The 288358-nt window shown below is 45.8% G+C and overlaps 3 protein-coding genes and 2 long non-coding RNA genes across 12 annotated transcripts in view; 2 read left to right on the top strand and 3 right to left on the bottom strand.

Annotated features, from left to right (window-relative positions):
- Positions 1-6780: 6780 nt before the first annotated feature.
- Positions 6781-9545, top strand: NKX6-2 (NK6 homeobox 2). Its single transcript, XM_048312061.1, has 3 exons — positions 6781-7596; positions 7879-8051; positions 8742-9545. Exons 1-3 carry the CDS (start codon positions 7182-7184, stop codon positions 8988-8990), a joined length of 837 nt encoding a protein of 278 aa, XP_048168018.1. The 5' UTR covers positions 6781-7181; the 3' UTR covers positions 8991-9545.
- Positions 9546-11502: 1957 nt separating this feature from the next.
- Positions 11503-206138, bottom strand: INPP5A (inositol polyphosphate-5-phosphatase A). 8 transcript variants are annotated; one of them, XM_048310968.1, is made up of 17 exons: positions 206023-206138; positions 159935-159976; positions 149032-149132; positions 148504-148591; positions 107021-107084; positions 103388-103491; positions 95780-95832; positions 91941-92060; positions 76610-76694; positions 47249-47344; positions 46847-46921; positions 40492-40941; positions 34471-34544; positions 18733-18844; positions 14484-14552; positions 13244-13280; positions 12952-13094 (listed from the first exon to the last, which is right to left on the bottom strand). In XM_048310968.1, exons 1-17 carry the CDS (start codon positions 206095-206097, stop codon positions 13045-13047), a joined length of 1695 nt encoding a protein of 564 aa, XP_048166925.1. In that variant the 5' UTR covers positions 206098-206138; the 3' UTR covers positions 12952-13044. The 8 variants fall into 8 exon arrangements, with proteins under 8 accessions (XP_048166922.1, XP_048166924.1, XP_048166928.1 ...); XM_048310969.1 differs by having other exon boundaries at positions 12955-13094; positions 13193-13280; XM_048310965.1 differs by lacking the exon at positions 13244-13280 and having other exon boundaries at positions 11503-13094.
- Positions 206139-214925: 8787 nt separating this feature from the next.
- LOC125329730 lies at positions 214926-237252 on the bottom strand. Its single transcript, XR_007205247.1, has 4 exons — positions 234268-237252; positions 218241-218425; positions 216889-217068; positions 214926-216018 (listed from the first exon to the last, which is right to left on the bottom strand). It is a non-coding gene; the product is annotated as an uncharacterized LOC125329730 (long non-coding RNA).
- A 725-nt stretch (positions 237253-237977) lies between these two features.
- LOC125329070 lies at positions 237978-241032 on the top strand. Its single transcript, XR_007205034.1, has 2 exons — positions 237978-238148; positions 240656-241032. It is a non-coding gene; the product is annotated as an uncharacterized LOC125329070 (long non-coding RNA).
- A 46126-nt stretch (positions 241033-287158) lies between these two features.
- The window catches only part of PWWP2B (PWWP domain containing 2B), an 18537-nt gene continuing 17337 nt past the window's right edge, over positions 287159-288358 (bottom strand). Inside the window, exon 3 of the mRNA XM_048311676.1 lies at positions 287159-287687. The gene's annotated coding sequence lies outside the window, so the exon portion shown is untranslated. The remainder of the gene's footprint in view (positions 287688-288358) is intronic.

Here is a 288358-nt window from a genome sequence, read left to right on the forward strand (position 1 = left end):
GGTAAGTGTTTAAAAACCAAACCAAACAAAATCCAAACCACAATCAATCAACCAACCAACCAAACCCCCCACAGATATAATATAATTTCTTAGATACATTCACACGTAATATGTCTTAATGGTGAGGAAAATTGCATAAAGAAACCAGTATATGATGCATTTGTAATATAACCTGAAACTTTTTGAATTCGTACTGCCATTTTAATCTGAAGAAAACAGCTTCCTGAAGACACAGGATATCTTTAATGTGCATCAGTCCAATACGTTTCATTTTTTTTGTTACTAAGAGTAACAATAAAATGGATATTATTTAGCTGATCTACTGCTCCACATTCAGGGTAATTACAATATTGTGTCTCACATAACTAAACAGTTGATGTAGGCCCATCATTTATCACTGGTTTATGTCTTCAAATAAATGTGAGGAAGATCAGCACATCACCAGGAGAATCTTCTAACTTACCACAATTAAAAGATTTGTCAAAGCTGAAGTAATATTATAATCTGTTATTCTTTCAAGATACTCTTAAAGGAATAGCCTGTCAGCTTACAAATGCAAATTACATCATGGAATATGTGCACTGAAGGTGATGGGAATCCTACCATTGAACATGGTTTCACAGAGAACACCACTGCACTGTAGCTTTGTTCTGCTGTCCATCCAGTTCTGTCCTGTTGTCTTTCTTGGAAAATGGCTCTGTAAATAATACTTATTTTCAGCAACCTGGATGAATATGGAACACACAAGACAGTGCAAGCACTATAGACCTGAGTAATCCACTGTTCTTCCAGCTCCCAGTGAATGGACTCTGCTCCTCTTCCTACCTGCTCCTGAATTGGCTCCTAACAGCTGTCTACCAACATATGTTAAAACATTCCCCAAACAGCTAAGAAAAGCATTTTCAAACTGTTGCAAAATCCAGAAGGACAAAAGGAATTTGAATCTCACCAATCTTTCATTTCCTATGCAAATGATACTTTCATTTTCTTTCATGATGATTTGGGGAACTCTCTGATCATTCTGAAACTGTGTGTCATATGAAAAACTGCGTTAACCCTTCAGTTTTCTAAGGATTGCCTGCAGTATTTCTGAGGAGGGCCAGAAGAACTGCTGTCACATTTTTGTCCTCTGTCTTTGCAAACTGTACCCTTCAAAGAAAAACAATATAAAGTTCTCACCCCAAGTCATACCCCAGTCCTCTCTTCTTTCAGTAATCCCTGACTATCTTTTTTCTTATCCTCACTTGCACATTCAGGAAGAGTTTTACTAACAAAACAATTCTCTGTGGCTCAGAGAGAATCAATACTGCTTATAAGCACACTCTTTATTTATTGGCAACTTACTCCTCAATTTCCCCATCCAGGCTATCAATAGGAAGGCAATCTCTTTATAGCACTAATGACTTGCGGTAAAGTATATACATCTGTTTAATACAAATAAGGGCAAATGACTTCCCAGTCTTGGTTAGATAAAATAGAGCTCACAAGTGCTTATCTCACTTAGAAAGAATAATGTGTAGCCTTCTCTCATTAAAAGGATAAACTATTAGAGTGGAGACAAGTAGGAAAAGAACAGCATTGGAGGAACAAGGGAAGTGAGAGAGGGTTGGTGGGTGAACACTAAGTTTGACATGATCTAAAAACTCAATGCTCTTAATACTGACAACAATCTAAGCCATTGGCAGAAGAAAAAGGACAGGTAAACCAGGGTTTCCCCAGACAGAGGGAAAAAATCAAAGTCCCGGGAATCTCAGCAATACCAGTGATCTGCTGGAAACTGCACCAACAATTCAGTCCACCATAAATCACTGAGATCGACTAGAGTAGGAAAAGCCCTTCATTTTGAAAAGAACATTAAGCCAAAAAACCCCCCCACACTGCCCACCATGTCCTTGTTAAGAGTGCCTGTCAAGATACACAACAGAGAGAACAAAACTAATGCTGATAACTGCTTATCTTAAATCTCTCAGAAGTTTCACCTGCAAAAATACTGCTAAATTTCTTGCCCTAAAAATACATATAAAATTATGGCCATGCTATTTTTTATCAATATTTACAGTAATGATTGGTGATTATAACATCAGAAGCTTTCCTTAAACCTAATTCACGTTTTCCAGAGCTTCAAAAACTTATGGGTTAAAATCCAAAGCCGACTAGTTCACACAGAGGCACTGAAAACTTCCTCATGACACCTTTAAAATCCCACTCTAGTCTTCAGCAGGAATAAGTTCTTTTGAAAGGATTTATTTATTTATTTATCGTTCTCCCTCCACCCCAATGAGATTAAAACCTTAGAGAGTCACAAGATTGCAATACATCCTGAGCATTTTGTTTTTGTTCTTTCTAGAAAGCACTAAAAAGCAGTCTCATCTATGTGTGTGGTAGCTGAAGTTAACCACCTTCCCAGGAAGACATCAATTATAAACAGAATTTTTACATTTCTTCACATTTCTGTTACACTGCTCTCAAGGTCACTCAGTTTCTCTTGTTGCTGCTTAAGACTATGAAGGCTCTCAGCTCTGCACCATTAGCCGATTCCTACCTTTTGTGCCAAGGATCATAATGAAAAATATTAAATATGGCCTTACCCAGAACATATATCATCCTGCAAAGATGTTTCAGCAGAGATCATCTAGTCTAAAACGACTTTGTTTTCTAGTGACTATATTATTAGACAAAAATACCCCTCATTTTTAAACACAAGGATCTCTTTTAGGTATGCTCTGAAGAAGCAGCACTCATACTGTCAGGAACACAGGCAGATAGCATCATCACAGGCTAGGACATGGATTTTCCTGCTCTCTTGTCACTATTGCTCTAAGTAATTCCATGCAACAGTATAATTTCCCTCGCTACTCCACTCGTACCTCCATCAGCCGCAGAATAACTCAGGAAAGGAAGACTGTGAGGCGAACTGCTCTGAGCTCCCACTTCCTCAATCATTTTGTTTTTATATGGATTTTACAGCTGCACTTTGGAATAATGTATAATACAGTAGAGGATGAAGAGTATTCTTATTCGTGGCTTATTTTCTTCTAGTCCACAGCCTCCCAGACATTTTCAGCTGCACAGAAGCTACAAGAAAAGTACCAGCAGGTTAAACAAAACTTGTCTGAAGTTATTTGTACTGTAGAATTTCATTCTGGTCCATGTACTGCAATACTCCTCTTTTAGTACGTTGGAATGCGTAAGTCCCAGACGAATTTGATGTTACTGATTTCAGTTTTATTTCTATGTCCTTTGTAGGAAATGTTACTGATGTCAAGGGCAAAGCAAAACGATCGTTAACTTTACACTGTGGGAATTCGTCCTTTGTCCTGCCTGTAACTACGCCCGGCGAGTGCGTGGCGCTCTTACCCACCCACGGCTCGGTATGGGCGCGTCACGGCTCCGGGACAGCGCAGGGACAGCGCTGGGGCACCCGCGCAAGTCTCCCAGAGCCCCGGCGCCGGTGTCCGTCCGGGCGCCTTTGCCCCGTCTCACCGCCGCCATAGCACATCCGGCACGGAGAAAAGGCGGGAGCGGGCACGGCGCGGGGAACGTGGCCGGGCACGGCGGGTGGGGAACGGCGCGGGGAACGTGGCCGGGCACGGCGGGAGCGGGCACGGGCCGGGGAACGTGGCCGGGCACGGCGGGCGGGGCGGGCGAACCGCTCGAGGCACCGAGCCGGGCGCCCGGGGCCGCCAGGGGGCGCCGCCAGGTCGCGGAGGCGGCCGGAGGCCGGGCCGGCCCCGAGGGCGCGGGGCAGGCGCGGCGGGGCCCGGCCAGGTGACCGGCTCTGCCCGCGGCCCGGCCCTGTTCTCCTCCGCCGAAATGAACGTTCCGAAAGCGGCGAGCCGAACAGTGCCGGTGGCACGTCCCCCCGACGGGAGAAAAGCGCCCGCACCGGCCGTCACAAACGCCTCGAGCTGATTTATATCTCCTCGAGCAACTCCTCTGCGAGTAACTTCTGCTCTGCCACAGGAAGCACGGGAGACAGCGAGCGTTCCGGCATCCGCTGAGCCGCGGACTCCTCGGAACGGAATCTCCGACTCATTTTACCGAGATCACCTCTCCGCTGCGAGAGGCTGCCAGGCGTGATTCCGGGCGCTGCGCCGGGAGCGGGGGCGGGCAGTCAGAGGGCCGGGGCCCGGGCCGGGGTCAGGGCGCGCGTAGCGGACGGTGCAGTCGCCCCGGGGACTGCCGGGCCTCTGCGATGTCTCCGAGGGGAACGAGCTTTGCATCTGGAACGGGGTTTGCTTAAGGGCTAGGAGAGTCCTTGGCCCCGGAGCAGCCTGGCAGCGCCTGGGACCCAACAGCATCGGGGAGGGGAGCGGCGGGGCGGAAAGGGGATTCTTGAGGAGCATGGGGGCGGGGAGCCGGAGACACCGGGCGATGCCTGCCGGTCTCCTCCTTCGGTGCCACACCTCGTCGGAAGAACAGACACAAAAGTAGATTTATCATACCATGGGATCTACAGAGATAAATCCCACATATTTCCACGTGGAAAAACGAGGGTATGAGATTTCAGGAAAGTCAATGAGCTGGACAAAAGTACCACTAATGTGCAACAAGTGTCACTGATGACATACAAACTGCCAACCGGACTCCGAGGGCGGCTTTAGACGGAGCGGGAGGCTTTGGCTCTACCCCCGGGACCCGTACACCGGATGGACGAGGGTCCCAAGGCAGCAGCCCCCCGCAGGGCCACCGGCCGCCGGGGTCCAGAGACCGCCGGGGGCGATGCGTGTCGAGTTCTGCGCGCTCCTGGCTGCGGCGGAAGCCGCGCGGGAGCGGGCCGGCGGCGGGACACACACACGGACGCTCTCGGATGTACCAGGGGAGCAGGCGGCAGGCCGCGCGGGTGCGCTCCGCCACGGCCCTCCGCTACCGGCGGCACGGCAGCCCAGCGCCGAGCTTACTCGTCAAGGGTGGACGGGGGTCGGTCTCGGCCCGCCGCAGCGTGGATGGCGGAGGCCGCGAGCTTACCTTGTTCCATCGGTCCCGCCCAAGAAAGCGGCGTCCCGGCGGGGCCGCTCCTCGGTGAGCGGCTGTCGCCTGCCTGTGTCTGGATCAGTACTCGGCCCACGGCCGGTCGGAGCGGGAGGCGTCGCTCTCGTTAGCCGAGCCGAACCGAGCCGCTCAGCGCCGTGGGGTAGGCATTCAGAGTAGCAAGACCTGCAGGCTGGGCAGGCAGAGGCGCTGCTGGCCCTCAGCACCGCACTGGGGCGGGCAGGCCGGCGGGACGCGGGCAGACTCGGCGGTCTACGCCCCGAAGAGGCATGGGCCGGCAGAGACCGAGCCGGCACCTGCCTGCCCGGGACGGGCGGTCCCTGATCCCCGGCTGAACCCACGACTCCCAGGGAGGGCCGATCAGCCCCGGCGGCAATCTGCAGCAGCTTTCAACGCCGCCGTAAGCCGGGGCCGCGCCGGAGGCAGAGAGAGCGGGTGGCATTGCTTCCCAACGCACGCAGGCGTCGCGGAAACGAGCCTGGACAGAGCTGATACACCGTGGCTGTTCCCTCCGCTGCTGATGTTTGCAATAGACAGGGGGAAAAGTAACGAAGTCGTTTATTAAACCTTCTTTAGCGCAGCGTCGTTTTTAATCTCACGTTTGTACGTTAAGCTGTTCACAAAGATGCGCAGAACAAGACGCATGGACTGTTACATCCCGTAACTCCAGCGATTGAAAACAAAGACCGTGGACGAGCCCGAATAATTACTTTCCAAACCTACATTGACATTACGGTCTTGTTACAGGTTAAACGAAACCCTGTTCACCTGCAAACGATTCTGAAGACAGACATCACATCTAAAGGACCACGCTTTTAATAATTGTTCTGATATGATCGAGTCGATTCGTGTTTACTTTGTGACCACTTAGAAAAGATTTAGTTCCCCACTTGTTGTAGTTAATGTTTTCCTTGGTTAACAATGTATCAAACCCGTAGGAGAAATCAGTTGCAAGGCGGATAACAAGCTATAAGCCCAGTTGCTGGAATTATTTTCTGTATAAGCCTCAAATCCTAATTCTTCTTTTCTTGACAATGAATTATGCTTTCGATTAGGAATATCTCTGGTCATTTTATTTGTGCGAACGAGATTGGTTCCGCGGTGATGTAACAGCAGTTTTTTTCCCTTTAAAGACCAGGGGCTATTACCCCAACGTCGGGTTGGGTCGGGTCGGACCGGGTCGGGTCGGAACGAAGGCCTCTGCGAGGCCAGTGGGTTCCAGAACAGGCAACCAAGTAGACCTAAACAGTTATTCCTAGGGCGTAAGATAATTTTTTACAGCCGCTTTAAAAACATTGGCCTCTAACGCGAGGGAACGGCCGCTGCGCAGCTGAAGACGGAGCCGATTACCCGACAGAACAGCGATGGGGGCGGGCATTACCGCTCAGTGCTCCGGGGCAGCGCAGCCGCCGGGGCTCTGCGGTCACTGCCCGGCTGCTCGATGAGGCGCCGGCGGTCTCTGTGCCGGGTCCCCGCCCGGCTGGAAGGGACAGACACGGCGCGTGGGAGGGCGCCACCGCCTCCGGGTGTTCCCGCTGCCTACCGGCGGGGCACGGCGGGCCGGCGGGGGCGGGGCTGGCTGACCCCGGCGGCGGGGCCGGGGGTCCCGTCGGGCGCAGCGCGGCCACGTGCAGCCCTGCGCGCTCCCACGGCTCGGCCCGGCCGTGACGTATTGGGGTGGAGGCGCGCGCCGCGCGCCGATTGGGCGGTGGCGGCGGCGCGGGGCGGTGGCCGCCCAATGGGCGCGGGGCGCGCAGGTGCCCGCGCAGTTATCTGCGCGCGGGGTGCGGCGCGGAGCGTCCCCGCGGCCGCTGGACACGCGGCCGGGGCGACGCGCGGAGCTGCCGGTCCCGCATCCCGATCGCGCGTGGAGCGCATTACCTGTAGTCTTCCGGGACGCGCCGCCGGTAGGGACTCTTTCTCGTGGGACTCCCGGTCTGTTGTTTCGCCGCGCTGCCCCGGCTCGGCTTTCGCCGCTCTTTAGCCTGGACTTTGGAGGTGCGCGCCGCAGGAGCGGGCGGGCAAGCGCCGGGATTTTCCTGTTCCCAGCAAACTTCGGCACTTGCTGTCGCTGAGATCCCGCGAGCGGCGAGGAGCCCGTCCCGCCCGCGGCCGCGCTCCCGGCGAGGGTTCCCAGCGGAGCGGCCGCGGCGCGATTGGGGAAGACCCACGCTCGCTGATGCCCGCAGATGTTAGCGGTGGGACAGATGGATGCTAATCGCCAGAGCGCGTTCGTCCTTAGCAGTGCGCCGCTAGCCGCGCTGCACAACATGGCCGAGATGAAGACCTCCCTGTTCCCCTACGCCCTGCAGAACCCCTCCGGTTTCAAGGCGCCGGCCCTGGGCGGACTCAATACGCAACTCCCCTTGGGGACACCGCACGGAATAAGCGACATCCTGGGACGGCCCGTCGGCAGTGCCAGCAACCTGCTGGGCGGGCTGCCCCGCATCAACGGGCTGGCGGCTTCGGCCGGGATGTACTTCAGCCCCGCTGCCGTCTCCCGCTACCCGAAGCCTCTGGCGGAGCTGCCGGGACGGCCGCCCATTTTCTGGCCGGGAGTGGTGCAAGGCTCTCCCTGGAGAGACCCCCGGCTCGCCTGTCCCGGTAAGTGCGGCCGGTTCTTGCAGGGCGCGAGGAGTAGGCGGCCTGGGGTCCAGAGCCAGGGCGGCCCCAAGCCGCTGGCGGACGAGCGCGGTAGACGGGGCGGGCGGCAGGAAGGCCCGGTGCGGGTCACTCGGTCCTCACGGCCCCGGGTCTGTCCCGGACCGAGCCCTGCTTTAGAGCCGGCGGGCACACGAAGCGGCTCCGCAGCGCCTGGCGGGGCCCGGCTACGGGCCGGGAGTAGTGCAGAGTTTATCCCTGACGCAGCTCTTTCTCCACTTTCAGCTCAGACGGGGATGGTTTTGGACAAGGACGGCAAGAAGAAACACTCTCGACCGACTTTCTCTGGGCAGCAGATATTTGCTTTAGAGAAAACCTTCGAACAGACGAAATACTTGGCAGGACCGGAGCGCGCCCGGCTCGCCTATTCCCTGGGGATGACCGAGAGCCAGGTGAAGGTAGGTCCGTCCTTTGGGCTCCCGTCTCTCCCGCTCCCGGCCACGGCCGCTTTCTGCCATGTCGGTGATTACTAGCAACCACAAACACTGCGCAACTATGCAGGGATTTTTTTAAAAAGTCAGTTAGAATTTAAGTCACATTTCGATATTGGATAGATTTTAGCCTAATTTCTACCTAAATTATTTTGTGCTCAGAGCTCTCTGTGCTGCAAACAATTTAAAATAAATAGACATATTATATTAAAAAAACCCTATCACAACAAAGACAAAAAGCCCCCCGCAGGTAACTATTTTTGAAGGGTCACTTTTCCACGAGGATCGTGTCCATTGGCACAAGTTTACTTTGTGTAACTCTGCAAATTTTTTAGTAAAGCCTGCAGGTGCATCTGAGTGTTGGGGTGCACTGTAAGCCAAAAATACTGATTTTTTTGGCTATTGTATTCCATTTTCAATAAACGACTATTCCGGGAAGCTGCTGCTTTAACCGTGGCGCAGTCCCGCAGAGACGGGCCGGTGTCCCCAGCGGGGCGGCCCCTTCCCAGGAGCCGCCCGAGACTCTGCCTGGTGCAGGCTCTGCTCCGAGTGCCCGCAGCCCCGCATTGCGGGACGGGACGGGATCGCCGCGGGCGGGGGCGGACGCGGCGGCGGGGCCGAGGCCGTGGCTGAGCTGTGCCCGGTGCCGGTGCCCAGGTTTGGTTCCAGAACAGACGGACCAAGTGGCGGAAGAGACACGCAGCAGAGATGGCCTCGGCGAAGAAGAAGCACGACTCGGAGACGGAGAAGCTGAAGGAGAGCTCGGACAATGAGGACGATGATGAATACAACAAGCCCCTGGACCCCAACTCAGATGACGAAAAAATCACGAGGCTATTGAAAAAGCACAAATCCACGAACCTGTCCCTTGTCAGCCCCTGCAGCACCAGCTCGGATACGTTGTGAGGGTGTGGGGCCGACGGCCACACCGGGCAGCGCGGCGGGGGTGAGTGTAACTGGGTGTTTGAAGTGGTGTGTTGTACAGCCTAAGATGTATGTGAAATGTATATATTTTTTACAGAATAAGTTATGAAATTATTTTCTTTCTCATCGATGTAAATTTCAGAGAAATTTTTTCAACTTTTTGGGTTTTGTGTTCCTTCAAGATTTCCCACTCTTTCCTTTAGCTTTCCTGTTAGTTTCCTGCTCCTAACAATCAGGTTTTGTTATGTTTTCTATGGCTCCCAAGTGCCAGCTCAGCCACTTTGTATATAGTAAATTTCAGATTTTGTGATGTATATTTCTAGTGTAAAAACAGCAGTTTTCTTTCACTCCGTCCCTCAGTATTTTGGCAGTTTCATTTCTTCTGCCTCTGGATTTTATGCTTAATAATACCAAAAAACCCAAACCACTGTCCCAAAAAAGCACGAGAGGAAAATGGACACTTGATTTTACATTAGAATGTCTCCACACGTGTTGGAAAGAATTTGTATAAAATCAATAAATTATTTAACAACCTTCTCCTTTAGCAAGTTTCTTCCGGCATTTCTGTGCCAGAGGCCGGGGACCCCAGAGCTCCTGCAGGGTTCCCGACGGTGCCCTGCAAGGGAAAAGGAGCCCCTGCGTCGGGGGGCTGGTGGGCTGAGCCGGGAGAGCCCCAGCCCCTGTGGCACAGCCGGGGGCCGAGGTCACTGCCTCATGGGAACCCGCGCTAGGGGACTCCCCAACAGCCCCAGAGAGGAGAGACACCCGGGGCTGAAGGTGCCGCTCGAACTGCGTGTGAAACCGGGAACGCTCGTCCCTGGCCCCAAGAGCGTTTCGTTGGCTTCGGGCGGGTGATAGGGTCCGCTCTGGAGAGGGGAGGTCGGGGCCGGTACGCCTCCCATTGCGCTGAGTACCGACCGCTGCAAAAACCCGGGGACGAAGTCGTTGAGATCAGCGGCGAGACTCCGCATTTCTCCCCTTCGCACACGCAAATCCGGGTGGGTGTGAGCTGCCGGGGTTGTTACGGTGCTTTTTTTTTTGCCGGGTTTTTGGTTGGTTGGGTTTTTTTTGGTTTTGTTTTTTTTTTTTTTCTTGTTTTTTTTTGGTTTTTTTTTTTTTTTTTTTTTTTAATGAACGAGAGGTTCTCTTTTCCCCGTCTCAGCTATGGCTTCGCAGCCCGAGCAAAGGCCAGCGTCCGGTGCGGGACCCAGTGCCTCTAGCACTGCAGCCCCCCCGTTCTGCATCCAGCTTCCGCAGCCCTAGGCCGAGCGGGCGAGTCCTGGCTCCCCGCACCGGGGAGGGACGCGCCCGGGCCTCCCCCGTTCGCCCTCTCGGTGCCGGGGTCCGCACGGCGCCGTCACCCACCGCGCAAATTCCGTCTATGTCGCGGCACGACACGGACCCGCGTCGGCGCGGTTCCGCTGCGGAAAAGGGCCTGGACCTCTCCCCCTGGAGCCCCCCTTGGGTCCCGGTGCCGCCGCTCACTGTGATTGATTCCCCTTCGCTCCTGCCGGGGCAGCTCCGCGTCCCGAGGAGGGTGGGGGGGTCCCGCAGGCCCCTACTCACTAAATGGGGACGCGCCCAGCTATGCCGCGGCTACAGAGGGAATAAATCGAGTTTACGGTCTAGTCTTCGTCCGGCTGTGAGCACGCTGAGACCAGGCCGCTGTTCGGGTCCTGTGGGGAAGTAGCAGGATAAAAACACCTGTGCTCGAGGCTAATCATTCCCACCTGTCCTTCCCACAGTTCTTAAACGAAATGAAGCTCGGAGGGGGCGTTACGGGAGCAAGGGGCTTCGAGGCACCGCAGGATTGACAGCCCGGGTACCCGGCCCCAGGCAGAGGGGGGAGCTGATAGGACTCGTTCCCATCCTGGGCCAGAGCCCGTCACTGCTCGGCTGGCCCGGGGCTGCAGAGAGGTGTCCACTGGGATCGGCCCGGCTCGGCTCACCCCGCGCCCCCGGATTCGCCTCCCGGGCTGTTTAAAGGCGAAAGTTGCGTTTTATGAATTGCTGAGGGCTCAGTTCGGAGCATTTGCAGCAGCTCACCCCAGCAGGTCACCGGCGTACCCTGCACCCCCGGGGAAAGTTCGGGCCCCAGACGGCCCCGCGGCTGGAGGCTACAGCAAGTTGATCTGTACTCGAGGCTTCGGCTCCTGCTGGAAAAGGCTAGAGAGGTCTTCTGAAACTGGAGATAATCATGAAGGAGTTCATGGTGGCACATTTACTGCTGAGGACTGGCATCTTGTGAGCGGCTCGTAAAGCTGCATCACCTTCCTCACATCAGTGCCCCCATATCAGCTCCTCAGTGCCTTTGCCTCGGTTTGTATTGTGTTTTGATTAACACCAAAACTGCATCCTATCATAGAGGTTTTTATGTGAAAAATAACCTTGTTAATTGGCAGGAGATTAAAAGGTATCTCAATAAGAAATGTGACAATTTAGTAATTTCCCTGTAATCCCCAATGCCCAGATTAAAGGGGCAGACACAGCCATGTTCACCATGATTAGTTTTATTGCTTGAGAACCAGAGTACTCATTTCTAAAGGCCTTCAGAGTTATCATGAGTTGAGTTTGCTTAAATAGAATTACTGTGTGGTTATAATGCAACATGGCACAATAACAATACAGAGCTGCAGACACCCTTTGGGCAACAATACTTGCTACAAACTGGGTTGTACTGTTGAGAAAACTCTGCAAGCGGACATCAAATCATTTTCAGTGGTAGTGATTTATACCAAAATCAAGCATCAATCTAATGCCATCGCGCAGTCTATGAACTCTGTAGTGTTCTAAATTAAATCAATAAAACATACATTTGTGTTTCATCAACAGACTCCCTAATCACCTTTTAATGTTGTATTTAGTGGTGGGAGGAAAATGTCTGTAACAAGACTATATTGTAGGCTGCACTGAGCTACTAACCAGGAAAATTTACAGTTGGGTTGATGGTTGGTCTTTTTTTTTCCTTTAACACTGTATAAATACAGTCTGTGTCCAATACAGTTGCTACTTGAAGCAGATGATTATTTTCTTCTCCCATGATGTTATTGTTTCAATATCGAATATGGCACCATAAAACAGTAACAAAAGACTGACAAAAACAGTTTACAAAATTCTGGAAAGTTACACCCAAACCTAGCTAAGAACTTCACATTCAATCCTTAATATTACATAGAAAGAAGAGATTATAGGAGTAACAAAGTGAAACTGCTAATATATGTGCTATATAGTATGCTATATATCTGTATCCAGGATGGCACTGCTATATATTATTTATTATATAAATGTTGGTTGTTGATGTACACTTAACTAAACCTGCTAAGACTCCAACACTTACTGCTGATATGGCACTCTCAAGCATTCATATTGGAAAGTATATTTAGCATAAGTTTTGGTCAGGTTTATAAATTATTTATATATCTGTGTATATATACACATACATACATATATATACACACACATATATATGTATGTATAGAAAGCAGCTGCTGTGTGATTCAAAAACCATGTAACATGGCAGTATAGTAAATAAAATGAGAAAAAAATTTAAAAAAATGAAAACCAAAATACTAAAACTAAAACACAAACCATAAGCCTTGGTCAAAAAAGAAAATACCATTTAAAACCATCAATATCTCTATCTATACAATCCAATGTACAAAATCCCAAAGTGGTAAAGATGTATAAGGGGCATGATACCTTTAAAAGTTTATAATATGCTGAAATAGCTTTTCCACATTGACAAATACACTTAGTAAAAGTTGAAAGTTGTGAAATCTAGAATACATAGCATCTCTGCTGTCTATTTAGAGTTTTGGCAACAGAACTGTGACATATATATAAAAAATAATTCCACATTTCTACTTGATGTCACATGAACATACAAGACAGTGAGGTATGTGAGGCTTCTCTCAAACAGAGTCCAGATGCTGAAGCATAGTGTACGATCAGCAGTCTAAAAATGTGGCACTCAGGACTGGATTTATCAATACAGCTGTTAGGATTACAGATTTCAGTGTGCTGTCTTCCCTCCTGGCTACAGTGTGGTTTCACGGAAAATCTTCTCACTTCGTAGGCATCTTTTTCCTGTTGCAGAATTGGCATTTTTTTAAAAAGAAAGATAAACACAGGGGAAATGATGTAGAAAATGTAATATAAACGTAAAGAAAAAAGATGATATTTACCACCACATCACTGCACGACACAACACTTGTGCACATTTGCAATAGGTTTACCTGCCCCAGCAGCTATTCGAAAGGACAGGAACACAGGCTGCAGCAAGTTAGGGAAAAATAGAAGTTACATGTTTGAAATATACATTGGTTTTTTTTTTTTTGTTTGTTTGTTTGTTTTTTTTTTTTTTTCTTTACAGTCAGAGGTAAAAACAAAAACTTCCCTATGACTGGAAATAAAACATTGCAACATTTTTTGAATTAATGTAATTACAAAATGCACAAGGGAACAACATTATCTCCTCACAGATTTCTGCTCCCACTGAAATCTAAAGGAAAATTTTCCACTGATTTCTGTGGGAAGAGGTTCAGGTCCCATACACATCTCCCTTTTGTCACAGTGCCGCACCACTTTGGTGATGAAGGAAACGAAAATTGCTGTTTCTGAACTGGCTGACCCAGAGCTTTTTGTTTACTGGATAAGTTAGTAATTGCTCTATTTTAAAACCTTGCATGATTCTGGACCAAACGCCTTAAGTGCATTTTTCCTTAGAAAACAATTCTCTGTCTCACAAGAACTCTGACCATGGAATTAAATAGGGGTATGTATTTGTGAGTTCAGATTTGCATGTACACATGCATCCACACATACAATTACCCACTATCCCTCTCTGAATTATCATTCAAGAGCCTCAGTGCTGTTTTTAGATAGGCTTTCAGAGGTTACCTCCTAGTCCTCAATTGGCTTTTTTCAAAGAAAGCAAATACTCTGTTTTATTGTATTTCTAACAGGTTTCCATCTGGTATCTTCAGCAAAGAAGATTGTTTGCAAAATTCAGGTATTTTATTAATTTCAACAACAGGTATTTATGCAATTCTTTGTCCTTTTTCTATAGTCTTTTTATCACTTGTTTGAATATGGAACTGCCAATACGTTCTTTTACTAATAGGCACCTATGCATCAACCTAGGTGAAGCTATGCTTTGAAAGCACAGTTGATAACCCAATGAAATCACTTGTGTTATGCTAGAACAGTTTTAAGTGTACAGATGGCTGCTCCTCTTCACTTGCACCACATCCTGCTTTCATTCTATCACCCATTGTCCCGTTCTTTGATTTCATACAAGCAGCTATTCTGATAAACTGACTTCAGCTGAATTTGACTTTGAAACATTTTCAAGGTGTTACTTTAAAAATAGGGCAGAGATATGGCTGACTTAAAATTAATAGAACCTAGTCCATACATTCTCCTTCCTAACAAAAAACTTAGAAGATAAAAGACTAAAATGTTTAATTTAATTACCTTGTGATCCCCCATGCAGACATTTGGCCCAATGTGGTCATATATTACTATCTTCTCATCATTTTCTGACTAGTTAAAAAAAACAAAAACAACAAAACACTAGTCAGTCCAAGGATTCTCCAGATTACACACAGAGAAAGAAATATTGGAAATATTATGCAAGTAGGTGAAACCAGTTTCTGAACGAGGTGATATTAACACATCTCAGCTTGGCCTCTCCAGAGGAAGACTGTGTAAAATGAACTTTTATGCCCAGTACCGCTTGCAGTAATTTGTGCAGTTTGCCTGCATAAAAAACCTCCTGAGATCTCTGTTTCTCCTCCCTGCTGACAGGACCTTGGGAAATTTTTGTGGCTAACACTGTGCTAAGTGAAATGAGTGACTTGTTGTAGTTGCATTCCAGGCTTCTGTTGCAAAATGCAGCAACCACATTTGGCCAGACCTTTTTTAAGAACAACACAACTTTTATTGAATTAGGTGAGATAAATGTTCTCTGAATTAAATGTAATCCATGTTGCCTTATAACAGCATTTGATTTCATCATATAAGGGATTTTAAATGTTCAGAGAGATGAATTATTATTTTCAGGTTCTGAGTATAATCTTTAATCATTTCTCTGAGATAAATTTCTTCATCTGAAAAAAAGCATTCAGTGATTTTAAGAAAAGCAGCAAATGACGGATGACATTCCTCCAGTCTCCATTATGAATTGCTTTCATTTTGTTCCATGTTGAACTTTACCCTTGTACACTGACTTCTTTAGCATTTTTATCTTAACGAACAATAAAATGTAGTCATCTTTCTGCCCTTTGCAATAAACGTGATTTGGAGGAGCTATTTTGATTCTCTGGCACTGTACTTCAGGAATAAATACAAATACATTGCCATACAAAACAATTTCTTATTGTGCTAAACAATTTCTATAAGCTAATTAAATCTGTAATCTGGACACTCTCCAGTCTCTAATACAATCGTAGATGTGCTTTAAACTAGTTGGCAATACTAATTTATTTTGTATGAAACAGTCAAGACTTTCTCATCTGTAATCAGTCAAGTTTGACTGGGCAATAACTTTATATAAACAGTAGCATTTAGGACTATAAAGTTAAAACTGAATTATCTTTAATGCAGTAAGGAAGCTTAAGGTCAGATTTACTTTACAGCACGGTTGTCTGCCAAAAATATAAAAACATAACCTTCTGCATTGTATGCATGAGCACTTTCCAATATTTCAAGATCATAATGCCACCAGCATCGGAAGTGGGGATACATTCATCAAAAGCGACTTGATAATTTACAAAGGCAGCATAAAATTGTGGATTTTCAACTGCATAATCTTTAGACAGATAAACAAATTACAGCAGTGCACAAGCAGAAACAATATACACTTGGCTGAGCATTCATTACTTCATGCGATCAGGCATCAGCGCAGCTCCTGAGCAGTGGGCAACCTTTGGTGGTTTAGGGCTCAGGAAGCATAAAATAACATGATGGTGAGGTAACCGACCATGGCATGATAGATGATGTTGCATGAAAGCTGTTTACAGCCCCATGTCAGTACAATCTGTAATGCCTACTGTGTCGCTGAACACACTGTACAGTGGCAGTTTGTGCACACTATCCTCTCTTTATCTAGGATTTAAATGCAGATTTATTACAATTTTTGTTTGAAACAAAATATAGAATTGCTTAGGCAGAAAAATAAACACTTTATTACCTATAAGAAAAATTAATACAGCAAAATAATTACATGCATAAGAATATTCAATAGATAGTTATGACTGAAAAAATTCTTTAAAAATTCATATACATTTATATTTTAAGGATTTGTTACAGTGTAATCAATTATTTAAAATTTGCTTTTACTTTCTTCAGAGTTCCTTTTAAAGCTTCAAAGTATAGGTCTCTGCAGTGGAGTAAGTTCTCAGTCAAGGCCAACACTGCTTCTTGTGTAGAACCACAGAAACCTGTAGGGTCATTTTGCCCTTTCCTCTATCAGTTCAGCATTCTTTTCTAATGACTATTTTCATTAGGTTTTATGGGCCAGAATCCCTATTTTGCTTTGGGTTGGATAAGCTAGCTCCTATGTTTGGTACAGGCTCACAGACTTAAAGCCCAGTCTGGCCTCACCAATGCGCTTCTGGAGATACCCCAACCTGCCTGATCACGATTTGTAAACGCAAAGCTCCAGAGAGAATGACGCGCACTTTTAAAGGTAAGCTTTGAATGATCCAACTGATCGGGTTTCTGTTACACAGAGACTGGGAATTGTAACTGACCTCACACTTACAAACTTCTTCAGTGCTCTAACTTTGTTTTCCCTTGTTTAATCTTCTCCCATTATATCCAAGTTATAGCCCTCTAGATAATCAGAAAGAATTCCTTTCTCTTGGTACTGTTTACACTCTCCAAGCTTTTGTGTACACTTTTATCTCCTTATTCATAGCTTAAAAAAAAAAAAATCTTCCCTCACTGGCCACTCTTTTCATGGTTTTAATCCTTTGTTCTTTAGGAATTTCATGGTCGCCAAGTACTATCAGTAATATTTTGGGTAAAGTCTCACTTTTTCACATGATATTTTTGTGTAAGAAAACCAAATAACACTGATTTTGACATTACTATTTGACTATAAAGCCTGTATTGCCTTTAGGCTTCACATTTTTTTACTGAATACTGCAGTACATGTATTGTCTAAAATTTTGGGTGAAATTTCAAGATGTCATGCAGACACTTTTTACACATTAAAACGTGTGAGGAAGTGCCTTGACTTGAAATTCGAGTAGCTGTGGAAAACATGTTCCCAGCCTTTTAGTGAGTTATATACTGCAAAGCAAACAGTCTAATCATGAGATAAATAACCCCGACGAGAGAGAAAAAGAAGGTTATAAACTCCAGGAGAGCAAGTTTCAAGGGTGTAATTAATTTAAACAGGAAAAAAAGAAGCCATGAAGCTATAGAACACTGATTTACTTACACGATTATTTTCTGTAATTCACTCCCACTAAGCAGCATTAATTATACAGGAACACACAGACAGACACACGACTTTTGGCAATTTTGCGTTCAGTAAGTCTGTTAGAGTCATACAGTCTGGTCAGCAAGACAACCTCACTGCAGTACATCCATTTATGCAGCCCGCCCACGGCCACGGCCAGCCGGCCAGCTCAGAACAGAGAGAAGTGGGAGACATCTTGTATCACACACCCTTTTCCTGATCTGTTCTTGGCCCTTTAGAACAGCTGGTAACCAGCATCAGCAGGACGGGGTCTAGGTGCCATGAGGAAGCACACAGGAACAGAGGCAGTGGAAGTTGGCACAGGTAACCAGTTGACCTGGTCCAGTGCTTCCAAGGAAAGGAGGAGGGCCGAGTGGAACAAAAAGGAGAGAGCAAATGACAGAAAAGAAAAATGGAAGGCTCCTGAACCATATTTAGATCATTTAACCTTGGATAGAGCATCACCAACTAACCCTACCCCTATCTATAAACACCAAAATCCCAAGAGGAATTGTATGTTCTAAAAATGTTTCACAAGCTTATCTCTAAAGCTCTAACGGAATGTCTGAATTTAGGCACCTCGTTGGTGTACCAAAGTTAGGAGCCTACCTGCTGGAGACTATCCTCATTCAGGGGACAGCGATAGATTTGGCCTGTCTAGGACTTGACATATTCTTGGGAGTACCTTAGGAAATCTACCACTCTGGTAACTCAGGTGCCTCCAGCTGTTGATGTACAGGTTTTTCTCTCAACTGCATGACTCCTCAGCAGTCACTTGTACCCGCTTCTGTCTGCATCCCTGCTGAATCCCTGGTATGGGCAGTGCTGCTGTTTATGTCACTTGTAGGGTGGACTGGGCTGGGGGACTAATGGGGCCTTTTTATAGGGGCTTTTTATTTACAGTTACTCTCTTTAAAGCAAGCAGTTTCCCGGTGCTATGCATCCCCGCACAGAAGAGCACAGAAGTGGCACAGGTCAGAAGACAGTTGATCATCACTGGCAGCTCAGATACCCAGAGAACTGCTTGTGAAAGCTCGTCTTTTAGTCACTGTCAGTGGGTTTATGGGGCCAAGTCCCCCTTTTTGGGTGCAAAGCACTGGAGGCACACCCCTCTATGTACTGCCACGGTGTGCTGTCTCCAGCTTGGCAAGTGTTTGCTACAGGCAAACTCAAGGACAGTCTTTCAGCCCTACCTGCCTTTGGTGCAGATAAATGCAGTGTGGAGGTACTGGGGGGCTGCAGGTCTGTACTTACTTTCAGAATGAGCTCCTTGGCTGAGTGGGACATCAGGATTCTGTCGCACCAGGCTGGACATCTCGTGTTCATGTACTGCCTTCCCTGGCTAGAGTCCTCGCTGTAGGGATAACTGCAAACAAATCCCAACCACAACCATCAATGACTCTTGGCAAAGCAGTCTGAAACCTCTGGCTCAAAGGGCCATACTATTTCCAAAATTTCACTGTCTAGAAGCAGCTCTTCTAGACACTTGTACGTGTTTCTATTTATTTTCTCCTCCCTCTTTCCTTTTCATGTGCTCTTTCTCTATGTCTCTTCTCAGATCTACAACTCTACTGTAGGGTTAACAAGTTAAGACACACACAAAGAGTTTCAAAAGAGAGTTTCAAAACTCTCACCTCCTACCTTGTGCTTTTGCATGTGAGAGTGTTTAAAGACAGCAAACTGTTTATCTGTGTGGAAGTACAAAAATCAGTTCAACAACAACTTGAAAGTAGACAAGAGACTATGGAAAATATACATGCAGAAGGTGAGAAATGAAACCTAGGGGAAAAAAAAAAATTCATCTTGTGCAATTTCTTTGCAGGATTCTCTCAAGGGGAGTTATCCAGGAATAATTTAGCAGAAAACAGAGTTCAGAGTGCTGGGATCACTGCAGCTATACAGAAACCTCTCCTATATGGATTCTTTAAGGGTGATAGAAAGGAAGACAGGACAAGACAGCAGGCCTTGCAGGGGATTTTTTCAGAACCAAGGAATCAGGAATGTGGTTTGAAGAAAGTGATGCTGACTACATAAGATCCTGTACCTATGAAATTGTGTTAAGAAAAAGTATATTATTTTGTAAAGACATCTTGAATAGAAGCAGATTAAATGGTAGCTACACTCTGGGGTCATCATAAACATGCTATGACAGCTCCAGTGCATTCTAACTTAGCTTTAAAGGACAACAGAAAGTGTTTATTTTAATCTTCAAAATATAACTAGAGTAACACACCTGTGTGAGCCCATGAGCTGAAATCATTGGAAGCACCTGAGGGGCAACCTCTGGCTCACCCTCAACAAGCTGAGGCTAGAGTTTTTCATGTCTCACCCAAATGTTCTCATCAGTTTAGTAAGACAGACCTTTGCATTCCATGATGGCTCATCACACTGTAAAAGGCCCACTGTTTTCTTAGACCATTTCCAAAATGGCATGTGGGAGTAGCTAAGAAGGGGTTTTGGAGAAATCCAGAGGGTTTGTGACAGGCTCAATTTCTTGAATATTGGGCCAGAATTAATTGAAGTCTGCCTTGATAAAACTCTTAAAACCCCCAAACATCTACATATGTATGTGTGAGTGTATTTGAAACAACATTTGCATTTTATTCTGCTCCTCACTGAATTCATAAAGGAAATACTGAGGTTTTTCTGAAATTTGTGTTAAAATAAAATTTCTAGTATTGTAGAAAAAGGGTTTGCATGCTTGAAGAGAAACTTATTTACCATCCTGCTTGGTGTGATACTCTGAAACAGAGACGTACAGCTCTCTACCAAATGGGTTTACAAGCTACAGTGCCATTAAAAAGATTAGCCATGGCAAACATCCAAGAAAAGCGTACTGAATGTATTGGAACAAACCAGTGATCTCAGTACGTTTTCCACCTCATCAAACCTAACAAGACTCATTTTCAAAACATATTATGAGAATTCAATTTGCTGCTTCACTGACATATAGAAGTACAGCTTATTTCTGAGTGTCTGTGAAATATTTTGATGATGTAATACTACATTGGTAGTAGAAGCTCTTTGTCTGCAACTTAAGGGTTGACTTTTTCTCATAACCTCTTACTCTACTTACTCCAGAACCCCAGATAACTGAAGCTACTTTTTATGACATAAAGGTATAAGAATCAATCACATTTCAAATAATCCTTCCTTTTACAGCATTAACTGTATGGTTTTTGAAATATGATGTTCTGTACCTGGAATGATCTGTTACTGCTATGTGTTAGAGCATTTAATCCTAGAGCCTATATTCTATGAAATGGGATTTATCAATTTGCTTTATTTATCTTAATGTTTTCACAGGGTGAAAACTTCTGCCAATTTTTCAAGGTCTTTAGCACTGATCACAGAGTCAAAAAGTTACTGTAGTTTACAAGTATCTTTGAAAAATCAGATTTCTAATGGCTGGGACAGAGATAAAAATAAATGCTGCAAAATTACCCAGACAAAATGACCTGTAGGTAATAATTTAATATAATAAAGTGAGGCAAGCTCTTCTTTTTCCAAGGCAGAATCCTTCGAAGGAAGCAAGAAGCATGGAGTGTTCTGTCTCACTGCACCCCAATGAATAAGGCTTCTCCCTCCTTCCCTCCCCTCTGGCGTGTGCAAGTCCCACTCTCAGTGAAATGCTGACACTGACATAATAAAAAATCCTAACAAGATAAATGCCCCCAAAATTGGGAAAACTATTTGCTCTCCTCCTTCATGCTCTAGAGGGGTCAAAAACACCTTGAAATAAGCAAAATTCTTCTGTAGATGGGCTCAAATAGTGGTCACAGCTAAATATGACTCAAAATTCCCATGAGAGATTCTTTTTTTTTTTTACTTTCTGGGTTGTACAGATATTTTAATTTATTATATGCCACTGATCTTAAATAGATTTTTGCAAAGAAAAGCTCTATTAGAGATTTCTGGAATATACCTGTCACTGAATAAACATGCTGCTGAATGTGTACTATTCCAGAACAGAACTTTTCAAATACCATACATCCCCCCCAGAAGTTGTCTCCACCATCCTCTTCCATAGCTAAGTGAATAGTGGCATGAAAATAGTGTGACTGCTTCCAGAAATGAATCATCTGCATGTGAACTCTGAAGCTTTTGCTTGTTTGGAGTGTTTTTAAGGGTCTTGTCCCCAAGGATACTCTGGTGTCTTACATAATGTTACTTCCTTTGGATGTCTTCCCACCAGCTGATGGGATTTAAACCCAGGCAAGAGTAGCAATGGAAGGAGGAGCTTACAGATGCATAGGCATTTCAGGAAGTCTGATGATTCTGATGCAGCCGTAACAGAAAGATGTTGCAGAATCAAAGACTCAGGGAAAACGCCCAAAGGCTCAGAACCAGCTGCCGATCCAGCACGTGGTTTCAGACTCAGACCCGGAATGGGTGCCCAGGAGGCAGCCCCTGTGTGCTCTCCTGCTGGCACGCACCTGCCGAGGCCGGGGGCTGCGGAGCGCGCAGCGGGCACCGATGGCACAGCATGGGCTTCCGCACAGCCGGCACGTGAAGGCACAACGCTCCTTTTGCTTTTTCCCATACAGCCACTGCCCAGAAAGCACAGATTCATGATGGGACTCAGGAAACTGGAAAATATTTCCACTTGCTTCAGTGGGTAACCAAGACACGAGTGTGCCGATACACGCTTCTATTTGACCGTTCACTTTTTGTTCTTTCTAAGCTGGCTTCATGATTTCCCTTCTCTTGTCCTTCCTTTCAACCCCACTTCTTGACTGCTTCTTTGCCATCAGGCATAAATAGTCTCTTAAAAATTACTGTAAATTTAAGCTTGTGTGCATGCAAAAAGCAGAACTATTCTTGTAATACCCATCTTCCAAAAGACATTAGGAGTAGACTGTCTACGATCAAGGGCATTAAATTAGATTTGTTTTGCTGACATCTCCAGCCTCTTTTAACACATTCACTCAAGGCAAGTAAGGAACTCACAGTTCTTAAGTCAAAACTTACTTAATAATTCTAGTCAACAGATTTTCTGATTTGTGAATTGTAGAAATAATTACAGATTTGATAAAAACGACTGCAGATCTGATAAAAAGAAATTTAAGGACTCTATACCAAATAATCAAAAGTTAACAATTCCAGTAGCAATCTCTCAGAGGGGAAGTAGTGTGCCATCCTTCTGTGCTTCCATCCTTCATCTTGACCACCAGGACGATGACTGTGGCAGAGAAAAAAGTAAAAGCAGCTCTCCCTGTCCCACAATTAGATAGGGAAGAATGTATTATTTTTTCCTTCCATTAGCATTCTGCCTCAATCACAATCTACCTTGTGTAACGCACAGAAAACAGTGATCTTGAGAATGAATACTGAGTGCTCATGTAAAAATGATGACACAACAGATAAAGGCCTCTAGGTACCACTGAAACAAATGATAAATAGATATAATGCTACCACATCAGGTATTAGAGGTAAGGCTGTACACACTTCCTTAGTATTCCGCACAATTACAGACTTTTTTACACACACTGTATTACATCTATTTAAAAATACATGGGGAAATGGGGAATTCCACATGGAACAAATTTTATGCCCTATTTAAAACAGTGGCAAAGTTGGAATTTAGGACCTTAACCACTCATATTAGCAGGGTAATTAATAGCAAAAAGAGACTGTTATTCTCTGTGTATGCCAGCCAGCAGAATTATACAAAATACACTTTGACTGTGCATGCCCCTGGATGACGCATGGACAGGGAGTTCTGGAGCATCCATGTGAAAAGCTTGCACAATTTATCTCCAGTTGTTTAGGATTTACTTTTTGTCAAGATGCTGCTTCTAGCTGCTTTTCCACGCTATTTCACAAACTTTTGTTTCAGTTACACTTACTTAGTCAGGATTACTGTCAGGTGGGTTTTCTGAATAAAACTTCCAGCAACATCATTAATATAATGTTTAATATTGTTGAAATTTAACCAAATACTTTGATGAATTGCTAACCTACTCTGTTAATAAAGAGCAGGCTGTCCAATGAACTCACAGTCAATAAGGATGAGAACTACTTGGCAATTGTTTGGGGAAAATAAACCATTAAGAGGGTCAGTAATATCAGAGCACTACTACTGCTGACAGGTATTGTCAGAGATGATTAGACACCTTTACAAAAATGCTTACTGCAGGGTGAAAAGTTGTCCGACATCATAAACCATCCTGTCAGCAGTGCCTTAACTCAAAACACAAGCCAGCAATGCTGTGTATATAAATGTCTCCTTAACTGGCATTTCCAGTTAGGGAAAACGCTCCTAATGAACTCTTGGGTAAGAATGGATAAAATCTGTTAGTGAGATGGGTGAAATGTACTTTCTAACAGGAAACAATTAATTCCCTCTGGAGGGCTCTTACCTCTACCTGTCCCAGGCAGTTTGCTGCAGCTCGCTCCGCTCAGAGAGCACGTGGGACAGGCCCTGCTGCCAGAAACGCTCCGGTGCTGCTCTGGGGACTCTGTCTTCTACAGACAACACACTTCCACTGCTGGTGTAGGAAGTGTGGCAGCACTCACTAGGCAATAGTGGGGAAAATTCAGCTATTTCATCTTTTTTAGTCCAGTAAAGGTCATTCTGAACAATTCTGCAGCCTACATCTAGGTTCAAACTTTATCATGTTTCAGGGAGTGGAAATGCCTCCCATTCAAAAACTCCTTGTGCTCCCTCATCCGTCAATAGTCCCCACATTTTATATCACTGATTTTTTTCTAATACAAAATAATTGAGATGGGATAGAACTATAAAGCATCAATGAAAACCAAGCTCTTTATGGGAAAAGCTGAGATACAGTTTTGATTTGGTCCATTTTATTTTTGAGCTTAGGTATGAGTACTCACATTTACTAAACCTTTTCTCACTTTTCAGTCTTTCTATTTATATATGACATTGACAGAGAACTTCAAAAGCGGAATCAGATAATTATTTACTATTATTTACTATTTTCATATTTTCTGAAAAAATGCTGGATAAATTTACCTTCAGCTCTGACATGCACTCAGATTGTCTGAGATACATTTACCTGGAGAAAGGATGGTGAATGTGGACTGCCAATACAACCTTTGGGTGCTCTGAAAGTTTTAAGGCCAAAGATATAAATAAAAATATTTTGGTATTTTTAATTTACAGTTAGCATTAGTGTGAGCTGGTACACGAGTGTGATTTCAACAAAATGCCATTCAACCAATCAAAGGGTGACATCTAATTTTTGTCAGCTACCAGAGTGTTAGTTTCTTCCTCAAAATTGAATTACCATTTTTTATTTCCCTGAACCTGAGAGTTGGATTCCCTAGATCTCTTCCTAACAAACGACCCCATGTAATTTATCTTCATATGGTCATCTTAGGCAGCAGATCTAAGCTAAGCAGTAAGACACACTGCTGTTTGAATTAGATTATCTGCTTCACAGGTACCAAAACACTAATAAGCCTTGGTGATGCTCTGCGAGCCAACTGGCCACGATACGTGTCTCACTTCAGCCAGATCAGGAGGGCAAACAGAGCCCTGCAAACATAGTAGTTATAGAACAATGTGTTAAACAGCTGCTACTTGCACAGGCTACACTAACACCATGGTGATAGTACCAACAATTGGAGTCAAAGGTGACAATGGGAAGGGGGGGTCGCCCGGGCAAACCAGCAGCAAAGGGCAGGATGGGTAAACAGGACTTGAGCCCTGATTGGGCACAACACAAAAAAGGAGGCTTAACAACATGGTGTTTTTATCAGAATCTTTTTTATGGATTTATGCTGGGCATATTGCTTTTTGTCTTAACACTTGTCTTTGGAAAATACTGGTCTGTAATATACTTCAGAGTGAGCATTCTTGTATCACCAGTGTTGCTCTGGACCTTTTTCAGTTAAAAAAAAAATAAACCCAGAGCCTCTTTCTTGTGAAGGGAGCATAATGCAACCCTTCACTTTCTGTGAAGAACATTCACCCAGAATGTTCTCCATAGCGAAAATCTCCCCTTGCTGCTCACACCCTATGGCCAAACCCTGGTGATGAGGAGGACACGTGCTAGTGCTCACTCCATCCCACTGGCACCAGAACCTGCCCAGGACCAGAGGCTGACACGTGGCTGACGGCAACTGGCACACTGTGCTCTGCTGTTTGATCCCAGAGCTGTGGGGAGGCCCAGCTAGCAAAAATGGATTATTTGGCAATACTAAAATAGATTATTTGGCAATAAGTGAACGCTGAGTGATGCACTCTATTGCTTTAATAAGAATAATGCTGTACCCCACTCAATGTATGCAATACTGCTACTATTACAAGTGGATAAATGGAATTATGAATAACGCTGGCTTGTTGGGAAGGACCCAGTGCTGGCTTGTTGCACCAGAACAGCCTGATGTTACTGTATATGACTGTGATTGAGCTCAATGTCTTTTCTGGGATTGTACCTGCCTGTACTTCTCAAAAGTACATTATTTTAGGGCTAAAATGTACAAAGTCTCATGCTGGAAAAAAATAACTGGGAACCTGAGGCAACAAGTGGGTCAGGGTTCAAGCTCCAAACTATTGGGCTTTTCAGCAGTACATTCAGATGGGAATACAATGGACAGCCTTGCTGGCAGCAAAGACCATAAGCTCTTTAGAATATGCTTTATTTTCTGCTTGCAGCATAGTCTGTAGTCCTTACCTTACACATGGTGTAGACTAACTCTTTGAAACTTTTTTTACTTCATTGGTTTTCCTTTCTTTTCCCCTTTGCCACAATTCCTTAAACCAAACAGGACTGCCTACTTGGGTAATGCTCTCCAGTTCCTCACAAATTAAAGAAACACCCTGTTTCAATTTGCAAACAGAATTGGTGAGAGTGGCACTGGTTTAATGTGAGGAGAAACATGGAGGAAAGATCTGCCTGAAAAACCATTGTAATGATTAAATTCTAATTGTTTTGGAGGAAATGACAGCTGTCTCTCTGCTTCCAGCTGGGAATTTGTTCCTGTGCTCCAGCCTTAGATGCTGGAAGCACCCAGACAACTGCATCATGTCATGTGGGAATTTGTTCCTTGGGGATTGAGAGATCCATGGGTGACTTCACATACCTCACTAATACCTGGAAGGTGTTTTACAGTGCATGAGTGAATCTGAAGTATTTCTGTTCAGTGGAAAATACTTCTTAATTGACAAAAAAAAAAAAAAAATCATGTTATAAAAGTAACTGATAAAGCAAGCATAAAAATAACCTAGGGCTTTTAAATTTAAGTGCCTGATTTCCCTTTTGTGACACAACAGGATGCAGCAGCATTACTGAGGTGATGATCTAGGAAATGAGAATTCCCTTTGCTTCAGGAGTGCTGCCCTGCCCTGGCAGCAGGCAATCTGTATGATCTGAGAACATGCAGAGAGGCAGTGAGAAAACTGGAAAGGAAGGGGGGGGCCTGTTGACACCTAAACCATCATCTTGTCCTTCCATTTCACACCCAAGGGTGACCTCAGGGCTCTGTGCAATGGCACACAGAGGTTCTGCTCTGAATGGTCTCTGCAGAAGGGAAGGAACAAGGGAGCGCTCTGGGCTTTGCTTCATGCAGAGCAGGCTGGCTCAGGGCAAATCAGACCAGAAAAATACATGTGTCGTTGTGCAACCTTCTAGAATAGAGAAGGGTCATGGGACAAAATACAAGGTAGAGAAAATATATTTTATCGACTAAATAAGATTTTTGCAGAATAATGAACCAGTGCTAGAGAGAATTCCAAAGGAGGAACACCCTGTTGAGAGTAAATGAGATTCAATCCATCTCCTGGTGAGAGGCATCAAAAGCCAAGACACTGCCAGTGCAGAGGGTCTGCTTGAGACAAATATCACACAGAGGGTATCTAAGACACAAACATATGTCCAACAAGTAAATTACATGACAGCCTAATTCAACAGCAAACAAGAATAGGTCACTTTAAGAGAATGATTAATACATAAGATTGCTGTGCATGCAGCCTTATCTGAGAGCAAACCTTGTATGTGGGTGTGAACTCTTGCTAAAGTCAGCTCCTATCTTTGCTATACAACAGCTACAAGAATAATTATAATAATTAATGGAGAGCAGTGATAAAGGTAACAATTGCCCACCTGTATATTGACAGACCACAATGTAGTTACTTCTTTTTTTCACATCTCCTGCCTTTTGCAGTGATTGTTGACTACTATGAAGTCCTTTGCAGCCTCACACTGGGCTATTTGCTCACGGCCAGACTGTTCAGCCTGAGTGACAGATCTTACAGAGTTTAAAATTCTAAATTGTATTTAGTCTCCAGTGGCTTGGGTTGCTACAGACTACATTAGATCACAAAGGGTAAGAAGATGAAAACATGAATATTTACCATATAAAGTAAAAGGCCTCAAAATACAGGAGTATAGGAGTGGGTGAATAATGCCTGAAAAATACTCTGTTGGAAAGATTTTTTACATGTTGCCTAGAAGACCTGCCACATAGCCCGTGGCTTTTTGTTAAACTGTGGCTTCCCTGCTAGGCTGCCCTCACCTTTTGCATATCTCACCAGGACAGAGGAACGGTTTATGAGGGAAGGGTGGGCTCTGGACAGGGCCAGAGGAATGCCTGGCCCAGGCTGTCCTCCTGCCACTGCCCTGCAAGCTCCAAGGACCCTGGACAGAACATGCTGGGAGCCTGTGTGGACACAGCATCAGTAGATCCGGGTCCAGACCAGGTTGCGTAAGACTCTTTTCCCTGGAAGTTCATTCACTGCATCCCTGGCATGCTCCTCTGGGCACAGGCATACAGAGTGGTGAGCTGATACGGCTTAGGCACATACATTAAATTAAAAGGAACTCAGAATTGAAGAGGAATTTAGGAAATGCTTTAGGGCTGCTGAACAGAGAGGAGATAAGTGACAGGCCTGCAGATGCTGTCAGTGCTGTAAAATCACAGAAGGAAGGAATGGTTTGGGTTGGAGGCACCCTTAGGCTCAGTCAAGGCTTTGTTCTTGATGGTTCTAAGGGGTGACTACCTGAGCACCCCTCCCTCTGCACCACAGTGCGATGGTCACCCACGGCAGGAGGAAGAATTCACATCAGATCAAGCAGACATATGGTCTTAAACTAAATGACAGTATTGCACTGGGGAAGAACAAGAGATTAGTTTTGAGTTCCCTAAGTATGCCTGCAGAGATGCTATTTTTAGATGTGACTGTAGGAAAGCTCAGAAGTGGCTCTTCAATCCTTCCCACATTTAAGGTTAATTAAAAAGTCCTGAAGCTGTGTTACTGTGCAGTAACACAGAATCCATCAAGACCCTGTCAAAACTCCTTTGCATATGCAGTAACATTAATTTGCTGTGCTGCCTTAATACCATTCAATTTACAGATGCAAAATCAATTAAGTCTCATAGAAGTACTACATAAATAATTGTTATTTACACCTACCAAAAATTACGTATGATTAAAAAGTCATGTAGTTCGTAAAATCCAACAAATGCCCATTTGAATATTGTTTAGTAGTTTGAGAACCAAACTGGCAATTTTGAAAATCCTCATTCACCTGCCATCTTATCACCCTTGCCAAGGCTCTAGTCTCCCCTCCTAGAGCTGTTATTCAAATTTTGTCCCATGAACTGTAGAAGGAACTCTGAGAGCAGAACTCAGCTCCCTCCTCCTCACAGAGGTGGGGACTGGCCACAGGCTGACAGCATCCTCTACTTCTGTACTTGTCCTTTTGATGTCACACCGGCTGTACTCAGAAGGAGTAACCCAAGGCAGATATGGTATAGGGGCAGAAAAATCCACCTGCAACAGCCTTGCAAGGTGCTCTTCTGTGATTCTGCTGTGAACCAAAGGGAAGCATGTGTTCTACTTCTTGTTTTGGAGCCTCTCATGTCACATTTCAATACACAATAAAAGCAATGGTCATTACAAACTTGTGAAGTCTTGAAAAATAGCTTTTCTAAATATAGAATTGACTGTCCTGGCTTTTAGTGATTTAAGCCAGGTCTACAAGGCTGTATTAATTCAGTTACAGTGTTATGTGCAGCCTTTCCCAATGGATAGTCAACATAACACACCTTCCTGCACAGGCTTTGAATGAGGTGTGTCCTCACTCAGAGCACCACACAGCACAGAAGATTTGGAGTAACTTGTTGTAGAACAGTTCTCTTTGGAACACCCAGTGCTGAGAAGAGCTGTTCAGAGATATTTGTGTTTTCTCAGTGGCTGTCTGGACTTGGAAAATATAACAATGCAGGAAAAGAGGCCCCTGGTATTTCAATTACTCTACAGAATTATTCACTATTGCTTAGAGACAAGCAAGAATTCAGCAGTTTACAAAAAATATTGTGAAGTGTTCTTGACTCAGTACAGAATGTACACTCTCTACAGAATTAAAACTTTTGATAGTCCGTACAACACCAAATTTTACTTTTAGGAACCATTAGCACAGGGACTAGAAAGAAAATAAGAAAAGGTTTATATAACATTCAGTTTATAAAAGCTGGTATTAAAAACACAATATAGTAGGCTGGGAATATGTACAGACCTATTTTTTTTTGCCAAAACCTGTGCATAATGATTCCTGAGATGTTTTCCTAGACAGGTCATAAGAGTTAAGTGCTCTCCCTGGTTGCTTGATGTAGTTTACAATCAGCTGAGAAAAGTAAGTAACAAACTGCAGGAAAGCACACAGCACACTGCACATGGATTTTGAAGAGCAAAATGAAACTGATAGTTATAAATACAGTGAAGAACAAAACTCCATTGAGGTATTTCCAGCACATCATTTCATTATGGAATTTTAGAGTTAGAGAATTGCTTCAGAAGCCAACATTTCTATCACTACTTATAATGAAATGCTACCTCAGTGTCATGAAAAACTGGCAATGAGAAGGACTGACAGTTTCAGAATTTTAGGTCCCTAAATAAAAAGGTAAGAAGAACCTTGAGCTTTTTAAATGAGAGTTTGCATTTATTTTGTTTCCCTTCCTTTTCTTTATTATTTTCCCTAAATCTCAGACATCAAGAGTGGTATCTCTTCCCAATCACTCCTGTACAGACAAACAGAGCCTCAGTTTCCCAAAAATTTAAGAATATATGAGTTTTTTATCAATGTATTAAGGCAATTTAGCAGTTCCTTAGTATAGTGACTTCCTTTAAAAAAAATTTTACCAGTATAAAAATAAATGCCTACATGACTATCATGGTTTCATTTGAAATTAAGAAAAATGGACAGAGAAATCAACTGTAAAAGATGCAGATATATTAACATAAAACAATTAATACAGAAAGATATAAAAATGTTCTCTCTGTTCAGATTAGTACAATAGAAGAAATCTTTCCATAACTTCAAACAAAAACTGAGAATATGCAAGAATCAGACTTGACTATTTTCTCAGTCTGTACTCAGAAGTACTTAAGCACTTTGAGGTCACCAAAACTTCCAAATCTTAACAGCAACACGTTTACTCTCATTTTTTGTAACCACAGACCCGAATTTAAAACTAAATTCAGAAATACTTGTACAGTGGTAACTGAGAAAAATACAATTAGAGACAAACAATTCTTTAGTATATGAAGAAGTTTTTGCAGGAGCGTGTGATGGAGCTGCTCACGGCGGCCCACATGGCGACCACGTGTGAGCGTCAGGACAGGGTTCAGTGCCCATGAGGCTTGAGAAAAATACTGCTCAGGCCCAGCTGGGCTCCAGACTTTCCCTCCAAAAAGGTGTTCTCTCTCCTACACTTGCCATATGCTGGGTGCCACCAGACAGTGTTTCCTTACTAATTATTTTAATCAGTACTTTGCTCATTTTGATGCTACAAAGCCAGTATTTTTCACTGGGCACACAGCCCCTTATGAACAATGGGTACTGGCTGTCCTGGTCAGGACTGGAACTTGTGCTGCACTGGGTGCCACTCAGGGCACCAAGGTAAAACAGGGTCAGTTATAAGGCAGCCTGTTTCCACCTTTCCCTACTTACACCTGAGAAACTGGACCATGGTGTGACGCCACTCTAGGAGTGGTGTGAAAACAAACCCAGAAAACTGCTTAGGGCGAAATTTTGACCCCACTGAAGTTGACCACAAAAATATCACTGACTCGAAGGACCAAAGCTTTCAACCTCAGGCCAGCTACAGTAGTGTATCAGTAATATCTCATGATAAAGTCCAGAGAATAAGCAGTTTAGGTTGATAAAAAAATGGATTTTTAAGTAACAGTCTCCTGTGACTCAAAGGGCTGTGACCTTTCCTATCTATCTCAAAAGTACACTGAATTTCCACTGAATTGAGGGAAAAAGTTAAAAGTAGGACAGAAATGCAACTGTGCTATCGATTTGTAGAACTCTGTGTTCTACAATCAATCAATTAATTGCATGCAGAAATGATGAAGCAAATGAAAGAAAGAGAAAATTGTCCTAACTGCCCTTTCCTTTCCTGCGAGCTGTGAAAGGCAATACTTGGATGTGATCAGTACCGTTTTAACCAAGATACTGTCTGCATCCCATGATGTAAGTCCAGAACACCAAGCATCAAGAAGGATCAAGGAAGTAGAGAGTGATTCACAGACAAAATCACTAGAGGTGAAATCGACCATAATTAAAATAGCATGTATAAATTAAATTCTGGAATACTACTTTAAGGCTATCATTACAATTGCTTACAACTTCCTCCTAAATTCCAGTGCTTGCTAACTAAGCCCCTAAGCTTGACACAAAAGTGACCAGAGCTTTCTCTGTCCCTTCTTTCAGTGACACAGCCTTTGTTTGATGCACTTGCAGAACAAACGGATGCACTGCACACTTTCCAGCTAAGAATAACAAGAAGCTTAAGGAAATGGTTTTTAAATCTACAGGGCTGATTGTACCCTCCTTCAGTTACAAGGATTTTAGATACAAGTCATGCACTAGATATTGTATTCTGTTAAAAATACAAAATCTAGTGTATGACTGGATATACGACAAATGTAATTCAAGCTTGTATTTACAAATGTGATATAACAGCTGCTACATCATCATAAGCTACAGAAAAGAAAAAAGAGGAAAAATGGAGGAAGAACTACTGGAAGTAAAAGCAAGACATGTAGGCCATATATTTAATTTCTTCCTTGCATGAGTGAAAAGATTCCAAGTTAAAAAGAAGATGTACTACATTAAAATAATTGCTTTTTGCCTATTTAAAATACACGGTTTTGCAGTTAATAGAACATTGTGGTCATTATTTCAATAAGAAGAAAAATAAATAATGTTATTTCTTCTGGGAAATCAATGTGCTTGTTTCATGAACAAAACTACCATATTGACCTGCAGTAACTCTTACAACTGAGAATCCAGTTCTGAAAGTACCTCACTTACACAGGACTTCCTGAGCCTGTGGCTGTGCAAGGACCATGGGATGGACAGTAGCATGTCCTTGCCTCATGACACAGAAAACAAGGAGGGATGGGTGAAAAAAGCATCCTAATGTAAAGCCAGTTTGCTCTTTGTGTATGCATGAGTTTAGCCTGTTGTTTTTATGTATTTTATTTTTTGCAATATTCTCATATTCAAGTCTCATATTTTGTCAGTATCATCTGTGTAAGTTTGAAGAAATTTTGTGTTAATTAAACTCAGTGTTAGCGTCCTTTCCATATCATCTTTCAGTACATAAAAATTTTTTACCATTTATTATTTTTACTATTACCTAGTTGTTATGGAAACCGAGCAAGTAGAACTAAGACACACAGAGACTACTCACACCTAATTTCTGATCTCTGCTTGAGGGGAGCATGACACCAAACTGCACTTACAGAGTGGTCTGAAGAATCTGAAAACTATTAATGGAACAATGTATTTTTGGCAAGCCTTGCTCTGGCTGAAAGCACTAATGTTGGAGAAATGAAGTAGGAGAGTATGTATGGTATAAAAATCATATCACTTCCCCTCACCTTCATCTACCCTGACCAGATACATGACGAGTGAGACACACTCAGGGATGTACACACACTGCTGGTCTACTGTTATCATTCTCAATCAATAAGGACAATTTAGAGTGGTGGCAACCTCTCCGTGCATACTTCCACTGTCCCAGGGGATCAATACAAATCAGTATCGCAGCTGGCTGGTGAGAAGTAATGAGATTATGATCACAAAAAGGCAAGCTTTCCTAATTTTTTCTTAGTGTATGCCAAAACATCATACTTTTCTATCTGTCCATGAAGCGTAAAATAGCAGTATTTAAAAATATTGTATCTATTAACAGAAAAGTATATAAAAGCATAGTTTTATCTGTCTTTCTTCTACCAGTTTTTGAACTTTTTCCTTGTGAATGCAGTATTCCTTTCCCTTGAAAGCAACTGTGAGATTTGACTTCCTCACTCTTGGAAAGGGACCATACATGTATAAAACGGCACCAAATTTTCCACAGATTTCTCCTGAACAGGACTACCATTTGCAAAAGGCTTGGTTTTGTATGATAGCAATACTTGTCTATTCATGGCTAAAACACCTCAGGGATGACTAAAATAATGCATGTGTATTAAGCCAGCCAAGTTATTCTGTCTTTAGTAGTTACATGATGTTTACTGAAACTGAAAAAACAGAATCTAAGTTCCTGCCCCCTTTCCTGATACCCCTCTTGCATTACCCTGAGTGATAGCAGCAGGCTCTACACCCCCAGCTGACTGCACTCCTGCTGAGTGCCTCTGCTCGCAGTCATCAAACAGCTTGAGGCAAAGACTGTCTTTATGGTTGCAATAATGTGATTTAACAGGTGGTCTAGCCCCAGTGCTTAAAAGTCCTTCCACATCTCTGAGCACACAATCCTGCCAGGTCTGTTTTAAGAGCAGCTATAAAAGACAGTATCAGTGGAACCCGAGTGATGAGCTACAGAGCACTACTTGCACGTGGTTTATTAATGATGGAGGGGATGTGGGGAGAATAAACAGTCATGAAAGGAACAGAGATCATTATAATTTCTGCAATAAATATGGGAACATTCACATTTTACCAACAATGCAAGTAACAATTATGTTGTAGCTGGTTAAATAAATGGATTACATATGAATCTTACCTGGGAGGAAAGGAGATGTCCAGTTCATACAATCTGTCTTTAAAGACTGACAGCTCTCTGTCAAATTCTAAAAGCTATAAAAGATAGAAATAAATGCATTCACTCTTTAATGTTGAACTGCAGCAATTTAAAAGTACTGCATTATATAAAAGGAAATAAAAAGAGACTATGATCACACACAGCTTGAGGTACAGCCTTCATAGAACAGTTTTTATAATACAGTGTAAAACAGTCTGGACTATGTTGATGCATAAACAGTGCCTTGAGAAAAGTATTCAAAACATTCATTTTTCTCAATGAAAGTCGTAACACTGGCTCTTCACAGCACTGACCTGTAAGTGCTCTCATACTGCAAGAAGGCTACATTTCTTGAAATTACATTAGCAATATTTTCAGAGATAAACCAGACTAGCATTAAAAAAGTACAGCAAACTGGTATGCTAATCAGCCCGTGAGCATGTCAGTGAAATGTATCCTGTTACTCTGTATTATCTTTAGTGCAGATAAGCAGGAACAAAAATCACAAGGATGTGCACATCACTCTTCCCAAGCAAAGACGAGAGGTGTTCCTGAACACCTATTCCAGGTGGTGCATGGCAGATAGCAGACAGAGGGATATGTGTCAGTAGGTAAAGGGTGTTCCCAGGCAGCAGCCAAGACAGAGCACCAGAAGCAGGTGTTTAACAAAGATGTCCATAAGTCTAGATTTAATGTCCTGTATAAATATTAGTCCTAGCTACATTTGTTTTCCCCTGGACCTCTACAGAGAAAATAAATATCCACAGACTTTGTTCATAAACACAAACCCACTCACAACAACTCAATGATAATTATCCCCATTAAACCTGTAGTTGGTCTGATGGACACAAACTAGCTTACTCCAGAACCTGGCTGGGGTGCAGCCTGATATCCCAGGGAACTGGTAAGCTAAAGACAACAGCTCATCATCTGCACGGTGCTGGCCCTGGCTCTGAGGGCCACTTGCTGTTCTGACAAGCGTCCCGGCACTGTCCCGTGCCACGGAGGTGTATTTGCCCACTGTTCATTAATCATGTCCCATCTCACAGCTGTGCTGATACCATTGTATGAATGGGAGAGGTTCCCAAAGAAATTAGATTGTGTCCCTCTTTCCCCTCTGTCACCTCATAAATCATTCCTGAAACGTGCAATTAGCAGCTACTTGTACACATTAATTATCTGTGTGAAAAGCAGCTACCTGAACCACCTGCACTGCTGATTAGCTCCATCTCCACGGCTCAGCCAGCTCTCTCCAACTTCTCCTGCCACGCTGCCATATGTAGGTACCTTTACATGAAGATGCCAGGTGATGGGCAGCTTTCCCTACTTTAGTTCAGACAACACCAAATGCTGCGACAGTATGCTGGAAAAGATTCTGCAATACCAATAACCATGACAATTTGTAGATGTTTTAACATCTGACTGAAAGCCTGAGAATTCAATATGTTTGGATAAATATTTAGAAATATCTGTGTGGAAACTTACAGTATGTATCTAATAATATACTCAATCCTAAAAATGTTGGGCTGGTCCAGTCAATCACTAGTCTAACTGAAGCAATTTCAACATACTTGAAGAATAAATGGATGTTTCCATTACCATGAATGTTTCCAGACTGTGTTCTGTATTTCAGTAAGCAAAACAGATTGGTAGCCACGATACATACACACTGGCTATGAAAACAAATGTTTTGTTTTCAAACCATCCCCTTCCTGCTCCATGGGTCTCCACCTTAAAGGTATCAACTGCCCAATATGTATCTGGGAGAAGAAAACAAGTTGCCATCCCCAGTTAAAACTATTAATTGAAATGTCTGTCTATTAATGTGGTGCAAATATGTATTTCCTACTTTTCCAAGTAAACAGCTCAGAGTAGGGAAAGGGAGGCATCAGGAGAGAAGGCTGTTTCTGAAGCGTTAAACTGCGAGGACTGAATGAAAGAACAATGCTCCCCAGAACACAATGGTATAAATTACTCATGGGCATCCCAAGGGCTGGCGAAGTTCAATAGATGCATTGTCCTCTCACACCAATCCACATTTTCAAAATTTTATACATTCAGATTGTTCTTGCTATGATGGTACTTGCAAACTCAGTGAGGCCTGGGGTTTAGAGGACTAAGCATTTGGATGTGCATTATTATCCACAAAAATTTCTGCTGTGTTTGTTTGCTGCAGTTGTGTACGTAGTGTCTGTGCTATGCAGATGAGCTGCTGACACTGGTGACAGATAACAGAAACAAGACTGCATTGTGTACTGCGCTGTCAGTTTCCCAAGTTTCCTCAGGTAAAGGGACAGCTTCAATCTGAATCGACACAGCCTAAGCCCTACTAGGTGCCTAGAAGTATTTAGGGAACACTCGTGGTGAAGAATTCATCCTGCCATGTAAAACAGCCAAATATTTTTGCTGGATAATTTAGAAAAGCTTTTATTTCCTGCTATATATTAAATAATTATGCACTTTTATAAATTATTCTTTTCCTAGCTGTTAAGTGACTGCGTTACAGTACCTGTAACTTTCTGTCCAAACACGACCACAAAGTGTGCAGACAGACACCTGCTCGCTCTTGCCGAGGGCAAGGACAGGTTATCTGTGTGCTCAGGGCTGAGCAGTGGGAACCCCCCTACAACCTCTCTGTGTTTACCTGGCAGCACTGCAGGCAGTGAGGAGAGGAAGGGAAGAGATGATGAAAACCTGAACTGTGTATTTTGTGAAAACTGCAGTTATTCTTTTCAGTAGAAGAGCATGTTTTAACTATTCTTTTTTGGTATGAAAAGCACTTGCATTCTCATTTAAGCCTGTAATCTCAAAATGCAAGATTTTTAGTGCAAACACAAGGTGTTTACTAGGTCTTGTCAGAACAATTACAAATGTCCCTTGCCCTGAAAGCAACTTTAGTAAGAGGAGGCATAGGGCCTGACACGGGCATCATATCTGCTCTAAGACAAGTACATGGGCATCTGGAGCAACCTGGCATGACAGGAAATGAATGAAAATTAACATGGGCAAGATGATACTACGGAGCAGTCAGAATTTTACAGGGTAATGTCTTTACTTTTAAAGCATCTAATGTTGTCTTTAAAAACCCCATCTGGAAAATACTCCTTTCATGGCAATTTCAGCACAAACTGCTCACTCATTTCCATACTGTACACCAATCAGCACTGTGAATAATGTATTTGCTGTAACAGGAAACATGAGTATGTCCGTCACTCTAAATGTCTTAAAAATGATAAAGAAATTAAGTTCAAACGCTAAAAATCAATATATTGTTCTAGTTAATTTACTCATAATAAGATCATCCTTAAGAAACAAATCTTTAAGGTGTTACCTGACACACTGTGATAATTTGAGCAATTACACAGAGATTTAAAAATGCTGTGACTGGCAGTTCATTCCAGAATTATATGTCATAGGCAGTTTTCAGAAGACTGCTTTTTTTCCTCCAAAGTCAGTTTGACCAATGTATTTATACCTAAATAAGAGCAAAGATGATGCAGGATCTGTGTTTTATCTGTTCCAACACTGAGTTGATGATATTACGTCAAGATGTTTGCTCTACAATGCCCAGTGACCAGCCCAACAGGAATGTTTGATTAACACCTGAATGAAAACACCATCCATCCATACAGGTAATATATCAATAGTTAGCTCATACCTGTGAGCCACTGTGACCCCACACTGCGGGGAGTACAGCCAGGCAGTGTGTATAGGAATGACTGCATTTGCAGCAAAGAATATTTCCTATTTAATTTGAGGAGAGTTAAAAGCATTTAGGGCTGATGCCTGTGTCAGCTGCAGTGCCCATTGCCTCCTAAGGGAATTACCAGAACTGCTGGTTTTCTAGGGTGCTGTGTAGTCTGTAAAACCTGCTGATGGGAGTCTCACTTTTTGCTCCCTTTCTCTTGGCAGCGCTGTTACATGCATTTATGTGCCAGGGCGGAGGAGAAAGAAATGTGCAAAATTCTAAATTTCTACATTATGCAGCTTGACAGTAATCAAAGGGTTATAAGGGAGTTTAGGCACCTGCAGAAACTGAGATTCTGCTTGCTTCAATTTAAAGCAATGAGGCACTGGTAAAAGGTCAGCATCTATTGGTACACTGCAATGGGCCACCTTGGCTAAAATCATACACGTATGAACCCCTTCAAACAGGGCAACTTAATTCAGTCATTGGAGTAGAACAACAGCAATTACTCATCAAGACCTACAGACCAAAGTCAGAGCACTGGTAGATCAGGAGGTGATATTAGCAGCATTCATCAAATCCATCTGCAGGACCCACCAGAGAATTCACAGCTGTGAAAGGGAAATGAAGTTTCAGACCAAAAAGAGGAGATGAGCATACAGAAGTGACCTCAGAGAATTAAAACATGTGGACCCTGGTCACCATAACCTCCTTTGCCAGTCTTGTGGAGCACACATTTTTTTCCAAGACACTTTGGAAAGACAGTAGTTTTATCCATCTTTCCAGTCACAGCAAATTATTTAGAAAATGATTCAGCAGTCTACTGACTTCAGATAAAGGTCTGTGGAAATGCTGATTCTTCCCATTTATCCATGAAAATGCCATACACAACTCTGCCTGATTTTAAAGCTACTTCTTTCTCTAATGAAGACTTTGTAAAATGATCTATTACTATATATTTTGAATCTCAATCTTCTTTCTCTCATTGTCAGTCTTTAAAATCATGTTTCACAGAGAAAAACCCAAATCATTGAATATAAATGTACCACTTATGCTGTTTCTGTAAAATATAATATTTCTGCACATATCTATACATCCTGAATGGCAGTGCTGTCAAACCACAAACACCCACATAAATGTAGATCTATGGCACACAGAGAAATGGCACCAAAGAGATTGTTCTCAGCATTAGGGGGGTGAGGCACAGCAATACATGGCTAGCAGCACGGAGGGCTAACACTATTGGTATGGATAAGCTGTCAGCCAAACACCCTGCTAACAGTTCCAAGGGCTCAGCCACCCCTCTGTTATGCAACGTGCAGCAGAGAATCCAGATCTTATCTTGTGAGACTTTTGTTACTTGAAAAAAACATCAGAAATCAGAACGTGTCATACTACTCAGGAAATTAGTTTTTAATGAGAGGACTGAAGTATATGTAAAGGATAAACTAGTTAAGAAGCCAAAAGCACTGACACAGATTAAGCCTAGGCTCCCACTCGTGCAGCAGCAGTGAGCTTTCTGCTGACCACAGAAGCTCCTTCCACACCCCAAGGGCTCCTTGCCCAAACGCTGCCCTGCAGCAGTGAATTGCATCCCATCCCTCACGCTGCCCTGTGCCCAGTAGAGAGCCTGGAGCACCCAAGAGGTAACACAGAGACTACACCCCCATCACCCTGTGCTCCAGTCCAACTCCTCCAGCGGACGGTATCTGCTCTCTAGACCATCAATGTGATGTGAGGGCAGTGTGGCCCACAGGCCAGTGGCCATGTCCTGTGACTAACTGCTAGTCACAGCTGAACACATGCTTCCCATTTTCTGATGGGAAAAATGGATTTTGTCACTCACTCTCCTGGGATTTCAGTGCTTACCTCAATTTAAAAAAAATTTGACTCCAGAAAAATGCATTCATGCAAATTGCCATTTTCACAACTTTGCTGAGACAGACACTAAAAATTATTGTAGTAATTCATAAACTGTGCACAGCAGCTTGTGACAAAGCTCCTTCAAAATGTCAGGAATGACTAAGTGGATGCTATCCTTAAAACCAAAAGACTTTAATTAGGAATATCCTGCTTGCAAATATGACACACTCAATGGATTATTTCATTAAACTTTATATATCCGTTACTGTGAAACATTAGTTTGTCCCACTTGGGAGTCCAAACCAGCATGCACTGTACTGTCCTGTTACACAGTTACTTGTGAGCTGCAATTCAGCAGAAGTATGAAATATGGAGAATACAGTTTTAGTATTACTTGTAGAGTGTTTAAAAACTGGAATTTTCTTGAGGAATGACTATGAAATGTTTCTTACTTGGGCAAAACTCCCACTGTGGGTTGAAGATTCCCCCAGGCGAGGCCCATGAGGCAGGCTTGGCTGACATGAGTCTTTTGGGGAACAGGCAGGACCACAGAGGCAAACGAATGCTGGGTGTGCCCCTGGGGGTGTGTGGGGAGCTCCAGTCATTCTCCGTGCCTCCCTCACAGAGAGCCAAGCACCTCGCAAGGTCATTGGGAACTTCCAGACACCGAACACTGAGATGTTCCTCTTCCAGCAGGGATTCAAATTTGTACCCTCCTTGTGTGGAGAGCTGCCGGGTGCCAGCAGGTGGGTGCTGGGGCAGGCGAGGCAGGGCACACCTTTCACCCAGCAGGGCTCTGCCTGCGGGCACTGCTGGCAGTGAGGACTGCTGGAGGCAGCTCCTGGGAGCAGCAGAGAGAAGGATTTCAGCCTGTGCTTCCCACAGCATTTTTCTTTCAACACCTATGTAACACAAATACACAGACAGGAGGCCTCAGACCAGGGATCAGAACCCATCTCTCCATCCTTGCAGCTGGGTACCCCACTCTCATCTCTAGCTGTGCTTTTTGTATGGAAGTGTCCTTAAGTATAACTTTTCAAGTTAAACTTACTATTTGCTTTTCTCTATGCGTGTGTGCAATCCTGTGTGCATGCAGGCATTCATCTGGGAGGTTATGAGGGGTACCTGGAGAGTGCAAGAGGATTGAGCTATGGCAGAGAGATGGTGAAAAAACAGTTAAGCACCTTTCTATCTTTATTTGGCTTGCCACAGACTTTGGGCAAGATGTGGAAGCCGTGGTATGCTGCTTGTGTGCACAAATATTAACTGTAAGGGATGATGGTGAGATCCATAAACTTGGGGATTGGAATGCAGGTGCAAACATTGCCTCCTTGGATATTCTTTTCCAAGTCACACAGGTTAAAAAGGGCCAAAGCACGTTAGCAGATCATACTACAGGCTGGACTACAGAGTGCAAATACAGATGCTGAACCTACTCTTCGTGCTAGACTTAAACAAGAACCAATGCCTAATAAAAGAAATATATCACAGTACACCTGAATTATCCTCAGGCCTTACAGCAGCTGTATAGAACAGGACAAGTGGGAAAAGGTCATGAAATAATATTTGTAACTTTGTGCGATGGACAAATTCTACATCAGAATAATTCATCTATTTGAAGCTTGCAGTAAACAGCTAACCCAACACATCTGGACTGACTTGTTTGTGCAATCTGGCTTTACATTTATGTTTTGCTAGTGAGAACAATTTATTGGTAATATTTCCTATCTGTCATTTCTCATTTTGCAGTTTATCCAGTGGCATACCAACTAATCATTAATTTAAGCAAATGCAATTCTAAACACAGGAATGCTGCCTCTGAATAAACAAACAGAGCATGAAGCTATTTTCCTATTAATACTTTATGAAAATCAGGAATCTCAGAAGACCACCTTAAATAAAAGAAGCAGTTTCAGGATAGGCAGGATTTCCTTGTGACCAGTCTGAGGTAGCAATGGTCCTAAGCAATCAATTTCCTTTCTCTACCCTAATTTGCCCTTATACATCATATTCAAGATTTTATCTGGACAGAGGCTGGTTGGCTCAGTGGATAAACCTCTGGCTTTTCACCTCTGGGATCATGGTTCAAGTCATACCCTGATGAAATGCACTTGATCGTCCTAATCTAGTTCCTAGTGGACAGTATTCCCATTATCTTTAAAAGGGTCAGAGCCAAGGCCATTGGAAAGAGTGCATTGTGTTATATCTTGTCTGTTGATTAATACATTTTCAGTGATGCCAGATCCTTAATCTTCATAAGCATACATATTCTCACAAAAATTTTAAGAGAGGTCCCTTGTGACTAAACCTTTCTGCTCAATTTGCATATAATTTCAGGATTTCCTGGGAATATAACCCCCCACCCCTACCCCCCAATAAATTGCTTATAATTTAAAAGTATGTTTGCCTGAACTGTTTGCAATAACACCTCTAAGTTAACTAGAATGATAACGGATCACTTTAAATCACTACTTCTCAGAGGGAGAACAAGACCTTTATACTCAATCTGTTCTTACAGCACATTGTAATTTTCTTCTCATACCATATCAGCTGAAGCCGAAGAGACACACAGAATAAAGGGAATTTATTCTGTGAAGGGAAACGGAGTCAGAACATACTCTCCGTAAGAGTTCACTGTTTGTCCTCTCCACCAAGAGAGCTGCTGCACAATTAAAGTAAGAAACAGAACCACTTCTATTCCCTGAAAATCCAGGCTGGGAACCACTGGGTTTTTCAGCATAACATTCTTGGATGTGGTTTGGAATGAATGCTGGTACACCACCGGTGCCCTCTGAACCCTCTGGTGATCCTGGAGCTGCGTGCGCCCTTGGGCTAATCCTTCTGCCCCTGAGCAGCCGAGCCCATGGATGGACAAGGGCTCTGTGTTTCTGTGGGAGATGGGCCAGTGGGGGCTGGAGCAGCAGGACCCAGGACCACCAGAGACAGCAGGATGCAGGAGACCACCAGGGCAAGCTCAGCTTCACTATTAGTCACCAGCTTCCACAAAGATCAATAGGAAAAAGAGATCATGATTTTGGCAGGAATATCATTAGGTTCCACTTTTAAGATAATTAATCCACTGAAACTTTTACTACACAGTTGTGGTCAAAATCCTAAGGACAGTGCATTAGCTTCTACCTGGATTGATTCTTTAATACAAATCATACGAAAGACAGTAATGTAGGTATCATTCCTCATTTCTAATTGCGGTTAAAGATTATAAAATGATTCCTGATGATTAAATCATTCCTCTGTAGTCATTACAAGGTTTTTACATTCTTACTATATATTTATTTAATTGGCTACTGAAGAAATACAATTTAGCTTGTGGTTCTTTGGTACAGGTCAATAACCTGATTATATTTTTTTCATTACATAGTTACCCTCGCCTTACTTTTCTTTTGATTGTTTTGAAATTAACAGGGAACTCCTTTTGAATAAAACCCCCCTTATAGCCTGATCTATCACAAACAATTTAAGAACAAATTAATTAAACAACAAATTAAAGAATCTAAAAATATCTGGTGAAAGTGTAGGTTATTTAAGAACCCCCTGCCCCTCTCCTGGAAGCATTGGCATGCTGATTTTTATCACTTCAGGGCTGGCAGATTCAAAGCTACAACCATGGTATGAGTCAGTGACATACTGGTGAACCAGTGTGAGCTCAGAAGTGTGGGCAGCACCACAGACCCAATCAGGAAATCCATGCAAGGGTCCAGGGCGCTCTCCGCACCTGCAGGGACCTCTTGTGCATTCTGGGCAGAGGAGGGGCAGGAGCACAGAGGGGCAATGGGGGCATAGCGGTGGCTCCCAGTCACGGGCTGCTGCCTCTGGGAAGGTGTGAGAAGCCTCATTTGTGCTTGTCCACCACTCATGGGCAAGACCCTGGAGCAGGATGACACCATGGAGCTGATCAGCACAGCCTGGCTGTGTCCTACTATCCAGGTCAGAAACGCTGAGCTTTTGCTAATTGAAAAGAAACAACTTACACTGGGATGTGTCTGACACCAAGGTGGAACTCTACATGTTGTACCTCCTCCTGTCCACCTCTCTCAGTGCTCCTCTGTAACACTCTCCCCATATACCCACACAGGACAGCTCTGTGTGGTTATGGACTCACACCCTGGTCTGTCTGATGGACCAAAACTCTGACGCACAATTCAGAACATAGGAATTAAATAATAAAACAGCTTTGCATTATTGCAACAGCTGTTTTCAAATAGGCTTTATCTTTTTTCCTATCACCACAGAACTGGATAAATCTGAGTGCTCCTTTCTGAAATACAATGATACAAGATGGTCATTGCACTCTGAGGTAAGCAATATAAGTAATTGCTAAGCTAACTTTGGAATAAGCTACAGATGAGTCTGAATAAGCTACAGATTAGTTTAAAAAAATTAGACCTGACAGATTACTGTAGGCATTTCAAACAGAATTTCTGTTAAACAGGTGATTTGTATCTATATCTGATTTTTCATTAAAAAAAATCATTTTTATAAATATATATTAAGATTCTTTTTGTTGATTGCAACGTAAAAAGGAAGGAATAACTGTGTATGGACAATGATAAAGTAGCCTGTTGATAATAAATATTTGTCAGGTCTTGTCACATCCGTACACATTCCAATGTTACTGAAGAGACACGGCACTGATAAAAAAATACTCCCTGAAAAATCAATGGATTTTGAGCTAAAGCAGTTGCTAAACACACAGAAAACATCTTTATCCAACAGCCACAGTGCTGTGAAAATTCCCAAGCCTTGCATTGGTACAGCTAAGGAAAATTTAATCTTCCCAAATACTCATCAGGGCACTCTATCCTGCAGACCTGACAGCCCCACTTATAATTAATTATACAATTTCGATGGGAATATCGACTACACAAAGCTATAAATCATAGAAAAAGTCAATAGGCATGGACACATTCAATCATGTCCCGACCAATGATTACTACTCTTAAAATACAATAATTATTTTCAGGAGCCAGCTTGAATTAAATTTCTGTCAGGCTGGTACAAGACCGGCGGTTGATGAAGGATGCGATGGATTTTTTGGGTTGAATTCGGCACAGAGACATTTATCGTTTTAGATAGGTAGTTTGTTTTTAGTGATCATGGTGCTGCGTGTTTAACTAGACCATGAAGATTAGATTATCTCCAATGGCTCATTATATCGTTTATCTCTTTCTTCCATGTTTGATCTGGAAGATTTCCCGCTTCTTGATGCATGAAAGAAATGACTACTGATTTTGAAATGGAATATGTTTAAGTTGGATTCTGCCTGTACCTTCATACCCCGCAGCCCTGTATGCAAATCAAGCAGCAGCCACCCAAAATACAACCAGGACATGGCAAACGAGCACCAAGAACAGCTTCAGGAATGTACTGGGGGAAAACACAAATGACAAATACTTGAGTTGTTTTAAAAAAAGCTAAAGAAGTTATTATAATAATGCACATAGGGGAAAATCTGGGACAGGAATGGGATTAATATGGAAATAGGAACTGGGAGGAGACTTGCTGCTTTGAATGAAATGTCCTCAAAACTGCAAAACATCAGTGAAAGAAACATCAGGTATCTCCAGGGGATGCATTCACCTTGTAAATTTAAAACAAATAACCCCAAACTGATTTGACCATAACTGCATTTGAAGATATGTTGCCCACAGAGGTACCTCTTGTAGTGAGCCCACAGGCCATATGAGCCACACTGTGGGACAGCAGCAAGTACTAAAAGGGGAATCAGATCTTCACTTCCCTCATGGGTCTCACTCATCAAACTCTTCTGACCTCAACAAATGAGTGAAATCTCAGATTCTCACATAGAATTAATCTCCCAGGTGAAGCCAATGTAAAATCAGAGAGGGTACCAGGGCTTCAGCTGCCCTCCATGTCCTAGAGCCTTGCAGACAGCCCTCCAACAGCCTCACAGTCGTCTGTGAGCAGTGAGAGAATGAGCCGTAGGCAGGACAGAAGAGGAGAGAGATGGAGAGCCATGGATCCCATGTACAACCCATGCCCGGGCACAAAGCAGCAATACTCTGTGTGAGTGGGCACACTGTGTGACTGGTACAGAGCGCAGCTAAACTGGGAGGTGGGGATGAGGGCTCTCTATGTATTCCCTTAGATATGTAACTCCTAGGAACCCCAGATGAAATGGAGAAAGCTGCAAGCAGTGATACACAGCTTTTCCAGAATGAAGTGGCTACCATTTGCAATAAAATCACATTAAAGAAAATATAATGTCCCTCTCCACAGAAAAATCATAGTTCTTATTACAAATCAGAGTGTTAGTGTCCCCTGTCTGCTTAATCCTCTTGGGAAGCCCTGTATGCTCGTCCAAACAGTGACAGTCTGCTGCAGAGTTTGAGATTGCTATTCTACTTATTCTTCTGTTTCTAGTAATTATTTTGTACACTTAGAAGACCCAGGTATTTTCAGAAGGGCTTTGCATTTAAGGGGTTTTCCTAAGTTACTGTGTGATGTGCAATGAGGAGCTAGGAAGAAAAACAGGATGCTTGAAGAAATGCAGACCAGAGGATAGACAAGAAAAGTGAATTGTCATGTACAATTAATTTACAATATTTTTCTATGAAAAAGAAGGTAAACATGCCAAAGTTAAGAACCTGTAAACAAAATAACTGGCTAAGTGATGAGGAAATCTGGAGCAGTTATTGTGTTGGCTGAATTATCTCTTCTCATTCTGCAGACAGGAGGGCTGATAAGGATAAAGGGCTGGTTAGAGAAATGCAATTTGTATGTGAGTTCCCAACTTACTCCTTTGAAAGGGTTTAGCAATGAACTTACCGCAGTGCCATTGTTGTCTCTAAATACATCTTGATTAAAATAGTCGAAGAGCTTCTTTTCTAACTGCAGCATAACCTATATAAAAAAATAGGGAGAAAGGTCAGCAAAGCTCTTGGCAACTCAACACCCAGCTGCTGGCAGTGACCCTTTCAGAGACACACAGCCCGTTAAAACCACACATTTCCACATGTCCAAAGCCCCTTGTCAGCTTGCCCATTTGCTTGGCTGGCAATCACTTAAACAGATCCAATTAACTGAGCATTAGGTGTGACAATCTATATCCCTCCCCTCCCTTTACATTATCAGTTTGGAACAACTATATTCATGCTTTGTAGAAAAGAAAGTGAACATTCAACACTGTTTCTATTTACATAGGGGTGCCAAGGGCATTAAGTTGCTTACCTTTCGGTCATTATCAGATTCACGAAATATTAGCTTGACTACTTCATTTGTGTCAGCTGCCCGGATAGTCTGCATTGTGGCTTTTGCACATAGTGTCTAAGAAAAACACAAGAGGAGAAAGGGAAACAAGCTTATATGCAACAGAAGACCAGATTTAATTGAACATTATCAATAGATGTATCTTCAACGCCCCCCATGAAATATAACTTGCTGTAGGTCAAAATACAAAGCATTGCTAATTTAAGTCACTTCCACTCATGACGGACTTGAAACAATAAACTGAATTACCATTTGGAGAGAAACAGGTAACATTAAGAAAATATCGATCAGGAAAGGCAAATAGTCATTCAACTTGTACCATGCAGACGGGTTCTTTCACAGGTATCACTGTGTGCTGTATCACACATTACTTGCAAACATCCTCCAAACCACTTCTTACAGATAATGACCAGGTTTTGTGCTGATTCTTAAGAGCTGATAACTACATTGGCACTACAGTTCTGTAAGTTAACCCTTGTTTGCAAAAACGTCTGCCCTGTAAATTCATATTCCAAGTACACTTTGCAAGTCCAAGAAACGCTTACACAATCTGATAGCAATTTTCAGAGTTTACTTCGCATAGCAAATTCCCTCTTTTAAATAAGAGACATCAGATCTCCAGATTTTCTGAGAAATGGGTGCCTAAAACATATTATAAACCAACATTTTATCAGGCACAGAGGTATGGATTTCCATGCCAGTATTGGGCCTTGCTCCATTGGCCACTGGCCTGGCTGGGACCCAGTTCCACAGCTAGTGGGGAATAACATGAAATGGGCTGCTCAAAGGCAGGCTCCACCACAAGGCAACAGGTGAGAATCTCGAGCTTTTAGCAAAGCAGTTAGTGAAGCTTCCAGTATGTTAAGTGCTTTGAAATGCAGGGATCTACATCTTAACTGTTCACTGAGTGCTCTGTGGCCTCCCTGCCTGGGCCAGGCTGCTGGATGTTGTGCAGAGGTACCCGTGCCCCTCTGCCTGGCTGCTGGGAACCACGAGGCAAAAGTCATGAAGCGGACCTGAGGAAACATGGGCATTGTTCAAAGACACAGATGTGTGCCCACACCTGGGAGGCAACTCAGCATCCATGGCTGCTGCTGAGGCACACGCTGCTGACAGGATCTGTTCACAGCCCTGGATATGGACACTGGCAAAGACCATCCTTCTGAATAAAACCTTATTTTCCTAGAGGTTCTTAAGAAAAGTGTTTTAAATAAAATGAGTCAAGGAGAGGCAAAGAGGTGACTTTCCTGCTCTGCCCACCCCATTCCTTTTCATAATGACCAGACAAAAGGTTTTAATTTTCATTAATTTGTAAAATAAATATGTCCTCTGGTAACAGGGTATAGAATTTCACATCCTACTACGTGCTTCTATCTCTCACAGATAGAAATACTTATATTTGGATTCATTATCAGAAGTACAGTGTCTACCAGACACAACACCATGAACTACAGCTCACTTCCCCTTTCCCCGTTCTCCCTTTCTCCTGAAGGCAGAAATACATGCCAAACATGTATTTAAACAAAAATCCATCTGCTTCCAAATACTTTAGATCTCAGCTGAGGACACCAGTGCCAGAATGGGAACAATCTGTCAGTGGACATTTTGCTCCCATTTGACAAAAATTTGATCCTTGATAAAGGCCCTCGCCTACTGGCACAGTTAAAATAAAAAGCAGTGAGTTGAGCAATTTCATTTTTAACAGGTAACTTGAATGTGATTTGGTAAAAACCCACAAATCTGGTATTTTTCTTCCAAGTTTGTGAATGAAACAGGTGTTGATTCCCCATCTCACTGAACAAATGATGTCCATTTCTGACAAACTTGCTGACTGTTTCCTCCCTCCCCAAAAGCAGTGCCATGTACATCTAACTCCAGGTTTACACTCGGCACACTCGTGGCACCAGAACAGCTGCAGGTGTCTGTGCAAACACAGGTTTCACTGGCAGAAGGAGCACTGGCCCCACAGGCACGGGCTGCTCTGCGAGAACTTCATCTGCTCTGCAGGACTTGAAGGCGGTTTTTTTGAAGGCTTGGGGAAGAGTGGGAACATGCTGGTTAAACGTCACTCTGCCTGGCAAAAGGAGTGGCATGCCAGACTGCTGTGGGAGCTGCACCTCTGGGACCTCTTACTTTTAAGCACAGACCTCCTACCTGTTCCCTCGTACCCATGCCAGTCAGATGATCCCTTTGTCTGCTCAAACATGCAATGACCGTTTTGCCATCTGTGTCCATACAGAGCTAAGTGAGGTAATCCAGCAGCGAGCCATTCCCAACCATGCTCCCTCCGACGTGGGTGATTGAAATTCAGAGCACAGATCAGATAATCGGGTCAAGCCCAAAAAAAGAGGCTTTGGGCTCATGTGTCACAAATCAGTCTGGTCCCTTCAAACAGCACACCAGATTAGAACAAGCACCCGAACAAACCAGAGCGGAAAACCCGCAGCTCTCTAAAGCTGGTTTCTAAAGCCCTAACAAATCGCTCCATCTTTCACTCATTTAAACTTTCCAAATGAGGGTCAATACGGTCCCCGAGCATCCAAATGCTAATGCGCTTAAGTGCGTTTAAGCAGCTTTCCAGAGTGAATGGGCCAAAGAAGGGCTCGAAAAGACACGGCAGAGTTACTGTCACTGTCAAAAAGTCATTGTAGCCACCCCCAGAGTGGTTGCAATTCAACAAATTCATGATTTCTGTCTCTTAAAGGCATCTGCTTGAGAACATTTTTTTCCCTGAGCTGCTTTATCTCACAACGTCAGGCCAGCTCCAAAAGAAAAACCCCGCGATCGACTCTTGAGAACCAATACAGAGAAAGGACCCACATACCTTATTGCTTTCAAATTTCACACACACAAAAAGTTACCTTATTCACAGACAAAAGTGATTGGGCAAAGGTTCATTTCTTATACAAGCTGGAGGCACTCCTTTTTTCCTCCTCCTTTCAATTTCTGCACAGTCGTAGTCACCCAAGCAGAAAACTTTCGGGACCATGTGCCTTTTTAGGCAAGTCTGCTTATGAAGGGATTTTTTGTTGCTAGCAAAGAAAATCAAAATGCTATGAAAACTCACTGTTCCTTGCTGGGTATTCCCTCAAAGGTATTCTTTTACAAGGGCAGAAGAGGGGAAACCAGATATCAAAACTCTACATAACTTTTTTTTAAAAACAACATATATTTTTTTTTCTTTGGAAACAAGATTTGGTTAAAAAGCTTGCAGGAGAGCTGTATTCAGAGCTGAGAGAGAGCTCAGTAACCAGCCTTTTCCTAGCAAACACAGCCGTATCTCATTCCTGTTTTCCCATACTCTACACAGGTAGATGCTTTGTAGCACTTTTGAAATAACCCTTTGCAATAATTAACGTGTATTGAATTGCAAAACATAGTAACAACTTTCCTGACAACAGCCTTGGAATGTAATAACAACATCCTGTTACACAAAGCTAGGAGGAAATGTTTTTTATACTTACAGGAGACAAATCTGGAACTTCTAAGCTCGGCAATTCTCAGAATTCTCAGAACAGAATATGCTGTTGATTTACAGTGTAACACACCTTCAAAATACCTCTGTTCCCCCATATACACCACACATCAAAGTGTTTAAGACTGCATTTCTGCATAGTTACAGTAAATAGGGATACAGGCATTAAAACAATAGTTATATACATAAAACACACAACAGTCTATAAGATACTTTATATTGTGTTTATACGGGAACACTGTGAGCAGCTGTGGATGGAACTGCTGCTTCCTGCTTGGCTGAAAACTGCAGCTGATTTTTCATTGATTCCACACTCCTGCTTTCTGAACATCCTTTAGACTCTGAGTCCATCTCCTGATGTGTGAACTATTACATGCTTGTAAGTCCCTCAATAATTTTTGGGGGGTGGGGGGAAACCCCCCAAAACGTGGTATTCAAGCACCTACAGACTCATTCTGTCCTGTTGCATCTGTCCACTGATGCTAAAGATGTGTATTATTGTTCTCTATTATTTGAATACTCTTCTTAGGACTTACTATGACTTTGAATTCTTCTTAAAAAATGGAAGAGAAAATAGAATATATACATTGCTCCTTTACAATTAAAAAGCTCAGCAATAGTTGCCACTGAAATTTGCAGTGAGCTGCACAGATTGACACAGATGTGCTCGTGGCTGTGAGTGCTAGGAGAGAAGTGCAGAGTCTGAAGACTGCTAACAGGAGCCAGGTGAAATAAGATCTTGAGCACATGAGCAACCAAATCAACTAAATTTAAGATATTTAATTTTTTTCCAGTTACATACTCTGTGGATTCTGGAAGAAAAGACAGACATACATGTATCATCTAGTTATGAAAGTGAAATACTTCTGAAATGCTGCTTAAGTCCCAAAATCAATCTGACACTTATTAAATTAAGATACTCAATTAAAAATTATTATTATTATTATTATTATTATTATTATTATTATCTGGATGCATATTCTATTTGAAATAATCAACACGGCAAAAACTTTGCTGCTTTGGGAATAACAGGAACACCTATCTTGTTTGGGCTCCTCCTTACCTCTGAGTGGCCAACATGATTTCCTGGATATTGGGAATACACCAACAGCAAATTCACTAAGTCACATGACATCAGAGAAATAAAACTTGCATGTGAGAAAAACAAAGTTACATGTAACTTTCTGAGTCAATGACAGTTGTGCATTTAGCTACAGGACAGGTAACACTGTGCTTTTTAAACTCTACCTTGCCATTGAAATGGAGGCTTCTTATAGCCAATTGTTCACAGCCACACAGGTTTTTGGCTTCACAGCTGCTGCAAATATCAAGGGGATCCCAGGGCTCAATCTCCAGGGTACAGCAACCAAACTCTACCTGAGAGGACATACACTTCTACTGAAAACAATATCCTTTAGACGATATATTACCTTGTGTTAACTGTGTGCAAATAGCGATAATATCCCAGAACAGCTACGGCACTTTACAGCAGCAGGAACTGAACTCAGCAGTGACATAAGTGTTAGTTGAATAAAGAACAAACACCAACAAGTATTAATGAGAATCCACTTACAGTATCAATATGGAAAATTACTTTCTCTTTGGATGTTCCCAGAGGAGCCAGCTCATAGCCAGGGGAGCAGAAGGGGTGGAGGAGCCAGGTGGAGGGAGAACGAGAACCCCTGCACTGTTCCTGTCTTGCAGCACCCTACTCATGTGCCCTGTGTACAGCCCTTCTTCTGAGGGCAAAGCACTACTGCTGACATGACCCTGCTGCCTGTACCCATGTCAGGACTGACTGAACCTCGTGGGCAGATTAAAGAAGCACCGATCCTACCTCTGTGAGAGCCTGGCCCAGGAGCTGCCCAGGACCTATGGGAGCGTTTCGGTCCTCTCCACAAAGCCCCCCTGCTGAACTGTGGCACACAGATATTCTGGGATATTTTAAAATGCCTCTTTGGGTGGTGTCTGTGACCAAAAGATCTTAGCACCAAAACACTATCCTCATGCTCCCATTGTCCCGAAGATCTCCTGCCTCCCTGAAACAGATGATCCCTGCTGGAAACAGCTTGCCTTCCCCTTTGGTCTCAATTTCACAGCTGCACTAAGTTAATTGTAAAACGCATTTTCTTGTCCAGAAACTGAGATAATTCATGGCAAGGTTACCACAGTGTGTCACCCGGCAATGCCAAACCGTTCGTGTTTACTCTTCAGGCACTGTGCTGAGTGACCTGAGAGTCCTGGTGACGGCGTGGCCGCTGTCCGGTGGCGCAGTGTACCTGTGCACCTGCCTGTGCCCAGCGTTGCTCACCTGCTCTGGCACTGCCCAAAGCACCACCCAGCTCTTACAGAGCCACCCTTGGCAGCAATGGCTGCAGTTCCTGTGCGTGTTTGCTCAGGAGGCAGTGCGGCAGGGCTCCCACAGCACACTGCTGCAGTCCCCAGCCCGGGCAGGGACAGGCACTGGAGTGGCTAGCTCACTGCTGGAATAGCTGGCCCAGTGCCAGAGTGGCCAGCTCAGTGCCATGTGCCAGTGGCACAGACTGCTCTTCTCCAGGTCTGAGGTCCTTGACTGTGATCTCTGGCCTCAGCAGCTTTGCTGTGTGCCAACAGCTGGTGGCAATGATGGCTCTCTTTTTAATTCTCTTCTTCAGAAAAGAATCTGAATTAAGTCCAAAAGGCTTCTGCCTCTCAGACTCTTCAAGATTACAGATCAGGCTAGAACTCCTTTTCCATGTTCCCCTGCATGCTGATTGCCTTCTTGTTTTCTCTCTCTGGCTCTCTGGTCCAGTTGCACATCTTTTTGTATTCTCTCGTTTCATTTTCCTGACTATGATCTCAAGCCTGAGTTCAGCAAAGCATCTACATAGTGATTCACAAACAATTTACCTGGAGCTGTCTGGCACTTGTGTGAATCAGGACATGGAACTGTGCGGGGTCTCTGTGGACAAAGGTAAAGGGATTCCCTGCTCACTTTTTAAGGCCTCAGTTTAAACTCACTTGCTGACATCAGACATCAATAATACGCATTTCAGGACTTTGATCAGATCCAGATAAACCCGCAGCACTACAAGATCTGGAACTTGGAAGCAATCTGCCAGAAAAATCCCTTACCTCCTCCTGTCTATACTTCTATATAATTTTGTACTACTACTTGATGTCAAGACTCCTGAGGGAGTATTCAAAGAGAAGTATTTGCTTTTTCATAATTACAGAAACCGGGACAGCCCAACTGTTCCTAAGGAAATTCTCTGCATACATGCAATACTTATGTCTTGTCCCATAAGGTGTGATCTTCTTCAGATCTACTCAGATATTCTGTTACTTATCTTCCATTATTTTTTCTGCTTTGGCCTTGCAGTAATACCAGCTTGAGAAATTCCTTGTTGGAAAACTTCAGAGCACTTACCCTTTTCCACTCCAGCTGACCAAGCAGAGGACTGGGTGTATTGTTTCTGTTCAGCAAAGACTTTGACGAAGCACACAGAATCTGTGATGTAAATCTGTTTCTGTAGAGAAACGTAAAATCCCCTGTTCTCTTGAATTCAGTAGGAATGGAATAAGAGGCAGCTTCTCTCCTTATAGCTAAGCTTGCTTTTATCTAACTTGCAGAATAAGAACCTCTATTTCTTTTCATTTTAAAAGCGAAACAGCTTGTGAACCCCATCTGCTCCCTTGTGCCTTGCAATTGCCTTTGTTTTGAGTGGTAACATTTGCCTGTGTTCGCACTGATGGTGTTTGTGTTTCTCCCGCCTCCAAACTTCATGGTTTCTTACAGCCATAAGAAATGAAACATGGGAGCAGTAACATCAAGTAGCAAATATTTAAGCCAACACCTAAGAAAATTATTTGGTGCTTCTTGACTTACTTCCAGCACTGGGCTCTGCAGTCACTGGAGTCTGTCAGCTTCATTCTCCTTAAGCCTTGCAGGGAGCACATGTCCTGACAGAGCGTGCTGGGATTGCGCAGCGTGGGCATGGCCAGCCCTGTGGCTGCTGCCGAGTGCTCCACGCTCCCACCTGACCTCAGAACGAACAGCAAGCCTCAGAAACCCTTCCAACCAGCACTGCTGAAAAGAGTAAATTCAGGAGTTTGCCCTTTAAATTAATGGGAGGTTTTGTACAAGATCAGTGGTGTGACACAGCTCAAGTTCAAGGCTTAACCTCAAAAGAGTGTCACCCTTTGGCTCCCACACAGGAGACTCTCAGCAGCAGGTATAATTGGGAGCTGACTTTTAAAACATGTAGTGTTGGGCAATTTTGAAATCAAACTACGTATGTACCTAAAATCTAGATGTCCCTAGGCAGCCACTGAATACTTTTATCACAAAATTAGAAATAATAAATAAATATTATTATTTATTTTTTCTTCTTCCTGTTATGCAAAACAGCAAAAAAATCCCTAGTCCCTTAACAAAGATGGGATTTGAGACGTGGAATATGTAAGTGACTTGCATGTGAGTGTGAGGCATGAGTGTGTTGTGGGCTGCCAGCAGCTCAGGCTTGGGCTCTTGCTAAGCCTAAGCACAACTGTGGGATGGATGGGTGCCCTCCAGGATGGACATGTGCCCTCCAGGAGGGATGCATGCCCTCCAGCTCATACAATGGTCACAAGCATGTACAGCAAAGTGGAAGAGATGTCCATGTTCTTCCACTGTTTTCTGTCTATAGGAAAAAAAACCCCTCCAAGTTAAATTTACTTTTTAAGGAAACAAATATGGCAGGAAAGTAATTTTCATGTCACTGCATCTGGTTTCCAGACCCGAACAAGTTGGTAATGCAAAATTCACTGTGTTGATAACTGAAACATGCTGTATGGTGTTACGGTGAGACTAAAACCTTGCTGACCAGGTGATGTCTTCCTGATGCAGCATGTAAACCATTTCTTTGCTGTATTTTTCCCCTGTTGTTTTGTCTGTCCAGCCTCTTTGACTCAACTCCTTTTTATCCTGCTGTATCTCATTCATTTCTCATTGACATACTCCCTGTCTAATTCACCATCATTTGCTGCTTTAGTCACTTTTGAAATGGAATATGAGTCCAGCAGCCTGTAAGTTCAAATAATCCTTTATAGCTAGTTATGTTCAAATAGCTCTGAGAGCTGTGAGGTGGGATTGCTGAACTGTCCCTCTCCCACCACTGTGGTTGTGCAAGTGCCAAGCACCTGGCTGCTGCAGCACCCTGACCACGGCTGAGCTGCAGGGCTGTCCCCAGGCACACTGCCCACCAGCAGGCTGAGGCTTCTTCAACAAGACCCAGGCCATCATGGAGTTCACCCATTTCCAGGAGCCCATATTCACACATTAAAATAAATGTTTTTGGATAGAATGAATGAAGGAAATCTTTGTAAAATAATGTGCAAGGTGTGTACCCTAGGTTTGCTATATACTCTTGATGAAGGCTAAGATGGACTGACAGATCAGCATGTGTACACACCCACCCCACACCCAGTAAAGACTGGCATCACATAAAAGCAGCTGTGGGGTCAAACAGTCAGCATAGAAAGAGGAAACAGGGTGGTGTGTTCTATGTATTTCCTCTATTCACCACTCTGGTAAGGCAGCTCTGAATTCCTTCTGGCGTGGCTTGTGATGGTGGGAGAAAAAAGTGCTGTGCAGTACAGCAACGTTCAGGACCCCCAGGACATGGTCTCCACTGACAGGTTCAAGGCTTGGGACCAACAGCCCTCAGCCAACTAGGGATACAACTGATCAGAGAGAGAACAACTTGAAGGAACAGCAACTTGACAGCACTGGCTGGGGATCCAAAGGGATTTAACCCTGCAATGAATGCTGATCCCTGGCTCATTCGACCCCACCAGGTCACCCCAGAGGGCACCACTAAGTGAGGACAGAAAGCTCTGCAAGAAACGAGGCAGAGTCCTCCTGCTTGTAACAACCAAAGAGCCCCCAGAGGGGATGCGACCTGACTGGGCCAAACAACCAGAAAGTCCATTCTACAGAGCTTCTGAAACAGAGATGAAATTCTTTTCATTAAAGCAAACCAAGATTCAAACATGTGAGACACATGAGTACAGAAGTGTTAATGCAGCATCATTTTAGAGCTCGCAGCTGGGGCCGGCTTGTGAAGTGCTATTCTTTCCACTGTATCTTTAAGTGCTGTTAAATTCATTTGTCACTTGATCGAAAGCCAACAGGCTACAAATCTCCCAAGCCCCTCTTGCGCTGAATAGTGACAGGAGGATTCTGTTCCACCATCAGAAAACATTTGTGCACAGCTCTGTCCGCAGTCATACACGCTACTTTAACTCATCTGCCTCCCCATTCTCCCCAGCCTGGGAGGACAAATTGCTCACTGTGGCTCTCTTTCAGAGGCAGCACAGCGCGCAAAGAATCATGACTGAGCAGAAACACAAGGAACAGGCACATAAAAATTCATCACTTTGGCCTCCTGACCTCTTGCCACTGGATTTGGCAAACCCCATCTCAAAAAGTAGCACCGAGGGAGAGCTAAGCAGAGCGGCTGAGTGAAATTACTGACAAAAAATATCCTGGACACAGGAAAACCCCACCAGATGCTTCATTGTCTTTGCAGAAAAGTGGTGCTGAAAAAGGGGGTGATCTACCACATGGCATATTGGGTGGAATAAGTAGTGCCATTGTTTCAGGGCAGCTCTGTCACTTTACTGACCGCAATACAAAGAGGTGTAAAGCAAGATTTAATCCTGACTTTTTAGTCAGCAGATTAAAACCAATCATGCCAGATGTCCACAAGACTGTTTAACATACAGAAAGCTTTTTCATACTCTACAAAAAAGTAGAAGTTGTAATAACTTCTTTATTTCCTCTAGAGAGGCCTTTTTCACTCACTTCTAGTCAGGAAGAAAGGAGATGTTGTAATGGATTTTAAGATGTGCTATTAATTTTTACGCTAGCCTTTGTTCTTTTCACTTTTGAGACAAAGCTAAACAAAGTAAATTCTTCAACCCATCCAAAATTAGACAGGTATGCCAAAGAAAACTGCTGGTATAAGAAAGCTGTGATTTTAAAAAAGAATTTATACCCATTATGACCAGCAATGGATGCTATCAGCAGTGTTCAAGTTCTTCAAGTCATACTTGAAGCAGTGAAAGACATGAAAATGTGGTGGTCAGCGTGCTGAGAAAGCAACAGATTCCTTTTCCCGTCAAAACTGGAATGGTGCTGGTGGGACTTCCTGCCCAGATGTTTCCTCACACCTGGTAGCGCACACCCGCTCTAGGATGTGCATGCTCTGCTGCCTACCTGGAAAAGGAGCATACGGACACAGGGCACCCGTGGGGCTGGCAGGACCCTCAGGGGAACCCTGGCCATGCAGAAACCTCTCAGGACCCTGGCCCGGCACTCAGAGGGGCAGGTTCCCTCTGTGCCACCGGACATGCCCTGGCAGGGGACGTCACCTCCACAGCCACTCCTGCAGTGGGACCCAGAAGCCTGATCAAAGTCACTGCAAGCTAAAATATGAGTGCTAATAAGTGAAAAATACTCACTGAGTGGTCTTATTTAAACTCACCTACACAACTGTTACACACTTGGCAGTGTTGCTGCTTTCTTCTATTTCTACTTATGAACAAATTAATATCCAAAAGTACTGCCATAAAGGACATAAATTCAACAATAACCAAAGCATATTTAGTAATTTTTTCTGCTATATTAGAAAAATGGAAAAAAGTCTGCATATTAGTGTTCCCCTGGTGAATTTCCATAGCAAAAATGCTGCTAAAGTCAACAAAACTCAGAATGTATATTTAATTTCTCATATTAAATTGCAAATAATGTATGCATAAATAATTGACTTGTCTTTGGAAAAAAACTATAGAAAAAATAAATCTCCTTAAAATTTCAGTATTGGGCTGATTTGTATCACATATATCATTTAGTAATTCAGAAGCCATATGGCAGCAAGGTAATGCCTTGCTTGGCATCCCTTATCTATCAGTTGCCTTGGAAAAAATACAACTTACGTATTTCATTTGTTTTCTCATCATGTGCTTTAACAAAATCTTCATTACAAGCTTCCAAAACAAAAGTAACCATCTTAGTGAATCCCTGACCTAAAGCAGTACTGTTAAACCATTTTCTTCATTTCATATCTGGTAGAGACCTATGTGAAGAGTTAAAATCATAAACCAAATGAACCAGCAAGGCACTGATTTAGTTCTACTGACACTAAGCTAGGGACAGGCACAACTCTTTCCTGGCTGTTTAGTCCTTTCAGAGGAGTACCTGTAAGGCATCTGCAAGCTCTTCCTGCTGTGTTACTGCAGGTGGGGAAGAGGCTCAGCTGAACTGCCTGAGCCAGCTGTGTGTGACTGCGGCTGTTCTGCCCTCCTGCCACCACATGCACCATTCTGCATTTTTCCAGCCCAGGGGGTGCCATTTCTAGAACTCACGTCTGACAAAAGAGGAAGTGTGTTTTGGCTGACCATGGTTTGCAGCACTACAAACGACAGCCACAGGTACAAAGATACCTTGCTTCCTTACTGGAAGATGTGTTTCAGTAGGTTAATTAAGCTGCACTATTTGTCTTTCTATCATCATCATCATCATCATCCTTACTGTACTCCCACTGTACTCCTTGCAGGTCTTATATCATACAAACGAATGATTCTGTGATTCCATACTGAAAATTTTGGACAGGCAGACACCTCCAGTACTGCTTCTCTTCTCCCCAGTGCATTATGATGGCTGAAAGGTGTAACACACTTGCTTTACATCTTCTGGCCTCTCACTGTCATACTGAAGGGACAAGGGCAGGTGCCGCAATGAAGATGATGGCATTTTCTTTGTAACAAAGTCCAACCAGAGACTCTCAAGCTACCTAACAGGAATAAGTCAACTAAGTGTAAATCTAAGAGATTTCTGCTTACTTCACTACTACTTATTCCACCCCAAAATTTGCACTATTTTAAAATTACAATTCTACTCTCTACTTCTGAATTTCTTCAGGCAAGTCTTGTGGGTGGCCCTCAAGATACATTTTACCAATTTTTCATGCCCATCCCTCGAAATGTGACCCTGCTCCTGTGCTTTTATCCCTCTGACAACTTCACACAGGAAAACATGCAGCCCCTGTGATAGCATGAAATCGGAAACAATAGCCTCTGGAAACAAAGGGGAGGAGGGAGGCAGGGTACAGTCCAGGTCCTGGCTGATTTTAGGCACAAACAGATGTTCATAGGACCCAATACCCTGAGCAAGCTGAAAGGAAAAGCTTGTAAAAGAAATGGACCTTAAAAGCAATGTATTGAAGAGCTTTAAAATAAAGCCAAAGGGAAAGCAATATGGCTTTCACTGATAAATCTCAGCTAAGAAAACCAAAGTGGCACCATGAATTTCAATGATGCATTTTTCTTTCTCAATGAACTCTGCAGCTCATTTTGAAATCTACAAATTGCTCAAATCTCAACTTAGTTTACAAGTCTCCCATAGCCATTAAAAGGTTACAATACAGGCATTTCTGTTTCTTGTAACTAATCACCAGAGCTGGAAACACCCAGTGAAGCCCTGAAATATAGGCTAATGCCATTATTTTAAAAGCTGCTTACAGCTCAACAAAGAGGAATATGCCGAAAGAATCTTGATTGGAAAAAATCTTACACTAGCTGTTGGAACAAATTATGTTCAATCTCCTGCTCTTTTCATGGGCACTATTTCAGACTCAAAAAGTCCCATGGAAAGAATCCCTGAAGCGCTGTCCTGAATTGGACTCGGGTTCTGTTTCACAATAGCCAAAACGCAGCATTTACAAATGAAACAAAGTGTGGAATCATTCCTCTGACTGAAGTTTCTGCTTTTGTGATTAAAACTCTCTTCCTCTCTCTTGAAGAGCCTGCCATCCAAAAGGCCCTGTGCCATGCTCCAATGCACAAAATACATGTATTCATTACAGGAGAAAAAAACCCTGCAAAATTTGGCACAAAGGCGGGTGCATAGCTTAAGTCCTGTTTAGGGCAGCCCTCATTTGAACTCCACACATTTGCATATTTTACCTATTGATTGTCTCTATCGGGCATACAGTGGATGACTAAAAGGAATGTTCCATCAGCTGCTTGTGGTCAGGTGCAGATTTAACTTGATAATTATTAGCATCCATGAGACCCACACAATAAAGAAATAAAGAATTGGAATCTTCCTCTACCAGCATCAAACTTAGTAGGAATTATTTTAATGACAAACAAAGCTGAGACTGAAGGTATCTAAGTCTGCTCAGGAAGTTTTAAAAAATTAGAGGTTGAAACTCCATCCAAAAGTGACTGTGCATTTGTCTAGTCTAATCATATGTACCAGATCCTATGTGGCACTGATTTCACCCTCAACCGAAGCAAATGGCACCTCTTTGACTAAAACAAACCTTCAGAAAGGCATGACCTCTTGGTAAGACACAGGACACTCACCAATTCCTCTGGCAGCCACTCCAGGAACAGAACCACTTATTAATCACTCTTGTGGCTAATTTCCCACGTATGATTTTTCATTTTAAATTGTCTGTTAGCAGCTTCTGAATGTCACTTAGACACAAAAGGAACGGGGACATTGCTGTGAACACAGCAAAGTATGAAACCGCAGCCTTCTGACTGCAGACTCCTGGGAAACCCTCTGACCTTTTGGCAAGGGTTGTCTGAGTTAACTGGAGTGGATCTCTAAGGAAGCCCGGCTCAACAAACCTGGCTCTACAAGCTCTGAAAACAATTCCTCCTTGGCACTCAGATTCTGGCCCAGTGTCTGGGTAAGAGGATAGAGGGCCTTGCTCTCCTCTCACACCAAGCCATGACTTTGCAATACATGCAGTGGAGGTGTGCAATGGATTTCAATACACAAGCTCAGCAGCCACATGTAAGTCAAACACACAATTAAAAAAAAAATTACCTAAAGATGCCTGAATGATTATGCCATGGCATTGCTGTGGGAGCTGAGGTTGAGCTGCTTGCCTTTGGTGTCTCCCACTGCTCTGCCACTGACCCCTTGGTGCTCCTGCAAGTGCAACACAGCCAAATGCAAAGTTAAACACTGATGTTTTCAACAAACTCATCTTGCCATAGGATCACTTGATTTCACTTCACCACCTTCATCCAAGTTGTTAATCTCAGGATAAACTGCCTTGTTCAAGCATGTTTTGTCACTGCATTTTCTCTCTCAATTTTCTTCTCATTACCAACTCTTGCATTAGGTTGCCTGAAATGAATGTCAAGCTAATGAGCCATCAGCTATGAGAACCCTGCTCGGTGTTTCCCCCCTTTCTTCCCCTTTAACTACAGGAACAAATTTATTCTTCTTCTAAAATTCTGCAATGTCCCAGGTACTCCAATTTGTTCTAAACCAACTTTCAAGCCTGTTGGTTACAGATGGGCAATTACAATTGGCCATTCCTACTCTTGAAATTCCTTCTCCTGACTGATCTGTCAGGAAACATCACCCAGGCATTGGCGGCTCAAAGCTTTCCTTTGTTTTTAAATTATATACAAATACACGAAGTTAAAGAGATTTCCAGTACATTCAGGGAAAACCTTAATGATCTTTCTACTTCCAGATGTGAAGAGAGCTCTTGAACCTTTTATGGGTACAATATTGACACCCCCGTGAAATTCAGCACTTGTTAAAACTGCAAAAGTAAAGGACAGAAAAGAAAAATAAGTCTTGCTGACTCTTTCAATGACATTTACAAGTGGGGTAATACTATAAAGAGCTATCCTTCATAAGCCTTCCACACCTAAGGGAAAGAGAATTTATATCTATCTGAATTTTTGGACTGTGTACAGATATTTCAGAGTAAGAAAACCAAAACAGATCATGGTTTTGAATGGCACTGAAAGGTTGCTTTTTCTGCATGAGTGCTAATAATGTAGCATTACTTGTAGTTTCAGTACTGAACTACCTACAACAATGTGATTTCAGAATTGCTATCAACTAAGCAACCAGTGCAGCTTGCACTAACTGTGACATGTTTTACAAAGGACAGACTTTAACTTCTGAGAACTATACTCAGTGTGCAGGAAACTGAGCTGCCCATATTAAAGGATTTTAAAATTACCCCTGCAAACCCACTATAAACTAGTACACAGATCTGATCAGTTAAAAAACTGTAATTCACCGACTTCAGTGCAAGTTCCATTTAGTTCTAGAGAAATTATCAAAGGTGGGAACAATGGTAACGCTAACAGTCTACATACACACATGGCTGAAAGAAATCTGTGCAAGTTATTAGCAAAAAATCAGGTGAAACAGCCAACTGTATAGGAATCATTGGCAGAAATTCCCTTTCATGTCACTGGTCACAGGTTTCACCAGAAATTCTGACAGCAAAAGGCCAACGTCAGCTGTTTGCTGAAGCACGTATAATATGCAGCATCAGGCAGCGGTTTGAGCACTCTGCACAGCCAAACAACAGAAGAATTGCAGCCTTCATTTTGTCTAACCCCGCTTTTATTGTTTGTCATTGTTTCTTAGAGTTATTCTGCTGTCAATATTTGAAGAACAGAATCCTGTCTGGATATTGATTTCCTAAAGACTTTGAATCACTGCCTTCATAATGCATATATTTTAAGGCAAGTGCATGCAAAAGGTGGAGGTGAAGTTGCTTATTGAATTAAATCAATACAAGACACCATACTGGCAATTATCATCTAGTATTCATTTTATATAATGTAAAATACCCAGCAGACAGAAGAAAAACAAATTTCCATCCCACTTTGGCAGTCTTTAATTTAAATCTCTTGTATACTTTGGACCTTTGGCTTGCTTAAGTTCAGCTGTTGTCACTCAAGCATTCAGCAGACCCTTGACTCTACTCCGAACCTGGTGATGACAGGGTAGCACAGTGCCACCTCCTGTGATACTCCCACGGTTCCCACTGAAGGGAAGAGACAGACAGCAGTGCAGCTGAAGTCTGGAGATGCTTCTCCAACAGCAGCTCAGGGGCTGCAGAGACTCCATAATTAAAAAAGCCCCAAATGACATTGAGGGGGAAATACAGGATCCACACTAAAGTCCAACTCAACCCAGGTTATGTTTGTGTTCTGCTAGATTAATGACAGTACTACACTTACACTGCATTCAGCTGAAAACAAACAAAAAATTACATCTGGTTTAATTTTCAGGGAAGCATTAGGGTTATATGAATAAAAATAATCTAGAAATAGCATTTTAGAAACACAATGTGATCTCCATAAGGACTTCACCCAGTATATGCATTTCTTTGCCGTCTCTAAGGGAGCAAGGGGACCAGGCTTGCCCGAACACAGTGAGCACCAGACCTGGATGCAACCAGCAGCAGTGTACTGTAATCCATCCCAGACTTCCTGAAGCTGGAGAGCAAACTAACAGCCTTTGCCTGTCTGAGAGCTATCTGCTGTGCTCATCTCCTGGACAGGAGATGATGGGAATCATCTACAGCCACTGAATAGCCCCGCTGCACTGAACCTCACGGGCAAAACTGAGCACGGGGGCCTCAGTCTGTGTTCCTGCTGTGCTCCTGCCTGGCAAGGGCTGAGAAGATGTGCTTCATTAAGAGCTCAGGAAGATGTTTGCGCCCCAGGAGGCTGATTTGCTCCCTTTATGACAGGAATGCAGCAGGGGCTGAGCATATCTTTCTGAGATACTGTGTCAGTGTGCTGCCTCTTCCCACTGCCTCTGCTGGGGATGGGGAGTACCACCCACAGCAGTGTGCCAGGAGGGGGAATCCCCCTGAGGCATTCTATGTGCTCTAAAGGAACCCTGACCCACTCCACAGCCTTTTTTCCTACCTTGCAGGAACTGTTTCCAAGGAGCACAAGGGGGCTGACCCGTCAAACACTTTTTATATGGGACCCCAAGAGTGCCATCACAGAGGCTGAATTGCTCCTACCAGGCGGCTGTTTCATATACACTGTGTCTTCTCTTACCTCTACAGAAAGTGCTATTTAATTGTTAGTGTTTATTTGTCCCACTGAAAGGGCAAATTACACGAGAGTGTGGAAAGTCAGCTACAAAGAAAACAACAAAAACCAGCAGAAGTCAGAGGAAACATGACTTCACAGAAAGGTCCATGTGGTAATATACCTTGTTCTTCCAGAGGAAGACACCATGAAGAAACATGATAATTTTCAAGGATTTTATTGGCATACTCTTCACTCATTTAAAAAAAAAAAAAAAAAATCTATTCCATGATCGTTGAGAATAACATCAGACTGTATAGGTCAAAAAATTGACTGACATCACTCTGGACGGGCATTATTGAGACACACAAAGAAGCTGTTGTGCCTTTAAGCTTATGGTACATTGCAACGCAGTAAATGAAAAGCCACTATTATGAGGGGATGTTTATGTCAGTATCTGAAACAAATCTTCTTTTTCCTAGGATAATACTGTCTTAAATTGTTAACTGTTGATCAGATAAACAACATGTGATAAAGATCCTATAACCTCTTTTCATACAATTGGTTTTAACTCCTTAACAGCTTTACATATTAAAATACTACACAATTATTAATGACCCTTGTGAAAGCTTGTAAGAGCTGCAAATTACATCCTAACACATTTCTTGTATAAGCAGTAATGCGAAAATTCAGGATTAGATTTTAAATAAGGTGGAGATAGAATGATAAAATTTTCACAGGAGGTAATGTCTCAGTCACTACTAGAACGTGCATTCTGCCCCCTTCTCACTCTTTTGGCCTCTCTGTGAGAAGAAACCAGTTTGATCTCTCTGGTAAGGCTGCAGACTGAAGAGGTATTTCAGGCAGCGCAGGACATGGAGAACCTCTCTTGCCATGTGGTACCAGGCAAAGGCGACCCATTGCTGCACGACTACATAAAGGGCCAGGAACCTTTATCTTTCTTTCCTTGGAGAAGGAGCAACCTAAATGTTACAGCAACTGTTACAGTTGATTTGAGATTGCCACTTTATGTATTTTGCTTTGAAATGTCAAATTCTCATCTCAAATTGGGACCAGGAAAAATGATACATCATGGGAAATCCTATTCTGACAAAGGTAAAATTGCTGAAATTAATTAAATTTGCTGAAAATTGTCTGAATTGTCAATACTAATAAAGGTAGATTTGTGGACACATCATGTAGATGGGAAAGTCAAAGTTTCCTTTAATAATGCGCAGGATAAAATACAGTGGAGACCTGCATCCAATACAAATTTTTTAGAAATTACCATTGTGTGAGTCCTCCTCAGAGGGGCTGAGGAACCGAAGCTGCTGTCCTGTTTCTTCCCTCTCTGCTACAGAACTGTCAGAGCAAGAACCATGAAAGAGAGAAAAGTAACAAGTTGCAAGTGCTTATTCCATGGTGCTAAGCAGTTCAGGGTGTGTTTTCTGAACCTTCTTAAAATTAATACAGATGTCTATGCTAATTTACAGTGAAAGGAGGATCCATTTGCCTGTGTTAGTGCAGAGAGGGCTGGAGAAGCTGGAAGAAAGAGAAACAAATAAAAAATCTGTCTGCCAAAGAGTATTACATGTATGTATGTGTATGCTTGCATTTTAAGGTACAATCCAACAATATTCTGAACATCTCTATCCTGACAGCTTCATGGCAGAGATCCCACGAAGAACCAAACTCAAGAGAACCTATATTCTTCTTGCAAGGGGCAATCCATCATCTGGTTGATGAATAGGCAGTCAACTGGGGAAATAGGCATCTTTGTCATTTTTATGCATGTCTGAGTGGGATGGAATCAAACAGAAATAATCTAAAAGCGGATTTATTAAGTGATAATTACATATCCAAGAATGTGTTAAAAAAAAGGAAAGAAATGGGACAGGCAGGGAACTGAGAGCTACAAAGTACATTGAAGCTAGCAGGAGCTTGCAGTGTTAGAAGAATTTGGTTCAATTAGTAAATACAATTGAAAAATTTAGTCTGGCAAGAGAATTTAATCTGGTATGTTTTCTTTAAAAAACCTGAATGGAAGAATTTCTTTGACTAAAGACTGCACATTTTATTTACTCTTTGTCAAGCCACTAGGTTTATTTCCATTAAAGATTACTAATACCTTGTTTAATTTAAGGCCACTTGAAAAGCAAGAATGAATAAAGTTTGTAACAGGTCAAAAAGCTGAACCTCTTGAGCTACTCTATCCCTGGTAACAGCATGTCTATCTGTCCTACACTGCACCATGGAGGTATGACAGAGCTCTGGGGCCACTGTGACTGGTAAAACAGGAAAGGTGCATAAACTACCGACAAGAGGAGCCAATAAATACCTTTTTTATCCTAAAAAATGGGATAAAACTCTGATGGCAAGTTCTTCCTCTCCTCTAGCAAAGCAGGACCTTGGGTAGGGCTCCGAGCAGAGCTGAACAGAGCAGTGCAGTGGCTGGGCCAGCACAGCCCCGCGGGGTAACCCCACGGATGGCAGCTGCTCACACTGCCTGTGCCTCAAGGGAAGGACACAGTGCTGCCTCTGACTCAGGAGCCTCTTGGACCACTGTGACATGCACCAACCCGAGCCGGGGAGTCTGAGGGGCTTTATCTGCCAAGATAGTTCAGATAATCACAGTTTGGCTAAGGCGGCTTTAACTGCAATGGAAACAGATGTGATCCAGATGTGAATTACAAGCCAAACAATTTAATGCAACAGCAACTGGCGTCTCTCACCACCGTTGTTTGCTGCCTGGCTCATACAATATCCTACCACCAATGAGCTTTACATACTTTAGGCATCACTGTTTCTCCATTCTCCCTAGGCCAACCACATTTACCACTGATCAAATCTAAATAAAGTTTTTCTTCTTTAACAAAATATCCATCTTGGTTTCTTAGTGCACTTTTCTACAACTTTTGAGACTTACTATTTTCAGGTAAAATAAAGAAATTTTTTAATGTTTTAACATAGCTGCACACACATCCAGAGATTTTGTGCATTCAGTTAATCAACTCTCACTGTACTTCTGACTCCAACTCAAGAATAAAATCTGCCACTGCAACAGGAGTCGCTGATGATAGAGGCAAATATAATCCTGCTCCTCGATTTTCAGATAGACACCAAATTCTTTCTACCCAATTTTGCTTTTGATAAGCCAGCAAAATATCATTCTTTAATACACAGTGTGATTTCTTTGAAAAAAACTCTGTCTAGGCTTCCATTTTTGGCAATAAAAATAGGTATACACAGGCTTTTGACACACTGCAAATAAGCAGAGTGTAAGCCTTTCCTTCCCCCTGCCTTTTGTTTTAGATCATCAGTGGGTGCCTTTCAAATACTAGTGCATAATTCATCCACAGATGTTAAAATTTTGTATTGCAGAAACACCCAGGAATAAACTGAAATGTAAAAAGAATGCATTTTTTGCAGGTACATCCATTCCTTCTAAAATGACATAATTCTTTAAAAAAGGGATTTTATAGCATCTACCCAGGTGGTATTTTGCCCCATTTGAGCTGACAAGTTTCTACTCTAGAAATAAGCAAAAAGCCAATTAACAGGTGGCTTTATTAAAGTACTTATTACAGATTTGCATTATGCATTACAATACTCCACTAAATTATTCAAACACACCTGCCTAGATAAGAGTAACTTTAAAGTCCAGATATTATTACTTGTTGGTTATATGTGTGTTTTTCTAGCCACAGTCCCTGCTGCACAAGCCTTCTTGCCCTGACTGAGAATGGTTGATTGCCACTGCTTAAAGGTAAAGCATGGGATGAACTGCTTCCCATATTCTGACTCCAACGCTCCCCACGTTACAGGTGCAAAACTCTGGGCATGTCAAAAAGTTTGGCCAACACAGTCTGTCATCCAGCAGGTATCAACCTGCCTCCTGCAGACAGACAAGCACTGTTACACCTGGGCAGGCTGCAGTGGATACCTGGATCTGGCATTAGGATTTTATCAACTAGGAGCCACTGTCGAGGCCATTTATCCATGTGCACGAAGCCAGCACGAGGAAAGCTGCCAGGTGCCCTGTGGATAACTCTGGCCGCTTTGTCAGGAGCTCCCAGGTGCCACCTGCCCCCGATGACAGACGCTCACCCGCCAGCAGCGAGCCCCGTGCTCTTGCTGCCCATTCCGAGTCTGGCACGCACATCCCCGGCAGCCAGCACCCAGCAGCAGGAAGGGCCGGGACTGCTCCCCGTGCCAGCCGTGCCTGCGCTGTCAGCAGGTGATGGATGGCAGGTGTGAGGCGCTGGGGACGGGCGCTGCTGGCACCGCTGTCACCCGCCGTCAGTGCCAGCTGAGGGCACAGCTGCCGCTGGCAGCAGACGGACACTGCGACAACCGCAGCCGCGGGGCCCAGCTTACACACCGCGGGATTCATTAGCTTAATGACGCTCAGCCCTATTAGAAAGCACGAGATAATTGTATTTAATTTGTGTACGTTTTAATTACGGACCAGGCACTGCCAAGTCTGATGAACGTATCATCTTTTTTGTTCTGCTTTGTCACCGCGTTTGTATAAATTTGCATCTGAAGCTGGAGGAGCTGCTCAGCACCGCTGCGAAGAGGCCCTGTTTCTACAGTGCCATCCTTCACATGATGACGCCGTGCGGGACCTCAGCCTGCTGATAGCAGTGTCATCCCTTCCTGCAGCCACAAATTAAAAGCAGGTTTATGACCACATGCTCTGAGACCCTCTGGGGCCCCAGAGGAGGCAGCCAGAGAACAATCCATTCACTCATCTCTCCCCTTATCTATGATGGAAGCAGAAACAATTGCATCATTTAATTTACTATTGCAACGGGGATATGGCTCATTGGCCCCTCGTTGTTTTGAAGATGGATTTAATTAACCTCCTATGAATCTTGCCAATATGTGTGGCAGCATCAGTATGGAATGAAAGATGTCAAAAAATCAGCTGCAGGGTAATGAGCATTTCTCAAGCTTGCTCTGCTGAGAGGACTCATGTCTATAGAGCTTGGCCCCAGCAGAAAGCTGAGGAGCAGATTGAGTTAATACACTGCTGTCTGGCCTCTGGGAATCCGAGCTCGGGTTTGCCTTAGACTACTAAGAAGAGAGGTAATTGAATAATTCCTAGTAGCCACATGTATCCTTAATGCAGAGGCCATTTGCAATCACTGGAAAATAAATAATTGCGGTTAACTACACTGTTAAGTAAATATATCCAGTCCCTTGAGGAAGCAATCTGCATGCTTTTATAAGTCTGGCGACAATATAAAACTCATCACAGTGTCTGTGAGAGTAATTTATAATGAACATTTAGCAGGTGCCTCAGATGTGTTGCTGCCATTTACCTTCATTAATAAAGCTGTCCTTATTAGACCTGAAATTGTATGCATTTTAATTTAACAAATCTTTGTTACACTTTCATTTTACAAAGGATGTTGTTTCCAGCATTTCCTAGAAACATTTGAGCTTGTAAAGAACGTTAAAATCTTTATGAGAGGAAGGTATTTACAATGAACTGTTTGAGATTATAAAACCAATCCAGGATTTTACATGCTTTCCTAATTGGAATGAAAACATGATCTGAAGCTTGTAAGCTATTGATTTATTCCCTGATGTGCAGGTTTATTTCAGAAATAAAGCAAAGTGTTTTTTCTTTTGCAAGAATGGCTTAGTATCACTTTACTGCCCGAGGAAGGGAACCCTGCTATAGTTTTAAACTACCAGCCACTATGGAGCAGGACCTACTGGAGCTTACCACCTGGCCATGAATTAAATGGTTGTACCTCATATTCCAAATTGATATGTGGACACCTGCACGTTATCACTGCCCAGGAAAGGTAACAGTGTCTGGTTTGGTTTGGGAGAGGGAGGCATAACTGACTACGCCCACAACTACATACACTTGCTTTTTATGCCATGTCAGTATTTTTAATGCAATGAAACTTTACTGGTTTCTCAAAGCAAAATTAGTAAGAATTAAAAAAATAAAAAGTTACAGCTGTGTTTGTAACAAGAAGAATGTGCAATTCTTTCACGGCCTTTTCCTGATGCATTCAAAGCATCTTCTGCAAATATTACTTAGATTAAAAAAAATATTCACACACACAAATATTTGTACCTGACAAGACAGCCAGGTGGTTGGTGCTGCCTCCTGTATGCACGAGGACAGCAAGAGCCTCATCCTGACGGGTGACCTGTTTTTGTCCAGGGAAGCACATCTGTACCAAGGAGGAGATAATTAAGTCTCCACATCCATCTATCACCTGACTACCTCACTTGAATCAGCTTTTCAAATCAGTGACAATTGTCTAATTAACTATTAATCTTTTTTATAACAATTACTAATGGCTCAATTGTTGGCTGGAGTTTGCAAAGATCCTTGTTAGTGTCCAATGCATGGGATGAAACAAATTCAACTTAAAATATTTCTTCAGATTTGAGTAAGATCTAAATCAATTATTCAGACGTGAAAAGCTGTTCATCAGCTTTTGAGGTCTGCATTTTGCAGGCACACACACTGTGGCATTGACAGGAGTGCTCCTCCAAATTCTGCTGCCACAGGCACGCTGGATAAAGGCATACGATACCCCCCCCGCTGGCTTTTTCAGAATGAAAGACCACGTTGTGCCAGGAAGGTGTGATCAAATGGAAATTACGTGACTCACTGTAGCATCAGCAATACAGTGGGAGCTAAGATGTCATGCCAGAATGAAGTCGTTCCTATTTTATCAGATAATATAAAATTACATGGTCAGAGGTGGCAGAGGGGCACAGTGCAAATGAATGATGGATCCAGACATGTAAATTCTTACAAGCAGTTATTACCTTCTAAAAAACATTTAATCAGCAATTCCAGTCATGGCTTATCAAAGGGCTGCTTGGCAGAACTCTAGAAAGGAAATATTCTGGTTCACTGTAACCCATGGAGCAGACAAGGTGGGGGACAAGGTTAATTCTGAGCTTTAAGATGAGGATATTACTTCTTTTTCTGCAGGTAGAGCTTGAAAGCTTTTTGTAGGCCAAAATGTCTGGAATCCTGAAACACCACTTCTGTTGCTACCTTTATAAATTTTCATATACAATACACTTAACCCCTCTCCAGCTTACCAAGCTACCACCAACCCAAACAAAATATTCTTTAGTGAGGGAAAAAAAACCAAATCTGTTTTTTCCTGGATACAAAGAAAGACTATGGTTTACCTTGAGCAAATGGATTTTGTGATTAATGTGACTTTCTCCTAAAGCCTGACAAACTGAACTTGTTACTGACCTGCCTTTCTTGGGACTGAGTAGCACATAATTATCCTTTTTTTTTTTTCTTGGAAGTACAAGGTACTTTTCTAAGAGACTTCTGAATCAGCAGTCTCAGACAGAAAGAGGGTTTTATTCCCAAACAGTCAAAATAAGCCCCGTTTCTTAAGCCTGTTTGTACTTTCTTAACATGCACATAGTGGACTAGGAAGACTTATAGTTTAGAGTTTCAGTGAATAACTTCTTTAAATATTAAAATAAAATAATTCTCAAAGATTAATACAGATTGTTACTAAGGCCAGCTGACTGAAAAAAATACTCTTCCTTGTTCAAAACCCACCTAAAACACTTGAAAGGTGACTTTAATAGAGCACGAGTGGTAAACTGGCTCACTGAGACAGAAGGAGAAACACTTCTCTGGATAAGCACAGCCAAAGCTGGGAGCTGAGATGCTCTGGGCTGGAGCAGGGAACAGGAGGGAAGCAGCTCCAAGTTCCAGCACAGTGCCTGGGCCAACTGGGATAGGAAATCTCTCTGTTTTTAGCACCTTCTCTAACAAAGAAGAGGAAAGGGCACGCCTGCATGTGCCAGCCCCAAAGTGCCAGCCACGTGGATGCAGTGTGTAGGAAGCCTCACACAGGTAATGACAGAGGTCACGACCCTCTCACTGCCCTTCCACAGATCCACGTGAATGAGGAGCCACAGAGAGATTTATGGGACCAGTTCTGCTTCCACACTTTCACCAGCAAGTGTTTGTGGAGTTCACAGAAAATAACAGATGCTAGTAAGTTGTTTACATGAAAAAAAGAGGTAAAAGAGGAGATCAGAATGGCCTTGGACCTGTCACAGCGTGAAACCCCATAAGCTCTGCAGCAAGCACCACAGGGGAGAGAATTAACTTCTTCCATGTGGTCACTCAGAGTCACTTCATTTCTCTAATTTCTCACTTCAAACAAAAGTAACCTGACCTCCTCAGTTCTTAGTAATAAACCCCCTCATTCATCCCCACGACCTCCTGTTCCCTTCTTATTCTTAACGTGTTCAGGGATTTTAGTATCCTGGTTTTATTCAGGTGATAGCCAAGTTGTCTTATTTCAGAACTTCCAAGCATGTAATGTATAACCTTTTTAAGAACCAAAACACTAACTCATAATAATGATTTAATTTCTGGAATATTCTTCAAGTTCAGCTTACAGTGTATCTCACTGCTGCTGCACATTTCTTTAAAGTCACCTCATCAAATCTCCTTTCTACTGAATTTTAGAAGATAATTTTTCAGAAACAGAACAAGTACCTTTGTCACACGTGCAACGATAAATTTACAAAGTACTTCTGGTAAGTGCAAAGATTACAGTGACCTGTGTTAGCTTTAAAAGGAGAGAGCAGAACTTTTGGAAAACTTATAGGAAAGCTGTCTCCTACACAAAGAAACATCACAAATCTATGCTTCTGTGAAAGGCTGTGACAATACTTGTACTAGAGACACGGCAGATAAGCTATAGATATAGACTAGAACTCATAGTTGGACCAATAGAAAAGTTTGTGTAATTTTTTATATGTTGCAAACACTTCCATATATGCTGGGAATAGAGGTGCCGGAAGATAATCTGGAAGCAGTGGGCAAATTATCAGAATGCTGTAACACCCAAAAAAGTCTAGCATTTAAAAACAAAATTCAGTAGCCAAAACTTTGAATTTAAGCAGCAGCAAATCCTCAGCCACCTTTGCCAATATAGGATTAAATGAATTTAGCTGGCTGTCAGACAGAAAATTCAGGTCTTACAGCATACCTTAAAGTGACCAAAACCTGAGGAAATGTACATCTCTCTTCTGCAGTTACTGCCTTATTAAATACATTTTGTAACTACAAGGATTATTTTTGCTGGCTGAACAGGGTGGTGTCTTCCAAGAGGCTGGACTCTAATGGAAGATTTCCTGGATGTTTTACAATGATAAAGCACTGGCATTCACCTTCCTTAAGGAGAGAGACTGGCCCCCCCAGCTCGGCTGCACAGTCCCGGCGGGATGTGCCGGGATCTGGCCCCAGTGATGCTGCCAAAGCAGATCAGGAACTGACCAGCAAACACACTTGGGAGATTCACTGGCGCTGCCTCAGCAACAGCACCTCCTGGCACTGCCCATGTGGCAGTAACAACCTTCCCCTGGATTACGCCAACAACAGGAAAGCACATTTTCCTAGCAAGGAAATCAATGTGACTTTAAATTAAAGCTCCCGTAAGTGTTCAATAAATTATATATTAATGATTTATAGTCTATTAATTATGAATTAATACAACATTTTTTGCATCTGATTTAGGACACTGCATGTCAGGGTCTGGACTCCACATTCTGAACAGTTCTCAGATTCTCCCTTTAAATGGCTTAATTGGGAAATTCTTTAGAAACACACTTTATTCTCTGTGTTTGATGTAACCACAGTCTGCATTTACACAACACAAGTATTGCTTGTAGCATCTCAGTGTTCAAGCGTTCAGCAACTGTGGTCTCAAGAGGGAATTCAAAAGGTCAGCAAGAAAAGCAGAGATAAATCTCGTAACATACACAAAGATGACAGGTCAATGGATTAACCCTTACAATTCCCAGTATTAATTCCACTGCTGAATAGTCCAAAGAGTGGTTAATACCCATTTACATGGGCACACGTTTAAATACCAGAAGGGACTGGGATAGCCTTTGGAATGGGAGTTTCCCAGCTTAGCACAGGCTCACCCTGGGGCTGGTACTGAGCGTTTGGGACAGAAGCACCTCTGGCTGCTCTTGTTCCTGTTCTGCCACTGCCACTGCCACCGCCACCTGTGCACGGCCTTGGTCACAGCACTCAGCCAGCTCCAGAGAAATGGCACCTTTGAGTCACACCCTTTACAAGCTACTTTGTGATTTCGGCCTGAATCTTAAACACAATCAGACCACCAAGTCCTACCTAGTACAATTCCCTTTACAAGTGGCCTATAGCTCTGGCCTTCCAAATTATACCTTAGGAACTGGTCTGTCACCTAGGAGCCAGACCTTACTGCCAGTGCTGTATGCTGACTGTTAACTCCCTTAGGACTGTTCTGGTGCCTAGAGGCAGTCTGAGACACACGAGACAACTGTTTCTTAAAGCTTTGGGGTCTGCTGACATACTGATTTATAAACTGCACCAAGTACAGAACACTACAAAACAAACTTCCTATGACTTTAGCTGTCCATGTATAAAGTGTAAGTGGAAGTTTCTGGATCAACTTCAATTATGCCTAATTAACATTGCAGAATGGCTGGGCGAAGTTCTGATTACTGGGCTATACTACTTCTCCAAAAAAGCAGTAGAAAATCTGTATTATTCTAGTGCTTTGTACACTCACACAGGCTTGTACCTTAGGTAGGAAGAATGAGAAAATGAATTTGATTCATCTTCCAATTACACCTTTTGTGCTCGCATGCAGCAACATTAACTGGCAGGGGGGAAGCACTCCCAAGATGCTGAGTACTGTGTCAGGCTCAGAACCCACTGTGTTCACCCTACTTGTTCTGCAGCTCACTCAAGTTTCCATCACTTGGGGTTAGTGACAGTATTTTGTTTGATGGGGATCATTTTGAAACTCACAGATAGAAATGTAGAAATCTTAATCTATTGGTACTGAAGCAAACACCCTCTGCAGTTTCAGTCCTGCAGACTGCTGGCAGTGTGTAAGTCAGGAAAAACTTGGAGCACCCTTCATCAGTACTGAGTGCAGGAGATAACTGCTGCAGTGTGACTGACAGATGTTCTCAGACAGGAACATTATCAATAATACCATCACATCACTAGTGAAGAAAAAAGGCATAATAGTTCAAAATCAAGTGATCTCTGAACATTGATGATAACCAAGGCAGCCACAGGATAGCAGAGCAGCTCTTAACCCTTAACACATGCAGTATGAAGCTGCATATTCTGAATTAGTGACTTGACTTTCATTTCAACTATGCTTTAAGCTTGTTGGCTAAATGCACTATAGAAAGGATTCCAAGAAGTTATTGGTTTCATATGCAATGTTGTAACATCAAACTCCTGTTTTTCAACAGATGGAGTACTCATCACATAAGGAAGGAGAAGAGCACTGTACCACTGAATGGGGGAAAGCCAGCCTTTGGCACACAGGACATTTCCCACAGCTTCATTTACAAAATTAAAACTTTTGGCTCAAAAGATACATGCTGACCCTCAAGAATACCAAAAAAACATTGCAGTACCTCAGAGAATTAAAGTGGGAAAACCGTAAGATTAAACTGGTTTTCAACCTGGGTATTATTTCCGAAACCATGTTACCTGGAGCTTCAGCATTCAAGTCAAAGTTAACTCATAATCAAAAAGGTTTAGTACATTCTTTTGGCTTTATACAAATCTCCCAGTCACCCTTCCACATCAAGATGCTACTGGGACAAAGGTCTGTACTGATGACTGCCTGTACTTTTAAAGTGTGGAGTTCTATCACAGACATTTAGGAAATGCCTCTTGTTTTTTCCTCAGAGTAGGAAGGTAATGCAGTACTTCCTCTGCTTGCAGGAAATTATTCTGATTCACTGTGAGCTATAAGGAGATGGCAAAAGTCACAACCACGCAATGTTAGTTACTTGTTGGATGTTCCTGTTAAAAGTAGTCTTGGCTAAGTCTGATGTCAATATTAACATTACTTTGTTAAGTCACTTTTAGCTTTTCTACAGGGAAAAAAATTGAGGAATCAAACCTGGTAGAGTCTACAACAGAAGAAAAAGAGAAGTCCTACCTCTACTACTGCTTTGGCATCCAGTCTAAAGTTGAAATCTCCAAAGACAAAATATGAAACTTTCTCAAACCGCTGATCTATAATTCTGGAAAAAAATGAAAACAACAAACCTGTCATTCGGCTTTACATACATACAAGAATGTACAAACACACACATTATCCTTAAGCACAGTCTCAGAAATAATTACTGGAACCATCAAAACTACCAGTTTATACTGGACCAATATATTAACTGTATTTTTCAGTTGATTTTCTTTGCTTAGGCAATTCTATCTCCAGCCCCTGTACAAGAGTGCATCTGATTTCCTCTTCCTGGGTGACAGAGCAAGCTGGGGGAAAGCATATTTGCAGCAGTTCATACAAATCTTGCAGAAGTGGCATTTGGGGACCACAGAAATCTTGAGGGTATCATGGAGGTCCTTCACACCTTGGCAAGTTTAAGGACATGGCTTTGGGCTGGGCAGGTAAGAATTAGGAATGCTGAATTAGCGGTGAGTTCAGAATATGTTTGAGTTTACTGATATATAAGTAATGTTACCAGTGTTTTTGGCTACTTTGAGAACCACATGAGAAGTGACATGGTAGGGCTAGACATCAACCATCCCATCTGACAGACTGAGCATCCCTGAGGCTCCCAGACTGGCTACAGTTCTCTCAAGACAGCTCTCTGTGTTGTTCATGGCAGATTTTTGATGAGGCTGTAGCTAACACCTAACAAGTAATTGCTCCAGCCGTGGAGTGAAGATTGACTTTTTCCTCAAGCCTTTGCTCCGTCCTGCCCAGGGAGATATGGCATTACTATCCATCTTTCAAATCCTGTGTTATTAAAAACTGTCATTATATTATTAGACAATCTATTATTAATAACATTTGTGAGGTACTCTCAACAATATGAAGTTTTGCAGCTTCTAGAGATCTTGGCATTTAGAAATGCACCAAGTCATGCTTATTTTCAAACCAGGAATCAATATAATTCATCTATTGGTGGCTGAGGAAGGTATGAAACATCCAAAACTTGAGTGCCACAGCCACGAAGAATTTATGCACACTAAATGCACAGAACCCCCCTGGGTGTGCAAGATGTGAGAACTAAGGAACAAACACAGGCAATACGCTGTGAACATTCTGGGAATACATAAACATGTAAGCATTACACTGTCAGAAACTCCAGGTGAACCTGGGGCAGGGCCCACACAGACAGGTAAAGCATTATCCAGCAATCAGGAGCCACTGCTGCTCCATGAGGAGGCACTTGTTTCAGATGGCTTTACAAGTTCCAATGCATTACATCCATTTATTCTCAAAGCTGTAAGGAAAGATGTAATACTGGATCTGTAATGAGATACTGCTCCTCCTCTGAAAACATCTCACAGTTTTCGTCAACAGTAATCTATTACGTAAGGAATATTATTCTATGGAAGAAATTATGTGCATTGGGCCTAAGACACTGATCATTTGAAGAAAATGTCTTGCAAAGACTTATCCATTTCCACTATGAATATCTCCAATCCTCCATTTAGCTGACAGATTACTGCCGGCACTGTTAATAAATACTGCCCACTGTCAGCTCCCAGCGAGCCCTGAGAAAAACCTGTCACTCCTGACCTGCACAAAACATTAATTTGATTAGTGCCCTCGTGGAAAATTGAAGGAAAATGAGAACTTAAAAGTTAAACCATTTACATTGCCACATTTGCTAACACCATCATTGCAAATTCGGATCCACAACTTGCACATCAGAACAACTGATTTTGCTTTGCCAGCTGTCCCGATTCATGTATCAGCTTTGGCTCTGCTCGTTGCCATTTACTGCTGACACAGGAATGACATATTGCAGGAATGACATCAAGGTCCACTGAAGGCCTCTTGAAACAAACTGCGACTATGAGAACCATGCCTGTGATTCTATTATGCAAAGACAGATTTTCCAAATAAACAGACTATTCCAAAAATAGTCTGTAAAAATGTCTCCAAACTGATGAACAAACCAGCTGATTAGTCTGCTTCTGATCAATTAATTAAAACTCAGTCATTTCATAGTCCTGCACATTACCTGATTTAAACATGATTTGCATACAAATCAATGCCAGCTCTACAATTTATAATTTTGTCCAGTTTCTCCCCCTGTAGCTTGTCTTGTTGGACATTTTTGAAAGAGTGTCTCATGACAGACTAAAGTAAGAATCCAAATGTTACTTCTTCAGAATGATGCTCCAAGTGGCTTCTGACACACCTCTTTTCACAGGTGGTGAAATTAATTCAGGTGTACAGGAAAATTCCCAACAGTGGCACAGCAAAGGACGCACACATTTATGTACTTAGTGATGTGGGGTACCTAACAATGAAATTTCTGTTAAGTGACTCAACTTAATACATGTATGTAAGCTACTGTCCTTGCCATTATTTACTATTAGTAAGTGGAACTTACTATTAGAGATCCCAAATCTTAGACCTCTTTCTGCAGTTTGGAACTCTGATAGCTCTGTGCTGAAACACTTTCTGGTGCCTAAAACTGCCCTGAATCAATGGCACGAGAACTAGTTTTCCCGACTGCGCTTTCAGAGTCAGACCACAAGTCCGCAAAGGAGATGGCAATAAAGAAGAGTACAGCAATATCCCCTCCCCTGGGAACATGCAGAAAAGCTGCCTGTCACTGAGGGGACTGGGACAGAAATGGGGCACTGCAAACACAGCCAGTCTGGCCAGGGACACAGGGAAAAGTGTTAGGACTGGGGTGAGAGCTAAACAAAAGTCCTCCATTTCTTGTGTTTCCATGTTCTAAACCACAAATATGTACAGTTCAACATGTGTACAGGCAACTGAGAATTCAGAAGACAATTTTTTTGAAAAATGAATGAGTGCTTGCAGAAAAACTAGGAAGGCTTCCAAATCTGTGTCATTCTCCTTTGCTTTTTGTTTCTAAAAAATATCCTTCCTTTAACCACGAATCAAATACTCCTTTAAAAATGCTGCCATGAATCACTCAATGAAGTGATAAATCTGAACCATATAAAAAGAACGCAGCCAACCCATGTCACCAGCATAAATCCTATGGTTTTAGTGGGAGGACCCAGTGCGATTTCCTTTAACACCTTTTACCAGCTCATCCCAAGGGGTTTCAGCAGACTTGAAGGCTCTATTCCTGTACAATTTTAGATAGCTTATGACAAAACAGGTGACTCAGTTAAAAATTTCATGACTGTACACAAGGCACAGGTATTTCCCTTCCACATTTCCACATGCCAGCACACACAACAAATCATCAATGCCTTCGCTGGCCATGCTGCTTGTTGTGACCTGTGGCAGGGCCATCAGGAGGGGACAGGGGTTCAGAGTGGATCCAAAACTTCAATGTAAATGAAACAGAAAACTCTTCCAACAGATGACAGCCAGCCCTTCCTTTCCAGAAAGAGGTCTTCATTTTGAAAAGGGTGGAAGAACACATTCACCCTTCTCATCCTTTGCTCTTGCTCCAGAAGGAATCGCTTATGGGAAAAGAGTTTGCTCACATTTAAAACATACCAAAGAAAGATCTTCTGCACGTTTTTGGAAATCAATATAACAAATTGGCAAATCAGCTGCACTAGGAAAAAAGCATGCTCCCACCTGGGCTTACTGATGTCCCTGGTAAACTTTAGAGCACACAACTATAAACACCACAGATGATTTCTCCTCTACCAGTTCCAAAACCACAGAATATGTAATTGCACAAGGAGTCCTTGATAACAGACTCTTCACACCTGGAACACATTACCTTAATTATTTTAATATATTTTAATAATAGTTTAAAACTAATTCTACATTTTTAATTGATGACACTACACTGAAAGTCTTCTGCACTGGATGGATTAGTGTTTGTCTTCACATCTTGCTGTATTTTGAGAAGTGGCAGACAAGTTGAATGAAAGAGCCGAAGAGGTTTTTAGCCATGACAGGGCAGTAAAAGAAGGAAACATTCAGGCAATTGTTACTTTCAAGTACAGTTTACAGTCCAAGTTAGCTCCCTGCTGAAATGTTTTGACAAATGTTTTAAATCCATGATTTGTACCTTTTTTAAGGAGTAAACTTGACTGTCACTGCAAATTAACACTAAATTACTGCTGCAATTTCTTTGCTGCAAAATAAATACATATAATTCTTATTTCGGTCTAACAGCTGCAATTTGGCTCACTCTGGGAATCAGCAAGAGCTTTACAGGCCCAGAAAGAAGCTCCTGTGCTGCAATGGAGACATCCTTGCTCTGCTGTCTCAGTCAGGCTTCAAGCAAACCTCGTTCCCTCAGCAGAGCTTTTGGCATGGCAGACCCTGACACGCTGTCCTGTGACAAAACCATCTGTTATTCTGGGAGCATCAGGTGAATTATGAGGAACCTCTGACCTCCCCGAGCTGTGCAGCTTCAGCTTGGGCTGACCAGCCTGGCTGGGACGGCAGCGGGGCCGGACCGAGCACAGGCGATTGAGGGAGAGGTCACACAAATGCCACGGCAGAAGCCTGTGCTCAGGGTCTGCTCTGGGAGCCTGGGCACCCCAAATTCCTCTGCCCTAAGGACAGACCTCTCAGCTTGGGTGGCAGTGTCAGCTACCTGGACTGTGAAGGCGAAGTTTTCCCAAAATCACTTAGGAAATGTCAGATCCCTACCAAGACTAAAAGAAGGAAGAGGCAGAGGTTCCTCTTCTCAATCCTACTGGAAATCTGGGCCTACTTATTAATTTCAGTTGCTACACGCAACAGGGTTCAGTGCAGTCCTAAAGTGAACAATTCTGTGTTATTGGAACCACTGAAATCTTTTTGCAATTTATTTTAAAGTACTCATTATAGTAGCTACAAGTAAAGTTAATTGATGAAATGCCCCTCTTCTATAAATGCTGTATGGGCACTGTATACACACTTCAAAGCACCGAAATTCAGCCAGAAAATTATAGGACCAACTTCCCCTTGCTTTCACACTTTCCCCCCTCCTATACTGTCCCCCCTCCACAGAATGGAGAAGACAAGAAAGCAGTTAAATATCAACAATTTGGTCATGGAAGAGAGCAGCTGAACATGATTCAGTGTGACAAGAGGCACTGTGATTTGGCTAAACCATTTCTCAGGGCACTTTGTAAGGAGGATCAGCAGCATTATTCCTTTAATAGCCATGTCGAATGCAATAGCCAGCTGGGTTTTGTCCCAGACCAAGGTATCAGCATCAGGTCAGAAGGTAACATTCTGTTTACACGATTATTTCCTAAAGCACTTATCTTCTCCTCGGTGTGAAAGTTGACTTTTCTGTTTGTAAGGAGGCCTAAAGAATTGAGGGAATGGGAAAAATTAGCTACACTGAGCTGGAGCTGAATGGCATTAGGTGGGAGGTCTGAGAAAGGCTGCAGCGACGCTCAGCAGGACACCTTATTAGCCGCGTCATCGCAGTTCATTCAGGCAAGCCATACCAGTGTCACCAGCATTCCCACACAAAGACAAAGTTCTTCACACAGTCTATAAACATGCCTCCCTGGCCAATTCATCCTAACTTGACAGCACTCAAAAGAAGGGTTTGAGGGTTTTGGTTTTTTTTAAACACAACAATAACATAACAAAACAAAACAAAAACTGTGCAGCTCTGCCAAGCAGGCTGAATGGGGGAGAAGGAGGGACACTGTCACAGTTCTTGGGAAGAAACAATCTAAAGGTCAAGCCATATTTTATTCAGTGAGCAAATTTTTATAATTAGCTGATAAATACCAGCTAATATGAGCCCTTCCATCTTTCTTGTACAACTACTGGGGTAAGATACTATCTCTCCACAATCTATTTATTTTTGTGCATTATCTGCACATGGGAGTTACAGACACAAAAGCTTTTACAAAGGACATAGAATCAAGGGACCTTAACACGTGACTGCCTGTATAAAATGTCCTCTCTGAAGTGAAGGAATATGAGGATCACAGCTGACACACCAAGACGAGAGGATCAGTTTATTCCTGGTACGATCATCATTTCTCATAACAAACTGCTCACCTTGTTTACTGCTGACCTGTGCAAAGCTTGGAACCACAGCTTCTGTTTGGAGTTGAGACAGCAAAAGCAGCGCTGGGCTCTGCCCCCACAGGGGCTGTGAAAACCCTCTCTCACATTGGGTGAAGCGTTCAGGGAACACGTGGGGCACTCGCTGCGCGCGGTACAGGAGCCGGGACCTTGTCCATGGCAGGAGTCACTGCACTAAAGGCATGATCAACTCACCTTTCTTGTCCAGTCAGGATCTCACCCCAATGGGGAATGTTTAGAAAAGTGACTTGGCCATCCTGTTGGCAGAAGCCAAGAGCTGGTTGGGAGGTGGCAGGTGACCTATGGATAACAAGGTTATACACACCTTTTCCACGGATCTATAATGCCAGAGGTAGTAACAGCTCCTGCAGTGACTTCTGGTGGAAAGTTAAGGAACGACAACATTGAAACCTGTCTCCCGCTACAGCCACATCAGGGAACTGAAGATCAAGAGAATGTAAATACTAGGTTTTGGCTTACACCAACGCAGACACAGGATTGCTGTGTGGCCAGTTGGATTTCTGCTGTTCCTATCTGCACTGCTTTTTCTTTTTTAAGTTTTACTCAGAGATCAGCTCAAACACCTCCACCTTGAGAACTGGTTCCCTCCAGCAGAGGTTTCAGAGACAGCTTTGAAACAGAACCCTGTCCTCTCCTGTGTATCACCTCCCTTCTGCAGCTCGCACCCTTTTGCAATTTCAAATACCAAATTTTCAAATTCCAGAAAAATCCTCATCAATTCTGAGTACACATTACCTGGTGACTGATAGTTTAAGTGTGCCTCAAAAGCCATAATGGAAGTGCCTTCATTGGCATGCCCAAGGTGGTGTAGTGCCGTCATTAAAAAGATAAAGTTTATGATATTTCTGTGCCTTGTTCTTTCTGATATAATAGCTAAAACCTATTAATAACACCAAAATATCTCAAAAGGTCAAGCACCATACAGCAAGATGAAGGGAATTGTCAAGAAGCTTAGGCAATCATCTTAGCACTCAAGACATTTGCCAGGGCTGTTTAACTAATATGTGATGTTCACTTTTAATTTCAATATAGTGCCATTTGGGCAAAAATGTTGTATTTTTAAATTAATTACAATGTCAGCAGCTATTAAGATTAAAAGAAAGACCACATCAATAATAAATACTTAATCCAAAGAAAGGATTACAAGAAGAGCAATAAAAATCAATTTTTAGAGCTGGAAAATTGTGACTTTTTCCTCACTTGACTGGTATTTTCATTATATTGACAAACCCATGATCTTACCTGACACTGACATTCGCCTAATGAAATAGCAGCCCTGGATAATGATGTAAGGACTTGTCAATTCTGCTACAGGACAACACAGCACTACAGCTCCGGTGTTAGCATACAAAGAAATTTTCATGCTCTTCAGCTGATACAAGAGAAGACAACAAGAAGAAACCAGAGAAACCATATGTCTTTTTGAATCTTTGCTTTATCATGGAATATTAACATCCTTCCACATAATTTCTGAGCTCTTCAGTGTTGGTGACACTTGGAGCTCAGCAGACAGCAGGTAACTGCCCTACCTTTCTCTGCATGAGGCCAAAGACATCCCAACTCCTGCTTTTTGTTCTGCGGGGCTCAGATGTGGGGACCTAAGCCAAAATCCTGTGGTCACTTAGTGTCAAAAGTGCAAATAGTGAAACAGAAATAACCAGGATATATGGCAACAGGATACTGATCCATTAATTGTTAAGGTTGAGGCAAGTATTTTTGTGATGCATCTAGAGAAACTCAGACTGAAGACACTGTTTGTCCTAAACAGCTCATTGATAGAAAGGGCAGTGCGATAGTTGAGGAATTTTGCCAGATTTGGGTCTTCCCAGACCTACAACAAGCATCTTTTCCAGCTCCATCTCCTGTGATGGCTGCATGGGCAGCAGATGGTGACAGGACACAAGCCATGTCATCCAGAGAGCTGCCAGTGATGGAGACCTGCAGACTCCCACCATCCGGGCCTGGGTAACAGCTGGGCTCAAGGGGACTGTGAATTAAAAATAAACCCAAATGTTTCTAGAAAAGGGCAATGCAAATGGCTCAGACCCAGAGAGAATTCACTAACAAAAGGACTAAACAATGCTTGATGCTGAGAAAAGCTCAAGAGCAACCAATTCTACATTATCCCTTTGAAAATCACACTATAGTGGAGCACTGAGCTAAGAGAGAGAACAAACGAGGGGTGAGGACAGACACGTTTGAAGTGCTAAAGAGAATTCCAAAGAGCACGGTGATCAAAAAAGTTAAGAGCTGTCAACATTAGGTTTGAACAATGAAAATTCTAGTGGATATAAAAGCAGCAGGACCCATTTCCTTGTTGGAGTGAGAAACGGACTCATCTTGGTTGCATCTGAAACCCAACACTAACGGAATGAAGATAAAGAAGCTCCACAACAGGTGAGGCAGCCACATGGACTGACCTATCCAGCCATGAACAATGTCTGCCCCGCCAGCTACAACCGCTCCAGCTCTTGCACAGGCAGACCAGTGGCTGGAAGCACCGTCCCTCACATCTGAGTATTTCCCTGTCAGGGATGATCTGTCTTTCCAGGACATGGAACACAGGATGCAGAGCCCACAACCTCCTTCCACAGTGCTCCCACCTTATGGGAGTCAAAATCTCCAAGGTGGTTACTGGCCTGGTGCCTGTAGGCTCCACTGGGAGCAGAATGGGGCTCTTTAAACCATTCTCCATTTTATAACTATCAGCTCACAGCCAGCATTGTAAATAAAATCACAATAGCAATTTATTTTCATTTCTCTGCAAATGAATAAGAATTGGATCAACAGCCCATATAGATTCTTCTTAATTGAATCATAGCCATCCTAGAAGATATGGCTATAGGATAGGAGATTTGAAAAGACACAGACCACAATGGATGCTGATGTCAGTGTCACCTTTAGCTGGACACTAATGAGTTATCTTCATCCAGCTCCAGGCTCTCTAAGGAATAAATTACAGTAAAGAGAGAAATATAACTCAATGAGAACGTGATGCACTCTGCACATTCTCATGTAAAGCCACTTTCTGAGCAAAATCAAGCAGGCAACAAGTTATTTGCAGTAATTTTTTTTTAAGAGGCATTCTCTTTTTCTTGCATCACATGTTTAACTACACATGCTCTCCTGGGAGTGGGACTGTTGCAGCAAACCCAACCTTGCCTGCGCTTACAGAACTTACATTCTACTAGAAAGACACAGTGGCCAACAGGGCAGCTCCAGGAGATCCTGTTAATGGAAAACAGGCAAAAAGGAGTAAAGCCCTTAGTGAAGATGAAGTGGAGGCTCTGAGTGCCACAAGACTGTCATGATCCACATCCACACTGCCAGACAGGGACTGTGTGGGCAAAGAATTGGCTAAAACCCCCCCAGGAATCCTCAGAGCTTTACCTGCAGCATTTCTTCTGAAACAGCCACAATTCTATTCCCACTGGCCAGATACAGCAAAAACCGGCTTAGTGCATCTACTCTATTTTTTCTTTAAGTGACACCTTTCTCTGTGATACCTGCAAGTATCAAAAGTTCTGGATTTTGGATTTCAGATCTTTGCTTCCAAACTTGCTACTGTCCACACAGATTTATCATAGGAGAAAAAACCAGATATTTACCATTTGAATAATGAATACGGAAAATTTATTACAACCTGTTTGGGTTTTAATGTCAAAAGGAAAAGAAGAAAAAAAAAGAGCTCCAAATGCTGAAAATAACAGAGTAAGGGCAAAATTACTGACTAGGATGACCAAAAATTATCATTCACCTGATACGGAACTACATTTATTGTGTCCTTAAAATTATACTACTGTATGCTTTCCCTTACAATGCATACCAGCACAAAAATACTTTCTTGCTAAAAATGTAACCTAAATAAAATTCACAATGTGTCTGTGCCAACAGGAAGGACACACGAGTTCAATTTTTGACAACTGCATCAAAGATGCCAAAGCTCAAGCCAGCAGAAAAACAAGGAGCAAGGAAAAGTGACTTTGGCTTTATTTGACAGGCTGAAAGTAACAAGACAATTTTGCTGGATTTACTCTTTAAAGAGCATATTATCCAAACACACTAATTTTGAGAGCACTTAACCTTCCTTTAAGGGGGAGAATGACTGAATATTAATGACCTGAGCCTCGGGTGTTTAATGAAAAGCTGTTGATTTGAATGTGATCCAGGGGTTTAAACCTTTGTTAGAAGACATTTGGCTGGAAGGTTTATTTGCCCTGGGAGTGCTTTCTATCTAAATACACAGAAATTTCACTACTCATTTGAAGGTTCATGTTAAAATCACTGTGGCAAAAAACAAATAAAGAAAAAACAAAACCAAACCAAAACAAAAAAATCCCAAGCCCGCCTAAAGTGAGCTGCTTTGAGGATCTTCCCAAATGACCCAGATCTTTAGAGCAAAGTTTTCCTTTGCCTAGAAACTAAGTGGCTTTTCTTTTGCTCATTCAGCTGCTAGTTCTGGGAAAAGCCCAAAGAGAAACATTTAGATTGGAGGGGTCTTTGAGAAGAGGTGACAGTTGACTGATGAGCATCCATAAAATGACAAAGAATAGTTGTGTGGAGCCGGTGCATCACATTGCCTCTCCCTGGGAAACTAATTGCTCTGAATTGTTAATAGTAACATTATTTTTCTGGCAATCATTTCTTTTGAATACTCAAAATGAGCATGAAACAGCTCCTTTGACCGGACATAAAAGTTAAATGTCCCAATGTTGATCAAATTAACTTCAGCTATGTGACAATGGACTATATTTGTGAGAAAATAATGAAGGGCACAAAGGGGAGCTTTATGCCAAGATTTCACAGTTGTAATGTAAAAATGTTTCTGTTGAACTAGGCCAGGGAACATTTCAATAGGAAAACAGAAGAGCACTGTCACTTTCCTTAAAAAAAAACCACATTCATTTTATGGATCTCAATGCTTGAGGTAATTTCAGGAAGTTTAGATGGCTGGCACGCCAAGAGCCAGGGATCAGGCTAACACCTCACGTCCTGTCCTTCCCAAACTCTCCTTCTTTTGAAGGGCCCCATCCTGCAGCTTTTTCCTCATTCCCCAGCCTGGCTATTGCATTCATACACTTCTCCCCATCAAGTGGCTATAGGACATGACTAATATGCCAATATGGTTAATTAATATGACATATGCACAAGCATTAGTTACAATAGATGCATGAAAGATTAAACCAAAATGTAAACTATTTTTCGTCTCACTCTCACCTATAGGTTACACCCTCCAACTTCAGAAAATACAAAAAAACAAGCATTATGCCAATAGGGTTAACTGTACATGGAAATTATCCAAAATGGGCCTTGAAGAATTTTTTTTCCCCACAAAATATAAAGCAGATGTTCTTATCTCATTTTAAAGCAAATTCAGTTTTACTGTACTGTGTCTACCTGGAACAACGTAACTGACTTCTGGGGGCTCGGTTTGGGTTTACATTGGTGCTGACAGAGACTCATTACACACCTCAATTTTCTACATATATGCTGTGTATGTATTTGTAAAGATACAAGCAAATATTTGTTTAACAAGTGTGATTCCAATCCTCTTGGTCCATAAAGCAACAATCCGACACCACATCTTCTCCCTTGCTAAATAGCAAATATTAAATGCAATCTGGCTCAGCACATACCAGTGAGCTGCCTTTAAAAGTGGTCTTCTTTCTATTTAATTAGTTTTAATGCTATTAAAGCTGAATCACTTCAGATGTAACTTTATTAAAGCTCAACCTTCATTAAAGCTAAAAGAACAAACCTTTCTACTCCCCAAACACACTATTAGGATTACTAACAGAATTCCCCAGGAGAAGAATTTTAGCACAACTTTATATCATTTGCCCAATGCTTTTTCCTTGGTTTTCCCCCAACCTCCCCCCGCTCAGCACTGCTGTGATGTTGCACAGCTTTTTTGTTAAGCTTTAAAACTTTGTGGCTAAAATAATTTTGGAGATATCAAGTTCCCTGTCAATCTGAACAGTTAAATTCATCCATCTGAGCTTTATTTGCAAACCCTCTTCTGGTTTGCATCCCAAACTGCTGTGGTAGCTGTTGCCCAGATGAAAGGCTGTACATAACTCATGTTTATGAAGATGCAGCGTGAACACAACTGAGCTTTCACTGACTCCCACAGTGACCTAAATCAACTGTGAGAAGGTGTTTCTGTTTCATTCAGTGAAGGTTTAGCTCATTAAACTGTTTTCCTTCTCAGCATTGTTCATTGGGTTTGAACTGCATTGCTGTTAAATGCTCTTTAGCAGTTTAAAGGCTTTAAAGGAAAAGACTTATCAGTCTCTGTTTTTAACAGCACTAAATCTGCATTATTAGTTCATGCAGATAAGGGGATTTGAAAGCTCAGCTTGAAACCTCTCTCTTCTGTATTTATCTGACACTGCATAGTTCCAGTAGCTCAGCTGGAAATGTGTATCTATGAAGCTTTAAAGAGAGATTAAAGCCAAGAAAAGAAGTACTTTTCCCCCTATAGCTTCTCTCACTTTCCCTTTTCCTGCTGTCTGAGGGGAGTGCTGGGGGACAATGGCCAAAGATGGTTCCCAAAGCCCCTGAATGGGGACACTGTTGGTGGCAGCATTCATTCAAAGTAAGCTTCAGTGTATTGTCCTCCCCAATCAGCAGATCAGAATAGAGTGTGCTGGTGGCTGCCAAAAGGTTAGTCCTGCCGATGAAAGGGGCTTCCCATTATTCACTGCGCTACAGAACTCCCCCTTTGTGCCCGCCAGCCCATCACTGCACTGTGGAGGTCCGGATCTGCGGCTGGCTGCTCCCTCAAAATGAACAATTCATCCACGGCGAGCTTGCTGTGGCACTGTGCAACCCAAAATCGAAGGGCTCCTTTTCTAAGGACAGGGGAGTTGGGGCAGTTTTTGGCAGTGTCACATTTTAATGATATACCATCGTGACATCCCTGACCCACAGCTGACACTAATACTACACTGTTATTACCTAACCCTCGCCAGGGCATCGTGGGAGGTCCAAAGTCAAAATTAGCTAATGAAGCACACTGTATGCTGCAAACAAGTGTGCAATAAATAATGCAAAAGGTTTGCACAGGTTTTCCTCATGCAAAGCATTAAAAAAGGAGAGGAGACCAATGAAGCCAAAAAAAATGAAATAAAAATCCCATACTGCTCTAGACAACAGAACTCAAGAATATGCACTCAGACTGTGCTGAGAGCAGATCCTGATCTTCCTGTGTCCCTGTTCTGTAAATCAGGGATCTTTTATATATTTGTATATATGCTACCTATGCAAACCTTCCAGGTGCCTCCAGCATTTTTGAATGGTTTGAGCAGGTTTTGCAAGTGATACAGGAGAAAGGCATACTGGCTTTTTCCTGTTCACCCTTGGATCATCCCAAAGGTGATGGTAAATTCCTGTTTGGAGAAATTCCCGCTCAGCCCCCTACTGGGGGAAAGGCAGTCTCTACTATCCCACCTACCTGCTCTTACAGGACAGAAAACCCACAGAGAGGAAGGCAACTTGAGAGAGAACATGAATGGAAAGGCATTTACACTCCACTACAACAGTTCAGAACCTTTTCCAGTGAAAAGCTACATAGGGAAAAATGGCAATGAGGTATTTTCCAACGCATGAACTGCTTTGTTCAGGAGTGTGTGTAACTTCCAGGCTGCTGCCAGAGAGAGCCAGAAGAGCTGACAGCTGCTTGTGGATGGGGATCCCTTACGCCTCTGCCATGCACAGGGAGGCTGCGAGCAGATGCCAGGCAGCAGAGGCGCAGCAGACCGTTGTGGGCAGTGGTTCCCCATGAAGCCAGGCACGTGCTCCCCTCCCCTCAGCCAGCAAGGGATTGGCGCTTGCCAGTGATGTGGCCTCAGCCAAAAGGCTGTGTGGGGCAGCAGGATGGGACTCACCACCCCTGGTTGGGCTGGGACCCCCATTCCTTGCTCTGGGGAAGGACAGAGGTGATGCCGGCCAGGTGCCCCTCGCCCAGCCCTCGCTCCAGGGAACAGCAGCAGTGGTCCCATGGTCATTGGGGGTCTTGTTAAAGAGTCTTCTGAACACAGCACCCTGGCACACAGCCATGGGCTGCTGGACAGCAGGGCTCAGAGCAGGAAAACAGCACATAAAGTGCTCTGGTTCTATATTCCTTCCAGGCTCAGCAGTTTGTGTTAAGCGCCCCATTATGCCATGGATTGCAGTGTGTGCCATGGCTGTTCTGAAGAGACACATTGAAGTTCTGTTTCTCAGGCAAACATGAAGCCGACTGGCACCTCCTAAGAGAAATACCTGTTCACTCTGCCAACACACCAATGCCCATGCAGAAACATTCTTTTCTTACTCAAGAGAAAGCTGTCTTTCTCCTGACTTCATAATTAGGGCAGCTGTAAATTTCTGGGTATTTTTGGGACTCCTCTGTATTGTACCACTCAACAGATGAACCAGCTCTGTAATACCATTAGAACCCACATGGCTGTTAATACCAGTGGTGACTATACACAAATGCTGTGCTGCTGCCAAGATGAACTGCCTGCTGCACCCAGCTGGAGTGGAGATTACAGCACCACCAGCTCCGTGTGGAGGGGCCCACACGGAGAGGCTGAAAGACCTGGGTTTGTTCAGGTTGCAGAAAAGTTGTCTACAAGAGGACTCTGTTGCTGGCTTTATCTATTTGGTAGTTAGAGAAAGGAAAAACCAGACTTTGGTCAGCAATGCATGCCAAAAGATCTGGGCGATGGACACAAACCCACTTTGAAGAAAACTCTGGCTGCGTAATAGGGACAGAAAGTTTCACAGTGAGGATAGTCAAACACAGCAATGGGTGGCCCAGAGGAGCTACAAACCACCATGTTGGAGCTGCTCAAAGCTCAGCTGGACAAGCTGTTGAAACCAGCCCCGCTCAGACCAGGGGGATAAATAAGGGACTTCCACAGGCCACTTCCAACTGGAATTATTCTGTTATTCTGTAACAGAAGACGCACTTGAATGGCAGCTTTATTAGAGTCCACATAGTCTAAAAACAAGCTAATCTACCTAACACCTTTAGAAAATAAATATGGTTTCTACTCTGCAATTCTGGTGACTTCAGCGTGGTTCCCCGAGATCAGTAATTTGGTAATTTGGCTTTGAAGAATAAGTGTCATAAAGCCATCTGTAATCAGCACTGTCTAGAAAACTCTGGCGAGCAGTAACCAGAATAAAACAGTGACAGAATAAAACCCTCTGCATTTCTGTGTGCCATTTGAAACATCTTTCATATGCTGCTTATGAACACAGAGATTGAAAGAGGCCAGGAAAGGCTAATACATACCTATCAAGTACATAGCCAAGAGCCTTATGCCGTATTCCTGAGTAAACCGATGGGCTTGTTTCCCAAGCAATTAAATTGGAAGCATCATGGAAAAGATGAATGTTTACCAAGTCAAAGGCACTATGACAAAAAAAGGAAAAAAATAAAATGATTCAGGATAAAAGAAAAAAAACCATTTGTTGCATCAGCAAAGCATTCAACACAGCACTTACTGTATTCACTCTTATGTTACCTTAATATTTACTCACAAGAACTGAACAGATTAAGCTATCATAGTCAGAAAATTGTCAGAGACTGCCATCAAGATTACAGCTCATCCATAGGTAAGACTCCATCAAGTCTTTTGATTAAAGGATGCATAACATGAAAATGAAAAGCTATTTATCAGTTACAATTCAAGAAATCAGGCAGTACCCTCTCACTAAAATATTTTTAAAACAAAATTGAATGTGTAAACAACTTCTGGATTACAAAGCTGCAGCTAGGTGCTGAGCAGAACTGTGGCTTTGCAATAAACATGAGAAGCTACTGAGAGGAGAGTGTTACTGACATTAAGGACTACATCATATCACTGTGACTCCTCATCTGTCCCTGTCTGGAGAATGCCGAGACAGCAGCAGTCAATACACACACCACTTCCAGTTGGGAAGAGGACACCTGCTGCTTCTCTTGTGCCATGCCTGTGAGACCACAGAATCACAGATTTGTTTAGGCCAGAAAAGCCCCCTAAGCCTACCTGCAGCCTGCCAGCAAGTGCATGGACAGGCTCTGGCCGAGAGAGACATCAAGCAGAAACCCCAAGCTATGCTCAGGGAGGTTTTCCAGACCATGGCAGAATTGGGAATGGACCTGGACACAGCAATAAGGGCAGTGAGAACAGTGAGAGCATGGTCAGACACACAGATCACTCAGCACAAAGGGCTCTGCCAGAGATCCTGGTGAAGATACCTGACTCCAGGGAACAGCACATCCTGCCCAGTGAACCCACACTGATGGGGAAGCAGTCCCACTAACCTTCTCATAAAGATATAATGATCACGTAAATACAAAACATGACAGCTGGAGAAAACCAGTCCTTTCTGTCTGAAGGAGGAACAGAAAGAATCCCTGTAGGACAGGGAGGGTCCCACGTCACCAGCTCACCTCATGTATAAAGGTATCTGTAACTCACCCCCATGTGTCTAAAACATGCTTGCTCTTAAAACTTACCGATGAAGGACTTTCCACCTGCAACTTCCTTGTCCTTAAACTCAAATTTTCATCATATTACCTATTCTCCTGCAAATTAGACTGAATTCTGCCCCTTCTGCAGGGTGAACAGACAGCAACCAGTTTCCCTGCTGTGGTCAGCCAAAGATTCTCACCCCCTACCAAAATACTTCCACCATTCCTGCCTCTCCTGTCCTCTTTCCAGCTTACCTAGAGCACAGCACTCAAAGCCAAACAGAACACTCTATCACAGGCCTTGGCAGCACTCACATAAATAATTACCATGCCTTCTCCCTTCGTGTCCTTCACAGGATCTATCTATTAACACATCTCAGTAAGATAATAATGATCCATATTAAATTCCTTCTCCCTTGATCCTTTCCTACAGCAGGGGTAATGAGTCAGTTATTCCCAAAATAGTATTGGTGCTTTTAAATTCTCCTCTCAAAGTGCAATGCTTTGCACTTCCCTGACTGTCATCTCCCAATACTACTTCCTCAAAAATATCAAAACTATTCTGGTTTCTGATTCTGACCACTGATTTTCTTGCAAACATTCTCAGAGTTGGTGCCCTACCTAAGTATTACAAGTTCTCTACTCCATCCTTCCCAGCAAATATAAACTATGTATGTAAACTATATTTAAGACTGTAATGCATTCAGTGCACTATCTTGCACCCGTTAAAACACTAACACTGGGAACTACTGGAATAGAAACAAACACCTTCACCTTATAGTCAAGATACTAAAAAACCCCGCAAAATAAAAGTACATGTAGTTATGTAGTTCTCTTTCATTTTTACATAATGTGAAAACTCATTAGTGCCCCAGGATTCTTTAGTTCTTTGTCCACACTAAAGGTAAGTTAATGAAGAATAATGGGTTTGAAAAATCCGGATTCACAGAGAAACTCAATTGGGACAGACCACTGAATCACAGAGGAGGAAAAAGGATAGCTCTCTGAAGTCTGTTAAAGTCACTTTTCTGTTTTTTAGGGGGCCCCCTGTTTTTTGGCATGAGGTACATTCTGTAACAATGTTTTCCTAGGCAGGGAAAATGAATAGTTCCCTTCAAGGGCTCTCCCAGAAGTAGTAATAACAAGTGTCTGGGGTCTATTTTTACTGACCTATTAGAATGTAGAAATGTATTAATCAAAAGTCATGATTTATGAAATTGGTTTTCACGATTCTGAAAATGGGCAGAACTTTGTTCACATGCACAGAGACTGGGTGCAAACACTCATCACACCCTGAAGAGTTACATTATGCACTCAGACTTCCTTAGGTGTATTTTATAAGCCCCTGTATTTTCCATAGTATTTCACTTTCATTCTTCAGAAAGTGTTCATAGTAACTCGCCCCTTCAGCTTCCCATTAGAAACATCCGAGACCTTGTTAGATCATGTGGATCATAATTGCAAATTATTCCAGACAGAACTACCACCATGGCTCAGCTCATTACAGACTAGGAGAAGCTGTGAGGTTCCTCATCCTCACTGCCCAACACACCCCTGACAGACATGAGCGTGGTGTATGATCTCATCCAAACATCCACTACAGACTGATCCTCCCAAAGAACACCCTTTTTTAATACCCCCCGCAAGAAAACATTAAATTTAAATCTGTCTCTGAAGGACATTTTTTTTCTTGGAAAGGCCTAAAAATAAATTAATGTTATTTTTTCAGCAGAGAGGAAATCCCAGAGAACAGAAGAGACAGAACCTAGAGAAGTCATGATACAAGAGCAAAGGCCACATTAGCATCTGATGTTAATACCCACTTCTGCAGTTATCTACTGCTGGAATCACACCCCACGCATATGGATCTGTAAAATTAACATGAACCTACATTATCAACTGCCTGCCCAATTTCTGGGTCAGAAGTCTATAAAAGGAGAAAACCTGATACCTTTTCTGTTTTCACAGGCTGCTTAATTAAATAAACATGCTTAATGCCAACAAAGCCAGAACACTGTTCAGTACTCAAAAGTCAGCCTATATAAACATTCATGAGATTTCAAAATCAAGCTTCCAATTTTAAGATGTGAAACAACCACACAAGGAAGGGAAAAGTGTTGAACGTTCCTGTACATGTAGGTGACTACAACATAAGTAAGCAGTAAAGACCAAAACCATGGCTATACGGAAAAAAAACAAAGGTCGGATTCCCAGGTAGGCTTAGAGAAATCCGAAGGAGTGCCTAGAGAACAAGCTCTTTTCACAGAAGCCCCGGAGGTGAGGGCTGCACATAGGCAGGCCATGGTGCCTGACCCAGGGGAGATGCTGCCAAGCCCCAGCAGCATCAGGACTGATGGGAGCTGCAGTGGGGGAAAGTGTCAGCTCCATGCTGTGACTGACTCCCATGGCCTCGCTCACAGGCACCAAGCTGTTTGACAATCCCTGACTGAATGGTCCCACACTAATGCTAAGTGTGAGCATTAACAACACTTCTGGTTATGCATCATTACAATTTACTGAGCACTTTATGTTCAACAGATTTGGAACTGTTTGGAACCAACCCGCTCTATGAACAGACCAATCTACACATGGAAACAGCTTCTTGAAATAGTTGTTAACAAACAAACATAAAACACATGTAATCAGAAACAACTTAAAAGATGCAACTTACTTACCAATCAGTAATACACCATCTTGTTCGAATGAAACCTTTTCTGGACCACTTGCACTGAAAAATAAATGAGTAAGAACCAGTCACCTTAGGCAAAGATTACTGCAAAAGTGAAATGTACTGACACAGAGAACAAAATAAAGCAGAACTCATTCATACTCATTCATTATAACCAAGAAGCACTGAACACAAACTGAGGTACCTTGAAAACAGATACTGTGTTTTTTAAGTCCTGGAATTAGTTGTATTTTTGGTCCTGCAGCAGTTACAACCTTATGTGTATAATTAGTATGAGCCCTGGCAGTTGTTTATAGATAAAAGATAACCAAATATGAAAGCTTTCCAACTGTATTTATGCTTAGCTTAAACCAGCAAATTCTTATTGCCTATACACAAATGTTTTCTTTGCAATTTTACCTGAAATGTCATCAGAGACTTACATCAAATTAAAATGAATGAGATCTGCTAGAAAGCTATTTCTCTTGCTGAGCCAAGCCACCCAATATTTCTATAAAAGTTAAGAATTTAAATAATGCTAAAAGATTACATTCATCATAGCTGCACCATTGGCAAGAAAGGCACAATTCAGCTTGTGCCCATACATATCATTTACGATACAAGAAGGGCTTTTTCAGCACCACTTCCGAGCTGCTGACACAAACTACAACCTCCCATAAGAAGACATGATTCTGCATCCTATTTATTCCCGGTTAACAATGCGTGTGTGTCTAGGCTGATGTGCTCTGGGAATGAATATTGCACCACACAGGCCTAAATATATGATTTTGTAGCTAAAGACTGTGACTCCTTATTGTGAATAAATTGCCAGCCCCAGCAGAGCACCCCCAGTCATAGGTACCACTCCCCCAAACCTCTGCTGAGGCCAGGTATATTTATTCTCCTCTCTGCGAACAGACAGCTCTAAGTCCTAAATACTGCTGAGATAGTGAAGGGCCTCAACAAACCAAATGAGACTGTCTTAAAATGGATCACAGAATCACAGACTGGCTTGGGTTGGAAGGGACCTTCAAGACCATCTTGTTCCAACTCCCCTGCTGTGGTCAGGGACACCTTCCAGTAGACCATGTTGCTCCAAGCCCTGTCTGCATCTTCTGACCACCCCACAGTGAAAAGGGACCAATCTCCCTCCCCTTCTTCTTAGGCACAAGCATGGTGACTGCAGCCAAGACCAACCAGAAACATCGCCATAATAATTATACTTCAAATAATAATCTACTTTATTGCGAATTTTTTTAAACAGTGAAAAACAGCCTCTTCTGCAGGTCCAGCAACCACTCAGGGTATGGTTGGCTGGAAAACAAACACTCTAATCCTTGCTAACAGGATCCATGGCTGAATCATAAATCTCACAATCCAGTAAGGTCTCTTCTGTGATGCTCATGAGGGCACAGTTACAAGTAGAGATGTCAACACTTATTCAAAGGCAAACCAATGAAAAAATGCTAATGCTAAAAGCATTCAAAATTGGCTCAAATTTAATCTTGATTAAAAAAAGGGAGCTTTGTCATTTCCATCTTAGAAACAACTACACTGAACTTAAAATCAAGTAGTCCAAGCCTACGATGCGGTCCAAGATAATGTTTTCAATCAAGCTGCCATTTCTCATTTGCTGTTTTCCTCTTTGGCAACACGGCAGGTACTTCAAAAGATCCAACATCAAAACACGCCCAACCAGATCATGTTGCTTAGAGTCATACTAAGCTGGGTTTTGAGCATCTCCAAGAACAGTGATTCCACAACCTGTCTGGGCCCATCTTCTGCTGTTTACCCTCATGGTAAAAGCTTTTCTCAGATTAAATCAGATTTTCTCTTGCTGCAACTGCTGCCCCTTGTCCTGCTCCTGCACACCTCCCAGGGGCAGCTGTCACATTCCTTGGAGCCTGTCCCCTCCCTCTTCTGAGGGCACAGACAGGCTCTCTGGTGTCTCCTCCCACACCCTCTGTTCCAGCCCCAGAGGTGCCACTGCTCTGCTTGCTCCCGTCTGCCCATGTTTGCCCAGGACAGAGATCCCAAATAAGACACTGGAGACATGTCGCGGCCTTGGAGTGCCAAACAGATGGAGGAGCCCCTTTCTGGGACCTAGCACACACTGGGATGCTGGTGGCCTTCTCTGCCATCCAAGTACAGTGCTGGATTATCTTCACCTTGCTGTCCAAACAGACCCATGTACTTTGCTGTTTCCTGGATAATCACCTCCAGCCTGTACCACTTTGTGAGGGAGGGATCCAGGGATCCATCCAGCTTGGCACTAAGCTTTGCTGAATTCCATGAGGTTCCCTTCAGCCTGCTGAAGGTCTTCCAACAGGATTCCTGCCCTCCAGCATACTGACTGCTCCCCCAGCTGACAGCACTGCCAAGCTGAACGTGCACTCCATCCTGCTGTCCAAGCTGCTAACAGAGGTGTTTGATAGTACTGATCGACCCCTGAGGAACACCACTGCCAACCAGCTGCCATTTGTCCGTCACCCCGTCACCCTGGGGGCTGGCCAACTTCTCAGCTGACTCCCAGTACAGGTGCCACCAACTGGGCTTCCAGGACACTGTGACAGACTGCACTGGAAGGCTTTGCTAGAGACAATGCCTACAGTATCCATAGCACACCCCTTTCTCCATGTAACTGGTCATTCAGGAAGATTTGCTCCATCAGCTTCCAATGCCTGGGGAGATGACACCTGAAAACCTTCCTGAAAATGCCTGTAAAACATGTGTTTTCCCAGCCCTTAGGATGGCAGCAAGGAACCTTGCAATGACACCAGCCAGAGCCCTTCTTCTTTGGATGGGCACTGCCTGCTGTCACAGGCTCATGCACATACACTCCATAAACTAGTTTAGTTTTCTATACCAAAGTGTATGAGGCCCAGTGTCCTGTTGTCAGTCCTTATCCACTTCTCCAGCAGGATGTGGAATCTGACAGGAACGTGAAATCTAGACCCAGGCACCCACAGGACTCCACTCCAATTCTGTCACTGACACCCCGCAGCACCAGTACACAGCATGCCCAGCCCTTGGCACTGCTGCCTGACTGTGTTTAACACAAGCCTATGCTGATGCAAGTCAATAAAAAGGTATTTGCAACACAATTTGTATTTCATGACAGCATAAAATACAGTATTTCCTACGAAAGCTTTCCTCACACACATGTGAATTCCCGTTCAAGGAGAGCAGTATGTACGAGAGGCCACTTTGCCACCAGAGTACTTTAACCAGTGTAACTGGAGCTCTGACACCTCACTATCAGAAGTCCTCACCAAAAAAATACGGTTTTTAAAATCACAATTTGAAAACTGATAGTTACATTCTGCCAGCTTTTCCTTTGTGAATAGAGTCCCTGAGGAGATTGTGCTGACCTTTTAAAACCCCCCAGAACCACCACCTACATAAATAACCCCTGCTACACTGGGGGAAAGGACCTCCAGGCAGCATTAACATGAAGAGAGAGGTTAGAGAGGGCTAATGTCAAAAAGCACTGTGAGCAATAAGTAATGCACACAAACCATGATTGATAATGACCAGCACAGAGCCTTAATTCATCTTTTCTCCATCATTTTACTGAGGGGGACCATATCAAATTAAATAGTGACCCAGAAAGGGTTTATTCAACCATACAAAGCAGGGCATGAAGGAAAGACATATTAAAGTGGTGATGACTGCAGTGTAATTGCAGCTCCTTAAAGGAACACCACAGCTCAGAGGGAAACCTGAAACAGGAATCAGCCAAATACTGGCAGCAAGAGCAACCCAGGCACTGAGCAATATCCAGCACTGACAAGCCTTCATTGCCGGGGTGAGACCTCCTCCTTCTCAGAGCCTTACACAGGAGCCCATGTCCCCCGTGCTCACAACATGCTCAGTGTTTAACTAGATAGGAAATAGAGCTGTATTATGGCAACTTGCCATGAAAACAATGTAGAATGTAGTTTCTACCTCAAAATTACTTCCTTTCTTTCTTTAGACAAGTTGCTTCAGTAACTATTTGAAGTCAGCAGCTCCATAATGCTCCAGACTGAGTCATTGCCAAAAAGCAACAAGTGGTGGACAGAACCATGAGGGCTTGGGCCTTTTACCTGGTCCAAGGAGAAGGCAGCACAGGAGACAAGGGAGGAGCTTAAGCCTACACTGGAAAAGGTCACACAGCTGAGGCTGAATAAAGCAGGAACACCTGTGCCTCCGTACTGTAAAATAACACTTGTTTCATTGTGCAGCTGGTGTATTACCCCACCCCAACCTGCAAACTACCTTTAGCTACTTATAACTTGAACACATTTAATTCCTTTAACTCCAATAAATATTTCAGTTATCACTAACTTGTCTATTTAACATTAGGAATGCAGAAGTTAGCAGGCTTTGGGCCTAATGCAGCCCAGGAGCTAGAGCTCAACAGCTCTGGTATGAAGGTATCATCCTTACCCTGAGATACACAGTGCAGCTGAACAATGTGCCTTATGTATTTTTGGATCATGTATGTGCTTTAGTATTTCTAAATGAAGTATTTGGAAAGTGGAAATTTTTGGAAACAGAATGTAAAGAAGAGCTATGGCCTGGGAAGGAGGAAAGAGAAATTTGCTTTTTATTGCAGATTTCAATGCAACAATCTTTATTTTTACTTTAACAAATAGTCACTAGCTGCTACACCATCTGTAAGCCAGCATAAAACCAGGTGGAGATGACATAGGTCATCTTATGCTCTCAGAGAGTAATCTACATTTTAAAATAGGAAAAAAAAATCCTACTTCATGTCCCAGAAAGGGGATACCACATCTTTCACCTTACATTATTAAGTCTCTTCTCAGATCCTCTGTTAATAGGATTCCTTTAGCCAGCAGATGGATTGTGAATACAGGCAGTTTCATCTACTAAAAGACAACATAAATCATAATTGAGAAAGGAGAGACTGCAGTAAGGTTATCACCATACAGCCTCCTCCATGAAAGGTTTGCATTAAAGCATTAGTGAAATTAATTCATCTTTCATAAGAGCTTTGAGCAGTATCTGTGATCTATGATAACAACCAATTTCTCACTATGAGAAAAAAAAATTACTCAGGCCTGATAGACTACACAAATCTGCTTTTTTTAAAATGGCCTAACATTATCTAGAGTGTTGCTCCCAGAGGCATCATTTGAGGTTTATGCCTTGCCAAGAGGACCCATAAATCAAGGCAGAAAGTTTTGTTAGTTTTATATGCAGTGGGCTGTAATTATTTTGAATTGCATTATGCCTCAATCACTGTAATTACTTTTAGATCATCCTTAAACAGCTGCAATAAAAAGAAGTCAGTCTTAAACCATTTCTCACACAAAAAATTGCAGATGTGATATGAAAGGTCTGGCTAAAACACACAAGAGCATGTCAATGCAATGTTTGGGCAAATATACTGCTCCTATGTTCTCCTGGGTCAACCCAAATTTCCAAAATACACATTATTTTGTGGCCTCTTAATTGCTGTTGTTATTTCTAACATTTGTCTAGGTAGAAAACACGTGATAGCAAGATTAATTTTAGCTTTACATATAGAAAAATGCATATGAGAACCAAAACTATCTCCCTGTTGTTTTCTGCTGTTGCTCTGTGTGTTTGAGACACTTCTTGGTCTCCAGTCCCAAACAGAAACAGCGTAGTCTAAAAATCACTGCAATTATTTTCTAACTTTTCAAGTCACATGAAAATATACTGGGTTGGCACATGCCAGGGTGCAGGCCAGGTGAGCATACAAGTTACAGAGCTGCAACGCAGATGCTGCTGTTATTCACATCACTGCAGACCTGGAGAGCCCGTGTCCCTTTCCTCTCCTTCTGTGTGAAGCTCTGCAACAGCACGGCCCCAGCCTGTTCCATGGGCCTGCCTGCAACAGCATTCCCAGAGATTGTGCTGGGGGCAGGAACAGAACTGAACCTTCAAGGTGTTTCAGAGATTTGTTTGTGACTTAATTGCATGTATTTGTGGCTTTTCTCCTTTCCTGTTTCGTCCTCCTCCAGGTAAACTACCCCTGACAACGAAAACATGGAGGTTTCTGCTTAGAACAGTCGTTTAAGGCACTGGAACCAATGGGACCAGTATGAGGGTGCCACAGCCTCCAAAGGCTGGTCCTCGGGTTCCAGACCCCATAGTCCCATCCCAAAAGCAGCACAGCAGGGTGCATCGAATGGGGGAGCTGCAGCTGCTAATGCAGACATGGGAACACCTGATCCCTGAGCACCCACAAGGAACGAACGCCATTCCTGCTCCTGTGTGGGAAAGCCCCAAGACTTAACCATTGCTCCGAGAGACTGGGAAGAGCTGTTGATGCAAGAGGGGTAATAAACAACGCTGAACAAGTTACAGCTTTGCCAGTCTCACAGTGAAGCAAAAGCAGAAGTAAAGGAGGAAATAATTCTCCCTGGGTATCAGTGAGCAATCCATAGCTTGTCCTAGTGCTGTGAGGCACAATGGCAGCACTCACTGTGCGGTGCAGTGCTCTCAGCACTGCAGTTGTTACTCACAGCACTGCCAGTCACCCACACTGCTACAGCCAATGGAGGGGAAAAACAAACACCCGAGGAACCGTCTCAAGTTCCTGCAAAATGATGTAACACTTAACTTCAAAGAAGTATTTGAAATGTTTATTCACAGGAAGTAAACACTTTGCAAAATTATGTCAAAGGCACTTTTCCCTCCAGTACTGAGATACAAAAATAAATAATTTAGCATCAAAGTCAAGAAAAAGAACAACCTTCACCCTATCAATCCCATAACTATTTTATGCAATGCTCTGCCAAGCACACAAGCATTATGTAAATATCTTTAAGTGTGTATATTTACAAATTCTAAATTAATTTTAGGAGTTTATTTAGTTCTTCCTTTTACTAAAGTAGTGACATGCCTGTGTGATCCACAAATGTTACAGGAGTTCAACATATTTATTCACTTGGTTTGAAGAAAACATTAACCATTAAACACTCATGTTCTAGATGTTCTTAAGAAATTAAAACTGAGAAAATTAAAGGAGACATCAAAGATCAGAGAGTCTACACTTGCAGGTGCAGTGGAAGAAACCCCTCAGTTCTGCTTGTGTTTCTGGTTTTGCCAAGACCTTCAATTGCAAACCTCCAGCACTCCCCAGTTCTTCTGAGAACAAGCACAAAAGGAGTCCGAGGGCAGCCCTAGAGGACAACATCAGTGTGTGTTTGAGTCAGGCAGGCCCTTGCACCAGTGCCAACTCCCTTTGCTGGCAGTCGGTCCCGGCCACGCTGGCAGAATCCACTGGGACAGAGCCGTGGCTGCGGAAGGCGCACGGCAGCGTCTGGCCCTGCCAAGGAGCAGGGCTCCCTCAGACAGCCCTACCATGGCACACTGCACCATTTCTTAGGCTTTAAATGCACAAAGGAATCTTTTCATCACTGTCGTCACCCTTCACAAGGATTTCCTGCTGGAATTTGGTACATCATGGCATGACTTAAAACACACATTACAGGTGTCAAGAAACTTACAGAAAACCAAATAAAATTCCAAGATTCCATTCTGCCCTTATCACTGAGAGGAGCTGCTCAAGAGTAGTCAGAGAAAATCAGAATCAAACCCAGTATTTGGGAATGCTTCACAGTGCTGTACATACCTCAGGGAAATAATCCTGTGGAAACTTCTCTTTTTCCAGCATGGGCGTGCTTTCTAAAGTGTCAGAGTAGATTTCTTTCCCAGTAACCTTTTTATACTTCTTAGCTAGGAAGAGAGATAAACCAAAATTAACATACATTACTTCAACATTATGAGCATCTTCTCACACTTACTAGCAAAGAAGCAGCATCTGCAAAACAGCTGGTAAATCAACAGGGTCTTATCAAAAATGTGCAAGCACTGACTTGTTCTAGGGGAAAAGAAACACCCCTTTTTATATCAGACAGCTTGAAGTTACACAGTTATGGTATTGTCATTTCTACTGTCCAGAGCCCTATAAAGTGCTGGAGCTCTAATCATGAGCCTGGTCTCTGTACAGCCTTGCACTTGAATCCCACCTCAGCTGCTCTGAGACCCTGAAGCCCCCAGCTTCCTTCAGATCAACCCTTTCTGGCCATCAGCACATGAAGCATGGATTTTTACAGCTGGAATGGGTGTTGGATTTGTACAAGAGGCTCAGTGGTGATGCACATCACTTTCCAAAGTCTCTAACAAACAGTTTCATCACAGACAAAAGCCACACAGACTCCTATGGATCTACTCAGCTCATGAATGAGAGGTTCTCCTTCTTGATCCACTTCATCCTTGGCTTCTCACCTGAGGAGAACAATGTACTGGCATATCTAAGGTGAGAACCTGACTTAGTTTTAAAATAAGAGCAGTAAGATAAACAACCACTTAAACTGACGTAGTTTAACTCCTCTGACACAGGAGCTTGGGCAGCTGACCTACAGCTGCCGTTATGCTGGACCTACTCAACTGGATTGAGTTTCAGCTGGGAATGTGTAAGAGGAAAACTCCAAACCAAGTATTATCAAGAGTCCTAAACTGTTCAGTCCTACTGGATATCTGAGGAAGCATTTACTATAATGCAGCATTACATCTTCGAGGAAAAAAGAGGTATCATTCTTTACGTGCCAATCACTCTGAGGCCTGGCTCCCACAGGATGACTAAAAAAATATCTTGGTAAACTGATCTGGCACCATTCTAAGTAGATTGTGGATGGATGTGCCTCTTTCAGCAAGTTTAACAGTGTCAGCAGAGATCCTGATGTCTTTTGGGTTACAGAAAAGATTAGGCAGGACTGTAAGAACTGAAGGCATCTGCTGGGAGAACTTCAATAACAGGCAGCAGCTGGCTAAGGGAGGCACCTCCCCATGACCCACGTGGCATCGACACCACGTGTAAGCCAGAGGCTCGTTGACAGGACTGCTGAGCAGTGCACACAGGGGCAACGCAGCCTGTCTCCAACTAAAACCAGGTCTACTCCATTTCTGACTTCATGCCAGAGAACAAGATTCTTTCTGTAAACAGAAGTGGTCAACTGGAACTGGCCTAAACCCCCTCTCTTGGAGGACATCCCTTCAGAACACACAGCTTGGCACTAGTTTAAATTGTAAGCAAACTTTTGGGCCTCTGACCACTGTGAAAACAGCCCAACAGATCTAAACTATAGCAAATAGTATGTGAGGCTGCAGGAGAAAACTGTTCTTATTTTAAAATGCAGATATGCCTTCCTGAGACCTGAAAAACAGGGACAATCTTTTTTTTTCCAGTCTGTATTCAGTCACATCCAACTGTGCAGTGAATTTTGAAAAGCAACAATGATGTTCCAGGAATATTGAATTGTGTATAAACATCTATTTTTTGCATGCTTTTGAGTAGAACCAGAATTTCATAATGATTTTTGTGCAGAGAATGTTTGTATCCATTTGGATTTTTCTTCTGATTTAAGAGTTTAATACACTGTGAAAACGTCAATAGTCATGAGAGAAGAGGCAAGTTTTACATTTCCCCTGAACGATGGGAGCCTTTGGGGTCATATTTTACAAACCCTATGCTGGGAGACGGATCTGCTCTACGTTACGAGAACAGCGTGTGACTTACAACACCCATTCACCCATTTCCTTGGATTTTTATTAAGAATTTTTTTCCTTCTAAATGATGTTTGGGCCAAACACATCTTTATGAGCATGGTTCACATTCCAGTTGGCTCTGCTAAGGTTTTGCCAAGCAAAACAAAGCAGCGACCATTTAAAGCATTTTGTTTCTGGAACAAGCATCTATTTACTGTTTTCCTATTAATTGTTTCCTCTATGCTTTTTCCTCCCATTTTCTCACTTTTAAAAAATTCTTACACTTTATTTTAAAAGCTATACAGTAGCAAATAAGCTGCCAACAAAGGACTAACAAATCCAGAAAGCTCCTCTTGTCCTAAAGCAGCTGTCATTTCCCTGTCAGGTATTGCTGGAGCAGGACATCTCCTGCTGTGACCACTGGGAGGGACCTTCAGGTGGCATCTGGGGCGAAACGGCCGCTGCTCCTCCAGTGCTGATGGGATGAAGCTGCGGGCTCAGGTGTGCTGAGACAGTTCCCATATCACTGGCACACAAAGCCATTTGCACGGCAGAGTGAATAAACAGCCACAGCAGAGGACTGCAGACTGTTCCACCCGGGGCCCGGGGACCACCTGGGAGCCCCCCAGCTTCCCCCAGTGTCCCCACCATGTGCACACTTCATTACTGAGCATCTGCAGAACTGCTCTTGTCTGGGACAAAGCCTGGGTACGACCTCTCTTAGGAGTGCCGACTCCACTGTGGAGTGTTCCCACATGGTTTGTCAGAAATAAAATCACTCTGTCTGTGACATTATAGCAAAAATGTTCCTTCAGCACTGAACCCAGAGGTAACAGGAGGACTTATGTTGGCTAAGTCTTGAATTGTACATACACAGAACTACTGTTCAAACATCTCAGCGCAGGAAGACCCTGTACCCTCAATTACATGAGCAGAGAGAATCTGTCTGCTGGGAACAAAAATAATGAATCTATATAATTAGGACAATTAGTTCAGTCCATAGTCACCATCATTTCAACAGTGCCTCACATTAATGGGACGCTAGATGTAGCATTAATGTGACTCAGCTCGGTAAGCTAAATGAAGCTCAGGATATTTTTGTATTAAATATATACAGTTCTCAACTGAAATAATGTAAATTTTATACAATTTTTTCTACATTCACCTCAGGAAGCATTCAATAATTTTCTATGATATTTTTCATATTTAACATATATAGCCTAGCATTACTTTCAAACTTGTGAGACATAGCAAGACCTCCAACCTGAAGGATCAGTGTGGGTTAAAACAGTGCCACCCTCCTACTGACCTGCTCTGCTCCCAAGTAATTTAAGCCATAAATCTACCTCAGCTGCTTTGCAAAATGACCATCACTGCTGGACAGTTAAGGTCTTGGTCCTGTATCTGATCTACATGGAAGAACCCTGTGGCCATTCAGAGCTCTTCTGAAATCCTCAGGGATCACTATGGACCTTAAGGTGCATAGGAATGATTAATGCTCTGGCTTGCAACCTGTGGCCGGTTCATTGACTTCTTCTGAAAGGTCTACAAAAGGTAAGAAAAGCAACACCTGTCACCAAGGGACCTGCCTGCATTATACAGGAGTCTGCATAACATGAAAACACTGCCAGGTACCACCATCAGAAAAGAGGATGGAAAAGCTGCCTTGATGTATAAAGCCAAATGACCATTAAAAACATTTAGTTCCTTTGCTTACCTTTAAAATCAAACTGGTAGATGTTTTTCAAAGATTCATGAAGAAAGTAAAAACTTCCTAGAGCCTGTAAAAAAAACAACAATAAAACATGAAATTATAAAAATATATACTTTGGCTAACGAAACTCAAAAAAAAGAGCATCAGGCTTTCCAATCAGAAAAAAACCTCAAACTAAAGAAATTAAATACTAATAAATAAAATGACTGATGTTTACATTTTCTAAGATCTATAAAAATATTAATTTCTTTTGTTGCTTCTCTGAAATTTCATCAGTCTCTATAAAGATGATCTTTAACAGCTGACTGACCATGATAAGGGCCCTGACAGGTGTACATTTAAACACCAAAGGGATGGATGGGATCGGTGGCACAGACAGATGTCTGAGCCCCAAACCTAGACCCTCAATTCTGTTACAAAAACCTGACGATTTTTCCTTCATTTTCAGAGCAAAACCAAAGCTTTTAGAGTCTGTGGTACAGGAAACAAGGGCAAGTTTGAAGTTTTCTATCTTGCACCTAAAGCCTCTCCAGAAGAGGCTCCACGACCTCCCAACACAGCCTGACGTGGCTTTTCCCTACCCTGAAACTTAAATAGCTCCTCAACAGGGACAACCCCACGAGCTTTCCCGCACCTCTCCACATGCCCCTTCTCCCGTGACCCTCCGGGGCTGCCCAGCTCTGGTGCCCAGGCTCACAGTCCCTTCCTGGCTCCATTTGTGTCATGGGAGCTTTGCCACGATGACACACACAAGTACCGTGAGCTTGCAGCTTGCTTTGACTTCTCCACAGACATATCATTTGCTGCTTTTCCCCAGTTAATGAGAGGAAAATTACATATTAGAAGAGAGTAAATGAAAATCAAGTAAGAGAGAAAAAAGCAGGGCAAATAGATTTTATAGTGAAATATTAAAAAAAAAAATTATAAATTTAAAATGAGAACTTGATGAGCCTTTAAATACATCTGAGCACCGAACAGAAACTGAGAAAACCAGCCTGTTACTGGATAAACTCTCACTGAGAAGAATAAAAGAAGCAATGCATTAACCAAAAAGGATGATTTAGTTTCATTCCATCTTTTCCTCTCCAACAACAAAGCCCCTCCCAGCACAGCAGTGCTTGGTTCAGTGACTGCTGCATTATTTATGAGATGCTGCACATCCAGAGATTAGACATTTGCTGATTTGTCAAAAGCACAAACATGAGGTCCGGCCCATCTCCTTGACATATTAGTCCATCCAACAGAAAACACTGCTGCATGTTTAATTGATGAGTACATGTCCCTGTGACCCAGGCAGATTCCTTGGGCCTTTGGGTTTCTTTTTTATAACGTGAAGGAGGTGAACAAGGAACTGCAGGAGACACTCCTGTGAAGGACTCAAGGTTAAGTGTGCTGCAACAAGGACACACTGCCAGGAAAAGACAAATCCTGGTACAAGACAAAAACACTGCCCCCCTGATATTCCCATCTGGCCCATCTCTTTCTTCAATGCATAGGGCAAAATCTGACATATATAAAGGTAACTATGCTATACAATAATAATACTGTTTAAGAACTCAGTATAAGGATACAGCTTTTTTTCTTACATGCCTTTCAGAAGAAAAAGGAGCCTTGGCAAGCACCTGGAAAATACCATTCCAAATGCCTCAAGCCTGAAAAATTTAAAAGCAAATGAAAAAGGGATCTTGCAATGGGAAATCCTAGGCTATGACAGTAACACATGGCAATCCAGCCTACCTGTAACATCTAAGTGATGTTTTTAAGAGAGCTTTTCTTTTATCCCCACAATGCAGGACAGCAGAATCATGCTGTGAAGGGACCTTTGAGGTCTCCAGGGCTGTCACTGGGGTTGCTCAGGGCATTGCCCAGGAGTTTCAGAACTCTCCTGAGGTGGAGCCTGCATTCCCTTCTGAGCTACTGCTCCCATGTCTGACCACCCTTTTGGTAAGCTTTTCCCTTCATTCTCATTGGAATTCCCCAGGTCACAGCTGAGATGAAAATCTATGACTAAGTAAAAAAAAATATTTGGAAATAGTGACCTATCCAAATCAGGCACAAATAATGTTAAAAAAAGGTGACAATTTAAATCTAGGTGACAGAATTATGAACTCTGAAGCTTCTCTATGTCGCATATCAACAAGTAAACCAAGAAAAAATCAGATGCTCTAAACCTCGTTTCACTTAGGGTGTCATAACTCTATTAAAAACAGTACTGCCATTCATGCTTAAGCTACAACTTCATTTCTGAGTGTCACAATTTGCTCATTGCTTGACTTTGTACAGCTTTAATCTCATTTTTAAAAATTCATTTTTAAGACTTATGCAGCAAAAGTTTGGTTTGATAGTCTACAATTATGGCACTGAGTATCAAGTACTAGTGCACAATGAATCTGTGACAGTGATGAAGTAACTCTGTCAAGTTTGAGGAACTGATACCACTAACATTCAGAGAGGCTTGGACTGCGCAATTCCAAACACCCCACTAAAAAAGAATCAAAACTATAATGGAAAGGAAATTATAGCTATTGCTATTGTTTGCTATTGTATCGCTATTCCGCATTGTTATAGACTTAATCAGGCTTAGGTACATAAATGTAAACTTGTAAAAATGATGAAGTGCACTTACAATTCCCTGCCCTAACACAATGAAATATATAAAACCTTCCAGGGCCTACTGCCTAGGCCCTTTCCTTGAGGCGATTATGTTAATTCAATTTATTTCTCATAAAATGTCAGTTTAACAATAAAGTTAAATGAGATTAATTTAAAGTCTAAGAGCTTTGCTTTATTTTCTTATTTACATTTTCAATACCCTTTGGAAAAAGCAGTACTGGTGTATACAGCAGCATCAGCAGATACAATATCTAACTGATACAACACAGGAACACAATTACAGATTATAAACCACCCCAACATCTTAACTTTTAAACATCTCAAACAAAAAGAAAGAAAGCTATTATTTGTTCCATGTGAAAGGTTGCTGAAATGGATGACTTCTGCTGTTAGCACAAATTCCACGCCACCTCTAAGTTGGTGCTTCTACTCAAATGGAACCTCAGCTGTCATCTTGTGCACTGTCCCTCCCTTCCTTCCTCAGTTCCAGTGACATCAGTGGCTGCGCCACAGCGAACCAGCAGATCCGGGAATAGTGCAGCCCTCTCACCACAGCCTTTCTAGAGCAGAAACCTGGTAAACAACACTGAGGGCCCCTGAGGTTGACTTCTCCACGCATCAGGGATGATGCACCTTCTGCAGCTGTGCCCCTCCAGACAGCGCTGCAGTCACCCCCGAACAGATCGGTCTGCAGACTCATCTCCAGCATCCAGAGCACCCTCATTTCTGAGGTCAGGGCTCAGACACAGCACAACACTTCCCACCAGCTGCTCTGAACCTGAGCGGAGCGCTACTGCCCCAAGGAATGCACAGGGGATGGCACACGCTCTGCTGCACCGGATGTCTCACTGGAATGAAGTGCAGGCAGCAGCCACAGGCTTCTCTGCTTGATCTTCCAAGCAGTCTGCAAACAGACTAGTCATGAATTCTATTTCAGTAGCCTTATGGCAGAGTGGTGAATGGATAGCTCACAGTTAGGCTCAGATCAGAAAGTTCCCAACTCATCAGGCCAACATGGCAACCCCTGAGTCTGTAACCATATCATGATCATTGTATTCAGTACTACCAGAAGCTTCTAGACCAGCCCAGGTCTGTCCTGGGCTATCCTCAGGGATACAGGGACAGCACATGTTATTCCCAGGACTGATCAGCCAGGTGAACTGGGAAGAAATTCTTCCCTGTGAGGGTGGGCAGGCCCTGGCACAGGGTGCCCAGAGCAGCTGGGGCTGCCCCTGGATCCCTGGCAGTGCCCAAGGCCAGGCTGGACATTGGGGCTTGGAGCAGCCTGGGACAGTGGGAGGTGTCCCTGCCCATGGCAGAGTTGGCACTGGGTGGGCTTTGAGGTCCTTTCCAACCCAAACCATTCCACGATTCTATGAATCCTTGATTTATACCTTACTAATAAAGTCAGGAGCTAACAAGACAGAAAGGACTTCATCAGAGCCTGAGGTGCCCAGTTATGCCCAGAAGTACACAGACCCTTCAGAGCAACACCTGTGGCCATGAGAAAATACCACACAGTCACTGTCAGTAACTCAGTACCAAAACAGAAAGTCAGGTGGCACATCATGAACAATACTCATCTGTAGCTTGGCCAAGTTCTTTAGAAACACACAAGATGGTAAAACTGATTCTTCTGCTGTCCCCCCCGCTCACTATAACCAACAGCTTGGCTTTAACACCCCTATAATCAGTCAGACCAGCACATAATCAGGTAGGTACAGCAGGGAAAATTTCCTTTGTAAACTCCTAGGACCTCTTTTGATATCACGGTCACTAACTGCAGAGTACACAGGCAAACACGTCCTGGCTTTTGTGAGAATGGCCCTTACGGAAATGCTCAGGAGCTCAGGGAAAGGCCAGGCATTTAATCTCAGGCAATGCTGCTATTAACAAAATGCTTTTTCCGGACTGACAGAAGTACCTGGCTATTCCTACCATGTCTGCGTGTGGACCTGTACTGCAGCTGTAGACACAGAAAGCGACATTTAACCCAAGGTGAACACATTCATTAGAAGAGCTTCACATCTCCCCAAAAATGTATTATGGAGAAAAAACCAGGCATCTTCTCCCTGTTAGCAGACTGAAGTTGAACATTCACTGCATTTAATTGGGTTCCAGAATGATACTCATTATGGTAGTAGAGATTTCTTTCCTTATTCCATACTGAAAGACTCATCTGGGAAAACTAGTTGATGGCAAGAGAAACAATTGGTTCTGATGGATTACAGATCTGGCATTATTAAAAGCACTATTCCTTTAATTATACAGAAATTTTGCCACAAAAGTTTGAAGATTTAAATAGCTATCTTTTTTTTTAAAACAGTTAATTGGCATAATTTCTTTTTAAAGTCCACCATTTCAACTGTGGAGGTTTAATGCAAAAAGGAAATCGATGAATAAAAGTTTAATTACTGTACAGAGTAAACATTTACTATGTTACCTCACTAAATGTGACAGTTAATATATAAAGATTGCTTTAAATATATTTAAAATAAATTGCCAATGATGACACAGAAACTGTAATTCATGTAGTCATAAAATCCATAATTAGCTTTAATGAATATTTAAAGTCAAAGTTCAGCCCAACTTTTTCAATGTTTAACCTACTATATCAATATAGTTCAAGGAATTCATTTATCATGGAACATGACAATGTCTGAATATGAATTAGCACAAGCACTGCTGACAGGAAGCCCTTATCTCCTACCAGCCTTTTTGGCTCTGCTGAATGTCAACAGTGAGTTTGGCACGCCTGACTCTATTGATTGTCCGCCTGCTCTGCTACCAACAATTAAAAAAGTATTTCACATGTTTATAGACCTGAACATCAAGAGCAGGCATTAGTTTTCCATTAGTGAGATGGAGTCTGTGAGCAGCCACCTACCTCTCACGGAGGACCAGCCCAGCACTGGTTGCTGCTGCCACCCCAGACAGGCTGACAGCAATGTCACACTGAGCTGCCATGGGCACTGCATGGAGACTCCCAGTCTGGACTCATTTATGTCACAGTGAAGTTTAAGAGACTTTAAACAGAAAAATCTGAAATGGGAGAAAACAGGGGCCTGGACCAGCACGATGGCTGCCTGTGCCCAGGGGCTGCCCGCCGCCACCACCACCTCAGCCAGGGCTGCCAGGCTATGGGTGCCCTCCGGCCCCTGGCCAGGCCCGGCTTCCCAGGGACTGTGGGGGTACCTGAGCATGGCCCCAGCTGATGGGGCACCTGGTCTGCAGGGTACCCTGCCATGGGTACAACTACAGCAAAACAGCTCCAAAATTCTTCTGGGAAACAAGCCACGACTATCTTGGATTTTTGTGGCAGTTTAGAAACACTTTGTGAACACACCTGCCCTTAGTTTACCATAAAATGTCGGTTTTGATAAAACTGCCACTTTCCCAAAACCAAAGGAAGGGCAGGCTGCAGGACAGGCTGGATCCAACACACCTGAACAGTGAATGGTGAAGTACCAGCACACACGAGTGATGGTACAGTTTTTGCCTGTGGTTCTGTGCGCACTCAATCCACTACAGCCAAATTAATACCAACCGTCTAATACCCATTCAAGGTTAAAAAACCAGGCTGGGTACACAGATCAACTCATTATAAAGTACTCTATCACTTCTTATTTGCAAACAAATTAGGTGTCCAGCAATTTATCATTTCCTGAATTAGACTTATCAGCTAAAGCACATACAATTAAAATGCCATTGAGACTGCCTGAACAGCCCTGCTCCACCTGAAGCGCAGACAGACGGAGCCCAGTCCGACCATTCCAAACAATTACACACCGCTCCTGCAGCTCTGTACCACAAACACAGGTATCAGCTTCATTTCAACAGTATTTGAATAATTACACCTTTAATAAAGTGTCAAAGTGAGTGGGCTCCAACTACTCAGTGACAGACTTCAAAAACTCTCTCGAAATAGACCTTGGTCTGTATTAAAAACACCTGTACAGTTACATGTGATATTTCCATTAAAACAAACCAAATTGTCCACTCAGAAGGAGTAAAACCAGTGGCAGGACTTGCACTGCAGATTCTCCTTCTCCATAAAACCTAAACCAATACTATGCATCATAATCTAAACATACAATGTCCATAAATAAATAATACATATGTTTTGCTTATAATACCCATGTTGTGAAGAAGCCACCTGCATCGGTATCTTAGCAATGTCTCCAGTACCCACTTCCCAGTTAAGTCAGTTTTGTTGGAGCATTAGAGACTTCTGGAAGCAGCAGATGCAGCTGGTGGGGATAAGAAAGGGTGTCAGCTCTAGGAGACCCGAAATCCTGGGAATTTCTTGACTATAACTGTATTAGATCCATACCTCCAAATATCCTTCTGCATTTCTAAAATAATTTCCACATACTGGTTTTGTCTTTAGAAGTTCTTCTGCCTTAAAAAATTCTAATTTATTTGTAATCCATTTATTTCATGGATCTGCCAGTTTTTCAGACCGACTCTTCCAGCTGTACACCTGCATGAGGCTGGGAAGTTCCACCTCAGACTGCTCTGTCCCAGGTGAATCACCTCACACTGCCCATGTTCCCAGCTTCAGTGAGCTGTCAGCACACTCAGTGTGCTTTCCAGACATCCTCATTTTAATGCCACAATCTTTGCTGGTCAATTGTAGTTGAGCATCAGCAGACATACCTGTAACATCAAGCACTGCTTCCTCACTCTTCCTTCTTATTTCTTCAGAGCAGCCCTTTCAAGTGTGAGACCAGTAACAGTGGAACTATGAAGGGGGATAATCACTACAAATTTGCCACTAAAAAAATACAAATAATTCAAAAATAAATTCTGTTTAGTTTTGGTTTTGTTTTTATAATAGTCAAATTAAATGCAATTCAGGAAACAACTGATCCGTAAGTGTTCATACATAGCTTTATAGCTTGTACTGTTTAGTGTCTTTAACAAGATGTAGGTATTTTCAAATGAGGTTATCTGTTTAGGTTTCATTGAAGGTTGAGATTTGTCTGCATGACAAACAGGAGTAACTGTTTCAAAAAGTCTAAGCTATCTAAAATCCCAAGTCATTAAAATTCTTACTCAAGAGATCAACATAAAAAAATAACTTGCTTGCAGTCCTGGTCATTACAGATACCTCAGAGAGGTCTCTGCTAACAGCAACCAGCACAGCGCATTTTCTGGAACAAAAACGTAGCCCCAGCAGCTTTCATTTTCCTATTCTGAAGACTAACAAAATGAGGGACCTTCAACTAACATGATCCACCTCTACCACCTTCTCTTTATAATTTTGTTACAGCAAATGAAAAGTCATATTCAATTTTAAAACATTGTTTGGGACCAGTTAATTTAAGAAGAGAAAAATTAACAAACAAAACCTCTGAGCTATATATAAACACGTCCAGGGAGTAAATGAATAACCTATATGTAACCTAATGCACGGAAAAAGAATATTTAATGCCACTTTTGATACTGACATATTTCACAAAAAGATTTCATATTTTAATTACAAGTCAATTAAATTAAAAAAAAATCAGACAGAAGTTCTTTTTCTGAAAACCAAGATTAGTGACAGACCAAGGAACCAACCCAAGCTAAAGGAAGTGTATGTGTGCTGAGCACTTATAAAAAGCGCCACTTATCAATATTCCTGAACGCAAAGTAGAGCCTTCACAAAGTCATTAATCACGTTGTTATTTAATATTTCTATTACTCAAGCACTCTGGAGGCCCCAATCAGGATAAGAGGCACGCAGCTTGGCTCTGCACCAGTGCAGAAGGCAGGCTGTCGGAATAGAGGAGACAGAACTGCAGCTCAGGGCCACGCTCTGCATTCGGCCCCAGTCAGTTTTAACGGGCCTGATGGCAAGGGGTGAGTGTGGTCAGAGAGGCAAAACCTCTCCTAAGGATGCACCGAGGGCTTCAAAGACAGTGCCAAACCCCCTGCCCTGCTCAGAATATTCACCAGCTCCTCAGGATGGGAAGGGATAGAAAGAAAGTCTAATTTCCAACTGTGAGCACAGCAGAGAATAAGCGCAAGTTCTCCGCAAAAGATACACAGATAAATGCTCATGGTTATTTCAGTGTTGACCCTTATGGAGAGCCAAAAATATTCCACAGGAAGTTAAAAATTATTGACAACCTCAAAAAATTACCCAAAGATCCAGATTTATCATGTGGATAGTGGCAACACTTCCTGAATTTCAAGAAACAGAGCTTGAATCTGAGGTTGCAGAAGGTAATACGCAAGTGCAGAATATTATTTTTCATCTATATTCTGTTTCACATTTATTTTTGCAGCCGGGGCCAGCTGGCAGGAAGAGCAGCATCGGTAAAACCCCGTCCTGCTGTGCACCACGCAGCGCTGCCACTGTCAGACCCTCCCCACTGTGTCACACAGGATGGGGTTTGCCCTCAGCAGTGCTTCTGGAACTGGGACCCAACCTGGATGGCTTCTGAGCAGATGGAAAGACTGCTGGATGTTTAATGCTTTACCACAGTTTTCTTCCAGTAAAAAAAAAAAAGGCCCTTTATCTTCGGAGAAACCGGTAAGCTGCGTGACTCCTACTACACTGAGTTGATGCTGAATAATTTTAATTTTGAAAACTTTAAATCAATACAGTATTTCATTGATATATTCTTACATAATACACTCAAGATGACAAATTCAATTTGATGAGGTGGCATTAATGCCCATTTCATTTAGCATTATACAGGTCATCTACAAAGAGGAAAGTACCATGTGGTAAAAGGTTGTATTTAGCATGTCACAGTCACTGGCGGTTGTTTTGTATCTCAGAGAGCCTTTGTAGCTGCCTCAAAATAAGAGATGATTGATTTACAAAGTACCAAATTTCAAATTTCATATTCTAGGACTAAACATCAAATAATTGGAAAAAGCTGTCCCCTTGTCTGACCCATCACAATCAAGCTCCTTTCAAGGTTGACTGCCTGCATAAGAAATATGTGCATAATTTCATTTTGTCTCCTGTCCAACATCCAATGTTAGAAGTTAATTAAATTGCTTGTCCATTGTATTCATCCACTTACAAAGTTAATGATATTCTGTTCTTGAATTAAAGAGAATTTTATAAAGCCTGCACTATGGAACCTGGCATGCTGTACACCAAGGAGCTGAACCCTGTCATGGTTCCTGATTGCAGCTCTCCTAATTAGGAAACAAAATGAATGTTTCTGTGTCTGCCAATGCAGAGGACAAGTCATTCCAACAGTGAAGGTAAATGCTCCGTACAATAGCAACTTAATAATATCTCATGTTTGACTATAATAAATTCTGCAGGATTAATAAACCTGTTAAATTTTTAAATTAACATAACAAAGATGAACTGCAGAAGAATAAGGCAGCCTCAAAAGAGGGTCACAGGTCTGAGGCACAGAACAGCTTCTTGCAAGGGCATCAACCTCGAGGACACTGAAATCATCATTTCTCGTTCTTGCACAGATGAAGAAGGAAAACACAATGGTATGGTAATCTGCTGGAGAAGATGGGACTAATAATTTCAGCTGTGCCTCTCTGGTGCCTTTGCCTTAGCTACACTGACCTGGTACTTCTTTAACAGTCTTCCTGAGCAGCCACACAGCCAGAATTGTAACACAGCTGCAAATCCAGTATCTACAACGGCAAGCTTGCTGTCCAGGAATGCTGCTGGTGACAGCACTGATGCCATCATGAGCCAAAGCCAGAATCCAGCACAAAGCCTACATGCCAACTGAGAAAAAATAACCACAAAGTTACTATTTTTTTCTACTCTACTCTACTCTACTCTACTGTTTTTCTACATGGTTATTATGGTACTCAACCATGAGGTCGAGTAGATCCAATTTTATACAAAATATTTTACACTAAAAACCAGGAAGTCTCTCTCCCAGCTTTTGTCTTTTATTTGATGCTGTTAATACAGAGACTTAGTGTTAAGCCTTGTACGTGTCACTGGACTGACTGAGCAAACAAAACTGACCCAGTGCAGAGACTGCACTGCCTTGCTCTGTACGCTGCCATTTCAGCCAGAGACAAAGATGCAGATTGTATGCTTTTAAAAATTATTATTATTGCTAACAAGGAGCCAAACCTGGTATTTCCTAACAGGCTTCACTTCACTGACATGAAGAGCAATGCGATTTATGTGATTAGATATTTTAAGCCCTTGTGCCCTTTGCACCAGTTACTGCACTGATTCCATAAAGGAATAGTGATATAAACCAAAGCAGCAATAGTACAACAATTTAAGATTACTCTGTCACAGTTCAGTAAAAATACTGAAAACTGAGTTATGAAGAATCTTAAAAAAAATTTCAGTTTATGCAAACTAAAAATAAAAGTGTAAATGAAAACATGTGCAGCATGTTTGATTTAGCAAACGTAAGAAAACATCAGGATTACTGACAAGAAACTAATTTTCCTGGAATTATAGAGAATAATTGGATTATGCAGAATAACTGAATGCATGCTGCCATTTTGCATTTCTTCATGTACACTTCAGAGCAATACTTCATTGTAACTAATTTTAAATTATGCTCATCATTTTCTTCAAGCGGTTGCATTTCCAAAATAAAGCTACATAGACCAATCCCAAAGATGTATTTCAACTAATGTAACTTTTGTGAACTGAAACTCATTAAATGGTATTGGCAAATCAATAAGGACATAAAGATGTAAAGCCTTTCTTTATGAAATAAACCAGATTATACTCTTCTAATTTAAATGCTCAGTTAAGTCTATTGGTAATTAAATCACATGGAAAACCCGCCTTGTTATTAAAGTCTCTTCAGAATGTCCATGCAGGTTGGAGTATGCACATATATAACACATATTATTTTTATTTCTACCTTTCAGAACTTTTCAATTTCAATTAAAATCCTGTAATTTTTATTGGGAATCACATTATATGCATTATAGAGATAAGTTAATTAAAGGACAATCAATGCTAAGAGATGGGCAACAATGAACCTAAACAGTTTACAAATTGCCATTCAACCAGAGCATGCAATGCCTGTGGACAATTACAAAAAAGCTTTAATTGATTTTTAAAATTTCAATAATACTGTACATTTTGTACATTCATAAGTACTTTGCTTGGGCTGCGATTTTTAGCAATAGAAGAACTGCTGGGACCACCACTTCAAACTCCTGGCACAGTGCAGAGCCTGGATTTAAGCTCAAAGCAATGCTGACATGCCTTGTGCACCCCAAACCAGCCATGCCTGCATCTCAACTTGAACAAATACCCAGTTTAGTGGTGTACTGGTTTAAGGCAGTAATATTTTAAAGGAACTCGTTCTTGACTATTTACAATTAGAAGGCATTTAGCGCACTCATTTGAAGTTTGTTACAGACAGGCAGGTTCCATTGCTCTGATGACAGACAAGGCCATTATTCTCTGAAAATTCTGGCAATCCAAACAAATTGCTTATAAACAAACCAGAAATTGTCACTCTCTGACTCACTTTTAATACAGCAAACAGGACTCCTTAATTATCTTTCGTCTCAACATCCTACAAAGTCTGAGTGAAAAAAAAGGTTTTCTATGGTCTGTTTCCACTGCCTCCTCCTCGTTTCACTGCGGGGGGGTCTGACAAGTCCCAGAGCACGGTCTGTGCGAAGCAGAGACAAGCAAAGGCTGGGCTCCCAGCAAAGGCATCCTCTCACTGTGGAAATCCCAAAGATTCTACTTATGCTAGGAAAAGAAACTCCAGTGATTCTGTGGCTGCAGGTAGGACGCTTGTGACATGCAGGGAACTCACTTTGTGAGGCTGCCCCTGTATGACAGACATCACATAAACAGTGAACAGAAAGCAAATGCTGGCTTACTCTTTCTGATCTGCTTATCCTGGTGAGAGCCTGGAGATGAACAAGGCACTAGGATGGAAGTGCCCATATCTGCCAGCTGCCTAGGCACACCAGCTCGGATTTATCCTGAAGCAGAAATCCAGCTTTGTGGTAAGGAGAACTTGGAAGGATGGCACCCTCCCTGCTGCAGAAGCCCATTTCACAAATGAAATATCACTAACAGTTTAGGAAGAACCTCCTAGAAATATGTTTGCCACATTTTGCTTGTAACTGTAATTAATCATTTCCATTAATGCTTTACCTTTGGAAGTCTCAGATGAAACTTCAGCTGTTGAACTGCCACAAGGGAATTCCAGGTGTTGAACTAGAAACAATACAACTGTGCTCAAAGGCTTTACCAGCTTCAGGTGGGGGCCTGGCTTACAAAGGCAGCATTTCAATGTGCATGCCTGACTTTTAAAAAACAAATTCAAAAAGGAAAACAAAATCAAAGGACTCTACAGAGCATATGAAAAGAGAGTTAAGATTACTTCATTTACTAGTTTTGTCACCACTGCCTTAAAACCCTGTTTTTTGCCTTGCTAGCACCACCATATTACCATTATTTTCCAACTTTGAGATAGGAAACAGTAAAAAAAAAAAATATTTTAAGCATTCCAAGAACAGCAGAGCACTGTAACATACTTTGTGAAGCTGATCCATCAATAACAAAAAGTCCACTGCACAAATAAAGCTCATGGCTCTGTAACATGCTTATTGATCACATGTAAGTTGATAAAAGGGAGCATGGGTGATGCAGACTAGAAGCCTCCAAACTTGCAGATGAGGCCTGACTTTACTACAGTCTCCAAGGGCATTAACTGCAGATCTCTTCCTGCTCAGGATGATGCCAATGTTCCTGCACAGCTGGCAGTGATGGCACCGGGCACCGCGGGCTCAGGGACGGCTTTGACAACAACCCAAAGGATGGAGGCACACGCTCAGCCAGCCTGGAATTACAGCCAGGCTCAAGAGCCACGCTGTGCTGCTGCACTACCACAGTTACTGCGCTCTTACATGTCAATTTGAGCACAAATGAATGGAAACAAATTTCCACTTTTAAACTGGAATATGCTTTCTTACAGAAAACAGATGAATTAAAAGGCCTAAAAAAAAAAGGGCTCTTTCAAAGGAGCACAAGGTATCAGTCAGTTGTGCCATTAGCACATCCACAAGAAGGGCTTTTTATCCTACAGGCTCACACCTGGATTACCAAGCAGCCACCATCTGAAAGGAATGCTTCAGTAATAGTGGAAGTGAGAAAGAAAACCTCTATATAAATAGAAGTAATAACTTGAATTTTATTTTAAAACTGAGAAGATAAAAATAGTCTGTATAAATCAAACAAGTTGTCTCTTCGTGTCACTTTTATGATGGACATTAATCTTAGTTTCTAGACAGAACTGCTGTCTGATGTAACCACGCTTATTGACTTAATGGGAAGAAATTTATATTAGTCTAGGAAGCTGTGATGAATGCAGTCTTAAAGTTCAATGACTCAAACACTTAGTAACCTCAAACATTGACCCAGATAGACAGAAACTTAAATCTTAATCCTGGAGCATAAGTTTATGCTTCATTCACATTTTGTTGTCAAGACATTTTGAATGTTCATTACATCTCTTAATGTACATATGTGTACACACACTGTACACTCAGTACACACCGTTTCCATACAGCGAGGGGCCTGCGCTCCCGGAAGTCAGGCTTTGTGTCCCGCTGTCCTCTTTGCCCGGCTCAGGAGATGCAAGTTCTCCCAGCACAAGACCAAGGCACATGGCTTACCCACAGTCTGGCCTTTGCTTTGCAGTGACTGGCCCTAACCTCAAATACTTACTCAAGTTCTCTCTCAAGAACTCAAGTTCTTCTGGACTTAGGACTAAGATCTGATAAACAGCCTTCATGCCTAAATATGTTAAAATACATGTGTTCAATGAAAAGAAACATTCCTTTACCTGAGATCAGATAATATCACTGCAGCAAAAGCTGTTCAGCTGCTGGGATGTCAGTGATTTAATCCAGCCAACAGTTTATGGATCACAAATGTGAATTATCACACAACTAATACTGTAATACTGACTCTTGCAAAGAACAAGGCTCAGGCTTTCGTGTAATTTGGTTTGGTTTAGAAAATAAGACAAAAATTAAAACAAACTGTTAATGTCTTATGGATCACACATTCAAAATTGGAGATCCCTGATGTGAAATAATACCTAAAATATCTGAAAGGTCTGAACATGTATGGACACCAGATGCTTGATTTGTCACAGGAACTGCAGTGAAAACATCCCAATTCCACCCCCCAACTGTTTTAACTTAGAAGATTGTAGTTAACTAACTTATAAAATACATTTTTATAGCAACACCGATTCCATACATCAGGAGAGATTCCCAGCTGGATGTATCCTGAAATATTGGAGATAACAAAATGCACCAAAGACAATCTACATGGGGCCTTTGTGAGAAGATGGTGCATGGAAATAAGAATGTTCCAAGTCAGAAGGAACAAGGCAACCTAGTTTAATCTGATTATTCTGAGGTTGAGGCAACATATTAATCAAGGGGACAAAACAATTCTATTAATGACATTCAAAAGGTACAGTACGATAATCAATCATTTACTATATTGCAAATGATAAAACAAGCATCCAGAAGGGTTATGCTAATTACATGTTTCAAGTCAAATGAACCCATTGCATGCTTTGTCTTGTTTAGACAAATAGAGCATTCCTGCCATTTAATTATATTTCAGATGTCTATACCAGTGTCTGCAGCAATACATTAGCCTACAAGGAACTGGAGATAGACTGTTCCCTCCAGGAGCAGGAACAGAAGCTCCCCGGAGCCGCCCGGCCACACACGCTGGCAGCGGCGCGGGGCGCACGGACGCACGGACACACGGACACACGGACACACGGACACACGGATGCACGGACACATGGACACACGACAGGGAGGCGGTGGGGAGCTCTTCCCAGGCACCCTGGAGGCAGCGAGCGCCTGGCTGCTCGTGCTGGGGCAGCTCTGTGCCTGCACATCCCCCTTCTGCACCTCAGCCACAGCTGCCCTTTCTTTCCAATTTCCTTTGCTTCCACTCAGCAGCCTGAGCCCTTCCAGCCATGCTGCACTTCACCACTGCACGGCCTTCCTCACTTGCACTGCAGGATTCAGCATTTCAGTCTTCAGTGAAAACAGGAACATTTTTAAGCAAAAACTACTAAACCTTTAAAATCAGCCAAGCCCACAGAGAACTAAGAGCAACCAAGTATGTTCCTAAGTCTGTAATTAAAAAAACCCAAACCCAAAGATCTTCCCCCAAATCCCAAATAAAACATCCCTTCTGATAAAGAAATACGTAAACACAAATTTCCTTAGTTTTCAAAAGAAGTTGCTTTTAAAAAAAACAAGCACAAATCATTGCTGCGTGTTTCAGAATCCTAAACCCTTGCCTTTTTCTGCCTAGCACCAGATTACATTTTTATTCAAAGCATTTTCCAGTGGAAGCAAAAAACAAGTAAGCCAAAAGAAAATTCAACTTCCCAGATTGCATCACCTTCCTCACTTTTAAGGATCAATTCCTTGATTACCTGCAAGAGGAATGACCTCCTAAGGAAGCTACACTAACAAGTCCACAGATGCTATTGACTTCAATGGACTTCCTTGGGAATTTACATATTCACCAAATAAAAAAAAAATTAACACCTGGAGTCAATGGGGGTGATCTGGCCCTACTGTTCTCTTAAATAAGAAAAATGTCCATTTTCAGAAAGAAGACACTTGATTTTGAATTGCAATGACTACAAATACCCTGACTCACCCAGTATCCTGCATAGTTACACTGCTGGTTATGGTTTTCCCTGATAAAAACAAAATGTAAGGCACAAGGAACACTAGCCTACTAGCTTGGGACAGGGAAAAAAAATAACTTTGCCGCTACGTATAAAAACACAAAATCGATTTTGTGCAATTTAGTATCCACATTTAATTTTCAATTTTTAAACTGTAAATTATCAAAATAGCAATACTTATTTCCTAGCAACATTTCAATAAATTATTAGACAAATCCAAATCACTGAAATGAAATTTTTAGCCTTGAAATATTCCATATATATCTCCTTGGTCTTGCTCCCTACCAGAGTGGTGACATTTTTAGGATGGAGGTTTTACAAGGATTAGCCATCATTTTTGCTATTATACGCTGTATAATCACCCGTGTAAACTCATGTCAGCTTGCCTTAAATTAACTTTAATTCAGGTTTGCCAAAGAAGAAAATCAGACCGTAACTAAATGAGGTCAAGGACTTTGAGGACCTCATCGAGTCCCACAATACCTGGATCTCTTTATGAAGTCCGTCTGCTCATCATGAGTCACGCAAATGGGTGCAAGTATGGATGGCAGATTAAATAACTCTGTTTAATATTAGTCAGAAATAAGAAACAATAACTAATATTTGTAAAAAGTTACACCTGAAATATTCCACTCTGTCTTATGTTAAATGTACTTAGCAGAAAGGTCAGAGCTCCTGAATTTGCTAGATAAATAAATGTTGGTGAGGTGGATGAATCACTGGAGAATTGGTGCATGGCAGCGAATGAATAACCTGCAAATGCTTCCCAAACCCCATTATTTCCCTTTTTCCAGTAGGCCAAAGATTCATGTCCCTGCATGCCGCCAGTTCATTACGGAGAAATATCATTCCTCTCCTGGCACTCTCTGGGCGGCCTCTCAGCCCCACGAGGACCCTTTAATGTTTAATTCCCCATCATCTGCTCCAGTGAACAGCTTAATCTCTGCTTGTATGATCAATACTATATCAGTGTAAATTAAAATGACAATTTTAAAGTAATTAAGCCTGTTAATGCTCGATTCAAATGTCATTATTTGCACAAGGGATTGAGGAGAAATTACATCGTGTCCAGGGTGACAGGAAAATGTTTGAGCCTTCTCAATCCTGTTGCCGCTGTGCCACTGGAGGCTTTAGCAAAGCAGATTAACTTCTAGCTCCCACTGCCAGGATACCTATCCAATTTCAAAAGAGGATAACACAATTTGATAAATTTAATTCCAGCTACAAACTCAATTATTGTGATAATGGATGAAAACTGGGAGGAGACACTAAACAAGACTCACATAAAAAAATACACTTAACTTCAGAATGAGATACAACAGTAATTGTTTTATTTGATTTGCTCTATCCCTTTTGAAAACCCTTTAAATAATTGTGATTGTTAGAAGAATGGCCAGCATTTATTAAATAGCATGAGCTCTGAGATCAAAGTGGCTGCAGTTTAAAGGATTTTGGTCACAATGGAAATGTTTGCTATCCTTCGTTGTACAGCTACATTTATTAGACAAGTAAAATTACATCATTACAGTATTGGATCTCATAAATAGATCTATAAAACTCAACTACACTCAGATGAAATCTCAGCCCATTCTACGTGCTGGCCTTTCCAGACCCTACTTTGACAGCATGTAGTCATTTATTATTTCAAAGGAAGATTTTAATAGTAGAAAACCCTAAACTTTTTGAGACAGCCATAGGAGTGGGCTTGGATTTCAAGTCTGACCAGCGGGAAGTGCAGTCAAGCTATTGTTACCTGAGCTCATCTTTAACCTCGGGATACAGAAATCCACAGCAATTCAGGAAAAACATTGGACAGAGCCATCAACATTTTATATTTTGAAGCAGAGAGCAAAAGTGAAACACTGAATGTCATAGTTTTAACTCAATGGTAAGGAACAGTCAAAAACCTCTTATGCAAAGGAAGTTTCAATAGTATCATACTTCTACTGCAAAGGTACCACCAGCCTGAGAGGTCCATCAGCATTCCTGTCACTGGATATTGTTTAATAAATTCAGTTTATCTGACCGTTTGCATTTCCTGAAGTTCTCTGAAATAATTATATTGAATTTTTATTAGTGCACATGAAACATTTTTGGCTTTCACTTCTTTGAATAATAAATGGCATGTATTAAAGTGCCTTACAGATCTAATAACTTGCAACAGATCTATGTAGGCCTGTCTTATTAACTTTTAGTTTAAATTACAGCAGAATTCATCAATCAGTGTTTCTAAAAAGCAGACTGCACATTGCCACAGACTCTCAAGAAAAATGGATCTCAGGACAATTAAAATATCTACTGTGTCTCAAGTATTTTAATCAGAAAATCTATTAACCTGAAGATTTTCTTAGATGAACTGTCTAACAAAGAACCCTGAAAGGGTAACCAAAGACTATTAAAAATTTTTCACAATACTGAAGAAACTGGAAAGCAATAACTGAGCTTTAAAAACAAGCTTAAGTTTTTTAATTAAATTCGTTGACTCTAGCACAAACAGAATTCTGACATTAAAATTAAGTCAAGCTGATGGAGTGGTGTGCAGTAAGCTTGGTGTTCCATCGCTCACTCCTTACACACAGGAACTGCTGCCTGGCAGAGATCAAACCCAAGTCCCGAGTGCCATTTGATGTAACGAGAAAGATCTTTCTCCTGCAGGAATAGCTGCAGATTCAAAACTGGGAAGACAACATTTAGAACTGGGAGGCTACAGGAATGCTACTGTGAGTTAATTACATTTTGCTCTGATAATGAAATCTTTAAATTACAAAGCTTCTGCACCAAAACAGAACCAAACTGCTATCTTTTAAAAAATGACCGGAAAGCACATCAAACAAGTGAGGCCACTGTTACTCTGGGATTCCCCAATACCTTCAAACTCTGCTCTACCCTTTCTCTTCTCACATTAGTGACAGGCCTAAAGACTTGGCTGCTGCCATAGCATACGGAAGCATGCATGTGTTAGACAGGGGTTACTCTTCTTTGAGAAACTTGAAAGAGGAAATGAAACAGACATTTTTTGGAGGGGTTTTAAAATTAAATTAGGAAATATGAAGTAACACTGTTTTCATACCACAGTGAAATTATCACCCCTAACAATTTTATGCAGTATCTGCACTGACAGCTTGAACTATTTCCCGTTACACAGTACAAAAAATTAATCCAGACATGAGTCCACATATGGATTCTACAGCTAGCTAGTTGAATTCATAGAATATATATATTAAAAAGGAGTAATGTGCTATGAGTATTGAACACGGCATTTCTCCTCAAGTATCCAGCTCCCTCCTGCAAGGCAGAGCAGGGAGCATGGTTCACCAAGAATACAGATCAGGACAGTTGCATAACCCCACCATTCAGAGCAGAGCTCATTGCCTGCTGGCTGGAAGGAAAGAAAAATACAACTTTCAAATTAGTGCCTGAATAGATTATTAGAATATTTTCCTTTGTACCTCACTTAAAACCTGTGCACATGCTACTACATCCTTTCTGGCTTGCATTACTAGTAGGGCGTGTTAATGGACATCCTACCATATGGAGCAACAAATTAATTGTTTCCCTATGTACAATAATAGCTCCATTTATCATGCACATGTTGACCCATGATGGCTTTGCAAAGCTTAATAATCATCACTGATCTCAGTGCCTGAAGAATGAAGGAAGCATCGGTAAAGTTTACCCCAAGCGACAGATTCATTCAGAATTATTAAGCACATCTTTGCTGTTGAAGATAGAAAAAGTGTTCAACCTCACTTAGCTTTTCAAATTGCACTGGCAGGCTTTTAAAGAAATAACATGGGTCTGTAGAAACAAACCCAACATTACTGGGAGTCCATCAGATTTATTTAACCTCATCACTGTTCTGTTTTAAAACAACTCTTACTTTTAGTACTATATCTAGTATGAGCTGATTTTTTTTCTACTAGGCTTTTATAAACCTGTGAGAAGACAAGGAAAACCAAGTGCTTTAACAGATTATTGATCTAACCTGATCTTCATTCCTCCTATGCATATTTGGTTCATTTAGTACCTACAGTAATGAGGGGCTTCATCTGGGTGATGGAGGGTCTCTGTCCTATGCTGGCAGTGCCACAAGAAGCTGTTCACATCAGGTACCCATCTCGGGCAAAGTAAACCCAAATAAACCCTTTTTGGTGAGGCAGCAGATGGCCATGTTAGACCCAAATACCGTGAGTTCAGCCACTTCAGCAGAATCCATCCAAAAACCCAAAGGACAGCAGCACTTTATAAGAAATTACTAAGACTTTCCTACAGTTTCACAAAAGGGAACTTGATGAATTCCCTGAACACAGGTGACAGTTGTTCAATTGTAGGGAGTCTCAGACCATGGAGTGAAGAGGCTCCCAGGCTGCCAGGAGACATCCTGGTCCCAGTCTCAGCACGAGACATGAGTGCCTGTATGGAGCAGGATGTTGAACAGAACCGCAAATCTGAATTCCGAATCGGCCATTGCGACTCTTTGGCTCTTTCTGTTCACTGCTTCAGTGGGCTTCTGTCAGAAAATGCTAACAAGCCTTTAAGCTCTTTAAGAGCTTAACAAATTTGCAGTTTGCTCCTACAGATTTTGTGCAGAATATTTGTTTCCCACATGTGGTGCCGTGACACAGCACTCAATCATATTTGTCTTTTGCCCTGATATATGGTCCAACCACAATACACTTGGTCAAACCTTTGCCAGCCTGTCAGTTACAAATTTTTCTTACTTTTTAGGAAAGTCTACTGACAAGTGATTGAATTAAAAGACAATCTGGGCATAACACTGATCTTAACATAAATGGACAAACTAAACACAACCAGCAGGACCTAAACAGCTGCTGACTTCTTTTTTTTTAATATCACAACCAGAAGTTTGCTAAGGACAACGTGAGGTGACCAAGGTACTGCCACAGTGCTGCAGTAGCTGAAGATGCTCCTGCCATATGATCTCTTAACCCAGGCACTGGTATTATCAGGTGTCAGGATGATGATATTCAAAGTTCTCCATTTTGCCAATGAACTAAAAACATTTTTGAAAATAGAGAAAAATACCCAAATAGATAGTAGGACTGGACTCTCTTTAATTTCCAAAGTAAAACAGAATCTAATATTGCTTTTCCACATGGAAATACTCCTAAATAGGAAAGAAGAGACGTTTTAGTGCTGCTGTGATAGACACAGCTGTCAAAGATGTCCACAGACAGTGACTGCAAAGCTATGAAGGAGGGAGACAACATCTAAAGACTGCTAAAAATTCTTTCTTGCCTTCTATCTCTACATCGCTGCATGTGAACCTGTGTTTTTTTGCTATTTTACTGATTCCTTGGCCTCCACTCTTAAAGGCTTGTTCCCTTTCGATTTTTTTGGTTACTGAACCGGACCTTTTATGAACAAACTAAGAATATTCATTAACCCGCAGTCAAAAAACGCCTCTGAAAATAAACACAGGATCTTTGTTATTTAGCATACCCAAAGAGAAGAATATCAGGTTTGCAAACTGCATTTACAATACTCACGTTAGTAAAAAATCTAATTTCTTTTTTTCCCCTTTGTCCTCACCACAAGTGATCTGAAAGGACATTAAACATACTGCCAAATTTCCCAGGACATGGGAGCTGGTGATACCTACAGATTCCTATGTATAAGTCTTACAGTCCTGGGAGCACAGTTACGTGCCATGTCACAGGAATACCAGAAAACAGATGCAGGTTTAAAAAAAAAAAAAAAAAATAGTGTGAACTCCAGGAATTTTAATCAAACTCCTGCACACTAACAATGGCAAACCTGGTTGATGAAATGAAGTTAAGGAGGGAAGCGGACACTGACCAAAACTGCCATCAACTCAGTCAAGTAATTTACAGAGATCCAGTTTTATTCTTCTTAATTGATCACGTTTCCTTGAATTAAACAGAATAAACACATAATTTTAACTGTATTTGAAACGTCAGGCCCTGGCTAGTAAATTCAGGAAAGGAACACTGCAAAATGGAAGCTTCTGCCTGTAGAAATGTGAAGGTGTGAACAGTGACTCGGGGACAGCTGGGGTGCAGTGAAGGCTCTGCAGGACAGACCAAACAGCTTAAGGGTCTTTTTTAACACTGACCAAATTTCTCTGTCTGTTCATGGAAGAAGCCCCTCCCATGCCCATTGCAGCTCTTCTTTCCTGCCGCCTTTCAGCACTGAGCCGGCGCTCTGCCATCGCTGGAACAGCTGCCAGAGAACAGCAACATCAATAGATCTGTTCAGAAGAACATTTTGATACCTAAAACTCAGCTGGCTGCTTTCTAAGAGAAAATGACTTTTTGAAAATGCAGGTGACTGCATATTATCCTTTCCACTAACCAGAAAGACCTAAATTCCTCCACCCCCTGAGTACACAATGCTGCAGTGCTAGGACCTGAGCAAGTCCCAGTCAAAGAGCTCATTACACTGCTGCATACCTATTGCTGGTCGGATGTAAAATGAAGTTAAACCAATGAAGCAAAAATAATCCATTTAATGCTTATGCTCTGTGATGCATTTCTATGGGGTTTCTATTGTTGTTGTTACAGTGCTTCTGTTCATTCTTATGCTTTAGTGGTTCAACTGCAATTTATCAGCCTGGAGTGGAAAATACCTGGCACCTACTTAAAATGCATGGAGCTAGCAATAAAATTAACCTTGTGGCAATTGTTTTCCCACATGTTTGATAGACCAATGTCAGCTCATCTGTTAGAAGGAAATAAAAAAGTCAAGCCTAAATGTACAAAAAATTATGATGGAAGCCTTAAATAAAGCAAGGGTAATGCAAGTTTATTGAGTCAAAAATCAATCAATCAATGACCGAGTGGATTAGGAGCACCTCATAAGCCCCAAAGAAATAATTTGCCCAAACACTGAGATTTAACGGTAGAGGACCAAATTCCAACACTTTTAGGAAGTAAGTAATGAAAAATCAATTTGAAAGGAAAAACAGATCAAGAACCCTGGATTCTGACATGCCGACACATTTATTGCTGAATACCATTTCTTGGCTGACCCGAAAACTTCGGAAGGTGTTTATTTACTTTCAACACCTTCCAGAGATCAATATTTTTAATTTGGATCCGAGTTATTATTTTTCACATCACAGCATCGGGGAGTGGAGTAAAGTGGCTCATATTTTAGTGCTAAAAAGATCGATATGACAGTTTCACCTTCACTGCAGCCCCCCGCAGCCGCACGGGTGCACATCATCACGTCCCACAGGGGGGTGCAGTGCCGCGGCACAGGGAGCAGGTCATCACCCAGACCCAGCTCCAGACAGCCCATGATTTACCTGGTCATGAAGGGCCTGGTGCCCTTAGAAAACCAATCTTGCTTCTCCCACTTTATCAGGCCTGTCTCTTACCCAGTGTACGGGAAGGGGGAGGGGGCAGGATGAGAGAGAAGGGGAAGAGAGGGAGGGCAGGAGCAGAGCAAAAGACAATCAGTTTCACAAAGCGGATTACGTCCCTCATCGTAAATGCATCCATTCGTTTTTACCTTCCTTGAACCAGGGCACATCTGTAATCGATAATTAATTTTCCATAAATTTCAAAATATTGTTCTGATGGCTGGAAGAAGTCGAGCACACAGGGGAAAGCAGGAGGGAGGATCCCTGTGGCACGAGGCGCTGTTGGTGGGCTCCAGTGGCTCTATCAATCGGCGCTGCAGGGCCGGGGGAGCCAGGCGGGGACAGCCGTGGGCCCGGCGGCGGGCGCTGCCCAACACCTCCTGCCCTGCCGCCGCTAAGGATACGCTGCTGCTCCAAGAGCCAGAGCCATCGGCACACGCTGCCCACGCACTGACACACCTGACCACTCCAGCCTGAATCCGGCTGCTTCCTCTCCACTGTGACATACTGGCTTCAGAGGCACCTTTTATACGCAGTCTTTAGGCTCCTACCCTCCCTTCCACAGTGGCATCACCCTTCCAGGGTAAGAGACTGAGATGCTACACAAACACTAACATAGTGCTTCAGAAAAAGGAAGACTGTTTCTAAATACTGAGAAGAGCATTAACTGCAGGTTTTACTGTACACAGGTCAGTGACATGGAGGTCAGTGATGGGATGTGTGTGGCACAAGAACAGGCCTGTGGGACTTATGGCTGGCAGGGCTTGGAAGACTCAAGCTTACCTGGGCATGCATGCACTGCACAGGTAACTGCTGCAGGCTGACTACGCTGTCTGGACAAAGTACTCTCACGATCACAGAACCACAACTCAAACCCTAGCACTAATTGCACACCCCTGAGTGATTTTGTAACAAAACGGTGATGTCTAGCCCCAAGAAGTCATTGATGGTACCATAACATAGATGTTACTTGTCATTTAGTGCAGCAATCAGTTCCTTAAAAGCGCAGCTCACTTGAAACCAGGTGGTTACCAAAATGGGAAAGGCATCTACCAGTAAGAAGCATTTATGAGGAAATCTCACACGTTCTTCTTACTGTGTCTTAGAAAACAGGCACCAGAGATGAGGAGGAAATGTGTCTCTGCAGATGGACTGCTCCAAGGGACACATTCTTTTCTCAGCATAATTAATAGCTCACACTCTTTAAAAAATTGCCTTCATGAAGTCCTGTGCTTGGAAGAGTGATAAATGACAGTCATCCTCCTGGGGTGTGTTCCAGAATACTAACTGAAAAGTAAATGCAGGACTATTTCTCCAAATTATGTATCTGAGCTAAAGGTCATATTAAAGGAGCAGCTTTATGTAATGACATTAACTGAAAGCCAGCAGCTTCTGGCTTTCTGACAGCAGCACTGCAAAGTCAGGGTAAGGAGACTTCCTCGGACTCGCGGGGACATGCGCAGCACCCAGGCACGCCGTCCCTGATACGCCTCTTCTGTATGGAGAGGGACTGACACCCACTTCTAAATTCGAGTCAGTAAGTCCTTCCACATTCAAGAAGGGTAACAGTGGAGAACTGCAGTGACTGACAAATGACCCAAATGTGTGGATGGTCACCTGTGCTTTTGTGACATGTTTAGAAGGAACAGTCCTTGGATTTCACTGCAAAGCATCTAATTTCCCAATTAAATCTTGCAACTCAGTAAGAATTCTTGGTTTGTTGGATCTCTCTCAGTCAGAGGCCAAAGGGATCCAGGCTGACAAATGACATTTTTTACTCTTATGTTAGTATTAGGAGATCAGAAAACAAACACTAAAACCTGGCTGAGACTGACCCTAGGATCCTGGTGCTCCCAGAGGCTATTTGGAAACCTGGCAGGGAACAAGTTTGTGAGTTGGTATCTCTCACCTGGGAGAAAGGCTGAAAACTGAGGACACGTCCAAGGCCCCTGGAAAAACATCCATCACTGGATGTGCTTGGATGGAGACACATACCTTGGATAATGCTCTCCAGACTTCTCCACTCCACCATCTTGCTAAGGAACACATCCTTCCAGCTCAGCCAGTATAGACACACAGCATTTTACTGGCCTGTTAATACCCACTGCATCTCTGAAGAAGACTTATGAACACTCTGCAAGCGGTATTTTGTTGGCTCACAGTTAAAGGCAAAAAAATGAAGCGGAGCTCTGATGCACTAGAAATCCTAAGAAATGACTGCCAAGTGACTGTCTCCAGTTTCACAACCTGGTCTGGGATTGGTTCATCTGAGTTTTTTTAAGTTTGTATTTTCCAAGTGTTCTAATTTTTTTAGCTCAGATTTTTCTCACTCTTTCAGGACCACTGGAGATACTTTTTTTTTTGTCCTGCAAAAAATCATTTCAATAAACAGAAGAATAACCCTTGTCTACATGGAGAAATTGCTAGTCAATACGAATTTACAGCAAAGCGTGGCTCTGCACTTCCCCAGAAAACAGCAGCCTCCAAATTATATTTTCATCCCCTCCTTCTCCATCTACCTCTGAGGCCTCTGGCACACAGGCAAGTGCTCTCCCTTTACTGCCCAAAAGCTAAATGGAGGTACCACCAGAGGAGAGTCCTTGCTCCTGCCTAGAGGGCGAGTCCAGAGAGAAGACACACCCATCGAGTGAAGTTCCAGAGTGTGTGCAGCAGACAAGCTCTGGTTCAAGTTCCCGATTTACACTCCCTGTTCTTAGGGAAGCAAGCAGAGGGTGGCTGGTGTACTGCAAAGTCACTGTCACTGACAAGCAATGCTACCTCCAGTTTGAAAGACATTAACGCTCCAGCAATATTTAAGTTCTGAGGCAGGCAACTGAAAATATGGTAAAGCAACATGTGAAATAGGGGTATATAACTTCCCCTCTACCTGCCTCAATCCTGAACTTTAGTTCTGTACTGTATTAAGATTTTTCTGTTGTTCTTGGAGGAAACGTTGTTTTTCAATTGTAAAAGTATAATTACAGTATCAGAAATATCATAACACCTTCCAGTACTCAGTTCTGTATTTCCATGCCTTAAACCCATGTCTTCCTGTATATAACAGTCCAGGTAAACAGGATTTGTTCCCATGTACTGTATCCACCTGGGGATCTGACTGCAGGTTCCCTTGAGAAGCCACATGTCAAAAGCCAGCATTCCTGTAACCTGGGAGCACCTGTGTCCATGCACATGTCCAGGGGAGGATTTGGGGCTGAGATTCCAGCCAGCACCAGCATGAACACCGAACTGCCAGGCAGGTGATGATGCACTGATGTGTTTTTCTCCTCATCTATATCACACACATTATCTGTATCAGGACCCAAAGCTGGTGCAGTCAGTTCCTGATCTGAAACTGAGGGGTTTTCAAAGTCTTACCTAGTAGTTGGGCATCAAGGGGACAGGAAGCTTCAAAATGACCTGTCGTTACAGCAACTGTTATTTAAAAGTCCATTTGCATAAGAGAGGACTGCAAGTAGCAGCAACATTTGAATGGGGGGCTTATAACTGCAGCTGCTTTCACAAAGAAATGAGTCAGTACAGAAATACTCCATCTTTTTTGGAGACCTTTTCAGGAATGCAAGGCATATAAGACTGCAGCCTTCCGAGCCTGGGTTTAGTAAGCCATTACTGTAATTAGCTGAGTCTTGCAAAACGTGTTAGGGGGTTTTGTGTTTTGTTGTGAGTTTTTGGTATTTGTGTGTGTGTTGGTTTGATAGGTTTTTTTAGATTAAAGTTATGATTTACTTTGTCTTCTTCCACCCTCCAGGGTCCATGCATTTCCTGATCACTAGGACTTTGCTCCCAACATTCTCACACATTACCCACCCACGCAGACTTCCTTTCCTTACATGATTTCTTACTCTGTGGTCCAAATGCCCCAAACTGCTCTACTGTAAGTGGTCAAACCATCAACTACAAATTTTAATATGAGAGCCAGCCGAATTGTGGCCCAGTTTCTGGGCAGCCCTATTTCCCATAACTTCCATGACCGTAAGCCATACCTACAGGCATGTGCTGTCCCAGCCTGCTTCCAGTGACATGGACCAGCTCACCACTGACACATCTGCTGACTTTCACAGACACATTAAAGATCAGCCCTAACACTGTATGAGACAGATTTCCACCTTCCATGGTATTTATATTGTCTGACATTCCCTCTTGGACAAACTGATGCCCTTTCCTGTCCCAAACAAAACTTTGCTCTCCTATTGACCTTGTTATTTGGAAGAAACTGAATCTACTTTTCAGATGCCAAATCCTATTTCTAGCACAGTTTTCCTATGCTTATTACAAAGCAGATGTAAGAGAAACCTTCTAGTTTGAGAACAAAAACCACGGGTATCTCAGAACCCTGGTACAGTAACAACTTTCGGCAAAGAAAAACATGCCTCCTTTTGAAAGATGGGGCCTTTTCCAAATGCTTCTCCACTAAACCTAAAGGATGAAAGATGCACAACCTGGATCATCAGACAAGAAGGAAACCAAGACCACCAGTCGCACAAGCACATCCAAACACCGCAGGCAAACCTGCTCTCCCCAACAGCCAAGAGCACTTCGCCCCTGCCATCACCCCTGCCAGGGAGAGACCCCTGCACAGGACACAGGAACTGGGAAGGATTTGTGGGTAATCCGAGAGTAACACCCATCACTCCTAGAACCAATGTTCAGGGTGATTTTATTTCATTCAGAAATCGGATTTTACATTTTTCTCCAACAAAATCTTTTGTTTGCCTGGAAAAGATGGAATAGAATGAAACCGACCCCAAGTTCCTTTACAGTTTGATATGCACAGCCAAAGGAAGGGAACAGATAAAAATCCTTCCCAACTGCAACTGTTATCACCCACCTCTGGAGACCTGGTATTTATCCTGGTTATTTGAAAAAATTGTTATGATCAGTTGCTTTTGTTTTGCTACATTTATTTATGTTAATAAATTACTGCCAATATGGCAATCTGTGTTCAGGGTAAAGGCCAGAATTGAGACACAAAGCTATTCCTGTACAGTGAACCACTCAGCAAATAGCAATATTTGGAATTGTTTGGACAGAGGCAGCAGAGTCTTAGCCAGAATTCATGAGCAAAAATCACTTAATTTGTCAAAATGACTAAACCCCACATTTCCACCTTTTCCTCTTTTGTTTCACACGCTTTGCATGTCAGACAAATTATCAGGAAAATACTCCTTGTTTGACATTTCATTGGTTAATGCTTTACTGGTGCAGTAAAACAAGACAACTGCTAAAATTATAGGAAAATAAATTTGTAATTTCTTCCTCATTTAGCCATTTTTGAAGCTTGTGTATAGGAAAGTCATTAATGTTATGTCCTCCTATCGACGTTCCAAGCCTTTCAAGGGATAACTAATGTTTTTTCTATACTCTTCCATGTGGCCAGTTAAATTAGACACATTATTTCTGTGCTGTTAGGGAACACTGATCAATAGATACTTGGAAAGCCCTCTAAAACGAGTGGAAATGCTTCCTCAGTGTCAGAGGGTTCTGGTTTGGGTCTGCATGTTGCAAACATTGCTAAATGTAACAGCAGTGAGAGTGTGTCTGAGGCATTTCAACTTTCGCTTCCAAACCTCTGAACACTCACAGCTCTTGAAAGCATGACACGCTATTTGCTGGGCCTTTGTCACTGGCTTCTCTCCCTGGGAACGGTTCTACTGCCGAAATCCATCGGCTTCTATCAGCAGAGGCTGCAGGCTTCACCTCAGCTCAGCATCACTCAAGAGCTGTGCAGAATCTTACCATTTTTCCCTTGGAAACTGGGATGCTCAGTGCCTTTCACAGCAACAGCCATATCCCGAGATACGATCAGGTGACATAACACAATTCCATCTTTTCCTCCCGTTAGTTTTGATTTCATTGTGAAACAACAGGCGCATTCCTAGCCTTTCTGCACTGTATGGCGGGTGAGAGTGCAGTGAAACCCGATTGCCATAGGATGTTCACAGTCGGGAATGAGCAGCCTCATGGATTGATTTCTTTTTGGCTATAAATGCTGCATTATAACATTATTTCAAACAGTAATAAACCCATTAATTTCTGTCAGTAAACACCATACATTTGATTTTTCTACAGTCACACTGATCTTATTTAAGTATTAATTCAGTGCCTCAGACAAACACATTAGCAAGTATCTTAAGCAGCATTTCATAATTTCCTAAACAATTATTTTCATATTTTCCAATCTCACGTCTTTTCTTGAAAGCCAGAGTTATTCCAAATCAAACATTTTGTTACACAAACCAAATTCCACACATGCATTACCTGAAAAGAGCTTTTAATAACATGAAGGCTCTGCTCAACCAATGTGTAACTGGCCCTGCCCTTCACCCTACTACACACAAATGCAAACAAGATTTCTGACTGCCCCTTAGGCTTTTTTTTTTCTGTAAAAAGACAAAACTTGGGAACTAGGCGTGCAAATTTCTGAAGAGGACCCCATGTGGGGCTTTGAAAACTTCAATTTAAAGCATTTCCTGTATTATTTATGTCAGATTCTCAATTACGTCAGCAGGTACCACTGTTTTCCATTACCATTCCTCCTGTTCTATTAAATACCCAACATCCTCCTGAGCACTTGGCAAGCCTTTATGCAAAATGCTGTTGAACCCTCGGCCCTTGTGAGGAGCCTGGTCGGCTGGGGGGGCAGTGAGCAGCGAGGGGCTCTGCCACAGCCCTGACGAGCACTGGGGACAACAGCACTGAGCACTGCCCCACAGCCTCAACAGAAGGCTGGGAGCATCCCAGAGGAAGGGTTAGATCCAAGTAGATACACTCCACAACACTTAAACATCCACCAACACGTGTTCCCCAGACGTGCCGAACTAAGCACGTACCGAAACACTCACGGTGACTGGTTGCCTGCAAGGCAGTGCTGTGGGAAGAGACTACTCATGGATGAGCTGCTGACAATGGACACCAAGCAATCCTCTGCTCTCCCTCCTGCTTTTGGGAAGCTCCCTTGCCCCTGTCCCAGCCTGGCCTGGCCAGGAGATGTTTACAGTGAACACGGGTGGGGAATCACAGCCCCTGTGTCCACAGCACCCACTGGGGAGCCAGACCATTAAGCACTGGGCCTGCAGTGCATGCAGTGAGGTGGCACCGGCATCTCTGGGCTGGTGCTGCTGCGCTGCACCCAGTGTCACACAGCACAGGGTCCTGGGACAGGCAGAGACACACAGGGTGCAGCAATGTCAACCCCAGCACTTGGGGAGGGGATGGATGCCACGACCAAAGCTGCAAGCCTTGTGCCTGTACCAAGACAGCCTTCACCTTGCAGAGCCTGCTCCCAGCTTGCCAAGGAAATTTCCTTCCTTTCATCTACAGAAGATTTGCTGTGTTCCTGGACCACAAAGAAACTGTATTAAAATAAGAGGCCTAAAAACAAAACTTTTATTCCATTCATAGTAAGCGAAAATCTCTACTAGCCATGCTTTCCCTCAAAATTCTTTACTGTTTGAATAGAACAAATTTATTTATCAAATGGAATTATTCTTCAAGAGCATATTAAGAAAAATAAATTTAAGTACTATGTACTATAAAAAAGGGAAAAAGCGAAATAAAAATTTCATGCAAAAAGCAGGCAACAAGTCTTAAGCTGCCACAGACTCCAAGTTAAAGCCTTGGAAATATGTCGGCAATATTGCTGGACTGTCAAAAGCAGAGTTGTCAAACAAATGGCAGATGATTGAGAAGATTTACGGTTTGAGGTATGTGTTGAGCCAACCAATAACTCTTTCCATAAATCTTTGGTCAAATTACTTTAAGAACATACAGTAATTAAATATGCAACAAGGCAGGAGCAAACAAAAATGCCACCTGCTCCTGCACTGAAATGAGAGCAGCTCTCCCACCTCGCACCATCGCAGCCTGCGGCAGTGCCACAGGTGACCCGCTGCCCGCCGGCCCGGGGCGCGGAGCTGCCCGCCGGCCCGGGGCGCGGAGCTGCCCGCCGGCCCGGGGCGCGGAGCTGCCCGCCGGCCCGGAGCTGCCCGCCGGCCCGGGGCGCGGAGCTGCCCGCCGGCCCGGGGCGCGGAGCTGCCCGGGGCACTCAGCGCCTTTCTGCTGCTCCTACCACAACACAGAGGAGCGGACGCAAAATAAAATCCCAGCCGCTGTCCATCCTGAAACGTCCCCTGTGCCGTTCTGCCTGCGGCTGCCCTGCTCCAATGGGCTCCCTCCAGCAGCCGCGGTCAGCGCTGGCTGAGGGCCGGCCGGGGCAAGGCCCGCCGGAGCCGGGCACAGGGGCCGCAGGCTGCCTCGCCGCCCTCAGCCGGTCTCCTGCAGCTGCTGTGTTCCTCCTCGGCTGGGCGCTCCCGCATCCCCGCGGCTCCCCCGGCCCCGCGGCTCCCGGAGCGGGGACACGGTGGCAGCGCCACGGGGCTCGGGGCTGCGGGCGGCCAGGGAGCGCCGGCCAGGGAGCGCCGGCCACAGCAGGCTCTGCCTGCTTTAGCCTCACCTCTCCGGCAGCAATTAGAAAAGTCTTTTTTTTTTTTTTTTACCCTTTAAAAGCTTAGAAATAGTTGATTTCTTCTTGTGTTCAGAGACTAGAGTCTATAATTTAATTTCAAGTATTTCAGCTGATTTTTAGATGGATGTATTCCTACAAAAACAGGTTATAATTATTCTTTACAAATAATTTTTTTTTCCTAGCCACGTAGTCTGCTGCACAACTGCAGGATGAAATTCTGTATATAAAATCCACAGCCCATAGAAAATTCAATTCTATATAGGAATTCCACAGCTGATACAAAACAGTGTAACAATTCTGCAGATAAAGAAGCTGCTTTATCACCAATTTCCTCAGCACCAGCACATTTGTAAACAACAGAGATGGACCCATGGCTATATTACTGGGCTACTGATCTGTGAAATCCCTCACCATAATTATTCTTCCTCTTACAATTATATAGAAGTGTCAGAAAACAAGTGGAAGATAAGCCATGCCCTCCCAGCAAGAACTCTGTTGATGTGTTAAGAGATTTGTTTCAAAAATGCGTAGAAAAAAGACAACTCAAAACCAGAGGAAGGTTCTGCTGTGGCAACACCTTTCAGATTCCATTTCCCACCCAGAAGAGCTTGGAAGCTATTACCTGCCAGACAACTTACTTCCCCCCTAAAAAATTAAGTGGGAGATTTCATTTCAGGTGATTGTAAATAAATATCCATGTCACAGAATGACAATACTTCTACAACCATTTTCCCAGGATTTTGTCAGAAGCTGTAGGATTAACTTTGACATTCACCAGCTTCCTTCATGAACTCATTTTTGTTCAATTAAAAGAAGATAGAAGATAATGAAGAGGTCAAACTTTGTGACACATTTCAAGAAACTCCCAACCATGTATTTCACCAAAACTCAAAAAGCAGGAGGCTGCAAAGGGAAAGGATTCTGAGTTACAATGAAGACGACGAACACGATAAGGATGGACACGATGAGGTAAGAACTGCTGCAAAACGTGTGGAAGCAGCGAAGTCTCCACCAAGTGCAGTACCAGCCCTGATCCCTGGCAGGCACTGCCACCACGAGGCTCCATCCCGCTTTGCATTTTCCCTACAAACAGGGTTTAAATCCTCATTTTTCCATTTCCCTTTTTCTACCACACACACCACACTAGAAACACTTCTTTGCATGACTGGAGATTTACTTCTGGCTTTTTAGGGCCTTTATAAGGAATACTAACATGTTTTTCAAACTGTTTTATTCCTTTTATTCTGCCTAGGAAGTGTAGCTAGGAGAAAGTAAAGATCACACAAGTATCCAAGTAGCCAGCACCTGCACACAACCAGTGCTCTGCTGCCAGCCCTTGCCCAAGATTACTACACAGCCCTTCATCCTCTTGCTGTCACCAGCCTTACACATGCTCCCACATGCTTGAGTACCAACAAAAAAGCAAAGAACCAGCAGAGTAAGATTTGTTTAAAAATATTTATACTAACTTATTGCTTAGGGAAAACAAAACCAAACAACAGTGAGACAGGGAAGCATTTGCTCAGGAGTGATGTGGAAGACTGATGATGACAGAAAACTTGCAGGTTTCTCATATGTGCGTCTTAGAAAGGAGTCTGGACTTTTCTCCAACCCAGAAGATTGCTCCCTGGATGAACCTCACAGGAGTTAATTTGAGCAGAGAGTCCAAATGACACTCCTGGCTCCTCCTGTGGCATCACCTCCACCTGCAGCCCAGCTCAGTCCCCAAGAGATCATCACATCTCTGCCAAGCAGTGCTGCTGCCACCCACTCAGATAAATTCCTCCTTCTCTGGGTTGGCATAATTTCTACACATAACAGTATAAAAATAAACTCTGGTACAAAATATCTTTCCATGGAAAGGAGAGGAAGGAAAAAAGATAAGATGGAAACAGGCTCCTGTGAATAGTAAAAGAAAATTCAAATCAAGACTACAGTAATTGAGAAGCAGGAAAACACACTCTAAAGCCTCCCGTTCAGCAGTGGGTCACAGCGACAGTGACAAATCTGAGATTGTGATCGACATCCCAGCAGCAGCAGAGCCCCTTCTCTGGCCTCCCCAGGGCCAGGGCGCTGCCCGTGTTCCGTCCGGGAAAGGCGCCCTCCGAGTGTGTGCGGGTGCCCTCTGAGCCCGGCGGCAGCGGGTGCCCAAGCGTGCCCTCCCAGGCCGGTGGCAGTGGGTGCCCAAGCGTGCCCTCTGAGTGTGTGCGTGTGCCCAAGCGTGCCCTCTGAGCCCGGTGGCAGCGGATGCCCAAGCGTGCCCTCTGAGCCCGGTGGCAGCGGGTGCCCAAGCGTGCCCTCTGAGCCCGGTGGCAGCGGGTGCCCAAGCGTGCCCTCCCGGCCATGGTGGCAGTGGATGCCCAAGCGTGCCCTCTGAGCCCGGTGGCAGCGGGTGCTCAAGCGTGCCCTCTGAGCCCGGTGGCAGCGGGTGCTCAAGCGTGCCCTCCTGGCCCGGCGGCAGCGGGTGCCCAAGCGTGCCCTCTGAGCCCGGTGGCAGCGGGTGCCCAAGAGTGCCCTCCCAGCCCGGTGGCAGCAGGGGCCCAAGCGTGCCCTCCTGGCCACGGCGTGGGGGCCCCGTGGGCTCCTCCAGGGCATCCAGCGCCCACACACGGGCACTGCAGACTGGAGCTCCAGCGCTGCAGCCTGGTGCTCCAGCTCCATCTCCTGGGCAAGTCCTGCCTTTCTGCCAAGCCTGAACATTCAGTACAACTGTTAATGAAGTAGCGGGCTGAGAACTCATCAGCATGTGAATTCCCTCAACATTCAATTCAATTACAATTCTCTTCCTAAATCATCCATTTTACTTAACCAAACTCTAAATTGGCAGAGCTAATAAGCTCGGGAGAATCAGTGTACACCATCCATTTCTGGGAACAGGACGATATTTTCTAAGATGCATTAATAACTATGACAGGATTTATGTATAAGATAAATTCATTTCAATTTCCTTTTTCAATTAATGGCCAATTATTTGAACTCAGCTCAACCAAAAATATTACTCAAGTATCATTAATCTAACAAAAATTAACTTTACTATTCTCTCAGTAACAAGCAGATATAATTTTAAGGTATAATAACGCACTTGAATAACATGTTGTCCATCTGTATTCTCAGGACCACTGCTGCCCACTGGAGCCCCCCATCATGCTGGCTCAGGGTATTGCTCTTAAGGATAGAGACTTGAGCAAAGGTCTGCCCTAGATGCTGCTGTAGGCTACCAGTGCATTATCCACCCTAGAGTAAGAGCTATTTCACATTAACAAAATATACTGGTACAGAGTGCCTGAAGTAAAAACAATCCAGGGGAAAAAAAGAAAGCACAACCTTTTCCTGCACACCCTGGCAGTGCCTGGACTTGCTTTATCTTCACTGTTCCCAGAGTCTGGTGCCACCCACCCTCACTGAGGAGCACTGGGTGCTGCGCAGCCACTGAGCCTCTACAGCGGTCGCAGCCCACCGTGCTCCGGGACAGCCCCGCGGGTGCAGGGACACGGCTGGATGGGCACCACCAAGTACCAGCGCACAGGGCAGGGGCAGCCAGGCAGCCAGAGGGACAGTCAGCTCCCCACATCCCCAGGAGCCTGTGCCACATCAGAGAGGGGTGTGATGGCAGGAGACCCACATGGGCATTGACTGACTGGTGCCTCTACCACCATCAGCACCCCAAGCCTCTCAGCCTCAGCAACTGAAGCGCAGGTTTGGCAGGGGTATGGGAAGAATGCTTGTCAGAAAAATGCCTGTTACCACTTTATTCTTTCTTTCTTTCTTTCTTTATCTTTGTCCACCCCCCCAGGAGGTTATTGATGGGAAGTTTCATTTCAATCATTATCTCACCAAACCCACCCTTTGGGGAGTTGTGAGAGCACAGAAACCTCTCTCCCTTCAATCTACTGGTATTAATAAAATTCTGCTTGCAGCTCTGGTGCTGTTTAAACACGTCTCTAATGTCAGAAATGCTGGTTGTGAAAGGTTGCTTTTTTTTTTTTTGGTTTTATTTCATTTGTTTTTTAATTTGAATGAAACCATGCTATACAACGAACTAATTGCAGTGCACTGCACTGTTACTAGGGGAAGGCTGGAACTTCAGCACATCACATATAGAACCCAGCGGCATTTTGTTCATTGCAAGGTCACCTCTGGGCCTGAGCAGGCAGACAGACAACAGAGGACACTTTATTTTTTTAAAATAAACCTATCCTAGGAAGTAGAGCAATTACCCCACTGTGCAGATGCTTCTGCCCATCAGCTAAGGGCTGTCCCAACCACACAGCTCCCAACATGTTCCCTGAACACTCCAGGCAGGTGCTGGTGGTCAGCTCACTCTTGGAGGCCTGGTTTGCCAGGAGCCCTCCTCAGGATTGACTTACTCCAGTAAAGGTTCTCTCCCAACCTACAGAAACCACACGTTCTACACAGCAAGAAGGCTTTAAGCTACATAGGGGTTTCCTTTGCCTTCTCTGAACAATGAAAAGGAAGCCAAGGATTTGCTAAGCAATGTAAGATCTTAACTGAGTACTCAGAAATCAATAAATTCATGGCACAGAACAAAACTAGACTTGATCTAATTACAATAAAAATGTCACCAATTATACTGACATGTTTTCATATAAAAATAGTTATGGATTTGATGAAAACATCAATGTATTTCTGACTGATATTTACCTTCAGTACATTTTATTCTTCCAGTAAAAACCACCTTATTTACCATTAACTTGGGCTATTCAAGAAGTATTGACATGCAAAAGTTCAACACATCCAACTATTTTTGAGTAATTCTTCACATAGAGAAGTGACAAGATTTATAATTTACCCCTTACATGATTATACCAAGTACAATAAAATTAACAGAGAAGTAAATAATGGGATGCTGGGTAAAATCAATGCAACTGCAAAGACCTATTTTATTGTGAGTGAAGTCCATTCAGAATAGTCACAACGCAATGTACTGAATTTTTCAGCTTCTCAGATTTTTACCTATTTCAGTCTTGTATCTGTCTTCTCATTAATTGTACATTCTCTGACAGAAATCAAGATCTACCTCCTAGATAACATTTTATACAACAAAAGAAAGGATCATGCTTTCAAACAGGGATTTACAGGAAGCTGCGTTTCACAGAGCTTTGCCAAGCTATTTGAGTGTCTGAAATTTAGCACATGAACCAGTTTATCCACACTCGACTGCTATTGGTATTTCCAGTCAGAACTGGAGCAGCAACACAGCTGCCAGTTTAGTTAATCTGAAATTTCTGGGAAGCCATTGTCAGACCTGGGAGGCTGTCACCCGCCGCCCTCATCCATAACTGCTGGAAGCGCTGAGCTCGAGCGCTGCCGCCTTCCCGCACTGACAGGCATCAGCTCTAATGCAGCAGCTCCCTGCCAAGAGATTAATCTTCAGGTCGTTTCTAAATCTGATAAAGCTGTGCCTCTCCAAAGTGTGATATGAACTGCTTCATCCCTGGGCCCCTTGTGACACCCCTGCTGCTCCCAACGCCTGGCCTTGATGAAAGCCTTGGGCCAGGAGTCACTGCCCAAAGCTGCCGCTCTCAGCCCGACCCTCGGATACTGCGGGCTGACCCCCTTCCCTGGGACAGGGACCTGCCACCTCAGCACCTTCCCTGCATGCACTCGCTGCTCTGGAGTTTATTTTGTGCATGTGTTTAGTTAAAGTTTTGAGTGGAAGAATATCCCACACAGTCTCACCCTACTGTCACTCCTGGCAGAACAAACACAATCCACCAAACTACAGCTCTCTCCCTCATCATGGTGCCTACCCCTCTCCCCACAAATCCTGGACCTAAAACCAGCTGCTTCTACACCAGATTTGTTATATGTGACCATAAATGACAAATCCTGATATTATGTGTGGGATGATGCAAAATGATCCATTTTGATCCTTAATACAATATAAATTATTCGTTTTTAAAACCAAATCACTCCACTAGAGACACCTCATTATTACACTGGTTTCTTATTTCTCATGTGGAATTTGCACCTATGCTGCTGTAAACTGGAGAGAGGGGCTGCTGACAGTGTTGCCTCAGATCTTGCTGCCAGTCCTATTGCAGCCAAGCTGAGTAACTGTGGGCAGCAAAATCTGGTTTAGTTTTGCAGGAGACAAGCCAAGGAAGGCCTTACAGAGGAAGTGATGCCAAAACTGGTAGAAAAGGGGATGTGAGAGCAGCAGGGAGATAAAGGTTAGCCAAACTGTAACTGCTTGGGCTTCTCCCTTTCTAAAGAAAATAGCATTATACAATGATATATGATAAACATTTATATTTCAGAGAGGTAATAATATAACGACAAAGCTACCATCTGCTGCCAAGTCTGTGCCTTAGAAGGGATGGAAAAAAGCCCACAGAAGTTACAGAACTTTGCAATCAAACAGAACTAACAATGAAACAGGGAGACACATGACATCGTACAAGGCAAACCACACTGGAGATAAGACCAAAACTTTACCCTAAATGGACACACCACATGTGAAACCCCTGCTCAGACAGTCACACACACACACACACTGAGCAGAGGAGCTGGAGATCTGCCAGTTCAAATCACATGTATGAAAAACCATTTCTATGAATCCTTGATTTCTGACAGCAATGTCAGGAACTGTGAATGAGGACTGTGAGCATTCAGTGCCAAAAAGCAGACTCTAAGAAGTCAAAAGGTTAAGGAGCTCAACGTGAAAGCGCACCCTCTCTCCTTTCTAGGTTTTTGGGCTTTGGTTCCAAGCCACTACTAATAAAGTCTAACAATGAAGGTATAAAACACTCCTCTAGCACACAGCATTTCCTCCCACTGATAGTAACACAAAACATCATTGAATAATTGCTCTTCCTTTGGGTTTTGCCTTTTCCACACTAAGCAGATTCAGCTCTAAAAGGTTCTTATGGGTTGGAAAGAGAGAGAGACAGAAAAAACCCAGAAACATCACTCTATGAAGCCATCTTTTTGCTATGCTTCTATAAATTGTGACAAAAGACCTGGATCCCAGAACACCCTTGCTGCCCTGCTGGATCCCAGAACACCTTGTGCTGCCTTTGCCTTGTCTGCATATGGAGACAAAAACATGATGTTTCCTACACTCCTTCTCTACTAGCTCTGCTTTCAGGGATTGAATTACTTGTTGAGTGACAGCATTGCAGCAAGATCTTGCTTTGAGTCTCTCAACACAATCTCTAAATCCCTTCCAGAGCACTCCCTCCTGGACAGGGATTCCCTTCACCAACACACTGTGCTCATCGCTATTTCCCAGTGGCTTTGTTGTTTTCTGATTCTACCACCAGTGCTTCACTCTCACCACCAGGGCCCTAACATTGAAAAGCCTACACAAAGCCTGAGGACTCCCATGGGAAACTCCCTCCCTCCTGACATCCTCTAAGTTTGGGACTGATGGAGACATTTTCCAGCTGTCCAACAGCCCTCACTGGTGTATGTGGCATTATTTACAAACAGCCTGTCTTGTGGGGTACACATCAAACACTTCTTGAAACCCATTTTGTATCTTTACAGTCACCAGTTCAACAGAGGGTAATTTAACCAAACAATAAGAACATGTGTTTGTTTACACTGTTATCCATGGAAAATAACATTGGTACTAGCAGTCTTTTTTTTTCCCTTCCCCTTTATTGAATCAGTATGTTGACAGAATTTTTTTTCCCCTGGAAGGCCCAGCTTTAGCAAATAAAGGATTAGAAGAAAAAAATATGCAAAGTAATATTTATGACAAGAAAGGGAGAAATACAAAGGTTGTTGGGGAATATTGCAAGAAACACAGTGCCTAGAAAATGTGGTATGTGAAACAAGAAACCACATTAGTTCTTGAACAGGGAACTTTGCAAAATACAGGGTTCTTCATAGAGACACTAACAGCACATGCTCTAACTGGGATTCCTGTTCACCCTCTGTAAGAACCTTTTTATCTACCATAATGCCATCAAGTCAAACCAATGTACCTCATGCTAAATAAAATAACTTCGATACTATGAAGTACTACGACTGTTCTTAAACAAACAAAAAAAAGTTGTATTTTGTTATGGATTGTATTAGTCTTCTATGCTGTTTCCCAAATTAAGATCACAGATGATTATCCCTTTTTCCTATATCACAAAAAAATGTTGGCTGGAAGGGAGCTCTGGAGCTCACCTGGCTGAAGGCAGATCAGGTAAATGCAGAGCCCCTTGCAGCTCCCCTGCCCACATCAGGAAATATGTTCTGTAGGACCCCCACAGGGTCTCCACCAGTGTGTGGGATTATCTGAAGGCAGCTCTGACCTGTAAGTGATTCCAAAACACACAGCTCTGTACTACAGCTTTTACCCACCAGCACTTTCTGAACATCTGTACAGTTTCAACATTAGTGACTGAGGTTTGTCCCACTAAGGCTCAGTAAAGCTGATAATCTTGTTTTTATCTTCTTTGATGAACAAGAGAAAAAAACCTGCTGATGCCTCTCCTCCAGTTTCATGTTAGCTGGGCTCCTAGCCAGAGTTATTAAAAAAAGAAGAAATAAAAACCTTTCCAGGTTCTTATTCCCCAAGCTCATATGTCTCCAAGCTGGGGTTTGTGTGTGTGCTGGGCATCTGGTTTTTCTATTGTCTGAGCTGTGTCCTAGGTGCCGTCTTTGGCTGCCGGGCAGCATCAGGTCTCGAGCTGGGCTCCTCCGAGCCACCACTGCCACTGAGCAGCATACTGGGGGAGAAGGAAGCTTCTATCCTGGGAAGAAGGGAGATGTCACTGATTCGCTTCCAAAGGTTGTTCTTTCCTATACAGCCTAGCAGTGATCACCTGGACAAACAGCAGACGTGTTGGCACAATGCACAGCCTTGGCAACAACCACACAAGCCTTTCTGCTCTGCAGGAAAGGCAGCCCCGCACACATAATTTTACATGTACCTAAATACCACCTGTGTGCTAATGCAAACTTGTGCTCTGGCTCTTGTCACCATGCCCCAGGCAAGTGAGGCTGTGAGCCAGCTCTGGAGATCCCTTACACAAGCCCTGAACCCTTGCCAAGCTCGTCACCAGCTCATCACACTCAGCACTGGCACCACCTCACACTGCCAGGCTCTGAAATGGAAGGTGCTTCTGAGCCGCCAAGGTTAGTTATTAGAGGAAAAAAGACCTTTGACAACCATTTTAAACAAAAAAAACTGTCTGCACACTCATATTCTGCTCATTTTACATGGATGCACATCTGTGAAACCAGCATGTACACATGCCACAGAGTAAACACTTTTTGTAGTAAAACACAGTAGAAGCAAAAACATAATCATCATCAGGATGGAAACAGCTCAGTCTCACACGGGTCAAAAATCCCAAACAGAAGAAATTCACCTTTGGTTAAACTACACTTGTGAAATAAAGAAATTTACCGTGAAATGTTCCTGTGATTTATAGTTCTCATCCAGGTAAACTCGAGCTCTGTTGTAGTCTTTCATCGCATCACTTGATAACAGTTCTCTGGAAGAGAAAGAGAAGACTGAACATGTAAAGGGAGATGCAAATGTTCTGCGTTGACTCAGCATTGCTCTGTGCGGTGACATCTCCCGCATCACCCAAAGGAACCCGAGTGGGACACGACTGGGAAGGGCGCGGGTCTCTGGCGCCGACAGAGCTCCATGAATTTGGGCGATTGGTGCTGACGGTGCCGCAGCCGAGCGGAGCCGAGCGCGCCGTGCCCGGGGGCGGGGGGCCGGCCCGCACCGCCGGCCGCCGCCAGCAGAGGGCGCGGGCGGCCGCGGCCCACGGGCGCTGCCCCGGGTTTGCTCCCGGCCCCGCGCGGACTCGGAGGCGATGAATTAAATCGGGATAAATAATCCCGGGACATTCCTCCGGTGACTGAGCTCTCCTGCCCTTGTCCCCCGGCTCGGGGGGCCAGGCTATGGCCTCCCACCACTTACTTCACGAACTTGTCCACATGAGACATTGAAGCTTCGTAGTTCTTCCCTCCGAATTCTTGACAGTGTAAAGCCATGAAATGGGGCTTGTGTGCATGGACCACCTGGAACAAAGAGAAAAGCGAGATTTAACGAAATTGTGTCCACAGCTCAGCACACAGCGGGAATGACACAGATCCGGGCATTCAAAAAGGAGGACTGGCAGCTACTGCCTGACAGGTAATTGGAACACTGGCACAATAAGCAGCAAGGGGAGCATCATTTCCCATCCACATACAAGATTGATAATACACAATAATTATCTCAAATATTCTTAACTAACATTTTCTTTTTTGAACTATGACTTAGATCCTAGACTATGTTTATATTTAAAATACATTTATATTTAGTATTTGTATTTAAAATATAACCAAACTTTTCCAACTCTCCTCAAAGAAGACCTGACATGATTAAGATGATCCAAACCTTTCCATGTCTCAGAGGTAGAAGAGTTCAAACACCTCAATTCATTTGCTAGAGTGGACACTTTTCCACTTCTACAAAATTTCTCAGTGCTGTTTAGCTGTTGTGTTTGATATTTTTATTTATGGAGTATCTTATTTACAAAAGTATTTAAATAACAGCTGCACACACACCTCTTAACACAGGAGGCATGGAAATCCATCACGCTATTCCAGGTGTTAGTCTTGAACACTGCAAGTATCTGAGACATTACACAGTCAGCAATTACCACACCAAAACCCTAGAATGCTTGTGTCTTTCCACATGCCTCAAATCAAATATAACGTTCATAAATTTGCTACCATTTTGAACACACATTCAGTGTTACTCTGTCCTATGGAATTTTGTCTGCTTTGTCTTTATTCAGAACAGCAAACACCACATCCAAAATGCCTCTGTTAATACTGAGTCTCTATAACTTCTATTCCATGCCTTATTGTAAATTAATGGACACAAAGCTCCAGAACAACTTCCATTTTAAAAGGGAACAGTCCAAAACAATCAACAATGTGGCAGGGGAAGCATACATGGAGAGAACATGATAAATCCAAAATAGGATTCACTTCTTTCTGATGGGTGGCACCGGGTTGCCCCAGCCAGCAGAGAGGCCATGCTGCTCATGCCACCATTGGGAGGAAGAGTGGGTGGTTTCTACCAGCTACTGGCAGCAGAGTCATAAACCAACTCCTCTGCGCAGGGCTTGGTGCCAGCAGGCTCGGGGTGCTCTGCACTCGGGGTCACAGCATCTCCCCCGCTCGCACTGGAACACAGCCACGCGCAAGGGGGGCTCAGGGACTGCCGAGTTCTAACCTCAACACACCACAGTAAAGAACAGCTGAAAAAACAGGGATTGCTCTCCCTTCCACTCATGGTCTTGCTGCTGGTGCCCTACAACTCTGAAAAGGCACAGGCACAGCAAACCTTTGCAGTCCTGCTTTTAATTATGTAAATCAACAATGACTAATATTACCGTTAAAAGTTCTTTAGGGATCATAGAAGCACAGAATGGTTTGAGTTTAAAGGGACCTTAAACCTTATCTCATTACACCTCATTGGCAGGGAAACTTGCCACTAGAGTAGGCTGCTCCAAACCCTGTCCAAGCTGGTCTTGAACACTTCCAGGGATGGGACACCACAACTAGAGGTTGTGGGTGTTTCTTTTAAACAACAGTGGAAAGAAACTGCTATTTGATGTGATGACGGTGCAAAACCCCTCATTCCTGACTACACAAATAATCTCATTAGACAATCAAGCTCAAAGACAATGAATTAAAGATCAGCAAAATCTGAATTGCAGCATCTTTCCATGGAGCCAGAGGCAGTCACAGGTCCTCGCTTTGAGCTGGCACCGTCCTGCCCAGCTTGGGGACATGCCACAGCAGGGGGGGCTCACGGGCACCAGCAGGTGACAGTGCCAGACCCCACCAGAGGCTCCTCAGAGCACCCCCACAGCCCGTCAGGCACAAGAGGGCAAGGTGACAGCAAGGTTTACCATCAGCTGGCAGCACACCCCTCCTCAGGGCCATTCCTACAACACTGCTCTCCCTCAGCGCCTGGCGCAGGCCCTGTCAGCGGGCCGGGGGTCAGGACCAGCGGCAGAGAGGGTGGTGGGACTCCAGCCATAGAAGGGAAGCCTGGCAGTGGTTTGTGCAAGCCAAAGCCAAGGAGAACCCGGTGTGCTACTACATCCAGGTCACACAGTGCATTACAGCACTGCCAACCTACACGAGGTCACCCTTGCATGTTGCAGTGGGGATCCTGCAACACGCATATATCAAACCAGGAGTCCCGTGGAAAGGAAATATATATAGACAGACAGATTCTTGATAGCTGTTTCAGAGAGATGTTTATTTCTCCAGCCGCATGGCCGGAGCTCTGCCCAGGAACTGTCCCAGTCACCGGACCCGAGGGTCCTTCTGCCCGCGCAGGGAACACAAACCAACCAATGGGAACGAGGCTGAGCAGGGGCAGGAAACCCCGTGTCTGTGCCCTCAGGGCCCCTCTCCCAGGGCTACAGGCAGGGGAGGGACCCCAACACCTCACCCGTTTTATTTTTAATAAAAGGAGAATGAAAACAACTGGATAAACATAACAAGAACAGTTTCAAAACAAAACAAGCCACCCTCCTGAGTCTTTAAATGTCCAAACAGATTCTGTGGAACATCTTAGGGCTGACAGAAGGGAGACAGAACTCTCTGAGCATGCTTTGTGGGGAAACTGAGGCAGGAGAGGGTTTAACTTCTTCCCTCCCCCTTTTCATCCCCCACTCGGCATTGGAAAGGGATTTTTGGGGAAACAATTGGCAAAAGCATGGTTTTGTGAGGGAAACCATGGGTGAAAAAACGGATTGGGAATACACTGGGGGTAATAGGACATAGGGTAAAAGGGAAAGGTGGGATTAGGAAAGGGAAACTGTAGGGGGGGCTTACAATGGAGATACTGTCTAACATGACTACGATTTTTTGCATATATACTGCCTTTTACAGAAACACCATCAGGCCCAGTGACCTGCGATGCTTGTAACCCTTTTCTCCCTAGTACAATATTAAATTCCACCACCTCTCCATCTCCCAAGCTTGGGATGCATTTTTCAGGGTTATTCTTTTTAATAGCAGTTCTATGCACGAATATGTCTTGCTGGTTGTCACACCTTGTTATAAAACCATAATTTTGCTTAACATTATACCATTTTACTATCCCTAAGGTCTTAGTTGCTATGATCTTTTCCTTTTTCCGAGTGGCTGCTGTTTTCTGTCTCGCTGCGTCTTTGCTGTCTCTTTCGGTCGCTCCCGTGTTGGAATTGTCGGGGCTGCTGGTGCCTGCGCGCTCTTCCCGGGGTCGCGTTCGGGGCCGCGCGGGCCGGGCCACGCCGCTCAGTTCTCCGTGCGTTGCCTCCTCTGGTCGCAGCTTCGCTGCCGCTGCCGGGCGCTGCACCCACGTCTCGGCCGGGCCCCCGAGCGATGACTCCCCCGCGCCCCGCTCCAGCGCGCGTCTCGGCTGGGCGCGGCTCCGCTCCACCGCCATCGCCGCCAGCCGCCGCCCGCGCGCCGCCCCTCTCGGTCGGGCATTCACGGGGCTCGCTCCACCACGCGCTGCACAGGACCGGGCAGGCACCGCCGGGTCCCGCCGCTCCCCGCTCCGCCACCGACACTGCGGCTCGCGTGGCTCCGCCCGCACGCGGGAACTGCCTCGCTGCTGCTCTCAGAGCGCTCGGTGCACGTGGCCTGGGCCGCACGGTCCCTGCGCCACGCTTCCCTTCGCCAGGACACAGCTGACATTGCTCAACAGTCTCGGTAACTAAATAATATTCACGAAAATATTCTTCCATCGGCATATATTTTGACTCCAGTATTAACTGTGTCCAAACGGTTTTCCAAAAGCCCTTGGTAATAATTAAATCCCAAGAAACATAGAAAAAGTTCTTAAACAACCATGCCAGGAAGTGTTTCAGTTCTTTTTGAGCTTGAATCAAGCTAAAATTTACAAATCGTTGTTCAAGAATCATTTTAAGTTTAAGATAAATGTCCATATGCGGCTCTGAGAGCCAAGAGTCTTCCCACGGTTCCTCCATAGTTTAGATACGGAATAGCAAAGCAAAACCAAGAAGAGGAATCCAAAGTTTCCAGGGTTTACTCACACAAATCAGTCGCTTAGGGATCGGGGATCGTTCTGCTCTCAAATCTCCACCATTTGTTGCAGTGGGGATCCTGCAACACGCATATATCAAACCAGGAGTCCCGTGGAAAGGAAATATATACAGACAGACAGATTCTTGCTAGCTGTTTCAGAGAGATGTTTATTTCTCCAGCCGCATGGCCGGAGCTCTGCCCAGGAACCGTCCCAGTCACCGGACCCGAGGGTCCTTCTGCCCGCGCAGGGAACACAAACCAACCAATGGGAACGAGGCTGAGCAGGGGCAGGAAACCCCGTGTCTGTGCCCTCAGGGCCCCTCTCCCAGGGCTACAGGCAGGGGAGGGACCCCAACACTTGCAGAAAGAAGGGAATGTCCTGCCGTGGGTTTCTGAGTCATTTCCAACCGTCACTTCCTCCGTACCTCAGCTTCCCGGTCATTGAAACATCTTGGCACTGACCTGCTTGGTGAAACACTGAGGTGAGCTGCTGGTAGTGCTACTGCATAAAAAGAAAAAGTAAATACTCCCAACTCAGGTGTTTGACGACGATCATTGAGTACTTCTATTAGATCATTAATGCTGGTTTCTGCCAGTGGGGAAATTAGCAACTTGCTTTAAAGCATGCCATCATTGGTAGAGATGGAGACTGAGCCAGAGCACAACCCAATCATAAGTTTAATTGGGGGGGAAGGAAAAAAGAAAAAAAGGAAAAAAAAAAAAAAAAAGCAGGTGACAGCTCAGATGTCTAAAAACATACCTGAAATGCAAGAAATTATACCCAACCGGGACATGCTTTTCTTCTGATATATATTTCCTATTATAGATTTACAAACAACTAGGACGAAGTTGCTGAGAAGATGTCCCTGTACAGATGCTCCTTTCTTCCCAAGGCACTGCCCAAGGGACCACTGGCAGCAGCCTGCTGTCAGAGCCCAGCAGCAGCGAATGACAATCAACGACTACATTCACCTGGTTGGTTCATTTTGTTCACTGTCTGGAGAGAAATACTAACCAAACACGGCCTGTGAAGCAGGACTCTGGAACAGAGCTCACCTGTGGACCCTAACACCATGCCATCCCAATTCTCCAGGTGCTTTATTGCTCCAAATCAGTTCTGGATTCCAAGTCCTGATCTTATCTACTTGGAGAGCTCTGTGAAGCCACCAGCATCAAAAAGTAGTTGTAACTATATAATCCTGTAAAGCCAACACACCCACTCTCACTGTTTCAGGGCAACACACGCAGTAGCATCAACTGCGGACGCGGCAGGAACGCACTGGCTCATCGCGCTACTCATTTTAACCACAATGGGTTTGCTTCAGCAAGAGCTCTTCTTACACAGCTAATGAAAATAATCAACTGATAAGACAAAAATATAATAAACTATTTCAAGTAAGATGTAGGCACAAACTATCTCACACTTGTGAACCATCAGTCACAGGGAGCCCTGAATAGGGAGCCCAGCAGTGAGAGAACACTGGAGAACAACTCTACTGTGCTGAAGCAGCAACAGAAAACACTTCCAGGCTCTGGAGATGCAGGACACGAGTTTTTTTGTTTGCATACAAATCCTTGAGAACTTGAAATCACAGAGGATATAAAAAAAAAAAAAAAAAGAGAGAGAAGAAGAATTATGTAATTTCTAATGGGGAAAAAGCATTGGCTTAAAAGCAGTGAGGTCCTTGTAGCATTCCTTGCAGGTTAAACCACCAGAACTGAATATTAGTTATGTCTCTCATATAATAAGTACCCTCCAAGTAAAAGCAAATTGGCTCTGCTTCATTACCTTTTACTAGTTTTCTACTCTTATGGAAGAACAAACAGTACATAATAATGAGTAATGAATACTTGAGAGCTGAAAACTCACAGTTGCCAGAGGTTAAAGGTCATACATGAGACCACATAAATAATGAATTTGCATCCACAGCAGCACCATGTATTTACAAAGTTGGGCATTATTTTCAATTCTGGATATGCAAAAACAGCATAAAGGAAGCGACAATCAGGAGTTATTTTGGGGGATGTGGGTAACTAAGCAAGATGCTCCAGCATAGCTGAGTATGAATACAAAACTGGTGAAAAGTACAAAGCTGACCTCTTCTCATTGCTACAGGTCTTTGCCTGTTTGGACAGGGGATGGGGAGGGGACCCAGTCAGTCCACAGGGCAGAGTGGGTCAGGCTCTGCTGGAACTGGGGCAGCAGCCAGGAGAGGACACAGCCCCACGCTGCTGGCCGGGCCTCTCAGAGAAGGCAATGCAGGCACAGGGGCAAGGGCACCAGTGTTGGACCTCAATCCAAGCAAAGCAGAAGAGGAGCTTGAGCCTTGATCTCATGTAAACAGGATTGCTTAAAAAAAATAGCAAAATATGGGCTTTAGCCTCCTTGTGAGCTGTGAAATACATACAAGTCAATTTAGCATGTGTGGTCCTAAAGCACTACAAGTATTTTCAATTTCTCTAAGTCTGAAGAAGAGAAAAAGAGGCTCCTCCTGGGGACCAGGCACCCAGAACACTGCAGCACTCAGCTGCACATGGCCAGCAGCCCAGGCCTGCATCCCTTACCCTTGTCACAGGCCATGGATTCAAACCAACCAACAAACAGCTCAGACAGCCCCCCACCCGAGGAAAAGCACCCTCTGAAAAAGGGCCGGGACCTCAGCTTAGAAGGGCTGCAATGGAGTCTTTTCACCCCCTCTAGTTAAAAAAACAGCATCAAGTCGACTAAAATAATTAAACAACCTTTGAGTGGCTGGGTGGGGTTTTGTTGTGTTTTGGGATATTTTTTGTTTGGTTGGTTTGGGCCTTTTTTGTTTGTTTTTCTTCCTTCTCTCCAAATGGTAACACATGAAGTTCCCACGCAGTTATACCAAGATGACCTTTAGCTATTAGGTAAACTTTTAACTTCTGTATTACTACAAATAAAGGCTCAAAATACTCTCAAACACATCAGGCAACATGGAAAATTGCATTAGGGGAAAAAACCCTCTGGCTCCAAGTTTGCATCCAGAATGACCGTGTACCACAAATGCGACACAGAAAGATTGTTACTAAAATCAGTGAAGATTTTCAGTAGCTCCAGCTCCTGAACAACTCCTGACCCAAACATGAGGCCCAGTGCAGATGGAGAAAGGGCAAGGGATGGAGAAGGAGGGAGTGAAAAGGAAGAAGAGCCTTAAGTAAATAAGTAAGTCAATACAAGTCCTCTCTTTGTGCTCCTACACTCCTCCCTTGCAAACAGTTTCCTTTCATGTTCTTGGAACTTCTTATTCCCCCATATTTTTTCCTGTGCACTGACATGAAGGCTGCAAACCAGGGCCTGATTCACTTTGCACAAGTGGGACAAAATCCCCATGTGCATATTCTGTGAATATTCTCATTTGCACGGCAGCTAGTTCACCAAATCATCCCACTGTTTGTTAAGCACTAGCACCTAGATCATCAATCATCCCATTTCTTGGTAAGAACCCAAGTCTTCCCTATCACACATTAAACACTCCAAAACACTGTTCTCAGGCTGTTTCCACTCTCCCCCAACATTCACTTTCCCTCCTTGTTTCCAATGTAGGTTTTTGGAGTAAGAGAATTTTTACTGGAAAGAGGGCTAGAGTCCAAACTGGATGGCAAGATACTGGAACAGGTTGCCCAGAGAAGCTGTGGCTGCTCCATCCCTGGAAATGTTCAAGGGCAGGTTGGAGGGGGCTTGAAGCAACCTGGTCTAGCCAAAGGTGTCCCTGCCCATGGCAGGGTAGGTTGGGACTAGATGATCTTTAAGGTCCAACCCTTAACATTCTATGATTCTATGAAATACCCGGGATTGACTCCAGCTGAACTGCTTCATTTTGTTTCACTCTTCCTTGGGGAAAAAGCAGCAACTAACAGTGACCTGGTAAAAGACTACCACATATTTGATAGTTAAACAAATTTTAAACTACCCAGTCAGCTGTCACCCAAATGCAGGCTCCACTTTTATAGGACCAGAGGTGGATGAATCCAAGAAAACCAGATCAGACAGGACACCACCTCTGAGCTTTATCCACTGTACTGTTACACAGCACAGTGTCAATGTGCTGCTCTCTGGGCTATGCTGGGAGCTGCCGCTAAAACCAGCCTGGAAAGGGTCTTTGAAGTAATCTTTTTCCCATTTGTATTTCTTGGAGAAACTGTTTCATTTACCAGCAACAGATCTTCCATACTTTTCATGTTAATGATGTAGGATATTTGCAGATCAAGGTTAGAAGTTTTAAAAATTTAGCATGTGACACTTGAATGTTATTTCAGCCCTCTGTATGCTCCCACGTCCTCAGAAATGCAATGCATACTGCATATAAGTTAATGGTAATAGATAAGTGACTTTACCATGACAGCAAATTTACCCATGACGCAAATAAATCAATAAATCAATAAATAAGCAAATAAAATCCCTTATTTTAATTTACTGGAACTTATAAACAAGTCCACAAAATGCTCTTTAACATCAGTTCGAAGACATTACGAGTTTAATTTCTAGAAACATTTTAAACTTCGGTAATGGTGCTTCCTTTCCTGTGGAGAACATTTTGACTGCTTACACAAGGACCTCATCCTCAGAAGTTATGCAAACTGCCCTGACACAACTGCATATGCAAATTGAATTCCTCAGAAGAATGGAAAAAACTGCCGTCTGCGGTTTATCTGGTTTCAAGTTTACAAAGAGGCATGAAGAGTCATTTTCCAGTGCTGCTGCTGAACCTCAGTTCACAGAGGTTTTGCACAGAGAATTAAACACAATAATCCCTCTGAGGCTGTACATTTGCTGGGTCGCTCTGAAGCCTGAGCCAGGATGGTGCTAAGTGACTTTTGGTAACTACATGTTTGTCTCTTCCCTAAGGAGCTTTTGACCAAGTTTTGTTCCACTTCCTACTGCGTTGGAGAGTGTGGTGTGAGCAGCCAGCCCACTGCAGAGACCCAGAGGGGAAGCAGGATAAGGCCAGCAGCAGCCATGCACAACACTGCTAACTTTGTCCTTTGTCTATTTTTCCTTTCTTTTTCTTTTTAAAATACAGTTCTCAGATTGCAGGGACAGAGGGCAGAGCTATGGAGACTGAGAGGGAACAGAACAGAACCCCCAACAGCTGAGGGATGGGCTTGGGTCTGCCCCAGTAACACTTTCCCTGGTCTGGACCCTGCACTAGACTGGCCTCATGGAGCATTAATGGGTCATTTTATTCCTCTTTGGAACTCTGTATGCACAGTACTTACTGGACCAAAGACAGACCACATCCAGTCACATGTCAGTGGTCCCTGCCCTAAGATACCAGTAGCTTGTTCTTTTCCCCTCCCCTTCCTGTTCTCCACAAACTGTTCAGAAGCATTTCCGCAGTGCTCATGCCACTTCAGTAAACAAATGAACATGGAAGGAGTCTCCTTGATAAAGATACGTAAATAAGTCATGTGATGGTGAACAACATGCAGCCATATTAAAAAAAAATAAATAAAAGGAGTTCTGTCTGTTTATTTGTATTTCCTGCATAGGAAGAGTTTCTCCTGAAGCTGTGGAGGGCTGGAATCAGAACTAGCTGAGACGTTTGCACAGCGCAAGCATCATGTACATACAGCAGTGATCGACCAAGATGGACGGAGAAAAAGAAACAGATGAATCTGAAGTTGGCAGACACTGCAGAATGTAAGACTGTTTACTGCACCTTGGATTTTTGCAAATCTGTTACGTTTGCCAGTAAACGTGAATTGCAGTATTTTACATCAATGCAATACAGGTCACAGGCTGCACCGGTAACCTAAGAACGTAAAGACTCATGGGACACTTTCCATTACAAAAAGCAAAAGATGAAATACTGCTAATCATATTTTCTGCACACAGTTTCACTTCAGAATTTGAACAGCACAGTTTTGTTGTTTAACTATTTTTCTGTAAGAGATGTAGAACTGGATAAAGGAATCTTGTGGCCCTTCAGTACCAGGTGCCACTTTTCCATGGCCAGGTCAGCCAGGGCTTGGAACAACCCAGTCTAGTGAAAGGTGTCCCTGCCCCTGGCAGGGTGTGGAAGTAGATGGTCTTTAAGGTCCCTTCCAATGCAAACCATTGTGGGACTCTGTGAATCTCAAGACTCCCTCAGTTCTGTCAGCAGTGACACCAGCTCTCACGCTGCCTCCCAGGGATGACACCTCTATGTCCCAGCAGTGTTAATTTCCTGTTGCTTATTGCTGTATTTCTGCATGAAGTCTGCAAGTTCAATAAGTCTCTACTACAATAACACAATGTGTGAGAGGGGCTTTTATACTTTAAAAAAACCCTCACAGCAGAAGGTTACAGCACATTCTATAACATGGGTTCAGTGTCAATATTTTCACACTACCAAACAAGAAAATTGTTAAGAAAGAGACGACACAGGACTGATTTATTGCAAACCAATGCCCAAAATTGTCATATTTCAATTTTAAGGTAAACTGGACTTCCCAACAGATTATTTTTTTTTTAAATACTCAAATATGTATCTTACTCAGTAGACTTAAAAGACCATTTCATGCCAAACTAAAGTCAATTTTATAAAACCTCAACTTATTTTTCAGGCAGAGGATTGTCTATAAGAACCAATTGTGCTTATATGCTGAATTTTTATGATTACTCAGAAATCCAGAAAGAGACATATTTTTCAGGGCTGTTTTTTACCATAAAATAGTGATTTCACTTCACAAAGCAAAAGATCCTGACATTACTAATTAGACCAATAAACAAAGATGCACAGAATTCTGTGAGAAAATAAGCTTTACCTTACCTGATAAAATTCCCGAAGCCAATTCTTCTGTAAATTTTCTGGCTGAAAAACAAAAGGCTAAAATTAATTAAGAGTAAGAGTAATCTATTTTTACAACAATATCATGATACTATTGCTTTCCTCAGTGCATTCGAGAAGGGAACTTTTTCACAATTAAAGTAAAAAGTACAAACACGAGGATGTTCCTCCATAATGCCACTGGACAGACCTCGCCCTTTCATTCCCGAGTCCCCTCTGATTCTCACCAAAAAGGTGCATTTTGTATATGGCTGCACAGCATTTGTACCCACACATGTTTATCAGGCAATGACACGTTGAACTATGTCCTGTTAGAAGGGCACATTCATCACCTGGGGATCAGAAACTTCACCAACCTGCCCACACCCAGCTCCCACCACCTGAGCTTCAAGTGACCCAGATTTACTTCAAACAAGTTGGTTCAGCGGAATGACAGTGCTTTTGGGGATGCTCCAACCCATCTGACCTCCTGCCAAGGACAAACCGGGAGAAGCATTTCCAGATTGCTACAGAAGTTATGAAAACTGAAGCAGCAAAACCGCAGTAAGTGCAAAGTTCTGTCCTTTCAGCAACAGATCCCAGCCTAGACACGATCACAGAGGGAGAGAATGGATTTATTGAGCTTTATGTTCAATAACAAGGCTTCTGGATAATTTTTGCATCCTAGGGGGGAATAACAACACAAATTAGACTTCCTTCTCAGAGCAGTGGCAGGAACATCCAGTGTTGGTGGGAGGCAGCAGAACATACCAAACTGAAAACCAGAGAGACACCTCATCCCTTACAAACTGCTCTGACACCAACTGCCCATAGGCAAACACATAGGCACAAAACGTCTGTTCTGCTCTATTCTCCCATCAAGGGTGTTGCTTTCAAATAGCTGGATACAACTTTGAACTTTATACCTTCTGATTGTTGCAGGAAGGTTTGCCCATGGGTAGCTATAACCATTTGTAAGGCTGTAACAGTCACCCAGTTCTGCGAGCCCGAAGTGTCTGCAAGAGTTTGTGAAAGCTGAGGCACCATGATCGTCCTGTACTATCTGTCACCTCCCTTTTGCTATTCACTCCTTAATAATTCCAGAATTGAGACCTTATTGGTCAAGAAGGTGAAATTTCCTTTCCTTAGGAACAATTATTTTTCTGAGCAATGCCCCTTACCCACATTCCCCATCAAAGACCCTGCTCTGGGTGCAGGGCTTGAACCCGGGCCCAAGCTCAGGGACAGCTTAAATTAATACATATGGAGAGCAAAACATGCTTTTCTCCCATCTGTGCCCTTCCCCTGGGCCAGCTGGCACAGCTCAGCTGCCAGCACAGATAAACCCTGTGGCCACTGGGCAGGCGATACAATAGACCCACGAGAAATGTCCACCACAAACTGCTTGTTTAGCAGCTTAACTCTTCTTCCACTTGTCCTGAATGCAGTGAGACAACCCACTGAGGAGCAGTAAAGGCTGTCGCTTTTGTAACAGCAGTAACAAGAAGAAACCAAGCAAAGCAGGAGCTGCAGTGATTTCGAGCTGACTTCAGGCTCAAGTTAGGAAGGAGGGCACAGGATTTAGTGATGGGGTTTTTTTTAATCACTCTACAAAATAGGTATGACCTGGGAACACACTTTGTATATGGTATATGTAGGATCTAACTCAAAAGATTCAAACCATCAAGAAAACAGGACCTTGGGGATCATGACACTTCCCATTAGAGCTCGGCGTAGGGGTCCAGCACAGGTCTGGCAGTACTGGGCACTGACATTGAAACCAAAGTGTGGCCTCAGCCAGCAATGGGCAATTCAGTGTTAAATAAAAAACAACCCACGCACTCCTCACTCCTTTTCATTTTATTTCTGACAGTCACAAGATGTTCTGGGGATCTCTTGAGTTTTAGGAATAACCTAACATTGACATAAATGGTTCAGAGAGGAAAGTCAAGGACACACTTGCTTCTTTTGCCTCCACTGCCCAGCTGGAGATGAGACGAGCATCACTGTTGACTGAGGGAACCTGAGAATTGTTTGGGTTTGATGAGACCTCCAAGATCATCGATTCCAGCTGTTCCCCCAGCACTGCAAACCCACATCCCCAATTGCCACATCCACATGGCTCTTAAATCCCTCCAGGGATGGGAACTCCACCACTGCCCCAGCTGGACAGTCCTTTTGGAGATGGAATTTTCCCTACTATTCAAGCTAAACCTCCTGTTTGCAACTTGAGGCCGTTTCCTCTTGTTCTGTCACTTGTTACTTGGGAGAAGACATCAACCCTCATGTGGATCCACCTTCCTGCCAGGGAGCTGTAGAGAATGAGAAGGTCCCTCAGAGCCTCATTATATGAGATCCTTGCACGACAAGAGACTATAAATGGAGCACCCCTCTATCCACCCCCACCTCCCACTGGAGGAGATACAAATACATATAGAAAACCCAGAGCTCCCTAAACAATTCAAGATCTCAAACCTACATGAAACAAACCCATAGCAGCTACCATTTAAAGGCAGACCAGGAATGGATTTTCAGTGTGAGCTACAAGTAACAATAAAATCAAAGCTACCAATAGCACTCCTGCTGCCACATTCTGTTGTTATGGTCTCTGCCAACTCCTAGATTTCTGAAAACAGGAGTAGCCTGCAAATAGGTTCTCATGGGAGAAAGTGCTCTGACATTTGGGTTTTATTTGTTTGATTTTAAAAAAGGCTTTATCATCTTTTTATTTTTAACCCTAGCAGTCACTACCTGGGAGCCACAGCAGATGTCCCCTGTGGAGCTGCTGTGCACTGTGCTCAGGTGCACCGAGAACTTCTGCTTGGGAAGAACAGTCACCATCCCACCAATGGCCTGGACAGCCCACACCTGACTCCTGTGAGACCCATCAAGCTAATTAACAGTGAGAGCAAAGGCTCTGGGCAAAGCGATTTATGAAAATAATTTCAGAACCAAGCCAGGTACAACAAGATGAAGCAAGTCACCAAAAGATGTAGGACCCTCCCCATTTCCTTATTTTCTCTTCATCCAAACTACACAACAAAAATAGCACAGCGGTACGGTCAGGAGTGCTCACAGGGGCAGGGATGTTGGAGAGAGGTGTGAGGCTGAGGGCCTGGGGGCAGCTGCGGAGTCAGGCCCCTTCCCCATCAGGACTGAGGAGCACTGCCCTGTGTCCTGTCCTGCCCCCAAGGTGACAGCATGGAGACACAGTGCCAAACACAGGCTGCAGCTCCAAGCAGCTGGATTTGAACAAGTTAATTCCATGAGGGGTTGTTAACTGCGCTGTCGCGGGTGAGAAGGGAGAGGTCGACTGATCATCACGGCTCAGAACGGATTCCCTGACACACAGACAGCAAGTGGCAAAAGCCCAATGAAATAACACAAAGAGCTGCTGAACAAGGCTCTCACATGCAGATTCATTCCTTCTGGGATCCCATAGACATAGGAAGTTTTGAAGAGGTCATGACAGAAACAAAAACTGGAGCAGGAGAAGCGGTACTGGAAGATGCCCATTAAGTTCTTCTGTAACCAGCTCCAGGAGAGAAGGTGCTAAGGAGGTCTCTGGGGCTGCCAACACGGACTCGCCCTGCCCTGGCCCCTGTGATCCTGTGGCTGCTGTGACTGGCCCTCAGCTGCCCACCCACAGCTCGGGCTGCCACCTCACTGCCCAGAGGGACCCACCCGCCTGCAGGAAGGGCCCTGCTGGCTCCCACTGCTGCGCCCTCCTCCAGCACTCCCTCCTATGGCACAACCACATCCTTTCTTTCCATTTTTACCACTCTGTGGTACAGTTCCGTAACTTAGCCCTCTGCCTCAGACTCCTCTCCAGCCACCTCACATAAATGAAACAATTTGAAGTTTTGAAGGACTGGAGATAACAATCAAGTAGAAAGATAAATTATCTTCCTCTTATTTTCTGTCTAAAAATAGGCACATTATATTTCATGTCTCTCATAGACTTTGGCCTTCTTCCTATCCTTTCTCTCCACACTCTGTCCTTCATTAAATTATCTCATTCTTTTTGTAACATAATGGAAATTACTCTTTTCCCTGTCCTCTTTGATGCTAAATCCTTTAATACCCATTCACCGATGAACCAATTTCTCCCCGCTCACTAATCCAAACCCCACTTTATCAGTCTCTTTCTTTCTGGCTATCCCCACCTCCAGCTCTGCTCCAGCTAGTTAAATCCAGTCCTTCTCCCCTGCCCACAGGGCAGCTTCAGCTCGTGCTCTCAGGGGATCCACCAAATAGCAAGCAGGAGAGGCAAAAGAAAGCAAAACACTTACAGACATTAACACTTTGTTTGGAGTACCTAGAACTATAGAATGGTTTGGGTTGGAAGGGACCCTAAAGATCATCCAGTTCCACCCCCTGCCACAGGCTGGGACACCTTCCACCAGACCAGGTTGCCTCAAGTGCTGTCCACCCTTGGACACTGCCAGGGATGGGGCAGCCACAGCTTCTCTGGGCAGCCTGTGCCAGGGTCTCACCATGCTCACAGGGAAGACCTTTCCAACATCCCATCTCACCCTACCCTCTGGCAGTGGGAAGCCATTCCCACTTGTCCTGTCTCTCCAGGCCCTTGTCCAAAGTCCTTCTCCAGCTCTCTTGTTGCTGAAAGGAGCCGTAAGGTCTCCCCAGAGCCTTCTCTGCTCCAGGTGTCTCTCCCAAGTGCCCAATGCTCTTTTTTCCCCACCTTCCTCCCTTGCCCTTGCAACTCAGAGCCCCAGATTGCTCTGCCCTGTGCCCATCCTCCTGCCTGCAAACACCAAGTCTGGTCAGCATGGATTCCTCAGGGTTATTTACCCACTTCAAGCACAGGCTGCTCCTCAAACACACACCACACTCTGCCATTCTTCAGGCTGAGCTCAGCAAACACCCCAGTGCTTGGAGGACCACGGCTCTGGTTTCATCCTACCCTTCAGGCACACATTTTGACTCCACAGAGCCACAAATAGAAACCCTTCTCAAAAGAAACTCTTCCCCTCAAACAAGCACAACTTTCAGACAGCAACACCATGTGGGATCCATATTAAAAAACCAGGACATGCGTCCCGCATGCGCTGCTCCCTTCAATTAAAAGCAGTTTTGACCTTTTCCTGGAATTCCAAATCCCAGTAAAACGATCTCTTTTCATTACGAGTTTCCACTTGAAGTCTATTTATGTCACACTGGTCACTGTAATGGTCAGGCTTATAAGAAAAACCAGTCAGCTTGTGAACACATGGACACCACATGAGCTGGTAATAGCCTGAAAACAAGTGGCTTTTCAAATCGATCATACAAGTAGTCTCTCTTCTCCCCAGTGTTTCTATTTCATACAAAATTATACTCAGCAGCCAACAGGAAAGCTTTAAGCTTGTTGCAAAAATATACGCAGATGGGGAAGGAGTCTTTTCAAAAAAAATGAGAGAGAGAATATATATTTAGACAGGGTAAGGAGCCTTTCATTCAAAAGGAAAAAGAGAAAAGAACTAAATGAAACTAATTTAACAGCCTGGAAAATTTCTTTGCAGCTTTGTTCAGAGGGAAATAGAAGAAAGACGATGAATTATAGAAAGCAGGTTCTATTTTGTGAAGTTTATTTTTAGCAAAGAATAGGCTCATTTTTTAAGCTAAAACGAAAAGAATCTTGATTTGCTTTGTGAAAACTAAGCTCCAAAACGAATCAGAGGACAACTGGCCACTTGGATTCTGCACACCGTCTGAACAGACAAGGAACAACCAACCTCAATTTTTACATGCCTGATTGAAACAGCCCCAAGAGCCCAACACAGACTGAGGGATCACTGGAACCCTGTGTGAGCTCCAAAAGTCTCCTGGCATCCCACAGCACCACCCAGGCCCTGCTGCAGTCAGACTCTTAGGGTGCAGTTCCACGCAGGACCCAGAGCCTTTTCATCTTTACCTTCAAGACACATAAAGAAAAATATGAAATACAGGCTATTTTTCCCTGCCTTTACTATACTTGGTTTTCTACTTATTTAATGAAAAGCAAAACTTTTGATCAAGTTCTGTTTGACCAGAAACAGGCTTACTCAAAAACTTCTTTTGAGTCCATCAACATGACTGACCATCACAGTTGTTTCAACAGAATTATTTACATTAAGATTTTTTGATCAATATTTTTTATCTGTTATTTGTCTTTGTAAGTTTACTGGCATCCTTTAGACATTTGTATTCAAAGATCCACTGGGTTTAATTTTTTTTTATTTTCAAATAGACTTGTAAGCACCCCTGTTGCTATGCTCTGTTGAACTACACAGATGATGAACCCCCCCATAAGCTGGGTGCTATTAATGTGGTGTTTTGTACCAACTTTACACTCTTAATTGACAAACAAAAATATTACAATCTGCACGTTCTGTTCGCATTATGAGTTCACAACATTTCAAAGCCAATGTAGACAAACCAACCAGGACCAAACAGGAAATCTAGAATTATGAGTTCAAAAAAAAAATCTAAGGAAAAGTGCAGATTCTTCAAAGTCCAAACTTTTACTTAAACACTGTGTCTTTATTCCATGCATTTGCACAAACAACTTACAAACGCAACTGTGGTGTCTCTTAGTTCAGCATTTCTGAAAGCCCACAGCTTTCCCAAGGAGCAGCAGAAAGAGAAGAGTCCCATCCTGGTGCCGTTACACCCCAGTGACAGTCACCAGGATCAAGGAACAGGTGCAGTGGAGAAGAAACACAACACAATCTCATTAACGCAGACTGAAGGACAGGGGGTTGGGCACACGCGTCTGTCACTGAGCAGTTTAAGGCCATTTTACTCCCAGGCAGAGCAAAGCAGTGCCTGGTGGGACGCCGAACGAGGAGAAACGGAGGAACAAAAGCCAGAAGGTAGCGCTGGGTAAAGCGGCGCCTGACGGGAGAGGATGAGGAAGGTCCTGCTGCCCATGACACTGTGACACGGGACAGCGGCTGCCCGAACAGGAGGAGCAAAGACAGTCGGTGCCCGAGGGAGCGGGACTGGCGTGCCCGCAGGCAAAGCCTCTGCCCCTCCCGGGAGGGTGGCAGCGCTCAAGGGCAGGGGTACATCAGCCAGGACACACTGCGGACGCGCTGCCCCGCGGGACAGAGCCGGGCCGGCCCCAGGCTCGCTGCTGCTGTGAAAGGACCGGAGTCCCGGTGCTCTCCCATCTGACCTGCACTGCTCACGGCCCGGGAGCTACTGGAAACACAGTAAACCCTAGCTGTTGACCTTTTCGGCTGATCTCCTTTCCTGCGAGTGGCTCTAAATCAAGACACAATACACGGTGGGAATACAAAGAGAAACCGAAGCAGTGCCGGCTTCCTGTGCGGTAACGCGGAGAACACGGGCGGCAGCTCCGCCGGGAGCCGGGCCGGGGGACGGCTGCGGCGGGGCCGCCCGGCTCCAGCAGAAACAGCGGCGAAAAGGGCCTGAGCTCCCTGCCAAAACACATCACAAGCTGAGAGAAAGACACTCAGCATCTGCTGCCTGTTCTTAGGGCTCTGTGTTTCAGAATAACGGAAGCTGTCTATGAGCTGGTGTCTGCGTACACAGGAGAAACCAGCGCCTCTTGAAACAACCAAAACCACCTGTCCCCAGACTGTAAGAGACACCAAGAGATAGCCCTGCCCAGTCAGGGATGCTGAATTCTGAACACAGCAGCCCTCTCTTAAGCATAGGAAATGCAGCCTAAAACAGTAACAACAAACAGTGACATGTTTATTAGCTCCTCTGGCCACATCTGAGGGAAACATGAGGAATAATGTAACCGAAGCAAGGGAGAGGAAGCAAGTCCCTACCGCCTCGAAAGATCTGGATGCAAAGACAAACGTGTATGTGCATGTGTGTGTAACATATATATGTTATAGTTCATACCACCACCATAATTAGCCACACCTCAAACAACACAGGACAGGGGAGGGGAAGAGTCACCTATTTTTAACTTCTACACAGTAATGGCAGCATGTGCTGTCAGGACTCCAATCTGGACAAGATCTTTCAAACCCTCGAGAACCTCACTGACCAATCTTACATGTTATAAGACTCTAAAACAACCAAAGAATCACACAGATGCCCCCAAAAGCAAGGCTGGGAGCAGGCAGCTTACGAGCAGCAGCTGAAACAAGCCCTAGTTCAGCAGCTTCAGCAGATGAGGCTGATGGCATAATAGTGCTTAAAGCCACCAAAACTCTGCTAGCCCCAAGAAGCCCTTGCCGAGGAGCCGAGGAGCAGCCCCTGGATAGGACAGAGGCCCAGCACAAGCACTGAACCCATGTAAAACAAACCTCCTCTGGGCATGGAAGTGAAAAAATGAGTTAGAACAACAAATGCTTTTTAATAAAGAACATCTGTCAGTAAAAGCATCCCCAATTTAGTTTAATTTGGGGGCTGGAGTGTAGAGAGTCTCCTGCAACCTCATGCCCAGTGGGTGCAAGTGGCAGGAGAGGGTGACCTGAGGGTACCAGGAGGGTGACCAGCAGCTCCCTGCAGGCAGGGCAAGACAGAGAGGAGAGAACACCACAAACACGCTGCTTGTTTAACAGGATCATGAATTTTCTTTCCTGCCCCAAAGAGCAGCTCTGTCTCAGGTTCTCAATGTGGATATTCAGGAGGCCCACCTAAACTGTGGAGACAAAGGAACAAGGTCCACTCAAGAATAGCCCTCAAAGAAAATAGGAAAGGAAAAAATATAAACAGAAAAGTACTCATTACCAATGGAAAAAGTGAAGTACACATGACAAACTTGAAGTTGGTCACCTAATTCAGCATAAACAATGTTTGCATCTAACACATGATGATTCAGGGCAGTGACTAAAAGCAATCTGCCATTCATAAGAACAACAAAATCTCAGGAAGTTCATCAATCACATACAATACCCAAGTTTGTAACACAGTATTTTTAACACCCAAGTAGAAAGATCAAAACTGCACTCCAAGTACCTTGTGGCTATGAAGCTTTAGAGCCAGCACCAGGTATGGCACATGGCAGGAGCTCAGCAGGACACCGCCACAGCCCTTCTGCAGGGGTTAACCATCAGTGCCACGCACAGCCCTAAAAAGAATTTATACAAAATCATGGAGTCATGGAATGGTTTGGGTTGGAGAGGACTTTAAAGCTCATCTTCTTCCACACCCTTGCTATGGGAAGGGACACCAAAGGTGCTCCAAGCTTTGTCCAACCTGGCCTTCAACACTTCCAGGGATGGAAGTGCTATTACTTATCAAGACTCCAGTTCTGCGACTCATTCCTAAGACATTTATGCCCATTTCCTCAGTGGCAGAGCTGCAGGACAGGCCTGAGCTGCAGCACAGGCCTGAGAACTCTACAGAGGACTGGGCTCAAAGGGACCAGTGTCCAGCTGTGCCAGCGCTGTTCCCCAGGACACCTTTCACTGAGCATCTCAATCAGCAGCTGGCATGCAGAAAGGAAGCACGGCAGTGCAATGGGCTGCCTTTGCTTCACAGAGGGGCAGCCAGTAGCCCTGGGGAGGTGGAGGTGGCTGGGACATGCCCCATCCAGGCCCCCTGGGCACAGCTGAGCCTGTTACAAGTGCTGATTGCCAAGCACTGGGAAACTCATTCCTAGTCACCAAGGGGAGTAGGAGGGAAAATGCCTCACACTGCTCCAGACCCTCACTTTTCATGTGTGCCTTAACTGGCAGAGACTGGTAATTAGCCAACACAGCCTAATAATTGATAAAACTCTCTTTTTATAGAATACGAGCTACTTGATAATCTGTAAGATAGCTCCATCCACAGAGGTGGATCCTCTTTTCTCTGCTGTATCATTTATGTCAAATGATGTCTTAAATGGGCAAATAATGTCTTAAATGGTGATCCCAGAGTCCCTCTAGTCTTGGACTGAAAAGAAGGCAAACAAAAAACAGAAAAAGAAGAGCAAACATTTCCTCTTTTCCTTCATAATGCCACACTATCCATGTATGCAGAGGAATGAAGCCAAGTAAGGCAGTTGACTTGGGAACAGTGCACGTGTAGGTGTATCAGCACACAGACGTTCACATAGGGAGACCTTTGAGCCCCTTCCAGTACCTAAAGGGGCCCCAAGAGAGCTGGAGAGGGACTGTGGACAAGGCCCTGGAGTGACAGGAATGGCTTCCACTGCCAGAGGGCAGGGTTAGATGGGATATTTAGGAGAAATTCTTCCCTGGGAGGGTGGGCAGGCCCTGGCACAGGGTGCCCAGAGCAGCTGTGGCTGCCCCTGGATCCCTGGCAGTGTCCAAGGCCAGCCTGGACATTGGGGCTTGGAGCAGCTTGGGACAGTGGAAGGTGTCCCTGCCATGGCAGATGGGTGGAATGAAATTATCTTTAAGGTCCATTCCAACCCAATCCATCTGTGATTCTACAATATTCCAAACGAAGTATTAATATCTGTCCTTTCCTTTCTCGGCTAATCCAGCATCACAGAACAAAAGAAAAATACTTCTCTCAGCACTAATGGAGCTCAGCTTTCAATTATAACATTCCCACAGAACAGTTAATTGAAGATACACATTTTTAGTAGAGTTTACATAACAGGTAATTTTCTTAAACATTACACTAAATTATACTGAGATGGAGCAACAAGAGCTCCAGACTTTCAGAATTCCTGGTGTAGAAAATAATTCAGTAGATCTGATGGCAACATGATCAGGCTTACACAGGTCTAACATACAGGCAGACACACCCTTAAAACATGAAGTTAAACTGTGTTTAACCACCATGTTTTCTGCAGGTATGTAGCACACAGACACTGTTTATCTTCTGGCACACGGTGAGCTCAGCCTGTCCCTGGGCACACAACACAACAGGAGCCAGGGCACAGCCCCTACAGGCTGATCCCTCTCCACAGCCCACACACAGGATAAACCCAGACAGGCACAAGCACAGGGCGGTTACTACTGCTGAGTAATGATTTACAAGTAACTGCAAAGACTGGAATTAGAGAAGTCCAGAATCTTGAATCTCCTGACCCCAGTGAACTGCCCATGTGCTTCAAATTTAACTTCTATTACTGACATCTTACTGAAAGCTTAAAAGCTCCTGGATATTTGAATAACCAGAATGTTAAGAGCATTAACAAGAGTTAATCCAACACTACACAAACTATAATTGTTAGCAAATAGCAAGATTAACCACATTAATACACTCAGGTTTTCCATTGCTTTGTATCCTGATTTTGGAACGACACAGGGAAAACGGAAAGAGTTTAAATCAAATAAATCTGCTCTTGCATGTGGATAAATAAAATAGATCTCTGGCAACATTCACACTCACAACCACCACTGTGGTCTGTCCTGTGTATTTGTGGGGCTTCTTTCTGCATTTGTGTGAAGTGAAACCTTTAAAACTCCCCCAGGTTGAACGGGGGGTACCTACAACTGTTCTTTTAAATCTACATGGTACAGAAACACGCATGGGGAGCAGCACCATCCTGACTTGCATCTCCCAGCAACTAAAGGCCAGTGATCCAAATGGTTCTTCCTGCAGGCTGTTTTATGGAGGCTTGAAAACATCCCACATGTTTTATTAATCCAGTGGTCTGTGGCAGCTGCAGGCCTTTTCACAGCCGGGCTGTGCCGGAATCATGAAGCAGAACATCCCACAGACTCCCAGTGCCTTCTCCACGACAAGTAAACAGACTGGTGAGAGCACCACAGGTCATTCCATACAGTCATTCCATACAGACACACTGCTCCTAGCCTGATACACCTACAGCTCTGGGCATCTGAGCCCAACAGCTCGGGGAGTAACTGCAGAACAGGAGGCTGGTATAAAAAAATTGCCTTAAATCAATAAAGTACAATGTTCTCTGTAGAAAAATTAATAATAATAATAATAATGATGATGCTGTAATTTTATCTAAGTGCTCGTGTTTGCAGACAGCAACTTCTGTGACCCAAAGCTCAAGAGCTAAAGGTCATGATCTGCATGCCCTGCCATGCAGCAGTGTCTATCAATTCCTCTGAGTAATAAATGTTCTTTCCCCAAGAAGATATATCCTTATTTATGAGCCAAATGCCATGTGATGGGGCACTGCTATGGGGATGAAAGTCCTAGCCTTTCCCAGAATCACTGCAGAATCAGTCCCAGGAGGAACATGCCAGGAGAGCGCGAGCTGTCAGTGAGACAGCTCCGACACACCCTATTCTATTAGAAAAAAAGGGCTTTCACACCAAAATACCACAGTCCCAAGACGGCTGTGAATTTACTGCCAAGTGAAACCCAGGGGAGTTCAACACACTAATAAATACACAGTGATCTAATGTAAGTATTTGATAGCAGAGGAGACGAGAGTTGTTTACATCCTATTTCAGAAATAAAGGGCTAAGGCAGATGCTTGGAAATTAATTTCAATTTGATCCAGAGAGTAGGTTTTCAGGATTGGTGGGGGTTTTTCTGCTTGCTGCTATGCAAATTTCTGTAATAAATGCATCTTTGACCAATGGCCCCATAGTCCAATAAAGCTTATTTTCAGCTTTATTCAGAGCTGCCACATGGAAACACCAACTTTGTTTTGGTGATGCTGAGGCTGACCCAGCAGAGGTGGTTTGGAACTGATGGCGTTTTCTTGTGGGGTAACACCCTCTGCTAGCAAGGCTCCCACAAACATGGCAACATGCTCAGCTGAGACAAAGCATCTCATGCTGAGAAGCAGCTCTGGAATCATCAGGAGTGATCTGAAGTTCCACAGGCACAGCCTCTAGCGGGAGCTCAAAGCCCCCACACGCACCCATCGCAGGGCAGTGAGCCAGGCACCAGGGCCCAAGAGCAGCCGGCTGCCCAGGGCTCCATGGCACAGAGAGCCCGGGGTTGAGCCCCAGGGGAAAGCACCTGCTCATGCTGGGGCTCAGGAGGCAGCCGAGTGATGGGCACTCAATGCTGCTTCACAGTGCATTACTTCTCACAGAGGGAAAATGAGTCTCTGCCAAATCCTGCCCTATCACAGACTGATGCCAGACAGCTCTGGGTAGCTGAGGGAGGGCTGGACACCAGCACGGCCAGGGCAGCAGGGTCCAGAACAGCAGTGTGGTCCCTCGGTTGCTCAGCTTGGGTGAAGGGACCTGAAGACTCTTCTCCTGACAGGTGACACTGAAGCAACCTCTTCCACTGCTGTGTGTCACAACCTGGTGTCCTCAAGCAAAAGCAAAGGTTTTGGGTTTGCTTTACACAGGAAGGACAGGGGGGAAACCACCCACCAACAAACCAACTGAACACAGGAAACGTGAGTTGTCCCATATATATTATTACTGACATCTTGATTATTCAGGAGCCCAGTCCTTTTCCCTCCTACACCCTTGGGATAGCCTAGAACAAGGTTTAGGTGCTACAATTGCATTTAACATGCAGTTGCTGTAAGAGCAAAAATTTATGAAGAAAATATCTAGATGATTCTTTATAGTAAAAAAAAAAAAAAAAAAAAAAAAAAAAAAAAAAAAAAAAAAAAAAACCACATAAAAGGAGAAATAGGAATCTTCAAAACCATGGACAACTCCAAAGAAACAATTTAGAGAAACAAAGTCCTGAAAGGAAAACAGTTTTGCTCAATTAATAGAACATTGCTGATGCAGTTTCAAGGAAGTCAAAGCACCAGGACTGATACATGCAACTGGAAATAACACCCTCAGTATTCCCTTAAGTTTCTACAAAAGGCCATCAGACGTCTGGCAGAGAGGCAAGCTTAGAAGGACATAAATTGGCAGAGATGTGTACAGCCCTTTGCAAAGTGTTTCATCCAGCCAGCTTCAGCAGAAGCAAAATCTCAAATGAAATACACAGATACTTTACTACTGCTTTTAAAACAGATGTACATTTAAATCTGGCATTTATATTCATTTGGAAGCCTAAATAACAAGCAATATCCAAACAGTGATATTTAGACGTCTGGAATGCTGATAGCACCACATCTTTATTTGAGTATATAAATCTTAGGGATTGTGTCCGGGCCCCAGTTACAGAAAAGAGCCTCTTGTTATATTGATCCATTCACAGTTGTAAGGTCCTTGGGCTTCTACACATAAAAATTGGATGGACAGTCAGTGTTTCTGATTTCAGTCAGTATACACCTTACAGTAACACCACCAGGGCTTAATCCTCCTGTTACAGAGGAAAACCAAGCAAAAATCCCAAACACAGTATGTTTTGAAAGTGAATGTTTTCCTGTTCCCCCACCCCTCAGACAAAAATGCATTTTATAGTATAAAATGGAATTCTAGCAGCTTTCATGAAAGAAGACAATAAACACATGAGATGAAACAAAAAATGCATTCCAAACTGATTTGTGCAACATTATATTAATTCATATGAGGTTACTACAGCATCAAAAAGGCAGCACTGATGGCAATTCTGGAATTCCAGAAACCCTTCACTGCACTGAGCACTGATGGGCAGCAGCTCAGCAATCCTGTGAAGGACACCTATCCAATACTGCTCAGGAGCAGGGTGGGCAGCACCTCTGAAAACACACCTTCTACTTCATCTTGGAAAGAGACAGCTACAAAAAGCAGTTTTCAATCCCCAAACCCTCTAGTTAATGGGCTATGTGCACAGAGCTTTCCTCATTGTGGGGGAGAGGCAGAAGCAAAACTCACTGCTGTCACTGAGCAATCCTTCTTTTCCCACTTCCTTTCTGAATTTCAGCTCCCCCCAGAAGCTAAAGCAGGAGAAAGGCCCCAGCTGTTTGTCCAGGCAGGTGTGTGATGCCCACCAGTGCTGCCCCACTGCCCTCAGCCTGGGCAGGCCAGTCCGTGCCCCTCTGTGTCCACGCAGGGCAGGGGCACCTCCTTGCTGGGACGTGCTCCAGGTCCGCTCTGCTCCCACCCCTCCCAGCCCCTCTGCAGCACCAGCCAGCCCTGGATGATGACTGAGGGCTGCAAACACAGCAGCCAAAAGGCTCAGTAACACCTGCCACAGCTGCTACGTGTGACCTGAACTGGGGGTCAGGGTGGCAGGATTTGGGGGGCCCCTGCCCACCCTGCTCCCAGCAGGTCCCCACTGCAGGATCTCAGGGACATGTCCAGGGGTTGGAGCATCCCCAAGGATGCAGACCTGCAGCCCCCCTCTGCTCAGACCCTTCCCCACCCCTCCCTGTGCCCAGGCCTCCTTCACCCGGCAAAAAAACCCAAAAATCATTCCTATGCATATAAACTCTTCAGGGTTTCATTTTGCCTTTTTTGCCATTAACTTCAAAGTAAAAGTCAACTCTCCTGTGGGTGCGTTTCCACAGGAAATCCTGCCCCTCGTTCACTCTTATCCTTAAAGAGAACTATTTCCTTTGGCTTGAAAGCCAACTGCCTCTAGCCCTGTGCCACAGTGAATATTGTTTAACACTAAATATAGACTCTGAAGGAAGGAAACATCAGGCAGACAGCAGCGAGGACTGTCAGTGTGCAGTGTTGGATGGCGCCCGGCTAGGAGAACACACTCTGCTAACACAAAACCTGCAGAATAACCAACAGTGAGATCACAGCTTCTCTTGAGTTTGAGGGGGGGGGAAAAAAAAAATAAAAATCAACCATTGCTGAAAATAAATTTGAAAAAATACCCAAAGCAACAAAAGCATGCACAGATCAGAAAGACACCCTGCCAGCACTCCAGCCTCACAGGATCCTGACTGTTCCTCTTCATGTTAATGGTTACATTCACTTGATGCATTTTATGTTTTTAAGCATGAGGACTTTGCTCAGCTCTGAAAGCCTACACGTTGTTTTACTTTGGGAAGTCTCCCACACTGCACATAACCCAGCATACACTACCTGGTGCCCCCTTCTCTGCTGACCACCCCACACCCCCAGCCCCACAGGTCCTCAGCCCAGCCACTCACAGCTTTCCCTGGAAAAGTGAAACCTTATTCATAATAACCCAAACACAACCTCAAGCAGCAAGTGAAGAGTACAGAAGTGAGAGCACATTTTCACAATACACCTGCTGAAGGTAACCAAGTACCTGCAAAGCTGGAGTTAATCCCGGGAACTAAGGTTCCTGCCATGCAACCCTTCACAGGCACTTACTGGGAGTACAGCCTGTGTAGTCAGCTCCTACAGCTGCATCGACTGCTTTAGCACTCTAACGTTTTGCTTAGTGTTTGTGATTTAGACCTTTTTAGATTATTTTTTTAAAGAAAACTCCAATGGCCAGGTGAGTACCTCAGACATCATTCCCATGAAAAATGTGACTTCTCACAATTTCTCTCTCTGTGGCTACACAAAGAAACTAGAAAACATGATGCAAGCATTCTTTAAGGTATAACAACCAGAAAGTAAATGAATAAGACCTCAGATCTCCTGATTTCAAGGTTTGTTGCTGCAGTTATAATACCGGGCTGGGGGTTGGCAGCTCCCCCAATGCTGCCCCTGATCATCCCATGACAAGGACAGAAACACCTCAAACTCCAGCCCCAGGTGTGAAAAGAAAACTCTATTCACAGCATGAGCGGCGATCTGACAGACTGCACAGCTGCAACCAGCTCAAAAGTACTCAGGTGCTGCAAAACTACTTTTCAAAGCATCCTTTATGTAAAACACAAAAGCAAATTTATTTGCTGTGTTTTATAAAACATCTTCTGTACGTGTGCTCGATATTCAGTAGGACTAGTTTCACACAAGTCAAAGGGTAGAGCAGGGCAGTGAGCTGGACAAACAAGAATAAGTTGCAGAAGTTACATACATAATGGCAGAAATGTGAAGCACCACCGTGGTTGGGACAACAAAGCTTCACTACTTACTGCCCCAGGGCACCTTTCCTCCAAGGCTCCTGTGATCTGCTCCCCATCTGATCGCACCCTCCATCCCCCTTCAGCGTGACTCAGATTCTCATGTTGCATTTCACAGGTAAACACTTGGCAGCTTCGTTCCTGTTCGCATCTTCCATCGGAGCTTTCACTCTACCACACGCTCCCCCGGTGTTGGAACCTGGTCTCTGTGAAATCCCGAATTAGAGGGGTGCCAGCCCCACACCATACCCAGTGTGCCAGGCACTCCACCCTGCAGCCTATGCCCCAATTAATTCTTTAACTATAAACATATATATGTATTTTTTATATATGCAAATATATGTTAAAATTACATTAACTGTGAAGAATGTAAGATTACAGGGAGCTCAGCAGGCTAGATGCCAGCATAGAAGGCTGTTGTTCAAGGACACAGGCTGTTCAACTCCTCTCAAATTTTTACAGTGTCCCCCTAAAAGTTTTGTAGATTTTCACAAGGCTCTGTTCTGCAATAGAGCAAAAACATCTCCGGGCAAATCCAGTGTGAGAGCAATCAAGACAGCAAGCTTTGGCCAAAAACAAATAAACCAAGCAACCAGAAGTCAGTCTCCCACTATTGACATAAAATGTCTTGGCAAGGCTGAGCAAGCCACGGGGTTTTACATGAAGTCAGGCAGCTTATCTTCAAAGTAATGGAATGTGAAATAAATGAAGAGACATGACAAAGAGCAAAGGATCTGACAGGCTGAATCTGGCAGGCCAGACAGGATCTGTGTGTGAACACAGCCTAGACAGATGCGACACAGAAGATGGGGAAAGCCTTTTCCAGTAATCAGGTGCAAACCAGCAACCTGAGCGAGTCCGGCAGCAGGACTGACCATTGGCCTGGGCAGAGGATTAGCAAGGTCATGACTGAGCCTGAACTTGAGGAGCCAGTAAAACATTGTCTGCATTGGGGTTGATAGAATCACTCCTGTGGGACTCCTGAAGAGATTCTCAAGCTCATGGGGAAATTGCTACTGGCAGAAAGCTTCACAGATAAAAACAAAAATGACAAGGCTTAGCAATATACAAACCTACAGGTAAAGGAACAAAAAAAATATACATGCAAAACACCTAGAAGTGTCCCCCCCCCCCCCCCCCATCCCCCCCAACTCATTAAATTGCACTTTACTCTTCTACACTCATCTACAAAATTACTCACAAGACACAGCTAGGAATAGAGACTTCCAATTTAGAAATTACATCTCCGGAATGTTTTTCCTCATTGTAACCATGTTGTGCTCAGATAAGAGACAAGACTGCAGCAAGAGAATTGATGCATACATTTCTCCAGAACTACTGAACTCTTCCCAACCTACTGTACATACACAGTCTGGCACACTGGACATGAAAAAGCACATGCTTGAAAATTAAAATGCAAGTCAAGCACTGCAAGAGCACGTAATCTGGGACCTGCTCATAGGCAGGAAAAGTGTTTCAGAGAAAATCACTCCCTTTTGTTACATAACATTCACCATCCACTGCTGCTGACAAGACAGACTTTGGAGGGAACAGAGGGAAGACATCTTCAGTTGAAAAACTTATTTTCCATCTCCAAAACCCCCCCTACAATTAGAAGTAAGGGTAAGTCTGCCCCAAGGATGGGCCCTGGGAAGGGAGGTGACTCCGTGCTGGTGGATAGCTTGCACTCCCCTGGAACATTCTGCAGCTGGTGTGATCACACTGCTACTGCTAAGGGGTCAGACAACCCTACTCCAAGTACAAGAAATTTAAAAAATCAAGCACAAAACCCCATTTCCACAAATATGTTGTGGACACATTAATTCAACCAGGCTCAATCCAACACTAAAACCCAAATGCGTGGCATCACAAAGTACCAGTGGAAACCTCCCAACAACCAGCCAGCAATAACACTACTGCAGCCAAAATTCATTCTGTGTCCGTGGCTCCAGAAATTCAAAGCCACTATGGAAAATATTGTATATTTAAACCTAACTATTCAGAGATATCCTGTTTGCAGTGAGGTAACACCTCTATTTTTCTCTGTCACAAGGAAGTGCACTTCACCTAGTATCAACATTCCTCATGGTGCTGGAATGGCTCTTTTCCTGTTTAGGAAAATGGGCTTCAGGCTCCAATAAACTCTGAGAAAAAGTAAGGACAACTTTATTGACTTTTTCTCCATGAAATTTTTTTCATATTTTGAAACATCCCAAATGAATTGTGGGTTACACTGGGAAAAGCCACCTTGAGTTTCCTCTGATCACCTGAAAGAGATGAAACTGAAATGGACTCATCACTGGCTACCATGGCACAAGGACAATGCTGCAGATCTGGAGACACACTCACAACGACAGCTGTACATAGTTTTACATGTTTCTCTAGGAGAGCTTTGGAAGCACATATTTATGCTGTAATATGTTAATTTTATTTTAAAAGCATGGGTAAAACTGTCCTTAAATTCAGGATTGAGATTTAGGATTATCAACATAATTGCCATTCCCTTGGGCTGGAAACCGCCCCACAATCCTCAGGCTGGAGTTGCTGCCTCCCAACACAGAGAGCGCCTACAGGCAGCATGAGGAGGGAGAATGGAGGCTGCAGCTCAGAAACTACCACCCTCAAGCAACCCTGTGCAGGGAGATGGCTGCTGAACAGGGCTCTGAGACCAAGGATGCACTTGTGGGACTCAGCTCCTGGATAATCATGGACAATTCAAATTTTTTTTACATTCTAGAAGAAAAACATTCCTGCAAATTATCATGAACAATTCAAAATCACACAGCTGTACCAGAGAAAAGAGGGAAGGCAGATGTGTAGAACAAATACACCCTTGCACTACTGTATGAGGCATTTAAAACTTACTCTGCTGAATCTCTCCCAACAGCTGAAGACTCAGAGAGAACCTTTACAGCAACCCCACTGCAACAAAGCAGGCCTGAACAGACTTCATTCATTAATCTCTCTCTCATCCCCCCCAATTCCACAGCACAGAGTTCAAGAAAGAGGCAAATCAGGAATGATACAAATAGCAAGATTTAGGTGATGGAGAGCACGGACACAAGACAGTCCACACCGCTAGACTGGGACATCATGTCTTACTTCCAGGCACATGAGGAGACAGGACAGCCATGGGAAACTTGCTATTCCTCTGCCTTTCCTTGTCCATGATTTTTACTAGAGTAGGGCATGGTGCTGCCCTGCCTGCTTGCAGCACAGACACAACAAAAAAATATTTGATTTCAGATTTCCAAGAGTGCTGCATCTGTTGGACTGCACTCCAAGCTGGCAGCCCCCACAAGAGATCACAAGCATTGTTAGATAATACTTACAAGATGCTCACCATTTCCTACAATAGCAGATTTTGTTCACCAAGAGAAGTGGCAAAATCAGACTCTATATTGCAATTTTTTCTCTGTGCCACACTTTTCTACATAGACAAACTGTTCTCCACCTCATGGCATCAGTACAATCTACAGCCCATTCCAGAGGAAAAGAATTATGGAAACTGTCAAAACCTACAGCAAATAATTCACCATCACATTAATTTAGTTTAAACAATAGCAACTGTTTCCATCCTTGAAACGGAATTCATTTTTCAGAGCAGCTCAGCACTAAAAACTTGGTCTCTCCCCAGTTCCAGCCCTCCTGGAAGAGCACAGCAGTTGACATTTCCCACCACACCCACAGCCACCCACCCCAGCAGTCTCATTGTGGGTCACCAGTGTCTCACTATGTGGAGCAGAGCCTGGCCACACTCAATGTTCTCCCCAAATCCCCTTTGACATACAGAGGCACAAGGAGGAGTTTTAATAGGTGACCTGCATGCTGACTTAAACTTCAGAGCCACAGGAGAAATGGAATTTCCTCCCTCAAAAAAGTTAAGACCTGTACTTGACTGCTAGAACACTTTTTTTATTCATAAAGCAAAATACAAGTGAGGGCACTACACTCGGTATTTTAAAAAAAACCAACTGAACAAGTGAAAATTCTCTTCCTGCCCTGTGCTTATAGCCTTCTTACAGGTCCAACTGGCTTTTCTTACGCTCTTAAGTTTTCACACAGATATTTTCCACAGTAAATACAAAAGTATTTATTACAAAAGTAATACAAAATTTACTCAACTGCAGTTACAGGTTAATAAAACTAACTGGAATTATTTATTAATGCACTCTTACTTAGTATCTGGTATATACAGGCTGTCATATACCTGTTTTATATCTCTACTTGAAACTAAAAAGGTTTGATACACTGGGATTAGCTACATCCATCCTGTACATTGTCCAACTTAAGAAGTCACCACAGTCACATCAAAACAGAAGCTTCAAACTTTCTCCCAACTTCCATGCAAAACATCAAGTTTTTTATACTGCTTTTTCTGGGGCTCAGGAGCTCAGTTTTCCACCCAAGCTGCCATGTGTCTCCTCATGCGATGAGTACATCATGAAGGTGCTGACACTGGAGGACAGTGTCAGCTCACCTGCTTTGCCACTTACTCTATTTTGAGAACAGATAATTCAAAGCGACAGGGCACAGCTTAATACATCCAAAATAGACCTACTCTTGTTTTCAACCATAACTGGCCTGTCAGAGATGCTTAAAGGCACACCAAACGTCTGAACCGTGTTAAAACTCCAGAATTTTCCTCTAATTCTCCAACTTCCAGTCTTTAATTAGCAAGAGGACATTAGCTATGGTGATCACTTTACAGTTCATACAGATTAGAGTGCAAAATGATGAAGCTGTGATCACTCCTGAGGGCTCAGCAGGGCTCTGGAGGCTGCAGCCTTCCTTGGTTTTGTGTCTCCTCATCTGACTGATTCATGAAGCTGCCGTGTGCTGCTTCAGAGCCAACGGCCACAGCCCCTAACCTGAAATTAGGGCATGTGACAAGGAGTCTCACCACACTCAGAGAAATGAGGATATCTCAAGAAATTTCCCCAGGGAGCAGCAGCTTGGTTATTCCCAGCCTCTTCCGTAAAGCAGTGTGCAAGCAGCCTGTCGGGGGCCACCCTGCACCCCACAACGCGGCTCGCCCTGGTTTGTTCTGGGAGCCGCTGTCCCCCGGGAGCCAGGCCGCGCTCCGGCCACCCACAGGGCCCGTGGCCGGGGCAGGTGCTTGAAGGGATCCTGTTTTAAGCAGGACAGCACAGCTCCGATCAGCATCTTCAGACATACCCCTCTGTCAGCTTCACAGCCAGAAAACAATTCATGATTTGTCAGAAAACAACAGATTCACAGCCAAATCCCAGCTGGGGTTCCCTGAGCATACATCAGACTGGGCTTCTCCTTGGCACCACCCCACACAGATGGGCTACTAATGAAGTGACCCAGGTTATGCATGCTCTACTTGGTTCTCCACTTCAGCTATGACTTTTAAGCTATAATGATATTTACAACCCAATGACAGGAGCATATATGGGCAGATTCTCAAATCCCAGATAGAGCCATAGTACACACAAAATAAACCATGAGTACTTAGCTACAGACTGGTAGAAATGGTGCTCAGGGCAGCCACTGGATCTAACCAAGCTGGATTCCAACTACAGGGTGCTAATTCACGGACCCCAAAGGAACACTATGCCTATATATATATAAGGTGGGTGTGTATACCTGTGTATCTATCTCTGTATCTATCTGCTATGAGGAATTAAAGTCCTTGAGGTGCAAACTCCGGCACTGGCAGAATTTTGAGTGATACTTCTTGCTATAACAGCAAGACAGCCCATGGTGCTGCTGGGAGTTAATTATGCAGGGAGACACCAAGACTGCGCAGTTTACAGGGAACAGCAGTGGAAACAAGTGTTTCCAAAAAAACCTAAAAACTAAAACTAGCACTGCCAATATCAAGGTGAAGATTTCACTGACTTTTAAAAGCCAACCAAGTTGATAGGGTCACAAGATAATTAAATCCATTTTACTTCCAACTATCTGTCATTTCAGGTTGGATTATTTTATGGTCCAAGTATGAGCAAGAAGGGCGTAAGAGCATCATTCCATATTTTCAAAAAGAAATATTTTCATTTTTTAATTACCAAAACTCCCAGCTTCATTAGTATTTTTTAAAAGTAGAGTTTCCTAGAAAACTTGGATAACTACAGATTACTTTTTAAAAAAAATTTCTTCATTCGCAGTTCCAACACAACCGCACAACCAGAGACAAAACCACTTCACTTAGTAGCCTTAAAACTCAGAGTCAAGCTTACTCAGGAAATACCTTCTAATTCCATCAGAGGTGATCCTGGAAGCAGCCCTAGGCTTCCAGAACAGAAGTATATTGTTGAAGGCAAGTGCCTGCTATTCAGAGCTCTTCAGTGGGGCTGTTAAATACACCAACTATTAACAGAAAGGAACAGCGAGAAAGAAAAGCATCATTGTTCCCACACTGACCAAATCTTGCATCTACTGTAAATATGTTAGCAAACACTTAACAGCACCATGCCTTTGTGTCTTCTGTACCCATGCAAACATCTCATTATGGTTTTACTTCCCTTTCAGAAGACTTTCACATCCCAAAACATTCCTTCCTATCAATTTTTTGTTGACAAAACAAGAACAAAATCCTGATTGCTTCCCCTTACGGTTGATAGGAGTGAGCCTGCTGAATCTCTGAAGGAAACCACCAGGAGTGATGCACTCCAGCCTTACAGACAGGTATTGAGCCCACAAGATCAAACTCGAGGTTGTCTGAACACTGCTGTTCAAAATCAACGGACTCTTTCCGAAACCACTGCTATCAAATGGTGTAAAAGTGCAAAGACATAGTGTTTTTAACTGAAGTGTAATATCTTCCAAGTGTGACTTAATGCATTAAACAGACATTTGCACCACAGGAAATAAAGCAAATATATCAATTAAAGTAATTTTTAAATATCAATAAAAATATCGAGGACTTGGTCTCCAAGTCCATTTTGAAGTTTTTGAAGCATTTTAACCTGCACTTCACCCTGTATTATCCAAGATACATTATTTTTTACAGAGACACAAAGCACTTAGTGCAGACCTTAACAGCGCCCAAGGCGACGCTAGAACAGACACTGAATGTCAGGCTCGCTATTCCCAAGCAAACAGCTTTGTCAGGCTGTAGACCAGCAGGAGAGCAGCGCAGTGAATTCCAGCTCGCTCTGTCCAGGATGTGCAGCCACCCCAGCCCTGGACACCGTGGGACACAGAGCTGTCCTGGCAGGTGGAGCAGGCGACACCTGCACAGACAGCTCACCATGGCAAGCACAGCCGCTGAGCCAAGTGTCAGCTGCTGTCGGATGAGCCCCGGCTCCTCCCGGAGAAGGCCATTCCCTTGCACACTGCCCTCAGTTCTGTCCCAGCCTTTGGTACTGGGCGCTGTTGTATGCCCTAGTCAGGGATTTATATGTTCCCTGGTACGTGTAGCAGTATCTCCCTCAGTCGTCTTTTATGCAAGAGGAAGACATAAATGTAACAAAGACAGATCTGGGGTTTATTGCTACATTGAGTCTGAGCTTAAGGTTAAAAAGTCTTTTCCTCAGCCCTACTAACAGCAGAGAAACCAGCCTTCCAATGTCAACACCCAGCAGGCAGCTCATGCCCAAACACTTTCTGATCCCAAGCTCTACTGCAGCTAAAGCCAGCACAAAGCCTGATGCCCTGCACGAGTGGCCACAGGCAGAGCCATTGCAGTGCTGCTGGGACCCAGTACACCCAGAGCCTGGGGAGGGAGGGAAGGCACTGGCAAGGCTGGGATCCAGTGTGCTCAAATCGAGAGTAGGTAAATCCTGAAGAGGTTTTGCCGATGCTGTTTGGCCCCTCCACCTTCCCAGCTGCTGCAGCTCAGTCAGGGAAGCTAAAAATACTTCACTTTCTAAAAATCCCTTTTCCATATGAGGCGGAGCTGTGGTTACCACAGAGATGGCACCACGCAATCCCCGCAGTTCGCTCCCCATCACCATGACTGGGAGGAGCTCCGAAATAACCTTCTGATGAGGACGAGATCATGGCTGCAGTCAGGCTCAACTCCATGGTCAACACGGCTGCCAGAGCTGCTCGAAGAGGGCTTGGTGACCATCACCCAGGACCATCAACCTGGCTGCCTGACAGCACTGGGAGAAGGGAGGAGACTCCCTCTTTTTAGAGCAAACATCCACAGAAACCACTGCCTTATGTTTGAAATTATTCCATAAAGCATCATTTGAGTGCCAATTCATTCACACATGATCTTGCTTATGAACGATTAATCCTGATGGACAGGACAATTATTGAGAACTCATTTCATTTCCTATATTACCATCAAACAGTAATTATTCAAAGCCAGGAACACTGCAGGTACACAGCTCTCCTGGCAGTGCCAACAGGCTCCCAACAAATCCAACAAGCTATGGTGTTCCTCATGATACAAAGCTGAGCCCGCTTTGAATTTTTCAAAGTCTGAGAAGAAAATGTCACTGGTATGTTTCTGAAAGATTTGTCCTATTTTAGTACAAGGGATTGGAAATTACAGTTCTATTGCTCTACTGATACATCAACAACAGGAAATTGCTAAGAGAAAGGATGGTACAGTGTAAAAATGAGGACATATACAAAAGATACCCAGACAAAAAGAGAAAAAAAAGAAGAAAAATATCCCTGCATAGAAGACTTACCAAAAACTCATCCCAGATTAATACATTCTCTGCACAGCCTTGCAGAAAGCTTGATATTCCAACCACCAGTAAAAGATATTAAAAGACCAGGCAACCAGGTGGTTTTGAAATAAGAAACCACTAAACTTCCCAATAAATCCTTAGTATAAAAAGCAAACTAATACAAAGTCAAACTACCCTCCTCAAATCCACAACCCTCAGCAGATGAGTGCTAGATGTCCCAGGTCAGATCCTTCTACATGTCCTCACACAGTCAGTTACAGAGACACCCTCCATCCAAGCCCTGAATTTTAAAGAAGAAAGAATATTATCTCCACTTACTGGACCCGGTTTTAATAAACTCATTGATTTCAAAAGACTTTTAATCAGTCCAGTTTTAAGGATGTAAATCAGTAACAATAGTGGCAATAATTTCAATTAATTTCTCCAGCTTAAAAAGCTTACTGTACATTTCCTCATCCAAAGGAAAAAGGGGGAAAATTATACAATCCAGCAATCACATTACAAATTCCTGAGAAGTCCAGATACATGAGATATTATATGGACAGGAAAAAAAGTAGGAGTTTTCCCCTTGCCCTTAAAAAGTCAGTGTTTCCAAACGTTGGAACAAGTCCAGAGGAGGCTTCTACACTGGTCACAGTGCTGGAGGCTCTCTGCTCTGGAGCTGGACTGGGAGAGTTGGGGCTGTTCAGCCTGAGGAAGAGAAGGATCCAGGGAGATCTTAAAGCCCCTTCCAGTACCTAAAGGGGCTCCAAGAGAGCTGGAGAAGGACTGTGGACAAAGCCCTGGAGTGACAGGACAGTGGGAATGGCTTCCCAGTGCCAGAGGGCAGGGTTAGATGGGATATTTAGGAGAAATTCTTTCCTGTGAGGGTGGGCAGGCCCTGGCACAGGGTGCCCAGAGCAGCTGTGGCTGCCCCTGGATCCCTGGAAGTATCCAAGGCCAGACTGGACAGTGCTTGGGGCAGTCTGGTCTAGTGGAAGGTGTCCCTGCCCATGGTAGGGGCTGGAACAAGATGAACTTTGAGGTCACTTCCATCCCAATCTATCCTGAGACTATGACTGAATATGAGGGTGCAAATCAGTCTGACACTTTAAAGCAGGGTCACACCTGCTTGTCTGCTCCCTGAAATCTGTCCACTGTGCACAAGAGAACAGTTAACACCCTTACACAGGACACACTTGCAAGTATCATTTCTTTCCTTGGTTTCCCAATGGTTACCACGCTGCCCACAGGAACAGTGTCACCAATCCCAACAAGTAGAGCCAAGGTTGTCTTAAACTCAGCAGCCAGAACCAGTCATTAAATCCACATTTAATGGAAATCTTCAAATTAATCTCACACATGATACCAACTAACAGGAGTTTTCTGTAGATTCTAAAAATCCAGCAGCTCTGTTTCTGTGAGGTTCTCATTCTTGAATAATTTAAAACAGGCAGTCTCTCTCTCTCTCTTTTTCTCTCCTCCCTCCCCCCCATTTCTCATTCCTGTCAGTACATACAAACCTTCTGCAATAGCTTTCCGAGTGCAAAAGGAACCACAACATCACAGCTGGCCTATGATAAATTTCACCTACATTCCCATACACTGGCTGTAGAACTTATAAACTAAATATTTCTATTCTCAGCAGATTAGATTGTTGAGAGAAAGCAGATGCCAGGAGAGCTGGAAGCATCATTACCGCCAAGGGCTCCTGCAATGCCTGGGAATTAATTAGGTGAGATAAGAATGAAGATGACAGCATAAAGCAATCCACAGGCTTTGCTGCAAATCAAGGGGGAGGAACACTGAAGAGCTTTGCAAAGCCTGTCTGCTGGCACATCTGAAATCGAACTTAACCCCACAACACATGAATAAAACATGTTGGCCAGGCATCTGAGAGACAGGCACATCCGGAACACTGGGAATGGCTCGTAGGACAAGTCGAAGCTGCTTTTCCCTTCATCAGCATGGACAAAACTACCCAGTGGGATCTTTCCCAGGGCTATGTGCTTGAAAGGAACAACACAGTTACCTGTCCAACGCCCTCTCCAGAGTCTTAGTAATAGCTCTGGTCCCATCTCCTTCACTGCCATGGAAATCTGCATCTTAAGGATGAAGCTTGGGAAGAGTTCTGGACAGCTGGACCCATTTTGGTTGTGCCACCTTGGCTGCTGTGCTTTGACCACATGTGATGCCAAGGAAAGTAAAAGGATCTACTTGCAGAGCACAGCCCTAATTTGTGTTTGCAAAGCTACACAGAAAGGGGATAAGCCAGAGGAAGGTTGGAAGAGAAAAAAAGTGGGAATAGGTCATGTCCAAATTGATTGGATGAAGACAAACTTTGAATGAAGGAGATTGTTTCCTGCCCAACAAAACTATTGCATGAAGTGCACCCCAAACATACACCACTGTACCTGGCCACAAAGTCTTTACCTGGAGCTTTGGCTTTGAATAATTTCACTGCAGAATTCATCTCTTTTAAGATGCAGCATGCCCCATGGACAGCTGCTGCTGAAACTACTCCCCAAAAAGAAGGATTTATCAGAATTTCAGCACTTTGGCACAAAAGAACCTTTGTGGAAGATGAAAAAGCCCAAAATGGTAGTTTTTATCCTGCCAGGTATTCTCCCTGCACTGAAAAAACTTGAATTACATTACAAAAGTCCATGGAAAAGAAGTTCCACTGTAAGAGTTAGTAAACACTGCACCCTGCCACTCAAAACTCAGCCTTCTGGTTAGTCTTTCCACGTCTGTTTTACCTAAGAGGCTCATGTATGTTTCTACCATCACAGCCTTAACCTGAAGTGCCCTCAGTCTATATACATCCATGCACAATACTTGATGAAGGCAAACAAAATACAATAAAAATACTGTGCTACAGTGTGAACAACTTGGTTTATCAGTTTTCAGAAAGTTGTCCAAGGAGTTGGTCAGGAAAAAAAAAATTAAAATCCAGTAACACTTGCAGGCAGCTGTTAACTGCAGTCACAGCATTTGTGCTTGAGGATCAGCTGGAAATCCACATTATTTGCAGATGCACCGTAACACAGAACATCATGAGAGAGGCTCCCAAGGAGAGTGGGAATGGAATGGCAGAGTTTGAAACACACATGGCCAGTCCAACCAGTGACGCAGCAAGATTTTTTTCACACAACACTTTTCCAGTAATTACTACAATTTGAGAAGAAAAAGTAATTTCAGTGAGTATCTCAAAAAAAGCATATTAATCCCTAACACGTAAAGGTCTCATCAAAACCTTAAAGGATTTGCTAAGCACAGTTACTAATACTTTGCCTGACTGGTTTGATTATATTTGACATAGTTTCCATATGGAAACTTACACTAAATTTCATCAAGAGCTTTACTTTGTTTAAAACAGCAATCCATCTAACATAATAAATATTTGCAGATACAGAAAAACATCGCCTTTGTGGGTTATCCTTATACAGAGGAGTGAGAGAATTCACACATAGCTTCACTCCAACGCTTCCTACTTCCTTCCTGAATAATACACACCTTATCCTCCAACCCAATCCTCAACTGTTTCACTTTGAATACAGCTATTTTGGCTTCACTAGTATTTGTGGAAAATCCTGTTTGTTTTCTTTACACCAAGAGGCTTGAGGGTTCACTGAAGTTACTTACATAGATAAACCTTATGACATCTCCCATCAAAACAAAATTATTGGATGTAACAGCATCATGCTAATCAGGCAAGTTACCAAAAAAAAAAAAAAAAAAATAAACCATACCGCTGATAAACTAGTAAGAACAGATACTAGTCCTGTCACCTTTCCATTCCTGTCTTCCCTTGTACATAGTCACAGTTTTTGTGTGATATTTAATGAAAAACCAATAAATTGTGCAAGAAATAGAAGCAACCATGTCAAGGTCAAAACTTGGATAAGTAATTTCACATCATTTTATTAAGATTATCATTACAAGTTGACATCTAACACTCGAAGTACCACCAAGTTATGATGCTCTCAGGAATCAGTCAGGTAAGCACCTGGACCCACGTCTGTAGATGCCCTGAACCCAGACCCCCTCAAACCCAGCCCTGGCACAGAAGTGCCGGTGCCAGAATCACACGACCACTGATGGGGTTGTGCCCCACGGGTTCAGCACAATGCTCCTTCCACCCACTGGTGGGAATCCAGCCAGAAACACGGGAAAATGTACATCACCCACCTCTGTCCCAACCTTTGGATACATCCATGGGTACAACTGCGAGATTCAGCAGTTTTAAAACACTGAAGACCGGGTTCAAAACACAATGAAAATCCATGAATTGAGAAGAAAAGTGCACTTTAACCTTTTTACTCATTAAATACAAATATGTGACATAGTTCATCTCCCTCACGGGTAGGAAGGACTGACATCAGTATAAGAGATACATATTGCTGCAACATACCAACTAATAAAAATCATTATAAAAGAAGAATACAGCAATTGTGCTTGGAGTTTTTAGCTTTAGCTATTTGTCAGATTTAAAAACTAGCAGAGTATTAAACTTGGTTTATCTTGAAAATAATGTATTCTGTTTGACAAATTAAAAAAAAGGTCTATTCCAGACATACTAGTCCTAAACATTGTTGAACTACCAGAATTAGCAGTTACTTGGTAAAAATCCAGAAGCTGGCATGTTTTCATTTCCCTGTTATCTCCAGTGCTCCATGATGGGAGCATGGCTGTTGTTAACCAAAGGAGCAGCAGGGCTCTGGGCTCACACTCTGCTCACAGGGACCAGCCACGCGCAGAGGCTGCCAGCAGCTTCACCCAAGTATGGCTGCTCTCAGAAACTTAACTGCTGGGAATGTCTATGCTGAGTTTAAAAAAAGAACAGCAACTTGAGACAGAAAACCAAAAGAAAATCCAGTTCACAGATGGCAAGCAGAGCTTCTTGTGGCTAGAGATTTCAGGGGACCTTGCCAAGCAAGGATGGCAGACTTATTTCAAAAAATATTCAATTAAACAAAATGAGGTGGAACAGAAATCGCACATTGCCTCCTTTTTTTAAGGCCAAATCTGATGCTGTTGTGTTTGCAAAGAACACTCAAAGAAGTAAACAAGATGCAGCGATAAATTCCAGCCAAAGTCTGAAGCACTGCTCAATGAAGGCAGGCCAGTTTTGCTCCCTGCCTTGGTTTGTGCTCTGCAATTTATCAGAGGAGCAAATATCAGGCAGTCTGGAAAAAGGACACTTCAGAGAACTGTGCCTCTCAAGTTTATCAGCACACCTGCTGGGCCAAAACCCCCCACCACAGCCATTTCCAGAGTCCCACGAGGAACACAGGCTTTTCGAGAACTGGTTCTTGCCATCCTTCACTTCCACCCGCAAACCCAGCTGTGTGCTGATCTCCTCTTCAGCCTCCCCAGCACTGAGCGAGGGAACACTGGACCCAGGCACCCAGCAGCACAGGAACTAAGGGGGGGCACGGCTGGCACATTAATTAATGTGCCAAACAAACAACGTGAGGAGCATGGTCACTTCGCTGATGGTGCAGCACTCCCTGAGGTAATCTCACCTCTATTCCTACTTACATTGATCAAGCAAAACCCAGCATCTTATGAGAAAGAGCAGCAAAGCTGTAGAGCAGGCTCTCTAAATCCAACCCACGCACTCCCAGCAACAGGTACCTACAGCTCTGCTCACACAGCAGTCACCCACTTGTCAGGTGCCCCAGACATTTAAACAATCTCTGTTAATGCCATGTCCTTTGGCATTTGCTTTGCATTTTTTTCCATAAGGTAAGACACTTGCTGTACTCCAGGTCCTGTATCAGGCACTGAATTTTAGGAAGGTTTTACAAACAGTTTGTTTTCCCAAATTGAGACCTCGTCTCCTTAGTACACGCTATCATTTGCAGTGCATTTGTACTGCCAATTGTACTAAGGGCTCTCCAGGTACCATAAGCTTAATTAATCACAAATACTAACTGAGCTCAGTGCAGTTGTTGCTCCTGTTTGAGATCCCTAAACAGCCAGCACATCTTGCAATATACTACAGAAATATTTATGCAACGTGGCTTCAGACAAGAGAATTTCCATTTTATCCATCTCTGAGGCACAAGCAACGATAAAAGGAGTAGAAAAGTACAAAACAGACAGAAGGGAAAACACTGCTCCAAGAAAACTCACTACCATGGAGACTGGGTTACCCTTTCAAACCCAGGAGAGGATTAAAAGGACCAAAGGGATTTACCACTTCTCTAATAACTCACTTGAAACACAGTTCACTGGGGCAGTATTTATTGCAACCTGTTTGCATCACATTTTCTTAAAGTTCATTATCAGAAGCCAGTCCCTTTCAAAATATACCAAAACCACACAACCCAACCCCCCAAAACAAAACAATAAAAACACCACCATCACAAAAAAACAAACAAAAAACCACCAAAGAAACAAAGACCACACAACCAACTAACTGCAGTTCTAAACTCTGGAGATAAATCCAGCTGGAGCACACCCAAAGGCATGGGCACAGCGCTGTGGCAAAAGGCACGGATGGACAAACGCTGGGTGCCGAGGGAGAGAGCAGTGCTGGGGTCAGGGCTGCTTCTACACATCTCAGGCCATTGCAGCACACCCCACCGTCAGTCCCAGCCACACTGACCACAACAGGAACCAGAACAAAAAAAACCCTGCAACTCAGTGTCTTCTGTACTGAAGAGGTCCATAGTAGTTAATCCAGACTGTTTCAATAGCTCTACCAACCACCTTAAGCTACAAGGTGAGCAGCCTTTCCAGCTATTTTTTATGTCTTACCATAAGCTTACTTTATTATAAAGGCCAATTTGCCTGTAGATCCCTTGGTTCAGGGATCAGAGGGAAAATGTTACAGACTCACAAGAACTGGGGCAAATTCAAGCACCACAATGAAGCAGACGATCCATCCACTTCACCCTCTGCCTTCGGAGGAAGCCAAGCAGTGCATCACCTTCCCAGGAACATGCAAGGGCCACAGCTCCATGAAAAGGCCAGTAACTCCAGAGTAGGCTGAGCTGTGAACAGAGCTTTGATCCAAAGGTCTCAGTACTGCAAACACAATACTCAAACCAGCATCTTCCCTGAGAGAAAGAATTGAGTGCTTTGGGAAGAATGCAGCTTCTACTCTCTCTTCTCAGAGATCTAACATCTATTTCCAAAATGCATTAAAGAATGCCACTTGAATTCATGGTTACTTAAATTATTTGAAAAAAGCACCCATTTGTCTCCCATGGCAAGCCACAGCTAGTGTTTAGAGACAGACAGAAAACTCAAATGAAGTAAATTCCCCTATTCCAAATGGGGTTTTGGCAAATCTACCTACTGTATTTTCAAATTGTGATTTGTTTATGCTCTAGAGAAGAAACACTTGCACAATCCACAGATATTTTACAGGAGAAGGGCTTATACTTACAGTGACATACCTCAGGTTGGGCACACAACAGAAAGGGACACACTGCCCTGGAATATCAGGAAAATAGCACAGGCAGACAGCGAGCACCTCTCCTCTACGAGCACTGACACTGTACACCTCCTATTCTTTACCTTATAATATGTACTAAATACCCTTTTTAAGCAGGAACATGCATGAAAAATGGAACAGAGCACATGGAATAGTCTAATAAGCTGTCTTTGTGAATGTCACATTTCAAAAACACTGGAAATTTCCACTTTAACAAACAACTTTGTATGCTTTCTGACTTTTTATATGCCCATTTAATGAGAACTTCCATTTTCTTAAAGTTCTTCATGGATTTAATTAAGAGATTTTGGAAGAAGTGCTGTGAAGACAAAGTAAGAATTTCAGTTCTGCCAAGGTCTCAGGAAAACACCTCACATTTTTCAATTAATTAAAATACTACTGAACCTTCGGAAAAAGCTGAGCAGTTGGAAGTATCTCCCTCTAGATATGATGCAAGGTGTGATGCAAGGAAGTGTCAGTATGTGCACGTTTCAAGCAAACGTAGTTAAAGTGCTGTCTAACATATTCTCCAGGATATGTTAGACAGAAGGAGCTCTAAAGAACACAGTAACATGACCCAAGCATTTCCAGACTCCTCAGCAAAGCCAGCTTTTCACTACAGCTGAGATTCACCATTGGCTTATTCTTGTATTTGGAAGAAAAACCAGTAACAACCTTCCTGCCAAGCATGAGGCTACATAACATTCACTTTTAACTGTCTGAGGATTTGGGAGTTTGGGGATTTGCTTGGGGCTTTTTCTTGGTTGGGTTTTATTTGTTTGGGGTTTTTTTAAACTTTTTTTAAACAACTGTCTCTTATCCAGGATATACATTAATATTTCAGTATTTGTGTGACATCCCAGGGAGATGGCAGTGATTCTGGATAAGGGCCCTGTTCATCCTCTTCTGCTCCAGTCCTTGTTCCCATTTCTGGACCCCACTGCAGGGGTGAACCTAAAAGTTGCAAACTATTCAAAACTGAGCAGCTCTTGTGCATTTACAGTGTGTGGCACAAAGGGGTCTCTCCATTTCTAGGAGACGACCCTACACAGGTTTTCAGGATAAGCCCATGCCCAGCACCTCGAGCAGCAGATGAGACCAAGACTCCTCCAACAAAGAACTCGCACAGCTGCAAAGCTGCTTTCTGTTTGCAGAGAGGGAATGGGGAGATGGACAGACAACACTGTCGATATCCACGGCCTCAAGAGACTCCACCAGCCTCGCCTTCTTCCGTGACCCATCCAGAGCACCATGAGACCTGCCTTATCGACTTGTGCCATCCCCTGCTCCAGCAGGGCCACTTGCTCCCCAAGAAACCACCCGCGAGCCACGGCCCCACCGCCCTGTCCCCAGCGGAGCGCCGGGACCCCAGCAGCACCCCAGCACAGCAGGGAGGAGCACGGAGAGAGCCAGCCCCGGGCCTCAGCTGGGGGTTAGGCAACGCCGCTAAGCCGGCGGGAGTCACCGCGGAGCTCAGGTCTGGAATTCCCGGCAGAGGGAAGGGTCCGAACCCGCCCTGCTGCTGGCATTCCCACCGCGGCGGGCGAGCCCGGTCCTGCTGAGCCAGCGAGCCAAGCCCCGGCCCTGCGGCTGCCCCTCGGACACGCCGGCCCTTGGCCACCAGGCCACGGACAGCTTCCCAGTGCTGGCAGAAGCGCCAGCTGTGCCAGGTGAATGACTCCAAACGTAAACAGCAGCTCTCTGTGCTGTACATGACACGGGGATTGAACAAAAATGTAAGCACAAGAGGAATACTTTTTTTTTCTGTCCTATGACTTTTCCCGGTTCTCAGCACAGTTGTTTGGACCAATCATGCTTCAAGCAAAAAACCAGCAATGCTGCAAACACAGGAGTAGATAGAAAAGCAACATACAAGCATAGCAGCCTCTCTACTATTGAATCACTTCCCACCTCATGCCTCTGCTGCAGGCTCATTTTGGGTAAATATCACATTAGCTGCTAGTAAACCCTGCAGATCCACTGCCCTTACTGTCTCAGGCACTTGAAATGGTCTTCTGGCTCTTTCCCACTTCTGAAGTAACTGGGAACAGTGTATTTATTTGCTACTGAAATGTCAACAGAAAAGCAAACAAAACCCACCAGAGCTGCAAGCCTGACTTGGAGATTCCAGTTCCCACACACTAAGAGGGTATGAGGAAGTTTTCACAAGATTTAGAGACTTTATAAGCTGACAGACAACATGCATGGTTTTCCTCCAATTTTCAGGAAAGCATGCACACGTTCCAGTTCCTGGACCAGTCACTCGGCAAAGCATCTGGAAATGGTCTACACTGATAACAGAAATGCAGATAAAAAGGAAAGAGGATTTGCCACAAAATGTTGAACAGAGAAGTATGCTGTCATCCCTAGCAAGTGCTGGGAAGCAAAGGGCAATGGCATCAGCAACAAAAATAAAACCAAGGAAAAAATGTATAATGTCTGGCTACAGAGTCACTAAATGTGATGGAGTTCTGGAGGTCCACCTCCCTGCTCAAGCAAAGTCTCCCAAGAGTCAGGTGCTCAGGGCCTTGTCCAGATGGCTTCCAAGTACCTCCAATGATGGAGGTGCCACCACCTCTCTGCCATTTCCTTATGAACCTTTCTTGCACTGCTCTGGATGTAGCAGTTTCTACCTTTATCTGTTCAACATGGACTTTCATTATACAACACTGAATGTTCACAGAAGTTCATTATTTTTAAGAAACACAACCAAGCCTTGCATTGAAATTCACCTACTTATCAAGGATATCTCCCTTCACCTGACACAATTCTGTCTTCATCCATCCTGGGATATAATTTTCTGTTCACACACTTCAGTGACACTATAATGATAGTAACAGCCTACACGAACAAGTAGATCCACACAACATTCATATAATTTAGGAAAAAGTGGGAAAGGAACTGCAGATCTTTCTTTGTTGAGATAAGCAAAAGGTGCACAATGGTCATAAATAACAAATACTTTAATATTTAGTAAGGACAGCTGAAGAGAAAAGGGCTTGTTCCTTTTTGCTTAAAGGCTGTCCCACAAGACAAATGAGAACTGGCTTCAGAGCCTGGTGAACAGTGGAGCCAGGATCAGGCCTGTCCTCCCAGCCCAGAAAAACAACACTGCCAGTTCATGAAAATAAACTTGTTTTAGCAGAAGATTTTTGGGTCACATCCAGTTCTCTGAAGTGAGTGGGTTGGTCCTATCATACTGTCCCCACCCAGTTCTTGACTCCTTCATGTGCCTGGCAGCATTTGAAGTTAAAAATAAATTTAAAAAAAATCCAAACAGTTTTTCAATTTCTTCCTCCAATAAAAAGCATGACAGGAATTCTAGATCAAAACTTTCACTTTGAACAGACGGTTTTAAAAAACATTTTGAATGGTGAGGTCAGGGACACAAACAGCCAACACTTTTGTCAAAGGGAACCTTCTTTGTGCAAGTCTGCTGCAGCGCTGGACCAAATGACAGCTGTCTTCCCGAGAGTGCACAGAAAGGTCTTCACTGCCCAGAGAGTCCTTAAATAAAAATTCTGAAGTGATTAAAACAGAGCCAATGCTGGCTGATGGTACTTCATGAGTACAGACTTTCCTCAAGTGATTTTTGTACTATTTCTTTTCCTATTCACTTGACACACAAAGTTCAGCATACAGTTCCTACAGGAAAACTAGTTTTGCTTTTCCAAAAGGATTGGTAAAGCCTCTAAACTTAGAGAGTTTGCCACACCAGGAAAACAAAAAACTTCAAAACAAGCTCCTATCACATCACTTTAAAAGATTTAATGAAAGAATTCAGAATTAGGTCCCACTCCCAATGCCTGTGTGCCTCTCACTGTTCACCCACTGCAGTGCCAAGAGTGCCACAAGCCCGGTACAGATGTGCTCTAAAGAGTCCAGCCACTAATATGCACTGCCTTGCCAACACATTCAAGCATTCAAGGACAATTAAAAAAAAAAAAAATTCTTTTCAAGAATGCAGTGGAAAATGGAAAGTGAGGAGTGAACATGTAGAGGCAGCTCTACCTCGTGTGAAGTACAACAAACAGGTTTTGGATACTGCGTGTTCCCATGGCACCCAGTGCCTGTGATCGGCCGCTCCTGCGCTGTGCGAGTGAGGCCTCATACCAAGAGCTGAACGTTCTGGAGAAGGTGACGTTATCTACATCCTGTAAACAGTCTCTGTGAGCCTCACCAAAGTGCAGACCCACACGGAGCATCTTCCTTGCTTTTACTTACTCCCATAACTAAAGAGAGCTGGTTTTGCTTTGAGCTTGTGCAAGCCAAGAACCTCTTGTTAAGCAGAAGGCTCACACATCTCAGATGATCTGAGCCTTTGTTTTGCCAGGAGCTTCTCCAGTAACCCAAGGTGGTGCATGCCCATACAGGCTGTGCTGCAGTCCATATGAGGTGCTCCTCTGTCTTTCTTGAGCCAAGGCTGAAGGAACAAGCCATTGCTGTGGCTCTCACCCATGGCCTAAGAGGAACAGTGCATGGGTTCCAGATGCAAACCAGCCCAAATCAACATTTTTTTCCTTCTGCCTTCAAAGACTGACCACAAGTAAGATGTGAGCAAATGCCATGCTTCCAGTGCTTCTGGAGCTGTCAGTGATCTGCAAGGAGCAGGTAACCCCAGACCATGGATAGTGGAGAGCAAAGCCCAGACCATGGATGGTGGGGAGCCGGCAGGCTGGCTGTGGCCTTTAGCATAGACAGGAAGTGGGCAAACACAAAACCACGTGTTCGGCTTAGAAACAAGAGCTTGTGTGTGAGAGAGGTCAGGATTTTTTCTCCTTCACCCACATGTTATCCAAAAGGCCTGGCTGGGCAGAACCCCTGGCTGGCCTCTGCCCAGGGCAGGCAGCCCTGCACACCATGCATCACCCATCGCCTTCTTTTTGGCTCTGCTACAATTTGGTGTGACACTAAAGCCTTTCCTGACTAGATCTTCTGGCTGTGAACTGTATTAAAAAATAAACCAAGGTGAAATCAGGGAAAAGAAGAGGAGACAAAAAAGACAGGGACAGGAGAATTTGGCAAGGAATATAGGTGGGACAGCTTTTCACCAACTTGGGAAACAGTACAAGGAAAGATCAGAAGCTGTTTTACTGCGGACAAAGCAAAACCTGAAGGGACAATCCTTCCAGTCACAAACCACAAGCAAAAGAAAAGCTCTCCATGTTGCACCTTGCCACTTGCAACCACATCCCTGAGCCATGGGTCCCCACCTCGAATTACAGCCCAGAGGTCTCAGCTGCAGTGCAGTGTGATAAACACCCAGGTGTCAGTGACGGTCACACCCCCTAAGAGCTGCTGGAAACAAACCTAAGGTACCTACACCACGAGAGAAGAAAACCTGTGACAACACCACAGGTTAATTGCTTTCCTTAGCTTTAATGTTCTGCTTTCAAGGATATCATCTGTTACAGCTGGCTGACTCATGAAGATGAGTGCTTAACAACTTGAAGACATTAATGAAAACCATCAATTATATCTGACTTCAAATATCATACAAGAACAATGAACACTTTTGTTTGCTTCAGTAAATGCTTTAACTTCAAGCTTTGCCAATAACAGGAAAAGTGTTAGAAAATAAAGTGATTAAATAAAATTTTTACATTTTTAAATGATGTACAAATACTGATACTAGTGCTAAGAGTGTTGAATAACTACTACACACCATTGGAAGAAAAGAAGCAAAAGTAGCATTTTACTTTTAAAACTCTCTCTTCCCCAGAATGATGATTATTGTGTTTAATGTGACCTTCTCCACAATATAAAAAATAACACATTTCCATGGAAATTTCAGCAGGGGAAGATGCCACTGCAGTAATAGAGATGCCAAAAGGATGCCAAAGGACTCTGACAGGCCATTCAAGCAGCCACTGAGGTCAGAAAATCCTATTTTCCTGTGACCACTTCCTGTTCTCCACTAAGAGGGTGAAACAAGATGATTAGAGAATATCAAATAAAGTATTAACCTACTCTAACACAGATGTATTTTGAGAGTTTCCACATACTAAAAGCACACAACTAGCTTGCAGTCACACCTGTCTGCCTGACTTTTTTTTTTTTTTTTTTTTCTTTCTCCAATTTAAGGTAAGAGTTTAGGGGCAGAGGACAAAGCAAAGCTACAGACAAAGTGGCTGATCCTCTGCAGGGTGGTAGAAGAGACATCTTCCAGAGCCACACTTAAAGCCAGTTTGTCTTCCAAGGTAGTTCAGTCACTTGATTTCCTCTTCCCACTAGGATGCCAAGGCACAGCGTGCCCATGGTGGAGAGGAAACTGAGTTTAACCCGTGGGATCTCCTCTTCAACAGAGGAAAGAGAGTGTTCAGGACAGCCACACTCACCTTCCTGATGGCGTACAAGGCACCCACAAAACTACAAATCAAAAAGACTCCTTTAAGTGACTCGCTTCAAATCATAAATGAGGAGTAAGGGGAGAGCTTCCAGAAGGAGGTGAGTACACATGATACCAGAAAGGGAAAGAAAGTGTCTGAGGTAAAAAGAAGAAATACATTAGTGAGGGTAGAAGATATAAACAGTATGATGAAATAAATAATAGAAAAGGGGAAACAGAAATAGTAAGTAAAAACCAGATCAGCTTTTTATGTAAATCATTAAATTTGAGGGCTTGACTGGTAGTCTTTGAAGTCAAATTTTGTGGTAAGAAAATTGATGATGAGAACTTTGGAACAGAACAAAATCTTTACAATATGGCCTAGAGCTTGTCCAAGCTAAAAAACTATCAGATCTGCATGTAAAGCTTTCTTCCTATGGTATCCTATTCATATTGCATAGTATCATATTCAAATATGAAATAAAATAGGAACAAAGTCCTTTTAAACAATCACACTGATATAGTGGTGATTTGTGGAAACCCAACAAGCTGCAAAATGCCAACTCTACTGCTATAAAACCACATTAAAAGAAAGGTGTGATTATAATGCACTTTGCCACTATTACCTCCTCATGTTCCATGTGCTCCTGTTGTCAGTGATAGCACTTAATCACAAGGAAAGAAAAGATTGTCTATAAGATAAGCCTCTGAGCATCCTCCTTAAAGGAGGCTAAACACTGTACCAGCTCTTAATGGAAACTCTTTTGCTCAGAAAACTGTAAAACTATCTGCTAAAGAAAAAAAGTGCTAGGTTTTTGCTAAAGAAAAAAGTAGATTTTTTTAAGCATACAACTCCATCTTGGAGGAAACCTCCACCCTCTGTGCTGCCTGTACTGTTACTGTTCCAGTCATCTTCAGTAAATTAGAGCTTTAAATTTACAAGTACATGGATGCACAATAACGTGCCACTGCTTTGTTGCATGTCTGCTTTAGGTCTTGCTCCTCATTTATATTTAAAAGAGGACTTTGCTCTGCAGTTCATACTCAACTCTCAGTACAGCTCAGGGGCTGAAGGGGAAGGGCTGCTGATGAGCAGGACACTCACAGCCTTCACATGGGAAGTGCTGGAGATGGGGATGTTCTGCGGGGGGGCACTGGTCACCAGTAACCCCCCAGCACACACTGATACGTGTCCTTAGCCTACCCTAGGCGTGCCAAGAGCTGGGTTACTTAGAGCTGACACTCAGGGAGCCGTAAATCAGGACAAGTATTTAGCTCCTCTCCGAGCAGGCTGTGAGGGATTGACACTGACCTTGTCAAACCACACAGCTGCGAGCACATCACCCGCTGTGCACGTCTGACACCATCACCCACCAAAGACCAAACAAAGGAGGAGTTACTAACGGGTACCACTCCTCAGACAGCCTACAGCTGTGTCAAAGCACATGCACCAGCACCTGCTTCTTGTCCCGAGACACCTGCAAAAAGCACCTCTGTAACACAGGCCAGCTTGGGCACTGCTGCTGGTGCAGCTCCACCGTATGGCCCAAGCCCACCAGCTGCCCACACACACATCCCTCAGCTCATCCCCCAGCGCAAAATACAAGCAGCAGTGAATTTTCAAACCAAAATCCCTTTTCACAGCATCATACTAAGAAGGGCACACAAAGCCAGGGCTATTCTGCAGCCAGGTCTACCTCAAAATTTCACCTTCTGCACAGGGAGTTTAGAATGGAGTAAAACAAGAAAGCCTCCTAAAATACAACATAAACATGAGTACGGTAGAAACTGTAGGAAAAACTTTTGAGATTCTGCCATAGAAAACCAAACAAACAGAAGGCAGCAACAATACTTAAGAAATTAACAAGGCCACTCCCACAACAAAAAAACACCAGAAAGAAGACACCAAAACAACCAGAAACTGGAAGGCACAGAGTCAGATAAAGAGAAGTTGGAGACTACTTATTTCTACAGTTCCCATCATAAAGAACATTGAAAAATACTTTTCCTATTATAAATACTATGTTATTGCTCAAAAGTACATAGCCCTCAAACCCAAGTCTGAGCTGTGAGCGCACAATCTTGCGGCATCAAAGAGAGCAAGACAATAACCCCCCAAGTCTGGAGCCCTTGGGAGCCAGCCAAAGTGCTCAGTGCCAAGCTCAGCCCTGGCAGGCTCCAGCCTGCCAGATCCCCCTGGCCATAGCCCCAGCTCCCACTGAACTTTGGGCAGCACAGCGACAGGAGTATGGACCCACTGGCAAAGACGGGCCAGGACTCTTCTCCCACCAGCCTCTCCCCTCTTCCTCAGTTCTGCTGCTCTTGCCCTCACCTGGCTAGAACACAAGCCCAGGCTCCCCACTCCCTCCCTGCCAGCTGCCAATCCAGCACACCTGCGGGAATGCTCCCACACACTGAAACAACCCCGAGAAACATCACTCTTACCTGGACAGGTTGGGTTAGTTTGATCTTCCACTCCAGATAACATCAACATTGCCTGACCATAAGGATGGGTTAAGTGTTTCTCAGCAGTGAAATCAAGAGTTTCTTTTAAAAAGCCACAATGAATCAAACATTACCTTTCACTCAATCTCATAGCTGTGATTTGAAGAGAGCATGCCTTGAATTGAAACATGCTAGTCTTAATGCTTATTTAGAAATCAAACCCGAACTAATACATTTCCCATCCTACCACATTCAAAACATTCCACAAAATACAAACAATTATTCATGGGGGGAAAAAAATAGAAGAAAACAAAATGAAAGCCAAAAAACCTCTTACAGTTATCAGCTAATACCAGCTAAATACACAGATGTCCAATACAAAAACAAATCTACGCCCACTGCTTCAGAATCAGAAAATTAGGATCAGACACGATAAAGAGACACTACACTGTGATCACCACCCATCAGAAGGGCGGGCTGTTTTGAAAAATTATTATGGGAACTACTTCTACTTCAAATTCAATTGACAGACTTCAGCTTTTAAGAGAAGTAAAGAATATTTCAAGTTCATACTCAGAATTAAATAATAACTTTATTTATAATAGTACTACAAATGGGACTTAAAACAGGAAATTCCATCCCTGCCCTCTTTGTGTACTGTATGAAAAAGGGACACATCCACCCAAATGTGGATAGGTGAAGACCACCTTGGAATGTCCAAGGTTATTGCCCTACGACGGCACTGTCACATGAAGGTCAGTGTTCTGTAGAGTCAAAGAAAATAGGGGCACAGGTAGGGCAGTAATGCTGTTAGTCATTTAAAATCATGGGTTATCAGCCCCATACAGCAATTTCCTGGCACACTTCTCCCCTCCTTCTCTTTTAAGCTAATAAAATAACATGTTCTGGTTAACTTTTACCTACCTTGTCATCATTGCACATCTATTCTGACTAAACCTGTCCTGAGAATTTAAGAATTACAAACATCTAGTGTATGAAGATGGAAGGGTTTCAGAAGCTCCAACCTGATTTAGGCTCATACATTCCAATTTCAAAGATAAGTGGAACAAATGAACTATTTTCCAACCCAGGGAGAAATGTCGGAACCTGTACAGCTAAGTCTGCTGGGCATATTGTAAATCCTTTCCCTAAAGATCTACATGGAGACACTAAACCACTGTTAAAGTCACCTAAAACTGACACTGAGTAAGACATGATTTTCAGGTGTGAGCACCAAGGTGGTTTTTCAGTGTTTGTGCCTGCACCCAGATGAACACACAGCACACAGTAACAAAACTTCTGGCACAGCCGTGACAACTGAATTGCAAAGATCTCCAGCTGCCTCCCAGCAGCAGAAGCAGCCACAGCTCCTGTGCTGCACTGGCCATGAGACGCGTGTGGTGAGGGAAGCTTTCTCCACACAGCCTCCCCTCGCCTGCTGCTCACACCCCGCTCCCAGGTGTCTGTCACAGGGGAAAACAAGCAGCACTCAGTCGTTTTAAATCAACTGAACAGAATGAAGGGGATATAGCAGACTGGGAAAAAACCTCAGGACATTAATTAAATCCCTGTACAGCAAAAGCAGTGCAGTGCCAGGCAGATGGATTCTGTGCCTACCACAGCCCTCAGCTCATTCCAAGGTACATGTGAAATGTTGTCAATGCAGCTAGAGGAAGCAAAGGAAGCAAGGAATCGGGGAGGGAGAGAAAGAGGAAGAGGATGGGATCACAGGTTTGGGTTGGAAGGGACTTTTAAAGATCATCTAGTTGAATTCCCCTGCCATGGGCAGCAGCATCAGAAGAGGGCAAAAAGAGAAAGAGTGACTCATGGGTAGCCTGAACTCCATCCTTTGTTACTGTGTATACTGTGATAAAACCAGGAAGAGATTCTATAGCAAGAAAAGCATTAAATGCTTAAGTAAACACAAAGGTAACAAAAATCATACACATTCATATTCACGAGATGCACATGTTCATGTAACTTGGAAGAATATTTGAAGATCTAACACTCCATTAATGTTTTTAATGAAGCAGCAAAACTACTAGAGGAATGAAATGAACCCAGCTCAGTCCCTCTTCACTTTTCCATGTTTATTCATGAGCTCCCAGGTCACCACTGCAACAGGTAATTAGTGGATGGGGATAGCTGGCAGGAACAAACCCGTGTGTTATCATAACCTGCTTCTGGCAATCGGAGAGCAAAAAAAAGCAATCTTCCCTTCTTTGCAAAAGTACAGCAGGTCAGCAACACCAGTGATCTAGGAAAGACTGTCCCCACCCAGGCAAACCTGCCTACCAAAGGCATTTTAAGCTATAAAATGCTGGTCCCAAGAGCATTTGCACACACAAGCAAACAGTGCTCACACAAAATACACATGAAGTGCAAATCACGCTGCTGCCACACAGCACCACTCAGGCTGCTGGGAACACACAGAGACGGGGCAGTGCAGAGCCATCACAGGGGTTTGCTGGTGGAAGGGGGGCAGGAGTCCCACCCTGCAGGGCCCCCCATCCCCAGAGCCCCCTGCCCAGACCCAGCCTGCCAACAGCAGCCGCCTACATGGGCGCCTGCCCTGGAGCTCCTGAATGTTTCCCAGAGGGCTCTGGCCCACAGCAGATGGGATCCCAGCACAAGAGCCAGCAGGACTGTGTGAGTGCGGGATACCTGCCCTGGCCATCCCATCTGCTCAGCGTTCCTGCACTGCCTTGTGACAGCACACACCATAACACTACCTCGAGGTCAGGCAACATCTGACTAAGAGTGCAGTGTTTAATTAAAATATATATTTCCCACTGAAATCAGAAATAGAAAACATGAGTTAAAGGAATGGGAAGTGGTTTTCCAGCCCAGCTCTGGCGCAGTCCATCAAAGCAAGTCCTTGTTCAGGACTGAAATCATTCCAGGTCACAGCAAAGAAACATATTCCTCGACTGCATGGGAAGGGCCCAGCAAGCAGAAGCAGCCACTGACAGCTCCCACACACAACTCAAGAGCCAAATCCCCAAACTCAGTTAATGTCACCTTTCCTGCACCCAAACTGCACTAATGTAACTCCAGAAGCTTGGCCAGGCAGCCACCAGTCCCAACTCCAACAGCCACACACCAGGACCACAACCACAGATGTTCAGAGCAGTCTGTCAGTTTCCCACCCTGCAGTGAAACTGATCCAAACGAGCTCGGTCTGGTTGCTGTAGAAAACTAAATTTTTCATGGCAAGGCAGTTGCTCGCTAGAACTGAAGCGCGTTTCCTCCGGTACAGCAAATGCTGCACAGGGAGCACGCTACAGGAACGCCCGGAGACGCAAATACCAACCAGGAACAACCAGGAAATGGCTGGGTCTGACAGCCAGGGATTCCTGCACTGACAGTGCTCTGAAGAGCCTGCTCTTATCAAAGCACAAGAGCACTTGGAGTTGCAGGGTTCATATGGATGGCAAGCTCGGTGACACAGAGGTGTCTTCACCCCTCGGCTCCAGCCATGGAGTACGAAAAAGGCAGGAACCCCACTGAACACACCGGCATCACTCACACATAGATGTCGTGTGTGCCCAAGGCCACAACCATGACAATTACTATGAAATGAGCATTTTCACAGTGTTCATTTAATACAAAGTGGCATGTTTAAGTGTAAAACTAACTATGGTGATAACTGTAGAAGTTTACTTAACTTGAAGAAAAGATGAACTGCATCCTTTGACTACAGCTGTTACGATCCAAGTGTGAACTTCAGAACAGCCTTTAAAGTGATGAAAAAGCAAAGCAGACTTTGAAGACCAGACAAAAAAACCCCTCGGTTATTGCATTTCGGGGCTCTGTGCATTGGGCTTAGAGCAAAGCCCGTTGTAAGATACAGCAAGAACACACAGCACAAGCCTGGACCCAATTCCATGCCAGATGCGTATTACTTTGCAACTAGCAAACCCCTGGACATGCTCCCCTCGGGCTGTGGGACGTGCCGGCATTGCTCGGGCCCAGGGGGGCTTTGCTGCTGGTTTCAGCGGCTCTCGGGGGTCAGTCTCCGGGGTGCGGGAGCCCAGCGATAGCCATCGACATCTGCCTTCATTCACGCACCCAACCGAGCGTTCCTCCCTCTGCTCGCTTGTGCCAGCTGCGGCTCTCGCCTTATTTGCAGCGATAAGAAACGTTCCCGAGGTTTGCCCGAACACACTACGCCGAACAGAAATTACGCTGCATTTTCGTGTCACACCGTGCCCGGCAGCCGGGGAGAAGCGCCCGGAGGCGGGCAGGGCGCTTCGGGGGGCTCCGCCGCTCCCCCAGGAGCCCCCGGACACTGCGGACGGTGTCACACGGCGACCACCTTGGGGACAGGGACACGGCACCGGCGTTCCCCGTCCCCCCCGCTCCTGGCGCTCCCACGGCTGCGCCGCCGCCCCGCGCCCCAGCCCTCGCTCCAGCAGAGCCGTCCCACCCCGGGAAGCGCCGGGACACGGCCGGGACGGCCGCCGGGCCCCCCTGCGCCACCGGCACCCGCGCTCGGGGCGGCAGCGCGGGGGGCGGGCGGCGCCGGGACCGGCGGCCCGCGAAGCCCCAGCTCCCCCCGGTGCCCGCGGTACTTACGTCGTCAAAGAGGGACCCGACGTTGGCGGTGACCAGGAGCACCCCGGCGCCGGCCGCGGCCGCCTTCCCCGCCATGGCGCGGGCGGAAGCGCGGCCGGGAGCGGCGGCGCTGCGGGGAGCCCGGGGGCGGGCGCGGGGCGCTGCGGCGAGCGGGGCGCCGGGCCCGCCCCGTCAGCGCAGCGAGAGCTCCCGGTGCAGGCAGCCCGCGAACATCCGCGCCCCGCGGGGCCGCGGCTCAGCGCTCGCCCGCCGCCGCGCTGCTGCTGCTGCTGCTGCTGCTGCCGGGACGGCTCCCGCCGGCGGAGGCTGGCGCCGGGCCGCGGCGCATGGCAGGGCGGCGGTGCCGGCGGGGCGGTGCGGGGCTCGGCGGGGCCGGTGCCGGGGCGGGTCCGGGCGCTCCGCGGTGCCGCCGCCGCTCCCGGCTGTGCGGGCGGGCGGGCGCGCCGGGATAGCGCTCTGCGCGCGCGACGTCACGGCCGCCTCGCGCCGCTCTTAAAAGGGCAACGCCACCCGCGGCGGGGCGCGCACACGCAGCCGGCAGCGCTGTCCCGCGGCCCGGCTGTCCCCGCGGCGGGGGCACGCGGGCGGGCGCTGCTTGGCGCGGCGGCCGCTCCCCGAAGACCGGGCGGGGCCCTTGGGCCCCCACCTGCGAGCGGCGGCGCTGCCCTGCCGGGGCGCGGGACGAGGCACGGCGGGGCGGGCGCTGCCTCCCGCGGGGGGCCGGCTCCCCAGGGCAACCGGGAGGTGTCCCCGGGGGCCCCCCGTGGGGATGGCAGCCGTAGCCCCGGCGGTGCCACCGCCCGAGCGAGGCTCGCGGGAAGCGGTGCCGGCACGGGGAAGGGCCCGGCGCAGCATCGCGATAGGGCTCTGTCGCAAGGGGTCGACGAGGTGGTTGGCGATGCTGGACAAGCATCCCGGCGCTCGGCCCGGGAGCGAACAGCCCCGCGGAGGGCTGGGCTCTAGGGGTCCGTGCAGAGCCTGGGGGTGCCCCAGAGTCTTCCGCAGCTCACGGCAACCCCCGCTGCGGAAGGAACCTGCTCGGTAACTTTGCTAAAGAAACGTGAGAAATGACAGATAAGTCACTGCTGCTTTGCGTGAAACATCCCCTGTGACGGTCCGTGTCTCACTGATCGGAGCAAGGGACACGACGCGCGGAAAGCCCGTGCCCGAGCTGGCCGAGGGTCAGAGCGGGGGAACGCTGAGCTGATGGGCCAGTCCTCTCAAGTCTCCTCTGAGGCGAACTTTCTCAGGCAGGGATGCGACCGGAACGGCAAAAGCTCTGCCAGATCCTGAGCGCCGGCCTTCCTTGTCAGAAGGTACAAATTAAATGTACAATTAAATAAAAAATGTATCGAAATTCTGGAATTCTGCCTCATCCATGGGATACTTGCTGACGTCCAGTGACCTGTGGCACACAGATAGATGCAATGCAGAGACACGGAACAGTGCTGGACTTCTCTGGAAAGTCTGGTCTAATGTTTTGTGCAGCTCCTGAGACAACTGTTGCATAAAGTTGCACTGTAGATAAGGTGATCTTATGTGGATGCAGCCATCAGAGCTGTCAAAAATGAGCTGATCCAAAACACTGTCCTGGTGTACCTTGTTATATTCACACACAAGGAAAAAGAAAATAAAATGGGGAAGGAACTTTTGCTGCTGCTGTGTTTTTGGCACAGTCTTACAGCTTTCGGCCAGCAGCGATTACATCAAAACCAGGGTATGCTGGAGGTAGCCGTGTCAGGTTACACCCAGCTGGAAAGGGATCCCAAGCCATATGGCATCCAGGTGAAAAGTTTGGCAGTGCTCAAGAACAGGAAAATAGAATGTAAAGAACCCAGCGAGGAATCGCTGCTGCGATGTGGAGGGACTCTGCCAATTGCTTTAGTAGAGGAAGTTCTACAGAGTGAGAGTATTGCAGCTGCACACAAGTAGAGCAAGTCCGACCAATGCCTGGGCTGATGGCTGTGAATCCCACACCTCCTGCAGAGACAGGAGTGGATAAAAGCTTAGAAAACAGGAACATAAAGTATCACAACATATATAAAGTGTTTTCAAGTGAGTTCCCAAGGGCTTTATCCAGGAAGGGATTATCATGGAAGCTGTTTCCAAAAGCAAGGGACGCTGAGCACTGAGTGAGGTGCAATGGTACCTGAGAGCAGTGGCTGTGTGTGGGGCAGCACAGGCCAGACAGAATATCCCACACCCCCACAGAGAAGCAAAGGGGACAGGACCAGCCCAGACATGTGGCCTGGGCAGCTCTGGCGGTGACCCATGGCAGGAAGGATTGAAGCTGGATTCTGGGTTGCTACAGAATCCAGTACAAACGTGATGGAAGATGGAGGGGAGGGGTAGAGGGGACATGAGCTGGTTTGCATTGGGCAATGCTGATACTTTGGTACCTGCTAAATTTGGATGAGCAAGATCTGTACCTGTGCTGTGTGGGAAAAAAGTAATTGGACAAATCCGTTTGAATATGAAGTTTGCCCGTGGCAATGGAAGCGAGCAGTAAGTAGAAGTGCTCATAAAAGGTGAGGGCTGACTTACATGTCCTCCCATGAATGTTAAACCTCAGTGGGTGCTGTAGAGCTGATGCTTTCCTCCACATACTGCAAAGGATAACTCTCAAGAGGGGATGGTACACTACAGTGGTGGGGAAATAGGAATAAGTATGAAAGTGACACTTCCCATCTGTTCAGTGAGCAGGAGCTGTGGCTGCCTCCAGCTGTGTCTGCACCAGCTCCAGCATTCCCAGCATGACCCTGAACTGAGTCCCACGGGCTCAAGGGTCAGAGGCAGGTCAGATATTTCTCTTCCTCCCCACACAGAGCTGGAGGGCAGTGGGAGCTGATCAGTGCATTACTGTGGGGAAAACACCACTACTGGCTAAGGTTGCTTCATGTTTCCTGTCACAGCTCCTCGTTTTCCAGTACTTAAAACCCAGACAGTGTAGTCTGAGTATTTCCAGTCTTGGTGCCTGCCTTGAATGCTAAGACTGAGCAAGAGAGCTCAAGAATCAGGTTAGTTTTTACAAAGTAGCTTTGCAACAATGAGGTAAAAATGGTCTCGAGGCTGAATTTTTCAAATCACCCTGAGGGTCAGATAAGTGCCCAACATCACTGTCTCCATGGATTTTTATTGCACAGCTTGGGAAACAATGTCACCGCTTGTAAAGGTGCCACAGAAGGTTGTCTTGTAGGCTTGGGATATTGTGTTTTTGACCCAAGTTGCAGTATTTTCACTGCTTTTCCTACTGAAATAAAACAGGAGTGTGGCAGCACCAGGCCAGTGCTTGGAGCTGCAGCTCCCTGTCCCTTGCGAAGGGATGACGGAGGGAGTGCTCACATGCCGGTTATGTAATCCCTCTATAATCGTGTGTGACTTACTTTCATCATTGCCTTTATGGCTCTACTAATTGGCTTATGCTTTTATTAGAAAGATCTTTATGAGGAGCTTTTTATGTGGGCAGGAATAACAGCAAAACCCCCAAATTACATCAGATTAACTTTTCAAACTCAATGTTGTGTTTTACTGTCTGAAAGCTCTTTTCTGACCCTGAAGGATGGATTCTGCTCTCCCCCTGAGAGGGATCTTAGTGAGATTTGTGAGACCTCCCAGTAACTGGTTAAATGGGCCATTTTGTACTTTCCAGGCTGCAAAATACAGATGAAGGAAATGGTCACAGTGCTTTCACTGTCATTTTTTTTGTTTTACACTTTGGGAGGTAGGAAGGGCCGCTCTAGTATCTGCTCCCTCCATTGACTTTGTTGCTGGTGCCACAGAAACCAGAGTAGAAAACCTCCAATAAGGTGCTCAGTGTCTATTCTGTGCCTCGGACCACAGGTCGCCAATGTCAGGTACAAGTGTCAGGCTGAGTCCTGCAGCTCTCACAGCTGCTACAGGTCCTTCATTTAGGTTCAAGTCATTTGAAATTCTTCTGAACCATTTCTGAACTGGACACAGCTTCAGCTATATTTCTCAGCAGAAACTTACTGCTGTCCATTATGAGATATTTTCTGCATAAAAAGGAAACTTCATGGTCTGTAGCTCCTGCGATAACTGTCCAGGACAGCTCTCTGGGAAGCATAGGACCTGCAGTGTCTGAAATCCATCCAGGTGAGCACTGACCATCCCTCTACCTCCTTTACAGGTCAGTAAAGGAGCTTTCCAACTGAGAGCACTGGCTTCCTACTATCTTCACTTGTACTGCTGAATTTTGGGCTTGCAGACTTGGGCTCTCAGGAACAAAGCCTCCAAGACTCAAAATCCTTAAGTCGGTCATAAATGTTAAAATTATTTCTGGGTGTAAGTGCTTACCTGGGTCCATAACATGGGCAGTTTTGTGGAGAGCCCATTTCAAGCCACAAACATCTCAAGAGGGAAGAGCTGTGCAGTAACTTAAGCTGAGGTTTTCCTACCAATTTTTTAGACCTTGGATGTTTGGATGTGAACACAGTAATACTGTGAGGGTCCTAGGGGGCAGGGGGCTCCCTGAGGCACTGGAGTCAGCAGAGCAGAGCCCAGGGTCTGCAGGTTTTGCTTAGATATGGAGCCTAAATATCTTTAAGTATCTCTAAGGATTGGCCCTATGAGCTGTTGAGATTTTTCCCTCAGGGTGAAACTCCCATCTCAGTGTCCCACACCTGCAGTGCCACTTGTATTTAAAGCCTTTTGCTGTGATTCTGGGCAGCTGCAACTGATCAGTTTAACACTGAAATTACAGGTGATACACATCGGAGCTGTTCACAGCCTAGCACACAGGTGCTGCCTGTTTTGTCTCTGGAGGGTGGCAGAGACCAGCAGCATCTGCTCACACTCCAAGCCATGAGGGAGGCAACAAGGACAAATGTAACTTCGGACAGATATGGACTGTTTTCTATAATCGTTACAAATGCCATTTCTTTTATTTAAAATTCTCTTTTAAGGTGCTGCCATTTGATCAGGTCTATGACACAGATGTATTTCCTTGTATTTCCTGGAGTGGGTGTCCCTTACCCCAACAAGCACTGAATCCATTGGCAGTCCACGCTATGCACTGAAAACACTGCTTTAAAACAAATAAATAAAATATAGCTACTGAATTTGTTATTCAAAAACAATTTCCAGCTGCACCACAATGTTTCCCAGTGTGCCTGAAACTGTTTGGATATTGCTGTCCTGTGCTTACAGCCAGGGTGGACAGGAGGGAGAGTGTACACTTTGAGGGTAGTGAGGCACTGGAACAGGTTGTCCAAAGAGGTTGTGGCTGCCCCATACCTGGAAATGTTTAAGGCCAGATTGGGTGGAACACTGAACAACCGGGTGAAGGTGCCCCTGCCCATGGCAGGGGGGTGGTCCCTTCTGACCATTCTGTGATTCTGTGGCTTTTGCAGTGGGTAGGATGTGATTTACGTTATGCTGAGTGTACAGGAGTAAATCAGGGCAGAAAGGACCTCACAGGCTGGTGTCTTCAGTGAGGCTCTATTTCTTCCAGCTGCTCGAGGCTACAGAAGTGAGATGCTGCTGCTGCTGCTGTTCTTTGGCAGTGGATGCCTCAAGCAGCTCCTGCAGTGAGGTGAGGCTGGGGGAGCAGCACTATTCCACTGCAAACAGGGAAAGGGCAAATAGTGAAGTTTGCACCTTCACTGCCCTGGGCAGCTGTGTCAGTGTTTGCCACCATGCAGTGACAAAGTCCACAGGTAAAGGCATCCTAAAGAATAGGACTGGTACATGTGGGAATAAAACTGAGGACTCACAAATCCCCTCCTGTAACAGGAGGCAGCTGCACTGCTTCTGCAGCACTTCTGCAGTATCTCAGGAGTCCAGCTTCCTGTATAAAGTATCACAGAGCACTCAGTGAGAACTGTAACATAATCCCGGGAAGGTGGTGCCTGGACAGCCTGTGAGCATCTGCATATTAATGTGAGAGACAGACCCAGATACCCAGCAATAACCCAGGGGCTCTCAGCCAGGTGTTGCTGGCATCAGCTCAATAGGGTGGCTTCCTTTAGCAACACAGAGCTTGATAAAGGGCCTGTGTCCAAAGTCTCTCGAGCAATAAGAAAAGTACATGCTGATAATCATCATCAGCTATGTCAGCTGTATTTCATAGAGTAACAGAATCACTGAGGCTGAAAAAGACCTCCAAGACCATCGAGTCCAGTCTGTGCCCAATCTCCACCTTGTCTCCAGCCCAGAGCACTGAGTGTCATGTCCAGACCTTCACTGGACACCTCCAGGGATGGGGACTCCAAACCTCCCTGGGCAGCCCCTGCCACCCTTTCAGTAAAGATTTGATGCACAACAGGGACAGTTAATATCACCTTCCCCATTCTTCCCTTCTGAGTGTTTCAGGATAACGCAGCTAGAGCCACACGCTGCCTTGTCCCCTCGTACCTGGGTGTGTGTGGTGTTTACACAGTAACCATGAGACATGTTAGTCACTCTCAAGTCCAGGCAGTTGCAGAGAAATTGCCAAAAGCCCATTGCCGGTCAGGGGTGGGGATGATTTTACTTGTGCCACACAATTGCTCACTTACCAATGGAGCTGCATCCTGAGGCATTTCTTACTGCCCAGCTCTGGCGCACCGTGGCTGCTGTCACTGGACACAGACAATCCAAGGCACGTGGATGCTCTGGAGACTTCACAAGCAGCTAATGTGAGTGAGGGGGATGAGGTAAGTGTTTTTTCATCCTTTAAAACGTATTTCCAGCCAAGCAGTCACTGTATGAGCACTGGGAGGTTACTGGCACAGTGGTTTGCCCACAGTGGGATCTGGAGCCAAACTGTGGGTCAGGGGCAGTGATATGTCTGTTCTTGCATTTTCTGGAGCCTCACATAAGGCCTCTGAGACTGTGACTAACCGTGTCATTCAGTAGAGCTTAGCTCTGCCATTATACTGCTGTGTTTCCTATCAGGCATCCCATAGGTGTTGTCACGGCAGCCTCAGGGCTGTCATCAGTTTCTGTGGGTCTTTAATCTCTGTCTGCCTTTGCAGTATTGTCACACACATTTCCAAGTGAAACTTACCCGAGTGCCTCTAACAGCCGAGGCAAAATGAAACCTCCATATGTTTAAGGTGTTTCTTTCAGTGTTTGGTGTTGTCACACACATTTCCAAATAAAACTTACCAGAATTCCTTTAACAGGCAAGGCAAAACAAAACCTACACGTGTTTAAGATGGTTCTTTCAGTGTTTGTCACTGGCCAAATAAAGATTAACAGAGAGTTTTGACCTTTTAAACTTCAGCCAAACGAAGTACTATTGTAGAAGCCAAACAAGAGCCCTACCCCCAAACTGTTTGCTGCTCCTATTTTGAAACATTTTGCTGAATAAAAGATTCTTCCAGCTCTTTGTGTTTCTCATATTTATTCTCTTCTCACAGTTCTTTCCCTTATGAGGATTTATCCCCAGATAGATCCGTCCGGCCTGCTAAATGCTATCCAAATATTTACTTTTTACAGCTCATAAAGAGTCACACCTTGCAAACACTCCTTGAGAAATCCCAAAGCATTGTATAGACTTTGTGTTTGGGGTGTTTCATATATAAATGAGGTGCAGCTGCTCCTGGAGGAGGGCACAGTGACTGCTCATCACGAGGCCGCTACCCTTTGTGAGCGGTGCCAGGAAGGTGGACAGTGCCTGGGAAATCCACACGTGCCATTCCCAGCACTGCTCACCCTTGGGAGCAGGAAGCCACATTCCAAGCAACAGCAGTTGGGAAAGGTTGGGCCTGGGGTGTTGGAAGGCTGCAACACCATTTATTTGTTCAATAGAAATATGGATTGAGTAGCAATTTATTCCAATACAACAATAAATGGGGTGCTGCCATGGTGGGTTTCAGTTCCCCTGAGTGCTTCAAGCTCAGCTTTCCTACTGGGACAGCAGGGACAGCAGGGACAGCAGTGTGTGGGGAGTGTCACCAGGAGCCATCGGGATGGCAGTGCCATGGCACGGGGGCTGTGTGCCAGCACGGAGAGCTTTAGTGAACGACCCTGCAACTCTCTTCTGACTCCCCTGGGTTTGCTTCAGGTGTTCCCAGTCTGAACCCTCTCAGCCTCGAGAAAGCTCATGAGGTCATTGATGCTGGGGCAAAGCAATGTGCCTCCAGGCTGAGCAGCCTTTGTCCATCTGTCCTGGGGCGGGCAGGGCTCCGTGCTGCAAGGGTGGCATCTCAGCCGCCAGACACACAGTCTTGGCACGAGCAGGAAAACCTTTGGCTTTTCCCTGTCCTGCTCTCTAAGGCAGTGTGTGAAACTGAAGTTCTATCTCCTGGATCTTTTGTTGATACAAAAGTGAAAAAGTACCTAAAAACCATTGTCATCGTCATAAAAGAGTAAGGACCCGCAGCTTTCAAAGCCAAACACCTTTACCTTGTTCCCACCTGGCCATTCCCTGGCAGAGCAACAGGGCAACTCTGACCCTGATTTTCTGCTGAGAGCATTCAAAACTTACTGCAGTTGGATTTGGGCCTCTGCTGGCTGGGGATGAGCTGTCTCTGTTTGCTCTTGGCTAAAGTTTAGTCTCTGTTGCAAAAAGTTGTATGTACAGAAAGGTGTGAAATGGAAAATTTTATAAATGTATGGAACAGATTAAAGAAAGCAGGACCTCTAAACAGCAAACCAGTGGTCATTCTCTTGCATAACAATCTCCCAGAACCCAGTAACAACCTGTGAGACAAGGTGTGAACTGCAACATTTCCTCCAGCTCTTGTGAAGTGTGAAAAGAGTGTACAAAGAAAAGTTGAGGACTTTCAGCTGATTCTACCAGAAAGCAGACAAAGAGGGACTTCAGGGGATGTTAAGAAATGCCCAGTTCTGCTCTGTGGTATCAATCCCTCACTTTCATATAAAACAGTAAGAAAAAACCACCAAGACCACAGTGTCATGGGATTCCTGTGGAAAAAAGTCACAGGAGAAAGCAGAGCTTGTTGAGCATTAATATATTCACATGGCAGGTATCACAATATTTATATACTAATTTTTGAAAAGCTGGATTTATTATATTGCCCATTTATACCTGGTAGAACAAACAATTCCCTAAAAACAAAGAGAAAACCCAGAAAACCATGGGGGGGATGTGAGATGCATGGTGGCACACTAAGGGAATTAAGCATTTTTGCTGAGCAATTTCCTCATGAAAAGATTTAAAACCCTCTTGTCAGATGGCCATTGATTTTCATTATAAGAAGAATTAACCCTCCTTTGGCCATTTTAAATTACTAAATTGTTGTTGGATGTCTGTGGAGGACTCTCAGGCACCTTGGTGCACAGCTCTCAGCAGGGCTGGCCGCTCCGTGACCCCACTGTGTGCTGAACGGGGGCAATCAGGGTGGGAGCTGCTGGGGGATGGTGCCACGGAGGGGTCCCACTGCCCTGGAGGGTCTGGCCAGTCCCACGAGCAGGGACATGGGGATTGGACCCCTGCAGGTGCTGCACGGGGGCACCAGGACATGGTTTGGTGCTGCTGGTGGCAGCAGCAGCTGATGAGGAATCTGTGGGACTGCCCCGGCCCCTTCCCAAGGCTTTCACAAGGTAATGACGAGGAATTCCCAGTCTCATGAGCAAATAATTCACACACAGAAGCAACTAATTTATAATTTAAGCCACTTCATGTTTCTCAGAATTTGGTTTCTTTCAAGCAAGAGCTATGATGTAATTTGGGTGTCTGTCCGTGTGATTAGTTCAAACCTGCTGTCTCCATAGGGTTCCTAACCCAGCATAATGATTCCAGTTCTTTTTCTGTACCTAATTTTTTCTAGAAAATTGATTTTCCTCAAATCTATAAGTAAACCTCAGGCACTGTGTGGTGAAGCACAGTGGTGGGACACTGAGGTGAAGACACAGAGCAGGCAGTGACTCCTCCGTGTGTGTGGAAACCAGCTGGAGGGAGGCTGGGTCGGATGCGCCTCCCCACAGCTCCCGGCAGAATCGAGGAGTCCAGGCCTCTTATAGCTGTGGGTTGGCAAAGCAGGGGCTATTCCTCATGAAGCTGGTCTTCTTCATCCCTTCATGAACTGCCTGCATACAAAATATATAAAAATAGAAATATCCCAATGTAGTTAAGTGTAGGGAATACCATAAATTTAGTCTGTACCCTGTAGGTTGCACAGCCACCGGCACTTTCACCCTTTTTACCCTGCCCTGAGGCTGGGATGGAGAAGGCCTAGAGGAACAGAACTTTTTAACTAAATTACACAAGGAGTAACAGTGTAACATTGCTGCAGAAAGGCTATTACCTAATCACCTAACATTAAAGAAATAGATTAACATGATGTCTGTTCTCCCAGGACCATAGATATTTTTGTGGGATATGGCATTATAATAAAAATTCCCCAGACTTCTACTTAATCTAGAAAACTCATTAAATAGATTCAATACACTATGGAATTCTATATAGAAATATTATTGTTAAATGTGTACCATATTTCTCTGCCTTCTTTGCCCAATCATTTTCATCTCATAGCATATTTTTTCTCCTACAGTGTGAAGGAGATAGAAAGAAGACTCAGAACTGATGCAGACTCGGAACTTTAAAGACTAACAACCTGTGTGCTTTCATAAAATCACAGAATCACAGAATGGTTTGAGTTGGAAGCTCATCTCATTCCACCCTCCTGCCATGGGCAGAGACACCTTCCAGCAGGCCAGGTTGCTCCAAGCCCTGTCCAACCTGGCCTTTACTATGTGGGAAGGAAACAGGCCATAATTTGTAAATTATTTTATCATAAAAGATGAGCTCAGCATGAAGAGAAAATCAGGACTAAACCATAACCTGACGAGGTTTCGGATCCTCAGCCAAAGTTGTGTTACAAAAGACACACACCTCATCTGAGCTACAGCAACACAACTTTCCTGAGCCCAGAGCCATCAGCCTGTGGGAAATTTTACCGGGAGATGAGTTCTATGGCACGTCTGACCAGGGTGTGGGAGCATGGCCTGTCCACTCCACCACAGTATTTGGGGATCCTCTGTCAAACCAGGCTCTCCGTGTTCCTTGCAAGGCCCTCCACTGCACAGCAGCGGGTCAGTGGATGTGCAGGGAAGGTCCTGATCAGTAGCTTTGCTCATCTGGAAAATAGATGGAAACCTGTAAAGCTTTAACTTAAGAGCAGAAAGCAGAACTATGAGGACCACCTTGAGACTCTTGCAGAAATTCCTGCATGGTCTGAGGCTCATCATGAATCTCAGTGTTTTTGCAGTAGGTGCAGTTCTAAAGCCAAGCCTTGCTCACTTGGGTACTCTCATATCCCACATGGATGTTTAAATATTGCACACCAGAGGAAAATGCCTCATAGCATGTGTGATTTCTGCACCAGAAAGCAGTCAATCCCTCATGAACTGCAGTTAAGCACCATCAGGGAGCCAGTCCTGAAATGGTTATAGCCATACAGGGGCAACTCTTGAAATGATGCTCTGATTCCACTGGTGTTAAAATTACTGATGGAAACTTCCTTTTCAGAGCCTAAGGTGTTGTGGGATTCAGCTAACCAGAGGTATGTATGTATCAGGAATGTTTTCAGGCTGTACTTCAAAGCATTGGGATCACTGAAATATCGTAAGTGTTGTGAGTTCAGGTTGTGGAGGGGTTTTGGGGTTGTACCAAGGGAGAGCTTTTCTGAAGGAAAATAACATTGCCCTGCCAGGCAGAACCCTTGCTTTCAAGCAACATATGGAAGCAATAGCTTCAAAAATGCATTAGAATAAACTCTTCTGCTGCAGATAAACAATAGGGCACTGTATGGAGTGGCTGCATGCCTCTGTTGCTCACTTGGACACCACTTGTGTTTAAAAATAAGCTGTTTGGTTTCTGTACCACTAGTGAAAGTAGAGAACGTTCTTGTTTCAGAGGAAATGGCTTCCCATGCAGAGCAGGGAGGGAGGCAGGGAGGGAGGCAGGGAGGGCGAGCAGCCAGAGGGGAGGAAGAGGGAGTTGAAGGCTGAGGCTCCTCCTTCCCAACTGAGTAATGGAAAAACAATGTAAGAATTCCAGCATCTGAATAAATATGTGCCCTATGACCTTAATCCCCTAGGAACCAAAACCATCCAGAGTCAGATAAAAATAGTAAACCCTTTACATTGGTGAGGGAAAACAGCACTGCTCACAGCTAATTAGCTAAATCCTGTTAATAGTGGAGAGCTGGGCCACGAGGAAGCAGGTCTTCCAGAGACGACTGAGCTGAAGGCACAACCAAGGATGAAGGCAAGGATGAAGCCGAGGATGTCGCTGAGGACACACTCACCTGCTGAACCGCATGGAACAGGGAACGGGAGGACCCGACCTGGCCAGGGCACTGTGCGAGCAACATGCCCTGAAGGAGACCCACCAGAGCGACCCCTGGTTGATGGCAGCTGCTGTTTTAGACCCAAAACCTCAGCTTGCAGACCTTGCTCGTGCTGGGAAACATAGCTGGGCAGCAAGGATCCCCTAAAAAAAAAAAAGCAAAAGAGAGAATTACAGTGATCCTGAGAGCAAATGGCAATGAATTGTTCAGATTCAGCTGTGCCACTTTATTTAAAGTACAACAGCTTCACAGTGAGCCAAAGATGAACTTTTATTCAGCCTATGGTGGAGACAATGGATTGCTTTGATCAGCATTCACAGCTGTTTGCTCTAGTCCTGAATACCTGTGTCATTAGTCAGCATGAGGTTTTCCTTACGATTCCTTACGTGCAAACATTAACACCAGGTGAGGGTTTTATTCACCCTACCCCTAATGCAAGGTTATCATTTGTGCACAGCCACGAGTCCTATGTCAATTAGATTTTCTATGTAATATCTTAGATTTTTCCAGCCAGAGAAAAACTCGTCAGAGGGCAGGAACCTCACTAGTGGGTCTCAATGGCTGCCATGCTTCACCTTCACCAGAGAGAGCTCTGGAGCTGACCCAAACGTGGAACGTTTGCTTCTCATGCAGTGGCTGCTCAGGTTCCTTTCAGCACTGCACCGCAGCCTCCCCTGGCTCTCGCCCCGTGTTCAAGCAGTCTCTGCTGTCTGTTCCCTCTGCAGCTGGTGCCCCAGAGCTGCTCCTTTGTCACCCCCTGGACTGACTCCTCCGTGCCTCTGTTCCACGTGTCCCTGCCATGCAAGGAGGCTGTGGGAAGCCTCTGGAGCTGGTGGGATGGCAGCACGTGTAGCATTAGTGCCAGCGAGCAGCATCTCCCTTTGCAGTGTGATTTTGGGTCCTTCAAAGCTGAGCTAAACCCAACCAACTGTCACAGCAATGTACTTGTGTTTCAGCAAGTGAGCATGAGAGCTGAGAATTGCTATCCTGTGGCAGCTCCTGGCCAGGTACACAGGTCAGGTACAGCACTTCCAGTTGGGACTTTCCATATGGTTATACTGGTAGGGAACAAGAGAATGTGCCAAAGCAAAAGCATCTCATACTGAGTGCCAACTCCTCTAAAGAGTTACCTTTTCTCCCTCTGTGTCTCCCACTCTGAGCAGGTTTAAGGAGAGCTTTTTCCCAGAAACAGGTGCTGTTGCTGGGGGTCAGTTGTCAGACAAGTTCTGAAGCAAAGCCTGTGCCCCAGCTCCCAAGTCCAGCCTCAGCAAGCCCTGCAGTGAATGCTGACCACAGCTCTTTGGTGAGGTGGGACTGCAGCAGCAACTCCTTGCCAGCTCCTTCCACCTCAGAATGCTTCAGAGACTGCACCAGCAATAAAACTGACACACATAAACCCTTGTAAATGGCTTTCAGAAGTTTATTCGTCTCCTGAAGTAGGAACAGAGCTCATAACTTGCTCACAAAATGTCCACAGCTGAGCATGGGCAGCAGAGTAGCTCCCTCCAGCTCCCAGGGCTCAGGTGGAGGGACTGCCCAAAGAGGAAGAGGCAGAGGCAGGGATGCAGGCACCACTCTTTCCTTCCTTCTGCTCTAAGATATGAAAGCAGGAAACTTGGAACAAGAACTGGAGTAACTCCAAGGCAAGACACAGGTTATTTTCAGTGAATACTTCCTTATTCCCTGCTCTCCAGAAGCCATCCACAGAGACACCTCACCATGAGTTTATTTGCAAAGCTGTATTTCAATTCCTTTATGAACCTGTATTGTTTATTGCCCCTCTCATGGCTGAAACTGTTTGCAGTTTTAAAGAAACATCTGTATTTTTCTTTTTCAGTAGCTGTCAAGAGACAGATAACCAGATAAAAAATATTCTCATGATCCTGTTTCTACTTTTGCCAAGAAGCCTAGTAGAGAAAAGTGAATCTGAGAATAATATCCAACGCTTCGCTTCACGTGAAAATTCTGTAAGACATCGTATTTGTAGGCTACCTGGTGAGCTGGCATCAGTCTTCAACATGGACTGTAGTTCCTGTGTTACTCATGAGTGCCAGGGAGAAGTACAGGCATGGAGAAGACCTGGATGTGGTTAAGTGCAAAGTGCCTTTTTCTAAATCCAGCCTTTAACAGAGAAGTTGTTATAAGGACACAATTTCCTTAATTGTAAATGCAGACAATTATTTAGGAATAACTTTTCTCCAAACTCTGCCAGCTGGCTCCTGTGGGTTTGCTGAGGAGCACTGGGCTCCAGCTGGGCATGGCCAATGTGATTTCACTTCCCTTTCAGGCAGTGGATGGACCCAGGACCTGCAGAGAATGGGAATCTTGGGCCCACCAGGGGTGTTTGGCTTCGGGAAGCTCAGCACTCACAACACTTTGGGAGCTCATCTCATCTTGGGGCCTGAGGGGTAAACAATGGGTGGGCATCTGCTGCCTTTCTTCCTACGTGTACAGAAGACTTTTTGGCCTTATTTTAACTAACTTGGTTTTCTTCCTTCAGGAGCTATTTGAAATAAAGGAAGAGGTGTGAGCTGGAGACCACCTACTGGCTTCCATTCTACCCTTATGTAAGCCTTTTAAAAACAGTAATAGTCCCATTAAAGGAAATAGATTTGTATCAGGACAGAAACGTGGAGAGCAGCAAGAGACTTGGCTGCTGTGGGTATAGATTCATGAAAGTCATTTCAAGGCTCTCTGGGAGCATAATTAGAAACATGAAGTCCTGGGATGTCTTCCTTCCTTTTTAATCCAAAACTACTTTTAAGAGCTGCTGGCAGCTTGAAAAATGGTTATTAAAAGAGGAACAACTCCAGCCAGTTTGAGGGACAATCAGCCTGCAAAGTTTCTCTGCAAATTGTAGGGTTTGGAAAAAGATCAACTTATTCAATAGGGAACAGGACACAGGCTGATTCTGGAACAAAAAGGGATGTCAGAAAAGTGGAAGGAAAGTTGCCCTTTAATCTCCCACATGGTGTTTTAATTCAAGGTGAAAGATACCTTTGCTTTTTGGAGAAACACTACCTGCAGAATGTTCAGATGAAGGGAGGCTTTAAAAGGTCCCACGATCCCATAAAGGGTACATGAGAGAGTCTGGCAAAAGCTTGTTCCTGTTACATTATCTAGGGACAACAAATCAAGCATAGACATGAAATGTTAATTCATCCAAGATGTTATTTTCAAAGGCTTCTCTGCCATGTTAAATAATATTTCCCTTTGAGCAGAGCAATAGGTAAGGACAAAGCGGCTACTGGCCATGTGTTAAGTTGCTGGAGGGAGCTCAGGCAGCAGAGTCCTGGACACACTGGAAGCCAGGAGAAGGGATCCAAGATTGGTGGTATTCCATCTCTGAAACACAGCTTTCCCTTTCCCTTCTGCAGAACTTGCACAGTGATATATAAGTGGACATGACCTCCTTTTTGTGCCTACTCTAAGGGTAACACGTATTTTTTCTGCTTTCTGTCTTGAAAAGGTTATATTGATGTTTTAGAGAAAATCAGAGAATCCCAGAACTGTTTGGGTTGGAAGGGACCCTAAAGCCCATCCAGTGCCAGCCCTGCCATGGGCAGGGACACCTCCCACTGTCCCAGGCTGCTCCCAGCCCCAATGTCCAGCCTGGCCTTGGGCACTGCCAGGGATCCAGGGGCAGCCCCAGCTGCTCTGGGCACCCTGTGCCAGGGCCTGCCCACCCTCCCAGGGAAGCTGTAAATTGGAGGATTTTGGGGGGGAGTGGGCCGAGTAGAGTGGAATGCCCTGTAGGTTTTCCATGACTCAAGGGGGTGAACAAAGGCTTTAAAAATTAGTTTAATATTTTCCAAATGTTTGACAATGCACAATGTGTCACAGAGACGTGCAGCAGCATCAGGAGCAGAGCTGAGAGGCTTTGTAGCCTCTCCCTGGGCTGCAGACAAAATGTCAAGCTGTCCTTAGCCTGGATATGAAAAGGTTACACTGAATTAGGAAATCAGCACTGACTGAACGGCTTTTTCTCCCCCTTAAGTCTGACAAAATGTCAAGAACCTGTCCAGCCTGCAGCTCAAGGATGGGGGCCCAGGGCAGTCTCGGTCCTGGGGGTGCTGGAGGTGGGGCTGGGACCATGGGAGAGCTGGAAGAGCCTGGGGGGCCAGGGCTCTGGTAGGACACAGGGCTGGGATGTGGGCCCCTTTGTGCCTGGCAGGCCCTGGCTGCAGCAGAGCCAAGAGCTGAACAGGGATACCCTGGTGCCTGAGCTGGAGCTGCCTGCCCTCCTTGAGCAGCGGGTGGAAACCCCAGGCTTTGATGTCTGTCTCCAGCTGATAAAAAGGGCAGCATGACTGTAGGAAAGAGTTTGTCAGAGGGAAAAGCCAGAGGAAAAAGTGACTCATGACTTGGCACTGAGGAAGTACCATCCAAGACCAGTCACGGTGTGCCAATGTGAGCTCCTTTGCCTACCTAGGATGCACCACCAGGAAGCTGGGATAGTTCTTTCTCTCCAGGAAGGATATGACTGTGTGAAACATGGGCACACTGGAACATCTCCCAGTCTCAAGCATGTTACAGACTGTTACTGTTTGCTGTGGCTGTGGTGAGTCCAGCTGGGCTGTGATTCCAGGCATTAGTCCCAGCCTCTGGTCACCTGGACAGGGTGACCCAGTGTTGTCTTTGTGACACTGTCTGATTCAGGGTGAGCACCAGACCATATTACTATGTGAACTCTAACAAAACACTTTTTCCAGGATGTACTAATACATCACAAAGCTGGTTAATGCCAGGAAACAGACACTGGATATACTGTCCCGAAGACGGAGTGTGAAGTGAGCCCCGCCTGCCAGCAGCCCCGTGTCCCTGGGGCAGCAGCAGCAGGGGTCTGCAGAGGGTCCCAAACTGCTCCAGGGCTGGTTATGTCACAGTGTCCCCGCTCTTCAGTGCGGGCAGTCTGCAGTGCCAAATACTTGTAACTTCAGAGGAAGGATATTCTTAGTATAACTATAATTTTTTTTTTTTTACTTTTTCTATAATTGAGGTGAATTAAGTGTAATTGGAAGCATCTGCTCCGATTTTGGCGCCCAATATAGCGTGGTATTCTGCATCTCCTGGAAGACACTCTCCTTCTTCAACTCCCACTAGATCCAGCTAAAAATAGTTAATCTAAATCACATTCTCTCGGGCAGAAGTGCTCTTCAGCCCCCAGGATTTGCCCCTCTGTGGTACCAGATTTCTTGTCCTGGCATGAGCAGGGGGAAGGCTCCCAGGCCCCAAAGGGTGCAGGGGACAAGCCCCATTTTGGCACCGGTGTCTCACCTGGGGGGAGGTGGCAGTTGATGATTAGCAAAGCTGTGACACCAAGGAAAGGCACACGGCCCTGGCACAAGGCAGGGTGTGGCCCCAAGGAACCCCAACTCCTCCAGTGACGCAGATTGCAGTGGCTGCAGCCAGGGCAGTGACTGGCTTGGGCCTGAAACTGCTTCACCTCCTGTGTAACAAAGGCCAGCTGGGTCTGGTTTGGTCTTCCAGGCATTCCCCCTGTGAGAAGGAACCACCTCTCACGCCATGAGCATCAGCACAGGGCTATGTTCCCCCTGCCATGGACTGGGGAGTTCCTCTGGCCCAGTGCAACCGCAGTTGTGCTCCTCACAAGGGTAATAACATATTCTAGGGTTAGCTGCTTTTTCCTCATTTTTGAGCTTAGCATAGGCTGAAGAAGCATGGAAAATTTCTGGAGAGAAAACAGAGGAAACTTGAATAAAAGCGTTTGCATAGATGTCTTGGCACAACTGTACAAAGTTGTGGGAGCGTTTGCTCTGTGACCAGCAGGCGTTTGTTTGAGGTCAGTGTGTTTTCCAGAGAGCAGCATTTTGGTGGGGAGAGCTCTCTTTGTGGCACTTTACCCAAAAATCATCCCCTGCCTGCAGGATCCCCCAGCCCCAGCTCTTGGCCGGGCTGTGCTTGGAGCCATGACCTGCACACACAGGGAGGGTGTGTCTGGCTGAACAGGAAAGGTCACAGGAACGTTCTCATGTGCCCAAATCTGTGCCTGTATTTAGTGCATGCATTTAAACACAAGCGCGTGTTTCAGATTGGTTTCCAGTTCCCAGTTAATCCCCTGGTTCTCAGTATATAAAACTAAGCAATGCATTGTGTTACACAAAATGATTCATTGAGCTTTATTTTGTCTAAAATTTACCATGATAGAATGAACACCTGTTAATATTACATGTAATTTTGCCTGTAGGCAAGGCTTAATCCTTTCCTGGGAAGGCTTACAACCCCAGAGCATGATTTTTGATTGAGTTCATATTCCCATGCAGGAGCTGTCACTATGACTGAGTTAGGATTGAGAGCACGTGGAGAATGAGATGAATAACCCAGTAAGTATGTTGCAGTTTCATTAGAACAACAACTGGAGATTCAGAAAACTCATTTAACCCTGGAAACTAAAAGCAGTGAAGCTCTGAAGCAAGCCAGGGTATTTACTCAGGTTTCTTGGTGTCCTCTCATGCTCATGCCAGTGGACCCTACTTGTGAGAAGTAGGATTCCCAAATGAATTCCTTTCAGAAAGTGCTTCAGGGTGTGAAGCAGTTAAAGCACAAATACTCAAGTAATGAAATGGCAGTGTCTGAAGACCTAAAAGATGATGATAGCCCAGATATTAAGGACATTTTTTATTTCCTAGTGGGAATGAGAGCTTCAACATTTTGTCTTTCTCACTCTGCTAAGCCTGAAGAAGTCAGGGGTGTGGGTGGGGAGCCTGAGGACCTGTGGAATCTTAGGGGCTGAGGGGACCTGGGGGACCACATGGGATCAAGGGGCTGCAGCTCTTTGCTGCCAGGCCATGGGCGTAGGAGCTGGGACTTATCCTCCCCCCGCCTCCCTCCTTCCCTCCCTCCATTCCTCTCCGCCACTCCAGGGAGCACAGGCAGTATTTCCTGCAGGCTGTATTTGGATATCAGAGGGGACAAGGGCTGGGAAACTCTAGTTAAGGCTTCTGAATCAACAGAGCAATGTGAGATGGGAGTGGTGTTATTTTAACATCTGCTCCCTGTGAGCAGCAGCAGTGCTCCCCATCACCCCGCAACACTGTGCACCCCACAGCCCTGTGCTCCCCAGGCTGCCCTGGCCCTTGACACCTGCTGACCCCAGCCCCACACACTCAGACCCGATGTGCCTGTCAGGCATTCCAGGCTGTTCCCATCCCATGTTTGCTCTGGGAGTTTGGTTCTGTGGGGGCTGCAGCAGAAATGGTGCTCCAGGGACCCGCTCCCACCTTACAGGCCACCCTGGCCACCCTCACTCTCCTCTAGACAACCTCCCTTCCCTCTGTTCGCCTCCCCCAGAGGCTGCCCCAGTTGCCTGGTTCAGGTGTGGGCAAAGCTGCTGGACATTCCTCTTGCTCCCACACCACCATGGGCACACACTTCTGTGAGCACCTGCATCCAGGCTCTGCTTCCCAGCTCCTGGGACAGCTACCATAGGGGCAGAGAGGTGCAGAGTGGCCTTCCCTACTCCTCTGCTCTGGGACAAGGACATGTGCCCTCTGGGACACACTGGGCTGTGCCACGAGCTTTTTGTGTGCCCTTGGAGGAGCTCAGAGGACTCTCCTCCTGCCCCCAGCAGCAATGTGTGTGGGGTATGTGCTTGGGGTATGAGCCACATGAAGCCACATTCACCCCAAATGTGCAAGCACAGCTCAGGGGGTGGCAGTTTTACAGAATGATTTCTTGTGATCCTGGCTCTTCCCGGCTTTGCCCATGGTAACTGGACCTGCCAGCAGCTCCAGGACTGCAAAGGGGGAGAAGTTTGATGATGTTCCTGCCCCTCAAACCCCCCCTGAACTTGCTGTGGAGGTCAGCAAGTGTTCCTGCCCACACAGACAGGGCTCCCTCTCAACTCACATCCATCTTGTGTTCATGAGGGCTATAAATACATCTTGCATTCTATACAAATCAGGCGTGCACTGAAAATATTTATACATTGCATCCACTCACACAGTCCTCTGGATTCCAGCCCTGACAACAGCAAAAGCTATCATTACTCCATAGCGTGGAGGGGAGAAAATTCTAGTGTGGAAGCAGTTTATCTTTTAGGGAGTTTGAGGAAATTTCAGTTGTGCACTGAGTGCAGCCCTGGCAGCTGAACTGGGCCCTTTAAGGAAATGTCCTCCAAAAGAAGGCAAGGTTTATTGGGTTTTGTGCTGTTGCACTTTTAGACTGTTCAAAACTCTCCCAGGAATCCTTTTAATATTCCCATAAAATTGAAATATGAGTTATGCAATTATAATTAGAGCACCATACTCCTGATAACATTCACTTCAAGTCTTTAGGCTGTTTACTTCCTAACTTGTACGTAGAAGGAATCTTAAAACCCCCAAACGAACAGTTCCCCTCTCCCCTGTTATAGCACAGACCAAAACAAACAGCCAACTGCTCCAAACTTATTAAATCAGTTTTCACGAGAGCTGTTTCCATAGAGCTGCTGCTGCCGTAACCATGACTGGGTAGGAGGGCTCAGCACGGGGCTTTTCCAGCATTGTGTCAGTGGCACCCCTGAGGCAAGAGGAGCTGAGAGCCATAAGGACATATCACATTATCTTTTCTTTCTGTAAAAGCAGGACGCATGAAATCTGGCAAGGGCTGGATGCAAGTCCCCTTATATATGAGCTGCCTTCCCTGGGTAAGTCACAAATAGCTTATAAATTAAAAACCTACCCCCCATCCCCAGATCAGCAAAGACCTGGGTGGTTTTTGGTCTCTTCCACAAGGAACAAGCAGCAGAACAAGAGAGAAACCCCTGAAGTTGCACCAGGGGAGGTTTAGGTTGCATATTAGGGAAAATTCCTGTCTGGAAATGTCTGTCCAACCCAAGCACAGCCTGTACAGGGAAGTGGTGGAGTCCCTATTCCTGGGGGGATTTAAAAGCCATGTGGATGTGGCACATGGGGACATAGCTTAGTGGTGTCCTTGGCAATGCTGGTTGGAACAGTTGGACTCGACGATCTTAGAGAGTTTTTTCAGATTAAATGACCTCATTGCACCTCATTGACCCTTCTGGGGCTCATGGCCTCATCATGTAGGGGCTGGTGGCTCCTTGAAAGAGGGATTTGTGGCACTGAGTCCTGTTACGTCTCAGGTAGCTCAGTGAAAGACAAGAGATTAATGCCTAGGCAGTCTGTTCTCTTCCACTCCAGTTTCATTTTGAAAGTTGAAGTTACACAGTTTAAGCCATTTGTGCTGTGGTTTGATAGCTGTTAGAACCCAATAAAAGCATTACCAAGTAATTTCCCTTTTGCTTCCCTTTGATTTTAGCACTCTTGGGCCTAGTGCTGCCACCTTTAATTGCCAGGCAGCAATATCTGTGGTGTAATCCACAGAATTTCAATTCTGCAGACTACTGGGGAGCACAGATTTTATTTTATTCTAGAGGAGTTCACATATGTGAACAGCAAAGAGATGATGGCACTGAATATGATGAGCCCTTTGGACACCATCTCAAAATTTCGGTATCTCATGCGTTCGGGGCAGTTTTAGCCCAGCCCCGCGCTGGGGCAGCTGCCGTCCCTCTGCAGGGCCGTGCCGGGCCCACGCACCCTCCAGGGCAGGCGGCTTTGCTCCAGCTGCGCCCTGCCCCGTTCCCTCCCTGCCCTGCCCTGCCCGTCCGCTCCGCACCGCAGACCCGCTGTCCCCAGCCTGTGTCCCGCTGTCCCCAGCCTGTGTCCTCCTGTCCCCAGCCTGTGTCCCCCCTGTCCCCAGGCTGTGTCCTCCTGTCCCCAGGCTGTCCCCGCTCTCCCCAGCCTGTGTCCCGCTGTTCCCAGCCTGTCCCCGCTGTCCCCAGCCTGTGTCCCGCTGTCCCCAGCCTGTGTCCTCCTGTCCCCAGGCTGTCCCCGCTGTCCCCAGCCTGTGTCCCGCTGTCCCCAGCCTGTGTCCCGCTGTCCCCAGCCTGTCCCCGCTGTCCCCAGCCTGTGTCCCGCTGTCCCCAGGCTGTGTCCTCCTGTCCCCAGGCTGCCCCCGCTGTCCCCAGGCTGTGTCCCGCTGTCCCCAGGGTCTGTCCCCGCTGTCCCCAGGCTGTGTCCCCGCTGTCCCCAGGCTGTGCCCCGCTGTCCCCAGGGTCTGTCCCCGCTGTCCCCGCTGTCCCCAGGCTGTGTCCCCGCTGTCCCCCCGCAGCTGCCCGGGTCCCCCGTGAGCCGCCGTGCCCGCGCCTCCCCGGTGGCTGCCAGGGGGACCCGGGGCTGCGGGGAGGGGCCGTGAGTCAGGCGAGAAGAAGCTGTACGTGCTGCGAGGGCAAGCAGGGCTGTTGGGAAGGAATGCCTGTGCCCTTGCAGGCGCGGGAGAGGGTGCTGGCAGCCGGGCGAGAGGCTGGCACGGGCAGAGCAGCCCTCGCTGGGGCACGTCCCGTTACTGCATCCCGCAGCGAGGCACTGTGCATCCTCCGGGCTCTGCCTGGGAGCTCAGCGCTGCCCGCAAAACGAAGCCTCCCTCCCCTCCCCTTGCGCCCATCGGGCGGAACGGGACAGGAGCTGTCCCTTGCCCCGAAACTCTGGTGCCCCAAACTCAGTCCAACTCCCCCTCTGCAGAGGATCCCGTGCTCCACTGTCCATCCTCAGAGCACCCTGGCCAACAGTTCAATTGTGATTTTAAAGTTAAAATGATCAATTGCCCTAATTACACTGAGGTTTAAAAATAATGTTTATCCCAAATACTTCTGTCCTCACTTCACACATCCTCAGAAGTCTTGAACATATCTTTGCCAATAGCTGCAATATTCAATAAAACAACCCCTCAAATGTAAACAGAATATGGGACAATATAACCAGCAGAGCTCCAAAGCCCGCTGTAGCCAAACTGGGATTGAGCTGTAGCCCTCATTCCAGCCCCCATCTCCTACCCTTCTCCAGCCAGCCAGGCACAGCAGATAAATGTGTTCTTAACCTTTGCAAGGAAGTGGGAGCTCTGGGACTGGTATTTGCACTTCAAAGCTGGAACCAATGCCATCCTCAGAGGACAGAATAGAGGAGCAGTGTGACAATTTGGCACAGAAATGCTTTTGAAATCATGCAATATCAAATGAAATGATGGTTAACATTCTGTGAGCTTGCGCAAAGCTGAGCAGTATTATTCTCAGTGATATTATTAAACCGCAGCATGTGTCACCCAAAGCTAACAAAGTCCTGCTCCAAATACTTCAGAAGAGTGAGGCAGATTTCAACTGGCTGCAGAGAGCAAGTGGAGCCCCAGCCGAGGTCACAGGACACGCCAACAGTGCCATCACCATCACACTGAAACCCAGGCAGGGTCACAAGGAGCGCCCACAGCTGCACCCTTGGTGTGACGGCAGCGAAACCTGGGCTTGTGTTGTTGGGACAGAGCTCAGGCACAGGATTTCTCCCCAGCCGGTGCTGCCACTCCCAAGGCACTCCCAAATGGATAAATCCCAGACATGGCCTTGTCAGAGAGGATGTGGGGGGCTGGTACCAAGTCTCTGTGGATTAGTGCAGATTGTCATAGTGGCTGCTGCATGAGCTGTTGGCAAAGCCCTCCTCCAGCCACTCCCTGTGCCTGTAGGTGCTGGGGAGCCCCTCTCCAACAGGCCAATTTTAGATGGTGAAGAGTTGTGCACAGCCCAACATGTGGCAGTGTGGCCAATGCCACACAGCTGCTGTGGCCTGAGGGGGATCACAGGATGGCTGTGCCTGTGGGACCAAGGGATGGAAGGGCTTCATCAGCCACCCCCTGCCAGAAAAAGGACCACCCTGCTGCTCTTCCTAGGGTTGACGGGTTGGCTTTCAGTGCAGAACCAATTTCCTGAAGAACCCAAAAAAGGAGACTGACAGTTGACATTAAAATCTAGTAAAGTTAGAAAAGCAAGGGGACAGACAGTTTAACAAGGAGCCATTTCTGGTGGTTACTAGATAAGATTTAAAAAAATTGTTTCATCCTGACTTGACCTAAATGGAGTGGAAAATTACCATGACTACATTTATCTGAAATCATAAAGTGTGTTCTGATTAGAGCATGATAAAAAGGATGGTATAAATTGATCCAAAGATAAAGAAAGGGCAGGGGAAATGAGATTAAGAAAAGAAACAGACACTAAAAAGGCAGGATAATACAGCAAGTCTCTGAAGCTCTATTAAAAATAGCTGTAGGAACTGGAACATAAATAGTTTGGTGCTTCACTTTCTGCTCATTGGGCTGTGGCCCAGCTGCTGTACTGGGGAGCCCAAGTTATCACCTCGTTAATCCCAAGGCCTTCAGCAGACTGCAAAATGAGAAGCAGGTCTAAACCAGGCAGTTGTCTTGCCCAAGGACTGAGCCTGGGCTGGAGAGCACTGTCTGTCCATCTGTCTGCTGGAGTGGTGTCCATCTGTCTGGAGCAGTGTCCATCTGTCCATTCAGAGCGGTGTCCACTGCACCAGTGCCTGGGGTCCCTCCTGGCTGTGCTCCTGCCTCCTCTCCTCAGTGAAACCTGCAGCTGGTGAATATGCTTCAGTCCCTATCAAATTACATGGAAATTGGTCAAAAGACTAGAAAACTGCTGCAGTGGGTCTGGAAAACAAACCAAGCCTAGAAGAGCCTTTGGCTGAACTTCCCTTCCTAGAGAGGCGGCACTTGCCTCTGGCAGAAACCTTCGTGGTTACGGAAGCAAATTTATCTCTGATAAAAGTCGTGTTTCAATTTCCTAGAAACAAGTAAAAAAATGTGAAATAAACAAATATTGGTTTCCCCCCTGCCTGGCTGCGTAACTGGCTGTCTGGGGACTTGGTGTGTGCACCACTGCCACGACACCAACCAGGGAGGAAACCAGCAGCCGCAAGGCCACAGGAGGCTGGTGAGAACATGAGCAGAGCCTGCGCTAGAGGGGCTCTGTGGCCTGGCGGGCTGGGGGCACAGCCTGGCCCTCACCTCGCTGCAATGCACCCAGAGAGAGCCCCTGAACTCTGCCCTACACCTCAGCACCTGGGGGTCCCACCGTGAGCAGAAGTGTGAGCTGAGATCAGCAATGTGCTCCATGAACCAGCTGCCCCCGCACTCTGAGGTGCCCAGCCCAGCCGAGGAACAAGGCCCTGAGACTGGCAGTCAGTTGTCCTGAGATCATCTCTCTCACAAAACCCATCCTTGACAGTCCAGAAATGCTGCTGCTGGTGCTGCTGCTCGGTACCTGTGGATTAGGAATGGATGAAGGCTGACACTACCTTCCTTTTTCAGCTGTTTTTTTCTCTTCCACCTAATGACTGGAACGTCCAGCCTCTCTCTCTGCAGAACAGGAAAGCAGTTTATTTACCTAATCCCCGATGAGTCTGATCTCAATCAGTTTTTTCTGAGTGCAGCACTGAAATCCCTAGCATCCTGTGCCCATGTGACCCCCCAGCAAAGAGCTGTCTCCTGGACCTTCCCTGGATAGCCAAGCACGGCTGGTTCACAGCAAAAAGCCTGTTTGGAAAGCTGTCTCTCTTTCTATTTGGTGTAAACTTCCTTTTCCACTCTCTGTTTACGTTAACATAGACAAATGTAAATCTTCCACCAGATTTTCTTCAAGGAGAAAGTCAAGGCAGAGAGTTAGAGGAAGCCCCATTCCCACCATGCCATTCAGATGGCGTCAGCAAAGAGAGGCTGCTGGTGTTCCCTCCATGGCCCTGCGTGGTGGCTCCAGCATCACAGACAGACACTTTCCTACAGAACTCCAGGAACAACTCGGGGTTTTCCTTCTGTGCAAGAGACATCCTGGTATCCACGTCTGTTCTTGCCATCCTTGCCAGTGCCACAAGTCCATGGCAACATTATAGTTCTCTCACTGGCGAGCTTTCTGCAGTGTCATTAACGAGTCACAGATAATTTAATATCCCTAGATCTGTTTTAATTAATGTCCAGCTACTCAGCTGTTCCAAAGGGTGTCTGTGCTTTCCCCTCTCCAGCTGTGAATATTCCATCCTTGAAAACAGGACTGACACAGCTGATGGGGAGGGATGATGAGGGGGTTGGAGGCCAGTGCCAGAGCTGAGGTGACAGCTCTGTGCCGTCATCAGCTTCTTCCTGCCTTGTTCTCCTCTGAGATCTCCGGCAGAAGGGTTTGGAAATGATGTTTTGAGTGCTGGGTGATGTCCCTGGGGACTATCAGCCCTCTGCTTCCAGAGCCGGGTGGGATTCTCTTTTTTTGCTGGATTTAGGAGGATACAGGATGAGGGCTCGCTTACTCCTTACACAGGTGCCAACTAAACAAACAAGGCAGGTAGTTTGTGTTGCTGTGGGAGCAAATTTGTCTTTGCTGATCAGTAGCAGAAAGAAACCTGGGAAGATGGCAATAAATCTGAGTCTGGGTCCTAAGTTCAATGTGATGAAAAAGAGCTCTGTGCCATGCCTGGGAGGTGATCCCAGGCAGGAAGAGGGTGCCCAGCTCCCAGCAGCTTGGCAAAGGAATCAGCCCTTGCTGGGGAAACTCACTCTTTTGGGAACTAGTGCATCCAAAACCAATAGAGATGGCAAAAACAACTTCCAGCTATTCTCCGCTCTCATCTATGCTGAAGTCTATTTTCATTCATGTGAGTCTGCCATTGCTGCCATGGTGACCAACTTAGAAATTAATTATACAAAGATGTTAACAACATATTTAAATAGGAACATTCAACCTACGGTTCTGGCAAAAAGACCCACGTATTCCTAGATTGTGCCCCTCCCACCTTCCCCCTGAGTCCTTAGATATGCCATTTATTTCCTGCACTTACCTCTATGCTGATGTTAACAAATACAACTAGTCTTCTGCTTTTTTTTTTTTTTATTCTGGCTTATATAAACCAGATATTCTTTAAACAATTCTGGCTCTGTCCAAAGCCCAGGTTGCTGTGAGCACCAATGCCATCCTCATGTACTGCATGAGGTTTGGGGTTTGAAATACTGGCTTCAGACAAAGGAGGCCCCAGAGAGGTGCCCGGCAGAGCACGGGCCCGCTGTGATGCACACTGGGCTCCTGCCTTTGTTTCTTTGGGGTTTTCCATAGAAACAGGTCAAGAAATGTACCACTGGAACCAAAAGCTCGTCCATGGCTGTGGCAGGGAAGGAAACTTTGCAGAGACTGCCTTGCTCCTCAGCCAAGTGGTCAGCCCCCTTTCCCAGAGGGGAGGCAGCAGTTCAGCCTTGCCTGTTCTCCTCTTGCAACTGTTCTCTGAGCAATGAGGCTTTTCAGCCCCTGAGGAGTCACCTCCACACCTGCTGTGACCGAGCTCTGTTGCTTTCCCTTGTCTCCCCTTCCCAGGTAGGCTTTCATCTGTGTCTAATGGTACTTTCTGTGCCCTTCCATCACACACAGCCTTTGATGTTGGTGCTGTCATGGAGATTATTTTTGTGCTCCTTTCTGTAACTGCTTTACCATTGACTCATGCTGTTTCTTTTTCCTGTTTGTTTTTTAAATACACGAACATATATCTACCCTTACCACATTCCTTTCTGTTCATCTTTGTGTTCTCTCAGGAGGTGGGGACAAGCAAGAGGGGAGTGAACTGCACCTGAGTGTCAGGGAATCTGGCCTTTCAGAGCGTCCAGTGACGAGAATGCAAACCAAGCTGTGCTGCAGTGAACGTGTGCCTGTTGGCAGGGATTTGCAGAGGGAAGGACTCACCCCTGGGCTGCAGGCCTGAGCTTTCCCACTGTACGAGCTCATTTGTTTTGGCACTCTCAGGGCTGGTTTACATGCCTCTGCATCCAGCCGCTGCTCAGCTGCTGTAGTATTTTCCTTCAAAGAGCTACTGGGAATGAGGCCTAAAAAACTTTGTAGAGATGCCTGCACTAGTTCTGCTGAAAGGGATGCTGAACAGAGTGGTGTGACAGAAGCCTTTCCCCAAAGATGTGTTGGTGATTGGTAGAACCATGGCTGATGTCTGGGTGCTGCAGCTCTGTCAGAGACAACCAGCCCTCCCACGATTTGTTGTTCAGGGACTGATTTTCAGAGTTATCAGCCTGTGGAAACAGGAAATAACAAAAGAAGCAAACAAAAACCAGTATCAAGAGGACTCAATATACTTACAGAAAGAAGGTGACATCTCCATAGATGGAGTTTGCTGGATCAGCTGAGATGGTGCCTGCTGTATTTCACACACAGAAAGCGCTTTCCAAGAGATGTGCTAAAACTGCTGGAAGGTAGCAAATTCTCACAGACATTTATTCACAGCTACCTGTGTAAAGGTTTAATCTGCTCTTCCAACACAGCCTTCCTGGGAGAGGAACATAGTGAATGGAGGGAAACTGTAAAGCCTGCAAGGAGAAAATGAGGGTGAAAGAGAGCAGAAAAAATGCAGCTCAAATTAGCACCTAATCAGGATTACCAGGAGAGTTTACTGGGGATCAGTGCACCATCACCTTTCAGATGGATGCCATCCCAGGTGCTGTTCTGTACTCACAAGAGCAAATGGTTCACCTCTCAAATCACTAATGTGTCTCCATTAGGAGGGCTCCTTTAATGATCAGCCGATTCAAGAAAGAGCAAGGCCTAATCCCGGCTCATCAGAAGGGTTTTACATTGGCTGAAGCGGTAGGAAGAGAGGCCTGATGTAGGTGACAGGAGGAAGCATCAATCTTGTCCCTTTGGAGCAGAGATCCTGTGAGGATGGGGAGCACAGAGTGACTGTAAGGGTTGAGTGCAAGCATCTTTTCAGCTCTTTGGTGAGAAACAGTTGGGTCCCCAAGATGGCAAGTGTTTGATGGACAGAAAGATCGAGGCTCAGCAAGCCAAACCCATCCTTCCTGATTTGGTGGCTTTAGGGAACATATAAAACAGGAAGAGGGTAAAATGAATGTACAAAAGGTGAGCACAGAGCAGCATCAAAGAAATAAGAACTATTGACCTGAATAAATAAAAGCCTGAAACTCAACTCAGCTCAAGGCCAGTTCTTGGACTTCCTGGCGGAGGTGGATATTCAAAGTCCACTGAGGACTGAGGAGGGGGAGTGTCCCCAGTCTGTCACGGTGGTGTGTCATGCTGGAACCCTGTTGGGTGGGTGCCACTGGCAGGGCAGGGTCTGCCCCTGGACTCCATGGTGGTGGCAAATGTCAGAAATACATCCCCATCTACTTTCCCAATGCCTTGAGTCATCACAGGAGGGGTGCTGCTGTCTGCATCCCAAGCCATGGTCCCAAGCCTGGGGAGAGCTCGCCCTGGGAAAAACATTGTCCCTCTGTGGAGGGAGCAGAACAGCTCGCACAGCAGACAGAAAACCTCTGGCGAGACAGAGCAGGGATACTGAGAACAGGTTATGACAGATGATACCAGACAGCTGCTTAGCTCTGCATTTAAGACAAGGCTGTGGGCAAATCCATGTTCCTTCAGAGCCGAGCATGTCGGCAGCTGCAGGGAGACGGGTGAGCACCAGGCTGGCATTGCCCATGGCACGTGAGCAGGACTGGGACCATGTCCTCCTGCCTCTGTGGCCATCCTGGCCAGGACTTCTTGCCCTCAGCTGGGGACCAAAAACGGATCTCAAGTGTTTCATTTGCAAACCTTTAACAAAGATCACTCTGATATGCAAATAGGAGAATGGCAAAACAATACGTGACAGCCAGCTTGCTCCTCTTCTTTGGAAAACTCAGATGTTTTCTTGTCACAAAGCTGCTCATTCTTCCTCTTAACATAAACATCATAATGAGAATAAAATGGCTCTCTTTTACAAAATGCTGTGTGTCGGTGGTTAAGCAAAATTAGCATTTTGTAAAGCAAATGAAGGAGAAAGGCAGCTCTCTGACAAATTCTGTGAGCAAAGAAATGGTTGTTTTATGTTCTGAACAAATTAATTTCACTTTTCTTGGATGTTGACCCACATGCAAAGCTGTGTCCTGGTTCACTCAGAAGGGAAATGGTTAAGAAAGTGAGCAAGTGTCCCACCCCTCCCCAACCCGCCCTCCAGTGTGTGAGCCCAGAGACAAGGGATGTTTTAGTAATGCTCAAACCTTGTGCCATCATACAGCTTCACAAAAGGCAGATAAACATCCTGTGCTTGTCTGTACAGTTACCTCTGAACAACCTGGGCTGGTGGAAGGTGTCCCTGCCCATGGCAGGGAGGGGAATGAGACGAGCTTTAAGGAAAAACCCTTCAAACACAAATTCTGAGAATCCGTGATTCTATAAATCATTAACCACAAATAAACTACAATATATTGTGTGCTATCACTCATGTCAACAGTCTGACTGATTTTAGTGGGACTGTCAGGATAGCCAAAGTTTGTCAGTGCCAATTTTAGCTTCAGAATAGGAACTGTGGATGTTAGAGTTAAAAGCAAGTTACTGCCAGTATCTCCAGCCAGCTGATGTTCAGAATAACAGCATTTAATTTTTTCTAAATTTCAGAATTTACTGTTCTTTTTTAACCACAGGAAGCCTCAAGGAATTCAGCTGGACAAAAAAAATCAAATGTTCTTCTGCACCAATATAAGCACAGAGATAAATGGCAGTGTGTTGCCAAGAATTTACGAAAGAGGGGGTCTGCTTTTTGTAAGGCGTCACTGTCATTCACAGGTAACTCGTGGATACAGGTACCAAAATCCAGAGATTAATCTCACATCCAGTGCTCTTCCCAAGAGTCCTGTGTGGCCTGCAGAGCCCTGATCCACGCTTGGTGCTGCAGCTCTGTTCCCACAGGCTGGCTTTGGCTCTCTCAGGGCTCAGGCACATCCCCTGTGGCAGTGGTGTCCCCTTGCCAGCAGCACCCACACAGCTGCTTCTGGGGTGGGAAAGACCATGGGGCAGGCTGGGGACCAGCACAGGATGTAATCATCATCATCATCACCTGGCACGTTTTCAAGGAAGTACCATTTCACCAAAATGTGGCATTCAAAGTGAAAATATTTCACTGAGACTTGCTTCTTCAAAGAATATTTCACATGTGGGATATTTGATCTGAAGCACTCTCTTTAGAGAGAGATGGGAATATCCAAGAGTAAAACCTGAGTTTTCAAGAGGTTTTTTATTTGTTTTTGTTGCTGTTTTATTTGGTTTTGTTTTCCTTTAAATAAAATTCCACTTTCATGGAAATGTAAAGTTTGTGTCACCTCTCAGCAAAGGCAAATATTCATATTAGTTGTGTCAAAGAAACAAAATGGAACTGCTCTGTTTGGTAAAAGTCAGGAAACAAAATAAATTGAAATTATTGTCCTCTCTTGCTGGAGATTTTTTCTTTTAAATTGGAAAAGTGTCTATACCGTAGGCCCTGAGCAGCAGTAAGGAACCTCCTGTTGAGATAAATGGGAATTACGTTTTTGGCATCCGTTCCTGCGTTGCTCAACGAATTCCATTGCATTTTACGGCAAAGACTGCTCTTCAGCACAAGCCCTTCCTGTTCCAGACCTTGGAGTTGGGAATGTGCAGATTAAGGCATTATTTTGACTACAATCTAAAGACCTTGTAGAAAAGTTGAAAAAATTCCAAGGGGCTGCCAGTGGCTTTTTCTGGGGACAAGATTAATATTTGCTGGATTTGCCGTATCCTTTTAACTGCTGCTTTCCTCCTCCTTTCAGTAAATAAATCTGCCTATTAGTTAAACAAACTGACTCTGATAGAAACCAAACACAAGAAATATATTAACAATAATCCCCTGTTCTTAAAATAGAAAGGCAATAGTGAAGAGAGCCCTTGGGTTCCGGCTCACTGCTGGGCACTGCTTGCTCCAGTGCTCCTGCTTTGATCTCCTAGAGGAGAGAAACATGGGCTGAGGCAAAACCCAAAAGCTGCAGAGGTTCCTGCAGGCTGGAGCGCGTCGTTACCGCCACGTCATCCCCGTGCTGAGGAAGGGCAGTCCCACCTCCGGCACGGCTCACGGCCGCCCCAGCACAGACACAGCAGCACAAGAGGAGAGAGAAGCGATGCAGCCGATGATCCTGATCTTACTCACCTCTCAACATGTTTCTTCCCCTCTCTCGGTGAGTTGTGTGACGTGGTGGGCAGACAAGGAGCAGCTGTCACTGCCACCTGGCCATCAATGGCTGGCATAGAATTAATCGTAGAATCACAGACCAGAGAATCACAGACTGCTTTGGGTTGGAAGGGACATTAAAGTTCATCTCATTCCAACCCCCTGTCATGGGCAGGGACACCTTCTACTAGACCAGGTTGCTCCAAGCCCTGTCCAACCTGGCCTTGAACGCTGTTCTTGGTGAATGTGCCCCCACCACTGTCTTTTCTTAAGAAAAATGAAGGCTTTTTAAAAAAGTACAGGTTATTTGTTACCTGGAAACAACCAGGAAAATCTGGCATGCAATTTTTGAAACAGGCATCTGCTCAGCAGAGACAATCTGCTTCTGTGTGTGACATTTGAGGCACGTAAGGTCAGGGCACTTCATGATGGCTTTGTTGTGTGCTGAGGAGGATGTGCCGGCCAGGGCCTTGCTGCTGCCTGCAGAGTAAAGTTAGGCAGCAGCTAGACATCCTTTTTCATGCTCAATTTCCAACAAGCAGAAGAAGTAAATTCTGGGAAGCCTTTGGAGGCCCTTCCTGCCCTCCCTGCACTGGGAGCAGGTGTCTTGGGGTTTTCTGAGCACCATACCATTTGGCCTGTCCCTGTCTCCCCAAAACCTACTGTTGGCTCCATCAGGATTGCAATAACATGTTCTGCCCTGATTTTTACTGCATGCTTGGGATTGTAGGACCTGGCTCTGGAACATCCAGGGGACATTTCCTTGACCTTGCTGCATGCTGTGGCTGCTGTCATGGCCAAGGTGCTCCTTCCATCACCCTCCTCTCTGGGATGCAGTGAGCCCCAGCAGCCTCCCTTCAACTGTTTGGGCTGAATGACCCATTAATATTTAGCGATGTGTAGAAAAAGCCCTGAAGCCCACAAGGACCTGGGGATGCCTCATCCCACTCCTTTCCCAACGTTTAAATTGGAGTCAGCCTCTCCTCGCGTTGGCAGCAGCTCATTTCTCAGTCGGAAGGGCAGCACCTGCGTGCCCTGGGGTGTGCAGGGAGCACAGGCACCGATGGGCCCAGAACTGGTTATCGCCTTTTTTGGAAGAGCCGGGACGGGCTCGGTGCGGCGCCGTGGCTTTGGGAGCTGCGATGTGAGGGAGGGCTCCTCCGGCCCACATTCCTTGCTAATTTTAACCAGCTCCCTTGAGCAGGGCCTGGAGAAGTATGGTCTTGATTTATTAGTCTTCTCCTTCTGAAAACTTTGTTTGAGTGTCTTGGGGCAGAGGTAAAACCAGACTGGGATTCTCAGTCTGGATCCTGACGGATGTTTGTCTGCATCACCAAGTACTGCAAGGTTTTTTCAGCATCAGCAGTTTCTTCCCCTATGGGGTTTGGGGAGCAGGATTGCTGACAGAGCTGTGTAGGGAGGATGTGGTGGCATGGCCAGATGCTGGCCTGGCCATGGCTAGTGCCACCCTGCAGATGTCATCGTCCCAGCCTTGGCTGGGCAGTCCAAGACCCAGGGTCTCCACTCTCAGTGGTGGTGCTGCACTGCACAGCACATGCTCCCCTCTGCCGTCAGCACCCCCAGGAGCAAATCACCAGGGGCCACTCCGGCAGAGGACCATGCTCCCCTCAAACTTGGCAGCTGGGGCAGGAAGGGAACTGCTCACTATCTGACAGGGCTGGCCTTGCCCAGGATGGCCACTGGCTTGGCAGGGAAGGGCAGGGCAGCAGAGCTCAAAGTCCCAATGACAGGGTGGATAATAACCAAAAACCAGAGGTCAGGTGGTGAAATGGGTCACTGAGGCTGAAGAGCCAACCACAGGAGACACAGCTGGCTTCAAGTGCTCACAGATGTAAGAAAGGGGCAGGGGACAGGCTACCTCCTTCAGCAAAGAGAACAAAGCTGGTGTGCTTAACTTGGGGCAAGAAAGGTTGGGTTTAGACACAAGGAAACTCATTAGTGGTAAGTTCAGCTGATGGCAGAACCAACTTTCCAGGGACTCTGTTGTGTCCATGTTGTTGGATATTCCCAAGTGCACGTTCAACAAGCACATGCCAGGTAAAGCACTTAGAGTAGGTCCTGGCCTGGGAGGGGAGCACAGTCTGGGAGACCAAGTCATTGCTCAGCCCTGCAGCAGCAGCCGGAGCCCCCAGCATCCCCAGTGCCATGCAGGGTTATCCCACGTTATTCCCGGGGTTCCTGGAAAAGCTCCCCTACCTCACTGGCCATCATAGCACTTTCTCAGTACCTCAGTGTTAAATCAGACTGTTTCTAGCTCAGTCTGCACCAGTAACCAAATCAGCATGAAATCCACAACCTGGGTATTTGTGTAGAAAACATTCCAAAGGGAAATACTAAATGTTTTCTTCTAGCCAATTTCACTTGTTTGTTTCTCATTTCTATTTTGTGTGTGCATGCACTCATATCCATTGCCAAAATGAGGCTGTGCTCCTGGAGAATGGACAGAAAAGTGCTGGTTATGCTTTTTATTTTCTTTTCTTGTTTTTAATGCAGAGGAAAAGATGCTCTGTGCTTCTGCTTGGCTGCCCCAACTCATGCCCTGTCCCATGGGGAAGGCGCCCAGGCCTCTGTGACACTCGGTGCCAGCGGGTCCAGCTCAGTGCTGTGCCCACAGCAACAACCACCCAAAACCCAAAGGCTGTATCCTGGAATGAAACAGCTCTGGCCTCGTTACTCTTACAGAATGGATGATTTCTCTAAGGTGTTTTGTACTTAAGACTGAAGAATTAAGCAATGCCTACAGTTTAAGGAGGTTTTGTTTGTTTGTTTGAGATTTTCCTGTCCAGCTGCCAAGAGTGTCTGGCTCAGCCTTCCAAAAAATTAACTCTGCTATGACCAACCAGTTTAAATAAACACTGGTTGAAATCTGAGGCTTGAAACAGTGGGGAAAGTGGGACTGGAAATGCTCCAGATGTTGTTTGCTGGAGCGGTGGGGCCCTGAGCCCCGGCTGGAGCATAGCCCTCGCCACGTGCCCAGCATGAGGAGGGATGAGGATAGGAGATGGAGCAGTGAGTGCCACTGGACCAGCACTGGTTCCAGCAGACACTGCTGTCATTTTCTTGCTGGCAGGTGACTTGATTCCTGCCAGTCACCTGCAATGTGCTTCCACCTGGGGTCTGTAGTGTGGCTGCTCTGCAGCTCTCCTCGGCTCCAGGCCCTCCTGCCGCGGCCGTCACCGCTGCGTTCCACCGGCAGCGCTGGGGCGAGACGCGGCTTCTCTCAGCTCACCTGCGCTTGTTCTCGACCCACGTAATAACCCCTGGTCTGCGTAATTGCCAGCTGTAATTAAAGCTCAGAAGATGAAAAATAGCAATTAATAGAAAAGGAAAATCCTAATTAGCCCTTGCTGTTATTGGCAATATTGCTGCTGATTACTCCGGAGCTTGAATTTTGAGATACACAATTAAGAGATTGAGGAGGGGTCTAAAACACGGCAGCATGCCACCACCTGGCACTGGCCAAAGCCCCGCTGCAGCCTCGCAGGACACCCTCATGACAGCAGTTTCCTGTCCCCTCCCTTTGCCTCTCTCTCCCTTCTTTTTCCACATCAAACTCGAGTGCTGCTCACTCTACTGACACTCTCCAGAGCTCTCACACTGCCTTGGCACACAAAGTCAGTCCCCATCACCTTTTGTGTTTTGTGTTGGTTTTTTTCACTTTCCACCAGGGCTCTCTATGGGAACACCTTTACTCAGGCTCCTGTTCCCCATTCCTTCTGTTAGGCTGTATGGTCATGGTTAATATCCAACCCCACTGAGTTTACGAGCCCTGTAGGCTCCCAGGAAACTCTCCATGCAGGAAACAAGTTCCTGTCACCATTCCATGAAAAATGTCTTTTAATTCTTAAAGTACCCTCGGATCCAACTCAAGTTTGTGCACTTTTTCAGCCATATTTAATACTTTTTAGAAGTAATTTCAGTTTTCTTAAGGAATTTCTGTTATCATTAAAACTTTACACAGGAATAAGGTTTGTGGAAAAGGCTGGCTGAGATATCTTTAGGGCTGCACCCCCTGACAGACAGGAAACCCTGACAGCCCCAGTGCCTGGTCACTGGAGCCCAGAACAGCCTTGAGCAGCCTCTCAACAGGAGTTATCCCACAAATCACAGCATATGTCTCTTTACATAATATGCTTTTATCTCATGGTCTGAATCTCTTCAAAACAGCAAAAAAAAAAAGTAATATCTGGGTAACAACGGGAGATGAGGAAAAAGGATTTAGGGAGACAAGAAGTTTAACCTGATGGTGTTCACATCAGCCTATTAAACTGCTCTTGCAGTTCTCAGCAGCATTTGCCTCTGGGACTATAAATTGGAATTCCTAATCTTTAGTGATTTGCTACAGCCCTAATGCTTTAATCCACCTTGTTTTCTCCTCCAGATACTTCTACCCTGATCTCATTGTTGCCTGATTAGAAGTAGTTGAAAATAATCAAACAGCCAGGGAAGAAGGAAAAAGAATGTCCTAGTGAGAGGCGTTTTTAGAAAATGGGATTACATTTGAAAAAAGAGTTCACACGTTTTACGGAAGTGACAGTCCCATGAGTTACAGCAGCAGAGAATGGATTTACTTTTCTCAGTATAAATTGATGCAGTTTCTCCCCAACATGCGTCATCATTTCCTGTTATTTTGAAGATGGAACAAGGCAACTGAGAAAGTTAATGCACTGTGTATCCATATCTTCACCTTTAGGACTTAAATATTGCTGTCAATACAGCTAACTTAGGGCCAACAGTTAAAAATTTCATTTTAAAAAAATTATTAGTGAAAATATTTTTTTCTTTGATAGTGTTTTTGGTCAGCTGAACTCCCTACAAGGTATACCTGTGGGTGACCAGCAATGGCTGTTTGGCTGTGGGGGAGCAGAGAGTGCACAGTGACAGCCAGGGACAGGGGGCAGACACCAGATGGGGGGCAGTGGTGGGTGTCGGGGAGGGGCTGGACAAGCTGCTTTTGGATCACTAGTTTAGACCTTCAGTTTACCCACCAGCCTCGCAAACACCCAGCCATGCGGAATAAACAGCGTGGAAAGGACTTCTCCAACATCCCAGAGAGCCTGCAGTGTGAGAAGGATGGCAATCGGAGCCTCAGGCTGTGTTTGAGTTCGTCAGGTTGTGCCATCGCTGCAGGCACCTTCCAGGGTTTCTTTGTGCCTCTTCCATTCTTTCCCCTCTCCCTGCACTATTTCCTTTATTTCAGATGTAGGATTCTTAGTTTGGGAATGCTTAATGTGAGTCAAACTCGGCACCCTTGTGTCTGGAGCACTGCAGCTGGGGCAGGGTGCTGGGTCCAGGGCCATGCCCCAGCCGGTGCCAGGCGAGAGCTGCAGGAATGCCACACCCACGGGACGGTCCTGGCAGAACCGGGGCTCGGTGGGTGAGTGCCAGCTGCCCCCTCCTGCACTGCTCTCTGCTGACAATCTCACCTTGTGACTGTCACATTATTTATGAGTGTTGCCCTGTGTTATTCCACCCCTGCAGCCCTTCGGCTGCATCACCAGGTCCCCCAGAACCTGGCAATTGGACACCCCGTGTATCGCCCAGCACTCGTGTTCTCCTTTCCAGGTAGAAAAATCAATTAGAGGTTTTCGCTGTGTGGTAAATGTCAATTGTGCAAACATTACAGACCCAGAAACATCTGTAACTATGGAAACTCCAGAGGCAATACTGATTTCAAGAATAAATTATGACAAGAAGCTTTTTATGGCTGTTTCTAAAGAATAAACATAAATTAAAACAAGGGAATTTCATAGGCACAAGTTAATTTTACTTTTTAACCTTTAGTGCTATAGCTTTTCAAGACACGTTTATCAATACTGATGTGGAGAAAAATGGTATTTTATCAACGTTTGCATCTTAAGAATTGGCATGACTATTTGTATCACTTCAAAATGTTCTGCTAAGACAATCTCCGCTGTATTTCAAAGGGGAGAACACTTTTCAGATTACTAATGGCCCACCCTTAGAGCTTATGGTGTTATTTATGCTTTTTGCTACATTTTACAGCTACCAAAAAAAATCATCAAGTGTGTGGAAGGACAACTCACACCTTTCTTGGAGTTGCTGGGACATTGTAGGATACGAACACAAGGCCTCTCCCCAGCCACAGATTTGGGAAGAAAACTGGGACTTGCTCTTTGCCCTCTGCACTTGCTCCCTGCTCACAGCCAGTGTGAGGTGTCAGGACTGAGTTCAGGGTGGGAGTGAGTGATTCCCCCCTCTCTTCTCCCCTTTACAATTTGCACACCCCCAATGCATAGAAGGCAAATCCTTGGAGAAAATTTGCAGTTACTTTCAAAAAAGAAGAAAAGCCTAATCACTGAAGGTTTTGCTGTGACAGCTGAACTGCTCTGACTGGCAATTTGTTGCCCATTCCTTGTTTGTAGCCCTTAAACCCCTGACATGGCTTGTCCTCAGCTGTGTGTGTGTGCTCAGGTGTGGCTGTGCGGGCCCGGAACAGCGCAGTGAACATCCTAGCTCAGAGTCGCCCCGGCAGGCTTTAGCACTTACTGCTCAAACGTGTTCCTGGCAGCTCAGCAGTAGCTGCTATTCATCTAAGAAAATCCTTGGAGATAAAACCTGGATGCAGTTCCGTTCAAGAAAAGAAAGGTTAAGGACATACTTATTTAGCAACTTCTCCTACGTCCATGGGATGTGTAGTGGGGAGGGCATGGGGTTGTGCCCTGTTTGCAAAGACATCTCTCAGCATCCTCTCACCAGCTCTGTCCTCCAAGGGGACGGGACGCTGCTCCCGACTCCTCCTCTGCTGAAGGGTGGAATCAGACCTTCCATCGGTTCAGGGAGATATTACTAAGTCTCCAGTTCCCATAGGGAAGAAGCAGCACAAAAAGAGGCTGAAAATAACAGCGACCGCTGGGGTTTTGGGGACAGGGGCACGGAGGGGGCAGCGTAGTGGGCAGAGGGGAAGGGGCAGGGGAGGTGGGCCGGGCACCGGTGGGCAGCCCCGGCCGGCTCGGGGGTCCGGGGGCACCGGGCAGAGCCCGGCACGGGCAGCCGGGGCTCGGCCGCGGCAGCGAGCACAGCACGGGCCGGTTCCTTGGCTCTGCTCGCTTTCGTAAACCTCGTCTTCCTCCTACAGAAGTCTTTGCAAATCAGGGCAAAACAATGAAGCAAGTCAGTCCAATGAAGGCTCTGGCTGTTCGGGCTCAGACTCCCTCTGCCTGCAGAAACACAAACAGTTTCTCATGGAAAAGATCATTTCGCCCCCGCCCGCCGCCTGTTTCCAGCAGCTCTGTGATCCGGACTTGTCCGATGCCACGGGACGGGACAACGCTGTCCCTGCAGACACCTGTGCACGGTGTCAGTGTAAAGTGTTCCAGAAAGGATTTCCAGAAATCAAAGCACCACGGTCTGCCAGAGCCTCGGCTCGGATCACACCGACATTACTGCGAGTGTCCTCCAGGCTTTTAAGGAAGTGAAAGACTTGGGACATATTACACAAGGAGCAAACTTGTTGTTAACAATGGCCTAAAAACGAATGTGCAAACTGGCTACATGGGCGATTCTACCAGGAATGCTCAGCACGATCGCAGGGGTAGAGATGGCACACGCCAGGAGACAAGAGGACGTGTGACAGCATCTGTGCGAGGCACGGAGCCCCTGGCTGGGGCACAGGACAGAAAGCTGTGCCCCCAGGACTGGCACTTTGGGATAAAATACAGCATTTTGAAGGCCGGACTGGAAAGACACCTTATGACTTTGTGACCCTATGATGTCCTGGAGCACAGAAGAGGGAGCAGTCCGGCTCCCACCCAGTCAGCGTTTCCCTGGCATTTCACCTGCCCTTGCAGTGATGGGTCAGGAGCAAGCTGGCATTTGACAGGGCATTGTCAGCGATGCCAGCACCTCTTCCACAACTGGCCACAGCCACCCCACAAGCCTTCTCTGCCTGTAACTTCTCTCATCTTCCTGTACTCTGCCTCTCTTTTTGCCCACTTTGAGCAGTTTCTCAGTATTTTTTTTGCTTGTGTACCTTATGACTGTGCTATGGTCAGCAGGCAGTGGCACCTCACTCCCACTCTTTTACAGCTGTTTTTTGTGGGTTTTGTTTTGGTTTTGGGGGTTGGTGGGTTTTTTTGTTTGGTTGGTTGGTTGGTTAGGTTTGGTTTTTTGTTTTGCCTTTTTTTCCTTTAACACCAACTCTCTCTTCCCACTGGCAACTGCAGCTGACATCAGCTATAGACTTTGGATGCAGAACCACTAAAAGCTGTTTGAAATCCAGGTGCACACTATCGAACAGAGCACCCCCTCTCTCCCACTGACCCTTTCAGAGACCTGACTTACAGGGAATAGTTTCCTTCCACAACCACCTGCTGCCTCTTTACCACCACATCTCCCACCCAGGATCTGATAATGCCCTTTCCTCCTGGCTGGGGGGCAGAGCCCCACTCAGGGGTTATTGCTTCCTCCTCAAGAGTTACATAAAGGGATTAAAGCCCCGCACACGCTGTTCAGGGGATCAATATAATACACTGCAGATTAGAAACACCAGCTGGATATTTCAGCATTAAGCCTGCTTTTAGTTCCTTCTCACTGTGTCCCGTTATTCTGGCCAAGCGGGTACCAATCCCACTGGCCTCAGCTCCCTCAGAGAGGCACCTCCTTCGGGGCTGAAGGGCAGAGCAAAATTTCCAGGTCTTTTCTAAATCTTCCACAGGGGCTGCCATGTACCAAGCCCTCAAATAAAAGCTAGGAAGGCACTTTTCAGAATAAAAGGGATATTTCCACTGTAAATTGCACAACCAATCCAGCTGTCAAATACAAAATCTAATTTTAAAGTGTCTTACTAAAATCAGGCAAATTACACCTGATCACAGAATGCCTCCAAACAACGCAGATTCCATGCAAGCTGCTGGGCAGCTTCAGAAAATCAATTGTTCTGGCTTGGCTGGTTATTGCCAGCATCCTCCTGCCTCCAGTGTATCCCTATCCCAAACCCACTCCTGGGCACCGAGAAGTCTGGCTGTGAGAGGCAGGCAGAGCACCAGCCACATTTTTCACAAGGTGCTGCTGACAGCCCAGTGCTGGGGAGCTGGTCACACAGAGCAGTGCTGGGCTGGGAGCCCCTGGAGCCGTTCAGCAGCGACGCTGAGCCAGGGACTGCAGGGTGTCTCCTATTCCTGCCTGTTGTCCCACAGATGAGCCTCTGCCAGGGGCTCCTGATGCTCCAAGGCTGCAGCTCTTCCATCCCATTTCAACCCAGCTGCCCTTTGCTCAGCTGCCCTTTGTTGTTTCACTGTGATCCCATCAGCCTCCAAACTCTGGGAGAACTGGAGTAAAACATCAGCCAGGATTTCTTTTATTTTCCTCCTTGGCCAGTCGACCTGGACATGGATCCAAGCATCCCGGGCTGCCGCCTACAGGAAGGCTTGGCCTTGGCCCCCCATGGAGTGCAGTGCAGAGGAAATAATGCTCATTCCTCAGCGCTGGGTTAATCCACGCTGTCAGCTGCTGCTTTTGCAGCATTTAAATGTTGCAGATTATGTTACAGAATAGCTGCTTATCAGAAAGGTCCCTGGCAGCATTCGCTGTCGAAGCTGCTCACGCAGCACCTGCAGCTGGAGCGACTGCATGACCCCACCAGCTCCTTCTGCTGAGAAAAAGGCTGGATTTTAAACAGGGTCATTGAATAGACTAACGAGAGGCACATAACTTACATCTGCACCAGGCTGTTCCCCCAGTGAGACAACCTATTTCACCTTCTCACCTTCCTGCCCTTTTGCACACACTTTACCTGAGAAGGTTGGAGGAGTCACAGTGCCAGTGCTCAGCATAAAACCACAGAGCTCACAATATCGAGTGTATCTGTCAGGACTTCCAAATTAAACTACTCCATACCTAATGCCCATTTCCAGCCTGACTTCCCAGCTTACTTCCCTAAACACAAATGAACAAAGAGGCACTGGAAAGGGGAACCGAACAACTTAATGGACCAGCTGCAGAGCTGGAGGAGGAGCCCAGGGCTAACATGATCCCAAACCCCTGTCCAAAGGAGGGCAACAGAGCTGGAGAAGGGTCTGGAGTACAAGTTTGATGAGGAGTGGCTGAGGGAGCTGGGAAGGGGCTGGAGCCCCAGGAGCAGCTGAGGGAGCTGGGAAAGGGGCTCAGGCTGGAGCAAAGGAGGCTCAGGGGGGACCTTGTGGCTCTGCACAAGTCCCTGACAGGAGGGGGCAGCCGGGGGGGTCGGGCTCTGCTGCCAGGGAACAGGGACAGGAGGAGAGGGAACGGCCTGAGGCTGGGCCAGGGGACACTTAGGTTGGTTATTAGGGAAAATTTCTTCACAGAAAGGGCTGTCAAGGCCAGGATGGACAGGGCTTGGAGCAATCTGGTCTAGTGGAAGGTGTCCCTGCCTGTGACAGGGTTTTGGAAGTAGGTGGTCTTTAAGGTCCTTTCCAACCCAAACCATTCTGGAATTCCACAGAATCCTTGAATGAAATGGGTTTAAGACAATCAATCCCCTGGGACCCCTTGCTGTGCCTTCAGGTGCTTCACTCATCACAGGGTGAGCTGTGGCAGCTGATCTCCTGAGCTGCTCTGCAACCTGGAAATACTTTTGTGAGACTGCAATTCCACCTTGTTTGAAGTGCACTGTGATGACTTTAAAATGAAGGAGCCTTGAAAAAGAAACCTGGAATGCTGCTCTAGTGGTGCTTTAAAACATAATAAATTTCCAAAGAGAAGACTTGGCAGAGGGGAGGTAAAAAGGGATTTTTTTTGGCACTTACACTGCAGCCAATTTAAATTAGGTAACCGAATATCTATAAATTGTCTAATTAGGTCAGCTTTCATTGCAACCTCGGCCTGAAATGCCCCAGGAATAAGCTTTCTTCAGAGAATGTCTTTTACACCCCTTGATCCCACACAGTACTTCAAAATGATAATGATTCACTTAATCCTCATAACAGACTTGAGGTTTTCCAGAAAACACTGTGACTTCAAACAAATGCATTCCTCGGGAATGCATGTCTCTACGTATGGAAGGATTTGTCCTCGATGATCCCTTCCAGCTCAGGATGCTCTCTGATTCCTTGATTTCCATTGCCCACTGACCCCCCTCACAGCAGCTCGTGCTGACTCTGTCCCATCACACCTGCAGTGTCCTCTCCTCTGCCCACTGTGGCTGAGCACCTCTGAGCATGACTGAACACCTCTGAGCACCTCTGAGCACCACTGAGCACCTCTGAGCACCTCTGAGCACCACTGAGCATGACTGAACACCTCTGAGCACCTCTGAGCACCTCTGAGCACCTCTGAGCACCACTGAGCACCTCTGAGCACCTCTGAGCACCACTCCCTCCTGCCACCTCTCCAATCCTGGGCCCCCAAGCCTCCTCAGCTCATTCTCCTGGATGCAGCTCTGACTTTGGGTGGGTGGTCCCTGTCCTTGCCTCAGGCTGTGATCACCTCAGTCCCCCACCCGCTCCCATCCTGGCTAATGGTGGGGAACCGTGCTAACTGAAAAATAACAAGCCCAGTAATAATCCACCTGTCTTGCCTTATTTTAGCCTGAGTTACGTCCCAAGTGCAACTGGCAGGTTGGTTGTGTTGTCATGAGCCCAACGGCCACTGGGGCCACCGAGAGACAGATGGGCCTGTGTCAGGGCTGCCAGTTTCCAGTGCCCTGGGAAGTTGAAGGGTAAGAACATCTGCCCTGAGACAGACACTAATTGAGAAAAAACTTACTGAAATCAATTCTCTGGAGGACATTTCTACATGGTGGTTTTACTTCTCCTGTGCAGCCTGGAATTCTGCCGTGATCACGACTCTCTCCCTGTGTCTGGACTCCTGCTCCTCTCCCCTCTCAATATGGCTTTGTAAGTGGAAATTAGAATAGGAATTAAAAGCACCAGGGTCATGCTGACACACACCTATGGGCAGAGGTCACTGGGATGCCTGAACCCTCCTTTTTTTACAGTAGACCTGCAGTGTCAGAGCCTCGGAGCAGAGAGCATCGGTACCAGTGCTGGAGCGCCTGGCGAGACAGGCCCTGCATCGTGAGCACTGTCCCTGTGCCCCGTGAGAAGATGCATTTCCCTGGGAAGATCTAATGTAGGGGAAGCCCAGCACTTGGCACTGGCATGCTGTAGGAAATCATGGAATTGTTTATGTTGAAAAAGCCCTCTCAGACCATCAAATCCAACCATTCTCCAGCCCTGCTAAGGACCCCAGTTACCCATGTCTCCTGACACCGCATCCACATGGCTTTTATGATTACTACAAGAGAAACTGGAAAACAAGGACAAACAGGAGGCTAAAAACCTCATGTTGAAATGCTGCATTTCCTCTCCGATTTGGCTACAGGATCTGTCCCTCCCCAAAGTACTGCAGCTCCCAGCAAAGATAAACCCTTTGCCTTTGTTTATCTGCTCAGAAACAGATCATCACTCCCTAAATTAGGGCAACCCTGCAATTAGTCCTTAATTGGTTTTATTTCTTTTCTGCCATTCAAACTAATTAGAATTACCAGGCAATGTCTGGCTTGCTCACCTTAAAGAGGATTTTGATTTAGGTAAGGGCAGCGGGCATGCCTGACGCACCCCGGGGCTCCCCCAGGTCTGGGAGCACAGGGGGGATCTGGAGCCCCTGGGAACATCCCAAGATGAGAAGCTCTGCCCTGGCATCAGCTGGTGCTGCCCCAACACTGTGCCCTGACACCAGCCTTGCCTCGAGCAATGCCCCCACCACCCACCCCACTCATCCTGCCCATCCTGTCCGTACTGCCCATACCACCCTCAGCATCCATGCCATCCATACATCCCGTGCCATCCATACTGCTTATCCTGCCCACACTGCCCACACAGTCCCTCCTTCCCCATGTGCAGGACACCTCGATTTGGCACACTAAATCCCCCGTGGCTACCCTGAAGCCCCAAGAGTGGTTTGGTGGTGGATCTCCTCAGCCACAGCTTGGACAGGCCCCTCAAGCACCGCCTGAGAAGCCAAACAGCCTTCCCAGGACAAAGGGGGAATGTGGCAAGACATGCACCCAAGTGATTTTGGGGCTCTCAGGTCACACTCGGCTGAAGTGGGGGCTTGGGGCCAAGCCAAGGGCTGCGGCAGGAGGTACCACTGCTCACAATGCAGCCCAGCAGCTGACCAGGACAAACGTGTCCAGCACTTGTGTTTGCTCTTCCAACACCTTAAAGCTTTTATTGTACAGAAGCGCTTAAAAATAATGTACTCAAACACGGGGGAGAAAGGCTGTTCCCAGTGTATTACACTGGGCTGAGCAGACGCAGGCACCACTTGCATTAACCCGTCAGAGAATCAGCACTTGGAATTTGCCTCCTGGAATCCCAGGTTACCTTCACCCTCAATCTCAGTTCCCTGACATCTTGGTTATTGGATAGATCATTTTTATGGATTATGTCTCACAAGGGCAACATTTTAATGAATAGTGGAATAAAATGTTTGCCAGAATTTTTTATATAAATGATCAATTACTGCTGGGCGCATTCATCACATTTATTAGCTCCTTCCAGAAACATTTCTCATAACTTGCAAATCAAAATGAGGTTGAAGTTGAATTTTATTTCTTCTTCAATTGCCCATAGTAAATACAGTACCTGCACATAAACCGGTGGGGTTTTTTAATGTAATTATTTTTATGACACGGGATAAAATTCTTATTAAAATGCTTTTTCATTTGATCCTTTTTCTTCTGGAGTAGCAGCTGCATGTTCCCGTGGGTTTTAGAAAACCATTATCAAGGAGAAAACTTAGAAAGAAAATTCTAAATGTTCACCATTTGGAGCTGCATCTCAAAGCAGAGGCCTTTTCCAAAGTGCAATTTCTGTACTGAAGAAGGGAGCTACTGCTTCTCCCACTGCCCCTTCCCGGCACACACTCCTATGGCTCCTCCCTCACCCCGGTCTCCTGCACCCTCTGGAGTGGCCAGCAGCCTGAGTGACCACACGAGCTCTCCGTCACTGCTCCATCAGGAAGCGGCTCCGTGCTTGCTCGGGGAATGTCCTTTATGGGGTCTCATTTCACAGGAGTCACTTTTACAGCTTCCCCAACCACTCTGTGTGCTCGAGGGCTGAAGGAATGGGGTTAATTAGTCCATGTTGATAAATCATGGTGGGCTCTTAGAGTGCTGTGTATATGACTGTACATATAAATAATATACAGACGTCACATCCCAGCTGGGGAAGCAGCTACTTTACTCCTGATCCAGCTGGTTCTTCCCTGGCTCTGGTGAGTCCATTTTTGCCAGTTGTATTCACAGCTCTTTCAGCACATGGTGCATTGGAGTTGCAGTGCAGTGCAGCAGCCCTGAGGTGTGTGTGCCCCACACACTTGTGAGCAATCCCCATTTCTGCCATCATTCTGCACCCAGTAACTGGGCCTGAATGGGATCACATTTCACAGAGAGATTTAGATGCACATTTGCTTTACCATGTGCTACTGATACACATCTGGTGATAATGTGAGAAATAACACGATAATGGACGGGCAGATCACATCTAACAGGAACTGGAGGTGGTTTTTCTCAGACAGATCGGTTTCTCAAATCAGATCCATCCCTCCAATGGATTGGTTGTGGAAGGACATTAAAGGAAAAGTCAACCCAACAGCATGATAAATTATTTTCTAAAATAGAGGGAAGTGTACACTGATTATATCAAACGTGGCTTAAAAGCACATAGCTCTATCCCAAAATCGTTTTCTGATGTGCAGGCAGCTGCCAGGCCAGCCACAAGAAAAGGCCACTGTGATGGGTGGGGGGAGGCGGGGTCACAGCTGTCCGGAGCTGTCTGACTCCCAGCTGAGCAGTGATCTGCACTGCTTCAGGGAAGGAATTTGTCATCATCAGAAACACTCTGGCTCCTGAACTATGGGTAAATAGCACAGTGGCATGCAAGTGAGCCCTTACTTCTGTTGCTTCTCTTTCCAATCCGTGCAGCCCTTGGAACAAGACTCTCATATTCTCCCCAGGGGCTTCATTCCTTGTCCTGGCCATTTGGTTTGCTGGGCAGAGGCACTGAGGGACAGGTTGGCTGTTCCCACCTGTGGGCAGGCAGCATGCCTGGCACCACAGCCAGCCAGCTTCTGGATTTTCCCTGGCTACATTGGCCTCTCATGGGCAGAATTAGTTTAATAAACTATGTTTTTGTGCAAGGAGACTTTCCTGGAAGGCTGTGCCTGACGGGCACGGTGCAGCTTGCTGCCAGGATTGCTCAGGTCCTTCCTTTGCATCATTAATGGCATCACAGGAATCCTGCTTGCACGAGCTGGTGACCCACAGCCAGCTGCACGGGGTGGGTCTCTCCAGCTACCTGGGAGCTGCTGGCGCCAGTGTCTGTGCTACTGGTGTGGTCAGCAAGCTCTCTGTGAACCCAGAGCTGCTATTACAGCTCCACAAGTCCTCTGCTGACTTCCAAACCTTGTGTATAAGAAAGCAGCATTCCTTGTTTTAATCTGAAATGTCAAATGGGATTTCACTGAAGCTCTTCAGTCCTGTGTGTCGGAGGAACATAAAACAACACATGTTTTTAGCACCAAAGCCCCTGGGATCAGAAAGCAAGGGGACATGTGTGGTGCCATGTGTGGGTAGAGCCCTGTGCCATTGCCAATCTCTCTCCAGCAGTGCCCTCACAGCAGAAACTGCTGTGGATTCAAACCTCCCCATTCCCTCTTGCAAATGCTTTCAAAGTGTAATTTTACTTCTTTGGGTTTTCCAAAATGACACAGCAGTCATAACCCTCTCTGTGGGTGTGTGCCTGGGAAGGGCCCATGCCACACAGCAGCTGTCCTCAGCCACCCAGTGCAACGTGGCTGCAGGGTGTGGGGGGTTTGGGTGGAGATATGTAATTAGTGGGTTTCAGTATCTCATTTGCCTGCAGAAGCTAATTTTTAATTATCTGCTCTGCCTTGTGGCTGTGAGACTCATGCCTAGAAAATGGAAAAGGCGGGTCTCCTGAGGGAGTTATTTCTGCTCCTACTTCATAGGCCAGAGCAAAGTTACGGCGATGAAGACGCACATGTACAATCCAGTTTTACCCCTAGGCCCAGGGTGGATGTTCCAAATGAGCAGCAGCTTGCAGAGACATTGATTAGGGATTGCTCGGACAAAGTGCTGTGTTGGCAGACGCAGCTGTAGGCACCACATCCATCTCAGCACTTTCTAAATGCTGCTGACCAGTTTGTAGTGTGGAGCAAACCAGCTCCCAGCAGAGCCGAGGCAAGTCCCAGCCTTGAACTCATCCATGCCTTGCTCTCCCCTTTCCCACGGGGTGGTGGGTGGGTGAGCACCAGAGTCATCACCACCAGAGCCATTGCCACCAGAGCCTTCATCCCTGGAGCCATTGTCACCAGACTCATCACCACCAGAGCCATTGTCACAGCCCTGGCCTTATCCTTGCCCTGGTCCCTTGAGCATTTCTCTCCCCACATGCTGTGAGTTCATCCCACCCCAACCCCTGCTGAAGGCAACCCAGTGCTCCACTTCTGCTCACAAAACTGTTTTTCATGGTGTCATCTGGGAAGCAGAACCTTGGAGGCAATTTAGAGCAGTTCAGGGGAGGCTGTTTGCCACAAGGGTCTCCCTCATCAGTGTGCAGGTGAGCCCCGATATCCCAAGCCCACCATCCCATTCATGGCAGGCTTTATCCCTCTGTGGCTCATCTGCTTACTCAGTTCTAAGATGTGGACTAGGAAATGGATTATTTTGGGCACTCCCAAGCTACTGTGGTGTTTTATTACAAGGAAAACTGCTATTCTACGGCTATGGAAACAGGCCTTGAAAGATTGAAAGCCAAGAATACCTTGTGTTCTTCTTCTCCATCTCTCTGCTGGAAAACATGGATGTGCTCGGCCATCAGAGCAGCTCTGTCCCATCACCTCGTGCCATGGGCACCCTCCCCATCCTTCACAAACATGTCCTCATGCAGAAGCAGCTGGCATGTGGGTGAAGCACCATCTGCCCCAGTAATTCACACATGTTCTGGAAGGCTTGGAGCAGCTGGCACGAGCCCCCGTGGCGCCCACAGCGAGGGCAAGCGCTCCTGGGCTGCCAGGCTGGAGCGGGAGAGCAGACAACCACAGGCGGCTTTGCCAGCAGCTCTGAAGGCCAAGGTGTGCTTAGCTAAAGAGCACGACTTCCTTTGGTGTACGTGTTCTTCTGGCCTGTCAAAAGCTCTCCAGCATTTATCCCAAACTGCGGAGCTGCAGCGCTGTTCACTGAGCGCTCTCATCCTCACAGCACGGGCAGCACCTCCCACCTCCCGCTGCCGAGGGGCTCCGTGCCCATATCGCCTGTGCCCAACATTCTCCGGCTGAGAGAAAAGTTTGTCGGCTTTGTGTACCAAGAGCTGCTACAGCAAGGGATGATTGCCTTGTAGAAAACAGGCATCATGTCTAGCTCAGTCCTTCTGGCACGTGACTCAGAGGGCACCTAGGCTCCAAGCAGTCCGTCCCGTGTGCTCAGAGAAGCCACCAGTCCGTAGCTGCCAAGGAAGGACAGCCAGAGCATTTGACTGGGAGACGCGGGTCTCCAGAGACTCCTGAGTCAACACTGCAAGTCCTGAGCCAGTGGTGAATCACTGCTTTGTGGGTCCCTGTGCAGCGTCACTCATGTCCCAGACAGGCTCCAATGGCTGGCTGTGACTTCGTTTTATTTTGCCAGATTGTGTGTGATGTTTGATGAGGTGTACGAGAGCCAGGAGATGTCAATAAGAGGCAGTGCTGCTGCTGCCCACCTCTGGCTGACACCACACTGCTTGAGTAGCTCAGGCCACGTGGTTTGAGGGCTTCCCTGTCCCGTGTTGGATGGCTGTGTGTCTGGCTTGTCTTCATGGATGCATCCAGTGTGCCCTGTCACACTCAAGTATAACAAATCGCACAGCCATGAGGGCAGGAGCTCTGTGAACCTTTCTTCTCAGGACAAGATAAGATGCAGCAAGTATTTCCTGCTTGGAAACTCACCAAATGTCAAAATTTTCTTTCAAAATTTTGCCTGAACATAACACTTTCCTTGAGCCAGGACATGCCTCCACTCAAGGGGGTGGCACTGCAGCCTTCTGAAGGCAGGTGGGTGGGAGCAGGAGCAGCCCCGGCGGCATGGTGTGACATCAGGCACCCACATGGCCACCGGCCACGTGTCACCACCTGGCCACAGCTGCCGGCTGTGCACCGGCAGCCGAGAGCTCAAACCAGCAGCAAAGCTGACAGGGAAGAAAAGCGCTGGGGGACTTGGCACCACCACAGCCCCAGCAGTGCCGCACGGTCGGGGGTGCCCTGGTCCTCCTCAGGAGCTCCTGGAGACCCTCTGGGGAAATATTTGTTCTGGGTCTGGGTTCCCGACCACCCTCCGTGCTGGGACGAGCAGACGCCTGGACTTCAGGTGCAGTTCTGCTGTTGTAAACAATTCCCCAGGACAGAAATCCCTGTGCAGTGCCCCGGCTGAGCTCTGCAGCTTCGACTATCCCGAGGGACACGTTCTGACAGCTCCCGAGCTCTTCTCCAGGACCTGTGAGTCAGATGAGGAAGTCAAACCACCCTTCCCTCGCTACGAAAAAAATCGGCATTTTCCAAAGGATTAACATTCTGCGCAAATAAAACAAAAAGTGGCGCCTGCTTTCCTGCAGCATCCCCACAGGCTCTGTGCCGCTCCCGGGCTCTCCCGCTTGCTGTTCCCGGCTGCGGCCAGGAGATGGGATGCGCGGCACAGCGCGGGGCCGCGGGAGCCCGGCCGGGATGAGCCGCGACCTCCGGCCGGGCCACGGGCAGCACCTACCCGCTCTCTTCGGGAATTCGTGACCTGTGTTCGAACTGCTGAGAATTATGAGCGTGAACCCAAATGCAGCCCCGCAGCCTCACCAGTCCCGGGGGCTCCAAACAGCCATTTGTTCAGAGCCAGGTTCGATTATTGGGCAGAAAACAAGGATTTTGTCCAACAGCTCTAACCAATCCTGTCCAACACCCTGGAAACTTTCTGTTTAGGGATATTAAGCAACCTCCTTTAAGTTTCCATCACTGCTTGGTTTCTCACTGGTTTAACAGCTCGCTGGGTTCACTGTGGATTTCATAGGAAACCCCTGGACACCAAGGAACAGGCAACAGGACAAGAAGAAATGGCCTCAAGTTGTGCCAGGGAAGGTTTAGGCTGGATATTAGGGGAAATTTCTTATTGGAAAGGGCTGTTCAGCTCTGGCACTGCTGCCCAGGGCAGTGGTGGAATCCCCATCCCTGATAGGATTGAAAGGCCATGTGGATGTGGCACTTGGGGACACGGGTTAGTGCTTGGCAGTGCTGCAGGCACGCATACTACGGCTTCCCAGGAGCTGCACAGCCCCCTGCCACTGCTCTCCTGCATGGGATCCCTGCTTCATCCCCACTGTGGAGCTCCCTGACCCCGGCCCTGCTCCCGACTGTCCCTTGCACTCATTCAGTTCTGCCAGGAATACAAACCAGATTCTCAGTGGCTGAATGACACGGCTGTGACACAGCCAGCACTGAAGTGCTGCTCTTTGCACGCATACTTGAATTTTACAAGTGAAATGCAACCTCCAGAAGAGCCAGCACAGGTTCTGCTCCAAACATGGAGCACCCATTTGGAGAAAAATGTTACCTCATTTGAAATTTCATCCTGCAGGTGCAATTTAATTCTTCAATCCCCACAGCAACAGTTTTCTTATAAATTAACAGCATGAAATATATTAGGAAATTAAAGTAGCTTCTTTGGCGCTCGTGTTTTTGTGCCTTCTTATCTTCCTGGTCTATTTTTAGAATATGAGATGTTATTGATCAAAATCTCATAAAAATGATTTATAATGGTTAATAATTACTGTATTAATGCACCAGACTGCAGCAAAATTAATGCAGGCTGTGTCTGCTGGGCTGGATTCAGCACTGCGCACTTGAGCAGCAGCAAAACCAAGCCCCAAAGCAGTGAGGGATGTCCTGGGAGAATGTTCTCATGCTGGGAAATGCCAGGGATGACACCATGGAGCCTTCACCATCCTGCTCCATTCCCAGCCCAGGGTGGCCAGGCAGGCTGCAGTCGCTGGGGTGGGGGTGGACCAGTGGGGGCTGGAGAGGTGTGGATCACTGGGACCAAGGGAAAACACACTGAACAATGGCAAGGTTAAACAAAATTTCTTTGGACAACTGAATTCTGCTGCAGCACAAAGAGCCTGACTCATCTGGCACAGTAAGGATCAGGGCAAGGGAACATGGCCACGGTGGAGCATCACCAGTGCTCATTCCTGCATCCCTGCGGAAGCTTCCCGGGGCTGGGGAGGGACCCCCAGTGCAGGGCCTCTGTGCCTCTGTACCTTCCCCCTGCCCACCCATGCCCAGGACTGATGCCATCTCACACAAGGTCACATTAACATCACTCTAAAGCACTGCCCTGACACAAGCTCTTATCCCAGAGCTCACAGCATGAGCAAATCCCAGGATCTGCTCTATGGATCCCAGCCTTGCCACAGTGCAGGATTATCTGTCCTGTCTGTGCTACTCCCCCATCCCTTCCCTCTACACTGGCACAAAACCATCACAAGTGGAACAGCTCTTAAAACAAAGTCCTTGGCATTCCCACTCACTGCGGAGAGCAGGTCAGTATGTGGGCTTGAGGTGGTTTACAACTGAGGAACCACAGCTCTCAGGACAGCACATTCATGAGCACAGAGAAAGTTTCAGACCACCAGCCCCTCGCAATTTGGTTCTGATGAGCCACTGGAGCAGAACCATGTTTCTTCACACATTAGGGGTTCAACCCAAATCCAGCAGGATGGACTTGCCAAGGAATCAAAACTGAGATTGCAGAGACAACTGAAGACCCCCTGTGAGATCTACAATGTGTTGGTGGCAGCTTTGTACCTCTCCTCACTGGGCCCTGGGGAAAAGTGGGATCAGGCAGGTTGTCCGCAGCCTGACAGGGCCATTCTGGCAGCCAGGCACCCAGAGCACTCTGATTTATGCCTTCAGGGCACACCAAAGCAAACCTGAAGCTGAGCAGCCTCCAGTCACTCCAGCACCCAGGAAGAGTCAAAGCAGCACAAACCCACCATTTCACATCCCATCCAGCTCCCAGGCAGGCTGGAAACCCTCCAGTGATCCAGCTGAAAGGAAAAACAGGATGTTTTCCTGCACCAGAAACCTCAGACTGACCCAAATGAGCTATGGGAAATGGTGACAGTGACAGAGCGGATGACAGGATTGAAGGGGTTTGTCATGTATTCCATGAAAAAGAGCCTTTCAGTATATTTAGCATTTTACTGCACCAAATTGGAGTGGGGGCACAATTTGATCCAGGCTTTAATCCCAAGGGCTGGCCCTTCCTTCCCGGACAAAGAGCACCACGAATTTAGTGAGACAAGTTCTCCCTCTACAGATCTTTTTGGTAGCGATAAAAACCTGTAAAAACCAGCCTTGTGCCTTTGCCACAGTCCCTTGATTTCAGACAACTGCAAAAGCTGAATACCCACTGAAAACACAAGGAAGAGGCAGGTTCCTCATGATGCCATAAAAATGGGGTCCTTTCCTTGCACCCTTTACAGAATCCAGCAAGTAAAATACTGTCACAAAGCTACCAACAGCTGCTCTGAAACTTTGGGGTGTTTTGATTTCTTTGTTTTCCTCCCTCCAATGTGTCTCCATCCCATCCTGAGAGCTAAAACACCAGGAGGTGTGACTCCATTCAGGGTCAGAACATTGTTAGGTGCTTAAAACACTAATCTTTGCTTCAGAAAGGTATCCCTGAAGGGCAGGGAATATTTTATCCATCAGTGGTCATTGTCAGCGTTTCGCAGGGGAGCAGTCACCCCCACGCTTAGGGGAGACAGGGTTTGCTGCTCAGGGGAGCTGGGCAGGGGACACTGGGTGCCTCGGGTCACACACAGCCTCTTGCTGGGACACCGGCCAGGGCTCCTGATCCAGTATTTTCCAGTTCATCAGCACATTTGGATTATTCTCCGACAGGAAGGATATGCAGACAGCAGCACTTCAGGCGCAGCGCTGCTGCAACACGAGCTGAGCGCTGGGCAGGGAGCGCTGGGCTGCGGCGGCACCGCGGTGCCGGGGACCCGGAGGGGCTGTCCCGTCCCATCCCGCCGCTGCCATCCCACACGCAGCCACAGAGACCGGGCATCGCTGAGGGACAGACCCCACCACACCTTCCTCTGCTCGGGATGGCTTCAGGTCGCTCAAAGGCCACGAGCTGCTCGAGCCGCTGCCCTGGGCTCCCTGCCCGGGACACAGCGCCAGCCCCACGGAGCAAATCGTGTCTCAGCCCCGAGGGAGAAGCTCACCCCCAGACCCGGTAGTTTGGGCTCTGGCCCGGTCGGTGGGGACGAGGGACACGCTCAGAGCTGTGTTCGTCCAGCGCGGGGGATGTCAGGACAGTGCATCAGCAGTGACACGAGGGTGGCACAGTGCCCAGATAGCTCTGTGGATCACTGACCTCTCCTCACCACTCGCCTTTGGCAGATCAGCTCTTGGCCTTGTTTCCAGCTGCAGGTCCCGTGCTGCCTCCGGTGTGGCACGGCTGCTCTCTAACGCTCCTTGGGCATTTGTTCTGGGCAGGGAAAACCAAGGGAGCACCAGCCAGGGTGAGAAGGGGTCCAGCCTGCCCTGGGCAGTGCTGACTCTGAGCAGTGATACCAAGAACCACTGAGACAGCTTTGATGGAGCTTAAGAAGAGAAAAATATTTATTAGGTAAATTCAGTCTTCCATTGGAAAAGAGGCAAGGATAGAAACAAAGGAAAATGAAATAAACATGTCCAAAAGCTGCTTGGCACCTGCATCACAGCCTGCCCATGCACAGCCCAGCATTCTCCATGCTTGCTCTTCTGTTCTAAGGAAATAGTTTAAATTTTATTTGGTAATTTTCAGAAATCAATACAGCTGTTCATATGAAGGTTCAGAGTGTTAATAAATAAATCAGAAAAAGGAAACTCACTAATGGGTCTTCTCAGTTTCATAAGCTCACCTGCTGCAGACCTCACTGGTTACAGTCCATCCCAATCCCAGGCACACACTCTGTTACTGGAGTCCAAGCTCTGTTTTCAGAGGTGTCCTCAGTTCCTGGGACCCCCCTGAGATGCCTGCCTGGAAGCCTTCATGATTTCTGAATAGAAACATACTGCCCAAGGGCTTCCTTGAAACCCTGAGCCCTTCCAAGAAGGTACTGGACTCCATTGCAGCCTGAAAGCAAAAGCTTTTCCACAGAACTTGCAACTCTTGCACTTGTATTTCCCGATTTGTTATTTTAATTATTATTTAGTTAATTTGATTGTAGATAAAGAAGAACCTACCAGCAGCTCTGCCTTCTGCAGCCCAGGTTTCTGAAAGCACAAACCCCTGCGTTTACAGACCTGTGGAGCTCCAAGTGACCTACATTTTAAAGGCAGGAGCCATTCTCCATCAGCCAGGGCTGCCTGCCTGCATGCACACAACAGCAAGAACTGAGATAGCTCAGGACAAACCAGCCTGGGAACATTTGGATCCGCAGCTGGGGACGGTGGGGTAGAGATGACAAACTCTGAAGTGCTGTGCTCAGCCTTACCTGGGTGAAACAAGATGCACCCAACTCCCTGCAGAAACCTGTCAGTGACTGAGCTGGGTCAGCCATCTCTCCCAGGGGTGTCAGACACAACCAGAGCCCAGAACCTCACCCCAGCCCTGGGCTACGCTGAAATGGGCTCCTGGTGGAGGAGGGCCCAAGTGGGGCTGGTCAGGGACATTAGGGCTCATCAGTGCTCACGTCCCCAAGGTCAGGCAGCTCGGAGAGGTTATTTTACTTCCTATTTATTTCTGTAAAATCAGCCACCAGTGAGTGCTGTGCCATGGTGCTATCTGGGCAGGGAAGGGTGGGTGTCCTACATGCTCTGATGGCAGGATGTGTCACCCACTTGGGGACCCAGGGCTTCCCAAGTCTGTGCTAACCTGCGCTGGAGATGGTGGAGGTGCTGGAAGGGCTGGAGAGTTGGAGGTGTTGGAAGCACTGGAGGTATGGACTGAAGGCAGGTGCTGCTGGCCAGCACCATGTGCTAGGGGCTGCAGCTGCATCACCCTGGAAGGATTACTGTCATTGGCATGTGGTGACCAGCCTTCAGTAGCAGCTAATGCATGGCAAGGAATTAACTCAGCCAGAGAGGAATCTCCCGTGGAAATACTGTCATTTTGACATTCAATTTTATCCAAAATGAGGGTGGGAAGTGGAGACACGGAGCAGTTTCACAAGATTTCAGCTCAACAACAGCTAAACGAGCTGTCCCAGCAGTCGGAAATCTCAGCATGAAACTCTGATTTAAAAACTTTTATTTCACATTACTGTTTTAGAAGCACAATTTAGCGAAAGATTCACTCTCCCACTGAAACTATTCCAGGGAGGAACGTTCCACTGACTTTAATACTGAACATGCAGGAGCTTAATATGTAACAACCAATGTGGCTGTGCCTGTGTGTGCTGTTCTGCACTGGAAGAGAAGCTATTTCTTATCTCCTTTCCATTAAATCCTACGCAGAATAAAGTAAATTTCATGGAAATATGGATGGATATTATGACAGAAACCCAGTCTGAAACTCAGATGGACACTGACTTTGTCCCTTTAATCAACTCCCATTCAAACCTAACTTGCATTGATCATTAATGTGGACATGGGTTTTGGACCAGCTGTGCTGCCCCTGTTTGCAAACAGCCACTTTGCACTTACAGCATGCTGGATTTTCATGTCCTCAAGGGTAAAAAAAATCTGGGAATAAAATATTCTGATATATGGATGCTCCAGAATATTCTGGAATAGAATACTGGAACAAATAGGCTCCCTGCATCCCTCGTGCTTGCTTTCTTAGTGAGCACCAAACCCAGCATTTACTAGTGATTTAAATGACTATTCTTTTAAAACTGATCCAGCATGGAAGACAATAATTCCTCACATCAGCTTCTCTACCATTTTATAAGAGCTCTGGAGATAAAACTCTGCCCTAGGATCTTCTGCATGTCAGCCAGAGGGTGCCCAGCAGGTAACAGAAGCCCTGGAGAGTGTTGGAAATACCTGGAGCATGCCGGGGTGAGCAGGCCAACGTCCGCACATTGGGGGCAAAGCACAGGCATGGGGCTGAGTGTCTGTGGGGTCTGACCCCAGCCCCAGGCCGTGGGGTCCCAGCCCTAGGGAATGATCCCCCCGGGTGCTGTGCCCCCAGCAGGGCCCTCGGGCAAGCTGGGGCCTGGCTCTCCCACCCAACTGGTTTGCAACCAGCAGGGCGAGCTGCTGGAAGTCTTCCTGCAAGTGAGCTCATCTGGCATTGCTCGGAGAAAAGCATTACCAGTGTTTGATGTTTCGCTCCTCAAATCCACGGTTATTTGCTTTCTTTATGCTCAAACCCAGAAAAACAACAGAACTGAAGCAAAAGGAGGCCCCGACAAACCAATGCCCCCAGCCTGCACCGCAGCGCCAGCGATGCCCAGAGCCCGTCCCCGCCGGCTCTCTCCTTGCAGGGGATGAACAGCCTTTGACTGGCCCGATCCATTGTGGGAGCGTGGCTGGGGCTGAGTCATTTCTCCTGAGCAGAAGTGCTGTGTTCCGTGCCGGGCTCACAGAGAGGCCCCAGTGCGGGAACACGGCAGGCAGGAACCACAGCCACAGGGATATGCCACTGTCATACTAATAAGGAGATTTCCACAGTCCATTGGATATGCAGTCAGACGAGAGAACACAATCCATCTGGGAACACGGTGCACTGAGAACGCCTGGGCTCTGTGTAAGGAGTCACAACCACCAGCCAAAGATGAGGCCCAGGGGCCGGGACCCTCAGGTTTTATCGCCTGCCACAAGGCACCCTGGAAGCCCCAGCGGCAGCGGTGCTGAGAGTTCAGCAGGACAGGGCTCTGACAGGGAGAGGGGTCTCTGCAGGGGCAAAGCAGGGCTGCCTGGGGGTGCCACTGCCACGATGTGGGCAGGGACAGGGACACAACAGGGGCAGGGACACAACTGGGTCCCCAAAATGGGCAGACACTGCTGATACGCCACCAAATCACCCTCCTTAAGGCACTTCTCTGGAAAGAGATGTTTCAGTAATTCATTGCCTGCCAAAATTTAAAAACCCCACTCTGAATTTGTGGCTGTCTGCCTCTTGTTTCAGCTTTTCCACCAAAAGAGAAAAAATCAGTTTCTTTTAATTTCAAACACAATCAATATCAGTCTATACAGTCCAAGGTTCATTGCTTTCAGGCAACTGCTCATAAATATTCATTAGAGAACTAAAGAGCTATTAACAAGGGTAACTGTTGAGGAGCATTTATTAACTGTCTTCCACAAGAAATGAAATTTGCATTTCTCGGTGTGGAAACCCACTATGAGCAATGGCTCCTTGCATGACAATAAACCATCAGGTAAAAGCTGGTGGGAAGGTAGAAACCCCCCTAGTCTTCACACAAAGGATGGAGCAGATGTCTTCAATTATATGGAGCTGATGAAAGAACACTTCTGGTGACCCTGACTCACTCTATCCTGCCCAACCCCAGCACCACGGCTGCAGTGCCACGACCCCGGCACCCCGACCCCAGCAGCCTGCACCTCCGCTCCCTGCACTGCAGCAGCACAAAACTCATCCCTTTGGTGACTGTGATTCATCCTGATTTGCATATCATGGTCATTGCCTCCACATTTCCTCTAATTAATTCCCCAGGAGGATGCTTCGCCCTGCTGGCTGCGGGGTGATAAGTTCTGTTCATATTTATCACAGCATGAGGTGGTGTCCGTGGGGGGACCGGGGTGCCAGGGCATGTACCCGGCGGTGGCGATGAGGGGATCGGGCATTTCTCACCCCCAGACGTGGCTTTGCACTGGGGGCTCTGTGCCTGCTCCCCCTGGGCACACAGGGACCTTTATTACCCACTCACACCTGACCTGGCAGGTCCGTCACCTGAGCAATGCCATGGGGTCCCTGGGGTCATCCATAGGAGCAGGGTAGGGGACTCCAGGGATTTTAGTTAAGAACCCAGGCAAGGCTTTCTTAGCTAAAACCAAGGGTCTTGGTGGGGAGCAGGAGGAAAATGATCATTTTGGGGGCAATGAAAGCGGGTTAGCGGGCGGGCTGTGCCGCCCCGCAAGTGAGAACTCCCCACCTGCTGATCCCCAGGGCTGTGTGGCACCACCAAGGCTGTGGAGCTGCTGGATTTTCCTGCAGCTGCAGCAAATGGAAATGTATATGTGATTCCCAGGGGAGGATCTGTTATGTGAAGCAATTATTTCTCAACCTGAAAGACAAGGCAGGAATCACATGCTCTCATGTCTCTCATAAAGCGCGATTTCATAATTAATATCAGTTCCTTGGCATTTGTAAAGTCAGGGTGTCTGGAAACAGGGAGCCCAGCACAGACGCAGCTGGGGTCATCATGATACATGAGATTTTTCCCAATGGATGAGCAGTTACTGGGTTTTGGCCTGGGATTCCCAGACCCCATGGGTCCAAAGGGCCCACAAAATGCAGGAGTGTCCTCAGCAGCCTGGAATTCATTTGGCTCCAATGGAGAATTTCTAGTGCTCTGCATGAGGAAAGAAATACTGAAAACCAACAGCAGAAGAGGTGCCTTTGCTTTAGGGGTTATTTGACGCTGCAGACTGTGGCCTTGGGAAGGAGAGAGACAATGGGCTGGTGCCCAAGTTCCCACTGGTGATTTCTCTTTCCCAGGTCTGAACCATCACAGTGCAGATTGCAGGGGGAGGAACAGACCTACTGAGCCAATCCTAACTCCCAGAACTCCTGCAGGAAACTGAAGGCCCATTCTGCTCCCATCAAATTAGCCATAAGTTATTTCCTCCATCTCTGAATAGGTATATTTGAAATTGCAAAGTCACTGTGGCCAGGAGCTCTTATCTTTTTCTGTAAAACCACAGCGAGCTATATGTCCATGTAGATATGCATACACATGCACACAAACACAGCTGTTGGTATGTGTGTGTATATATATACACACACATAAAAATACATATATAGGTAAGCTAACCCAATGACTGGCAGTGGGGATCATGCTGAGCTGTGACAGTGCCCAGTGAGTACCTGCTGCTCCACACCAGTGCCATGCCAACCTCAACAGCCACGTGCCAGGGCCCTGGGAAATACGGGCTCTGGATGTTCCTCCCTCTCCCAGATGAGTGACAGGCAAGCAGCAATACACAGAAACACATACACACATACACTTTGGAAAAAATCGTGTCTCCCCAGAGTCATTTTTTCAAATTTAAGCTTTGTGCCTCCATACTCTTGGGGTGAGTCTCCCAACAGATCCTGAGTCACAGTCCTGGAACAAAGGCCAGTGGCAAACAGGATGCTGAGGGTTGGTCTGAAGTCATGAAAGTTAGGAAACATGTTCTGACTTTCAGGAATGATTCATGACTTTTACGTTTTTGGGTCGGACATTTTCCTTAGTCACCAGCAGGGTTTCAGTGACAGATGAGCCTCTCAGAGCCTTCAGCTCTCATTTTCACATCCAGACTTTGAAACTTCATGCTTGAATTATATGTTTCGGAGCTCCTTTTTTTTCCTCTCTCTGAAGATGTTGTTAATCTGTCTGCTTTTAGCTTGCAGAAAAATCTGACACTTGCTGTGACTTTCTCCTCTGTCCCAGGACACTGCCCTTGCAGGGATGCTTTGTCAGGGCAGAGATGTGGCTCCTGCTGTATGTTTCCTCCCAGCATTGTCCTCTTCCAGCCTTTCTCCTGCAAGTAAGGTAACTACAAAACACAAAGCTAAAAGCTGGAATTAAATTAAATCCAAGGAAAGGTAACATTCAGAGTTAGCTTGATGGAATATGAAGATATAAAGAAATATGCATCCAAGAGGTTGAAACTAAAGACAAAGTATTTGCAAATGTGGGTCACAACTCCCTCAGTCAGCAGCAGGGACACCGGGAATCGGGATGGAATCGGGACAGCCCCGGTGTCCGCCAGCCCCCGGCACCATCTGAGCAGGAGGCCCCAGTGCTTGGGAACATCGACCACTGCCCCCCCTGCCCACCAGTGCCCGCTGCGCTTGGAGGGTAAATTTCAGATCGTGACAAGTCACTAAAAACAACCGTGGCATAAAAACCTGGAGTTTGCCACTGTGCTGTGTGGAAATGTGACACTGCCGTGAGGATTCAGTGCCATCACGGGAAGTCATGGTGTACAGTGTGATTTCATCTGTTCTGTGGCTGCACAGGGAGCAGTGGCAGGGATAACTCACACTCTCAAGGGCAGGGCACCTGAGAAACCTGTGTTGGTGGTGAACAAAAATTGGGCAAATCTGAAGGGATAAATTAAATTATTAACGAAGAACTCAAGGCATCACCAATGAAGACACCAGACAGCCTGAGAGAGCTGTGGCTATTCAGCCTGGAGAGGAGAAGGCTCCAGGGAGACCTTAGAGCTCCTTCTAGTGCTTAAAAGTGCTCCAAGAGATCAGGAGAGCAACTTGAAAATTCCCTCAGGAAATACTTCCTTAGTTTCTCTAAGACTCACTGCATTTAAAAGTTTCCATTTCCCCATGTGTCACATAGTGTCCCTCAACAAACTCCTGGATGTTAGTAAATGCCAAAGCCTTTATTTGTGAAAAATTTGTGCCAAGCTGTGGCCAAACTGATCATCTTTCTTCCTGGGAATAAGAGTGTGAATTGAAAGATTTTCGGGGTAACTCATGGCAGGTGTTTAACACTGCATGTTCAATGACAGGTGTAAGAATAGTGGGCCCATAGGTGGGCCCTGCGTTTTTTCCTCCCTCCTGCTGCTGGGATTTGCAAAAACAGTTCATGAGTCACAGAGGCAGCAAGGTGGCAGGGAGGTGGCAGGGAGCTGGCAGGGAGCTGGCAGGGAGGTGGCAGGGAGGTGGCAGCCAGGTGCAGGTGAGGTGCCAGCAGTGGAGTAGTTAAAGGGCTGGCAGTGCCAGGACGCACATGCCGAACATGGGTCTGTTTCCAGGAGGGAGCAGGCAGTGCAAACACACCAATGGTGCTTACACACACACCCGAGAGGGAGGGGAATATCTCCATTATCAACAGTCATTTCTCCAGGCAAAGAGTCTGTTCACAGAGAACTAATGCGCCTGTGCCCCCCGCCCCCATCCATAAATGACACTTCCCAATGATCCACCTCCAGCAGCCCAAGGTTATTTCTCGTCAAGCAGGTTTTCGAGCCAGTGTGCCAGCTCTCCACATTTTCCATTACTCCACCCTTATGTGTTACTAATACCTGATAGGGAATTACCTACACGCTAATCCCGTACCCGGGCCTGTCCAAGCGGCTCCCCCCACCCAGCAGCACCTATCAGCCAAAATTCCTCTGCACTACTCAGGCATGGCCGTATGTGCAGGAACCGGCTTTGGCCTCCTCTGGCCTGGGATTTTCCATTTCCTCACGGCACCTCCTGCCCAATGACTCCACAGTGGCTCCATCTGTGTGACAGGGTCCGTGTTGTCTGAGCCGTTCCAGGTGCTCAGAGGCAGAGGCCAGCAGCCCTTGGGGCCGGGAGCTGCTGGTGTCCTCTTCCGAAGCTGCTACAGCCACAGCCCTGGCCTCGGCCAGGAAGGCAGAAAATGTACCCAGAAAATCAGCACCCACCAAAGCCACACCACCTGGGTTTCACCTGAGCACCAGCACCAGCTCTACTCAGGGTGGGTTTGCAGCACCCCAGTGTTTTCTGCTTGAGGCAGGAGGTCAGACCAGGTTTGATTTTGCGCTGCAGAGCTGCCAGGAAGCAGTGCGGTCCGTGTGTCTGGGCCCGCGGTGGGTCCCGCCCGGATGGGCCAGCAGGGTCCCGGAGGTGCCTCACGGAGGCAGGGATTTCTGCACGTCCCATCTGTCACCAGTGGGGATCATGGGACTCGGAACTGTCACAGCACAGGGGTGCCCTGTGCATTACTGGCGCCTGCTGCCCTACGCAGCCCAGGGTGAAGCCTGGTTATTTTTAGATGCATTTCTACATCTCTCTGTTTAATCTCTATGTGTTTAATCTGGTTTTGCACTCCCTTCTGACATCAGCAACAGGCAAAAACCCCATCAGGTTTAAAACCCCATCCCCAAACCCCAACTCCGCCTGTCAGTGACCACAGCGAGAGCAAACGCAGACACGGGGAAACTATTTATAGCTCAGATAAACAAGGCAGAGGCTTTGCTTAATGAGAGGAAATGGAAGAACAGTGCTCACACACAGACCTTGAATGCGCTGCCGTTGCCTGGCTCGTCCCTGCCAGCCCATGGGGGAGCGGGACAGGGAGCAGATCCCAGCAGTGTGGCTGGAAATGGGGATGCGGTGCAGCCACCCCTGGGCACTCGATGGGGGCTTGGCTGTCAAGGGCAATTCTGGTTTCACACAAATCTGAGTGGGAATTCTGTTTGTGCCCCGAAACGTGGCCGGGAGCGGAGAGCGATGCCGTGTCCCAGCCCTCGGGGCAGGGGCTCAGGCTGCCCTCGGCAGGGTCGGCAGGGGATGCTCGGGGCATGGCTGGGAACAGTGGTGCTTATCCAGAAAGTGAAACACAGAGCACATCGACTTGTCCGTGCCACATCGACGCTGAACAGCCCTCAATGCATTAGATAGATCTATGCCAGCTGAGGTTTCCAGGGAGGAGGGATACACAGCAAATACATCCTAACCATAGTTTTCCCCCAGCTCCTGTCAGGGCAGTTTGGGTTGGTCGCTGGGCCCCTGTTTTACACCGAAGTGGCCCAGGTGGGGTCAGGTCCTGCACTGGGGGGGCTGAGGCGGTGGCAGTGGGGGGCCAGCCATGAGGGATGGAGGGATGCCCAGTGCCCGTCCCACAGCAGTGACAGCAGTGTGTGACACTCTGTGCACACGACATCCCCAAATGCTGCTGGCAGCATTCCTGATTGCCCCGTTGTTCTGCCCTCAGGGAACTCCAAGCCAACTGCTCTCCCGTTTCCTCGGCCTGCTTGAAGCCAGCAGGAATCAGTCAGAGGGTTAATCCCTCATTCCAGGCCCAGGGAATGGGGCCATGCTAATTCTTTCCTGTAGATTTGCTAATTTGATTTTTCTTTTCCTGAGACATCAAAGCCAACCTCCAGAGGAGAGCTTCCTAATCAGCAAGGAGAAAAGGAAATCGCTTATTTAGTGGGAAGGATGTAGAGGTACCAAAGGGAAACATTTCCATTTTCTTTTTATAGCTATGAAAAACAACTTTACACAGCAAGTCCCCTAAATTCTATTTTTATTGCAAGGAACTGGCGTTTTGGGACCCTTCCATGCAGCCGTCTTGTCTCTGTACTTGTAAACAACAACTTCACTGAGATGAGGTGAACTGGATCATCTTTTCCGTGTTCAAAATATTTTATGTTATGGGTCGGAAGAGAAGGAAGAAGGCCAGGAGGAAATAAAGTGCTCCTGAAGAGTGCAAAGCCAATCCTTCAGTCTAATCTGAGCTCTGAGTCCATCCTGCCCTTTCCATATGGCCTGTGAGCAGTTTTTGGACTCCCTGATTCCACAGAAGTCCAGGTTTAGGCCTTCAGCGGGGTGCTTATTGCAAACCCAAAACACAGCTGTATAAATCACACAATATTTAGTGACTCATAAGTAAAACTGTGAACAGTGAGGGGTGGCTGAGATAATAATTACACAAGGAATCCAGCAGACTGGAAACAGCGCCAGATGCTCTTGGTGGGAAGCTGGAGGCCCAAAATGAACCTCAGCACCCCAAGGCTCTTGCAGGGGTGGGTGGCAGCAGGTCCAGGGCACTGGGTGTGGGGTCTGTCTGTGCTGTGGGGCAAAGGCAGCACTGGGAACACTGCAGGGGCCACACTCTGTCCCCTCTGCCAGCTGGAGGCACAAGGAGCATTTCACCATTTGAAGCCCAAAGTGCGTTTAATTTCAGAAATTTTATGCCAGTCTTGCTGATCTGCAACAGTGACAGTGCCAGGCTGTGTCTGGGGTGTCACCAGGGGTAGGGACAGCACTGTGCCCTGTCCTGGTGAGTTCAGCTGGGCACTTGGGCAGGGCTGAGCTGGCCACCCCAGGAAGCCTGTGGAATTCCCAAGCCTTTCTTTTATTTATCAAAATTTCTTGAAACTTTATGTGAGCTGGAGCTTCCTGTGCGCCTCGTGGGTGTCTCTCTCCCCTCACGATGGGGCTACAGAAACCTGAGAGGCCAAGGAGCTGACAGGGCTGTGGGGAGCCCTTTGAATGTCCCATCCTTTCCCAAAGGGGGTTTGATGTGTCACAGAGCTTCGGACATGCTAAGCCATATTTTCCCATATACCAGTTGGATATTTTTATGGATGGACTGCGGACAAAAGCAGAACAGCAGATTTATTCTTTTTTTGTAACAAAACCAATGACTTTGCTGCAAGTACAATGTGCCATCTTCTCCTCTTTGGGAAAGTACCAACCAGGCTCCCTCCTGATCCACAGCACGAGGTGTGCCCGGCACAGGAGAGGCTCAGGAGGGAGGAGGAGGAGGAGGATGTTCCCTTGGGCGGGTGCAGAGGCTGAGCTGGGATGTGCTTGGCTGTGTGCTGTTCCCAGACGGTATTTACACAATACCATGGAGGTGAGTGGCCAGATATAACCCAGCTGGGTTTTTTTCCTTTTTCTCTTTTCACCCTCATCCAAATGCCGTGGCCCAACTATTTCCCTGGCCTTTAACCTACGCCTTCCCTGAGGATCGGCTGTGTTTCCAAGTGACCCTGTGACCTGAGCTGCCTGAGTCAGGGCAGTCAACCCATCAGATTTGGCTCCCTGCCCATCCTGCTCCCATCCCCTGCCCATCCTGCTCCCATTCCCTGCCTGTCCAGCTCCCATCCCCTGCCCATCCTGCTCATCGCAGCCTCCTCATCCCGGTGTGGGCTCTTTGGTTATGCAGATACATCTGGCCAGAGCCTGCACAGCCCCAGATGCTATAAATGGACACATAGCAATCCTGCCAAAGTTTTTCTTTTGATTCTAGCCAAGCTATGTGCTTAAATCTTTTTCATACATGAATTCCAAAGGGATACAATACTCTATGAGAAGAGCATTTCTTCTACTAGTTCTAAATATACTGACCTTTCCATTTGTATGTGGCCTCTCAATAAAAACTACTCGGTAGTTTATTACCTTTTTTTTTTTAAATTATTGTTACCAGCATGGACGTGCAGTATGGGGAGGCTGTGCTGGCACAGGCTGCTCCTGTCCCAGCACTGGGTCTCTGCCCAGGCAGGAGGGTCTGGCGCACAGTGAGCACCAACCACAAACTCTGTAGCACAGCCAGTGTCATATGTGGGTGAGCAGCCTCAAGGTTCAAAAATTGCAACTTCCCGTTACTTTTGGGTTATTCTATAGCTTGGCATGAAGCAAATCCCAAGCTGAGTGTGTAGAGCACACGTGTGCTTAGCAGTGGGACAGTCACACTTGTGCAGTGCTTGGCCCAGGTGCCTGGTATGTCTGTTTACACATCCTACCAGTATGGAAAACTAATCCTAAGGACAGCAAACACTCCAGTCTCACATTCCTGGTACTGTGGAGAGGGATGGTTACTCTGGTTTTTATTGCTAGAAAAATCTTTCTTTTGATGTCCTTTGAAAGTGTGTCCTTTGAACCCCAGCATTTTGCTGATGGCTCACACTCCCAAGAGCCAAGTGACATCAGGTCCAGTTTCAGGAATTGCTATCGCAGATCACTGAGCTTTGAGCAAGAGACATGTGGAAACTCACTAGTGAAACACAGAGCTGCAGCCTTCCCCCAAACCAGAGTATTTCCAATACTCTCATATGTCTCGAGGATCTGCAATATTTAGAAATAGTACTTGCCACTGCTGAAAGTAGAAGCCACAGTGTATTTGCCATCATATACAAGTGGCTAAATATAACATCTGATGGCAAATCGCAACAAACAGGCTGGTTATGGCCTGGGATAAATCCAGGAGACAAATAAACCTCACCCATAAATAAATAAACAAGTACATAAAAGACAGTCCCTTTCCCGTTCCAAGTGCCCACAGCCTGTTTCGAAATAGACATTTCTGTGTGTAACTGATGAATTTGCAGAAAAAATAAACCAGACTTTAAGGCCCCTATTCTTCAGCAGTGGGGTGAGCTGTGCCCGAGCACCCCGGCCGTGCTTCACCATCGCACCCATCCCTGTCGCGCCAGGTTCGCCGCAGGGACAGCGATGTGAGGAGAGCAGAGCGTGGGGCAGTGGCTCGGCCCAAACTCCAACACCTGTGCCCAGGCACGAGGAGGATCCCAGAGCCCCCGCAGGCACTCAGGGCTCCTTCCAGCAGCCATCCCTCTATGGGAAATGAAGCACAGTCTGTGCAGTGGGCTGTGCACACACGTGCAATAATCACAAAACTTATCATGACCAGGCCAAACAAGGGATGTCAAAGCCTACTCTTGACCTCTGGATGCTGGAATACGAGTATTGGGAATGGTGGCTTGTCCCCCACTTTGCACAAGTGGAGAAGGAGCGAGCTCGAGTGTCAGTGGGTGGTTTCTCCCTGGACTGCACCTCTGGAGCTGCACAGAATGCAGCCCCTCCTGGATGGCTTTAGGGCACCACAGTACACTCAGTGCTCACAAACAGCCAAGGGTTTAACCAGCCTGGCCATAAATCTCCTCTGCTTTCACTTGCTCAGCTTTCAGACCCTGTCACAGCTATTTATAGTTTCCATACTGAGTTCCTGGACAGATGAAACCTCAACATCTCATGGAAAAAAACAAGCAGGGGGAAAATAAAAGGCCACAGAAAATAAAAAAAAATCCTTGAATTCTTGAGCTGCCTCATCCAGATGCAGAATAAGCACAGGCTCATTCCTATCACCCTGGCACCCACCCTGCCTGGTCAGCAAACTGCTCAAGCTCAAGCAGGGCTCTCCTTTCCTCTCCCCACTCACAGATGGGTTACCACCTCCTGTTTATCACTTTAATTCCTTTGTCTATTGAAGTGCAGCAATGAGTCACCCAAAGCACACAACGTGCTGTGAGACAGCCCCAGATAAGAGCACCACCAAGTAAATAATGGGCTCCCTATTGCAGCAGCCCATAGCAGCATGCTCCATGTGTGAGGGTCAATCCCGGGGACCCCCGCTGGAAGCAGTGGTGTGGGCAGCGAGGGGAGAGCTGCTGCCATGGCCCTGAGACCCCCGGCCAGCCCAGACACAGCGCCCTGCCCTCGGGGTGGCAGTGGGAGCTGCGGGATCCACTGCTTGCTTGAGGAAGGAAAACTCTTCCCTTTCAAAGCAGATGACAGGCCACTGCTTGGGTTCTTTCAAAGGAAATCTTTGTGTTGTTGATGCATAGAAATGTCTTTTTTTTTTCTTCTCCAATTCCTTTTCTTAAGCTTAAGACCTGTGCTTCCCACAGATGACAGTGAACGTAACACAGCCAGCAATGTGCCAGTGGCCAGGCACACATTGCCCATCATATTCAGATCCAGCAGAGATCAACTCTCACACGTGGTCCTAAACTTCATGAAACTTCTCCTCTACTGACTGAAAGAACTAAAGTGTAACACTTTCCCCCTTGGAAACTTCCCGGCCAAGATTCCTAGGGCCAAGTCCCAAACAGGAGCATGGACCTTGGTAGATACCGTGTCCTTGGCTAGAGCTTTATGGAGCATTTAACTCGGGTGGCTCATCCCTGAACTTCCTGTCAGACACAGCTGATGCTTTTCTGTTAGCCATGAATACCCTGTTTGTAAACAGTTTCCCTTTCCAGATCAGCTGGGGCTCTGCTGAGCTGCGTTTGCTCTGGGGTGCCACTGACTGTTTGGACACGAACTCCAAGGGTTCCTCCCCGTGCACCTCCCACAGCCCCATGGCATCCCGTGGCCACCCGCCTCCAGACCCACAGCCGGGGGTCTCTGCCACAGACCCCGGGATGCATCTTCCCTCCCAGCCTGAGGCAAGTGCCCCAATCCCTGCTCCCACGGGCACCACTCAACTGCCTCCAGCCACCCAACCCTTCCTCTGCCCTTCTATTTTGTCAGTCAGGGCAACAAGACTTGTTTGTGCTTCTGCTACCCCTGAAGAGGTTAAGACTGGTGGGAGAACTCTGCTCCCTCTGGGTGAGGTTTGATTGCTCTGGGAGGGGTGAGGGCCCTGATCCCAGAGCTGCACGTGGTGTGACTCAGCGGAGACTCCGTGGCTGTGCAGTCTGGGCATGAGCACAGCGGCTCCATCCTCCTGCGCAGCCCCACATGTCACCAGGGGTGTTCTAAAGCACGGAGATGTCCTGGGGTGCTACCAACCATTGCCCCCGAGGGGCTCAGACTGACAGAAGACAAGAAGAGTGCCCTGGGAGCGCTCCGAGGTGCCATGTGGACACGTGATGGATGCACAGCCACAGCTGTCCACAAAACCCCACTCATTCCATTATCTTCAGGCTCAAACCCAAGGCCAGTATCAGGAAATCTGCAAAGCCAGATTACACTGGAGCAAGCGGACTTCCAGTCATGGCACACCACGAAGGATGTCCTGCTAGCAGCTTATGTACCTCTAATCAGCCTGGCTTGTCAGCATGTCCCACCTCATTACTACTGGAGCAGTGCTAAGGTGGGCAGGACCGAGAGAGGAGATTTTCTTTTCCCTTCCAAAGGACATCTGTGCATCAGCCTGCAGCACCTGCCATCACTGACTCCATCACCGACTGTGTTGGTGCGGGGACTGTGGGCCATTCCCGCTGGAGCTGCCCCAGTCGGTGTAGCACTCCTGCCCTGCTGGGTGTGGCACAACCCTCCTGACCGGAAAACTAAGTAGAAAACATGACTTGGTCACAAAGCAGGTCTTGTGTGTGTTTCAGCTGAAATACTGGTTGATTCACAGCTCCCAAACTCCGGCCAGCTGCAATCAGCCTGTCCAGTGAGTGGCAAACGGGGCAAAAGAAACAAAAGCACAAGAAAGGCAGGGAGTATTTTGCTGAAGGTAAGAAGGTTTTCTGGTTAGAACCTCTGAAAGTTTTGGGACCAAGGTTGATCTCCTAGCTGGCCTGGAGCACAGCCAGCTGCCAGCCTCATGCGTTAATTCCCGAAACTCCAGAGGCATATATTGTCCGTGTTCCAGGGTAGGGGAGAATCCCCCCGGAGCCAGTGGCCGTGCTGGATCGCCGTGTGCCAGCGGACGCCAGGAGGGCCCGGCAGCTCCTGCGCGGCTCCCGGCTCCTTTCTGCTCGTGATTTATTGAAGGGGACTCTTCTCCTCGGGCACGGTGACTGCAAACCCTGTGATTTATGGAAACTCCATATGTGCCGCTGCTCTTGTCGCCCCCGGACGGTTCCAGCGGGGTTTCCCTGCTGCTGGCTGCCGGCCCCGAGAGAGCCGCCCCGGGAGGAGCCCGGCACAGGCTGCATGTGGAGCAGCAGCTCACAGCTATCCATTTACCACGCTCCCCAAGCAACAGCATCTAAATTTAGTTCTTCACCTCATTCCCTCTCTGGAGGAAGTGTCAGGTTTCCCCCGGCCGCAGGTTGCCAGTGGCTGGCAGCTGGCTCGGAGCTGCCCGCAGTGCCCTGACACCCTGCACCAGCACCCCGTGCTCGGGCACGTCCCGCCCACGGCCTCCGGACAGGGGGCTCGCTGGCAACATCATTTGGATCTCACAAAAAGATCAGAGGATCGAGGGGAGCCCACCTCAGCACCCCGAGGGACCCCTTGCCCTCCCTGCACACGGAGGAGCTTCAGCAGACAACGCAGGAAAGGATTTCTGCAGCACGGCTCCTTTCTGTGTTGCCCGAGTCCCTCCCTTCCTGCTCACCCCTCCAAACGTGTCATGAGGGAAACAGTACTACTGATGCTCAGAATTCCAGTATCCCCCTGAATTCTTCCCCTCAGTCCTGGGCTGGGCTCGTGTCGGACGCAGCACAGCGAGAGGCCCCCAGGTCACACCACTGTCACCCGGCTGGACAACACAGCAAGGATGCTCCCGCCATCCCGGGCTGCTGCATCCACGCACACTGCGCCAGGCACGGAAACATCCATCAGCTCCATGAAGAGATATAGTGGAGCTTCTCCCTGGCCTCATGCTGCACTTCAGTCCCACAGGGTCAGGAGCTGGATGTTGCCATGGAAAGCATGGACCTGGCCTCGTGGCAGCCCTACCTTAGGCCACCGTGTACTGCCCAGCGCCTGCCGAGACAGTCACCCTCCTGTGCCCCTGACCACAGCACATGAGCCAGCCCTTGGTGAGGGGACAGCGTCCAGCACTTGGCTGTGGCGGCTCTGAGGACACCCCACCATTTGGTCTCCTCCCTGGAGAAGCACAGACTCTTTCCCCTGCTGCCCTCCAGCCTCTCCAGGTCCCTTTTTCTCTCCCTCCACCTGTCAGGATCTCCTCTGGGGTGAGATCCAACCTGATGGTGCTGGGCTTCCCCAGGACAGGGGGCTGTGCTGCCTCCACAGCCAGACCCAGAACACTCCACTAGAGACAACTGCAAACAACAGCAACAAATTATTGCCAGTACATGGATTTAGTTAACAAGGCCTAATAAGTGCAATTGAAAGGCCAAAACAAAATGTCTGAAACGCCCAATTTCTAGTGGATAAACAGTTCATTTACTGCCTTTCAGTCAGAGATCAGAGTCACTGGAATAACAGGCTCCCTGTATTTGTCTGGCTTTTCAGTTCTGCTGCAAACAAATGTTTATTGACCTAAGTGGCACTTCCTCTCCAAGACATCAGGAATGTGATGGCTCATTGCTGTATTCTAAAGCAATTCAGTGAGACGAGGGTATGTTGCTACTGTAGACATTAATATTTGCAATACTGCCGAGTTGCTTTCCATCTCTCGGGGACAAGTAAGTTTCTAAGAGATCCTGTCTGATCCCTTCTGTCAGTGCTTTTTTGCTGTAGATGTGATATGACACAGCCCCCGTGTGATGTAACACAGCCCCGAATCTGCTGTGGACTCTCTGGTAAGAGCTGAGGCCCTGAGCCGAGCTCTCCGTGCTTCCTGTGAGTTCTGTGCCAGCACTGGCACAGAAGGCACAGCTGGGACCTGTGCTGGCACCGGGGCAACACTCCTGCCAGCCCCAAGAGCGGATGGGAGCAGTAAGAACATATTTTCTAGACAGGAAAACAGCACAATTGGTCAGGGATGTGTCTCAGCATGACCTCATTTCTCTTTATGGTGGGTTTCTGCAGAGCAGGCTGCACCTTCAGTTCCTGTCCGTCCCAGCCCTTCCCCTTCTGGCACTGTGGCTGCTGCAGTTCCCGGCTCATGCCTGCACTGCGCTCGCCCCATCCGCCAGCCACGACGGCTCCCTGTGCACTGACAGGGGCCCGGGGCCGGGGAGGTCCAGCTGAGCTGGACACAGGGCTATGGCTGTGTGTCCCCTGCCCAGAGCACTGCACCTTCCGCATCCAGCTTCAACCAAAACCAGCAGGAACAGCAGTCTGGGTAACCCATTTTGGCATGAAATGTGTCTGGGTTTTTCTTCTGCAGCAGATGCAAAGTACTTGTAGAAGGCATGACTACTGCACCTGTAAATTCCCAAAGGATGGAGGCCCTGACTTCTGGCCACAGCCACTTGTACCCCCACGCAGAGGGCTACAGGTCCTGTTTTGCAAAGGCAGCACTGGTAAACAGCAGTTTTGTTTGCTGACTTGTAGCAAAGGGAAAAGCCCAAAGCCCTGCACAAAAAATGCTTTTCTAAACAGAATGCTGCTCCACACTTCCCAGAGAGACATTGGTGGCTCCTAATAAAGGAAATGCTGGTGGCACCACCCAAGAAAGAGCATCCATCACCACCGTGCAAGGAGCTGCTCTGAACTGCCGGTCATAATTCAGCCCCAGTATCTGTAGTGCCGGGGTGGGAAACCCATTAATTACAGCTGATAATTAACATCCATCACAGGAAGAACAGTTTAACCATGGAACAAGGATGAATTAAATGGGGGTGCAAAGCTGGCCTGGTGAGAGCAGCAGCAGCAGGCCCCTGGCACAGGCCCTCCTGCCCAGGCAATGAGGCTGGGACCAGGCACAGCAGAGAACAATGTTATGGAACAGGTTTAATTCAGCCAAGCACCAGCTTTCCTCCAGGACCTTCTGCAGCCTGCACGAAGGAGGGGACACCAGTTCGTGTCCAAGAGCTGCTGGTTTTGTCCCCACACAGGGCTGCTGGGCAGGAGCAGCCCCTGCACCCGCAGCACGGCTGGGCCCCCACAGGCGCCAGGGCCCCGTGTCTCAGTGCCCCTCCCCACTGCACCCTGCAGCCAAATTTGGCTCCTTTGGCCAGCTCTGTGCTGGCTCTGCCTGGCATGGCAGCCTGATCAGAGACAGCCGGGGTCTGCAGAGCAAAGGAGAGACGGAGTTGGGCCCTTTCCATGCAACATGTGTTGCATGGGAATGTCACGGATTTCAGGTCTCTGAATGCGACCAGCCTGGTGCAGCTACAACTCCATGAAACTCAGAAACTGGTGTTACCAGCCTGTGAGCAGACAGAGGCCGGGCAGCTCTCAGAATCCCAGAATCACTGAGGTTGGAAAAGAGCTCCAACACCATGGAATCCAACGTGTGACTGATCCCCTCCCCCTCCTTGGCACCCAGCCCACAGCACTGAGTGCCATGTCCAGTGATTCCTTGGACACCTCCAGGGATGGGGACTCCAACACCTCCCTGGGCAGCCCCTTCCAAAGCCTGACAACCCTTTTCCCACCATTTGTACAGGAGAAGTTGCACTCACGTAGCTCTTACAGCCATTTGTGAGTCACTCCAAGACTGGGTTATACTGAACAAGCTTTCTTTTTTCTATTGAAAAGATGCTTTCAGAAAGAGGTCATAGACAGAAAGGTGAAACAGATGTTCCCAAAGGCAATTCCTGCCCAGACCCCTACTCCTGTTTCTTGAAATTGCTGCAATTATCATACCAAGCGCTGTTTCATGTGTCAGGGACCATCCCCTGAGGCTGAGCTGGCAGCACAAATCAGCAGCTGACAGCGTCTGGCACCAGGGAGAAAAATTACCTGTATATTGTAATAAACTTTGTTAGTTCAAGCCATGGTGGGAACAACCACTTGGGAAACTGTCGATGAAATTTTTGGTGCACACACACACAAGCCATAATAAAAAGAAAGATAAAAATCATGAGAGAAGCCTCCCACCACCCTAAAAGGTCCTGCAAGGTCCTGCAGTTTGACAGCTGCCCACAGGCATCGCAGTAGCTGCCAGAGCCTGTCAGGTGCCACCCACAGGGACATGTGTCTGGCCAGGCAGCACTCAAAGATTTTGGGTTCATGATCCCGTCATGTTTTCCAGGGGGAACATGGACATTTCACAGAGAACATGTGTGATCTTGCTTCCTCGGGCACCCTTATGGGGGACTTCAGAAGAAAACATTATCTCCAGAGAAAAGCTAAAACCCACAGAATTCATAGAATCATAGAATCTCCTGCATTGGATGGGACCCACAAGGATCATCGAGTCCATCTCCTGGCCCTGCATGGGACACCCCCAAGAATCCCACCCCAAACTCACTTTGTGCTCCCCCATTACCAACTTCAACATTTAATGTTGCCAAAATAAACCCTGTCCTCCCCAAACCCCTCTCACTAGGGCCATTACCCCAACTACATGACCCATCTATTTCAGCACAGACTCACACTGAGCTATTCCCAAATTTAAAATGTCCTCACACACTGAAATTCACCCATGGATCTGACTCAAGAAAGCAGCACAGGCTCTGAGTTTTTTATGTGTTAAGACCCCCTTGGGAGACCAGCACGCACCTACATAATGGCTTTGAACCCCCGCACACTCACACCCTCTCCTGCCAGGGAAGAGACCCAAATTCCAAAATTATCCACTTCAAATGAGCATTTTCTCAGCCTTCTCTGTATCAGCAGCCAGTGAGTAATTCACAGTGGGTCTAAGATTAGCTAATGAAGCGCTGTGACTCATCAGCCAAGCCTCCGCGCCGCTGGGAAAATTCAATTTTTCTTTAGCAACAGAGGTTCAACTGTGGAAATTATAAATAATTAGGGTTTGGAGAGGCTGCAGTAACATGAGGATTCTTATTTAAACCTCACTAATACAGATATTGGTGCCTGTGATGCCTTTGTATCAACAGCACCATGGGTCACCTGCCGTGGCCAGGACTGTGCCGGTGTTCCGCGGCAGAGCCGTGGTGCCGGGCAGGAGCGGGTCCGGACGGGCGGGAGCACGTGGGAACAGCGCTCCGACCAGCAGAGCCTGATCCCCAGCCGCTCATTAGCCCACACCCAGCAGCAAATTAAAACCATGCAGAACCATTACACCTCCTGCGAACGACGCCGTGGAGCAAAATGATGGGGTGGCGGAAGAGTCATAAGCAGAATCAAAGCAGGCAGGATCTCCACCCCCACGCCAGCCAGGAGCCACAAAACCAGACCGAGTTCCCACTCCGGAGCGAAGACGTGCTCCAGACCCCGGTCCCCTGTGCTTGTGTGGGGCCACAGGGCTGGCACCCCCATCACTCCAGTTCCCACTGGACCAGTGTTCCCCTGTCCGCCCCCTCTGCTCTCCTCCCCACCAGGAGAGCCACCTTCACCTGCAGCAGCCACCACACATGGCCCGAGTGACCTGGTGTCACCATCCCCATGATGCCAGGTTTGCCAGCAGCAGCAGTGCAGCTCCATTCCAGCCAGTGTCTCCCCTGCATCACCTGGCAGGCCCCTGGGACATTCCTCCACTGAATCAGGGGCAAAAGCACACAGGAAAGATGCTGTATTTCAGGGCATTTGGCCCCAGATGGTTTCCCAGCTCCAGGCTGGACACTGGGAAATCCTACAGAGAGGGATGGGCTCTGCTGGCTGAGCCCTGGCACCTTGCCCCAAACCAGACCCCTGCGCCATTTCCCTACCTAGAGCCGGCGGTGGGGGCTGCTCCACAGGCAGTTCAGCTGCCCTCAGCATTCCCTGTTTCAGCTACATTCTGCTTCAAGCCATGTTGGGCCTTGGTTATCAAAGCCAAATGCTCCAGGTTTTGGTGTCTAATGCAAACCAGCTTGCAGTTTATGTGCTTTCCCTCAGAAATCTGCTTTAAAAACAACTTGCCCAACTTTGTGTTTTATAAGATGCACTTAAGACAAAAAGCGCTTAGGAGAAAGGAAGTACTTTCCATACACGACAGACATTTGACTGGATTAAAGCAAGCTGCCCTTTAATGGTGCTTGCTTGAGCCACCCTGGAGAGTTGGGCACCCATGCCTAATTCCCTGCGATGCTCAGCCAACCCCATTCCCTGTGTCCAGGCTGGTCCCTCCTGTGCAGCCAGAGCTCAGGCTGGAGGCACAGAAAATGGATCAACTCCAGTAAGAGCTGGGCTCCCCAGCAGCCTTTGGCTGGACCCCGCCAGGATGCAGGCAGGGATGGACACGCCAGGATGTGGGGAGCGGGGGCAGTTGGAGTGATGATCCAGGCACCCTGGCCTCGGGGGTCCCTGTCAAGGGATGAGAAAGGTGTGGGGCAGGGGGACTCCAGGTCTCACCTGGCTACTGATGCTTGAGGTCGCTCCCTGGTCTAACGGCAGAGCCGTAATTCCTGAGACACAGAGAAAAACACACTGAGGCTGCTTGGAAGGCCTCTGCTACAGGCAGGAATAGAAAAATGGACAGTATATAATCCGAAGATCTAGTAAAATAAGAAAATTCTCACATTCCAGAAGAGCAGGTATCTCTTTTGCCAGGATGAAGCTATTTTCCCATTTAAAGCTCAATTTCCTCATGAAGGAACACTTCAGCCTCAGGAAGGATGACTGCAGTGAGGCTACAGCCAGGCAAAGAGGACAGATCAAGGTAAAACTGCTGCTAAAATCCAGCATGTTCTCTGTGAGGACAATTTTTTCCAGAGGCAGTGATTGACAACCCCATAGAAACCAGATGGGGCCAGCAGGGACTGAAGGACATGGAGGGATGCTGCTGTCATGGGCTGTGCCCAACCAGAGAAGGAGCCTTGGTTGATTCTGGTTTTCTGGACGGCCCCGAGGAACTGTTCTGCCTTTCCTTCAGTCCTCAGCACGGGACTGAGCCAGTGGGCACCTGCTTTGTCTGTCCTCGCACAACCTGCCTGCCCTGGCTCCTGCAGCACTGGATGTGCTTGGAAGGGCCAGTCTGAGGGCCACGGTTCAAATGTGTGAGATGCTGACATTGCTCCTGGCCACGGCTCAGTTAGGAAAGAAATGAGGAACAGTCAGGAACGATGAACCCAGACACTCAGCACTGCACCACCTCTCCCTGCACGCAGCCTCGTCAGCGGCAAAGGCAGAGTTCTTCAGGAGATGGATTCTCATCCTGCTCACTTTAGGACGTTTCTTCCCCAATTCAGGACTGGGGTAGGAAGAAAGCTGAAATGTCACAAACTCAGATTATAAGAAACATTTACGTCAGGTCAGTGGGAAAGCCTGGGAAACTGCAGTGCTGATGCTGCAGAAGGAAGGTCAGGAGGAGCCCTGCTGTGGGCAGTGGTGCCCAGCTCCAGCTGCAGAGCTGCTCGTGTACCTGAGAGCCAGGACACTGCTCCCAAAACCCACTTGTTCTTATTTTTAAGGCTGCTCTGCTATATGAGGTGTTTTAGGGAGGTGTGGGGACTTCCTGAGCAATAGCAAGAGGCACCTCGGTGAAGAGAGCAGGATAATGCTGGGGTGCAGGCAGCCCCTCACTGGAAGCCCCTCGCAGAGCTCGGCTTTCCCTGCCCACTCCAATGGCGAGGGGGAGGATCCCTGGGAAGTGCCCAAAGAGGGAAGAGAGAACAGAAATCTTGCAGCTGGAAGAGCGGCAAGAGAAGCTTTAGGGAAGCATCACAGGTTTAGACAAAAGCAGGCGCTATGATGGTTTGCCCACCACCACTCCAAAATTTAATCTATAGATTTAGAATATTAGCAAAGAGCCTTATTACCAAAAATACTGATAGGTTTGGTATTGGTTTGAGTAATGGAGAGGGACTTGGGACAAGGGCCTGGAGGAACAGGATGAGGGGGAATGGCTTCATACTGACAGAAGGCAGGGTCAGATGGGATACTGGAAATTCTGCCCTGTGAGGGAGGTGAAGCCCTGGCAAAGGTTGCCCAGAGAAACTGTGGCTGCCCCATCCCTGGAAGTGTTCCAGGCCAAGTTGGATGAGACTTGGCAGCAACCTGGTCTAGCAGAAGGTGTCCCTGCCTGTGGCAGGGGGTGGGACTGGATGGACAGCACAGAGAATGCTGTAGACCACTCACTATTCCTGAATGTTAGATTCAGGTTTTTAACCCAATGCAACTTTTACTCTGACAGGGTAAAAGACTGAATGAAGCCATTCCAATCTCACATTATTAAAAGTGATATTTAGAATCTTCCACATTAGCTTTTTTAAACCAGTTAAGAAATGAACCAACACTGTACTCTTGGTTTACGCATTTGCACTTGCTGAGAAATTGTTTTCATTTATCTGCATAATGGCCAAGGCAAAGAAGCAATTTGCTAGAAGATTCATCCTTTCAGCCTTGCCAAAACCTGAGTCATCTTTTCACCGAGGAGCAGTGGGGCAGCTCCAGCAGCCCCCACACAGACCCACAGCTAGGCTGTGGTTTGGTGCTGTGTAAGGCCAGGGTTTAACCCACCTCTGGCACTGAGCCACCAAGTCCGAGCAGGACCCCTGTCCCGTGCACTCACCTGCCTCTCAAGCACATTTTCTCTGCTACCATGTTTTTACTGGAACTCTCCATGGCAGTTCTTAGTAACGTGGCAAAAATCCAGTGACTCACATGCAGCACTGAAATGCCACTCCTCTGTTTCATTCTTTCAGCTGGTGTTAGGACAGACAGACAGACAACTGTCAGACCACTGGGCATCACAAGGGACAGGAAAAATGAGGGGACCTCTCACACCAACTGTCCAGTGCTCTCTGGAGGAGGGTCTCTGTCCAGCCCCTGGCACAAAGGGCAGCAAACCAGCTTTGGAACCTCCTGCCTGCTGACACAGACATTTCCCCTCAGCTCTCAGCAGCAGAGCCTAGGGCAGGAACAGCCCATTGTTTGCTCTCCACAGGGCACAGCAATGTCAGGAATGTCACACACCCAGGTGTAAGGAGAACAGGAGCCCTGCCTGGACACAGCAGCCTGCAGGGGAGGACAGGGAAAGTTTCTGGCATGGATACAGGTACTCACTCCCCCATCGGCCCTGAGGAGCAGAGCCGATGCCGGCACGAGCTGCCAGTGCCAATCCGTGCCCATCCATCGGGGCAGAGGGCGAGGCCAGCAGGTCTCACTGTGCTGTTACACAGCTGGCAGGGCTGATGTGCACCAGGGGCTTTAGTGCAGAGACACTGGGGAAAAACCGGATGTCCCCTTAAACAACTCCACCCTGGGGACCACTCCAGCATTACAGGATGGACACCAGACCTGAGCAAACTCTCCCAAGCCATCTCATGACCCAAGCCTAGAGAAAATCAGTGGCCCCACACGTGAGGTATCACACAATTCCCTTACACCCAGCAGAGACTGAACAGCTGGTCTGAAGAATGCTCCTGCCTGCTCATGGGACCCAAGTGCCATGGGCTGCCTGCTCAGGAATGCGGCCAGCACTCACCTACCATCCTTGGCATCTCCTTCAGCCTGGGAGCAGCCTTTCCACGTGTGGGATGGAGCAGCCCTTCACAAGAGATGGGAGCAGACAAGTGCTTTTCCTGGGAGTAGTGAGGAGTAGGGTCCTGGTTATTTTTGTTTGCCTCTTTAAATTACTTTTTAAGTGAACAGAAGGCTGCTTGTACCTCCCTGCAGCTCACTGCTGTAATGCTACAGCCAAACGCTTGGCAGCACTTCTGGGCAGGAATTCTGTACAATGCACAACTGTGTGAGCAGAAAACACAAAAACCACCTCACAGCCATCAGGTCAGCCCAGGCCTAGCTCGAGAAGATGCTAGAAAAAAACCTCACAAAGAGCCCCTGAGGCCAGACAGGCAGGAGCTAAGAAAGGCAGAGCTGTTCCTCCCAGAGCAGGAGCACTCCCAGCACAGGAGCTCCTCTGCCAGCCTGGGATGGGCCCAGCGGGCACCTGGGTAAACACCACTGCACAAAGGCTTCACACAAGGTGCAGGAACACATCTCCTGCTATATACTGCTGTCCTTCTTGCACTTATTTTTGGAAAACAGGAAGCTCATTGATTTGTTTGCAGAGGTGACCAAAATGGGCCTCGGCAAACAGCTGTCCTGGTTCGACATTTCATGTTGTACACCACAGCCTTCCCACTGTTCTAAGGGATGCAGATTTCCCTCAGTGAGTGCTGGACTGAGACTCAGCACAGAAGGGTTTTGGTGCTGAGCTCTCCTTGTGATGCTTTGTTGCTGAAACGGGAAGCTCTGACCTCTCTTCTTCAAAGACCACAATGTGAACCAGCACAAACCAGGAAAACATGGGCCTGTGTGATTTCTGACCTGCTCGCTCTAACTCAGCCAGAGTTCACCCTGCAGCAGATCCAGCTGACAGGAAGCAGGATCGGTGCAGAGATCCTGCAGCTCCAAGGCAACCTCCGACAGCCAGACAACACTTTACTGAGCAGGGACACTCAGAACTGTTTTCTCCAGCACCAGAAGCAACAGATCACCTCAAATTAATGTTTCTGGACTGAGGGAATCCAAGGAAAGGCTAGACTAGTAGAAGCCCAAAAAATTAACTGATACAGTTCCAAAATCCTGTCCATAGGTCACTTCAGTTTGTGAACTCTGAATTTGGCAAAAAGGCTGTTTGGTTGCTGGTTTAGAATCGTGCATCACCTCTTGGTCGTGGGTAGGGAGAGGATCCTTCTGTCCAACAACACGTTCAAAGGGCCTTAAATCACACTCACTGAGTGTGAGCATGCAAGTTCATATTCACGTTCACGTTCAGTTCAGCACACGGATTCCCTCCCTGGCTGGAGGCAGCAGCTCAGCACTAACCCTACACACACAGCAAGGGCAGGCCCGGGCTGTGCTGCTTTTCCAGGTGACTTGGGAAAGCACAGGGGTAGGACCCAAAGACATCCAAGTCACCAGTACTGCTTGTTCATGTACCTGAAACCATTGATTCTCTCTGCTCTGCAGTAAACAACATGAGAAAGCTTTAACATGCAATGAGAGCCACGTTGTTGTGTGTTGCACATCTTCCAAGGTTTAATAGACACAAAGTGAGTCCATTGTACTTAAGACACTACAATGATTTCATTCTATTGCATGTCCTGACCCAATTACATTTCTCAGAGTACAGTATTGAGTAAAAGTTCGGTAGCTTTAAAATTAACAAGTGTGTGAAATCTGTAAGTAAAATAAGCAGCAGCAATAATCTGGGGAATTTTATCAAGAATAGCTAACTTTTAAGTAATAAATACATTCCGAGTTGTGGTTTTTGCTGTTCTCCTAGTTCATTGCTGTCCGACTGGTTGAATTCTCATACTAGGGTAAGATATCCTTAAGCCTGTCCTGCCTCACACCAGAAGAGCCTCCCAACTCCGCGTCCCGGTGCCTGTCACCTGTCCCGGATGGAACGCGGAGCACTCTGACCAGGAGCCACGTCCTCGTGCCGTGCGCACGGCGGCCTCCCGGTTCTCCTGGGAGCACGTCAGGGTGTTACAGACTCGGTGACCCTCTAGGAGAACAGCTGTGCTCGTCTTCTGTTACCTTGAAGAAAGCCAGAGAGGGAGAGGTTACTGTGATGGACAGGCATAAGCGGCGAGGCACACGCTCTGGCTTCCCTCTAAATATAGCCAGGAATTCTCCTGCTCCCAGCTGGCCCAGCAGGCAGAACCAGCAACGGCTGCAGCTTGGGAAGGAAGCTGCCAGGTTAACAAACCCAAAGTAAGAGTGGGAATTTTCCCCAAGACCAACACGATATGAACTTTAGCGACGATAATAAATCTTCAGTCTGGCTTAAAGACTCTGAAGTCCCTGTTCGGGTGGGTTACTGTAGGTTAATCTGCCACAAGTCCCCACGGAGTGCGCCACGTGAAGAACATCTGCCTCCATTTCTGAACACAATCTACAAAATAGGATTATTCTCCCCTTGAGAGCAGCCGTACAGAAGCTTTCCTAAGTACCTGCAAGTGCTCAAGCCATTGACCGTGGCTGCAGTGCCCTGGCCAGTGCCGGGGGAGGCAGAGCAGCCGTCCCCTGGAGCTGCTGCCCCGCAGGGCCCCTGCAGGCTCCCCTTCCCCTGCCCCACAGAAGGGAGCACACGCCGCGGCACCGCGGGGCCCTTGGGACAGCCAGTGCCCCTCGCTGGCCTCACATGCCACACTGCTGTCACTGGCCCTCAAAACAGCTCCCAGTCCCCTGGGCTTAGGGCTACTGAC

This window comes from Corvus hawaiiensis, chromosome 8 (genome assembly GCF_020740725.1).
Source record: "Corvus hawaiiensis isolate bCorHaw1 chromosome 8, bCorHaw1.pri.cur, whole genome shotgun sequence".
Lineage (NCBI taxonomy): Eukaryota > Metazoa > Chordata > Aves > Passeriformes > Corvidae > Corvus > Corvus hawaiiensis.

Excerpts from the sequence above, each read along its gene's own strand:
- NKX6-2 (XM_048312061.1), top strand. The coding sequence starts at position 7,182 with ATGTTAGCGGTGGGACAGATGGATGCTAATCGCCAGAGCGCGTTCGTC. Across the intron at positions 7,597-7,878 it reads CCCCCGGCTCGCCTGTCCCG|CTCAGACGGGGATGGTTTTG; the intron begins GTAAGTGCGGCC and ends CTCCACTTTCAG. Across the intron at positions 8,052-8,741 it reads TGACCGAGAGCCAGGTGAAG|GTTTGGTTCCAGAACAGACG; the intron begins GTAGGTCCGTCC and ends GCCGGTGCCCAG.
- INPP5A (XM_048310965.1), bottom strand. The coding sequence starts at position 206,097 with ATGGCGGGGAAGGCGGCCGCGGCCGGCGCCGGGGTGCTCCTGGTCACC. Across the intron at positions 47,345-76,609 it reads ATGCCAAAGCAGTAGTAGAG|ACACTATGTGCAAAAGCCAC; the intron begins GTAGGACTTCTC and ends TGTTTTTCTTAG. Across the intron at positions 46,922-47,248 it reads AATCTGATAATGACCGAAAG|GTTATGCTGCAGTTAGAAAA; the intron begins GTAAGCAACTTA and ends TTTTTTATATAG.